Raw genomic sequence first — 243,793 nt, forward strand, 5'->3', positions numbered from 1 at the left:
ATTGTATAACCTGCATGACTTTCATTCCATTGAAATCGGAGAGGCAATCGGACAGCTTCTCTAAAGTGTGGGCAATTCACTCCACCAGATCAAAGGCTTTCCAGAAGTTCAGGTACTGAACTTAGCCCAGATCTAGCACCTCCTCAAAGAAATCTATAAGGATTAGGCAGCATGGTGGCACAGTGGTTAGCACTGCTGCCTCACAGCTCCAGGGACCCGGGTTCGTTTCTGGCCTTGGGTATGGAGTTTGCGTGTTCTCCCCGTGTCTACGTGGGCTTCATCCGAGTCCTCCAGTTTCCTCCTACAGTCCAAAGATGTGCAGGTTAGGTGGATTGGCAATGCTAAATTGTCCCTTGGTGTCCCAAGAGGTTAGGGGGATTAGCGAGGTTACGGGGATAGGGTGGGGGTGGACCTGGGTAAGATAATCTGTCAGCAAGTTGGTACAGACTCGATGGGCCAAATGGTCTCATCTGCACTGTAGGGATTCTCTGATTATCAAGCTTAATTTTTTTTCTAAAATCCTGCTTTGAGTTCTGTCTAATTTCAGGTTGTTTGGCTTAGTTCCTGAATCAGAATATTTAATTAGTATAATAAATAACTGTGCTTTTTGCAGAATTTTAAAACTAATACCAACTTGATACGTAATTATATAATTCCTGCATTCATAAATTTTAAGTATATAGATTTAAACAGTCAATGCCTAATGGTACAATATACTTTATCATAATGTCCTCATAAATATTCAATTGCTTCTCATCATTGCTCATGTTACATGGGCTAAATGTAACAATGCCTTTCCATTGAATTATTGGAGATTGCTATGGAAATTGGGAGTGCTTGTGACAGGAGGCCCACAGTTGGGTGCCAGTCGCATTTTGACTGCTACGAGATAGCAGAGAAGAACAGCTCTGCTAGGGGGCAAACAAAACAACCATACTGAAGCTGATTACATATGTGACAGACATTCTTAAATTGCATTAATACCCTGAAGGAAAAAGTGACTTTCCTGGGGGGAAAAAATCAGACAAAAAAAAATCAATAATCTGTTTAGTGTTCATTGACTGTCCCTGCACTGTCTAACTGTTTAAAAATGGATTGCCGTACTTTACCTAAGGGTTATGCAAACATCACATATGAAGTGGGGAGGGGGTGGGGGGGGGGGGGGGGGGTTCTGTGCAGTGATACTGGTTAGCTCAGTTCTGGCTTATTATGTAATTCTCAATTTTACCTCTCTCCCACCCATCTTCCCCCTACCCCCACATCTTCATCAGTCACAATTTACCCTCTGATTTCGGCTTCTCTGCCGTTTGGCCATTCACACCTTCTATTCTCTCTATGGACTGCCATTAGCAGCCTTCCCCCTTGTTTCTGTGGCTATGAGTCATCTTTCATCCCCTCATCCTGCAGTATAAATATCTTCCACTTTCTATCCCTTTTAGCTTTGACAAAGGGTCATCTGGACTCGAAATGTCAGCTCTTTTCTCTCCTTACAGATGCTGCCAGATCAGCTGAGATTTTCCAGCATTTTCTCTTTTGGTTTCAGATTCCAGCATCCGCAGTTATTTGCTTTTATTCACCAGTATCTGCTCTGCCACACATATGCGCTCTATCTGAAGTTTCACAACTTCTGCATTTCGACACACATCAATCACTTTCTTTAGCATCAGTTTCTCCTCTTTTAGTGGACTTTCTGTCACTGCAGGGTCGTGTTCACTATTTGATTTTAACTCAGGTCATTTCTTAGCTGTCTGAATTCACATGATTCTGCAAGATGTGTTAAAGCAGTCAAGTGCTGTTCAATGGTCTCATTTTCAACTTGAGATTCAGTGTTGAATACATAGCATTCATACATAACGTTCGCTCAGGTCTAAAGCATTCATTCAAGGCTTTCAAAATCTCTGCCGTCTGTTTTCTTTGTTTGTTGGTTGGATTTAGAGTGGTATACACTTTGTAGCAGTCCCTCCCTCTACCTCCAAACCTCTTTTATCCTTTAACACCCTTATTAAACATACCTCATTAACCACTTGGTCACTATAGCAAGTGTAAACTTTTGCCTGATTACACTCCTGCACAATTCCTTGGGACATTGGCCAATGTTAAAGTCTCTACAAATACAAGTTATTTTTGTTGCCACTGATTAAAGTTGCAGCATTGTTAAATCCTTAAGCAGAAAATTATTTCATCCATCTATTAATCTAAAAATAAAACTCCCAATTCATTTTCCTCCAGTCTGGCCACTCAGTCAATAAAACTACAGAAAATTCAGTTAACCTGAAGTCCACTTGTTAGCCAAGGTTTGCAAGTTTGGTTACTGAACAAAAGCTCCTTCAATAGCTGTGCTAGCCACTTTAAATGTTCAAAAAACACTGTCATACAGCTAAGCTATCAGAAGGAAAGGGATCACGGCATCAAAAAACTTCAAAGGCAGCCCTTACGTTATTTGAACAAGTAACTAGAGTCTAAGTATAATGGCAATAGCGTCTGAATTATACTAATCCCCTTTTCATGTTTTACTTCTCAACAGCAATGTATCTTACTTATTTCCCATTAAACTGTAGAGGAAATTAACTTGCGTGTATTAATTCACAAGTGAAGTGAGATAGTGCAAATCAGGGTGGTTTATCAGTTAGTGGTTTCCATGTAGGAATATAAAAGCATCAGGAAGGGGAATGATACTATTTGAAACATTGGGAAATGTTTTGAATACACAAAGAAAGGTAGGAAAGTAAATTGTGATGAGGACATAAGGGCCGGAATTCTCTGGCCATTCACGCCGGCGGGATTCTCCGGTCCCGCCAGCAACGCACCCCCGCCCACAGGTTTCCCACTAACGTAGGGTGACGTCAATGGGAATTCCCATTGACAGCAGCGGGACCGGAGAATCCTGCCTCTGGCAAACAACGTTCCCCCTCTCATCGGCGGGAAACATGTGGCTGAGAGGCCAGAGAATCTCGCCCAAGGAGTCTGCAGAGGGATGTAGGTAGGTTACGCGAGTGGACAAAAAAAAAAGACAAATGGAGTATAATGAAAGAAAATGTAAACTTCTCCACTTTGGCAGAAAGAATAGAAAAGCAGCATACTGCTCCAGAGCGTTCTATCTGCGGATGTACTGCAAAAGTACTGGGGAACCCTTCTCCCGCATCCGGATGTTCACAGGCAGGGTTTGCTTGGCAATTGCCCGGAAGTGCAAACTTCTTCTGGGCAATTGCCCTGCATTGGGAACCATCTGAAAATGTGAAAATGACTCCCAGCTGTGTTCACTCAATCATTAACCAGAAAGCATTAGAGGATTGAAACTTCTTCTATCTTCTGGGTAATCATTGCACAGACCCACTGACTTGCACAAGGTCAACCACACACTTCCGACTACCCAGGGACGCTCCTCATCCCTGACTACTTCCCTCTACACAAACCCCTGACCAACTCATTCACCCCACACTGTCAGGCCCGACTTTCACTCCTACGTCCCCCAAGGCCTGACCCAATATTCCACGAGGTGCGATCTGACCTGACCCCTCCCTCCTGAGACCCAACCCAACTACCCCACCTGAGGGCCAACCCGACCACCCACCTGGGGGCCAACCCGACCCTCCCATCCAAGACCCGACCTGACACTTGCTTTGTCAAAGACCTTTAAACCTGGCTGGACCTTTAAACTTGCCCGATTTGCTGCAGCTAATGCCATAACAAAGGGGCAGGATGTATTTACTTCCCTTCAATCCTACAGCCCTTTGATGCTAGGCCCTGGGGATGTGCTGCACTACCCAGATTTCGCTCAGCCTGAGTAAGAAGGTTGGGTGAGATACGATGGCCAGGATTTTAAAGTAAGTGCTTTCAAAGGGCCACTTCCTCGGAAGTTACAGCTCATTATTCAAATGGAGAGAGATTGCAGAACTCTGAGGTACAGAGGGATCTGAGTGTCAGTGTACACATCACAAAAGGTTGATATGCAGATAAAGCAAGTGATCAGAAAGACAAGTGGAATATTGTTGTTTATTGCAAGAGGAATGGAATATGAAAGTAGGAATGGTTTGCTGCAGTTGTACAGGATATTGGTGAGACTACACCTGGAGTACTGTATACAGTTTCGATCTCCTTATTTAAGAAATGCATGAGAAGAGAAGGTTCACTCAACTGATACCTAGGTGGGTTGTTATCTTACAAAGGAAGGTTGAACAGGCTGGGCCCATATCCATCTGAGTTTAGAAGAATGAGATGTGATCATTTTGAAAAATATAAGATCCTGAAGGGACTCGACAGGGTGGATCCTGAAAGGATGTTTCTCCTTATTTGGAGGCTCCGTTTAAAGATAAGAGAGTTGTGGAGTCGGGGTCATTTGAATATTTTTAAGGCAGATGTAGATAAATTCTTGACTAACATCAAGGGTAGGCGGAAAAGTGGAGTTGAGGCCACAATCACAAGCCGTGATCTTATTAAATGACAGAGCTGGATCAAATAGGCCGAGTGGCTGACTAAAATATTGCAAGAACCTGTCTCAGATTCCAAACTGGTTATATTTTAACATTTAACAACTTTATTACTGAATTTTCCTTCCTGATTTCAAAATGCACGGCTATGAAATATAAAAATGATGTTGCACAAAGTTTGAGTTTTAAATATTGTTGAGTTGAGTTGAAGAGTTATATTCAGTCACATCCAAATGGGGATTAGTGAGCCACTGGGAGTTCACAGACCTGGCTCGGTTTGAGAGATAGAAGATGTAAAAAGGGATTATTGCAATTCATTGAACATTTCCATTACTCTTTTTACCCAATTTGTGCTTCTTCAATTCACTTGAACTGATTCATCCACATCCTGCATTCTGCAAAAATAAATAATTATACATGGTCCCACTACTCATTTTAGAACAAGGATTGCCAGTGTATACCACTTCGGTTTTACAGTCTAAGCTAACTTCATATGCACACGATCACACATGTGCCAAGCTACATGTTTTCTTTGGTGTGAAGACTCCCTCAGGCAGAAATAGTGTTAACTTGATTCATTACGCTTCTCCTAAAGTAAAGACACATCCAGATATTGGGTGAGGTTCTCCGGCCTCCTAGCTGCGTGTTTCCCACCAGTGGGAGGTGGCGCGTTGTTTGCTAGCGGCGGGATTCTCTGATCCTGCCATTGTCAATGGGAATTCCCATTGACGTCACCCAACACCAGTGGGAAACTGGCGGGCGGCGGTGCACTGCCGGTGGGACTGGAAAAATCCGCTGGCATGAATAACCGGAGAATTCCAGCCATTGTTTTCAGGGTCATACTAAAATAAGGTGAACCACCGTCATCTGATTTTCAATATTACTCTTGCTACAGAATTGCCGCCATAAACCCCAAAGAAGTATTATTGCTTCTGCTGTGAGAAAGTATACTTTACAAATTTATGGAGGCTGCAGAGTTAATCAAGGCCTTGGAATGTTTGCCATCTTTACTCCTCTGAAATGGATAAATACTTCTGGTGTCGGCGCATGTGCAGTTAGCAAGGAAATCCAGAAGTTGCAGTCAGTGGTTCCATAGTGCATGCTATTAAAGTATCTCAGATTGCAATCAATTAGAAATCACTGAACTGATGAAAACTTGCCCTTTTGCATTATTAGTCTCATGGGTAAAAACCCTGTAAAAGTTATCCTTCGTTAAATGAGGTGTAGCTGGACTTTAACAGTGAATTAAATTCATAATTGCTTCAGTGCAGCCTCAATAGCCATGAAATACTAATTTAATATTTGTGGAATGTCAATTTCTCCATTACGATTAAAACAGTTCTGAGTATTTTTAAGATCTATTTTTTTTAAAATGTTTGGTTCAGTCTCTAAAGTAATTTCATGAGTGTCTCCCATTCATTTATTCATTCTCTGTTTAAAACATAATTAAAAGTGAAAAATAATCAGTGTATTTCACTTCCTGGTTTGCTGCCTGTGAAAATATTGCAACGTGATTGGTTGCTTATTACATCTGATGACATCATTGTTGCTGGATAGTTGGAGATCTCCTTGACTTGGTGTGTGACTTGGAGGTGAACTTGTAGGTGGTGGTGTTCCCAGGCAGCTGCTATCCTTCAGATGTCAGCTACGACTCTCGCTAACCTTTACAGATGCACCATAGAAAGCATTCTTTCTGGTTATATCACAGCTTGGTATGGCTCCTACTCTGCCCCAGACCACAAGAAACTACAAAAGGTCTTGAATGTAGCCCAATCTTATCACGCACACCAGCCTCCATTGACTCTGTCTACACTTCCTGCTGCCTTGGCAAAGCAGCCAGCATAATTAAGGACCCCACACACCCCGGACATTCTCTCTTCCACCTTCTTCCTTCGGGAAAAAGATACAAAAGTCTGAGGTCACGTACCGACCGATTCAAGAACAGCTTCTTCCGTGCTGCTGTCAGACTTTTGAATGGACTTACCTTGCGTTAAGTTGATCTTTCTCTACACCCTAGCTATGACTGTAACACTACATTCTGCATTCTCTCATTTCCTTCTCTATGAACGGTATGTTTTGTCTGTATAGCGCGCAAGAAATAATACTTCTCACTGTAAGTTAATACATGTGACAATAATAAATCAAATCAAATCAAAATCTTGTCCTTCTAAGTGGTAAAAGTCATGAGTTTGGAAGCTTCTATTGAAGGAGCTTTGGCAAGTTGCTGCTTTGTATCTTATAGATGGTACACACTGCTACCACTGTGCATCAGTGATGGAGCTGGTGAATGTTAAAAATGGCCAGGAGCCTCTCATATCCTCTATGCCAACCTGCACCTCTCCATCCATCACCAATGGTCCCTTATATCCTTCATAGCTATTTATGGCACTGCCATGCCCATTCACCCAGGATACACTCTGCCCAGGAACCAATGAACCAGGCATTAACAATGGCAAGTGTGGAAAAGCTTTAAAACAGTCATTCATTCATAATCTTTAAAAGAACTGCTTTTACTGCAGCCCTATAAAATTGACTATCAGTGAGACCTTTAAAATGCCTGTAGCAGAAACCACAAGCATTTGACACCTCTTTATCTTGTGTAAATAAACTGTGCAATTGACAAAATAGATCTAAGAGAAAGAGCTGTCAATTAAGCAATATTTTCCCTTTTGGGCAACTGCTTCAACAGACAAATGGATTTCTGGGTTCTCAGCCAAGAATGCATAATGAGGCTTGAGGGTGGGTGGAGAGGCATAGGTTGGCATGGAGGGTATGAATGGGCATGGGGGTGCATAGCTGGGCATGTGTTGGCATAGATGGGACATGGGGAGTGTATGGGAATTGAAGGGAAATGAAGGGGTGAGGGCTAGATGGCTGAATATCAAATAAAACAACTGGAATGAAGTCCCAGAGCACCAAGACAAAATTTTTAACCAGCGCCTTCAGCACTCAAAAGCTTCTGTGTCTGCTTCCAACTACTCCCTGGGGTGGAAGCCCGTTTCCAGTTAGCAACTTCCTGCTGCATTGCAACCAGGTCCTCTGGGCAGGCCTCCTTGCATTGGCCTCCATGGCTGTCTGCTTGCATTTTCTTCAAAGTGTGTGTCTGGACAGCCTCCAGGCCCCCTGCAGAAACGTGACCTCCCCCCAACCTCTCCACCTCAAGCATCAAGGCTTCCAGCACTGCATCAAAGAACCTGGAAACCTGGTCTTTGGTCTGCTACTCCATTCCTCCTCATTCTTCCCACTGAGAAAGTCTATTGCAGCAGCCAGAACGGAAACTCCTGTTTCAGAACTAAAGGCTAGCTTTAGCTGATAGTAGCGTCACATGAACCTGGGCTTTGGGAGCCAGTCAGCAGCACATTTAGCAATAGGGCTGCAAGCCCCAATAAAGCAGATGAAAAGGCAGCATAAAGCTTGCCTGCTATCTACATCGCATTGATAGGACATGTGATAATCACACTTTGCAATCCCCATGCCTGCAAACTCTCCACCTAAAGTTTATACCCCTCCATGTTCTAATTATCCCCTGATTACTAGAGAAATTATATAATCGGCAAATCCAAATCTTATTCGTACAAGAGTTTGACTCCGGTCTGACTTTTTAATTTGTTTTATTGTTCATTTAAAAAAGTGAAGATTTTACAGTTTTCCAGGTTACAATGTTTAGGAAAAGACCATGGGTTGTAACCACCAACCCCCAGGGCAGTAATATCTGGGGGTCATTCCAAAGATGCGCTGGGGAATCCCTCACACCAGAGGTTCCCAGATAAAGATTGCATGGCAATTGCCCGGGAACTTCGACTTTCTCTGGGTAATTGCCCTGCACTGGGAACCATCCGATAATTAATTCTAAATTGCAAACTTCAGATGGTTCTGACTGTGTTACATCAATAGTTACCTAGGAAAATTTAGAAGAATTAAAACCACTTCTAGCTTCTGGATAACTATTGTACTGATGATCAACCCCTCTTCCCTACCTTTCAAAGCCCCCACGGGACTCCCCCACCCCCATCAACCATGGGACTATCCCACACACCCCTCTACCCACCCAGGAATGATCCCCCGAGCCTTGTCTCTATGGACTCCCCTACCTCCCAATCCCCCCCCCCCCAACCCCCAATTCCCCCTTCCCCTGAGCTCTCTCCCCCAGTCAGCAAATCCTAAACTTGCCTTCTCCCTGGTTTGTCAAAGACATTTAAACATGGTTGGACCTTTAAACATACCTGGTTTACAGCAGCTAGTGCCATTAAAATAAAGGGGTCATGACCTACAAACATACCTGTGACTCAGTTACCCTTGACCGTCAGCCCCGGGAGCGCACTGCACAACGCCAATCTCACTCGGTCTGAGTCAGAAGGATCGCCTGGATTTCCAGGTAAGTAACTTTAAGTGGAATAGCAATACGACTCAGTTGCCATTCTATTGGAGGTCCAATTATTTTCTCTGTGCTAATTTCTTTAAGCTCTGCTGGAAAACTAATGCCTTTGCCACGTACGTATATACTGCAGTGATTTATGTCCTTTTCTGGTAGCTGGACAACTTTCTCTTGTACTTTAGAAAATATTGTTCTATATTTTTTTATGTGTGTCTTGGATTTTGCTACACTATGGCGAAAAGCAAACTATAGCTAAATAGTTTAGAATTTTAGGATCTGAGGTTGGTTGTAACAAAGAAGGAGTCCATTTGGCCTTTTGAATCCATGCTAGCTCTCTGCAAGAGCAATTCGGCTCTTCCCACTACTCGGCATTTTGCCTGTAGCCCTGCAATTGTCTTCTCTTCAGACAATTATCCAGTTCCCTTTTGAAAGCCATAATTGAATCTGTCTCCACCGCACCCTCAGGCAGTGCATTCCAGATCCTAACCGCTCACTCTGTAAAAAATGTTTTTCCTCATATTGTCTTTGGTTCTTTTCTTAAATTGGTGTTCTCTGGTTCTCAACCCTTCCACCAATGAAAACAATTTCTCACGACCCACTCTGTTCCATACCCCTCATGATTTTCAATATTGCTATTCAATCTCCTCTCATTCTTCTCTTCTCTCAGGAGGACAGCCCCAGTCTCTCCAGTCGACCAATGTAATTGAAATTCCTCTTCCTTGGAAATATTATTGTAAATCTTTTGCACACTCTCGAATGCCTTCATATCTTTCCTAAAGTGTGGTGTTCAGAATTAGACACTGCTCCAGTTGAGGTTGAATCCGTTTTAAATAAATGTTCACCACAACATTCTTGCTTTTGTACTTTACGCCTCTATTTAAAAAGCCAAGGATCCCACATAGTTCATTAACCACTTTCTCAAGCTGCCCTGTCATCTTCAATAATTTATGCACGTACAGCATAGTTTCCTCCGCTACTGCATTCCTTTTAGAATCATATCCCTTTTTCATTCTTGCATGGGATGTGAGTGTTGTTGATAAGGTCAGCATTTGTTGCCCATCCCTAGTTGCCCTTGAGAAGGTGGTGGTGAACCAACCTCCATGTGGTGTTGGTACACTCACTGTGCTGTTAGGAGGGCAGTTCCAGGTCTTTTTCCCCAGTGATGGAATGGTGATAGTGTTCCAAGTCACTGGGTGAGACTTTCTGGCCCTTCCCGCCAGTGGGATCTTCTGGTCTCGCTGAGGTTGACTCCTGCATTGAGTTCCCTAGCGGTGAGATGGGTGAGCCATGCAAAACGCCATAGACTTCAGCGAGACCAGAAGATCCTGCCAGTGGCTAATAGTGAACCGTCTCCGCCACGGTAAAATCCACCATGGGGTGGGGGCCTGGAAGATTCCTACCAGAATGCTGTGTGGCTTGCAGAGGAACTTGCAGGTGGCAGTGTTCCCATGTGTCTGTTGCCTTGGTCTGTGTAAGTGATAGATGTTACAGTTTTGGAAGTTGCTGTCGAAGAAGTCTCGACAGGTTGACTCAGTATATCTGTAGATTGTATACATTGCTACCATTGTGTGGTGGTATTGGAGGGCCTGCATATTTGAGATGTGGATTGTGTGCCGATCAGGTGGACTGCTTCTTGAGTGTCGTTGGAGCTGCATTCATCCAGGCAAGTGAAGAGAATTCCACCACACTCCTGATTTGTGCCTTCGGGAATAAGAAAGTAAGCTCCTCACCACAAAATTCCCAACCTCTGACCTGCTGTTGTAGCCACAATATTCATATGGTTGGTCCAGTTAAATTTCTGGTCAGTGAGAACCACAGGACGCTGATGGTGGGAGATTCAGCAATGCTAATGCCATTGAATGCAAAAGATTACATTTTCTCTTGTTGGAGATGGTCATTGCCTGACACTTGTGCAGTGCAAATGTTGCTTAGCACTTATCAGCCCAAGCCTGAATGTTGCCCAGATCTTGCTGCATATGGACATGGACTGCTTCAGTATCTGAGGAGTCTGGTACAGTACTGAACATTGTGTAATTTCTACAAGCATCCACACTTCAAACCTTATGATTGAGGGAGGGTCATTGATGAAGCAGCTGAAGAAGGTTGGGCCTAGGTCACTGAGGAACTCCTGCAACGCTACCCTGGGCTTATGTTATTGGTTTCCAACAACCACAGTGCTTTTCTTTATGCTAGTTATGACTCTATTCATAGCATCATGGAATCATATAATCTACAGTGCAGAAGGAGGCCAATTGGCCCATCAAGCCTGCACCGACAACAATCCCACCCAGGTCCTATCGTCCTAACCCCATATATTTACCCTCCAAATCCCCCTGACACTAAGGGGCAATTTAGCATAGCCAATCAACCTAACCCGCACATCTTTGGATTGTGTTAAGAAACCGGAGCACCCGAAGGAAACCCATGCTGACATGAGGAGAACGTGCAAACTCCGCACAGTCACCCAAGACCGGAATTGAACCCAGGTCCCTGGCGCTGTGAGGCAGCAGTGCTAACCACTGTGCCACCGTCAGTGAAGAGTTTTCTCCTTGAATCGCATTGGGTTCAATCTTACCAGGGCTCCTTGTTGCCACGCTCAGTGAAACACCTACATTTGGCCTACATGTGTCTCCAGACCCACAGCAATGTGGTTGACTCTCAAAATGCACTCTGAAATGGAGGGCAGTTAGGGATAGGCAATAAATACTGGCCCACTGAAGCTCACATCCTGTAAGATTAATTTTTTAAAAATTTCTAACCCAACACTGGGCCAATGTGACTCAAATTGCCATGGTGATAGCATTTGAGATGGGAAGGGTACAAAGGGAGTCATGGGCTATCTACAGACTTTCTTAAAATATCAGTGAATATCATAGACAAGTTAGTTTGCCAGAATCCAGAAGAAAGCCAGAGCAGTTAGAGGCCAGAAATCACAAGGGTTCACTGGACCGAAATGTGGGTGGTGGCTCGCAGTCAGATTGAGATCATCAAATTTATAGAAGATAAAGTGAATCTGGAAGGTTTGCATAGATGGCATTAATGAGAGGATCTGCGGTAGTACTCTGACTGTGAAGTACAATTCTGGAGTACAAGTTACCAAGTTGAGGAAGGCAAAAAACAGAAGTAACCCTCCGGAGCAAAGAATCATTTTGGACTGTTCCTGGGAGATTCAAATGGATGCAGTGTAAAATATACTTCTGAAGAGTATGTTTTTTTTGATTGTGCTAAAAGTAAGAAAGGGAACAGTTCTGTTCTGTGGTTGAAAGTTTAAGAATACTTTAAACTTTAAAGTATATAAAAATAGTATTAAATCAATAGTGTTTTTAGTCTGGTGTTACAGTAGAAGTCTTAAAATGTGAAATCTTGTTACTTTATCCTTTTAGCTAATAACAGAGTTTAAATGTAGTTTTTTGTAAGTTATCAGTCTCTCTGAGGATTATAACAAATCTTTTGAATAATCTTTTAGGTTATCTTAAATGCAGCTTTTAAAGAAACCTTCTTTGAAAGGAAACCTGTTGAGACTATCTCACCCATCTGCTTTCCACATTGACTGCTCTTGTCTTGTTATGTTGCCAGAATCATCAAATTTACGTTTCTCTTGCAATAGCTCTGATGCTTAAGCATTTATAACCGCTACATTGGAATTCTCTCTTGTGTTAAATCTTTCGAGTGAGAAGCGGCTGTCTCTCCTGGAATGTCTGTCTGTTCCCATCCAGTTGAGATTATCTTCATTCCCCAGTGGCAAAAGCTGTAAAATTTCAAGCTGGAGGTTGCTCTCAGTTGGTAGATTAATCTTCAGCAGTCAGCGTCCAGGTTACAGAGAGCTTATAAGCATGATTCCATTATCTCTAACACAGGTAGAGTATTATGAAATGAATGGAACTTGAGTATTTGACATTGTTCGATGAAGGAAGTGGAGGAAGTCACAAGGGTGGATTTTCCAAACCTTCGCTCATAAGTAGTTATCTTGTCCATTTGTAGTGGGTATTGAAAAATTACAAATTTCAATCTTCAGAAGTGTCAACTGAAGCCCCTCTGCAAGTTGCAAGAAGTAATCCGGAAGAAATGAGTTGAATTGATGACTGTGAGAAGAGCATCAATTGCATTTTAGAGTGGATATATAGCAAGTGTGTGGTTTGCAGCTTGTTTCGCATGCTTGCAGCTTAAAAGGAATAAAGAGTATACAACAAGGGAAAAGTGGATGAATGTGAGAGGATGACTGACAATTGGCAAAGGTTTTTCTTTACCCTTGTATGTTTGAGTGATGAACAAATGCTGGTTTCTGGGTTTCTCATGATCCCTTTGAGAACATTTTTAAAATGATCTAAAATATCCTTTTAAATCCAATAAAATAAGTCAAATTCTTCAGAGTTCAAATCCAATAAAATGAGTCAAATTCTTCCATCTTGAGAGGATACCTAAATCCAAATGGTACACATTTGATAAAGAAATTAAAAGATTAAAAATTTTTTTTATCAGTATAATGAACTCCGCTGATGTTCAGTAAAAGGACATCCCAAATCCCAGAAGGGAAACTTCAGTGGCGGTTTTTAAGTATTTATTTTTGCAATTTGGAAAAAATGTGAGAACAGAGATGAAACCCGGTGAGAAAAGGGGTCAGTCTTGTTGTAAATTATTCAAATAACAAAATGTTTCTTGAACTTTAAACACACAAGAAAAGCAACAGTAAAGAAGAACATTTACAATGAACTACAGTAATGATCATCCAGACAGTATACTTAAATTATCCCCCAATCCAAAACTATCTACTTTCCTAAACTTCGCGAATGTACCATCCCCAAAACAGCATCCCAAAGGTTTTAACACTGAGCCAAATCCAGCAAATAATAACCACGCAGGAACCTGTAGCTTTCTTTTGGGAAACTTTTCTTCTAGTTTAGAGCAGAACATCTCGGGTCTTAGACAATTCTTCTGCTTCCATTTTGTACAGTAAGAAGTCTCACAACACCAGGTTAAAGTCCAACAGGTTTATTTGTACCAAATAAACCTGTTGGACTTTAACCTGGTGTTGTGAGACTTCTTACTGTGTTTACCCCAGTCCAACGCCGGCATCTCCACATCATGACTTCCATTTTGTACAACAGCTTGATTTTTCTGAGAGAGCCCTGCTTTTGCAACAGGACATGGCTATGATCTAGGTCCCTAGACTGCTAGTTCACACTTTCCTTAACAAAGTATCTGTTTCACCCTGCTGCTAGGATAATCTGCATCTCACTAATCCTCAGTGCAATTTTTTTATCCAATTCTTGACTTTTCATTTTGTTCCAGCTTCCTAATAATCAGGCCCAATTTTAATCCGTTCAAAATCCATTCCCTTCTGAACGTCAGTTAACCAAAATCCAAGTTGGGTATTCCGATTCAGAAATTGCACGGTCAAATGCAAAACAATTTCCCTTTGATTTGTCAATGTAACAGCTTCAAACTGGGAGAATACTGAATGATTTTCTGCCTTTTACACACAAGCTATTCTAGGAGAGATTGGATTGAGATTTCCAAACCTTAATAATCAGTGCCAGCTTCGTGATGGTGGCGATTTAATGCTCTAAGGGAACCCATGAAATTTATTGGATAAAGTCATTTTACTAAAAGCGTCTTGGCAAACATGAATTTCTATATCCCTCCAAATAGACGTCAGTGGAATTTTGAAGCATTTGAAGGCGTAGGCTTTATTTGCACTTTAGACTGAGGGAAATTGATCTCCAAATCCAAGAAGAAAATTATTTAGACCCATTTCATCCATGGATTCGATCCACAGTATCAAATGAAAATACAGCATTCACGTCCGCTATGTCATTCAATTGCCGCAGATTTACTTCTTATTGTCAAAATTGTACCTTCATGCTTCCCAAGATCAAGAGCACATTTCTTCATGAGAGTTTTATATTTTTCAGTAATTAATTACTCAGAGTTCTTATTAAATTCTGCAAGTAATTTCTGGTTTCCAATAACAAGCAAGAGAGTTACTTATTATAAAGGAATCACTGTAACTACAGTGAAGAATATTGGTTTAACCTAATAGCATTTGGCTGCTACTTTGCTGTTTCAAGCCCTTATACAATCTAATTAAAATACAATTAGTCATGGATAATATTTCAGAACCTATCACTTTGCACTCTTTCACTCTCTCTGACATATATCTCAAAGCCTAAAGCAGCTTACTTCGACTTCACAAAAGAATGAGAGAGATGTTTGTCTCTCACTATGGCGACCTCACTCTACTCTGCTTAAGTTCTGACACATTACCAGCTTCTGCAGTGGTTCTGAACGTCATCAAAATGAGCTCTGGGTATTGCCACATTATCCTTGGTGCAGCCCATTGGGTTTGTTTACACTTGAACTGGGTTGCTCGGGAAAGGTTTTACAGATGATATATTACCTGCCACTTGCAACAGGTTTAGATTGGTTCTGCGGCTCATCTGAGCAAACAGGAGAAACGTGCAATTAGCACTAGATCCGCTCTGCGAGGAACACAACAACGGCATTTGTAAATAAAGGAGGAATGTTAGAGCAATTTAAATGGCTGACATTTTCAAACAATGCCATGAAAGTACAAAATTAACACTTTGAACCTAGATGAATTTTGGATCCATGTGTTAATTCATTGTTCCAAGACACGGATATCAGTTTGTTTTCCACTTTTGTTTTTAACCATTGAAATTCCTTGCCATTCCTCGGTTCTTAAGCATCCACAAACAAGTGAAGATATATCAAGAAAGTATGGACAGTATAAAATTGCTATTACTTTTTGCTAAAAGGAGATAAGTTTGATCTGTTAAGTGTGTTCCAATACCCTAAAGTATTTGTGTTATACTATTAGTGACACGCAATTAAGTTTAAAATCAATTCTGATTTGGCAGCTTTGGTGCTCATCCTCACTTTGTAAAGTGCAGGCAATAATGTTGACACTCGAGCAAAATTGCCATCACTGACAAAACTGCAAAGGGCACACTGAGGGAGGGCTCAATGTGACATGTACAGTTTCCATGCAGCAGTGAATGGATTTGCATAATTTTCCTTGCTGTCATTTTCCTTTTAAATAGTGACATCTTTTCTCAATGCTTATCATGTTTCCCTGTTGCACCATCCTCTTTTTTTTGCATTCTGGTGCTCCATTTTTAAATATATCTTTATAAGCATTCAGCATTGAATCTCGAAAGGCAAATATCAAACAACCGCGCCGTGCTTCCATTTGACGTTCAATCTGAAGGAGCTGGAACATTCCAGATTTATTTAACATTCCTGGATTGCAACAAGTCATTAAAGTCTGAGCTTCCAACCTGCACCATTTTATCCTCTAATTAGTTCCAAATCAGTGTGAAGTCTTCATAATTTTCCACCGAATAATTTCTAACACTGGTTTATTGATCCTACTGTTTTTGGAGTTCACTTGTTTGGTTCTGCTGGTGAGTCCCCCCCTCTAACAATCTTTAACAGACTGACAGCTGCAGTAATGGATGATAAGTGAAAGCACTCCATGGTACTTTTTGTCATTTTGGTTTTATTTTCTCACCACACATTCCACTATCTTTGTCTTATTACTAAAGGATTATCTTTTTAGACAATTCCCTAGAGCGATTCTCACTGCAGGAAAGATTTGGTGACTGTTTTGCTTATTTACTATGCATTAGAACGTTGCATTGAAGGTTTGAGTTACTTGAATCACATATGTGTTGTAGATTTTTTAAAATCCCTTTGGTGTAGAACCCAACAACAGAAGGATTGTACTTTAGACATAACTTTTTTTGTTTATTTATAATGATATATTACAAGGTAAAGCAGGATCAGACAAAAAGTTGTGATTAGTATTGGGTTTAGTTAACATAGAATAGTTGAGGCATGTGACCAGTTTAGGTGTTTTATAGACAGTTGGTGGATTAACCCAATGTATAACTTCAATAAATAATCTTAAACATCAATGTATCCATGTGGTTTGCATGTTCTCCCCGTGTCTGCATGGGTTTCCTATGGATGCTCCGTTTTCCTCATACAGTCCAAAGATGTGTAGGTTAGGTGCATTGGCCATGCTATATTGCCCCTAATTAGTGTTCAAGATGTGAGGGTTAGGGGGAATAGCGGGGTAAATGCATGGGGTTACGGGAGGGTGGGCCAAGTTAAGACGCTCAGTCAAAGAGTCGGTGCAGACTCGATGGGCCGAATGACCTCCTTCTGCACTGTAGGGATTCTGCAATACTACCATGAGATTGTTGACTTTGACATATCAAGACAGCAGAATGGCATCATCTTATGCCAATGATCCTTTGCAGAACCACTAAAAACAATTATGCCTTTTAAAATTTTATGTTATTGTACAAAACAAATATGTGTTGTGGTTTTGGAATAAATGTTGTTGAAAAGATTGCTTAATTTTGACAGTTAATCTGAATGAAGGTTAGGATCCAAGTTCACTGGATATAATGCCACACACTGGTTCTTGGCTCCAGAAGTTCTTTTCAAAGCGCCACAAACTTTGTGAAAAGTCTTCAGCAAATCTCTTCCGCATGAAGGAGAAAAGACGCAATTTTGTCTCACGGAAGCACTTGATAATTTATTTCTTGACAACATGAGTCTATAAATAAATTTTTTTAAAAGGTTGGAAATAATTGCTTTTTTAAATACCAGATGATGACCATTTAGCATGGTACAAATTCCTATCAACACTGGTTTTCACAGCTGTCAATAAGAGGACACATTTACTCGAGCTGATTTGGAATCCAGGAGGTGAATTTTACGGGGCAGGAAGTGTTTCCTCATTATCACCCCCCCCCTCCCCTCCCCCATCAACATCCACGCTACAAAAGTTAGTTGACCAACTTTACGAAAGACTGCCCCGCGGCAGTATCACACTGAAAGCAGCCTAAACAGGCAGAAATTGGGACTTCTGCCCCTCAGTGGGAGGAAGGCCCTGCCTTGAGAGCAACCAGCCGGTCTGATTGGCTGGCAACTCTAGCAGTCCCAACAGTGCCAGAACCCAGGAGTGAACGCTGCAGGGCCTGCAGTCAGGCTGAAATAGAAGAGAATAATGGATCCCAGAGGACCCAGAGGTGGGTCAGGGATTTTTGGGTGGGGAGGGATCAGGCACCCGAGGGAAGGTAGATGGGACGGTTGGCCAAAATGCTTATATGGCACCTCCAAAAGATTACACCCCCTCCCCCACCGTTTCCCACTTTTTCACTTCAGATGGTGAAAAGCAGACTCTCCACTCTCGTCCCTCTGCCAAGGTGAATCACATAATGTTGTGGGCAACGTGATACGTATATATGTGGTGCTCCCCGGGTTAAATCATCACCAGTCGGCTCTCCCCCTCAAAGAAGAGAGCAGCCGATGGGCATCTGGGACTTTGGTGTCTTTACTTTTTACATACAATGCACCCTCCTATACAACTTCAAGCTTCCTTAGATAATGCAGTTGCAGTTAGTTTGTCAGTTTATATGACGCATTTCTTAGTAAGGGTTGCATTGTGTAACATAGTGTGAAAATGGTTGGCTCTTCATGTAATGCAGGATGAGTTTCAATAAGCAATGCCTCATCAATAAATGCTGATGCTCAACAGCCAACTTATTTTTTACTTTAAATTGTGGGAGTTATCACCAAGCAATGCTAACGGGTAGCCTTCTGAACAAAAGCTAAAGGCTACAAAGATATCAAAAAGGCAGTTTAATCATCCGTGAGGCTACAGCATATTTCATGACAATATTGTGACAATATTGTGAATTAAGCAACCTTTTTGGTTTAGTGATGTTAGCCAATTCTTCCTTAACATGTTTAGAATAGAGGTTACTGGTGTCAGGCATTTAGGTGAATATGTGTATTTTATAAGTTACAAAAGAAGGACAGATATGGGCAGAAAAGCTCCCAAAATGATGATCAAAGTAATCTTAAAAGGGATTGCTTCTTTTGCTCTTACATTTGCTTCTTTTTCTTGCAGGTCAGAGGTCAGGAAGTTTCAATTCCTTTCGCCAACCAATCAAGAACGGAGGCCCCCTCTTACGGCGTGTGAGTGGAAGGGTTGTTTACCTGCGCACCAGGAGCGTAGATCCCCAACAGGAGATACAGCAACATCAGTGTACAATAGTAAGGGCAATTGCTAAATGTGGGGTGTAAATTAGAAACTCTAACATGCTCTACATTATATGACTTTACATTTAATTGTTTTTTATAGTTACCTGATTTACCTTATTTCATTTGAATATCTCAGTTTTATTTTCGTTCTTTTACTTGCTGTTACTTATGATTGTTTTTTTTTAAATGTTCCTCATTCACACATTTGGATGGAGATTATCATCGTACTAGGCTGAGCCAGGATTAAATCCAGCTCTGAGAGATTCAATATTATTATCTAACCTATTGCAGCAGCTGAAAAGGATTGTGAAGCAGGCACAGGCAAGTTGACCAACAAACTGTTGGGCAAGTGTCATTTTATACTTTAAGAAGGTACATTATCCAGGTTTTTTTTTTCAGTATTGTTCCAAGTGCCTAAATCTGAGGAGATGGTTTATCCTCCTTTGTTCTATTGTGGGTGTTCTCAGATTAGGATGCTAGCCTGCACATGTCCTGTGAATGGACATCCTGAATAGCAATGGAGTAATGGTACTGCCTGACTGTTTCCCACAGCATGATTGTTAGGCCCACCCTTTGCCTTCCTCATTTCAATGCAAGAACAGGTCGTCCGTCCAACATATTAGGAACTAAATACGTACTCAGTTCAGTGGAGTAGTCTACAGTACAATTCTTATTTGTGTGGTCTGTCCATTTATTCTCTGTTTTTTTATGCATTCGATGCTACCCTGCAGAATATGCAAGCACAGTTACCATGACTAAAGCATCACACTGCAGAGTTCCAGTCCAGCAGATTTGACAGGTTATTGGCAGGTTGTTGTTATTGTTACTGTTGTTGTGCTGTTGCTTTAACCGCTAAAACTTCCGTAATATAATCCCATACCTGGCACATAACAACATGAGTACTACCTTGTAAAGTATTTCCTGTGTATGCTCACTCCCTACTGTCAGCACCTTGCAATAGACTGGTGCACCTGACGTGATGGTCTCATGGGTCAGAATCCAGCCAAAAAGCAGTCAGCCTAATGTTGGGGTTTACCCCCACAGGTCTGGTGAGCACCGGCAAGATTGCAAACCTCAACCTTTGAAGAGAGGGAGAGAAAAACATTAAACTTTTGGACAAATGAAAGCTTTACTTGAACTCTAAATATGCGCCTCCCCTGTGATGACAGGAGAATAGGCAATAAGGATAAAATCATCCCGATCCCAGTCTCGAAATGAAATGGCCTTGATCCTAATACAATGGCCGGAATTCTCTGGCCTTGCCTGCAGCTGGGATTCTCCAGTCCCGCTGCAGTGAACGGCTAAGTTCCAAATTCTCCGTTCTTGCTGGCAGCGATAGCTGGGCAAGCAAGATTGGAGAATTCCGGCTACTAAGTTTTGAGACTGTAGAATGCACAGAGTGTTTCATCATATAAGTTATAACAACAGTACTTAAAATTGTGATGAATAATCTTTGAGTCCTGACATTTGCCTTTTTCCAAATTATAAGGAATACTCACTTATGTATTTTAAATAAGTTTAGATATTTGACACGTGGGAAATTGAACAATTTTCACATTATTCTGTTGTGTTTAAGCAAAGTCTGATTCATTTGTGTTTGTAATGCATCCATAGCGAATTAAGGACTTGTAGCTCATAAATTAACAAACCATACGATCTAATGAAATTTCAAAGGACTTTTTGAGAAAATTCGCTTTGCCCCTTTTTGGAAAGCTCCTTAACAATGGTTTCTATTCTTGCTTGGAATTAATTATGGAAGCAAAATGCAAGAAGATTACTTGAAAAATGACACAATCACTACCTGGCACCGAAATGTCACCGGAGTTTGGAAAGATTAAACGGCATAACATTTTTGCTTCTCTGCTTCGACTAGTTGAAGAGCAGCTGTTCCGTTCAGTGGAAGGACAAGCTGCCTCAGATGAAGAGGAGGAAAAGTGGACTGAAGATCAGAAGAGTCAGGTGAAGGAAGTGAAGAAAATTCTGACCAGGCTTTGTTGCTGTGGGAATGGGTGAGCAGTCTTTTCAAGTAGTTCAACTTTGTCTAACTTAGTTTAGCATTAGGTATCACATTGCCAATCAGTTTTCAAAATTGAACTGAAGAGGCTAATCTTTCAGTACCTGAGTTAATGGTTACCTCTTATATCCTCCAGTCTCGTAGATTAGACAATTCCAAATATCCCTAATTCTCTCAAATGGATTACAGATACCAGCACATACCAGCACATACCAGCACAATAGAGCGTGGGTTTTTGAAACAGCTAATTAAATTAAGGGTAGTTTCATTGTTTGATGTAACAGAATAGTAAACAGAACTCTAATGCAGAATCAATACCATGTGATTCCAGTACCACAAGGAATTGGAATTGGATATTTTTCACATTTTGTCAGGATGAACATTAAGTGATGAATTTTTGCATTTTTTGGAGAGACACTGCAGACCTTTAAAAATGTCAGACGGGACCCAATTCTTAGATTCCTGACCCCCCCAATTTTCACCAGAGTGGTATAAGAGCCGACACCTTGTACTCCTGACCTGGCTAGCTCCATTGCAGGAATAGGCATTTTCCTAGTCCTCAACATTTTTCATGGAGTCAGGCCAGCTTTTCAAGAACTTACAACCCCTCAAATGTGCCATGAACTATAGTCTAGATGAGGGAAACTTTTGAAAGGTAAATTAAAGAGGCCTTGCCAATGCCCCCCTCCCCCCCCCAGCCCCAGCCACCCATACCTCTCCACCCAACCCCCCCCATGGCCTCTCATAATCTCCATGCCAATGTATGCACCTCCACCCAACTTCCGTGACCCCTCATATTCGCCATGCCAACCTATGCCCATCGACCCACACTCCATGGCTCTTCATAACCCTCAGCAAGGAATGCATGCTGAGGCTTGGTTGAGAGCCCAGACATCCATTAATTTGTTGAGACAGATGCACCCAAGGGAAAACATTACTTGATTGACAGATCTTTCTCTTGGATCTATTTTTTCAATTGCACAATGTGTATTATCACAAGCTAAAGAGGTGCCAAGTGCTTGTAGCTTTTGCTAATGATGTTTTGAAGGTCTGGATGATTAACACTTTCATGGGGCTATAGAAAAAACAGTTTTGTAGAAGAAAGTTATCAATGAATGACTTTTTTAAAAAGTTTTTATCACCTGTCATTGTTGCTATAGGATTCATTGGTTTGGTGCAGAATGTATACTGGTGAATGGGCATAGAAGTGCCATAGGTTGGAATGAAGGATATGAGGGGCCATTGGGGGTGGGTGAAGGGGCGTAGGTTTGCATGGATGGAGCATGGGAAGTGATGGAGTAGGGTTAGAGGGCTGTTTTTCACTTTACTCTTTTTTTATTACAATTGGGATGAAATACCAGAGCACCGAGGGGAACCTTTTAACCAAGCCCCGATCAGCAGATCTTGTCACTTTCTCACAATGTTCAATGTTGGACAATAATTTGATGTGGCAGGACAAGAAACAATGTCAACTCTAGTTTGGCTCGTCCTTGCCTTAGTTGTGATGATGTTTTGTGTTATAAATTGCTGAAAGTGTGAATTGATTATGTTATGGTTAAGGGGAAAGTGGGCATCTTGGACCCGAGTAAACAGGGCAACAACTACACATCTGCTTACCCAATCATATTGAAAGATTGAGGAATAAATAGCAGACGGACCGAGAAGGAAATGCATCTTAGAATGAGCAAAATCCAGCATGAAGAGGGAAATGGAGGGGGGAAGAAAGATTGGATTAAGATAAAGAGTAAAAAGGAATCCAACAGGAAAAGGTTTATTTAACTTATCGAAAGTTTAACATTATTAAAACCCCCAACAACATTTAAAATCTAAAGGAATGAAACTCCACACCTGTGGTAGTCCACTTTCAATGCCAGAGAACTTGTTAACAAAGATCCAATACTTATGTCCTTAAAATGATACCTAGGATGAAATGGACAAAATTTAACTTTTTACGACAGGTTTAGTTTGAACCTATCACAAAATACAGCAACCTTGTGCCATTCAGTGCACTTCAATGGTTAGTCAGGTGGAAAGATGCCATTCTTGTGAAGCTAATGTTGCGGCACTGCACCTTGAAGAACAACTTTTGGATTCCCGCATTTAACTGTGCATTTATCTTCACCTGAGATTGCCGTAACATTTACATATAAATAACAGCTAACACCATTGGCCTCTGCATTATTTTAACTATAAATTACAACCCATTATATGACTTCAATTTTAATTTAAGTCTTTTTTTAATGCCTCAATTTTGTCTCTTGTCATGTGTTACATTTTCACAGTTGTGATGATAAGACTATTAGAAAGTTGCTGTCAGAATTTGGGAACATGAGGAGTGATGAGAGCAACAGTGCAATTCTGGAACTGGTCGAGAAAGTGGCTAAATTAAAAGAGCAACTGGAGTTGAAGGAATATAAAACCCAGCAAATGGAAACAAACATGGATCAGGTAAAAACTTGAGCAGCACAATGCGTCTCTATCAGGTCCACTAAAGGTGCATCATGGACAGAAATTTAAAGGGGTCCTGTCTTCATTGAAAAGTCTTTGGCAAACCTTTCAGTGTCTGTACCAACACACATTGCAATGATGCAAATCATGTCAGACACGTCATTTTCAAGTTATGAGGGACGTCCATACTTGCCATTGTCATCGATATTTTCAGGTGCCTGGCCGCCATTCCCCCCTTTAGACAAGCACCGATAAATTCAGCCTCAGGTCTCCCACTCCTGTCCTGCCAAGTCCTGGGATTCTACTCCAATGCTGCCAAACTCCAGCACTATTCCCTGTTGCTACAAAAACACCAGCCAATCCCCAATTGTAGTTGAACCCCATTCCCCTTGTTATATATTTAAGTAGTTGCATGATTACTTTAAGAGCCAATCACATGATTTGCTGGTGATGTCATTAGGGTGTTTCACAGGCTGCTATTTAGTTTCCATCTCTACTCTGTGCAGTGCAGAGAACATCTCTTTCAATAAACCTGTTGTGTGTTACTTTAAATCTACACGTGCAACCCATGGCCGGGATTCTGTCAAAAAAGTTCTAAGTGCTGAATTTGTGTAAAAACGGGAGTAACTTCCTCTGGTATTTTTATTTTTATTTTCAAAATGGATCTCCCACACTCTGTGCATCACAGGGTGCCCTAGCGAGATTCACGTTGAAAATCCAGAGGAAGGGCCTATTCCCGCTAGAGAGGCCAGGCAGCCATAGCGCTGAACAGGCTGCTGCTCATGCGCTGATCTGTCGTAGCGGAGATCGGCACATGTGCAGTAGCCCCACACTGCCGGCCTCCTGATTGTTGGTCAGATCGATCGCTGGCCAGCACAGCAAACCCCATCACTGCCACAAAGACCCCCTCCCCCGATCGCTGGCCTCCAGGATGTCTCCGGGCAGCCCCCACCACCACTACGCTCCCCCGCCAGCCCCAATCTCCGTACCCCCCCGTAGACCTGATCTGCCAACCACCCCCTGCAGCAGTGTCAACAGTCCCCCTCACCCGCCCCCCCCTCCCCCCCCCCCCCCCCCCCCCCCCCCCCCCCCCCACACAACCCGCAGCTCCCCACCCGATGGCCAGCCCTGACCAGTCCCTTCCCTCCCTCTGCCATGACAGAGGGACCCCCCCACCTCCAGCGATCGCCCCGCCTGCTTGGCACTGCCTGATGCCCGGTGGGCAGTGCTAAGGTGCCCCTTGAGCATTGCCACTTTGCCCCTTGCCAGTGCCAGGTGACCAGGCTGGCACTGCCAGGGTGACAATGCCCAGCGAGCACCCCTGCTTACCCCCAGAAATCCGAATCCCAGAGATGTGTGGAGGCTGTGGCGCCCAGCAGGGAGCGCACTAAACAGCCTCTGCTGATGTCTCCTGGAGTATAGCGGGCTGGGGGAATCGCCCTCCATGTCTTTTTGTTTAAAATCCACAACCCCTAACATAGTTCGGACTTTACACCCCTGTACTGATTCGTGCATTTTGTATATGATTTTCTCAAGCATCTTTAGCTTTAAACATGCTAAGGAATGAAAATTAAATCTATCACACTCACTTACAATTTCGTTGACTAGCTAATGCATTCTTAACTCAATCCTGAAAGCACAGGACAAAAATCCCATAACACCTACAATAAAAATGGAATTTGGAATTCCTATGATTCAATCCTGTAACTGCTGTTGTCCCCTACAAACATTAAACACCCATATTCTACCAAGCAGTGAACCTCTGAGCCACCAGGAGGAATGCCTTGAGAGATCTACAAGCAAATTTTAAAAAATGTTAGCACTGCCAGTATTTCCCCATTTACTCTTTACAGCTGAAAGGGTCCTTACTGTGCGAACTACAGCAAAAGGTGGAAGAGACCGAACTGCTGCAGATGGAGCTGCAGATGTTAGAAACAGAGAGGGTACGACTGTCACTAATTGAAGAAAAACTGATGGATGTATTACAGCTCCTGCAGCAACTACGCGACCTTGTAAGTGAATGGTGCTCTGACAGCTTCCAGTAATTTAATGCAATGGACTCTGATGATAAGGGAGAGCTCATTTCCAATTGCACATTAGCAGTGATTGATGGTTTTTAATATTTGCTAAACTTCAGAAAAGACATAGGAGTTTCAGTCTATGTAGAAATAAATGTACTAGAAGGTTATTAACCGTGACTTGTACAGTATTTGAGAGCTAAAATGTAAAAGTAAATGCATTTCCACTTTACAATGTAACCAATAAGAAGTTTGCTTGTTTTATCTAGAATGTGTCGAGGAGATCATTAGGAAAAATCTTGCTCAGCACCTTGGAGTCCTGCAATAACCCTCAGCATGGTGAGTGAGCAAATGCATTTCCATTTCCAACTGATTGGTACATACATGCAGCAAGTGCATGAATACACAGTTGATTAATTGGACAATAAGGCCTGAATTTTCACAATGACAGAAAGCCTCTCCACTGTTGTGAAAATGGCGGGTGAGGTGGAAATATGTTAGTGGAAGAGATGCCAATCAGTTGGGCTGCTCTGTCTTGGATGGTGTCAAGCTTCTTGAGTGTTCTTGGAGCTGCACCCATCCAGGCAAAGGGAGAATATTCCATCACACTCCTGACTTGTGCCTTGTAGATGCTGGAGAGGCTTTTGGGAGTTAGAAGGTGAGCTGCAGGCTCCCTAGCCTCTGCCATGCTTTTGTAGCCACAGCATTTGTCTGGCTAGCCCACTTAAGTTGCCTTCATCATTCAATGGGTGTAAAGACAATGTTGTCAAGCCAGGACCAAAAGGACATGATAATAATCTATATAATTAAAAATACAATGATTAGGGCATATCTGTATTGCATAGGAAAATTGTTTGTCACACTTCAATTCAAAAATACTGCATTGGAGATAAAGAAATAATATAAATAAATGAAAGAATATTTTGGGAAGTGAATTGTTATTTGCATCATAAGCACATTTTCTAAATGGTAGATGAATAAATATGTATATATACATATATATGTGTGTGATGTTCTGACATTTTCAGGATCTGTCATCAATGTAATGATTCTACAGTATTTGGGCCTGTCATGTTATATATTGCTTCAGTACATTTGCTGGATTACAATGATGGTCAAATTGATAATATTGTCTGGGTTTCAGCAAGAGTTTGGTAAGCATTAGCAACTGTAGTCTAGCTCCTGGACAACCAGAAATTATCATTGGGGGGTAGTGACACATGGTTACGTTACTAAACTGGTAATCCAGAGGTGAGGACTCATTTCATTTCAAATCCCAGCCTTGCAGCTTAGGAAATTGAATCCAGTTCACAAATCAGGAATGCAAAGCCAGTATCTGTAATGGCATCCGCATAACTAGTTAAGTTAAGTTTGTTTATTAGTCACAAGTAAGGCTTACATTAACACTGCAATGAAGTTACTGTGAAATTCCCCTAGTCGCCACACTGCAGCGCCTGTTCGGGTCAATGCACCTAACCAGCACGTCTTTCAGACTGTGGGAGGAAACCGGAGCACCCGGAGGAAACCCACGGAGACACGGGGAGAATGTGCAAACTCCACACAGACAGTGGCCCAAGCCAGGAATCAAACCCGGGTCCCTGGCGCTGTGAGGCAGCAGTGTTAACCACTGTGCCCCCCCACCCTGGCACTATTGGATCTGCTGGATCGGCACTACTGAACTATTGGATCGTTCTAAAATTTCCTCTGGCTTATGATGCCTTTTGGGGAAAGAAATCTGTTGCCCTTACCAGATCTGGCCAGTGTGAGACTTGAGATCCACAACAATGTGGTTGACTCTTAACTATCCACTGAAATGGCCTAGAAAACTCCTAATTGCAGCAAGAAAGTGGGTCCCCAACACCTTGTCTTGGGTAATAAATGCTAACTTTTTGGCAGTGATGCTCATATCCCATGAATGAATTGGAATAAATCATGGGAAATTTATAGTGTGTAAATGCAGAAAAGATGTCCAACACTGTCATGGTAAAACCAACTTCGATAAATATGCTTTCATTTTCATTTAAATGCTTGCTGAGCAATTTGCTAATGTTAAGCCTTTACCTCTTGCTTTAAATTCTGATCTTTGTTACTTGACACATACTTTGGAAGTATATTAACCAGCAAAGAGGAATGATATGGTCTAATGTACATTACAAGACCATTTTCATGAAATATGAAAAACTTGAAGAGGATGCAGAAGCAATTGACTAGAAGCTTACCAGTGATGAGTCTTTTCAATTATGTGGAATGATTGGAGAGGCTGGGGTTACTCGCCTTAAGAGCAGAGAAGGTTACAAGGAAGTTTGACAGCGATGTTAAAATCATGAAGGGTTTAGATAGAGTAAATGGAGAAAAATTATTTCCAGTGATAGAAAGGTCAGTAATCAGTTGAACTTTTAGGGAAATAAATCTGTTGTCCTTCCACATCTGGTGTCCCCAACACCTTCTCGTGGGCAATAAAAGCTGATTGTTCGCAGTGATGCTCACATCTCATGAATGAATTTAAATTGATTGGCAAAAGAACCAGAGGTGACATGAGGAAACATTTTTTGACACAGTGGGCAGACTCTTCCAATCCCACCAGCAGCAGGAAGCTTGGCGGGCAGGGAAGCCAAAAATCAGTTTCCCAATGGTAGGACAAACTTTAGTTAGCAATTATGTTCTCAGGACTTTAAAGGCAGATCAGGCTTCCCAACGAACACTGCGAGGAAGCCCTTTTGCATTGATTAGATGGTCATACATGCTCATTAAAAGGCCAGCTCACCGGAATTAAGTTACCTCTGCCATATTAAGATTCCTTAATTATTTAAGGAATTATAAAGAAAATATGTAAAGAAATTAGAACATTCATTTTTACGACTGCCCATAAGTGGCACGCACCTGCCAGAGTAGACTTCTTCCATGATTAACAGTGAGTTGCGGCTGCATAATCCTCATTGGGGAGTGTCTGTAAATGCCAGCCTATGCTGCAGACTGGGTGGGAGGGCAGCGAAAGTTGCATGAATGATGACCAAGGCACGGAGGGTTAGTGGAGAAGGGTCGAGCTGTGGTCGGGCAAAGTGGCTGTCTGGGTACCCTTTAAATATGGTGCCCAGACCTTTGACCTCATGAAGTAATGGCGGGGGTGGCGACTTCCTGCCTGATGCTGCCATGAGAATCGGCAAGCTTCTCATGGATGCGTATGGGATGCACTGAAAGGTGCAAAGATTGCGTCTGGTCAACCGTGCCACCACCCCCAGCAGAAATCACTCCCACTTCCGTGCCCGCCAGTACTCTTGGACTCCAGAACGGAAGATTCCAGCCAGTGCCCGGAATTTTCTTAAAAGATAAATAGTTCTATTGCCGAAACCCAAAGCAAAGGCTGAATCTGCGCAGGAGGGCAGCGGGATGTTGGGCAGCATTTTACCCATGGTGACTAATGAAGTGATCACTGTGTAATTGAGGGCTACAACTCAACTCAAGAACTGCCAGCCCAATCAGCCTCGACAGCTCCGCCAACAAACTTGGGTACAGCTGAGGCTGCAGGAAGAATACGGCAATCCTTGAAGGCCAGGTAGATTTTGGTTTAACTTACCACGCCGGAGCCAGGCAGGCAGATCCTGCTCATTGGGCGGAAGGGGGTGGGGGTGATGTATCTACACCTTCCAGAAATGGCACAAAGTACAGAGGAAGCTATTGTTGCTAATGGGCCCATCGTGGGCAATGGAGGACCATAAAAGACGCCTCCTTCCACCCAGGAACCCAATGGGAGACCCTCAGGCTTTAGCTGGTAATATCCTATGGAAGCAGGAAGATGTCAGGCTTCCCTCTTCACGCCATTTTACGAGGCATCCCACCTCCCAACCCGTCTCAGGAGGGCTGGTAAAATCCAGAGAGCTTTTGTGCTCTGGAATGCACTGCCTGGAAGTAGATTCAATAGAAACATTCAAAAGACATTTAAATAAATGCATGAAAGGGAAATAGAAAGAGCAGGGAAGAGCAAATAATTGGATAGCTTTACCAAAGAGCCAGCACAGGTAAGGTAGGCTGAAGGGCCTACTGTGCTGTATCATTCTATGGTGTAATTAATCTGCCAGTTCAACAGAAAAAGGGAGTACTTTTCTGCAGCACATCAATGGAAGATTAATGGATATTATGTCTTGCATTCCAGGATTGCTTCAAGTATATAAACAGCCATAGAACTATCCAGCCAGACAGGATGTTATGTAATTGCATTTTTTACAAAGTATTCAGGTTAACATAAAACAGATTTGCTGATATTGTCATCTATGGTTTTGGCTAGCAAGTCAACAGCATTTCAATTCTTTGTTCCCCATTCCTGGATCATTCTGTTCATCTGAAAAGAAATGAAGCATTAAAATCAATCGTACTATGTTATTATCTTCTTTAAACTCCTTTTTTGATGCCTTTCACTGTCTTTTTTTGGCACTGTACTCTTGAGTCAGAGTCTACTTCTCAGCTTCTGCCGACATTGTTCTCGAAACTGTCGCCAGGAAGTGTTTTAAGTTTCAGACAATACACGTCAGCTGAGTTTGGAAACTCAGCATTTGGGGAATTCCAGATACAAACTCAACAGACTTACCTTCCGTCTCCTTCACCCGTCTTTTTCCTTTCACTTGGTCATTTTACTCTTCCATTATCTTCCGTATCGAGTCGTGTATTTTTACAGTAAGAAGTCTCACAACACCAGGTTAAAGTTCAACAGGTTTATTTGGAATCACGAGCTTTCAGAGCGCTGCTCCTTCATCAGGTGTGTGAGACTTCTTACTGTGCCCAAACCCATCTAACGTCAGTATCTCCACATCACAGGCCTGATTTTACCATTTTGATTCTAAGTGCTGAATCTGGGCACAATTCAGATCCGACTTGTAAAACTGTTCTCAGGCGCCACCATACGCACTTAGCCTGAAAAAGAAATCGCGGGTCTGAATCGTGCTGTGGGCGGGGCTTATCGCGTCTGAAACACTGTTGGTCTGATCGGAGCCTTGAACTGCACATGCGCAGTGAGAAATAAAATTTGAAAAACGTGCCCCTGTCACATCACTCCTGGGCCGCAAAAAAGCAGATAAAGTGGCCCGGGAGCGAAAAGCGGGAGTGATAGCCCCCACAGACATCGCCCCGCCCCCACAACATAACTGTCCCCCATATCCACCCAACCCCCCCCCCGCTACCCAGACAGATCGCGACCCCCTGCCCCCCGTTCCGATCGCCCGCAGAGTGGCATTGGACCCCCCTGCCTCCCTCCCCCCCACCAGAGATACATCTTACCCGCCTCCCTCCCCCCCCCCCCCCCCAGAGAATGATCGGGCCTCCCTCCTCCCACTAGAGAATGATCGTCCCTCCCTCCTCCCTCCCCCTCAATCTGACCCCCCCCCCCCCCACTACTCCTTCTCCCCACACCCCCAACCAGAAAATGATCTGGCTGGCCTGCCCGCCACCCCCCTCCCCCCACCACCGATCTGAGTCAGAGAGCCGTTGGAAGCTCTGAACTTACCTCTTCAGAAGCTGGAGCGCCCAAAACAGACCTTTGCTGAGCATGTCTGTTTTGCGCTGAATCTAGACGTGCGAACGCGATGGTAAAGGGGAAAGTGCTGGTAAAGTTGGGCGGGCAGCCCATTAATTCAATTTAAATGCAAGCATATGCCGTTGCACCCGTTTCTGGCGCGATTCGGATCGCAGCTATTTTCAGGCCTTGGTAAAGTGGGCATCTGCGTGGGCGCGGATCGCGTTAATGGCCTCACGCCCGACTTTACCAAGTTTTCGTGCCCAACGCAATGGTAAAATCAGGCCCCACATGTATTTTTATGTAATGATATGCCAATCAGTGCTAATTGTCAAGGTGCATCATAGGTCCAGATGCTGTATCCAGCACTTAAAGCTCAATAGAGAATCTATGGAAGGGGACAGAGAGAAAACAGTTGTCCAGAAGGAACGGGTATGGAGAAGAGAAAATATTAGTAAGATCAAAACAACAGAGTCCTGAGCCAATAACTGAATAAACAGGAAGCAGATTATAAAATAAAGACTTTCTGAAGCAAATAAGAGCATCACTAATGAACAGATGCAGTATAATATTGACCTTTTTACTAATAGCTCCAAGGCAACAGCATATTCTTGCAATGATGTCAACTTGACCTCAGAAACTTGTATTGTTAAATCCCACTGAGAAAATTGAGAGTTAATAATCCAGACTAGTGTATCTGAAAGGAATGCTGCATTGTTGGAGGGAGTCACCTTTCAAATGAAATGTTAAACCAAAGTCCTATCTGTCCTGATGATCCAACTGCGTGTTAAAGATCCTGCAGCACTCTTTAATGACAAGGAAGAAACTTTCTGTGTTCTGATCAACAAACCGATTAGGAGAAGAGCAGCTGATATCTACACCGTCTTTGATGTAGAAAAATATGCCATCCAGTTCAAGGAATCAAAGGAAGCACGTGTTAAGGGACGGCACACTGGTTAGGACTGCTGCCTCATAGCGCTAGGGACATGGGTTCGATTCCAGCCTCGAGTGACCACCTGTGTGGAGTTTGCACATTCTCCCTGTGTCTGCGTGGGATTCCTCCGGGTGCTCCAGTTTCCTCTACAGTCCAAAGATGTGTGGGTTAGGTAGATTAGCCATGCTAAATTGCCCCTTAGTGTTCCAAGCTGTGTAGGTTGGGGGGGATTAGAATCATAGAACGCCTGCAGTGCAGAAAGAGGCCATTCGGCCCATTGAGCCTGCACCGACAACAATCCCACCCAGGGCCCATCCCCGTAACCCCACATATTTACCTTGCTAATCTCTCTGACACTAAGGGGCAATTTATTTGGGCCAATCAACCTAATCCGCACATCTTTGTGACTGTGGGAGGAAACCGGAATACCCGGAGGAAACCCACACACACATGGGGAGAACATGCCAATACCGCACAGTCACCCGAGGTCGGAATTGAACCCGGGTCCTTGGCATTGTGTCACAGCAGTGCTAACCATTGCGTCACCCATGCTGCCCTTAGCGGGGTAAATAGGTGGGTTTACAGGCCTGGGTAAGTCGCTCTGTCGAAGAGTCGGTGCAGACTCGATGGGCTGATTGGCCTCCTTCTGAACTGTAGGGATTCTATGAGCCTATGAAAGATGATAAAAATTTCGGTCAAAGAAATTAGTGTCAAGGGTGCAATAATGGAGGGAGGTGGCAAAAGGGAGGGAGTTTAGGGAAGAAATTTCAGAGCAGCTGAAAGAAATGGTGAGCAGACTCATGGACTGAATGGCCTCCTGCTCTTACATGTTGTGGCCAAAAGTGGGGGGGGGGGGGGGGTTGACCATGTGAGGTCAGAGACTGAGAATTGAGGAGTGATGAGGAACTGAAGAAGCCTGACAAGGATGCTGGCTGTGGGGATGGGTAGAGAGAGGTTTACAGAGGATGGGGAGGGGCCAGTGAATGCTGAGAGATGTGAAGATTGACATAGATGGTTAAATGGTCATTCATATCAATTTAATTTATAGGAACTTGCTGTGCACAAAACTTCAGTTGCATTCACCACAAATTATCCATTACACTCAAAATAATGAATGTAATTGAATGCAGATGCATTATAATATATAGAAAGGCTGGTTTTAAAACAACTCCAGAACTTTGGGTTGGAGTCTTAATTTTCCGTAAAATTAACTGTTGGTCTTCTTTCACACCATGAAATTATTTTTTTGCTTTTGCTTATGTCAGCATATCCGCCCACATCTTTCTCCACCTTGCCAAACATTGCCGGTCAGTTAGGAAGGAATTTAATTGCGTTTATGAAGATGTGTAAAGGAATGATCTTTTCACCCTCCTCGTGCAACTGAAATGAAGCTTGCGGTGGGCAAATCTGAGAGGCTAAAGTTTTAAGTTTATTGATTAGTGTCACAAGTAGGCTTACATTAACACTGCAATGAAGTTACTGTGAAAATCCCCTAGTCACCACACTCCAGCACCTGTTCAGGTACACTGAGGGAAAATTTAGCATGGCCAATGCACCTAACCAGCACGTCTATTGGACTGTGGGAGGAAACCGGAGCACCCGGAGGAAACCCACGCAGACACGGGGAGAATGTGCAGACAGTGACCCAAGTCAGGAATCGAATCTGGGTCCCTGGCGCTGTGAGGCAGCAGTGCTAACCACTGTGCCACCATGCCACCCTTAGGTCAGAAAGCCTTCTAAAGTCGATAACATGACATGAGTGGAAAACTGTTTTAGCAAAAAAAAATGTTAATAATTATTTTTTTCCAACAGGAAAGGCTCACATCCTGGAGGTGTTGAATGCCTTGTATCATGAACTCGCTGCCTGTGAGCTGCTATCTGGTAAGCCATCGGAAAAGGCTCAGAGTCACCAGTCGCTGGTGAATCCACTGCTTATCTCATGCTGAGGACCTGCAATCTGGATTTTCCTACTTGATTCATCCAGCACTTCAAAAATTTCCTGTGCATCTACAACTCCTGTACTCTGAGCAAGTTTGCAAAAAATCTCCAATGGCACCTTACTTGACACAATGTTAAACCAGTCAGCTAAAATAACTTGCTTTAATAGACAAAGACTTAACTATATAGTTTTAGTTCTTAACTGTTAATTGCTTATTTGAGGAAGCAAGTACTGGAGATTTATCCAGTAAAAGCATGTTCAACAAATGCAGCTGGCTCAGAAAGAAATGGTTGTGTCTTTCGAGCAATATTAAGTGAACCATAAAAGTATTAAACATTAGAAGTTCCTCAAAATGTCAGAAAGGTTTAATAAGAAAACATTCCACATTAGCTGAAGCTGTACTCTAAGAAGAAATATGAAATGAAATGCATACTTTGTTCACCAACAGAGACACAACAAAGTTGTGCAAAATGTCGAAAATATTAACAGATTGAAACCCGTGCCCAGTACCGCCAAGTGTACTAAATATTTACCAGTTTGGGCCATGTGATGTACATAAGTGTAGTAGAAACATCGAAGGAACTATGGATAGAAAAGTAGTTCATATTAATGGAATGAAATGCTGCAGCCATAATCCATGTGCATCACGGCATCTAACAGTCAAAACTGGGTGAAGGAGTTTTTCTTTTAAATATCAGTGTAAATGCTGATAGTCCAATTGATATTGACTGGGATTCTCCAACCTTGCCCAAGGCTGGGATTCTCCGGTCCCGCTGCTGTGAATGGAGATTTGGCTGAGCGCCAGATTCTTCGCTCAGGCTGACATTGGTAACAGGGTGTGCGAGACTGGAGACTTCCGGCCATTATTTCAGCAATGTATATATGTATTTATTCCTATTATGCAAGGAAGCGTATGTGACAAACTTAAAGGATGGCATAGCTCTAATATAGTATTATTACAACTTACTCAGATGTTTGCAAGTAGCTAAAACTAACGTTCACATTTTGCAAGTGGAATTAAGTAAACTCGGAGCCATGAACGCAATTTGATTCCAACAGATATTTCCATTGGTCGGGAGGCATTAAGCAATCTTTTTCAAATATGGGCGTAGTCAGTATTTTTTTTGTCTCTTTTTGGGTTATTTGCTTTTTAAATGAATTGGCATCGCATCAGTGATCTCCAGAGGTGAAGTCATTAGCAAGCCTGCTCCTGACACTTTCCCTGCTTGCTGGTGGATTCATCAAACAATAAAAAATTGAAGGGAGCTTTGTGATTGATGGTGTGAATAACCCAGCATCAAGGCACAAGCACAACTTCCGACTCCAAACAGTGCACTTAATGGGCAGGTTGCCCACGCAGTATTATTTTGGCAACAAACAGTGACTGGCTCCAGAGTGACTGCTTGGTTCCATCTAAAGCTAAAGCTGGTGGGTGCTTGGCTCCACTTGTGGTTTAAATCCGCCCCCAAACTAAGCAGTGAATGATCCATCAGATTGTTTAAGAAGGAGTGCTCAGACATCCATAAACCACACCATTTATAAAGAAAATTAACTAACAATTAGTTGGCTTGTCGTGAACTTGGGCCAATGCGTTTCACTATTTTCCTTCAGAAGTTCTGTCGAAGGCCGTGATAATAATAGATTGTACTGACAGATTTAAGTGGAAGTCTGAAATAGAAGGTCCCCAATTGAAAGCATTAGACGAGGCTTGGGAATGTCGAAGTGGGTAGTTTGTATGTGCAAAGTGGCAGCTTCTTGGTGTGCATTACCAATCAAGATACATTTCCAAAATAAAGTCTGTTTCATATTTTTACATCAGAGAGGGCAGAGGCTAGCATGTTGCTTAAATCTGCCTTGCACTTTGAGTGAGGCGAGCATAAAATGTCCTTATTTTATATGTGTCTAACTTTTAAAAATAAAAGCAAGCCTTTTTTTTTTAACCTGTCATATTAGATTATTGTTGTAATGATTACCGGGTATTGTGGCAGGATGAAAAACCATCTTTACCCTCCATCCGAAACATAGAATTGATAACAGCGCATATGGTAAATAAGTTAAATCTCACCAATGTCACTGTCACAAGAACAGAATAAATGGATTTATTTTGTATGGATTCAATTCAGACAATTTCATGAAAGACATTGCAATCCGTCAGAGTGACTGCACTCAATAATTTGCCTGTCAAATTTCAACATGCTGTCAGTGGCATTACATACAGCAAAATTTTACTCATTAAAATAAATAACAACTTTTCCAAATGTTGAGTAGTCAGTATTTTGTGTCAAATGTTTAGGTTGCTTGTTTTTTATGTTTTTTGTTTTCTAACTTTCCAGTGTTTTCTTTCTCTTAAGTGTCTTGTTGACATCCTCTCTGTATTTTCTTCTCTTTGCATTTTACAGGAAGGAAGGTGATAAAATTAATATAATAAGTAGAATATGGACTTTGTTGATGAAAATGAGTGCACTGAGAGACTATTTCAGGGACTGTCTTGTGTCCAAAGGATGCTCGAGACACCCGACCTGATTTTGGTTTGAGCCATTTTTCAGGTGCCAAAAAACAGGCATTTACTGATGGCAATACAGGAACTAATGCTGTTTTAGGACCCCTCTAGAAAATGGAGTTACCCTAAAAACCGTTATTTATTTTAAAGGTTTACGGTCAAACCAGGAGGAACAAGAATGTTCCTCTCAGCACTACAGCACTCCTGAGGGCTGCTGTTAGCCTGCTATCATCCCCCTTTATGCTATCCTTTCCACAGGAACACAAGAGATAGGAGCAGAATTGGATCATATGGCCCATTGAGCCTGCTCTGCCATTTAATACGATCATGGCTGATCTTCAGCTTCGACTCACCATCTCGCTCCTGCGACTTACCTGTGGCAAGGGGCAAGTGGCCCAGATTTGATACTTGGTAATGTTTGAATTTCCTCTATAGTCCAACAGATGCCAACAACTCTGGATAATAATATTAATGAGGTTTGAAGCCTAATTGCAGTCTGATCTCGAGCCTCTTTATTGGGATATGTGCTCTGTAATCATCACTTATTTCAGATCCACTGCAAATGGACCGAATTAACAATTAAGTTTCTTCATGCTAACTCAAGCATTTGATTCAGTTTGGAAACTCACTATTTTCAGTGTGGTGTGGATTTTTATGTTGAATAAAAACAGGAATGTGGGAAGACTTAGCAGGTCAAGCAGCATCTGTGGAGAGAGAACCAGAATTGACATTTCAGGTCCTTGGCTCTTCATCAGAACCAATTCCATGATTTTCCATGCACCCTTGTGCATCATACATGCATGGAGAGAGTGGCTATAAGGAAGGCCGTCTTATTAAATCAGCACCAGAAAAGAGATACACCATCCCAGCAATGTCGATCCAGTACTTAATGTTGACTGGGTTGTACTTTCAGGCCTTTCACAAGCTTTGTTTCAGTGAGCTAGATGTCCATCATAAAGCTTTGATGGAGCTCCATTGGTTACTGCAGCCCGATGTGCAATCAAGGCTCATGGCATGGACAATTTTGACTGTGGAAGAGAGAATGACCACAGCTCTGTAAGTATATGGCACAGACCCATACCAGAGAGCCACAAGGAACTTTTACCACATCACCTAATTTACTGTCATTCCCGATACTCACCCATGTCCTCTTTGCCAAGCTGCTCAGTTTATTAAAAGATAGACTGAGAGGCCCATTCTTTGTTTTCTGAATTGACGAATTCCCCAGGGTTCCAGAGACTATTGATTACACCCACACGGCACTACCAAATGTAAAACACTTTTTTAAGACATGCAAAGGCTACCATTCTCCAAATATGCAGGATATTTACACCAATAGGCAAGGCTTCATGCACAGAAGTTCATAATATGCTGGGAGCTGCCATGATGCTTTCCACTTCACCAGTCCAGTATCCCAGCTCCATTTCAGAATCAGGAACAAGGGACAATGAACGGCAAGGCCTGTGACTCCAGGTCATAGGGCCACCAGTGGTACACAAGAGTGCTACGATGAAGCACACAAGACTAAGAATTGAGCCAGCCAGTGAGATGCTGAAAGGAAGATTTCAGTATCTGAATAGGCATAGGGAGGCCTTGCAGAATGGGCCCAGCACCATTTACATGAATTTTAATAGCAGGTCCTGTGTGTCAAACATTTGCAAACATGAAATGACTGTAGGTATATATCACAGCGGATGCCAGAGAGACTAATATTGACATTAGTGAGGCTGCAAGACAGGCCCATGAAGAACAGGAAACTGGTGGGGCTTATAATACTGCTAGCCAGCTGACAACAGGGCTCATTCAGGGCAGTTACACAGATACATAAAACAATGGCCCAAATCTTCCAGTCTCCGGATGGTCAGAGACCGGATGTATGGTGGAAGATGCACGTCAAGACCCTGCAGAGGTCCTGACATGCAGATCTATGCGGGAATTGCCCGGGAAGTTGAAACTTCTGATGGGCAATTCCCTTGCTCCCTGAGACCATGCCGGAATGTCTCTGATTCTGAGTTCGAGTTGGAAACTTGGGACAATATTTACCTGGACAGTGACCCTGTAAATGTGAGACAGATTAAAACCTAGTCTAGCATCACGATAATTCTGCAAGCAACCTCTCATCTAACCCCTTCACCATCGCACCAACATCATCCCCCCCCCCCCCCACCACTACCCCCTCCAAACCCTCCAATTACCCTCTGAGCTCCCTCAGTCACCCCTTAATCACTCAACTAACCCCAAAAACCAGACCCAACCCAACAATCCTTCCAGGAGATCCCGCTATACCCCCCACCATTTGACCACTCCCCTGAGCCAACCTGATTATCCCCTTGACCAGCTCCCCCCCTACGCAACCACCACCTGACTACCCCTTCAATCCACCTATCCACCTACTCCTGTGACCCAGCTATCCACCTACCCCTCTGATCCAGCCATCCACCTACCCCTCTGATCCAGCCATCCACCTACCCCTCTGACCCATCTATCCACCTACCTCTCCGACCCACCTACCCCTCTGACCCATCTATCCACCTACCTCTCCGACCCACCTACCCCTCTGACCCATCTATCCACCTACCTCTCCGACCCACCTACCCCTCTGACCCATCTATCCACTTACCCCTCTGACCCATCTATCCACCTACCCCTCTGACCCAGCTACCAACCCATTTATCCACTACATTCACTCACATTCATTGAAAGACTGGACTTTTAAAAGCTTACCACAATCCTACGCAGGCCCTATCCCTGTAACCCCATGTATTTACCCTCCTAGTCCCCCAACACTAAGGGGAAATTGAGCATCGCCAATCCACCTAAACCACACATCTTTGGACTGTGGGAGGAAACCAGAGCATGCAGTGGAAACCCACACAGACATGGAGAGAACGTGAAAACTCCACACAGACAGTGATCCAAGCCGGGAATCGAACCTGGGACCCTGGCGCTGTGAGGCAGCAGTGCTAACCACTGTGCCACCCGATGTTGCTGCAAATAATAGACAAAATATATCAGAATTTACTATTTTGCTTTCTAAGATTTCCTCCTTGTGAAGTTGTCTTTAAGAAGTTAAAGCAATATTTTTGACTGTGAAGGATATTATGGAAGTTTGAATGCAAGCATTCAAGATGACACCAAAACATACCAAGATATATCAGATAATGTTATCCCTTTAAAGATCTCTGATCAGATTGTGTGCAATGTTTGTTCTCCATTCCTACTTGCAAAAGGAGATAAAACAAATTCACCAACAGTTCATCATTCCCAACATCAGAACTTTTTGTGCCAGCTCAGTTATTATCACTACCTGGATTGAAACGGAGCCTTTCACATTTATATGGCTCAGTGGACACCATAAAGAACATCTATCCCATGAACGATTGGAAAGTTTATAAAGAACTCTTTATTACTATGTCAGTTATGTGAGGTAATGTACCGAACAAGACAAAATGCAACTGTATGAGCAAAGTGAATGTGGCAGACTACTTCAGAAAGAATTTGTCAGTATTAGCTCGGGGTTTTCCGACAGTAATGGCTCAAAGTTTGCTGTAAACAGTCAACAAATAGTGCCATCTGTTAGCTCGATTTTCCCTTGCCCATTTAATCTCCATGGTATTTTTGGTTTCCTGGTACTTCCGCAAGTGGCTGGAAGTGCAAGATGCATTTTTTTTAATTCATTCATGGGATGTGGGTAGTCACTGGCTGGGCCAGCACTTATTTCCCTTGAACTGAGGGACTTGTTAAGCCATTTCACCAGAGGGGATTTTAAGAGTCAACCACATTGCTGTGAATCTGGATTCACATGGAGGTCACACCAGATAAGGATGGCAGATTTCATTCCCTAAAGGACATAAGTGAACCAGATGGCCTTTGATAATGGCTTCAAGGTCAACATTAGAGTTTTAATTCCAGAATTTTATTCAATTCAAATTACATTATCTTGCCATGGTGGGATTCAAACCTGAGGAAGTCACCCTGGGTCTCTGAATTGATAGTGCAGTCACAATACCACGACACCCACGGCCTTCCCAGTTACTAAGTAAACAGGGCAAGCAACTTTGTAACTCCTTACCCCTTAGCTTGAAGGATTGTGAAATGAGCAGCTAAAGGAAGCGGAGATGAAAGTAGATGAAAGTGATAAATTAGTGATGAATTCAATGTCAAATCAGGCACAGAAAGAGAAATCAAGTGATGGAGAGAAAGATCAGATTAACAGAACAAAAGGAAAAACAAAATGAAAAGTTATGTTGATTTTTTAAATGTCCAATAGCAATTTAAACCTGAAGGAATTAGTTAATTTTCAGGACCAGAGAGGTTGACTGGCAATGATCAACATTTATCACATGATTAAAAGATACTTAGATTGAAATGGACTGCCCCTAACTTTCTGTGGCAAGTTGACTTTGTATCTGCTACACAAGTACACAAATAATGTAACATTCAATGTCTTTCAATGGTGAGGCAGACAGCAAAAAAGATACCCTCACAAAAGTTAACAGCAGAGTGACACATCTTCGACGGTTTAACCACGCATCTGCCCTCACTTCTAGTTGTTCCGAAACTTGGACATCAGCAACTGTGGGCACCACTTGCCTCACTGTTATATTGACAATAAATTCTGGGCCAATGTTCCCAAGTCTGGCAGAATCAAGACTGCACTCACCTGTGGGTCAGAAGAGAGGAGAGCTGTCTTCACAGACATTTCAATAAGTTCCCTATACATTACAGGCTTGCACTTTTTAACATAGAAACATAGAAGATAGGAGCAGGAGGAGGCCATTTGGCCCTTTGAGCCTGCTCTGCCATTTATTGCGATCGTGGCTGATCATCCAGCTCAATAGCCTAATCCTGCTTTTTCTCCATAACCTTTAGTCCCATTTGCCCCAAGTGCCATATTCAACCGCTTCTTGAATACAGTCAATGTTTTGGCATCAACTACTTCCTGTGGTAATGAATTCCACAGGCTCACCACTCTTTGGGTGAAGAAATGTCTCCTCACCTCCGTCCTAAATGGTCTACCCTGAATCCTCAGACTGTAACCTCTGGTTCTGGACTCCCCCACCATCGGGAGCATCCTCCCTGCATCTATCCTGTCTAGTCCTGTTTGAATTTTATAAGTCTCTATGAGATCTCCCCTCATTCGTCTGAACTCCAGCGAAAACAATCCTAACCTAGTCAACCTCTACTCATATGTCAGTCCTGCCATCCCCGGAATCAGCCTGGTAAATCTTCGCTGTACTCCCTCAAGAGCAAGAACATCCTTCCTCAGAAAATGAGACCAAAACTGCACACAATACTCTAGATGTGGCCTCACCAAGGCCCTGTATAATTGCAACAACACATCCCTGCTCCTGTATGCGAAACCTCTTGCAATGAAGGCCAACATGCCATTTGTCTTCTTTAATTTTTCTAATTAAACAAACCAGAAGCTGTTCATGGGCTCCTATTTGCTGTTTACACTAAGTTCATGAGTGCTGTAGTAGGGCGGCTATTAGGCCATATTTTTGAAAATATGTGCAGTGATGGCTGGTAGGCAGAGACCAGTATTGAACCCTACTGCATTGAGGACTTGTTGCAAGTGCGGAATTGAAGACTGATGTTCTGCTTTAGGGTTAAAGATGATTCACCTCTTAAAATGACATCCAAGTTGTCCGGCTGGATTTTGCAGAGCCAATCAATGCAGTCTCCCAGACCTATTGCATTGGGGAGCACATGAATACAAGTCTTATTCTATCAGGAAAAGGCCAAAGTAAAAACCTCAGGAGATATGTGTTCCCCTGTAGAATGTATAGTGTGGCATTAACGGCAATGTTTCTGCCCTGTACCCTCAAGAGAATAGTGAGTGCAAAGAATATTGTAGATCCAAGGGACTGGGAGAGATATAAAGAACAACAAAGAAAGATGTGAAGCTACAAAAGGGAATACAAACAGAAACTTGTGAGAGTCATAAGGATTTTAGAATCATATTAGATGAAAGTGAGATTATATTATAAATATTTTATCTTTTTGTGTTGGTGGAATAGGACTAAATGATCTCTCACAGCCTGTTGAGTCAAGTTTTCCCTCTAATCCTAAAATTAACACAGCTACTAGTAGCCTGGAGACTTTGGACTGTGCGTTTGACCAAGGGGTAATGGGTGAATCACACATCACAACTCACAAGTCAACAAGAGCAAGTGAAATTGTCAGTCGAAGAAGAATAAAAAGCAGGTTACAAGCCCATACTGAATTTATGTTCAGTGGATTGGCCTACCACTGGGCCTGCCTTCAAACAGGAGATAAAACAAAAGGTATTTTCTATGCCTCTGAGTCTTACATGAGCAGGCTGTAAGAGCTGGCAATTTATAATTACTACAGGCTAGTGGGAGAGATTTACATAAATGACAAGTGCCAAAGAGTAAATGACGTTTTCACAGACCTGGGACCCCTCAAAGCAATGAGGAACATAGCACGGAACAATGTTTTCTCACTGTATTGTGACTTGTGCCAATGAGTCCTTGGACATCCACTTACAGAAGTCTATTACTGCCAGAATTGACAAACTGGGAGATGGTTTGAAAACAGCAGTGAATGTGAGTTATGTGACTATAGGCCACTCATATGCAGATTGCTAAGTGAGGCATGGCAGGAGAAGTGTCCAATGAAGAAGCAAATTGTCAAGGTTTCCCAATGTCTTCACTCTCATGAGTCTCCTCAAGTGATAGATTACAAAGTGCCAGAGTGTGGGAAAGGGCTACCATGTCACGGGGCATGGCAGCAGCTATTTCAGGATTATTGAATGAATCTACATTTGGAGTTTCTGAGCTTTAACCAAACCCACAAGTTTGAAGCACCAAACAACAGCATTCTACCATAGGTGTTTCTCCCCCAAGAAAAGCAACTCAAGGAAATCATAAATTTCGGAGTACTTACTTAATTACTGACAGGTACTTATAATGCTTGCTGATAAAGGCATTCAGGAGAAGTAGGGCGCAATCTATGTGCAGTGCTGGGGCAGCAATAACAGTGGCAAATTTGGCCACCGGCCTCATTTATATGGTGCTGGTGAGATGCGAGCAGGTCACAGTTAACAACTGTAATGTGAAGTTGGAAGCATCACTCTTGCTTCTCCAGCCCCAACATTCATGCAAGTAAAAATCATTAAACTTACCTTTTGTTTGGCAACACCTGGTGGTCCTTTTAAGGAACTAAGCTTTGTCCACTCGCAAGTATCTATTGATCAAGTATCTTCCATGTTGAGGTGAGGAAGGGACAAATTTTAAATAGATAAATACACTGTGACAAATTCTAGCGTGGCTTGTGTTGATGTGTAAAAGCCTTTGCACATCAGACAGAAGAGAAACATTGTGGCTCAGTGGTTAGCACCGCTGCCTCACAGCGCCAGGGATCCAGGTTCACTTCCGGCCTCGGGTCACAGTCTGTGTGGAATTTTGCACATTCTCCCCGTGTCTGCGTGAGTTTCCTCCGGGTGCTCCAGCTTCCTCCCTCAGTCCAAAGATGTGCGGGTTAGGTTGATTGGCCATGCTAAATTGACCATAGTGTCAGGAGATTAGCAGGGTAAATATGTGGGGTTACGGGAATAGGGCCTGGGTGGGATTGTGGTCGGTGCAGACTTGAGGGGCCGAATGGCTTCCTTCTGCACTGTAGGGATTCTATGATGAGAATTTGAGAATGTTTTCTGCAGAAGCTTGGAAAGCAACGTGGATGCCTCTGATTTCACCCAAGACCTTGGAAGAGCTGGCTACCTTCCAAAACTAGCTCACTGATATCTTGAAGTAATGTCAAATATGATCAATTCCCCTGCTCTCCTGTAACTACATCAGTAGTTTAATGAATGCATGCCCCATGGCAGTCTGGCTAACATTACAGAGATTACCGGTGGTTGGCTAAAGTGAGTCAATGCCATGAATGTTGAGTATGGTGGTCAACTGCATAGCCAGAGAGAAAGAGAGAACAAGGGAGGCAGATGAGCTTGCTTACAGGTCATCCCACACATGTCCTACTAAGGTCCTTACATAACCTGTGTTATCTCCATATTCTTTGAGGTGAAGGGTTATGTCTGGTGAGGTACATTTTCTGCAAATGCTGCTTGATCCATTTGCTCCAGTCTGTAACATTGGGTGGAATTCTCCCATTATGAGACAAAATTCCGTGGCTGGGAGTGGGAATCTGGAGTGTTTCCCATTGCGGCAGCCAGTGGGAAAACATGTCAAATTTTCTGGCCCCCACCTTATTAAATATGCACCCAGGTGTTTTACTTCATATTCAGTAGAGTGACAGGCCTGGATTCCGTGCAGTCTGCTGTTATGTCCGGACGCCATATTGCAAAAGCGTCCAATATCACTGACTCAGTCTTGAAAAACGAAGGTGGACCTCCTGAATATGAGGACAGATCTCTGGGAGCACCCTGAGACAAGAAATGGATTTCCTGAGAACGAAAGTCATTCTCCAGTAACATTCTGAGGCTGGAAGATTGGCCCCCTCCAGGACACTGAATCTGGAAGGTCCACATGCAAATGCTCCCTTGCCCCACTGCTATGGTGTCCCAGGGTCCAGGCTTGCAGGAAGCCTCCATCCAGAGCTCCGGACGCAGCCCAGGTATTATTCAGGTGAGTCCCAACTTCTGCATGCCACGTTCCAAACTCTGGTGTGTTTTCCCACTGGTGTCCCAGAGAATCTGGCAGGGAGGAAGGAGGGTAACACCTTCATCCACATCCCATTAACAGGATGCAAATCTGGATCACGCCGGCCTCTGGTGGGTTTTCCAAACTGCCATGATGGGCACCAGCTGAAAATCCTGCTGTAAATTCACACCGACGTGAAACTCATTTCTGGGCCTCCTGCTATACTCTCCCCCCACGTTCACCATCAAACACAACTATAGAATTCTTGGGAGAATTCTGCCCACTGTTCCACCACCGTATTTGAACACAAGGACGTTCCCGTATCATACTGCCATGTGAATAACCCTCAGTCAGAAGGGGGTGGGGAGGGATGGTAAAATTTGCCATTCCTCAGAAGCATTGAGAAACAAGTCCAGGTCAGCCTTGGCAGAATGGCAACAAATTGCCGCAGAGGTTGTTAGTGAGGCTCTCGAGCTACAGGTTCCTAACTCCTCACCTGTCTCAGCTGGTCCTGCCAACAGCTGCACCTGTGTGGTTCTAAGTTATCCTGGGTGCTTTGCGAATATAAAAGCTGGAAATTCAGAGTTGTATTGGCACTGGCCCTTGTTATTATATATTTAAATGACTTCCTTCAGGACTCAGGAGGCCAAGATTGCAAGAAGATTTGGGGCAAATGGTTTCTGCCACATTTTGCCACCAAAAACAATTACTTGCACCAAATGTACACTGGAAGGATACTGAAATCAGTCAGGCAAGTCTGCCCTGTAAGACGCTCATGTGACTTTAATTATTATAGAACATGTCAGAAATAAACTGGATCTCAAACTTCAACTGTTTTACAATCATTCAATAATTAAACGTTTAAACCAACAATGTCTTGCAGTGATCTCTTCCACAAGTCCACCGAATCTGATAGAAAAATGCTTAACTTCCATTTTGCTTGCCTATGTTGTGTTGGTTTCTAATATATTTATTGCAACAATCACATGCAATCAAGTACACAGCCAGCCCTGAACTGAAAATGGCTGTTCAGGTTAATTAATATGTGGGTGAAGGTGCTTTCCAAGACTCCCATAAATTTTACAACAAGAATCAGCCTTGGTGATGGGCAAGGCTGTGGATTCAATGGATTACTGTGCACCACATCACTCAAACCAGAACAGAATAAGCTGGGATTCCAAAAATAAATACTGGCAAGGAAAGTGAAATCTCAAAACAGCTTCAATTTTGTATGTCTGGTAAATGCTACTCTGTGCCAGCTTGCCCTCTTTGCCTTCAACTTCAAATCTGAGATTCCTCTTCAGGTTATTCATTTTGTAAGATGCTATTTATTGCATTGCACACATTTCCTCTTCTTCCCAACCTGTTTTCTGCTTGATCACTTCCATATTATATTCCCATCCCATTCGATTTTCAAGTTTGCTGCCGACACCACCGTAGTGGGTCGGATCTCAAACAATGACGAGACAGAGTACAGGAATGAGATAGAGAATCTGGTGAACTGGTGCGGCGACAATAATCTCTCCCTCAATGTCAACAAAATGAAGGAAATTGTCATCGACTTCAGGAAGGGTAAAGAAGAACATGCCCCTGTCTATATCAACGGGGACAAAGTAGAAAGGGTCAAGAGCTTCAAGTTTGTAGGTGTCCAGATCACCAACAACCTGTCCTGGTCCCCCATTGCCGACACTACAGTTAAGAAAGCCCACCAACGCCTCTACTTTCTCAGAAGACTAAGGAAATTCAGCATGTCAGCTACGACTCTCATCAACTTTTACAGATGCACCATAGAAAGCATTCTTTCTGGTTGTATCACAGCTTGGTATGGCTCCTGCTCTGCCCAAGACCGCAAGGAACTACAAAAGGTCATGAATGTAGCCCAATCCATCTCGCAAACCAGCCTCCCATCCATTGACTCTGTATACACTTCCCGCTGCCTCGGCAAAGCAGCCAGCATAATTAAGGACCCCACGCACCCCGGACAATCTCTCTTTCACCTTCTTCCATTGGGAAAAATATATAAAAGCCTGAGGTCACGTATCAACCGACTCAAGGACAGCTTCTTCCCTGCTGCTGTCAGACTTTTGAATGGACTTGCCTTGCATTAAATTGATCTTTCTCTACACCCTAGCTATGACTGTAACACTGCATTCTGAACTCTCTCGTTTCCTTTCCTATGAACGGTATGTTTTGTCTGTATAGTGTGCAAGAAACAATACTTTTCACTGTATGTTAATACATGTGACAATAATAAATCAAATCAAATCAAAATCAAATCTATTTTGTTCTATAGCTGGAAACAAAAATGGCAAGGTTGAAAGACATGAGTTATCAGTTTTGCAAGGACATTTTAAAAATATTAATCTGTGTTATGTTCTTTCCCTAATCCTAAAGCCATGGTTCATGAACTCAGCAATCTGGTGGCACGGTGGCACAGTGGTTAGCACTACTGCCGCACAGTGCCGGGGACCCAGGTTCAATTCTTGGCTAGGGTCATTGTCTGTGTAGAGTCTGCATGTTCTCTCAGTGTCTGTGTGGGGGGTGCTCCGGTTTCCTCCCACAGTCTGAAAAGCGTGCTGGTGAGGTCCATTGGCCATGCTAAATTCTTCCTCAGTATACCCGAACAGACGCTGGAGGGGGGCAACTAGGGGATTTTCACAGTAACTTCATTGCAGTGTTAACATAAGCCCACTTGTGACACAAATAAATAAACTTAATCTGTTCACCTGCCACTACAAATACTGTTTGCTAATTAGAACAAAAATGTAAAACGTTTTTAACAAGTACATCCCATGCAAAATAAATCTTTGCATTAATTAATACACTGCATAGGTCCATCGGTGGCTTAACTAGTTAACTTTGTATAACTATGCCCTACACCAAGAATAGCATTGGTTTTCTTTACAATCTGTTGATCTTAACCTACCTGATCATATGGGCAATATATTTGGCCTGGGCTAAGGAGAAGAATCTCAGCTAACGTTCCTCTACTGATTTCTCAGGAATGATCCCTCCTGCAAGGCTACCTGAATGTTAAAACATAAAATACATTCACTTAAGTTAGTTGCTGGAGAATGGTTGGTGCCCAGCACTTAAATACTTTGAGGAGAAAGAGAAATAAATTGAGCACCACAACAGAACAGTTAGAATTTGAAATTTTTTCAACCCGTGTATTTTTACCAGATGGCCCCTCTCAGCACTTTCTCTGTTCCTTTCACACTAAGTATGACATCTAACCTCTATTTATCTAACCTCGGCCCTGAGTTGCATTTTGACCCTTTGGGATGCAGTAAAGTACATTTGTTTAGATCCTAAAATAACAAAAATTGCTTTAATTTTGTATTTATTAAGAGCTTACGGTATGTGCATCTTCATAATTTACTCGAGAACATTCAATTATCTTCGGAAAAAAAATATACATATTAAAAGTGCTGAAGAGAATTCAGGAGCTGAAGGGTTAATCTATCAATGATAAACTCCGAAGTACAGAAAGGAACCGAGCAGAACCCCCGATAGGAACCTCATTCACATCCTACTCACTGCATCCATGGCAACAGTAACTAATGCCTGCAATCTCATGGGACTGTACTTCACTATATTTTGAACTGTAAGAAACAACCATTCTGTCCGCCTGAAACCTGAATCTCATCCCAGGAAATAGTGATTTAGTACAGAAACCATTAATATCGCATGTTTAAACTTTGAAATCATCTATAAACTAGTGTGTAGATATTAATTAGATAAGTAGCCTATTCAAGGATACTTTTCGATTTCCAGGACTCGCCTCATTTTTAAAGTTCACCAATTATAATAGCTGTTTTAATACTTTTGTAGCTGAATTGTGAGGCTATCATTTACAATTGATGCATTGTTAAAATCTTTTAAAAATTCACTGCTCATGGAGAGATTCATAAAATGTGGTTCGATGTTGAAACTGGAATGTGCACAGCCCTGCTTTAAGACATTTCCTAACTGGGGTTACACAGAAACATAAAAACTAGAAGCAGGAGTAGGCCATTTGGCCCTTCCTGCCTGCCCCGCCGTTCATTTTGATCATGGCTGATCATTGAATTCAATATCCTGATCTCGCCTTCCCCCCATATCCCTTGATCCCTTTAGCCCCAAGAGCTATCTCTAAGTTCTTCTTGAAATTGCACAATGGGTTCAAGCATTGGAGCAATTTCCATAGCTACCTTGAAGACAGTAGCAAAACATTAAACAATTCCACCATCTATCTGTCAGTTTGAAACAGCATCTGTTTCTCTTTTTACCTTTTTAGGGACCGACGATTTTAACAGTACCACTGAAACTGCTCTCGTCCTCTGTTGAAATGTTTCTAAAGAATAAAACCTAGAAAAATGGTATAATTGATATATTATTAAAAATCCCATGCAAAGCTCACTCCTCGTTTCCAAAAAAAACCTGTCACATTTTTCAGATCAACATTTATCATGGGAAAACCACGGCCTGTAATTTGCGATGAGATTAACAGTGAGGCTATCCTTGCTCCTCATCATAATAGAAGAACTGGCAGCAACTTCTGAAGTACACACATATGCAAGTCAACATGAAGAACCAGAATTTTCTGTCAGGGATGTCTTGGCTTCTCTGCAGGGTGCACAACATGTTGCAGTCATCGACTAGGCATTGAAGTAACCCAAATGGCAAGATCTTGCTGCACTTGTTCATTGGAACTGCCTTCATGACAGCGGAAAAAGTTAGGGCTGCTGCATTCTAGAGTAATTGAGTTTTTAATGATGTGATAAATGATCTTTTTGCTGTACAATGTTTTGGGCCATGAAAATATAATTTTTGAAGTGTGGAGCCTCATCCCCCACCTCATAAAAAAACACCGGGGACGGGATTTTACGACCTTGCTCATCCCAAAACCGTAAAATCCCGCCCAAGGTCAATGGACCTTTCCATTATCCACCCCTCGCCCGCTCCGATTCCCGTGGTGGGCGGGATGGTAAAATTCCGTCCCAGATTTTTTTTCATTTCTGTCCCTCTCTTAATCTATATTTCCCAATTTTTATTTTGTGTATGATTTAAATCTAATTTATATTTCCTGCTTTTGGACTCTGCCTGTCTCATAGAATCATAGAATCCCTACAGTGCAGAAGAGGCCACTCGGCCCATTAAGTCTGCACCAACTCTGACAGAGCATTTTACTCAGGCCCTCTCCCCTCTGCCCTATCCCAGTAACCCCACACATCCGCCACAGCCAATCCATCTAACCTACACATCTTTGGACTTGGGGAGGAAACCCACGTCGACACGGGGAGAACATGGAAAATGTGGAAATCTCTGCAGTTAAACCCGCAGAATGTCTGTAAGCAGCTATCGGCAAGCCGAACAGGAAGAGGAAAACAGGACCCATATGTGAATATGTAATAGTAGGATAGATGCATACAAATGTTTGTTTGCTACAGTTTATTGATGAACCAATAATCTTACTTCAAAATATTTTGAAAGAAATTAAGTTGCTTTTTTTCTAAAATTTTTAATATTCAACAGAAGATTTTAAATAAAATTGGAAAGTCAAAATATATTTCGAAATAGCGTTATTGAATTTGCTGATTGAATTGGCTCTTGTGCCTTTTGTACCTGCATGACTTCAAGGACTGCGGCCATCTTTGAAAGCCTCTGCTTCAACTGGAGATTCCTATCTTATAGCAGTTGGAGAGTGGCTTGAACTGCATCTGTTCATGCTGAGCATGGACGTTCAATGAGGATTTCAGCATTTCTATACTTTTTCCAAAGAACTTCAAAAGAGGCCGCACAGTGGTACGGTGGTTATCTATCACTATTACTATTACTAGGCTAAGGTTCACCAGGTTGATTCCGGAGATGAGGGGGTTAGCTTATGAGGAGAGATTGAGTAGACTGGGCCTGTACTCATTGGAGTTTAGAAGGTTGAGGGGAGATCTTATAGAGACATATAAGATAATGAAGGAGCTAGACAGGGTAGAAGCAGCGAGGTTATTTCCACTTACAATGGAAACAAGAACTAGGGGGCATAGCCTCAAAATACGGGGGGGAGTCAATTTAGAACAGAGTTGAGGAGGAACTTCTTCTCCCAGAGGGTATTGAATCTTTGGAATTCTCTGCCCAATCAAGCAGTAGAGGCTACCTCGTTAAATGTGTTTAAGTCACAGATAGATAGATTTTTAACTATTAAGGGAATTAAGGGTTATGGGGAGCGAGCGGGTAAGTGGAACTGAACCCACTATCAGATCAGCCATGATCTTATTGAATGGCGGAGCAGGCTTGAGGGGCTAGATAGCCTACTCCTGCTCCTATTTCTTATGTTCTTATGTTCTTACGTACAGTGCTAGGGACCCAAGTTCAATTCCAGCCTTGGGTGTTTGTCTGTGTGGAGTTTGCATGTTCTCCCTGTGTCTGCGTCAGTTTCCTCTGGGTGCTTCGGTTTCCTCCCACAGTCCAAAGATATGCGGGTTAGGTTGATTGGCCATGGTAAATTGGCCCTTAGTGTCAGGGAGATTTGCTGGGTAAATACATGTGATTAGGAGGATAGGGCCTGGGTGGGATTGTTATTGGTGTAGACTCGATGGGCTGAATAGCTCCTTTCTGCACTGTAGGGATTCTGTCATTCGATGAAATTGAGAAGGTCAAGCCAATGATTTAAACCAATGCTCTTTTCAATATCAAAAGCAACCCTGGTGATTGTGGTTACTTTGATGGGAATTAGCGAAACCAATCCAAAGTATTGGCTATGGAATAGATTTCTAGTTTCAATTATTAATTTTGAATGTATAATCAGTCAAAAATATCTTTATCTTCTGAAACTATTTGTGAAGCTAAAGGGAGTGTTCTTTAACTAAATACGTGGGCAATTCGGTGAGAGCAGGGAGTGGGGCTAAGTGGATTCTCTTCCAAAGAGCTTGCAGAGGATTGATGGACCAAATGGCCACCTAGACTGCTTAATATTCTGTCATTCAAAATCTTATAAATGTTGTAGAATATGAAACTTTGAGCATGTTCTGGGAACATTTTTGTTTAATTAGGGAATGAATCATTATTAAACACTGAATGTTTTTGAAATTGGATGACATAAATATTTTTTACAAGTACAAGGCGGGCACTAAGGGATCCAATATAGCATGCAGCACGTACACACCGATGCCACATTGGATATACACTGCATACCTATGATTAGAGCACCCCAGGTGCCCACCTGAAACTGGTGTAAAGTTCATTGATGCTGCACATATATCAATATTGCTGGCAGTAGTTTGGCATAACATCCTAAGCATAAACCTCTGACTCATCACATCCAATACAATTAGAGTTCTGTAAATCTTCATGAAGAAGTATTTTACAAATATTTTTCTTTACAAGCACAGGCCTAAATCATGCCAGAAAGGAACACTGCGTCATCTGTGCTTGCAATAAGACAAATAATCCACAACCTTCCCCGTACTGAAAATGATTTAGCCAGACACACTTTTTCATTATAATCGAGCCCTTTTAAAAATGTTTTTGGTACCTTATATCGAAACAAGGTTGATTTTTCTCAACTTGTTTATGTTTCTGCTTGAGAATAAGTTTATTGGTTAGTATAAGGTGCTATTTTTATCTTTGCTTCAGAGACCAAATGCTTTGATTTATTGGCTGCAAGATTAAACATCTTTGCAGAGGATAAAATGTGCAATAATGAATCCACAGTGCCCCCTAGGTGTGACACTGCAACATTACAGCTCCTTCTATTATATGATGCAGCGTTGTCCTTCTTCCATGTACAAAATCAGTGGAAATCGTCCCTCTCTTCTCCCCGTTCCGGTGAATAAATTGCAAAAAATCAAATTGTAGGCAACACACAATTCCAAGGTTTAGCTTAACTGGCATTGATTGCTTCAGGCATACTAATCTTGATGTGGCAGTCCCAAACAGATATTGGGCCCCTTATTTGCCTGAGCAAAGGACCTAACACATGTTTCAGATGTGGGCCCTAGGCCTAGACACCTATTTTTGCCTGTACCGCTATCAGGGCATACGCATCTCTAATTAGAAGTCTGCACATGCTAGCTGCCTCTCATATTCGGGTCTTAGCCTGAACAATGGGTGCTCCCTGGGTGAATTTATAAACCATTGAGTTTGTAGCAATTTCTATTTCATTCTTCCAAATCAAGGTTTATAAATTTCTCATGGTTTAATTCAGGTCAATGTAAAGACTAGCAAAACTGAGCTAACCTTCTATGATTAGAGATCTATATGTACTATATTGGACTATACCCTATGGGGCTAATCTTACCTTGATTTGCCAATTGCAACCAGAGCAGCAGATGCCTTAAGTATCAGCATGCTGCGGTTATTGCCTGTTATACCTTGTGGTTCCCAGGAGTTTATAATAAATACCCCTGTAGACTCAAATGCTGGAGCTTTATCGAGTGCATTTCCCACAGATGTGGCTGGTGGACTGATACATTGCTACAACTTCCAATGGAGGAACAATTGACTGCTGCTCTGCTTGAAAATTCTTACCTGAAACCCCATATGACCGTCAGAAATAGGAACAGGAATAGGCCATTCAGCTAGGGTCATGGCTGATCCAACATTCCTCACGCCCACGGTGGCACAGTGGTTAGCACTACTGCCTCACAGTGCCAGGGACCTGGGTTCAATTCCCAGCTTGGGTCACTATCTGTGTGGAGTTTGCACATGTTTGCGTGGGTTTCCTCTGGGTGCTCCGGTTTCCTTCCCACAGTCTGAAAGATGTGCTGGTTAGATGCATTGGCTGTGCTAAATTCTCCCTCAGTGTACCTGAACAGGTGCCAGAGTGTGGTGACTAGGGGGATTTTCACAGTAACTTCATTGCAGTGTTAATGTAAGCCTGCTTGTGATTAATAAGTAAACTTTACTTTTTACTTTGTTGCCCTTTCCCTGTAACCCTTGATTCCCTTCCTGGCCTCTATGACAAGGAGTTCCAATTGACTCACATCTCTCTGAGAGAGGAAATTCTCCCTCATCTCGGCACGGTGGCACAGTGGTCAGCACTGCTGCCTCACAGCGCCAGGGACAGGGATTCGATTCCGGCCTTAAGTGACTGCCCATGTGGATTTTGCTCGTTCTCCCTGTGTCTGTGTGGCTTTTGTCTGGGTGCTCCAGTTTCCTCCCACAGTCCAAACATGTGCAGGTTAGGTGGATTGGTCATGCTAAGATTTGCCCCTTGGTGTGCCAAGGTGTGTGGTTGGGGGGGATTAGTGGGGTAAATTCGTGGCGTTATGGGGATAGGGTCTGGGTAAGATGCTCTGCTGTAGAGTCGCTCTGGCCCCAAGGGCCAAATGGTCTCCTGCTCTGTAGGAATTCAATAAATCTCAGCCTTAAATTGGTGCTCCAATATTCTGAGATGATGCCCTTTGATCCTAGACTCTCCCATGAGGGGAAACATCTCCTCAGCTATTACACTGTCAACTCCCATGTTTCAATGTGATCACCTATTCTTCCAAATTCCGATGAGTAGAATTCCAATCCCTCCATACCAGGGATCATCTGAGTGAACCTTCTCTGAAGTGCCTCAGTTAAATAATATATTTCCTTAAATAAGGGGACCAAAACTGCTCACAGTACTCTAAATGTGGTCTCACCAGTACCTTGTACAGTTGCTGCAAGACTTCCCTACTCTTAAACTCCAACCCCATTGAAATAAGGACCAACACTCCATTAGCCTTCTTGCTTACCTGCTGCACTTGCTGATCCTATCTGTCCAACCTTCAGGCCTTGCATTGAAGGCTGTAGAGTCAAAGGTAATTAAAAAAAGCTCCTTTTTTACAGCACTGGCTGCTGTAAACCAGGTTAGTTTAAAAGTCCAGCCAGGGTTGACAAGGTAAGTGGGTAGGATTTGGGGGGACGGCTGGGAGTCAGCTCAAGTTTCGGGAGGTGGGGGATTCAGACCTTAGGGGGTGGGAGTTTGGGTTGGGTCTGGCCTTGGGGGATGGGGTGGGGTTGGACTTTGGGAGGATTGGGTCATTGTGTTAGGTCAGGTCGAGGCTTGTTGGAGTAGATGGCACCCATGGAGGCAGAGTCCTTTGGAGGGGCATGCTGGGGAATCCCATGGGGGCGAGGCGGGAGTAGACAGCAGGTGCTTTTAATTCTTCCAATGTTTTCTGGATAACTATGGATGTAATGAATTGGAACCATCCAAAGTTAGTGATTTAAATCACAATTTTCAGATGGTTCCAGTGCAAGGCAATTACCCATTGGGAGGTTTGCACTTCCAAGGCAATCACTGTGCATCTGTACCTGGGAACATAGAGTCATAGAATCTTACAGTGCAGAAGGAGACCATTTGGCCCATCGGGTCTGCACTGATCACAATCCCACCCAGGCCCTATCCCCATAACCCCGTACATTTACCCTAGCGAGTCCCTTTGACACTGAGCATCAATTTAGCATGGCAAATCCACCTAACCCACAAATCTGGGATGAAACCGCAGCACCCGGAGGAAACCCATGCAGACACGTGCAAACTCCACACAGACAGTGACCCAAGCTGGGAATTGAACCTGGCTCCCTGACGCTGAGAGGCAGCAGTGCTAACCACTGTGCTACCATGCCTCCCCAGTAGCAGGAGTTGGAGGTGGTGGAGGGAGGGTTGGGGGCTGGGGGGAGAGGGATGTTTTCATAGAGTATCTTTAGGATACTGCTAAATAACTGCCCTAGAGATCAGAGGTTACACTGCATTGTTGTTTGGCTCCCTGACTGTAATGCAATGGCGAATGATGTGGCATTCTGGATATCAATGAATAGATTTGCATAACTGTAAGAGTTCCTAACTCTTTTCAAATAATATTACACCCCACTCCCACACCTCCTCCTGCTTATTGCCATTTTACTCAGAGGCTTTTACAAGGGAAGCTAGGCTCCTGTTCTGGTCAGGTGGATGTGTCGTTGAGTTATGCGAACAAAACTCCCTAGCTAGATTTATATCGGATGGTAAGTAACTCAGCCATTGATCCCTAAAAGAAAGCATTACAAAATGGCTCAAAAATATCTCATTTTATTTTCTGTGGGACCAGCCTGGAGTGCCCCTCTAGTCTGGATCCAGTGGAAACATTTAGGCTATTGATGTCCATCCAATGTCTACCTGGGAATTGCCACTCTAAAAAAAAGCTAAAGATGAGAAAGGGAAGGTCTCATTTTTATCAATTTCCCATCCTCCCAGAACTGAAGAGTTTCAGTAAGGCAACTGTTTGATTAAAATGAGACCTTTCCTCTCTCATCTTTAACTTTTTCTTAGATTCTTTCTTATTATTTTTATCATACCTGCCACCCCCACCATTCTCACATCAGTCCTCACATGGGGTCCGCTGTTTATTAAATGTCTAATACAATCCTGAGTTTAATAGTCTATGATAATATCCTCTTGCTTTATGCTCCTGAATGATTTTAAACTATTGTCTTTCTTGCTTCCATTTGTTTAATATTTTAAAGCCCTGTATGTATGATTTTACATCACTAAAATATAGATTTTTAAAATCATCTGCTCGATTATTAAATCTGTCTAAACTCTTTTCTTATATAATTTGGGTTTCCTTTCAATACTTTATAATCTTCAGATTTAGGTAAATTATTTCTACATCAACGTCTTCTATGAATATTGAGAGAAGCACTGATTTCACTGTACCTATTCTACAACCTCATAGCCATAAATAATTGTTTACTCTCCATCACTCAATTTGTATCTAATCAGTAATTTTCCTCCTCTAATTCCAGGAGCTGTCATGTCTCAATAGTTGTAAGAGCTCATAACGTGGTCTTGGCACAATAGGGTCAGGACTGAAGCCTTCAGGCACACTGTGAACGTCTGTGCTCCACAGAAATAACCAACAGCGTGCTGTTGTGTGAGGCAAACTCATTTATATTTTAAGGAGAGAACCTTGGCTCATAGCACGCGACACATTAGGAGTCCACAAGGGGTCAAAGTTGGTGTGATACCACAAGCAGCGACCCTTCAAGGCTTTGCTGAAGAAACAACTTGCAAGCAGATAACCGAAACAAACATCTCCATTTAAAGGAGCAGCTTTAGGGGCAGTAAAAAGCCAGGTCTTTTGCGGAACAATCATAGCTCGGTGTTGTGTAGCCAGGGATGCATAATCAATGTATCCTGTATTCATCCATTCCACCACTACCACCCTTGAAATTCTGTAAATGGCCTCTCCAATTAAAGGCCATTTACAGAATTTCAAGGGTGGTAGTGGTGGAATGGATGAATACAGGATACATTGATTATGCATCCCTGGCTACACCGCACCTAGCTATGACTGCAACACTACATTCTGCACTCTCTCATTTCCTTTTCTATGAACGGTATGCTTTGTATAGCGCGCAAGAAATAATACTTTTCACTGTATGTTAATACATGTGACAATAATAAATCAAATCAAATCAAATCAAAAGATGGCGCCGGAGCGTGGTGACTTCTTGCAAGCTGTGCCCAGCACACCCTCTAATTCTATCTTTCACTCTTGTTCTATGCCTTTTAAAACTCTATTCTAACCCTTTAAAACTCTGTAATAATGATTTAATTCAATCTCTTACCGATTTGGCGAATGGACCTACCTTATATTAAGTTGATCTTTCTCTACACCCTAGCTATGACTGTAACACTGCATTCTGCACCCTCTCCTTTCCTTCTCTATGAACGGTATGCTTTGTCTGTATAGTGCGCAAGGAACAATACTTTTCACTGCATTCTAATACATGTGACAATAATAAATCAAATCAAATCAAAGCAGTGTAGAATAATGAGTTCATAGTTAAGGTAATGAGATAATGATGTTTATCGTGACATAACAGTGACATCGGCAATCATGTGCAAGAGACTAAGAAGACAGATGTAAGAGAGAGAAGCCTAGAATATTCTATAGTGTAAAGGAGTTTTTGAAGAAACGACCACAATTGGACTTTAGACTCCTGAGAACTCCACATAGCAATGGGAATTATTTTGAAATTATAGGAAATCCATTAAATCTTCAACAATTTAAGAAAACCCTGAATTCAAACTCAGTATCATTGATGCTGGACCAAGGTGAATAACTTCACATTTCCCTACATTATACTCGATCTGCCATTATGTTACCAACTCACTTAGCCTGTCCATATCTTTATATTTTGCTGGAGAAATTACCCTATTTTCTTTTTGGGAGATGTTGGCCGGGATTCTGCGAAAAAATATCTAAGTGTCCAACGGGCGGGAAAACGGGAGTATTTCCTGCCCGTTTTTTAGACGTACTTACCAGAGCAAATCTCTGAGCATTGCAAAGCGCCGCAACATGATTCATTCTGGTAGGTAGGGGGCGGGGCCTGTTCCCACCTGAGAGAGAGGCCAGCAGCACAGTGCTGAGTGGGCCACTGGGCATGTGCCGATCGTAGTCATGATGTGGAGAAGCCGGCGTTGGACTGGGGTAAACACAATAAGAAGTCTCACAACACCAGGTTAAAGTCCAACAGGTTTATTTGGTAGCAATCTGTCAGAGCGAAGATGATTGGCGCATGCGCAGTGGCCCCCCCTGCTCCATCGCTGGCCTCCCGATGGCTAGCCTCTGATCGATGGCCTGCCCCGCAACCCTCCTGATCGCTGGCCTTCCGACCCCCCCGCACCACTCCATCCGCCAATTGTTGGCCTCCTGGACCCCACCAGGCCAGCACCTGTTTTGACCCCCGCCCCCCAGCCTAACCCCCACCTGCCCCACCCCCATGCCCCAGGCAGCCCTGACACCCCTCTCATCTCGATGGCCAGTCCCAATCACCTCCTGCCTCCCTTTCCCATCAATCCTGATTGCAGAGTGGCAGCAGGCCCCACTCCCAACCAACCGATTGCCCAAATAGACCCTGCCCCACAATAGGCCCTGTCCTTGGCACTGCCCAGTGCCCGGTGGACCGTACCAGTTTGCCCCTTGGGCAGTGCCAGGGTGCCAGACAGGCACTGCCAGGCTGGCATTGCCCAAGGGGCACCCCCCCAATCCCTGACCCCCCTGGTGGCCTCAATGGCCTCTGTTCCCTCCAGTGGGGTCAGGGTGCCTGTTCCCCATTAGTGGGGAGCAGTCATAAATGCCGCTGGAGGCAACCGCTCCCGGCGGGGGATGGGGGGGGGGGGGTGAGGTGGGAGACACTAGTGGGCCCAGAGAATACCATCCAGGCCCACTAATCAGCTCCATGCCGACTTCTGCGAACCTTGCTACAGGCCCCCCACTGGTGTCTCCCGGCCTGCTGCACTGCTCGAGCAACACAGCGGGCTGGGAGAATCCCAGCCATAGTTGTGGCGACTTTTCTGAAATAAACATTGTACAAGGAGATGGGCAAAAACCACCTCTCACAAGCAGCCAGGATAATAAATGGCAGCCTTGCCTGTAACAACTGCATCCTGACAAGCAATAAAAACGTGCAAAGAACAATACAAATGAAAAGTTCAACATTGATTTTTTAAAATGCGATCATAACCATGTCTCCTATCTGAGGCTGGGACAATGATTGGTAGGAAACCATCTCCAACCCAGAACCATTAGTGTATGCAAAATATATTTTATCCATCTGAGCTCAACTGATATCCTTCCTTCATAACAGTGCATATCAAATACATCGTTTTGCTTATTCATTCAAGGGATGTGGGCTTCACTGGCTAGGCCAGCATTTATTGCCCATCCCTAATTGCCCTTGAGAAGGTTGTGGTGAGCTGCCTGCTTGAACCCCACTGTAGTCCATGCAGGAACATCCCCACGATGTTTGGGAGGGAGTTCCAGGATTTTGATGCAGCGACAGTGAAGGAACGGCAATAAAGTTCCAAGTTGGGATGGTAAGTGAATTGTCGGGAACTTTCAGGTGGTGCCATTCCCACGTATCTGCTGCCTGTGCCCTTCTAGATGATAGCAGTTGTGGTTTAGAAAGGTGCTGCCTATGGAGCCTTGGTGCGTTTCAGCAGTGCATCTTGTAGATGGTACACACTGCTGCAACTGTGCATCGATGGTGGAAGGAGTGAATGTTTGTGGATGGTATGCCAGTCAAATGGGCTATTTTGTCCTGAGTATTGTTGGAGCTGCATTAATCCAGGCATGTAGAGAATATTTCATCACACTGCTGACTTGTACCTCGTTCATAGCGAGAGAATTTGAGTATAGGGATAGAGATGTTTTGCTGCAATTTTATAAGGCATTGGTGAGGCCACATCTGGAATATTGTGTGCAGTTTTGGTGTCCTTATCTGAGGATGAATGTCCTTGCTATAGAGGGAGTACAGCAAAGGTTTACCACGCTGATTCTTGGGATGGCACGTCTGTCATATGAGGAGAGACTAAATCGATTAGGGTTGTATTCATTGGAGTTTAGAAGAGTGAGAGGGGATCTCAAAGAAACTTATAAAATTCTAACAGGGTTAGACAGGGTAGATTCAGAAAGAATGTTCCCGATGGTGAGGGAGTCCAGAACGAGTGATTATGGTTTGAGGATAAGGGGAAAACCTTTTAGAACTGAAGTAAGGAGAAATTCCTTCACCCAGAGGGTGGTGAATGAATGGAATTTACTACCACAGAAAGTAGTTGAGGCCAAAACGTTGTGTGATTTCAAGAAGAAATTAGATGTAGCTCTTGGGGCTAAAGGGATCAAGGATATGGGGGGGAAGGGGGGGGATCAGGATATTGAATTCAATGATCAGCCATGATCAAAATGAATGCTGGAGCAGGCTCGAAGGGCCGAATGGCCTACTCCTGCTTCTATTTTCAATGTTTCTATGTAGATTGTGGACAGGCTTTGGGGAGTCAGGAGGTGAGTCACTCGCTGCAGGACTCCTAGCCTCTGATCTGTTCTTGTAGCCACAGCATTTACATGGCTGGGCCAGTTAAGTTTCTGGTCAATGGTAACCCCCAGATTGTTGATAGTGGGGGATTCAACAATAGTGATGCTGTTGAATGTCAAGGGGCCAGATAGCATGGGAACCCATCCATAGCAAGCATAAATATTAAGCATGAACTATCTTTAGCCTTTTTTGTTGTAAATTAAACTGCTCAGAATAATCTTTAGAGAGATAGTGGAACTTTGAAAAAAATACTTTGGTAAGAAACAGGAAATATGACCTTAGATGATATGTGAGAGCTTACAAACTCACTTCCGTCCCAGCTTTAGAAGAAAGATAAATGTTCTGTTTACTCACTCTAACATCCAATTCTTTTGTGTGTTTTTTTCCACTTGTTGCTCAGACTTGAGACTTCATTGGACCGTCAAGTCAAATAAAGAAATACCATGCACAGTGAGGTAAGAGATTAAATTTAACATGGATGGGACCTGTGAATTTACTTAAATTCTTTAAATAGTTTAGGAATAGGACATTGGTGAAGTGAAATTTGTGTAGCTAAACGAAAATCGTTTGGGGATTAACTTGTAATCAGAAGTTTCATTTACTGAATCTCAACATCAAATATAGGAGCAGGTGTAAACCTGGCCCTTCAGCGAATTTAGAATCAACATTTCTTATGTTTTCAGGAAGATGTCTTTCCTCTGATTTTCTCAACTTCTCTCCTGTCCTCTCTTAGAGGTGATCTCTCAGGCTGGGTATGTTACCATAGGGAGCAGAAGTCCTCCGGAGCCATGTCCAAGTAACTATTCTTCATGCGTAAGCTCAGAGTGTGGCATTAGACTAACCATCTTTATTTCTGACCTTTTTCTCCATTAAAAATTGGGAGTAAAATTCTTTAAAGTTCAGGCAAAGACATGAGTCCTGCAAGTAGTATATAAACAGTGGTGCTTCCCGTTCACCAATGTGGGGCTTCTGGAAGATAAATATTGCCAAAATGTGCATATCTGTTCAAGGTACCTAGAATCCACCACAAAAAAAATGTTTATTTATTATTCACAAGTAAGGCTTACATTAACACTGCAATGAAGTTACTGTGAAATTCCGCTGATCACCACAATTCGGCGCCTGTTCGGGCCAATGCACCTAACCAACACATCTGTCAGACTCCGGAATTTCAAGTCTTCTTATAGTTGTTCACTTTTCCTTACAATAGTTTTTACCCCGCAACAACTTTCTTGCCGACAATTTTAATAATCTGAAACTATAAATGACAGTTCTTTTTTTTGACAGCTGCCAACAATATTAAGAGTGTGGTATTTGCATCATTTGTTATCCATTTCTTAATATTAAAAAAATCATACAATTTGAATTTGAAGTTTAAGCGCTATGTATTCAATCATGCATGAGAAGAACTAATCCAGCAGATGGACACAGGAAAAAAGAAATGTCCTAATATGGCAGTAGTAACACAAATGAGAGGAATTTACCCTCCATAAATGTAACAGGCGTTTCTAGAGAATCTGCAGTGAGAAAGCTGAAGACTTAATTTAAAGGTAAGTTGCTTCAAATGTGCTTTCAACGCTCGGCACTTTCAGCGTTCCTCTCACATTGGACTTGGCAGAGAAGAAGTAACAAGAGCAGTAAAGAGCTGCCCGTAATGTGGCATATGTGGGACACCTCCCAGTATTGTGAATTCACCAAGACAATGAGAGTTCCACACCAGGCATGGCTACTTGCCTGCTTGCCAATGTCAGGAGTGGCATGCGTAAGAGGGTTGTAGTTTAGAAGTTGATGCGTTTGTTCCACTTTCTTCATGAATAACTCCACACAACATGGCAATGTCCATTTGAAACTGGCAGTATTTGCTGTACAGATGTATCAAGGAAATTGTGGATGCAATATCCAGCCACTGATCAATCTGAAAGGGTGACCCAATTCCTACTGGTTTTCCCAGAGTCAAGAGGGACTACACCCACATTGCCATTTATTTATTGAACTGCTCACATGCAACATGTATGGATTTTTTGGTGGCTCGGAAAGAGGAACTGTCTGCTCAGTTATGTATTCCCTTGCCCTGTGTTCTTGCAGTAGTGTCTAACAGGACTAGACAGGGTAGATGCATGGAGAATTTTCCCAATGGTAGGGGTGTCCAGAACCAGGGGTCACAATCTGAAGAGACAGGGTAGATGGTTTAGGACACAGATGAGGAGAAATTTATTCACCCAGAGAGTGGTCAGCCTATGGGTATCGCTATCATAGAAAATAGTTGAGGCCAAACATAAATTCTAAGTGCCGAACAAGCATGAAAACGGGAAAGTTTCAGATCCGTTTTTTCAGCGAGGCTAGAAATGAAATCTTATGGCACTTAGTGCACACAATCTGATTCCTGCCAGTAGGGGGAGAGGGCAGGCCTAAGCTCACTGAAAAGCCAGTTTCTCACACAAAAGGGTGCTATCATGCTTGCACAGATTTCTCTGTTCTGTGATCACAATCTTATAGCCAATTAAGATGCTGTCTTCATGTTTACAGCCCAATCAATGATAGCAAGCAGTTACAAATTTGCTAGAATTTGATTAAACTAGACCTTACCCTTGGAGACAAGAGTAAAGGAACAGTATAACAGTATTTACAAACTAAGATAAGAGGTGCACAGTGGTTAGCACTGCTACCTCACAGCGCCCAGGGATCCAGGTTCGATTCCAGCCCTGGGTGACAGTCTGTGTGGAGTTTGCACGTTCTCCCCGCATCTGCGTGGGTTTCCTCCGGGTGCTCCTGTTTTCTTTCACACTCCAAAGATGTGCAGGTTAGGTTGATTGGCCATGCTAAAATTGCCCCTTAGTGTCAGGGGGATTAGCAGGTTAAATACGTGGAGTTATGGGGATAGGACCTGGGTGGGATTGTTGTTGGTGCAGGCTTGATAGGCCGAATGGGGCCTCCTTCTGCACTGTCGAGATTTTACATCCCAGTATGGGAGCCAGCGTCTTCAGGTTTAGAGGAGAAGCGAGAAAAATTGAGAAAAAAAATGAATGTTGCTTAAGTTATTTTTGATATCTTTTCATTTGCTTTTTCATAACTATTAATTTTACCACAGCACAAGATGTTGATCTCTGGTGGGTTAGCATTACTTTTCTTGCTCAATGTGCCAATTGTCAAGTCGTGCCCCTCATCCTGCCAACACACAGAACTCGGTGGCCAGGATCTCAAAGTTGACTGCAGCTTCAGGCATCTGAAGGAAGTTCCTGCTGTCCCTGAAAACACTGTTGAACTCTACCTCCAGAACAACCATTTAACCACAGTCGCTCCGGGCACGTTCGACAAGCTTCAGAACCTGAGGAAGATCGATCTCTCTGGCAACCCGTGGAACTGTGATTGCCGCATTACATATCTCAAACACTGGCTAGAAGACCAACAACTCAAACCTAATCCACCAGTTTGTTGTGCATCTCCTGCTTTAATTAATGGTAAGAGGTTGTTGAACCTAACAGGGAATGAGTACGCTGTCTGTCCCGGACGTGAATCAATCCAGTGTAAACCATTTCTTTACAGAGACATTTGGCTGGTTGTTGCATTTTTGCTTGTTCTCATTTTGTTGCTGTGCACAGTTTGCATGGCAAAGCACTTGAACTTCTGGATTTTTATGACAGGTTCTTACTTTCTGCCAGAAAGTCACAGAAGCAGATTGAAAAGCCAATAGAAAAATCTTGGAGAAAATAGATTTGACTAACATTCCCACTAGCGCTGGCCCTCAAATTCTCTGTAAACCAGGCTTGCTACAGAAAGGCTCCCCTACACCCAGGAGTTTCAGCACCAGCCTGCCGACAATTAAATGGTTGGAGTGTTCTTGCAATAATGGCAGGGGTCATTCTGAAATCGATGGAAAACAAGTCTGGAGGGTTGTAAAGTGGGCAGCCAAGTTGCTGTCGCTTGTATTACACTATTGCACAATTACCCTCCAATATATTTTTAGATTTTCTAACCCTCCTTTTTAAGTTTCTGCCTGGCAGCCTGGCTAACACATAATTAATTGGCACCATATTAATTGCTTTTGCTGATCCAACAAATCCAGATCTCTGTTACTCTGAAACGACATGCTCAAGCCCTCAGGTTCTGTGTTCACAGCCTTCGTTAAACAAACTACTTTCTGCTTCAAAATCAAGCCACGCACGATTTGAATGACCCAAATTGTAATCTTCCTCAATCATCATTTTCTGCCGCATTAAAATTAATCTTTTTTGCATTTAAAAGTGCCCTCCCGAATCGGTGTGGCCCAGTACACCTTCACACTCACTTTAACGGGCAAGGCTCTCTGGATTCCCCTCAGCCTTTTCTCGGATGCGGGAGGCAACGCACCTTTCACTGTCGACGGGATCCTCTGTTCCCGGCGCTGTCAATGGGAATTCTCATTGAAACCATCCCATGCTGCTGGGAAACCCATGGCAGGGAGTGCTCCACCAGCAGGGGCAGAGAATCCCGCCGGCGTGAACGGCCAGGGAATTCAGGCCATGATCTGTTTTGTAACTTGAAGTAGGTTGCCTATATGCCTTTGTCTGTCCAGGGAATGGTATGTGGCAGAGTTGGACTGAATCGAAGGAGAATGATGGGGGTGAAGCAAATAGTCAAAGCATTATTCCCCCCATTTACAAAAATGATGATAAATTTCTCCTCTCAAATGTCAGGATTTGAAAAACAGTAAACATATTTCCCTGTTAAAATAACCTTGCTGCGCTTTTCATGTTGATAGAAAAACACAATTATATTGCAACTGTTAAGAAATAAATGCTTTAAAGTACTCATTTCCCTGAATGCCTTTTATTTGTAAGCAAAAGGACGCATTGAATTGTTTCTTGCTCTGTTAACTTTTAATTCGCACATTTTATTTGAGCATTAAAATGATGGCTCATGTTGTCACTTGGGAAGAGATTGCTTTGTAATGATACAGTAAATCTGTTCATTAAATTTATTGCAGTCAGTGAGGTGGAAGTTTGTTATAGCCTTTTTTCAGGCACATAACTGATGATGAGGTTTCAGCACTGCATGTACCCAGACCAAGAATCATAGAGCCATACAGTCATTACAGCACAGAAGGAGTCCATTCAGTCCATCATGTCCAAGCCAGCTCTCTGTAGAGCAATTCAGTCAGTACCATTCCCCTCTTGTATTGTCAAAGTCCGACAAATTTATTTTCCTCAAGTGCCCATCCAATTTCCTTTTGAAACCATCGATCTTCTATACTTCTACCATCCTCGAAGACAGTGAGTGTCAGATCATTACCACTTTAAAGTTTAAAGTTTATTTATTAGTGTCACAAGTAGGCTTACATGAACACTGCAATGAAGTTACTGTGAAAATCCCCTGGTCGCCACACTCCAGTGCCTGTTTGGGTACACTGAGGGAGAATTTAGCATGGCCAACATTGGGAGATGCCAGCGTCACTAGTAAACCTTCCTGAGAGGACATTGGTTCCAGTCCTGTCGAGGTGCAACCAGCCATTTAGAATAGAAGCTTCCTGAACTGGCCTCAATACCCCAAGAATCTGAACCCCTCCAACCTGCACTATGCCTCAAGCCACCTTTGATCTTTCTATTTCTACTAGGGCTGGCACACAGCTCTGGGAGAATCCAGCGATGACCAATCTCGAGGTCCTGCTTTTTAACTTCCTCCCTGCTGCTGAAAGTTTGACCGTAGGACCTCAATACCGCCCCTCTGTATGTCATTGACACTGATGTATACGACAGATTCTGGTTCACTCACGTTCCCCTGCAGAGTATTCTACAGCCTCTCTATGATGTCCTTTATCCTGGCACCAGCAAGGCAGCACACCATGCGGCATTCATATTATCACTTACAGAGGTTTCTCACTGTCCTCCTACCTCTGGAACCTCTTTTTACAACTGCATTTCCACTCTTTGCTGTTCATAGAATCCCTGCAGTGCAAAAGGAGTAAGAGTTTAACAACACCAGGTTAAAGTCCAACAGGTTTATTTGGTAGCAAATGCCATTAGCTTTCGGAGCGCTGCTTCTTCGTCAGATGGAGTGGAAATCTGCTCTCAAACAGGGCACAGAGACACAAAATCAAGTTACAGAATAGTGATTAGAATGCGAATCTCTACAGCCAACCAGGTCATTCGCATTCTAATCAGTATTCTGTAACTTGATTTTGTGTCTCTGTGCCCTTTTTGAGAGCAGATTTCCACTCCATCTGATGAAGGAGCAGCGCTCTGAAAGCTAATGGCATTTGCTACCAAATAAACCTGTTGGACTTTAACCTGGTGTTGTGAGACTTCTTACTGTGTTCACCCCAGTCCAACGCCGGCATCTCCACATCGTGCAAAAGGAGGCCATTTGGCGCATTGAGTCTGCACCAACCACAATACCACCCAGGCCCTATCCCTGTAACCCCACATATTTAGCCTGCTAATCCCCCTGACATTAAAGGGCAATTTAGCATGGCCAATCAACCTAACCCGCACATATTTGGAGTTCCCTTCTGTGCAGTCTCTTGCCATGATCTGGGTTTCACTCCTTTAAAGTGCCATCACTCCCACCAATCCCCAATGTTGAGTATCAGTTTGAGGGTGGCACCCAAAAACCCCTAGCCCTTCCTGCCTCTTCCTGCTCTTCCAGGTGGCCATCCCAGCTACTATTCTGAAATCTTCCTGCCTGTGCGATGATCATTACCTGGAACATTCAATCCAGGAAACTCTTATCCCCCCTGCTACTCCGCAGTAACTCCAGCTGCCCCTAAAACCCGGAAACCCTGAGTTCAAGCTCAAGTGGCTGGAGACACTCCCCCATGTGATCGCCAAAGCCACAATGAAGTAGCTTGAAGTTCCCACATGGTGCAGGAATTACAAGCAACAGGTACCAGCTCTCAATCCATGATCTAAAGATCTCCTCCCTCTTAGAATCTAGTCTGTACCTTGTTTAAACCATTAATTTTAATTAATGCCTCTAGACCACCTCTGTGCTAATACTCTTATTATTAATTCATTTTCTGTTATACGTTACCGCGATTGAAAATTTTGGCTTCCTGGATCCAATTTAAACAAATGCCCTCGCTTAGAGAGAGAGAAAAAGAGAAATGCTAATTGCTTATGTGCTTTCCTGTGTTTTATTTTTCCTTTTCTAACAAGGTAGGTGCATTCTGAACACCCTGGCTCTTTATCACCCCACTGATCTCGCTCAACTCCAGCTGCTGCCCTTTACACCGTGCCACCATTCACACTCAACTCTTGCTTTCACTGCTGCTCTTGAACCTGCTCTGCTGCCACTCTCTGTACCCAGCTGGTCTCGCTTGATTCTCACTCTTGTTGCTGGTCTCGGCCTGGCACTGTTCCCGTCCTTTATCAAAAGAGGCAAGGCTTGTCAGCAACCAGGCCTCAGACTCCACTGGAGTAATGGAGATTAGTTTCTGACTCCTGTCACACATCTCGAGGCAGTCACAAATATCCACTCTCTCCATCACTGACGCTCAGTAGCAGCAGTGTGTACCATCTACAAGGGGTTCTGCAGAAATTCTCCAAAGATCCTTAGACAGCACCTTCCAAACCCATGATTACTTCCATCTAGAAGGACAAGGGCAACTGAGACATGGGAACATCACCACCTGCAAGTTCCCCTCCAAGCCACTCACCATCCTGACTTGGAAATATATCGCCGTTCCTTCGCAGTCGCTGGGTTAAAATTCTGAAATTCCCTCCCTAACGGCATTGTGGGTCAACCCACAGCATGCGCACTGCAACGTTTCAAGAAGGCAGCTCACCACCACCTTCTCAAGGGCAACTAGGGATGGGCAATAAATGTTGGCCCAGCCAGTAATGCCCATGACCCACAATTGAGTTTTTTTAAAAACCATCCAACTTTGGCTGTCTGCTTCAGGGGGAATCCTGGGTAGGGAAAACAAACAGGGAGGGGGATTGTGGAAGGTTATTGAGGGCTGCAGGGACCTCTATGAGGGCTGCGGAACTTACGCTGCTTTTCTCAGATTCACGGTGATGTTTGAAAGAAGAACAAACTGACCTTTTTGTTGGTGGCTGCTGCTTAGGTCACTGCAATTGCTATGGAAACCTGCGTGAAGCAAGCTTAGCACTTTCACTGTTTAGTGCTGCCCAATTTCCTGCATTCACACATACGTGGGACTTGATACCTGTTTCAGATGGGCGCCATAGCTGCTGAAGCAGCTGTCAATATCTGTGATGGCACCATACTCCAGCACAGATTGGGCACAGAATGTTGCACACAATATTGATGCATTTTGCAGCCGTTTTGTGCCTGTAAAACAAACACAATGAGGACCAATTTTTAAGCCCATATACCAACAAAGTCTGAACGAGATCCAAGAGAATGCTCCCTGAATTCTTAGTTCATACTCTTGTCACTCCAAGGAGTGTTCTGAGAGTTGCGCCGCTAAATCAAAGTTTACTACATGATGCATTCCAATGCAAAAGCAAACATTTCATTACATCTCTCCTTGGTTCGCACAGAGAATGTATATCACAAAATAGTGCACTCCCCATAATTTCCACTCCACTAATTTCCACTCCCCATAATTTCCACTCCACTAATTGTAACAGATTTTTAACTGCTGTCTGACAGTGTGCAGCACACATGGAGTGGCACATGGAACCTTTCTTTACTCCAGTCTTATTAACTCTTCAGCAAGCTTTACCACATCTGAGCCACTTGTGTAAATTGTACACTTGTAAAAGATTCCATGAGGGATTTTAATTACTGAATCATGTGGCTGACCAGTGGGAGGCCGACTGTAGTCCTAGTGTGCAGCACAGTTGTCATTATCACATTCCTGTACTGCAGTGAGATCTGGACTGTGTATCAGCCACATGTAAGAGCACTAGAGAAATTCCATCGGCAATGCCTTCGCCACATTGTCAGAATGTAATGGGAGGGTTGTTGAACATATACCAGTGCCCTTCATGAAACCACAAGCATTCAGGCAAAACTCAGGCAAAATGAACATCAATGAACTGGACATTTTCTCCAGATGGCTGAAAAGTGTCTCTCCGGCCAGGTCATCTTTTCTCAATTCTCTAATGGGCAACATTCCAGGGGAGAACAAAGAGAAATTCACCAAAGATCCTGAGGCAGCACCTTCCAAATCCACAGCTACTTCCATCTAAAAGGACAAGGGCAAAAGATACATGGGAACATCACCACCTGCAAGTTCCCCTCCAAGCCATTCACCATCCTGACTTGGAAATATATTGCCGTTCCTTCGCAGTGGCTGGGTCAAAATTCTGGGTCAAAAGTTCTGGACCTCTTCCTCCTGTCCGCAAAGTTTTACTGGGTGGAATGTCCATGGCACATAAGGTGCCCAACAGGCCATTAAAATTACATTGAGCTCCAGTGAAAGACTGCAGGTAAAACCAATGGTGCAGGGAAAGGGCCATAAGTCTACCAGCAACATTTGCAGCTCTTCAGATACTGAAGCAGTCCATGTCCAAATTTAGCAAGCCCGGGACAATATCTAGGCTTGGGTTGACAAGTGGAAAGCAACATTTGCGCACACAAATGCCAGGCAATAACCATCTCCAACAAGAGAGAATCTAACCATTGCCCTTTGACGATCAATGGCTTTATCACTGAATCTCCTACTATTAACACCCTGGCGATTACCATCGACCAGAAACTGAACTGGACTAACCGTATAATTATTGTGGATACAGGAATAGGTACGAGGCTAGGAATCCTGTGGTGGGTAACTAACCTCCCTAAAACCTGTCCACAATCTACAAGGCACAATTCAGGAGTGTGTTGGAATACTCTTCAATTAGCTGGATGGATGCAGCTCCAGCAATGCCCAAGAAGCTTGACACCATCCAGAACAAAGCAACCCGCCAGATTGGCATTCCATCCACTAACATTCACTTCCTCCACCACCGATGAACAGTAGGATCAGTGTGTACCATCAACAAGATGCACTGCAGGAACTCACCGAGGCCACCACCTTCTAGAAGGACAAGGACAACAGACTTAAAGGAACTTCACCACCTGGAAGATCTCCTCCAAGTCACTCACCATCCTGACTTGGAAATATATCGTCATTCCTTCACTATCGCTGGGTCAAAATCCCGCAAGCCCCTCCCTAATAACACTAAGTGTATACATACACCACATAGACTGCAGTTGTTTATGAAGGCAGCTCACCACCATAAGGATGGGCAATAAATACTGGCCTAGCAATACCTACATCTGATGAATGAGTTAAAAGAAACAATAGAAATTTAATTCTGCTGGACCATAGGAATTAAAATCTCCCCTTATGCAGTACTTGCAGATAGGCACAGTGGCAAGCACTGCTGCCTCACAGCAACAGGGACTTAGGCTTGAGTCCCGGTTTGGGTCACTGTGTGGAGTCTGCACGTTCTCCCCGTGTCTGCGTGGGTTTCCTCCGGGTGCTCTGGTTTCCTCCCACAGTCCAAAAGACGTGCTGGTTAGGCGCATTGACCATGTTAAATTCTCCCTCAGGCGCCGGAGTGTGGCGACTAGGGGATTTTCACAGTAACTTCATTACGGTGTGAATGTAAGCCTACTTGTGACACTAATAAAAAAAACTTATATCGCAGTAGTTTTGTCTAAATCATCTTTAATAATGGAATCTTATATACTGACGAAACAATGAAGAAGGCTGACAATCTCAAAAAATGTAAACAAGTATCGATTGAATTCCTGAACTGCAATCTTAATTTTGATTCATATTGCGCTTGTGTATCCTGTAGAAGGCAGGTTTTGCTAGAGAGAGCCAGAAGCAAAAAGAGGACATCGCGCTGTAAGAGGATTCTTGACAGCAAGGTTAAAAATCTCTCACTGGCAAACCAACCAAGGAGTCTCAAGGGTAGCATTTTCAAAACTAAAAATGATTAACAGCATAGAACTATTCCAACTGCACAGGATAATGTGTGTGTGTGGTGGACTTCAGTTGTGCCTTTGTCCTGCCTGGACCACCGTTGTGTGTTTTTCATGCCTGGACACATCCCCTGCCGGCCCCTCCACTTGTCACCTAGTATAAAGGTGGCTGTTTCCTCCCCCTTGTTCAGTTTGGTTCGGTTATCTGTTGGGATATGCTCCTAGTTCTGTAATGAATAAAAGCCTACAGTTGTATTGGCACACAAGTAGTCTTTTGCCGAATTGATAGCGCATCAGTGTGGACAAGGATTAACTTGAGAGGAGAAAAAATAGATAAAAAGAAAAGTTTGTGAAACATGTTTGGAATAAGTAATAAAAAAGCAGGTTTCTCTGTGAAGCGATTCAAGATGTCACTTTTTTATACCTAAGAATCCTACACCTATCGGTTCCTGAATCAAAGCTGTCGTAGCTTTTTCTCTCCTGATCTAGCTGTTTTTAAATATCCGTTCCACAACTTCATGTATGTACTTCATATCATATATAAGCGGGAGACTTGGCCACCTCATACTGTACATACATGTAAAAATTTCTCTGTTGTTTTTCGAGCAATGATATAAATACACACGGATATTGGCTTTCATACTTTAACCCTGACAATACAATGTAAAAGGGAGTTCAAGCTGTTTCTTAAAGCTAGGCGGTGGTTGAGCTTGTCAAGTAACTCTTATCTTCTAAAAACATTTGGTTTCTCCTCCATCACATGGTACAGCTGTAGCCTACCCACACGTCAGATTCCTGCAGCTGCCTGAACATACTAGTGATTAAAAACATTTGTCATGTGACTGCCAACTGAAACAAGCCTCAGCTACTTGGAACCGGTCACGTAGACATTTGATTGAGGGCGACTAATTAAATCCACTACTTTGTGCTGACCAGAACCTGCCACTCAGAAGCGGATCCCAACTGCTGGGGAGATGTGACTCTCTTACATTCCGAAACATGCAGAAGATTCATTCGACAACTTTGCTAGATCATCTAAGATATAAAGGTAGGTGTACAAACTTAGGTGAAAACAAAATACCGTGGATGCTGGAACATAAAAGTGCTGGAAAAACTCAGCAGATCTGGAAGCATCTGTGAAGAGAGAAACAGAGTTAACATTTTGAGTTGAATATGACTCCACTTCGGAACTTATCGGTTGCGTTAACTGTCTGGTATTTGTGTTATGAAGAAAACCCCACTCATAAATGACCACTTTGGGAGTGTAATTTATGGATTAACATTGTTCAAATTTAGTTCAAGTGAGAATCTTTCATTTGATGTTGGACTGACATTAAGTGGTTATTATAGTCCATCTGAGCTATGAAATGTCATGCATTTTTTTAGCAAGGGGAAATAAAAATGAGTAAGTTGAATTGTTCGAAAATTGCAGCCTATAAATTCAGGGGAGTACCCAGGTGAGTGTGGGGTGCAGGGTTCAATTCCTGTGCCTTAGGGACCCTCAATATTGGGTTTGGGCCTCATATCCATAAAGTAGGAGAACTACGAGGCACAATAGGCAGCTCACTGATATGTTTCTCAATCTCAATCTCACCCCGTGCTTCAGCCGCTTTTTCAGCCCAATTTACCGCCATAGAAATTTTTACTAATCTAACTAGAGTGAGAGGCAACGTTTTAGGTTATTGTGTTGAGTGTCTGATCAGAGCATTTGCTAACCCTTCCCCAATATTTGAGATATGCACCCTACTGCAAATTTCTGATACCAGCAAAACCTTTGCAACAACAATATGGCTCACTGTCAGCAATGCCATAGGAGATTCAGAAAGGAAATTACAATATTGCTCTGAATTGGGACCAAAGTTTGATGGTTGACAAGTAGTTAGGCGAGAGAGGAAGGAACAAGAAAAAATAGCCTTCTTTTCATAATTTCAGAAATCAGATATTAAAAGTTAATTGTTTATAAGTTTCCCTGAATTGAATACGTCTTCATGTTTATGCATCCAGAAAATGCTGACTGCTCTCTCAATGACTCAACATTTTATCAAGGAAGCTCACCATCAAAGAGTTGGGAAGTCCCACAGTAAATCCATTTTGTATTGAGTTCACCGACCTGTGTGGGGGTGGTGGGAGGGAACAGCAATTAGTCTCCCTTGGGGAAAATAGGGCTATTCACCACACAACATATGTTATTGTTAAAGACTGGCTTTATGGTTTGAGATGAGTCATTGCAACCTTCCAGGCATTAGAATTCTTTGGCAGCTTATCATTTGAAAATAAACAATGTCACATATAATGCTATTGTTGTTTCATAGAATCATAGGATCCTACAGTGCAGAAGGAGGCCATTTGGTCCATCGAGTCTGCACTGACCACAATCCCACCCAGGCTCTATCCCCATGGATTTACCCTAGCTAGTCCCCCTGACAATTTAGCATGGCCAATCCACCTAACCCACACATCTTTGGAGTGTAGGAGGAAAGTGGAGCACCCAGAGGAAACCCACACAGACACAGGGAGAATGTGCAAATGCCAAGCAGACAGTGACCCAAGCCGGGAATCAAACTTGGGTCCCTGGCGCTATAAGACAGCAGTGCTAACCACTGTGTCACCATGCCACCCCAAGTTTCATACTGGTTTCCAGTTTTCAGCCCATATTTGGATCAGCAATTCATAGCTAGATTGGTCCAAAGGCCTAAGAGCTACAGATGAGGAAGGAAATTTTTGCTATATTTGTTCATTGACCCAGAAAGATCCAGAGGACTGCATTCAAATGAATTGCAGCTGCACTCCAAATATTGAAGTGGCAAATGCATTTGTTGGCTATAAGTGTTTCAATTATAAGGACGGTAGTCTTCATTAGTGAGTACACAATGAGAGGCTTTATTGAACTGATTGTAAGATGTTTGCACCAGAGGCAGGGTGCCACGCGGCAGAATCACATGACTATGGCAAGGCAGTTAGTCAGTATAGGATTGCTTTTCCAAAATCCAAACATCCCCTTTCTCATATCAGCAAAAGATACAGCCATTCCCTTTTCAATTTAAAAAAAATACAAACATTCCCTTTTACACAGCAAACAAAAGGCACATTTGCATGCATGATCCTGTGTGACCGTGAGTTACCCAAGTTACCCAGGTTATGCGCCCACTATGCTCATGCATGAACAACTGTTTGATCTACGGGTCAGTCTCTGCACCAGTATTGCACACATAGGGCTGAATTTTATGTTGAAGTGCAGGTGCACAGCTGACCCGGAATCATGTGAAATTGTGCTAGACAAATTCAAGCATCCGTCCCCACATCATTGCACTTGAGCACAACTTTGCGGTCAGCATGCATGAGTTGGAAGTGTACCCCCGACAATTATGTGGACAATTAAGCCCATTAAGAAGCTAATTGTCAAAGATTTTACACACCCCGTCCACCTTTATGGTTGGCGGACAGGCCAGGCGGCCTTCACATTTTCACAACAAGCTCCATCTAAGGCGGGATGAAATGTCGGGAGTTAAATAAAGTAAGAGAAGGTACGTTGAGGGCAAGAGCTCCTCTTAGGTCTCTGATCAGGTGCTTGAATTTACACGGTAGTCACAGTTTGCAGTATTTCTTTGAGCTCATTTTATTTACACTGTACTGCAACTCCTCAAGGCAGCTGTCAGCCTTCAGGGAGCTCGCTAGAAATGCCTCACTTCTCTCGACGCCCACCCTTATCCCTCCACCACCCCCAGCAGTATCCAGCCTTTCTCAGCACATGTTTTACACAATTAATTGGCTGGACAGCGTGACATCACAGTCAGGCTCTGATCGCAGCTGGAAGTGCATGTCGCATCAGTGTCCAGACCCGCCAATCATACGTGCCGGACCAGAGTCTTTAAACCAGGTAGGTCTTGTAATGGAATGCGTGCACTTCGATTGTTCTTCTGGGTGATGTTCTTCGTCCAGAGAGTATTGTTCCATGGCCCTTGTTGCCTTGGTGACTGTTGTTCTTCCATTGTGGTTGTTGGGGTCTTGTGGATCTCTGGGATGGATGGTAGTTATGCACTCAGTACACCTGGTGAAGTCCCTTTTCCCCAATGGCCAATTGCTGTGATGGGGCAGCTTCACTGGTTGAGCGTGTACGCTTGCGATTGCGACTATATATCTGGTTGAGTTTATTCAATTTCCGCTTTGAGTTTCCAACTGTAAAACTGTGGGTCATTCTTATCTCCTTTGTGTTGCCCCTGGAAGTTGTTTGGTCAGATCTCACACAGCTTAGTACATTGAAGACTTCAGTTTATCCTGCATTTTTAATGGTATCTATTCAGCCGTTCAATCTTGCCATCCAACTCTGATGTGAACATTTTCCTGTCGAGCATTTACCTTTGGCTTGTGCATTTTATTGCACTGATCTAGTGGTTTACTTAAATATTGTCTCTCTCTCTCTGGAGTCTTCCGTTTCCCTTTCTTTGGGGTCTTTGTCTGACGTCTGTTGACGTGATCAGGGTTACCAGCCCAAGATTTGCTCCAGCTCAGATGAATGGCCGTTGCATCCCATCTATGATCTGGGACTTATGGGCTTCCTTCTTGCCATCACATTGGACTGTCAGATTTAATTTGTCCTCTCGGTATGAGTATCGTGCCATCATCTAGCCTCAATTGACTTTTGAGGGCTTCACTTTCCGATAGGCGTGTTGAGCCACTTCACACAGATCTGTGATGGTCATTATGTTGCAAGACACACCCACATCGATTTGACACTTCTTGTATCACTTGATAGTCTCTCTCATCAGTCATCATGGTAACAGTAATAAACCTGTAGACTTGACTGAATCTCTCCAGTGGCAATCTGTACAGGCTTGTTTTGCTTTGTTCTGGACAAGCACTTGTGTACAAAATGATTTTGCTCCTTGCAGTTAAAACACTGCTTCCCCATGTTGAGCATTCCTTCTTTCACTGTGCATACTGTCCTCCATATTATTTGCATTCTGTCCTTTGTGACTGCTCCACTCTTTCAACTTGGGCCGTCTCTCATCATAATGTGATAAAGCTCGGCACAACATCGTGGGCCGAAGGGCCTGTTCTGTGCTGTACTGTTCTATGTTTTATAATGTGTCTCCTAATCTCCTCTGTTATACATACACTCTGGCTGAGGTTTCACAACCTCTGCATTTTGCCACAAATCTATTGCTTTCTTAACTATTAGTTTCTTATCTTTCAGTTGTCTTGCTCTCACAAGAGGTCTCTCACTCCATGATCAATCTATCTTTAATCAGGTCATCTTTTAACTATGTAAATTCAAGTGATTCTGGCAGGTGCATGACTGCCATGACATGCACTTCAATGGTAACAGTAATAAACCTGTAGACTTGACTGAATCTCTGACCTCCAGTGTTGAATCCATGTGTAATATTCATTTAGCATTCAAAATGTACGTTCAAGATCTTTAAAATCACTGATGTCTTTTTTCTGTGCTCGTCGGTTAGGTTCAGAGTGGTATACATTTTGTAGCAGTCTTTTTCCAGCAGTGTTAATAGTGTGCCTTCTCTTATCGGTTTAGGTTTGTTAATTAAGGTTGTTGCAAACTCGGTTTTGCCATTGTAAGTGAACAAACTGTCAGTTCTGCCACATATCACCATCTAATGTCACTGGAGATGGGATTGGAAAATGTACTGCAGCTATTTTTGCTCACTCGGAAATTTTCTGGGCATGTGTTATTGATGAAGTGGAACATGTTTCCAGTTCAGAGATGAGTGTAAAGTGATGTTCTGTAGCCTGGTCAACATTAGCTCTCAACAGTGTGTCAGTAATTGTCTGAATTTATGGTAGTATGTACTTTGCCATAGAATCATAGCACACTTAACAAGAAATGTTGTAACCTCGGTGGCATACTAGCAATTTTCTTGGAGTTCTGGAGAGTGATCAGAGGTTTATGGTCTGTCTCAATTCTGAGGTTTAAAAGCCCATTATGTAATCTGAAAAAATTTTACAGGCTCATGTGGCCGCTGGTGCTTCCTTTTCAATTGGTGCATGATATTTTTCAGTTTCTGTCAACAATCGGAACGCAAAGTAAACAGTTTCTTTCTACCATCCTCCTGGCTCTGTAGCAGAATGGCTCCAAGCCCCGTTGCTGATGCATTAGCTGCCACTATCATCAGTGCTTCAGTGTCATAATGTGCAAACATGTCCAATGAAACAGGATTCTCAATCTTTAACCTTGTCAAAGGCATTCTTCTGTTCCAGTCCATCCCCAACACCACTGCTAGACTTTTCTCAGTCGGTCTTGTGAAGTTTCAGTGATGGCAGACAGGTTTAGAATGTATTTCCCCAGCTGACTGTGCCTAAAAATCGTTATCTGTCAGCAACACTCTTGGGCTCTGGAAATTCTTTCATTGCTTTCATTTTCTGTGCCTTTTTTGGTGGCCTAAAAATTTGATGGTTGTCTTCCCAAACTCAAAGAACAAAGAACAAAGAACAATACAGCACAGGAACAGGCCCTTCGGCCCTCCAAGCCCGCGCCGCTCCCCGGTCCAGGATTGAATCCTGAATCCAGGATCCCCGCCCAATTTTCCAGCCTATCTACATACCAATATCCTATCCACCGAGCTGTCCCTCACAGCTACGATGCTTTGTTCATTACAACCTATTAACTCACCCCCACCCCCCTATTCCAGACCATGTGATCCCCAGGGAGAGGCGAAAACCCAGAGTGAAAAACCCCAGGGCCAATATGGGGAAAAAAAAAATCTGGGAAATTCCTCTCCGACCCCCTGAGGCGATCGAAACGAGTCCAGGAGATCACAATGGCCCTGATCGGAAAATGCTTCCCAACCCTAGTCATTTCCACTTCCATGAACACCATATGAATTCCCTGCCCCCGAGACAGGTTCCCAACTATCCGCAGTCTCGCTCTGTACTGGCACCAGCAAGATGATCATAGAATGAAGCCTTGAAACGAGAAACAAGGAACAACTCATACTTGTCTTTCAGGGTGAGGTGTACTTGTTCAAGTACTTTGAAAAGCTCCTGGACTCCTGGATTGTGCTCTTCTTTAGTTGCAGCATGAAAATTGTCCATGTGGAAAATAATGCTGTCTTTCCCTGCGAGGAGGATGTTTGACTGAAAGATCTCAAAGATTTCTGCCGCAGAGGACATGCCAAAGGGAAGTTGATTGAAACCAAGACAAACTAAGCGAGCGATAAATGTGGTCATCTACCCTGATTCTTAATCAAGGGAAATCTGTCAAAAACTACTGTTGGCATCCAGCTTCATCCAACTTTGCCAGACAGTCATCAACAAAGGACACTGGGTCTTTGGACGGCTTTTTTTTTTTAGTTGTGTCAGGTTAACACAGAGCCTGATTTCATCATTAAACTTAAGGACTGTCACTAGCTCTGAGCGTCATGTTTAGACCCTGTAACAGGAGGTGGGTGGCACGGTGGCACAGTGGTTAGCACTGCTGCCTCACAGCTCCAGGGACCTGGGTTCGATTCCCGGCTTGGGTCACTGTCTGTGTGGAGTTTGCACATTCTCTCCGTGTCTGTGTGGGTTTCTTCCAGGTGCTCCGGTTTCCTCCCACAGTCCAAAGATGTGCGGGTTGGCCATACTAAATTACCCCTTAGTGTCCCGGGATGCATAGGTTGGATGAATTAGTAGGGTAAATGTGTGGGGTTGCGGGGGATAGGGCCTGGGTGGGATTGTTGTCAGTGCAGATCCGATGGGCCGAATGGCCTCCTTCTGCACTGTAGGGGTTCTATGATTCTATCAGAGATTACCCCTAGATTTCTGTGACTTTTCCGATCAGCAGGTATGGCACACTCCTTGAAGTAAATAAGCAGGCGGGTTTGGCATCTGGGAAGAGAGTGAAGTGATACTCACATTTGAGCTTTCCCAGTCCCAGAAACATAGGAAATTCATTCATTCCTAAATACAAGTCCATTGACATCTTGTGTTAGCTCACTGAGCCCCTATAAAAGAACAAGTCTTGAACAAGCTGCCTTGCTGAGCAGTGAAAATTGCTGATTCTGTAGTTTATAAAGAATTTCATTAACTTCTTTATTTTTATATTTAAGAGTTGTAGTGATCTGGCCCTTCAAGTTAAGGTCTGTGCCTCCCGGCCCCTGTAACTTTATCTTTGATGGCTGGACATTAAGCCAGTCCAATTTGTCCAATAATCCAAGTCCTGTGCCCCGTTTAAATTCTATTCTGTACCATTTCACATTGGTGGCGGGGGGTGTATACAATGGGAAGTCCCACTGATAACGGCGAGACCAGGTTGTCCTGCTGCCATCCAATGGCACCCCCCCCCCCCCCACCCCACCCCAGGGGGCGTGGAAAATGCCGCCCATAGAGTTTTACAGCACATTAAGAGGCCCTTCGGCCATCATACATGCACCAGCCATCAAACACATATCTATTCTAATCCCATTTCCAGCACCTGGTCTATATGCTATGGTGTTTCAAGCGCTCATCTAAATGCTTCTTAAATGTTGAGGGTTCCCACCTCTACAACACTTACAGGCAGCAAGTTCCAGATTCCCCCCACCCACTGGATGAAGAAACCCTTCCTCAAATCCCCTCTAAATCTCCTGCCCCTTAACTTAAATCTATGTCCCCTAGTTATTGACCCTTCTACTAAGGAAAAGTGTTTTTTCCTATCTACTCTATCTTTGCCCCTAATAATTGTGTACATCTCAGTCAAGTCTCTCCACCTCAGATCTTCTCTGCTCGAACGAAAACAAGCCCAGCCTAACCAGCCTCTCTTCATAGCTGAAATCCTTCAGCCCAGGCAACATTCAGGTGAATCTCCTCTGCACCCTTTCTAGTTTCATTGGGATATTTTAGGAAATCCCAGGAAATCTTCCTCAAGAATATCTTTATTTCAAATTTGCTGTATGGTAGAATGATCAGAAGCTTGTTCCCTTTCTCTTCCCTTCAGTTGTGTTTTTGATGTGCAGTCATTTAAAACGTCCAAGCTTGCCACACAGGAAGCATTGCGCTCCCCCTGCTGGACATTATTTTGGCGTCGCATCTGGAACATTCTAAAATAGGTGCCGATGTTCTTCCACCCTTTTCGATGGTTTTGGCCAACTTTTTTGCAGGTCTTTTGGTAGTCATGGCTCCCAACTTTTGGCCTACACACAGGATCAATGTCTTCCGTGTGTCGACGTCTCCCCTGAGCACTGCCTGTCTTGCAAACTATTATCGCAGAAGGTCCAACAGCATGTCATCGAGCCTGCTGGCTACATGTCTTAAAGCTCTGTAGCTGCAACTGATGCCGCCAGTCGATAAAAGTCATTAATAAATGGGAACACAACTGTCCGGAAGTTTCCCTCCAGCCATTTACCGTCCTGACTTGGAAGTATATCATCGTTCCTTCACTGTCGCTGTGTCAAAATCTTGGAACTCCATCTCTACCAGCACTGATGGTGTACCTACATTGCATGGACTGCTGCGATTCAGGAAAGCAACTCACCACCACCTCCTCGAGGGCAATTTCAGACAGGCAGTGAATGCTGGGCTCGCTAGCAAAGCCCACAACTCATTAATTAATTTAGGCTCACGTTGTGGCCGCTTTGACAAACAGAGAAATTCAGGTCTTATACATTTACTCAGCCCATCCCGGCTGGACACAATCCAATCATGACAGTTATTGATAACATATAGGTCCAATGAAATTAATAACTAGGCATGATGGAGCTGCATGGTCAACTTGCAGGTAGCTCTATCCTAAAACATTTAACAGACACCATATCAACCATTCCTGAGACTTCACAATGAATCTCTCTCTCAAGACATCCTTATTTCTGATTCATCTGCGCTGGTAGTAGTCTCTCAAAGCAACTGCCTGTGTGCTGATACGCGAGGCCTTGCTGGGTCCATGACTGTGCCTTTCGTAACAGAATAGCTATAGGAATAACTAAACCCCATGATGTTTTACATAATGGTTAGCAACACTCCTTTGTACTTTGCTAACATGGTACATATAAATATATATATGCATTGACTCACTCTAACATCATGGTAAATAGATGGTTTTCTAGACACAGTCTATTCTTAGTCTTCTGAACTTACATCATCATTAACATAACTGTCTCACTAACGTAACCATTAACCCTTTACTCCACAAAAAAATGTGTAGTTTTAAACTTGAGATGTTGTTCAAGTTGGACCCAGAAAGATCAACGAGCCTAAGAATACCGGCTGAACAGCAGTGGGGCCCCGGTGGTATTATCACTAGACTGTAAATCCAGAGACCGAGGCCAATGCTCTGGCAATCCGGGTGTGAATCCCACCACGGCAAATAGTGAAATTTGAAATCAATAAAAACATCTGGGGGGTGATTTAGGCGGTGCCTGATCCACGGGATCCACGCTGGGTGTCCGGCCCCGAGTGTGTCTCCCACGCAGGAATAGGCACGGAGCTTCATAATGTATGCGCATAGTCATTTAAATATATTTTAACTGCGATTAGCGGGCCCGGGGCTCGAGCCTCTCCTCTTCCGCCCCCCCCCCCCCCCCCATCCCGTCAGGGGTATTTCATTCCAGCAGGGTTTACAGTAGCTCCCCACTTTCAGGGAGCTGGAGGCCTGAGACCGGTGGAGTAAAGGGGAGCATTTGAGGCCCCCCAAAGGGTTGTGTGCCGACGGATCCCCCGGGGCAGTGGCACCTAGTCAGTGCCAGCCTGGGCCCCAGGCACTGCCCAAGGGGCAAGTGCCAATGCCCAGAGGCAGCTTGGCACTGCCCACAGGGCATAGGGCAGTGCCAAGGAGTGGGGCATATTGGGGCAGGGCCTAGGGGTGATCGGTGGGGGTGGGAGGGTCTTGCTGCCACTCTGCATAGCGAGCGGTAGGGGAAACAGAGGGGCCAACGATCAGGGGGTGCTAGTAGGAGGGTGGTCAGCCGGGGTGGGGGTTGGGGGGGAGGGAGGGGGGGCGGTCAGCCTGCTGGGGAGGGGGTCGGCATTGCAGTGGGGGGTTACTGTCAGGTGAGAAAATTGGTGGGGGGTGGGGGGGGCTCGAGGTCGCAGTGGGCCAATGGGGGGAGGTCAGAGCTGGACCCGGGAATGGTCGGAAGGCCAGCAATTGGGATGTGCATGGGCGGAGAGCTGGCGTTGTGGGGGTCTGGGGTGAGCTGTCCAGCAATCAGGAGGCTGGCTGTGCAGGGCCACTGTGCATGTGCCGATCTCGGCACTGATAGATCGGCACATGCGCAGTAACCTGCTCGGCACGCTGATTTCAGCCTTTCCAGCGGGGATAGGCCCTGCCCCTGAGTTTTATTTTGTTCATTTGTGTGACATGGGCGTCGCTGGCTGGCCAGCATTTATTGCCCATCCCTAGCTGCCACCTTCCGTGGCGGAATTCGAACCTGGGTTCCCAGGAAATTGGCTGAGTTTCTGGATCAATAGTCTAGCAATAATACCACGAGGTCATCACCTCCCCACCAGTTTTTAATGATCTTCACGCTGGTGGCCTCTGCAGTGCACCGAGATTCTTCTCTGAACTCCCACTGAAAAAACCAGCATGAATTACTCCAGTTTTCACGCAAATTCGATACTTAGAATATTTTTGGGAGAATCCCGGCCGTGGAATTAAAATTCTAATAATAACCATGAAACCATTTTTGTAAAAAAATCCATCTGGTTCACTAATGTCCTTTTAGGAGGAACGGAAATCTGACGCCCTTACATGGTCTGGCATACAGGTGACTCCAAACTCACAGCAATATGGTTCACTCTGAACCTAGTAAGCCATTCTCAAGAGCAACTGGGAATATGCAATAAATGTAGGCATCGGTAGGCCTATCTACCGATGCCTACATCCCATAAATGATTTTTTTAAGAAGCAGGGTTTTGGATGATCTCAAGGAGAGGAAGTAGGAGACTGTTGAGATAATCAAACCTAAAAATAACATAGGCGTGGATGCCAAGAAGCAGTCAGTAGACAAGAAATGGGAGAGAGCAAAGGGGGACATGAGAGAAAACCATGCAGAATGGGAAGAAACATCATTGCAAATGTTTCTTTGACTACAATCAGATAGATAAAAATGGAACCAAGCAAGTGCATTTCTATGGAGATGGGATAACAGTGGTGAGGTGGTGGAAGAGGATGGAATGGTAAACCATGTCAAAAACTGCAGACAGTTTTGGAAGTAACAAAACCACATAGCATGTAATTTGTGACTTTGGTAAGAACTGTTTCATAGCTGTGGCAGGGACAATAAACAACAAATTACAAAGCATAGAAACTGACATCGAGGGTGTATTTCTCCGGCCGCGCTGGCCTAAAAGCTGGAAATTCCTGCCTGACCGTCAATGGCATTTCATGTTCTCTGCAACCGGCCTGCTAAAATTCCAGTGGGGGGCAGGATGGGAGAATTCCAGCCCTAGCCCACGTTGCATGAGATTGGAAGAAAGTAATTCCAAAGAGTAGACATATTTTTGACAATTTGCCCCCACATAAACATATAAAGAAATCTTTTTAAATTATGTAATAATGTTATATTTACTGATCTTGTTCTTTTTCTTTTATTTATGTTTAGGATGCTGGTTTTCCCCAGGTTTAGCCATGCTTTTTCTCCTGAGGTCTTCCAATGCTGAACTTTGTCCAGAACCCTGCAAATGTAAATCTGATTCCCAGGGCATGACAATTAATTGCAGCTTCAGAGGCCTACGGGAATTACCATCTATTCCAGAAACTGCAACAGAGCTTTATCTGCACAATAACTTACTAACTACAATCTCTCCAGGTGCCTTTGACAAACTGCAGAACCTGCAGACTATTAGCCTCCACAACAACATCTGGAACTGCGATTGCCATATTGCATACCTTAAACAGTGGCTAGAGAACCCTCCAACAGTTGTTCATCCCAATGTCACTTGTTTCACTCCTGCTTCTATTAGAATGAAGCCTGTGGCAGAACTAAGTGAATTTTCAAGTTGTCATTCCCATAAGCAATACCACTGTAGGGATGTATACTTTGGAGTTATTGCCATTTATCTTCTGTTCCTCCTCCTCCTAATGTTGATGATGTATTCATTCTTCAATGTGAAATCAAAAACATACATATTTACTCCAAGTACTAGTTTTAAAGAATTGGAACTCATCCCTCTAATAAAGCGAAGAACAGCAACAAGGTTCACACAAGATCAGAGGATTTGGGAGCTGTCCAAGTTTGAGTCAAGTATTGAATGGTCAAATGATGACTTGATAGAGAAACCCTTTCTCTGTGACAATATGGAAATTTTGCCTCAGATATTAGGTACACTGCGTACTAAGTATAACATTAAAATCAAACTACACTGAGCCAACTATGTATTTTTATATGACGTGATTAATGTTTTAAGGGAAATCTGCATATATAATATCTTTGAATTTATTCATGGGATATGAGCATTTATTGCCCATCGGGGTGGGTGAGCGATTTTCCTGAACTGCTGCAGTCCGTGAGGATTATCAGTACACCCACATTGTTGTTAGGGTGTTCCAGGATTTTAACCTACTGACAGTGAAGGAAAAGTGATATGATTCCAAGTTAGGAGGGTGTGAGAATTGAAGGAGAGCTTGCAGATGGTGGTGTTCCCATGCCTCTGCTGTGCTTGTTTTTCTAGGTGATAAGAACAAAGAACAGTACAGCACAGGAACAGGCCCTTTGGCCAACCAAGCCTGCACCAATCACGTTGTCCTATTTAGACCAACCGCCTGTATCCCTCTATACCCCGCCTGTTCATGTGCCTATCCAGATAAGTCTTAAATGTTGTTAACGCATCTGCCTTAACCATCTCGCTTGGCAGTGTATTCCAGGCCCCCACCACCCTCTGTGTGAAAAACTTCCCCCACACATCTCTACTGAATCTTTGCCCCCTTACCTTGAACTTGTGCCCCCTTGTAATTGTCATTCCTGCCCTGGGGAAAAAGCGATAAGGATCACGGGTGAAAGATGCTGTTGTAGGAGCCTTGGTGAGTTGCAGAAGTGCATTTTGTAGATGGTACACACTGCTGCCACTATGTTGAATGAATGTTTGGTGTCTAATGGAGTAAGAAGTTTAACAACACCAGGTTAAAGTCCAACAGGTTTATTTGGTAGCAAAAGCCACACAAGCTTTCGGAGCTCTAAGCCCCTTCTTCAGCCCCTTCTAAGCCCCTGAAGAAGGGGCTTAGAGCTCCGAAAGCTTGTGTGGCTTTTGCTACCAAATAAACCTGTTGGACTTTAACCTGGTGTTGTTAAACTTCTTACTGTGTTTACCCCAGTCCAACGCCGGCATCTCCACATCATGTCTAATGGAGTGTCAGTTAAGTGGATTGCGTTCCCATGCATAGCATCAAGCTTTGTTCAAGCTGAACTCATCCAGGCAAGTGTGGAGTATTTCCATCACATTCTTGTCTTGTGCCTTGTTGATGGGGGACAGATCTTGGGGAGCAAGGAGGCGGGTTACTTGCTGCAGAATTATAGAATCCTATAGTGCAGAAGGAGGCCATTTGGCCCATCAAGTTTGCACCAACCACAATCCCACCCAGGCCCCATCTCCATAACCCCATGCATTTAAGCTAACTAGTCCCCCTGACACTAAGGGACAAATTAGCATGGCCAATCCACCTAATCCGCACATCTTTGGACTGTGGGAGGAAACTGGAGTTCCCGAAGGAAACCCATGCAAACACATGGAGAACATGCAAACTCCACACAGATAGTGACCCAAGCCGGGAATCGAACCCGGGTCCCTGGCGCTGTGAGGCAGCAGTGCTAACGACTGTGGCAGTGTGCTGCCCATAATTCGCAACCTCTGACCTGCTGTTGTGGCCACACTATTTATATAGCTGGTCCAGTTAATTTTCTGATCAATGGTGATCCCCCAGGATGCTGATGGTGAGGGGAATCGGCATTTGTAATGCTGTTAAACATCATGGGGAGATGATTGTATTCTCTCTTGTTGGAGATAGTCGTTGTTTTGTGGTGAGAATATTCCTTGCCATTTGTCAGTACAAGCCTGAATGCTGTCCAGGTGTTGCTGTATGTGGGTGCAAACTGCTTCAGTATCTGTGAAGTTGAAAACACTATGAAATCTTTAGCAAGCTTCCCTACCTTTGACCTGCTGCCTCTAATTAGTATGATCACAAATCTGGGTCAAATGGATCTGCTAAATGATTGAAAGTTAGTTGCAATTAATCAGGGAAACAGATTTATACGCTGGAATTTGACTGTCCCGTCCACTACGGGAATCGGAGCAGGCGAGGGGCAGAGCATGGAAAGACCCTCGAGTGGAATTTTCCGGTTTCATAGAACATAGAACATAGAACATAGAACATTACAGCGCAGAACAGGCCCTTCGGCCCACGATGTTGCACCGACCAGTTAAAAAAAAAAACTGTGACCCTCCAACCTAAACCAATTTCTTTTCGTCCATGAACCTATCTACGGATCTCTTAAACGCCCCCAAACTAGGCGCATTTACTACTGATGCTGGCAGGGCATTCCAATCCCTCACCACCCTCTGGGTAAAGAACCTACCCCTGACATCGGTTCTATAACTACCCCCCCTCAATTTAAAGCCATGCCCCCTCGTGCTGGATTTCTCCATCAGAGGAAAAAGGCTATCACTATCCACCCTATCTAAACCTCTAATCATCTTATATGTTTCAATAAGATCCCCTCTTAGCCGCCGCCTTTCCAGCGAAAACAATCCCAAATCCCTCAGCCTCTCCTCATAGGATCTCCCCTCCATACCAGGCAACATCCTGGTAAACCTCCTCTGCACCCTCTCCAAAGCCTCCACATCCTTCCTGTAATGTGGGGACCAGAACTGCACACAGTACTCCAAGTGCGGCCGCACCAGAGTTGTGTACAGTTGCAACATAACGCTACGACTCCTAAATTCAATCCCCCTACCAATAAACGCCAAGACACCATATGCCTTCTTAACAACCTTATCTACTTGATTCCCAACTTTCAGGGATCTATGCACACATACACCTAGATCCCTCTGCTCCTCCACACTATTCAAAGTCCTCCCGTTAGCCCTATACTCAACACATCTGTTATTCCTACCAAAGTGAATTACCTCACACTTCTCCGCATTAAACTCCATCCGCCACCTCTCGGCCCAACTTTGCAACCTGTCTAAGTCTTCCTGCAAACTACGACACCCTTCCTCACTGTCTACCACACCACCGACTTTGGTGTCATCAGCAAATTTGCTAATCCACCCAACTATACCCTCATCCAGATCATTAATAAATATTACAAACAGCAGTGGCCCCAAAACAGATCCCTGAGGTACACCACTTGTAACCGCACTCCATGATGAATATTTACTATCAACCACCACCCTCTGTTTCCTATCCGCTAGCCAATTCCTGATCCAATTTCCTAGATCACCCCCAATCCCATACATCTGCATTTTCTGCAGAAGCCTACCATGGTGAACCTTATCAAACGCCTTACTAAAATCCATATATACCACGTCCACTGCCTTGCCCCCATCCACCTCCTTGGTCACTTTCTCAAAAAACTCAATAAGGTTAGTAAGGCACGACCTACCTGCCACAAAACCATGCTGACTATCACCTATCAATTCATTACTCTCCAAATAACTATAAATCCTATCCCTTATAATTTTTTCCAACATCTTGCCGACAACAGAAGTGAGACTCACCGGTCTATAATTCCCGGGGAAGTCTCTGTTCCCCTTCTTAAACAATGGGACAACATTCGCTAACCTCCAATCTTCTGGTACTATACCAGAGGCCAACGACGACCTGAAGATCAGAGCCAGAGGCTCTGCAATCACTTCTCTTGCCTCCCAGAGAATCCTTGGATAAATCCCATCCGGACCAGGGGATTTATCTATTTTCAGACCCTCCAGAATATCCTGCACATCCTCCTTATCAACTGTAATACTGTCTATTCTACTCCCTTGCAACCCAGTGTCCTCCTCAGCTATATTCATGTCCCCTTGCGTGAACACCGAAGAGAAATATTGGTTCAATGTTTCGGGGCGAGTGAGGCCAAAGAATCCCGCCCATAATGTTGAGATGAAGATATTTGGTTCTGGGTAAATTATAGGCAAGTGGACATGGACGAGCCTACAAATAAGATATTGCTTTAATGTGCAAATCCCTTCCGCCCACCCCCGGGAGTGTGCGTGGCCTCCTGTTGCCCTATACAGCAGAATTAACAACAATTCCACATCTTCCTTTCTCACTCTTTTACTTCACGGATAAAAGATCATGAGCTTAAAAATGAGAGACAAAATGGGAAAATACAAATCACAAAAACATCAATGATTTTCAGAACATGGTGTTCATTGTGTCTAAAGTTAATCCAAATGATTGAAGAGGCAATATAAGAATTGGCCACTACGGTACATGCTAGTAGTCATTGATTCACTTGTATATTTGGTTGCATTTTACATTATCGCAACAGTGCAGTGGATTTGTATTTCCATCATGTTTGATTTGTCAGACTGTAGTCACTTTGTGTTCAATTTTTACATAGAACATAGAACATAGAAAGCCACAGCACAAACAGGCCCTTCGGCCCACAAGTTGCGCCGATCATATCCCTACCTCTAGGCCTATCTATAGCCCTCAATCCCATTAAATCCCATGTACTCATCCAGAAGTCTCTTAAAAGACCCCAACGAGTCTGCCTCCACCACCACCAACGTCAGCCGATTCCACTCACCCACCACCCTCTGAGTGAAAAACTTACCCCTGACATCTCCTCTGTACCTACACCCCTGCACCTTAAACCTGTGTCCTCTCGTAGCAACCATTTCAGCCCTTGGAAATAGCCTCTGAGAGTCTACTCTATCCAGACCTCTCAACATCTTGTAAACCTCTATCAGGTCACCTCTCATCCTTCGTCTCTCCAGGGAGAAGAGACCAAGCTCCCTCAACCTATCCTCATAAGGCATGCCCCCCAATCCAGGCAACATCCTTGTAAATCTCCTCTGCACCCTTTCAATGGCTTCAACATCTTTCCTGTAATGAGGTGACCAGAACTGTGCGCAGTACTCCAAGTGGGGTCTAACCAGGGTCCTATAAAGCTGCAGCATTATCTCCCGACTCCTAAACTCAATCCCTCGATTAATGAAGGCTAGTACGCCGTACGCCTTCTTGACCGCATCCTCCACCTGCGAGGCCGATTTAAGAGTCCTATGGACCCGGACCCCAAGGTCCTTCTGATCCTCTACACTGCTAAGAATGGTACCCTTCATATTATACTGCTGCTTCATCCCATTGGATCTGCCAAAATGGATCACTACACACTTATCCGGGTTGAAGTCCATCTGCCACTTCTCCGCCCAGTCTTGCATTCTATCTATGTCTCGCTGCAACTTCTGACATCCCTCCAAACTATCCACAACACCACCTACCTTGGTGTCGTCAGCAAACTTACCAACCCATCCCTCCACTTCCTCATCCAGGTCATTTATGAAAATGACAAACAGCAAGGGTCCCAGAACAGATCCCTGGGGCACTCCACTGGTCACTGACCTCCATGCAGAGAAAGACCCCTCCACAGCCACTCTCTGCCTTCTGCAGGCAAGCCAGTTCTGGATCCACAAGGCAACAGCCCCTTGGATCCCATGCCCTGTCACTTTCTCAAGAAGTCTTGCATGGGGGACCTTATCGAACGCCTTGCTGAAGTCCATATAGACCACATCCACCGCTCTTCCTTCGTCAATGTGTTTGGTCACATTTTCAAAGAACTCAACCAGGCTCGTAAGGCATGACCTGCCCTTGACAAAGCCGTGCTGACTACTTTTGATCATACTAAACTTCTCTAGATGATCATAAATCCTGTCTCTCAGGATCCTCTCCATCAACTTACCAACCACTGAGGTTAGACTCACCGGTCGGTAATTTCCCGGGCTGTCCCTGTTCCCTTTCTTGAATATAGGGACCACATCTGCAATCCTCCAATCCTCCGGAACCTCTCCCGTCTCCATCGACGATGCAAAGATCATCGCCAAAGGCTCCGCAATCTCCTCCCTCGCCTCCCACAGTAACCTGGGGTACATCCCATCCGGTCCCGGCGACTTACCAACCTTGATGCCATTCAATAGTTCCAACACATCCTCTTTCTTTATGTCCACATGCTCGATCCTTTCTGTCCACCGCAAACCAGCAGTACAACCACCCAGATCCCTTTCCACCGTGAATACCGAGGTAAAGTATTCATTAAGCACCTCCGCCATTTCTAACGGTTCCGCACAAACTTTTCCCCCTTCACCTTTTAAGGGTCCTATGCCTTCACAATAATGCCCCTTTAAATAGTTACAATGGCAAAAAAAATAGTAAAACATAAATACAAAAGCAAAGAGGAAAGGTTAAAAGAGCCAGAAAGCGGTTGTGTGTTAAAGAGTTTACAGAATGAGTGGAGCTACATGTTAATGCACTCAACCACTAATTAGGAAAAAAAAATTCTTTTGGAACAATTAGGACACCCAAAAGGTGATGGGAAAGGTTAAAAATAAAACAAGAAACAAAGTTGTGTAATATTTTTTTTAAATGTGCCGATCAAGGGAGGCGATGGCATAGTGATATTGTCGCTGGACTAGTAATCCAGAAACCCAGGGTAATGCTCTGGGGACCTGGGTTCAAATCCCGCCACGGTAGATGGTGAAATTTGAATTCAATAAAAATCTGGAATTAAAGTCTAATGAAACTATTGTTGATTGTCGTAAAAACCCATCTGATTCACTAATTTCCTTCAGGGAAGGAAATCTGCCATTCTTACCTGGTCTGGCCTACACATGACTCTAGGCCCACAGCAATGTGGTTGATTCTTAAAAATGTCCTCGGGGATGGACAACAAATGCTGGTCCAGCCAGCGACACCCACATCCCATGAACGAATAAAAAAAAATACTCCTATTACTGTTGGCATATTTTGTAACATTATGTAACACTATGATGTATTTGTGATTTAATATTTTTCATGCATAAAATTAAACTGATAAAATTTTATTTTGTTTGTCAACTCACTTGACTCAGAGACCTTTCGTTTCATTTTTTTGACCTCGAGTGCATATAAAAAGTAAAGGATCACGGCACAAAATTTGGTTCAATGCAAACAATATCAGTTGAAATGAATTGTGAGCTTGCAAATGTGAACGAACGGTGAAAACCACACTTTCCAGTGTGTACATCCCTTTCAGGCATTTTCCTATTTAATTCATTAAGCCTTCAGCACAATGTTATTTCTTTCAGATCTGCTGCCATACTGGCGGATTATCTGGTCTATACAATCGTGGAAGGTGAATTCAATGTTAGAACAAGGAAATTAGGTCATACGAATTAGGTAATACATGCCAGATTAGCAATGATCCTGTATTATTTGCCCCAGTGGCAAAAGGGCATTTTGAAAGTTGACAACACGAATATTTGTGGCAATTAAAACTCCAGATAAAACAAGTTACACCACAATGGCAGGTGATGCTTGACAACTGCTATAAACAAGTCAATAGAATGAAGGTTTGACTTCCATCTGCTTTTCTGGTCGGGAATTTACTGTCTTTTCTGTGTCCTTCCTAAGATTTTCTCTTGGTCTAATTTCCCAACAATCTTTTTTTTAACCTCTATTCATTTATGGGGTGTCACTGGCTGGGCCAGCATTTATTGACCATCCCTAAATGCCCTTCAACTGCGTGATTTGCAAGGCCTTTTCAGAGGATGTTTAAGAGTCAACCACATTGTTTTGGATCTGGAGTCACATGTCGGCCAGACCAGGTAAGGATGGCAGATTTCCTTCCCTAAAGGACATTAGCGAACCGGATGGGTTATTACGAGAATCGATCCATGGTCACCATTGGACTTTCATTTCCAGATCAGTTTTCTTTTAAAATTGAATTCCGATTTCACCATCTGTGATGATGGGGTTCGAACCCTGGTCCCCGGGGCATTACTGGTCCAGTGGCAATATCACAACTCCAATGTCTCCCCGTCATGTGTTTATAGAGCTAAAGGAATCAGCACAAGTATGTATTAGGTAAAAATGACTCGCCCTTTAAAATTCTGCACCCTATCCTTTCCTTCTGCCCTCTGTATTCTATGAATGGTATGCTTTGTCTGTATAGCACACAAGAAACAATACTTTTCACTGTATCCCAATACATATGACAATAATAAATTAATCAAAAATGCTGAGTGTGCCTTTTACAAAGCATAGACATGGGAATCAGTTTATCTCCTCCCACCTTCAGCTGGCCTGTATTCCAGTCGATATGACTGACCTGTATTTCCAGGTCCAGGTCAGACAGATATACCTCAGAGGCCTCAGACTTTCACCATATATATTAATGATCTTGATGAAGGAATACAGTAGTGAGTTGTATATCTGAGTTTCCAGTTAGCCCTAAGTTGGGAGGTACAATAAATATGTGTGGTAGGAGCAGGAAGTTACAAAGAGCCACAGAGGTTAAATTGTGGTAAATAGAGTTCGATGTGGGACAGTGTGAGGGAATGTGGACCCGAGTAAAACAAACTGAACCATTTCTTAATGGTGACAGATTAGGATCTGTAGAGAAGCAAAGGGATTTCAGTATCCACGTATACAAATCACGAAAAGCCAGTGTATAGACACAAAAGTAATCAAGAAAGCTAATGAAATATTGGCCTTTATCTCATCAACCAGTGCCCACAGAATGTGGTAAGTATGTTAATGAGATCCAAGGATCAATTTCTATTGATCTTTGGGACAATTGCTTCAAGTGGTGTGCTAGTCACACAACACCAAAAGATGGGCTTTTAGAGCACTTTTGTTTCTAAATGATTATAAAGGGCATTCTACATTATAAAGAGATTTTATAACCCACCACCCCCCCCCTCCTCCTCTCCCCCCTCCGAATCACACCCTGTTGCCAGAGTCTATCAGGCAGGCCCAAGCAAGCCAGCTGCACTCAACTTAACTCTTGACACTCTTCAAAGTTCCTGGTGACATTTGCATTCAATAAAAATCTGCAATTAAAAGTCTAGTGATGGCCGTGAAACCATGTCGTAAAAACCCATCTGGGTTCATTAGCATCCTTTTAGGGAAGGAAATCTACCACCCTTACCTGCTCTGGCCTGCATATGAATCCACATGTGAATCCAGGTCCACAGTAATGTGGTTGACTCTCAAATGCCCTCTGAAATGGAGGGCAGTTAGGAATGGGCAATAAATGCTGGCCCAGCCAGTGATGCCCACATCCCATAAATGAATTTTTAAAAATGTTCTGCACATTGCACCATATACACATGGTGACAGTATATTCATATTTGGGGAAGGATTCAATACTTACAACCTAGGTTGCAAGAAAACCCTTCAGGTTTTGTGTTATATATTTGTATTATCTGTTCTGCACAGAAAATGAAAACTGTCTCCATGCTACAACTTGCATTGTTTCATTGTTGGAGAGCTGTGGATGGGAAAGAGGGAGTGAGTGCGAAGGAGGAGAGGGAAATGTCCCATTCACTTGCCTAAGCTCCCTCTTCCGTCCTTGGACACACTGATACAGCACTCACTCACCTGGCTCAACATAACCCCATATCACCAGAAGCAAAGTTCCAGTTCCCTGGGAATGGTTCATGCTGCAGACATGGACAACAGCCAGGTGTGGCCTGGCACGAGGCTGAGTGTCAGCTCTCCAGGTCTGCTCCTGCCTTGTAACAGGTGGAGACTCCCTCCTGTTCTCCCACTTCCTGTTCTTCTCCTTGGCCTCCCGAAAGATGTCATCACAAATCATTCGGTGCTGGTGGCAAGAGCCAGAATAATTGTTTCAGTTCCTCCAATCACAGGTTCCCTCTCGCTCACCCTTGCTGATCCTCCAATCATAGTTTCTGTCTCTGGGAGACCAGCAAAATTAAGAGAGAGGAAACTTGTGATTGGAGGATCTGAAGCAACCACCTGCTTATCATCTTGTAATGACCTTGGCGAGATCCACGAGGTTGCCTTCTTGGAGTATGAGCTCCCTGATTGAGGTAATGGTTGCCTGCCCAATCAGGGAGTGTCACCTGTATATATATTGAGGAGTGTCAGGTCTACTGACACTCCGGATTCTGACTTTGTACCTGAGGCAGTCTTAGGAGTGGGGATAAGTTTGTAAATAAAGGGAATCTTGTAAAGGGGCACCAGCTTCTAAAGTGTTATTTCACATCTCTTAATGCACATCCCAATTCTCTGATTATCGTTCCTTTATTTTTTCCATGAGTTGAATGCATAAGTCTCAGAGTAATTGATATTTAAAAAATCTAGATTCACTGGTTTATTACAAGTGTTTTGGAGGGCAGTACACAGTGGGAGAAACAGGATCTGTCATTGGAGGGGTAGCTCTGTTTCTCCAATCGTTGTTCTGCTGCCTCTGAATGTCAGGTAACTTCATAGTTGATTGCCTTAAAAAGATATTGGAACCACAAATCTGCTGGAAGATGTTAAACAGCAGCATAGCAATGCAGTGAAATTGACCTGAATAACTGGTTCCAATTTTTTTTAAGCTAGTCTTACAGGTCTGCAGCTCTGTCTCTGGCTGGACAAAGTCAACACTGAGGCTAGGCCGCCCTAGCCCCCCAATGTTTTGTACCGAGTGCATGCCGCCTCTCCCAGGCCCTTTTTTTAATCCATCTGTGGGACATGCGCAACATTAGCTGGCCAGTATTTACTGTAAGAGTTTTAACAACACCAGGTTAAAGTCCAACAGGTTTATTTGGTAGCAAATGCCATTAGCATTTGCTGCCAAATAAACCTGTCGGACTTTAACCTGGTGTTGTTAAAACTCTTACTGTGTTTACCCCAGTCCAACGCCGGCATCTCCACATCAGCATGTACTGCCCATCCCTAGTTCCCTTTGAAACCGAGTGGCTTGCTAGGCCATTTCAGAGGGCAGTTGAGAGCCAACTACATTGCTGTGGCTCTGGAGTCACATGTAGGCCAGATCAGGTAAGGACGGCAGATTTTCATCCCTAAAGGACGTTAGGAACATAGGAATATAGAAATTGGCAGCAAGAGTAGGCAATTCAGCTCCTCGAGCCCACTCCGTCATTCTATATGATCATGGCTGATCTCCATCTCATCCTAACTCCACTTCCCTGCCTTTTCCCCATAGCCCTTTATCCCGCTTTTGATCAAACATTTATCCAGCTCATTCCTGAATCCATTGATTTATTCTGCATCCACTGCACTCTGGGGCAGTGAGTTCCACAGATTCACAGCCTTCTGTGAGAAGTAGAGTTATAGAGTCATAGTGGTTTACATCATGGAAACAGACTCTTCGGCCCAACTTGTCCATGCCGTCCTTTATTTTAACCCGTAAGCTAGTCCCAATTGCCTGTATTTGGCCCATATCCCTCTATACCCATCTTACCCGTGTAGCTGTCTAAACGCTTTTTAAAGACAAAATTTTACCCACCTCTACTACTAACTCTGGCAGCTTGTTCCAGACATTCACCACCCTCTATGTGAAAAAATTGCCCTCTGGGCCCTTTTGTATCTCTCCCCTCTCACCTTAAACCTATGCCCTCTAGTTTTAAACTACCCTACCTTTGGGAAAAGATATTGACTATCTAGCTGATCTATGCCCCTCATTATTTTATAGACCTCTATAAGATCACCCCTCAGCCTCCTACACTCCAGAGAAAAAAGTCCCAGTCTATCCAGCCTCTCCTTATAACTCAACCATCAAGTCCCGGAAGCATCCTAGTAAATCTTTTCTGCAGTTTTTCTAGTTCAATAATATCCTTTCTATAATAGGGTAACAGAACAAGTAGCTGCTCCTTATTTCTGTCTTGAACTTCCCCCCTCTTATTCTACAACTATAACCTCTTGTCCTAGATTGTTTTAGGAGGGGGAACATTTGGTTAGCATTTATCAATCCCACTGAGTACTTTATATATCTCAATCAACCCCCTTCATTTTTCTGTACTCCAGCGAGTACAAGCCCAAGCTACTCAACCGTTCCTCATACGACAGGCCCTACAACTTGGAATCAATCTAGTGAACCTCTTCTGAACCGCCTCCAGTGCCACCACGTCCTTCCTCAAAAAAGGTGACCAAACTGAACACAATACTCCAAATGTGGTCTTATCAGTGCTTTATACAATTGTAACACTTCCCTACTTTTAGGGAATCTATATCCTACAGCAGGATATAGATCAGTTGGAGACTTGGGCGGAGAGACGGCAGATGGAGTTTAATCCAGACAAATGTGAGGTAATGCATTTTGGAAGGTCTAATACAGATAGGAAATATACAGTAAATGGCAGAACGCTTAAGAGTATTGATAGGCAAAGGGATCTGGGTGAACAGGTACACAGGTCACTGAAAGTGGCAATGCAGGTGGAGAAGGTAGTCAAGAAGGCATACGGCATGCTTGCCTTCATCGGCCGGGGCATTGAGTTTAAAAATTGGCAAGTCATGTTGCAGCTTTATAGAACCTTAGTTGGGCCGCACTTGAAATATAGTGTTCAATTCTGGTCGCCACACTCCCAGAAGGATGTGGAGGCTTTGGAGAGGGTACAGAAAAGATTTACCAGGATGTTGCCTGGTATGGAGGGCATTAGCTACAAGGAGAGGTTGGAGAAACTTGGTTTGTTCTCACTGGAACGACGCAGGTTGAGGGGCGACCTGATAGAAGTCTATAGATTATGAGGGGCATGGACAGAGTGGATAGTCAGAAGCTTTTTCCCAGGGTGGGAGAGTCAATTACTAGAGGGCACAGGTTTAAGGTGCGAGGGGCAAGGTTTAAAGGAGATGTACGAGGCAGATTTTTTACACAGAGAGTAGTGGGTGCCTGGAACCTGTTGCCGGGGGAGGTAGTGGAAGCGGATACAGTAGAGACTTTTAAGGGGCGTCTTGACAAATACATGAACAGGATGGGAATAGAGGGATATGGTCCCCGGAAGGGTAGGGGGTTTTAGTTCAGTCAGGCAGCATGGTCGGTGCAGGCTTGGAAGGCTGAAGGGCCTGTTCCTGTGCTGTAATTTTCTTTGTTCTTTTATACTCTAGACCCTTTGCAATAAATGCCAAGATTCCATTTGTCTTCCTTATAACATTCTGCACCTGCATACCCACTTTCTGAGACCCATGCACAAAGACACCCAGATCACTTCGCTCAGACACCTTTTGAATCTGTTTCCCATTTAAATAGTTATTTTCCCTTTTATTTTGCGAGTCAAAATGAATAACCTCGCACGTATCCACATTAAACTCCACCTGCCAGATTCTGGCCCATTCCCCTAGCCTGTCAATATCCATTTGTAAACTTTTTATCTCCTCATCACAGCCTGCTTTCCCACCCATTTTCATGTCGTCAGCAAATTTTGCTATGATCCACCCTGTCCCTGCTTGTAGATCATTGAAATAGGGGATATGTCACCTAGGGGAGGTGATGACCTACTGGTATCATCACTGGACTATTAATCCAGAAATTCAGTTCATGGTCAGGGGCCCAGGGTTCGAATCCCGCCATAGCAGGTGGTGGAATTTGAAATCAATAAGAAATATCTGGAATTAAGAATCTACTGATGACCAGGCAACCATTGTCAATTGTTGTAAAAATCCATCGGGTTCACTAATGTCTGGACGTTCAGGAGGCATTTGATAAGGTGTCCCACAAGGTACTGATCCAGAAGGTTAGACCCCAAGCAGTTGGGGGTAGAATAGTGGCTTGGATTGAGGATTGGGATAAATGGGTCCTTCTCCAGTTGGCGATCAATAACTAGTGGGGTCCCACAGGGTTCAGTTCTCGGTCCACAACTATTTGCAACCTTTTTTAAAATTTATTCATTTGGGGGATATGCCGTCACTGGCTGACCAGCATTTACTGCCCATCCCTAGTTGCCCGAAGGCAGTTGAGAGTTAACCACATTGCTGTGGCTCTGGAGTCACATATAGGCCAGGCCAGGTAAGGACAGCAGATTTCCTCCCCTAAAGGACATTAGTGAACCAAATGGGTTTTTCCGACAATCAACAATGGTTGCCTGGTCATCAGTAGATTCTTAATTCCAGATATTTCTTATTGATTTCAAATTCCACCACCTGCCATGGCGGGATTCGAACCCTGGGCCCCCAAACATGAACTGAATTTCTGGATTAGCAGTCCAGTGATAATCCCACTAGTCCATCACCTCCCCCGCTGCTGGTTGTCTGATAGGCCGCCAGTTCCAGGAGGTAACATATTGTCTCAGAGAGGTGGAAGCCATGACTTCAGGCAATGAAGATAAAGGCAAAACGCTGTAGATGCTGGAATCTGAAACAGAAACAGAAAATGCTGAAAAAACTCAGCAGGTCTGACAGCATCTGTGGAGAGAGAATAGAGCCAATGTTTCAAGTCTAGATGACCCTTTGTCGGGCTTTTTTTGTTACTTCAGGCAACTAATTGACTGAGCCACATAAAGACAGGAGTGGTTGGGCTTGGGATGGGTGGAGTTGGGTGGTGGGCTTGCCCCTCTCTTTCCTGTCAGTGTGTGGGGCCACTGCAACCATGTCAAATCCTAGCTATAGTATCATAATTGCTAAATGGTAAACCTTATATTAAGTTGATCTTTTTCTACACCCTAGCTATGATTGTAACACTATATGCTGCACCCTCTCTTTTCCATCTCCCCATGTACTCTATGAACAGTATGTTTTGTTTGTATAGTGTGCCAGAAACAATACTTTTCACTGTATAGAATCATAGATTCCATACAGTGCAGAAGGAGGCCATTCGGCCCATCAAGTCTGCAGCATAACTCCATGTGTTTACCCTAGTTAGTCCCCCTGACACTAAGGGGCAATTTAGCATGACCAATCTACCTTATCAATTATGCACATCGTCGGACTGTGGAAGGACTGTGGAAGGAAACCGGAGCACCCGGAGGAAACCCACGCACACATGGGGAGAACGTGCAAACACCATACAGATAGTGACCCGAGGCTGGAATTGAACCCGGGTCCCTAGCGCTATGAGGCAGCAGTGCTAACCACTGTGCCGCCCTACATGTATAACAATACATGTAAATCAAATCAAAATGGTTGACTGGTTATTGAATACACATTCTAATAATTCAATCTGACTCCATCAGATTCCAACCAACTCGCTGCTCTCTATGTTTTTATGTGTCATAAGTCAAATAGCTGGAGTTGGTTATTTTGTAAACAATCCTCACAAAATAATCATAGTTCATAGGTAGCTGTGGAGGAGAATATGCGATAGTACAATCATTAACTGTGAATATAAATCAGCCCATTAGGTTGTTACAGTGCTAAATGCAAGTTACTTCTAGAATCAGTCATGAAGCTGTTACAACTTTTAAAATATTATTAATGAGGAGAATTCCCCAGCTTAATTTCTGCAAGTGACCTTGTAAGAGTTTTATTTAAGAGATTATAGAAGAGTCAGGTTTCTTTGTCATATTAATCTTCTCTGTGATGACAGAGAGACCAGAGAGTCAGTTCAAACTCACCTGCACACTGGGAAAAAAAATGTCACAGTGTTCTGAAATGAAGGCACCAATAGGAAGCTTGCTATTCTGGCACTGTGAGACAGTAGTGCTAACCACTGTGCCACCCTTGTGATAATGTGATAATGACCAGATCATCTGTTTTTCTGTGATGTAGATTCAGGGACAAATATTGAGATAAATCCCCTGCCCTTCTCCAAAATAGTGCCACGGGGTCTCTCAAGTCCACCCTATGCAGCAGGGTCCTCGGTTTAATGTCTCATGGGAAAGACGTCAGAGCCAACAGTTTTAAGTTTATTTATTAGTGTCACAAGTAGGCTTACATCAACACTGCGGAAATCCCCTAGTTGCCACATTCTGGTGCCTGTTCAGGTACACTGAGGGAGAATTTAGCATGGCCAATGCACCTAACCAGCACGCCTTTTGGACTGTGGGAGGAAACTGGAGCACCTGGAGCAAATTCAGGCAGACATGGGGAGACTCTGCGCAGACTCTGCACTGACAGTGAGCCAAGCCAGGAGTCAGATCTGGATCCACTGGTGCTGTGAGGCAGTAGTGCTAACCACTGTGCCACCTGTGATAATGTGATAATGACCAGCTTTCTGTGATGTTGATTGAGGGATAAATATTGAACTAACTCCCCTGCCCTTCTTCAAAAAAGTTCCCTGGGGGTCTTTTACTTCTACCCTATCCAGCAGGGTCCTTGGTTTAATGTCTCATGGGAAAGATGGCAGATCCGACAGTCCCTTGAATCCAGAACCTTCTAACTCATAGAATTATAGAATGCCTACAGTACAGAAGATGGCCATTCAGCCCATCGCATCGGTACCGGCCACATCCCACCCGCAACGCCATGCATTTACCCTGACACCAAGGTCAATTTAGCATGGCCATTCCACTGAACCCCACTTCTTTCAGGCTGTGGGAGGAAACTGGAGCACCTGGAGGAAACCCACACAGACATGGAGAGAACGTGCAGACTCTGCGCCGACAGTGACCCAAGCCGGGAATCGAATCTGGGTCCACTGGCCCTGTGAGGTACCACTGTGCCTCACAGGGTACCTTTAAGACTTGATTATCTGTAAAGACTGCATTCCAATCATTATTCTGTAAATTGAGTTTGTGTCTCTGTATGCCCTGTTTGTGAGCAGGTCTCCCACTCCACCTGACGAACGGGCAAGAGCGCTCCGAAAGCTAATGGCGTTTGCTACCAAATAAACCTGTTGGACTTTAACCTGGTGTTGCTAGACTTCTTGCTGTGAGGGTAGCAGTGCTCATCACGGTGCCGCCCGGGCTCAGAGGAGAATGCTGCTATTTGAGTTGGGGCTGTAAGGATACCTGTGTGTGTGTTTGGAGGGTAAAGGCAGGTGCGGCTGGCTCTCCGGGTCCTGCAGGCACTTGCGGGCCAGCTATGTGAAAGTGGCCTATCGGCCGCACGGGGGCTGGGCGCAGGCAGTGCGGCGGGCGAGCCCGGGGCCTGGGTCCTGGCGGTGGATCTCTCTGGAAGCTGGGCCGCGGAATGCGGAGCGCTGTGAGCGGGGCCCAAAGAGCGGAGACTGTCAGCGGCACTGCGGCCCGGCCCGCTCCCCTCCACACACACACTCAACACCCGCTCCGCACAAACAAACCCACCCGACTGCGGGATGGCGGGGCCTGTGGAGCCGGACGAGCCCTACGACTTTCTCTTCAAGATCGTCCTGATCGGAGACGCCGGCGTGGGGAAGACCTGCGTGGTGCAGCGCTTCAAGTCGGGCATCTTCGTGGAGAAGCAGGGCAACACGATCGGGGTGGACTTCACCATGAAAACCCTGGAGATTCAAGGCAAGCGGGTCAAAGTAAGTTGGGGCTGCTCCAGCCTTCCTGCTGCTCTCCCGGCAGCGCCCCCACTGCTGACCGCAGCGGCCTCAGTCCCAGCTCCAGTCCCAGCTCCAGCCCCAGCCTCAGCTCCAGCCCCAGTCCCAGCCTCAGCTCCAGTCCCAGTCCCAGCCTCAGCACACACTTTGTACCTGACATTTTCACACAGGAGCAGCAGGAATCCAATTGGACTTTTTATATTGTTGCTCTAACTCTCTCTCTCACACTCTCTCTCTCTCTCCATCACTCTCATTCTCTCTCTCCATCACTCACTCTCTCTCTCCATCACTCACTCACTCTCTCTCTCCATCACTCACTCACTCTCTCTCTCCATCACTCACTCACTCTCTCTCTCCATCACTCACTCACTCTCTCCATCACTCTCACTCTCTCTCCATCACTCTCACTCTCTCTCCATCACTCTCACTCTCTCTCCATCACTCTCACTCTCCATCACTCTCACTCTCTCTCCATCACTCTCACTCTCTCTCCATCTCTCACTCTCCATCACTATCACTCACTCTCACTCTCCATCACTCTCTCTCTCTCTCCATCACTCTCTCTCTCTCCATCACTCTCACTCTCTCTCCATCACACACTCTCTCTCTCCATCACACTCTCTCTCTCTCTCCATCACACTCTCTCTCTCTCCATCACACACTCTCTCTCTCTCTCTCCATCACACTCTCTCTCTCCATCACACACTCTCTCTCTCTCTCCATCACACTCTCTCTCTCTCCATCACACTCTCTCTCTCTCCATCACACACTCTCTCTCCATCACTCTCTCTCTCTCCATCACACTCTCTCTCTCTCCATCACTCTCACTCTCTCTCCATCACTCTCACTCTCTCTCCATCACTCTCTCTCCATCACTCTCACTCTCTCGCCATCACTCTCACTCTCTCTCCATCACTCACACTCACTCTCCATCACTATCACTCACTCTCACTCTCCATCACTCTCTCTCTCCATCACTCTCTCTCTCTCCATCACTCTCACTCTCTCTCCATCACACACTCTCTCTCTCTCCATCACACACTCTCTCTCTCTCCATCACACTCTCTCTCTCTCTCTCCATCACACTCTCTCTCTCCATCACACACTCTCTCTCTCTCTCCATCACACTCTCTCTCTCTCCATCACACTCTCTCTCTCTCCATCACACTCTCTCTCTCTCTCCATCACACACTCTCTCTCTCTCCATCACTCACTCACTCTCTCTCTCCATCACTCACTCACTCTCTCTCTCCATCACTCACTCACTCTCTCCATCACTCTCACTCTCTCTCCATCACTCTCACTCTCTCTCCATCACTCACTCTCACTCTCCATCACTATCACTCACTCTCACTCTCCATCACTCTCTCTCTCTCTCCATCACTCTCTCTCTCTCTCCATCACTCTCACTCTCTCTCCATCACACACTCTCTCTCTCCATCACACTCTCTCTCTCTCTCCATCACACTCTCTCTCTCTCTCTCCATCACACTCTCTCTCTCTCTCCATCACACTCTCTCTCTCTCCATCACACACTCTCTCTCTCTCCATCACACTCTCTCTCTCTCTCCATCACACTCTCTCTCTCTCTCTCCATCACACACTCTCTCTCTCTCTCCATCACACTCTCTCTCTCTCCATCACACTCTCTCTCTCTCCATCACACACTCTCTCTCCATCACACTCTCTCTCTCTCTCCATCACACTCTCTCTCTCTCTCCATCACTCTCACTCTCTCTCCATCACTCTCACTCTCTCTCCATCACTCTCTCTCTCCATCACTCTCTCTCTCCATCACTCTCACTCTCTCTCCATCACTCACTCTCACTCTCCATCACTATCTCTCACTCTCCATCACTCTCTCTCTCTCTCCATCACTCTCTCTCTCTCCATCACTCTCACTCTCTCTCCATCACACACTCTCTCTCTCTCCATCACACTCTCTCTCTCTCCATCACACTCTCTCTCTCTCCATCACACACTCTCTCTCTCTCCATCACACTCTCTCTCTCTCTCCATCACACTCTCTCTCTCCATCACACACTCTCTCTCTCTCTCCATCACACTCTCTCTCTCTCCATCACACTCTCTCTCTCTCCATCACACACTCTCTCTCCATCACTCTCTCTCTCTCCATCACACTCTCTCTCTCTCTCCATCACACACTCTCTCTCTCTCCATCACACTCTCTCTCTCTCTCCATCACACTCTCTCTCTCTCTCCATCACACTCTCTCTCTCTCTCTCCATCACACTCTCTCTCTCTCTCCATCACACTCTCTCTCCCTCTCCATCACACTCTCTCTCCCTCTCCATCACACTCTCTCTCTCTCTCCATCACTCTCGCGCTCTCTCTCCATCACTCTCACTCTCTCTCTCCATCACTCTCACTCTCTCTCTCCATCACTCTCACTCTCCATCACTCTCTCTCTCTCTCCATCACTCTCTCTCTCTCTCCATCACTCTCACTCTCTCTCCATCACACTCTCACTCTCTCTCCATCACACTCTCACTCTCTCTCCATCACACTCTCACTCTCTCTCCATCACACTCTCACTCTCTCTCCATCACACTCTCACTCTCTCCATCACACTCTCACTCTCTCTCCATCACACTCTCACTCTCTCTCCATCACACTCTCTCTCTCTCTCTCCATCACACTCTCTCTCTCTCTCCATCACACTCTCTCTCTCTCCATCACACTCTCTCTCTCTCTCCATCACTCTCTCTCTCTCTCCATCACACTCTCTCTCTCTCCATCACACACTCTCTCTCTCTCCATCACACACTCTCTCTCTCTCCTTCACACTCTCTCTCTCTCCATCACACTCTCTCTCTCTCTCTCCATCACACTCTCTCTCTCTCCATCACACTCTCTCTCTCTCCATCACACTCTCTCTCTCTCCATCACACTCTCTCTCTCTCCATCACACACTCTCTCTCTCTCCATCACACACTCTCTCTCTCTCCATCACACTCTCTCTCTCTCTCTCCCCATCACACTCTCTCCCTCTCCATCACACTTTCTCTCCCTCTCCATCACACTTTCTCTCCCTCTCCATCACACTCTCTCTCTCTCTCCATCACACTCTCTCTCTCCATCACACTCTCTCTCTCCATCACACTCTCTCTCTCTCTCTCTCTCTCCATCACACTCTCTCTCCCTCTCCATCACACTTTCTCTCCCTCTCCATCACACTCTCTCTCTCCATCACACTCTCTCTCTCCATCACACTCTCTCTCTCCATCACACTCTCTCTCTCCATTACACTCTCTCTCTCTCTCTCTCCATCACACTCTCTCTCTCTCTCTCTCTCCATCACACTCTCTCTCCATCACACTCTCTCTCTCTCTCTCCATCACACTCTCTCTCTTTCTCCATCACACTCTGTCTCTCTCTCTCCATCACACTCTCTCTCCATCACACTCTGTCTCTCTCTCTCCATCGCACTCTCTCTCTCTCCATCACACTTTCTCTCTCTCCATCACACTCTCTCTCTCTCTCTGTCCATCACATTCTCTTTCTCACTCTCACACTCTCTCTCTCACTCTCTCTCTCTCTCTCACACACTCACTCAAAGAACAAAGAACGGTACAGCACAGGAAACAGGCACTTCAGCCCTCCAAGCCTGTGCCGCTCCTTGGAACAACTAGACCAATCGTTTGTATCCCTCCATTCCCAGGCTGCTCATGTGACTATCCAGGTAAGTCTTAAATGATGTCAGCGTGTCTGCCTCCACCACCCTACTTGGCAGCGCATTCCAGGCCCCCACCACCATCTGTGTAAAAAACATCCCTCTAATATCTGAGTTATACTTCGCTCCTCTCACCTTGAGCCCGTGACCCCTCGTGATCGTCACTTCTGATCTGGGAAAAAGCTTCCCACCGTTCACCCTATCTATCCCCTTCATAATCTTGTTCACCTCTATCAGATCTCCCCTCATTCTCCGTCTTTCCAGGGAGAACAACCCCAGTTTACCCAATCTCTCCTCATAGCTAAGACCCTCCATACCACACAACATCCTGGTAAACCTTCTCTGCACTCTCTCTAACACCTCCACATCCTTCTGGTAGTGCGGCGACCAGAACTGGACACAGTACTCCAAATGTGGCCTAACCAGCGTTCTATACAGCTGCATCATCAGACTCCAGCTTTTATACTCTATACCCCGTCCTATAAAGGCAAGCATACCATATGCCTTCTTCACCATCTTCTCCACCTGTGTTGCCACCTTCAAGGATTTGTGGACTTGCACACCTAGGTCCCTCTGTGTTTCTATACTCTTGATGATTCTGCCATTGTATAACTCCTCCCTACATTATTTCTTCCAAAATGCATCACTTCGCATTTATCCGGATTAAATTCCATCTGCCACCTCTCCGCCCAATTTTCCAGCCTATCTAAATCCTGCTGTATTGCCCGACAATGCTCATCGCTATCTGCAAGTCCAGCCATCTTCGTGTCATCCGCAAACTTGCTGATAACACTAGTTACACCTTCTTCCAAATCATTTATATATATCACAAATAGCAGAGGTCCCAGTACAGAGCCCTGCGGAACACCACTGGTCACAGACCTCCAGCCGGCAAAAGACCCTTCGACCGCTACCTTCTGTCTCCTCTGGCCAAGCCAGTTCTCCACCCATCTAGCCACTTCTCCTTGTATCCCATGAGCCTTAATCTTCTTAGCCAACCTGCCACTCTCTCCAACCAACCTCTCTCTCTCTCGCGCTCTCTCTCACACTCATGTGCGCACACGCAACTGCTGCTGTGTGCCAGCCTCACAAGTCAAGGATGAGTCTGTTTGAAGTGTTGACAAAGTAAACTTCTCTCAGCCTCCTTTTGTGTCCTCTTTAAACTTTTGCTTTCACAGAGGAGAATTAGAATGTGGTTTTTATTAGGTTGTGAAACACCCAAAGTGGCAGGAAAAGAAACAATTATTTTAAAACTCATCTCAGACAGGAAATAGAAAGTTGGCTATCTGTCACATTACAATACATAATATAAACCATATACTGTAAAAATCTATGTTGAAATGTAAGTCTGGAGACGATCGACTATCTGATCATTGCAAAAGGTTTAGCTGCCCTTCCTCAAAATCTTTCAGCATTTTGGAACCCTTGGTGTCAGGCAGAAAGAAAACCAGCTAGTTGCACATTCGGACAGTTAATAGACATGAGTTATTGAATAAATTCTTAAAATTAAGTAATATAAACTGTCAAGATCAATTTTTAAAATCAGTTTAATGTTCCTTTTACCAGTTTGAATTGGATGTTGATGCGATTTATTGTTCATCTCAGGCTTCAAAACAATGTTGTGAATCAAATGACCTCTGAATAATTTCAGTTAATGTCATAATACAGTCAGATGAACTCCCACGCTGTATGTCAGCCACCTTTGACTTGGCAGCTCCCCACCCATTGACCAGCTGTTGTGTTGTACGACAACTTCCATCTATATAGAGTTTGTAATGTAGGGAAACATGTGGAGGAGAACTTTAAAGTCAAGGTGGTAGACTGGGAGCCAGTGTAGTTTGGCGAGCATATGGGTGATATTTCTGAGATTTACTGGCAGCAGCCAAGTATTCGATGAGCTTGTGTTTATGGAAGATGGAAGACCAGACAGGTGAGCATTGAAATGGTCAAATCTTGGGGTAACAAAAAGCATGGATGAGGATTTCCATTACAAGAATACAACATGCTGAGATTTCTATGAAATAAAGCAGTTGCCATGTGCTGTTAAATGCTGATACATCTCGCAATCTTATGTTCGTTCATACATAAGTCTTGCTTGTGAAGAAGAAATATTGCATTTATATAGTGCCTTTCATGGTCACAGGACATCCTAAAGCCAATGAAGTACTTTGAAAACATTGTCACTGTTGTAGCTGCTTTACACACAGCAAACTCCCACCAATAGAAGTGCAGTAATGCCAGAGAACCTGTTTTTGTGATATTGACTGAGGGGTACATATTGATCCAGGAGAACAAGACTGCTCTTCCACAATATAGGGCTCTTTCGTGTCCACTAGAACTGGCAGATGGGACCTGGGTTTGACGTCTCATCTGGAGGACAGCACCTCCAATAATGCAACACCCCTCAGCACTGCTCAAGTCCTGGAATGGAACATGAACCCATGACCTTCTGATTTAAAGGTTAGAATGCTATCAACTGAGCCACAGCTGATATATACACACAACACACACTTGTGGTTTCTAATCACCACACGTCTGCATACCAAATCCTGCCCCATCCAGAACAGCTTTTTAGGTATGTTATCCTTTATGTATGTAAGAAAAAACTTGCTCTGATAAGTGTTATTATAACATATCAGTAGCATTAACATCAGTTTTATGTATGTAATAAAAAACTTGCCCTGATGAAAATGTCTATTACATATCAGTAGCATTCATTATTTGAAAACCGTGAGTTTTGAGGGACAAACAGGCACTAACAATGAAATAATCCGTGATTATAACAGAAAACCAGCTAGCTCAGACCTTGACTCAACAGTTACACCGGTGTTTCATCATCCTTTATCAAGATGTGAAGGATGTAACTGAGTCTCAATTCCACCCTGTGGCCAAACTAACCACAGAACCAGAGTTGAGCAGTGATGTTTCTTGTTTCCTGTTTTTCATTATTCTTCATGTGTTTTCCTATTACAGTTGCAGATATGGGACACAGCTGGACAAGAACGCTTTAGGACAATTACACAGAGTTATTATCGAAGTGCTAATGGTGCGATTATTGCTTATGACATTAGCAAAAGGGGATCTTTTGAATCTGTGCCACGGTGGATAGAAGATGTGAAGAAGTATGCAGGTTCAAACATTGTGCAATTATTAATTGGTAGGTTTTCTTACAGAAAGTTTGAATTGAACGTATATAGGTACAGAATCATGCAAGCAGTCATAATCTTGCCCAGGTATAAATATTGTCATCAATAGCCACAGCAATTTCCATGAACACAGCAGCATTTTTCATAACTACTTGTTAGGTTTAAATATTGCACCTTTCTGAAAGTGCATAAGCACGAGTCTTCTACTTTTTAAATGTTTCCTCATTCTGAATTTTGCTTTTGGTGAGAGGAATATATGAGGAAACTGCCTGCCTCCGGGGTTGTACTGTGCCTCCTTGTTTGTGGAAATACAGCCACCACGAGGGTTGCTATATTGGTTGTCTGGGCCTACATACTGTTTGCATATAGTTTGGGAAAGTCCATTCTTTCTTTGCTAATTTCAGGATGGAAATGAAAAGCATGTTATACTACTCGTGAGCTTGGGGGAACCAACAAGTTTCCCCTCCCTTACTTCCTCAGTGTGAATCTGTGATTTCCTCCAAGCCCAAAATCTCTAGTGAACCCATGCCTTTTAGCAGCTGCTAAAAACAGCTTTTGCTGGCTATCACTAACTTTCTTAGTGACAGGAATATGCATTGTTTAAAAATGATGGAAAGTCAGATACCCCAATACCCGCTGTGAATGTGAGTCTTGTGTAGACAGCATGTGTGGTGTTTGTTTATCTCATTTAATAGGCTATGTGACCAAACACCACCTCCTACCTGCAATGCTGAGTACCCTAAGGAAAATGGGTACACTCTATGCATTTGGAAAGTGCATAAGCAGATGGCAGAATGCTGCTAATTGTCCCTATGAGCCACAAGAACAAGTGTGCTAGTAAGATATGTTGTACGGTAGCATTTTTGAAAGGAAGCAAAATGTCAGCAGCGTTTAACTTGGCAACCTGCCCAAGACAAACAAATTTTCTCTTGACCTGCCCCAGGTCTGTGAGCACCTGACATTTGTATTCCACTCTTTTTCAGTTGCTTCCATTTCTGCAGTTTAGGCACTGAGCCGCACTCCACTCCAATAGGAACTACCAATTCTTGCAGAACCCTTGACTGCAGCACCTGGAAATCTGCTTTGTAAAATTATCTGTGGTATTAATATCATCACAATCCCTTTTGATTCTTGATTGAATGGTGTTCTTGTAATCACTCCTAGATATCCTTTAATCTCCTGATCAATTAGTTGTGTTTTCCAATGACATTGAATGATATAATTTTAATGGCAGAAAATTGAGTGGTGTGTTATTTCCTGCGGTGTATTTTGTGTGAGCCACTAGAGCAGGGAGTTGGCCCTGTGGTGAGAAGGCAGTTAAATGGAGATTTATCTACGTAACAGGGCAAACTTGTTCAGCTTAAGGGACTTTCCCTGTTTCTTAATGTCTATTGGCTCAATTTTCTTCCTTGTTGCATCTGTGAAACATTCTGTTTCCAAGTAGTGCAAAGAGGCAAGGAGAGAGAAGCCAGTTGTATCAAAGCTTCATACCTGACCGACTACCCAAAGATTTTTAAGACTTTTCAAAATTGCTAAGGATGTTTTTAGCTGGCCCAGGCTCTGTACCGATGCATATTGGGTAGGAAGGGATAGCTCCAACCCTCCAACTTTACTTTGCTGTTGCCGCAGTCATGGGTCAGACAAACAAAACAGCAGGCCCAAGATAGCTAGCTGTGATTTTGTACTACAGTTTGCAGTATTAAACCAGGAATCAATTGTGGACTAAGGTACAACAGTGATAGAAAACTATTTCTACCATCTAAGGCCTCTGGCAGCTCAAGCCGTGATTCTTGTACACTGCATCCCTCTGATGCCCAGTGTGGTCTTGGCTTTAAATCTGGACTAAATTATTAACTTTCTTTAGAGACTTTCAATTGTTTAAATGCATACTTTTGAAAATTTCCCTTCATTTATTCGTTGTCTTACACAGACTCATGATAAGCAAAATAATGAAATACTCCTCAAAATCAATTTTGATATTTAGACTTTAATGCGTTTAACTTTAAGAGACTGCACATTATTGGAGTGACATTATAGACTGAAACCAAACTCTTAATCATTCACAGCCTTGTGATCACTAAAGAGTTACCTACAGTCTTCCTAATAAAAAAGCTTTCTATCTGCCTCACTGCCTAGCTGAACAATGTTCCTTCAATGTAAGCTTACAACTTAAAGGGGGCCTGCATGTTGTGAACTTGCCCATGGTCTCCTTGTAGAGTTTAGCTATTAAATCATTGGCACATCAGTTTGTGCTGGTAAATATTCACCTTAAATTACAACCATAGATTTTTTTTAAAATTCATGAAGGTTGAGAAAATTGAACTTTTAAGATAGTGATGTCCAATTGTGGTCCTGGCAGGTTTCTGGCAATGTTTTCAAAACCAGATGTTCAGTCAATATAACTCTCTCCTGTTGTGTTGTAAGCTACCTGAGGTGGTCCAGTGGTGTTGAGCATGTGAGTGCCAATGCTTAATGTAATCCAAACTCAATTCTCTGACCTCTCGGGAATGCTGGGAAACATCAGGTGAAAGATGCATAAACCTTTTCTGATTGACATCAAAAAGGAAGTGATTTTGTTTAAGTTATTAAATAACCAAAAGACCTAACATGAACATGAAGTATTCCAATACGCTGCCTGTGAAATATTTTACCTGAAAATTAAGCTGTCAGTTTTGTAAGTGTGGTTATACTGCAACTCTTCTCAAGCTGGTCTCATCTGCTGCTGATCTCAAACCGTTAATGATTTGACCTTAGTAATACCTGTACTAAACCTTTTGTCACTATGCAGCTGAAGACACTTTGTGAGACCAAACATACAGAGGGCCCCCATTTTAAGTTTCCTGTGGTATTTTTTTCGCTTTAGTACCATGGATATAATAAGGCCAATATGTGCATTTAGAGTCAGGACATTAGCTTCAGCATCATTACCCTTCCTTTACTCGCTTCCTCCCTTTCACTGCCGCTCTGATTCTTCCAAGGGTTCAGGAGATGGAAGTGACGGTGGAGGGGTCTGCAGGGTAAGCGACGTGCAGGGTAGCCGAACAAGGTAAGCGATGGGTGGGGGGATCGTGCAGGTATAAAACAGGTGGTTGGGTAGAAAGCATTTTCTTTATTTTACATTTTTAATTTTTTTTTAATTCATGGGACATGAGCGTTGACTCAACTGGCCCGAGGACAGTTGAGAGTCAACCATATTGCTGTGGCTCTGGAGTCACATGTAGGCCAGACCAGGTAAGGATGACAAATTTCCTTCTCTAAAGGACATTAGTGAACCAGATGGGTTTTTCTGACAATGGTTTCACGGTTATCAGTAGATTCTTCATTCTAATTTTTTATTTGAATTCAAATTCCACCATCTATGGTGGCAGGATTTGAACCCGAATCCCCAGGACATCAGCGGGTTCTGGATTAATTGTCTAGCAATATTACCACTAGGCCATCACCTTCCTTATAATTTGCTATTTTAAAAGTTGATATGATAATTTAGGAGTATTCCAATTTTCAGAGCATTATGTTTGATTTTTTTCTGATGCGAGATCCTATGGAATGAGCTTTTACATTGTTTGCAATGTGAAAATCTTATTCACTTACAAGTTGTTTCACTTAAAAGCTGCACTTTGAGGAATGCAATCGCAACTTGTAAGTGAAAACTTCCTGTACAGTACAGCTCCTTTTGGAGTCATTGCTGGGGCATTTAAGTATTACAATATAAAATTTACAAGAGGTTAGTAGCTTGAACTGAACGAAAATATAATTATTGCTCTATCACAAAGACACTTAATAATCCCGCAGATTTTGGCCAAAGTGCTATTTTAGCTTGAAGCCGAATGGGGTGGTAGCGATGGCTTCCCTACCCAACCAATCATGTTGGGAATGGAATACAGATTTTCTGTTCCTTGTGCGCCCTTAGAGCTTTTTGGGCCCAACAATGAAACTATAGGCCTGCCCTGTGAGTTCCTGATGGCTAGACATCTATTTCCTTGTATTATTGGCCACGATTGGGTAGATGACATGCTCAAAAAGCCTAACCATCAAAATTAGGACAGAGATGAGAGAAAACATTTTTGCTGTGGGTTGTGAGACTTGGAAATCTCTTCCACAAAAGGAGTTGAGAGTGAGTCCTTGAATGTTTTTAAGGTAGAGGTTGCTAGGTTCTTGATAAGCAAGGGAGTAAAAGGTTATTGGGGGTAGGCAGGAATGTGAAGTTGAGATTAAAATCAGATCAGCCATGATCTTATTGAATAGCCAAGTAGGCTCGAGGGACCGAGTGGCTTACTGCTAATTTATATGTTTGTAAAATTGACTTGTGTCTTCCTAGCAGTGTTCATGGACTGGCTGGCCATTTGCAAGGCCAAATTCTCACCTGGAATGCAAAATCGACACACTTTTTTTTTCTCCTTTCAAAACTCTTTGTAATTTTAAATACCATTCTTCAGCAAGGATGTGGTCGGTGGTTCATGTAAATTGTAGTTAAATATAGAACAAGTGAAGCTTTGGGGAAATGGCTACTAAAGAAAATTACAGCACAGGCCCTCCAAACCTGCACCAAGCATGAACTTAAACCCCCTTACCCTTCCGAAGACCATATCCCTCTATTTCCATCCTATTCGTGTATTTGTCCAGATGTCCCTTAAAGGTCACTATTATATCTGCTTCCACTACCTCCCCCAGAGTTCCAGGCACCCACCACCATCTGTGGAGTTTAAATTGTGTACGGATAAACTACTTTCCTGATCCAAAAATACTACATCATCAACAAACCATTCTAAAGACTAAATTCAACTTGGTTCTTCAAATGAAGATACAGGAATGTATGAGGAAGAAAATTAGCTAACAGGTTTGTGTTTGTTGATTTAATTAGTTAGAACTAAAAATGACTTTATGCATAATTCAAGATTTATGAAAATATTTCAAAAATGAAATAACTTTAGACATTGTCCAAGTAGTCGTTGCAGATTTGAATAAATAATGTACACAGAGGTATAATATCATGGAACAATCTTGGGCTGGCCAAAAGGATTCAAATGGTTATTTCCACCCCAACTATATGACTATATTTGAGTTCCGTATGTGTTTAATATTGTGTTTTATTGTAACACAGACCACATGTCGCTTGTGTGTACTGCTGAACATGCTTCTTTGCCTGAGTTATTGGACTCAACATGGGCTTACATCCCTGTATTTTGCCCAACTTTGAGTTAGTCACATCTTTCAGAAGAGACGTTAAACTAAGGCCTGGTGTGTCCTCTCAGGATCCCATAGCATTAATTTTGAAAGAGGACTGGGGAGTTTTCTTTGTCTGGCCAATATTTATCCATGATGTGGAGATGCCGGCGTTGGACTGGGGTAAGCACAGTAAGAAGTCTCACAACACCAGGTTAAAGTCCAACAGGTTTATTTGGTAGCAAATACCATAAGCTTTCGGAGCGCTGCCCCTTCATCAGATGGAGTGAAAATCTGTTCTCCAACAGTGCACAGAGACACAGAAATCAAGTTACAAATGTGTTAAAAAGTTAAATAGTTAAAAGTTAAATAGTTAAAAAGTTAAATAAAAATAAAAAGTTACAAAGTAACTTGATTTCTGTGTTTCTGTGCACAGTTGGAGAACAGATTTTCACTCCATCTGACGAAGGGGCAGCGCTCCGAAAGCTTATGGTATTGGCTACCAAATAAACCTGTTGGACTTTAACCTGGTGTTGTGAGACTTCTTACAATATTTATCCCTCAGTCAACATGACAAAAACAGATTACCTGGTCATTATCACATTGCTGTTTGTGGGGGCTTGCCGCATGCAAATTAACTGCTATGTTCCCTGCATCACAACAGTGACTGCACTTCCAAAAAGTACTTCATTGGCTGTTAAGAGCTTTGGGATGTTGTGTAGATGTGAAAGATGTTCGGGACGATTCTCCCAGCCCACTGCGCTGCTTGAGCAGTGTGTTTCACTCCAGGAGTGTTTCACTCCAGTTGGGTTTACAACAGCTCCCCATTAATGGAGAGTTGGTGGCCCGACTCCGCTAGAGTGAAGGGGGGGCCATTGAGGCTCCCCAGGAGGTCGGGGTAAGGCGAGTGCCCCCTGGGTATTGCCAGCCTGGGCCCCTGGCCCTGCCCAAGGGGCAAAGTGCCATTGCACAGGGGGCATCTAGGCACTGCCCACTGGACATCGGGCAGTGCCAATGGGGTGGGGGGGTGCAAGGCTTGGGGGGTCGCAAGGGCAGTGATCGGGAGGCCGGCAGTGCGGGCTATTGCGTATGTGCTGATCTCAGCGCTGATAGATTGTCACATGTGAAGTGGCCCGCTCAGCGCTATGCTTCCAGCCTCTCCCGCAGGAATGGGCCTTGCCTCCAATTCTGAGCATGATTCCAGCTAGTGCACCCTGCAGTGCACAGTGTGGGAGATTCATTTTGAAAATCCCGCTGAAAAAACCAGCGGGATTTACTCCAGTTTTTACGTGAATGCGACAGTTAGGGCGGGATCGTAAAATTCCACCCGAGACCAACGGAGATTTCCATTCTGGAGACCTTGCCCGCCTTGGAATTGGTTTTCGGCCTTAGAAATTTTGGGGGAAAATCCCATCCGTTTATATAAATACAGTTTTTTTTTCCCCTTTTGAATGTGTGCACAGAAATATATTTTGCCCTTTTGATTATGTACAGTGCCATGTTTAAAAAGGGATGAGCTAGATTGCACCCAAAAATCACATGTATTAGTCAAACTTGCTGTCAGTTTGTATGCACTATGCACTTTAATTCCTAGATTTAACATATTTTCCCCTCTTTAGGCCCCATTCAGCATTGCAATTGTGAGTCAGGACAGTCAAAACAACCTGCTTTTGGCCCTATGCCCTGTTACATTTAGTTAGCCATTAAGAAATGTGTGCCAGTGACCTAGTTTCACCAGCCATTCATTTCAATCTACTCCCTCTTTGTGGGGAGTGGGCCTCCTGAAAAATGCATGTAAGATTAAATAAATAATGAATACATGTTAAGTTTTTCAGACTTATTGCATTGTAAAACAGTTTATCAAATTAATTAATCTTTTAAGATTTTGTGTGACTCCTGCTATTGGTTTAATGAAAGAGATACATGTGGGTGTCAAAACAATGACATGTAAATTTCACCTTCAATGCGCTTCGTTCAGTCACTCAGTGCAATTTAATTTTTACCAGTTATGATGATTCTGCTGTAAATATGTAACATTTAAAAAAATTGCAGTGCAAATTCTAAATGTTTTAATTAATTTATGCATGTATATTCAAATTATATGACTCCATCGTTGATTGAGTGTGCTTGAGTCACTGATCTAGATTAGACTCGTTGACTGTTACTGCACTGGAGGAAGTTTTGCCAACCGTTTCAAAGAGCTGTCTAATTGGTCCAACATCCCAGTTCTTTCCTCATAACCCTGCATTTTTTTTTTTGCATTAAAATATTTATCCAATTCCTTTTTTGAAAATTCCATCCTCTTCCACCACCTTTTCGGGCAGTACACTCCAGATCGCAGCAACTCACTGAATAAAACATGTTTTCCACATGTCACCTTTTGTTCTTTTGCCAGTCAGACCTGTGTCCTCTGGTTGCTGACCCTTCTGCTACAATGAGCAGTTTACATGCATACAAAATAGGAGTAGGCCATTAAGCCCCTCGAGCTTGCTCTGCCATTCAGTAAGATTATAGCTGATCTGTTTGGGTTTCAGATTCCTCATTCCTACCCAGCCCCGAGAACCTTAGATTCTTGTTAGGCAAGGGAACCAGTATACCTCTGCTTTAAAATATTGAATGATCCCGTGTCCACTGTCTTCTGAGGCAGGGAATTCCAAAATCGCACAAACCTCAGAGAAAAAAAATCTCCTCACCTCTGTCTAGAAGGGTGTTCCCTAATTTTAAAAGAGTGCTCTCTCGTTCAGGACTCGTCCACAGGAGGGAACATACTTTCCACGTCCACCTTATTAAGACCATTCAGGATCTTGTATACTTAAGTCAAGTCACCTCACTTTTTGGAAAATGAAATGAAAGTCACCAAAGTCATAGAGGTCAATAGGCTGTGCCCCCCTCCCCACCCTTTTTGAGAGAGAGTGTTGACTGCTGGTGATTTAACCTGAGGGTCGTCACACCTCGGGCAAGGGGCATAGTTGAGAAGGCAGGGCCTTCATGAATACTCAGCTGGTACGGGAGTTGAACCCACGCTGTTGGCGTTACTCTGCCTCACAAACCAGCCAACTGAGCTTTCCCTCCCTCCCCCTTTCTAAACTCCAGTGGAAACAAGCCCAGTCTGTCCAGCCTTCCCGCATGACAACCGCTCATTCCAGGCAGAGTATTCAAGATGTTGGTGTCAGCAATGCCCTAACATACTCATGGTAGGCTAGTGAAAAAGGTTGGATCCCATGGGATAAAGGGGGAGGTGGCTAGATGGGTGGAGAACTGGCTTGGTCATAGAAGACAGAGGGTGGTAGTGGAAGGGTCTTTTTCCGGCTGGAGGCCTGTGACTAGTGGTGTACCGCAGGGCTCTGTATTGGGACCTCTGCTGTTTGTGATTTATATAAATGATCTGGAAGAAGGAGTAACTGGGGTGATCAGTAAGTTTGCGGACGACACAAAACTGGCAGGACTTGCAGATAGTGAGGAACATTGTCAGAGGCTACAGAAGGATATAGATGGGCTGGAAATTTGGGCAAGGAAATGGCAGATGGAGTTCAATCCTGATAAATGCGAAGTGATGCATTTTGGTGGGAATAATGTAGGGAGGAGCTACACGATAAATGGAAGAACCATAAAGGGTGTAGAGACGCAGAGGGACCTGGGTGTGCAAGTCCACAGATCTTTGAAGGTGACGTCACAGGTGGAGAAGGTGGTGAAGAAGGCATATGGCATGCTTGCCTTTATAGGACGGGGCATAGAGTATAAAAGTTGGGGTCTGATGTTGCAGATGTATAGAACGTTGGTTCGGCCGCATTTGGAATACTGCGTCCAGTTCTGGTCGCCACACTACCAGAAGGACGTGGAGGCTTTGGAGAGAGTACAGAGGAGGTTTACCAGGATGTTGCCTGGTATGGAGGGGCTTGGTTATGAGGAGAGATTGGGGAAACTGGGGTTGTTCTCCTTGGAAAGACGGAGGATGAGGGGAGACTTAATAGAGGTGTATAAAATTATGAAAGGCATAGATAGGGTGAACGGTGGGAAGCTTTTCCCCGGGTCGGTGGTGACGTTCACGAGGGGTCATAGGTTCAAGGTGAAGGGGGGGAGGTTTAACACAGATATCAGAAGGACATATTTCACACAGAGGGTCGTGGGGGCCTGGAATGTGTTGCCGGGCAAGGTGGTGGAGGCGGACACACTGGGAACGTTTAAGACTTATCTAGACAGCTATATGAACGGAGTGGGAATGGAGGGATACAAAAGAGTGGTCTAGTTTGGACCAGGGAGCGGCGCGGGCTAATTGTTCCTTGTTTCTCGTTTCAAGGCTTCATTCTATGATCATCTTGCTGGTGCCAGTACAGAGCGAGACTGCGGATAGTTGGGAACCTGTCTCGGGGGCAGGGAATTCAGATGGTGTTCGTGGAAGTGGAAATGACTAGGGTTGGGAAGCATTTTCCGATCAGGGCCATTGTGATCTCCTGGACTCGTTTCGATCGCCTCAGGGGGTCGGAGAGGAATTTCCCAGATTTTTTTTCCCCATATTGGCCCTGGGGTTTTTCACTCTGGGTTTTCGCCTCTCCCTGGAGATCACATGGTCTGGAATGGGGGGGTGGGGGTGAGTTAATAGGTTGTAATGAACAAAGCATCGTAGCTGTGAGGGACAGCTCGGTGGATAGGATATTGGTATGTAGATAGGCTGGAAAATTGGGCGGGGATCCTGGATTCAGGATTCAATCCTGGACCGGGGAGCGGCGCGGGCTTGGAGGGCCAAAGGGCCTGTTCCTGTGCTGTATTGTTAAAAAAAAAATACTCTTTCGACTATTATTTAACTATCTTTCAAACCTTTACCCAATATCTTTATTATGTGCAGTTGCAATAAGTATTAAGACATATTCAGTTTGTAAATGAAAAAGAATGTTCAGACCTCAGCATAGTCTAATTAATGTGAAAGTTTTACAGCCAAATTTCAGCTGTTTATGTACAAATAAAACCCTGTGCTAAATTTTCTTAACTATATATATATCTATATATATATAAAACCTAGTAATTATAGACTGGTGAGCCTTACTTCTGTTGTGGGCAAAGTATTGGAAAGGATTATAAGAGATAGGATTTATAATCACCTAGAAAGGAATAATTTGATTAGGGATAGTCAATACGGTTTTGTGAAGGGTAGGTCGTGCCTCACAAACCTTATTGAGTTCTTTGAGAAGGTGACCAAAGAGGTGGATGAGGGTAAAGCGGTTGATGTGGTGTATATGGATTTCAGCAAAGCGTTTGATAAGGTTCCCCATGGTAAGTTTTTGCAGAAAATACGGACACATGGGATTGAGGGTGATTTAGTGGTTTGGATCAGGAATTGACTAGCTGTAAGAAAACAGAGGGTGGTGGTTGATGGGAAATATTCCCGAAGGGCCTGTACTGCGCTGTAGTGTTCTTTGTTCTATGTTCTATATATTGTTACAGTGTGGAGAAATAGCACTTAACAATTGCTTTATTATTATGCCCTGAGACTGCATTTTACCTTATTAAATGCACCCTATGATGGTTGACAGTGTTACCGTTTATTCTTGATAAATCATAGACATTTTACTTAAAAATGAAATTACACAATTCAAATTTAGTAACATAGCAGCAACATGGAAATCTAGTGCTTAAAAAATGTAAATGAAAAATTCAAAAGTAAGCAACATCAAATTAAAAGGAGTAGACTGTATAGACCATAGCTGCCGATCCCCTCAGGTTCTCCTGGAGTTTTAGTAATTTGAGATAAATCTTCTGGCAGCAACCCAGGAGAAAAGTCCTGAGGTGACTAAAAAAAAATGTTTAATTATTTTTTTCAAATTCTTTGACCACTTCCATTTATTTGTGATCAAACTACTGGAAAGTGGGCAGGGGAGAGGAAACGATTATTTGACTGTCAAAACTCATCCATTTGGATAATGAAGAGTCTGTTTACTTTCCATTTGGTGTGGGAAAGCATGCAACAGGAATGGTGGATTGCTGTAGAATAGAACCATCATAACTACTGCCAAAATACCTGATGTTTACCGGCGTGATTTGATGCCCAAGGTTGCACAGCAGCTGGATGTTGCGGGAATGGAATTCCTTTTCATTCTGGTTTAGGTTAGAGTTAACTTGAGGTGTCAACAAAGTAATGTGCTTACAGTTAGTGGCACCCTGCACCACCAGGAAGTCTGCAATCCTAGTGAAACTGTGAACTTGTTCTGCCAGTTTCTGTCCAGCAAACAAATAAATGGAATGCCTCACTGTTCATCCTTGCCATAACAGTGGATGGCAAATTGTGAGATGCTATAAATAAGTCCAACTCCTATCTGGAAGAAGGCAGGTGCATAAAATTGCTATAATCTTCACAGCCATGACAAAGCCATCTCTGAGGCTGAAGCAGGTGGCAGAATTTACTCAGGATGTCAGGAAGTATAGAGAAAACTCAGGTGGATATGGTTCTTGCTGAAAGTCCTTCTGTTTCCCCCTTCCTCTTCCCTCTTTCAGCAGCCTATCCTACGTGGCCTTTGTTCATGCTCTAAGTCATGTTAGAAAGAAATGGCTACGAGTGCATCTGTGTCTGGGGGCAACTTGTTTGTGCTGAAGCCATGAACTGAATCAACACCTGTGACGTCACTTCCGGTGGACTTTTGCAACTTTAACTTATTGATATCACAAAACAGTTGTACAATCAAAGTTGCAGCCAGAAAACATTGACCAGCAACTAACCTGTTAGTAGTTGATGGTCTTTTTAAATAGCACTGATATTGGAGTCCTGAATCAGTGTGTGGCTGTGCAAGTTAAAGAGAGGGTCTTAGTTGGAGCCTTGAGTCTCCAAAATGATGCTGCTGGTGTCAAATCAACCTTTCATACTGATTAACTGTCTGTTTGGCATACTTCCAGTGCTTGTTTACTGCATGCAGGCTATATTTGTACAGTCAGAGTCAATGCTTAATGTAGAAATCCTACCTTAGGTGTACCTACGTGCTGACTTGATGAATTCAAATGAAAATTACTTCTGAATTAAGCCTCTGAAATACATGTTTAATGTTACACATTAGCACACTGACGGGAGTTTATGAGTTAGAGGGTGAAAAGTTGGCCAAGCCATGAGTCAGCCTGGAAGTGATCCTAAATTGTCACTACAACTGTAAAGAACCACATGCACTCTGGAAGCCACTCCTGAAGATTGCCACGTATACATAATAATTAGTGAAAATCAATATACTGTATTTATAATGGCATTTCAAAATGTAGTTTGCATTGAATATGAAATTACATGGTATACAAGTTATTGATCAGTCTGAACTCTGCTAACAAAAAAGACACTGAGCAGCAATTTGCTGCATGCCTTCAAACCATATTACTTTGAACATTAAACATGTATTTCAGAGGCTTAATTCAGAAGTAATTTTCATTTGAATTCATCAAGTCAGCACGTAGGTAAACCTAAGGTAGGATTGTATCTATACATAAATGTGATGGAGCACAATAGCAGGAGAAATGTCTTTCAGAGATGTATGTGGCTGTGGAATTGACTGCCGGGGCTATGGTAAGAGGCCAGAACAATCAAGATTAGATAGGTGAATGAAAGATGAAATGATAAGGAACTGAATAGATGAATGTGATTGGGACTTATTGCTCACAGACCGGTTAGCCAGTTTCTGTATAATGTCTATATTTTTGATAAGCTTGAGGTTGAATATGTTGCATCAATAGGACAAACACATTAATTTAACGAAGTGTTGCATTTCTGTTTACTGTTGCAGGTAACAAGTCTGATAAGAATGATGCCAGAGAGGTTCAATGCCAAGAAGCCCAAACTCTTGCAGTTCACTATGATATGGCATCTGTATTAGAAACTTCTGCCAAAGATTCCAGCAACGTGGAAGAAGCTTTTATAAAAATGGCCACGGAGCTAATGCTGAGACATGCTGGGCCTATGTTCACTGAAAAAGCAACCGAAAGCATCAAGTTAAACAGCAAAGATGTCGGTGAAGGATGGGGATGTAGCTGCTGATGTTGCAGGTTAATTTTATTAGGTTTCACATCATCTCGTTTTAAAATGGACGGATCAATCACAAATATGGTTTAAGTCACTTGGCTTGGATCCAGTTGTTTTATTAGTGTGCTTGTGCACAGAATCTGTGCAAACTATTGTGAACTGTATGCATTCCTCCAATTTGAAGACTGACGGTCAAAGCTGTTCTTGCTGGTCATGAAATCTTGACATTCCAGGTTCCTTGACATTCCGATAAGAACCACAATCCCATCGCCTTAACTACTGATCCTGAAGCACTCACTTTCTTTAACAGCTCTTTTTCTAATTAAATTTATATATCTGAATTTTACAGAGAAGACATGAACAGTTAAAATATGAAAGTGTAACTAAAATTAAATTGGATATGATATGTAGGACTGCTTTTTTGGACACAATTGACTGTTGTGAGCAGTCGGGGGGTGGGGTGGGGTGTGAATAATTATCTAGTTTTCTTCTGCATATCCATTGTTGCCTTACAAATTGAAACCACCTGCATTCCAGCTACTTTTTTTGTTTCAGTTCCATATGCATTAGGAATCTTGGCAGTCCTGCATATAGCTCTTTAAAATCTCAGTTCATTTTACTGTGGAGTGTTGTATACTTGTCTGACCTATTTTAATAGGTGATGATTTAATTTGAAACTTGAATCAATTACGTACATGTAGTAATTAATCTTGAAGGTGATTGTGCTATTTTTTGCTCAGTGTGTTGTGGCCCACACTGACCCAAATGTTTTGTTGCTCCCAAGACAGTGATGTAATTCTCACTGCTGATTGGACTAAAGCAGAGAGCAGCTGAGAGAAGATATTGGTTAGCCTAGCAACAGATAATTGCAACTCTCAGCCTGGGTGTAGTGCTTTGTATTGTGTGGTCCTGCATGTAACTTACAGCTAGGATCGATGCCAGCCTTATTATTGATTCAAAGTACATAGTCTGTATTGGTGAGAACAAAACACCCAGCAACAGACAGTACTGGTGTGTCCTTTGCTTTGCATTTTCAAAATGCTGGCAGGGATGATCTCCTCGAAAATGCATTGTGCACTTTATTTGTTTTATAAAAGCAGGTTCCAGAGTAATAGCAAAAATTGGTTATGAAGTTGTTTTATCAGCGTTAATGATTTTTGGAGAGGTGGGAATAGACTGTCCTGGAGCTAGCGTTCATTATATTGAAAGCAACTTTCTAGCAATGTTTATTTCAGATCAACATTAACAACGCTATTTAACAATGAATAAACCAGAGAATTTGGGGCATTCTGATTAACAAAGAGAGTTGAATATAGTTTGGTACAAGATTATTTTATGGGAAAGGGATTTAAAAAAAAAACCTTTTGTGCTTAGGATGAAATAATGAACATTGAGTACATATATTTTAATAACCAGATAACGGGATAGTGCTTATAATATTTAACTACATATGGAAGAGTTTTACACACATTGCTTTACTAAAATCTAGTGTGTTAACTTCAACCTTCTGTGGAAATTCTCTTGGTGTGAATTGTCACTGCTATTACTCCTATTTAAATACAGGAACGAAAGGGTATTAGGATAGTGCTTGTTTTGGCCCACACCCAGAGAAAGAATTGGGGTATAAAAGGCCCCAAGAGGGTCCAGTGGAGCACTCCTCCTCCTGGCCACACCAAGAAAAGTTCATTCATCAACCTTCAGTTGGCTTCCTGATAGCTTCATCAGACCAAGTGGCCCTAAGAGGAATCCACTGAGTAGAGGGTTCAAATTCCACAGGGCTCTATGGCTTGCCAGAGTCCAGCAGGAACCTTGCTCGCTGCCAAAATTGTTGAAGTTAAAATGGGAATAGATCCACTCCATTTTAACTGCTGCCCCACTCTTTTCCTACCAATCAGGGAAGAGTTAATTTTTTTTCCTTTAGTGAGGCAAGCAGAAAAAAAAGCATTTTATTCCTCAACGCAGACTTTCTCCAGCTCACTGCCTGCAAGATATATCCAGAAAACATAAACTTTCTCAATGAGGTTGTACTACTTTGAATTGATACTGAATTCCTGTAGGATTTTAATGGGACTAATAGAATAATAAAATGATAATTTAGTCATGTTGCACTTCTGGCTCCATTAAAGTCATGCTTTTGGAGTGACTTTTGTATGTTGCTGTAGACTGATAGTGGCTGCCTTTTGCTGGATATATTTTTGTTACTTTTTAAAATTTAAATAAAGGAAATCTCAGTCAATAATACTAATGTACTTAATTATTTACAGGATATATAGATGCATAAAATAGGTCCTTAATCCATTGATGTATAAAATTGTGCTTAATTGCCAAATTGAGCTGATTGTCACTCAGGATAATACAATAACATCCTATCTCAAAGAACCTGTTATTCCAAATCTTTAGTTTTTTATAAATTATCTTCCCTCATCTATACAGCAGTACTTTGCACATCTGTCATCATTGAACAGTATTGTTGTCTCATTGACCCCAAGTTCATTAAGTTAAAGTTACTAAATTGTGTAAATGTTTTGTGATCAAGCTGTCAGAACATACCCCAGACAATATTCTCACTAATCTTCAGCAATATATATATTGCTGATCTACTTTATTTCTGCACAAGTCTTGAAATTTCTCTAATCTGGATAGTCTCTCTACTGTATTGACTGTTAGATGAATGTCTGTATTTATCCCAAAAGGATAGGATTTAAATATTGTTGCGTATATTCATTGATTTCAGTTCAGTGCCGTAAATTGTTCAAACTTTTCAGAATCCATTCCTTTATAACCTGTCTGCATGTCATAATTTTTTTAAAAAAAACAAATTTTAAATTTGCAATCTGAGAAACAGGCATGTTGTAAAATATTAAGGTGGCACCAAGCAAACGTACGCGCAATCTGTTCTACCAGCATATAAAGCAATAAAGTTAGACCTAAAAATCTAGTTGCAAGATGGTTCTTACAATATTCAAAATTCACACACCAAATATTCCAATACTGCACTTTATTACCAATGAACAAGAACATGGACATAAGGGCTAAACACATCATACTCAATCAAATGATAGGCTTCAACTAGTCTTCTGTATTTACATTTTACAATTCTTCATAGTTTATTTTAGTATGATGAAAGTTTTCAATTGATTTAGTTTTTAATCTGCTTAATTTGATAATTCTGATATTTTTGAGAAGAGTTTTATACCATACTAGTCTTTGGACTGAAGTAATTCCATGGAGTCCCTTTGCTATGTCGCACCAAAAGTTAGCTGAGGCATACTGACCTGGAAAGCCACATGTTTGAGAGGCAGTTTATGCCATGTTAGCTGATCGGGGTAAAAATGCCACAATTATTTGGAACAGCCCGTGAACTGATAGGGTGGAAAAGCATATAATTGGCATTCAACAACACGTACTGGAAGTACGTATGTGCATGCTGGATAGGGTTTAGCTGTGACGTACTCTGAATCAAAGTCTGCCAATGTTCACCAACAAGGCTCATACGTGAATAACAGTCAACTGGATACGTTAGCAATGCTGATGGAACTGTGTCAACAATATCAGAAAAGGAGGGGAAGAAAGAATATTGTTGAGAAAAGGTTTCTAAAAAGTTATTCCATGTACCTGTATAAAGTAATTTCAGGCCACCATAATAATTTCTGATGTCAGAATAATACTTTAGTATATTAATAAATGAGCTAACAGGATTTACAGTTCTGAAAGTTTTTTAAAATTTAGTGTAAAACACAATTAGAAAAAGGGGCTTAAAAGTGAATTTAACTTTTGACAATTAGGGTCTCGCACTCTAGAACAATAAGTTGCATTTTACACAGCTCTGTTTCAAATGTAGATCAGTGGTTAGCTCAGTTTACTGTTAAAAGTAAACCTGATCACCCTTTCCACACCCCCCCCCCCCCCAACCCCAAACACCAATTTACATGATGGATTACTAATGTAGGATGTGCTCATTATTCACAAGATGTCTGAATAGCTGAAACATCGTCAGCTAATGAACTGGTCCTGGACTGGAGGTAGTCAGATAAGAGGCTTTAAAGTAAAAAATTGAATGATTTAACAATGAGCTCAGTGTGTGCAGCTTGCACTGCCTCACAGCTAACCACAGGGATACAGAAATTCTCAAACTTGAATTCATCGTTAAGGGTATTGCATATGACTGGAGGGACGGCAGTGAGATTTGAGATGCTGTTGCCCCAGCCAGATCACTTGAAGCAGTTTTAATATTCTTCTTTCCCTTCGCTTAATATTCAATTTATCTTGCTGCTCTTTATTGTGTATTGCTTGTACATGTAAAGAAGTAGAATAAATGATTTGGTAACTAGATCAAAAATTTCTGAAACAAAAGGGTTGAGATTGAATATTGAAGTCCGCTATTGTAAAATACCTTGGAAGTAAAAATAAATCATGGGTATTTAGTATGTGTTTTCTGTATCATTCTTAGATAATTAATCATCAACATTTTGATAATATAGGAACAAGAGTTGGTCTGTATAGCTGCTTTATTGTCTCATTGAGGTTCTCCATGGTGCACTTTAGACATAAAACGAGGAAGATCTGACGAAAGGTTGTCCAGATCAAAACGTTGGCTCTATTCTCTCTCCACAGATGCTTTCAGACCTGCCGAGATTTTCCAGCATTTTTCTGTTTTTGTTTCACATTCCAGCACCTGCAATATTTTGCCTTTATCTTTGGTGTTTAACTCACTGCCACTTCTCTTCCAGGAATGCCTTCCCTGAAGAAGTACTGCTCTTCTCTCCAGCAGAAGAGCCTAGGCTTGATTAACTAGCCTATTAAGTTAGCCAAACTCAACTGGGGAAATGGTAAAGTCACCATGGCATAGGGATGCCCATCAAAGACCATACCTGTGCAGCAACCCAGACAGTCCTATTCCCCCTTAGCCCTGCAAGTGCCCATCCACTTTCCTTTCAAAATCAATAATCATCTCCACTGCTATCACCCCCTGTAGGCAGTGAGTTGCAGAGTTAGATCCTGCAACTTTCATTAACTGAGCAGCTGTTCACAGGAGGGGCACAAACTTTGGCCTCAGCACCACTTCTTTATTATGTAACACAAGGCTGAAACCAGCACATCTGGATCTTGTCTAAACCTTAGTCCTTCCACCATGCTCCCATCTAGTGTATGGTACAGGTATACTTTAAATGCAACAGTTTTTTTTGTCAGCACTGGCAATACTAACAAGTTGCATTTATTGCCTCTCCCTTAAACCAGTGCAATTCTTAGAATAATGGTACTCTCAAACTGGTGTTGGATAGGAAATGACAGGATTTTGATCTACCAGTAATCAATGAAGGGACAGTAATATTTATCCAATTCGCACTGTTGTGTTGCACGTACCTTAATACAAACAGGATCTGCCAGTGGATATTGAGTCCAGTGACCAAGGGCTAATCAAGTATACTGCTCCGTCTGATAACCTTTTGAGTGTTGCTGCAGTTACGTACTTCCAAATAAGTATGCAATATTCTTGTTGATAATGGAGAACAATGTTGACGATCATTACTTCAGTTGCCATAACTTGCATGTTAGATGTAATCAAGAGCAGCCTACTTGATTAATCCTTGGTCACTGGACTCCATATCCCCTGGCTGACTCTGCTTGTATTAGGGCACGATCTGCAAGATGTACTGCAACACAACATTGCGAATTGAACATATATTACTGTTCCTTTATTGATTGCTGATGGAAAAGTGGAATTTTGTGATACAGTTCTGTAGATTAAATTACTGGGTGTTGGGATTTGTTAAGAAATGAGGCATAATGATCCTGTTAGGGACCATTCACATTTCAAGAAATGGAAGCCCCTGCTACAGGCACTTATTTGCCTGAGGGGAATGTAAAATACTGTGAAGTGGTTGCACTGGAGGAGCCCACTGCTGCCCTGTAAAATCCTAGCTATTGTCACCTGCCTGTTCCCCTCAAAAGTCATGGACTGTACTGACTTGGAATATATCACCATTCCTTTACTGTTGCTGGATCAATTGACACATTGGTTAGCACTGCTGCCTCACAGCACCAGGGATCTGGGTTCGATTCCTGGCTTGGGTCACTGTATGTGCAGAGTCTGCACATTTTCCCTATGTCTGTATGGGTTTCCTCCAGGTGCTCTGGTTTTCTCCCACAGTCCGAAAGACATGCTGGTTAGGTGCATTGGCCATGCTAAATTCTCCCTCAGTGTACCCGAGCTGGCGCTGGAGTGTGGCAACTAGGGGATTTTCACTGCAACTTCATTACAGTGTTAATGCAATCCTACTTGTGAGACTAATAAGTGAACTTAAAATCCTTGAACTCCTTCCTAACAGCATTGTGTGTCTCTACAACGCATAGACTGCAGTGGTTCAAGGTAGCTCACTTTCTGAAGGGCATTTAGGGATGGGATTATAAATGTGGCGTTGCCAGTGATACCCACATCCCATAATCGGGTGAAAAAAAATACAGAAAATAAATCCCTTTTGTGTCCATTAATAAACTAACCTGTCATAAAAGATTTACAGTTAGATTGTTACACAGCCTCCATCCCCAAATTCATAAAGAATCAATCAACAGCAAAAATTTAAATTTTATTCCGTAAAAAGTTGAGGTTAGCTCTATACATTTTGTACGATTCAGAAAACATAAGGATCAGAGCATCGGGTTCTCTACATCACTTAGAATTTTCAGTGGTATGAAAGTGTGGAGATGCGATATACAGTAGATCAGATGAAAATCTGTTTAAAAGTTCAAATGCTATGCATTAGAGTTGAACACACGCTAGGGTATTTTTGTAAATTTTCAAACTAGTTTCATACATTTTTTCCTACTACAGAATTTTTAAAACCGTTTTGGCTTTGTAAGAAGTGTTTGAAAAAAATAATGCAATGTTAGACCAGGTGTGTGTCTTTTTTTAAACAAAGGAAAATGATAAATGTGTAAATACTTTGCAAAATCTTCACCAGAATCTTTTCAAACTTGGTTATAGATCAGCAAATAAGTTACCAAAGTTAAAATACTAAAGCAGAATTAGTGTTATTAAAATAATGTTGCCAAAACAAACTATGTAATCCTGAAATGTGCTGATGGTAGATTACGTCTTTCCCGGTGCAACCCACAATGTGGGATAAACCAAACTGAAAAGGGGAATTGTCTGCAAATTCAACAAATACTTTAAGGTGGTTAAATTATTTGATGATGAATGCTCATTCACAACATAGCCACAGAAGTAAAAACAGTCTGAGAAATACAAACTCAATCTTGAATGTTTATTTGTACTCCATTTTTTGTGATTCACTGACCTCGGGAAGGGGAGCGAGGAGAGAAAATATATGCACGGGGTTTAATAGGTATCAGAAAATTTGTATTCCATGTAGTCAAACATACAGGAGGAAGAAAGTTATTAGCTAGGGCAAACAACGGTTCCAACTTGTGCCAGTTCACATTGCAGTTGTTCTGCTAAGAAGGAGCTGGCTACGTACAAGGACAGGCATAAGAAGGCAGCATACAGCATGCTGGCCTTCATCGGCCGGGTAATTGAGTTTAAAAATTGGCAAGTCATGTTGCAGCTTTATAGAACCTTAGTTAGGCTGCACTTGGAATACAGTGTTCAATTGTAGTCGCCACACTGCCAGAAGGAGGTGGAGACTTTGGAGAGGGTACAGACAAGATTTACCAGGATGTTGCCTGGTATGGAGGGCATTAGCTATGAGGAGAGGTTGGAGGAACTTGGTTTATTCTCACTGGAACGACAGAGGTTGAGGGGCGACCTGATAGAAGTCTACAAGATTATGAGAGGCATGGACAGAGTGGATAGTCAGAAGCTTTTTCCCAGGGTGGAAGAGTCAATTACGAGGGGGCATAGGTTTAAGGGAGATGTACGAGGCAGATTTTTTTTACACAGAGGGTGGTGGGTGCCTGGAACTCATTGCCGGGGGAGGTAGTGGAAGTGGATACGCTAGTGACTTTTAAGGGACATCTTGACAAATACATGAATAGGATGGGAATATGGTCCCCGGAAGGGTAGGGGGTTTTAGTTAAGTCGGGCAGCATGGTCGGTGCAGGCTTAGAGCTGAAGGGCCTGTTCCTGTGCTGTAACTTTCTTTGTTCTTTCCTCCACTTCACACGACCAGGTCTAGCTGACTCAATTTTGGAAAGTCTTTGTTTGATCTTCATTACAACTGTGTCTATACTTCAAGATAATGCTTCACAACCAATGAAATTTTGAAGTCGTGAAAGATGCATTTAATATTTTGTTTTTCTGCACTAGGATTATTTTACAAAAACAGTTCGGGCAAATTCCCCTCATCTTCTCGGCAACATTTTTGTGCTGAGAGTAGATGTATTAGGAGATGGATCAAGCACTTACAAGTCAAAAAGCATTTCCCAAACCAGCTCAGTTATAGTGCTAAACTATAAGACAATTTGTGCTATCTGCTCATGACCTCAAGTTCAGCCTTGATAGCCCAAAACTCATTTTACTGCACCCAGTAAAGAGGTTGGATGTTTGAGGAGGTGAAAGAGACACAATTCAACCCATTAATCTGAGCTGCATTTAATTCTGTTCACGAAACGCATTGTGGTATAATCTACACTGGGTTGCAGATTTGTTTTCTCCACCAGTATGCCTGTCCCTACCTTGTGGAAACTGTAGACTTGAAAGCCACAATACAAGAGTTGCATAATACTTGCACTAAAAAATCTGCCCCAAAATACAAAATCAGGGGATAAAATTTATTTTCGGGTTTTAACTCTATTCAAATCAAAAACATGAAACTGTGGTTTTCTCCATGGCTATTTTTAATCAAATTTATTGAACATCTTCAAAATGTATTAATTTGTTGTGAGGATCAATATTGCAACTCCTTCCCCACTACCAATTTTGTGTGCTCCAAGCCAGGGATTTCTGAGGAATGGAATCTACAGCACACTTGTAAGGGCCTCAACAACGTGCCTCCTCCATAAGTTCAGACCTTTACTGCATTGATGGCATTTTTCATTTCCTACACCAGTCATCGAATAAAACATTGAATGCATTCAAGAGGCAGCTGGATATAGCACTTGGGGCAAATGGGATCAAAGGTTATGGGGAGAAAGCAGGATTAGGCTATTGAGTTGGATGATCAGCCATGATCGTAATGAATGGCGGAGCAGGCTCGAAGGGCCAAAAGGCCTCCTTCTGCTGCTATCTTTGAAGTTTCTATCCTTGGACCTGAGCTGAATTGAAAGATATGTGTGTGATGCCATGTTTGCTGGAACTGGATTGAGCCTACTTAATTTCATTTCACTTGGTAGCCTCACTAAAGGAGAACTTAATTCCTTCAGTCTGGATTGGATTTGAACTCGTGTTATTGAGATTGAAGAGGTGTCCAACCCAAAGCATAACCCAGTGGGCAGAATTCTCCGGCGCCCCAAGACTGGAAATTTCCACCCAATTCAACAGACCTTCGAATGGTCCACCAAATATTTTTGTCTCGCTCGCTGATTCCTGCAGCAAGTGAGATGGGAGAATTTTGACCGACCTAACAAATGACACGTTTGATCATGATGATGATACAAATATACAGAGATAAGATACTAGTTCCTACAGCCGAAAGAACAGGAAGGAATACTTTCCTTTTCAGGCAGCTAAGGCAGGATTTTCCTTGCAGGTTTCAGAACTGCACTGTATGTAAAACTGGCTCACTGCAATTTTCCCCTGGAGTGGCTTGCCATCCAACTCAGTCAGAGACCTTCCAGCTTGGAACCAGCAGCAGATGTCATGACAGATAAGAGAGGGACAAGGCAATTCAAATGGAGGCACCCTGTCTAGCCTTTTTAAAGGAGGGGAGAGGGGGTGGGGGCAAGGAATGGAGATGGGGAAGGCAATTATGGGGAACAAATTTGGGATAGTATGGTGACCCAAGGCACTGATATCACTGTAAATAAGACAAGAAAAACTAGTCATGTTTATGAACTTGTCAACACCAAGTAGGAGGCAATTCTGAACAACCACAACATCCACTTTTCAACTGAGTGCATAGAATTAATTGTTTGGCCGTGGCAAACGGGGCAAGAGGTATTTAAATTGCAACAAGGCATTGAGAAGAATTTGCAGGGGTAAAGTGTGAGAATTTGTACAATCCAAAATATTTTAAACCAACCCTTTGCAGTTCAAACGATGAAATAAAGGGAGCACCGTTAACTGATGTTTCTGCAAAGGGGCTGTTTAAATAAATTCATGATGTGGAGATGCCGGCGTTGGACTGGGGTAAACACAGTAAGAAGTCTAACAACACCAGGTTAAAGTCCAACAGGTTTATTTGGTAGCAAAGCTTGTGTGGCTTTTGCTACCAAATAAATCTGTTGGACTTTAACCTGGTGTTGTTAGACTTCTTACTAAATAAATTCAATCAGGAAGTTTAAAATATAAAACATTTTAAAGTTTTATGTTGAAGGGGGCACCCTCCCCCTCCCCTCCCAATCACAAATTTCGGATGAATCACTGATAAATCATTTTTTTCAAAAAAGGGTAAAAATGAAGCAGTGTTAGACAGCAAGAGACTGCTGAAAATGACATAAGTGACAAGTCGATATTTACAGTCCGCCGGAAAAGAATAATGCTAAAAATGTTTACCCATGTCTCAGAGACTGTAAACTGTAAAGTCACCATAGTCCCAGATGACCACTGACTGCTCTCCCCTTTTGAGATGATTTTAACCTGAGGGTCGGCACATCTCAGGCCAGGGGCAAGGTTGAGAAGGTGGGGCCTTCATGAATAACCTCAGCCTGTACCGGGGAGAAGTGAGGAGGATGACATGAATTAACAGAACATTTAACTTCCTTTTAAAAAAAAGGTCCATCTCCTCACCTCTACCCTTTTGTAACAAAAACTTCATAAAAGATTAAGAGTAGACACAAAGTTGGCCACACTTTTATAAGTGTTTTTTGTGATGCTATTAATGCACAGCCTAACCATACCAAGAGAAATGTAGAAAACTGTACAAATACAAAACTGGGTTTGTTTACACAGATGTCAACCTCCATTTCTAAACATTCACCTAATGATTCAGATTTGAGGGAACGAGAATATGACTGTTGATCAAAGTGTGTATACTTTAAACTTAACAGAACCAAAGCAAAATTGTCCAATCAATAATTCTTTCATATCATAGAATCTCTACAGTACAGAAAGAGGCCATTCGGCCCATCGATCCTGCACAGTCAACAATCCCACCCAGGCCCTATCTATCCCTGCAACCCCACGTATTTACCCTGGGACAACATGCAAACTCCACACAGACAGTGACCCGAGGCCGGAATTGAATCTGGATCCCTGGCGCTGTGAGGCGGCACGGTGGCACAGTGGTTAGCACTGCTGCTTCACAGCACCAGAGACCTGGGTTCAATTCCCGGCTTGAGTCACTGTCTGCGTGGAGTCTACACTTTCTCCCCCGTGTCTAGTGTGGGTTTTCTCCCACTGTCCGCAAGACGTGCTGATTAGATGCATTGGCCATGCTAATTTTCCCTTCGGGTACCCGAATAGGCACCAGAGTGTGGCGACTAGGGGATTTTCACAATAACTTAATTGCAGTGTTAATGCAAATCTACTTGTGACACTAATAAAATAAACTTTAAACTAACCACTGTGCCACCATGTTGCCCCTGATCTTAGTTTGTAAATACAGTTCCCTTACTCCTATCTCCAAGGGTAAGTTCTTGTTAATCAAAGTTCTAGTTCAAAATGGTTTGACTACTGCCTCAGTGCCAGGGACTGGGTTCAATTCCGGCCTCGGGTGACTGACTATAGGGTTTGCATGTCCTCCCTGTGTCTCCATAGGTTTACTCCAGGTGCCCTGAGTTCCTCCCACTGTCCAAAGATGTGCAGGTTTGGTGGATTGGCTATGCTAAGTTGCCCCTTAGTGTCAGGCGGATTAGCAGGGTAAATACATGGGGTTACGGGGATAGGACCCAAGTGGGATTGTTGTCGGTGCAGATTTAATGGGCCAAATGGCTGCCTTCTGCACTGTAGGGATTCTATGATTTGGGGGTGGCACGGCGGCACAGTGGTTAGTGCTGCTGCCTCAAAGCGCCAGGGATCCAGGTTCAATTCCCGGCTTGGGTCACTGTCTGTGTGGAGTTTGCACACATTCTCCCAGTGTCTGCGTGGGTTTCCTCCGGGTGCCCCGGTTTCCTCTCTCACTCCAAATATATGCAGGTTAGGTTGATTAGCTATGCTAAATTGCCGCTTAGTGTCAGGGAGATTAGCAGGGTAAATACATGGGTTTATGGGAATAGAGCCTGGGTGGGATTGTTGTTGGTGCAGCCTCAAATGGGCCGAATGGCCTGTTTCTGCAATGTATGGATTCTATGATTTTATGAAATTTGTAACTATCCCCAGCACACGATCAGCACATGTACAAGTTACACATCTTAAAAAATCCAGACCCCATTGTATAGAAAAAATTATATTTTGCTACAGTATTTCCAACTGGGACTTATTCAGGGGTGGGAGGCTCATTGTAGTACACAGTGTAGAAGACAATTTGGTGCTTGTTTGAACTGAACTTGACAATTTGCTTTTATATATATATATAATATATATCATATTTTAGGTCCATACATAGGTTCACATGTGTGTACACGTGGAGGCTTTGTTTTTTTTTGAAAAAAGGTTACTTAGGCACATATTTTTCCAGCTTGTAGATCAGTTCCACGGCAGCGTCAATATCTGGTACTATATAGTCTGGATCAGATAAATCAGCCTCAAACATAAAGTCCCTGTGCCCATGAAATACTGTCCCTGTGGTCAACTCCTCATGGCCTGCCATTGCATCTTTTGTGGGATTGTAGACACCTGTGCAAACCAGCACGGACTTACAGCAAGTAGCAGAACCTGGTGTCAGTTCGCTTGTTAACACGTCAAGATCTTCATCCTGGGGAACCATGGCCGTTTGCTTTCCTGCAGCAACTTTAGCTTGCACCCGTGAGCCTTTTGTAGAAGATTCCTCTTCAAGGTAGCGGTTGTATAGATTAGCACCATAGATGTCAGTCATTCGGTTATCACTAAAAGAAAATTCACTTTTAGCTCATGGAATCAGTGCAGTCCACAAGAAAGAGACAGGTAGGACAACATTGGAGCAAATTCAGAGTTTTTAAAATTCACTCTGACCCCCTCACCCCCGGAATTTGTTTTGATTGTTAAATCCCTTCATTTTTGCATTTGATTTGTGAAAAATTAGCTCTCTCCTCAAGATTTCCTCCTCATAAAATCTAGAGAACAAAGACAACTGTACATATTTTTCACCAGCAAAGATGTGAGGTGGTTGTGTAATGGTAATGTCTCTGGCCCAGTGCTCCAGAATAAATGGTCTAGGGACCAGGGTGCAAATCCCACCAGAGTAGCTGGTGGAATTTAAATTCAATTAATCAATCTGGAATTAAAAGTTAGTCTAATGGAGGACAAATGATGTGCATTCAGCTTTTTTCCCTTTGTCCCGGGGCACTAGGCGAGGATGCCCCCTCTTCCCCCCTGTTATTTGCCATTGCTATTGAACCTCTTGCTGTGGCTTTTTGCAACAGCAAACGAGTGGTGGGGATTGGTCGGGAGAGAATCGAGCGGAGATTATCGCCGTATGCGGACAATCTATTATTGTATGTCGGCGACCCATCCAACTCGATTCCCGAACAGAACAGAATTCCCACTCACCTGAAGAAGGAGCTTAAGGCTCCGAAAGCTTGTGGCTTTTGCTACTAAATAAACCTGTTGGACTTTAACCTGGTGTTGTTAAACTTCTTACTGTGTTTACCCCAGTCCAACGCCGGCAACTCCACATCAGCATTCCAGCAACAGTACTGAAGACATGTGCTCCAGAACTTGTTATGTCTCTAGCCAAGCTGTTCCAGAACAACTACAACACTGGCAGCTACCTCGCACTGTGGAAAGTTGCCCAGCTTTGCCCTGTCCACAAAAAGCAGACAAATCCAACCCAGCCAATTAAAGGCCATTAGCTTACTCTCGATCATCAGCAAAGTGATGGAAGGGATCATTGACAGTATTATCAAGCAGCACTTACTCAGCAACAACTTGCTCACAGATGCTCAATTTGGGTTTGGCCAGGGCCACTCAGCTCCTGCCTACATTACAGCTTTGGTGCAAACTTGGATTTTTCTTGATGGTTGAAATCTTTTCATTTTGCAACTTGGTGAGGTGAGGAAAGAGTGACTGCCCTTGATATCAAGGCAGCCATTGACTGAGCGTGGCATCAAGGATTCCTAATAAAACTGGAGTCAGTGAGAATTGACTGAAAACTCTCCACTGGTTGGAGTCATGTCCAGCACAAAGGAAGATGGTTGTTGGAAGTCAGTCATCTCAGTTCCAGGACATTACAGCAGGAATTCCTCAGGTTAGTGTCCTAGACCCAACCATCTTTAACTGCTTCATCAGTGACCTTCCTTCCATCATTAGGTCAGAAGTGGGGGGGACGTTCGCTGATGATTGCACAATGTTCAGCACCATTCGCTGTTCCCCAGATACTGAAACAATCCGTGTCCATATGCAGCAAGACCTGGACAGCAATCAGGCTTGAGCTGATAAATGGCAAGTAAATTTCACACCTCACAAGTGCCAGGCAATGACCATCTCCAAAAAGAGAGAATCTAAACCTCTTTCCTTCACATTCAATGGCATTACCATCGCTTAAACTCCCATTATCAACAACTTGGAGATTGTCATTGAAGAGGAACTGAACTGGAACAGCCAAAAAAGTACTCTGGCTACAAGCGGAGGTCAGAGGCTAGGAACCCTGTGGCGAGTAACTCACCTCCTGGCTCCCCAAAGCCTGACTACTATCTACAAGTCAGGAGTGTGATGGAATACTCCTCAGTTGCCTGGATCAGTGCAATTCCAGCGACACAGGAAGCTTGACACCATCCAGGACAAAGCAGCCTGCTTGATTGCCACCCCATATATCACCTTCACTCTCCCCACCACTAATGCACAGTGGCAGCAGTAAGTACCATTTATAAGATGCACTGCAGCCACTCACCAATTCTTTTTTGATAGAACTTTGCAAATTGTGATCACCACCACCTGCAAGTTCCCCTCACACATCACCCTGACTTGGAAATATATCGCTCTTCCTTCACCGTCACTGGGTCAAAATCCTGAAATTCCCTCCCTAACAAGGTTGTGGGTGTACCTCCACCTCAGGGACTGCAGTAGTTCAACAAGGTGGCTCACCACCTTCTCAAGAGCAATTAAGTGCGGCCCAGCCATTGACACCCACATCCTGTGAAAAATAAATCTTTTAAAAAGACGCGCCTGTTCTTATTGATCTGGATTCTGTCTTCATGCAATTGTCATCAAGCATGTTTCCACATTTTGATACCATTTCACCTTGCTCCTCTCCCCTTCTCCAAATGAACAGTCTATGTCTCACTTGGATACACAGGTTCTTTAACCAGGGAACAACTGACTTGAGGCAAATGTACAAGGGCTGAAAGGTAGTCATTTACCCTGCTTTGCATGGTACATATTAATGACCTGGCAGGAGCAGAACGGGCAAGGAGGGAAGGAGGACAGCCAAAGGCCCAAAGTCAAATCAGGGGTTTGCTCCTCCTCCCTCCCCACCCCTATCAGAACTGGGAAATGTTAAGATGTGGAGATGCCAGCATTGGACTGGGGTAGGCACAGTAAGAAGTCTCACAACACACGACAATGCAGAAATCGCCGAGCAGAAACTGATAACCAAGTTCCGCACACATGAGGACGGCCTCAACAGAGATCTTGGGTTCATGTCACACTACCTGTAACCATTTGGGCTGGGCTTGCAAAATCTTACTAACTGTCCTAGCTTGAGACAATTTAACCTGTGGGCGGCACTTTAGCACAGTGGTTAGCACTGCTGTTTCACAGCTCCAGGGACCTGGGTTCGATTCCTGGCTTGGGTCACTGTCTGTGTGGAGTTTGCACATTCTCCTCGTGTCTGCGTGGGTTTCCTCCGGGTGCTCCGGTTTCCTCCCACAGTCCAAAGATGTGCGGGTTAGGTTGATTGGCCATGCTAAAAATTGTCCTTAGTGTCCTGAGATGCATAGGTTAGAGGGATTAGTGGGTAAATATGTAGGGATATGGGGGTAGGGCCTGGGTGGGATTGTGGTCGGTGCAGACTCGATGGGCCGAATAGCCTCTTTCTGTACTGTAGTGATTCTATGATTCAATGATTCTAATCCTCTCTCCACTCACATAGTCTGCACCTGTAAAGACTTGATTACCTGTTAAGATTTGCATTCCAACCATTATCTTGTAATTGAGTCTGTACCTATAAATGCGCTGTTTGTGAACACAACTCTCCACTCACCTGGTGAAGGGGCAGTGCTCCGAAAGCTCGTGCTACCAAATAAACCTGTTGGACTTTAACCTGGTGTTGTGAGACTTCTTACTGGGAAATGTTAAGGCCAGGGTGGATTGCAGGAGTTGTGACTTGAATTTCACATTGACAACAAGCTTTGCAGTTTCAAATAGGTTTTTCTTGACACAATGAGATGCTAGACAGCTGCTGCTATCAGAGTACAAAACATTATGAAAAGAAAAATATCTAGCAAACTAAAGTTTTCTTTTTACTCCCTACAAATTGCTCAAAATGCATTTTTTGCCGTAATTGTAGCCACTTACCCAATGGCGTACAGTGTGTGAATAGGTTTCAGCCATCCTCTTCCCACAGCTTGAACCCTTATAAGACAATCCGCATAATGATAGGTTATTTCACTTGGTTTTCCCAGCATAAGCTCGTATTTAAGATCTTTGCCTGTGATTTTCTTGTAGATGTTTTCGAGACACAGCACAAATATTCCATGGCCGAACCTGCTGGGCCCGAGGGGAAAAGTCAAAAACAAAACAAAAAAAAAAAATCGCACCACAGAAAGTTGCTTTCTCTTCCAATTGCTGGCTGGATTGCTAACTGTAACTTCAACTTCTATCACAAGAGAAATTTACTTCACTCAGCTGTCCTGTTTGCCAACTGTCGCGGAAGAGGGGGAAACAGAAAAGGACAATTATACACAGTGCCCGTAACATAGTAAAACATTCTGAGACACTTCACAGGAGTGGTCAAACACTATCTGACAAGAGCAGAAAATGCTGGAAAAGCTCAGCAGGTTGGACAGCAACTGTGGGGAGAGAATAGAGCAAACGTTTTGAGTCTAGATGACCCGTCATCACAGCAGCTCAGACGAAGGGCCATCTAGAGTCGAAATGTTGGCTCTATTCTCTCCCCACAGATGCTGCCAGTCTTGCTGAGATTTTCCAGCATTTTCTGTCTTTGTTTCAGATTCCAGCATCCGCAGTATTTTGCATTTAACTATCTGACAAGATGCCACATACAGAGATACACATTAGGGCAGACGGTCAAATGTGTGGCCCGTGAGGCAGGTTTTAAGGTGTGTCATATAAAGGGGAGAGAAATAGAGGGGCAAATAGATAGAGGATAACAAAAGAGGGTAAAGCAGGATTAAGCTGTTGAGTGATCAGCCACGATAATAATGAATGGCGGAGCAGGCTCGAAGGGCCAAATGGCCTCCTCCTGCACCTATTTTCTATGTTTCTATGTAAAGAGTTTTAAAAGGGGGAATATTTACCACGGGAATCAGCATTTTTTTATTCTGCTGCAATTTAGGGCCCTTGGGGATTTTGTACAGTCACGGTGTCCTGATTTCTTCCCATAGCCACTAATGTTACTATCCTTCTTTCTGCTGGGCTGCACATTAAGCACCAACCTTGCCCAACAACTAACCCCCCCCCCCATTAAATCAGAGCAGCAGAAGAGGCCAGTGCTCAGTCTGGGATGAAGTCTTGAATTGCCCAATCTAAGGGCCTCAATTGGGCCATGGGAGGTGGCCCATCTGCTGCCAACACTTGTAAAATCGTGGCAGAGGCAGAGCAGTCAGGAAGGACGGCCATCAATGGCACAACACCCTTATTGCCCACTTTCCTGCCTGTGAGTGGCCTACAAAATTGACCTGATACTGGGGTCTCCCCATTTCCAACCCCTTCCCCGGGTCCCACGACCATAGCCCTCTATTCCCTGAAGTCAGATTTATCATCACACAAGATAGATATCCGTTCCCGAAGTTTTATTCTCACAGAACACAAGCTCATAAATCTAGCCCCAAACCTTCCATCCCTTGCCCCCCTCCCAGTTCTAGATAAGACATTCTCACAGCTGCTATTTTAGCTGGGGCGGAAACAGAAAGAGGAGAAAATCATGACATCTTAAATATGACCTTGACTGCATTTCATCCCTAACTTCTATGCAAAGACATTAACAAAATTCCCATCAGGAAGACTGCCACAAAGAAGTGAAGGCCTTCCTCATGTCATTTGTCCTTCAGAGATTTCTTTCCATTGCAAAACCTTTTAAACGTATCAAATACTTTCCACTTCTTTTCCCTCCCCTGCAGAATCAACACTTAAAAGTTTAACCCATGAGAAAATGAACCCAGTGACAGGTAACACTAAATCATCTCTCAGGAAAGTTTGTACAGTAAGTATTGACATCTATTATTGTGACCAATGATCCTGTCAGGATTGTATATTGTAGAATTGGAATTCAGAGCAATGTGGTACTTAGCAAGGCAAGGCTTCAAATATTGTACCTTAGAGGGGCCAGCGAAAGAGCTAAGATGTAATAGGACCATTGTGATCTGCAGTCTCATACAGCAAAGTCCCCACACTGCGGCCTAACCTCAAAGGTGCAGCTGAGTTAGGTCCATCATGTCCTGAACTGGGTCTACCCTTAATTGTTCAGTTCAATCTGATGGTGGACGCCTGACCATACCTTGGTGACTTGCCCTCTGCTACCCACATCAAGTCTGTGTTACAAGCCACCACAGGAATATGAGGGTAAAGCAATCGCCGAGGGATGCTGTCTGGCTTTCCAGCAGTCAAGAGGACATCAATAATCAGCTGAAGATGCGTTTCCCATTGGGTAGGCTCACAAAACAGGATAATAGCTAAAAGAAAAATGTAGGAGGGAAGAAAGAGTGCATTTAATTAAAGCATATAAGAAATAAAACAAAACATTCCGAAACATGTTTTAAGAAAGGCAGTGCTATGGGACTCCATTCTTTGAGATTACTACTGTGCACCAATGCACGTCAGCAACTTCACAATCTACTCCAGATCAAATTCAGGCTGTGACCACATAAAAGAATGGCATGCATAAAACAGGGTGTAGATTGTAGCAAGTCAAAATAGCATGAAGATACAGAGGTGGGCAATTATGGCTTGTGGATGCTCTTCCATTAGTCAGCCACTAGGTGGAGAAACAGAGTGGAAGTGAGCAAACCAAATAGAAAGACATTTCTGAATTGTAATACCGGCACATCTACCTTTAAGTGAGTGTTTTTATCTTAAGCGATCAGCACACTTTCAAATGAGCTATTTCCATCTGACCCCCCTGGTTTTTTGTATTTTGTGTACGTGAGGCGTTGCAAATGACATAAACTTTTGCAATGTAAATATTCATGTGCCCATATTAAAATTCCAAAACAAAATTAGCTTGCATCAACAGAAGTAACGTGCAAGACAACAAGCACTGAACATTGTAGAATGCAAAATTTGAGATACCATGCGCTATGCGTAGCCCCAGATAGACACAAGTCTGTTAATCCGTGGACCCCCTGCAATGTGCTCACAGATCTTAGCTCGGAAAGCCATGGGGTACAATGGCTGAACAAATCAAATCTCATTTAGGATTGACATAACCTCTGCATGATTGCAGTTTAATATTGGACAGCTTTCCCATGGTTGCTAGTTATTTCTTCGTTCGTTTGTAATTTTGATACCATTACAAAGTCAGAATGGCAATGGATAGGTAGGAACAGAGCTGGGAAAAATACACAATGCCCAAACAAAATGAAGGAAATGTTATAGAGAACAGCAGTTAAGTTGTTCTTGGTAAGATTTGTTTGCCATTGTAACATCCCTACAACATTGCAAAATAAATACAAACACCTTATCAGGAAAAGATGTAAAATATAAGTTTAAAACATATAGCATAGAGAAACACTAATCATAGAATCCCTACCGTATAGAAGGAGGCCATTCAGCCCATCGAGTCTGCACCGACCACAATCCCACCCAAGTCCTATTCCCGTAACCCCACATATTTACCCTGCTAATCCCCTGACAATAGGGTCAATTTAGCATGGCCAATCAACCCAACCTGCACATCTTTGGACTGTGGGAGGAAACTGGAGCATCCGGAGGAAACCCACGCAGACATGGGGAGAATGTGCAAACTCCACACAGACAGTGACTCAAGGCTGGAATTGAACCCGGGTCCCTGCCGCTGAGAGGCAGCAATGCTAACCACTGTGCTACCGTACCGCCCCTAATAATTGTCCGTGATCCAAAATAGCCAATGAACTCAGAACAGTGACTGGAGCGGCCAACCATATAGCAGAGAACAAACTTGCCAATCACAGGGCAGGACAGTGCTAACCTCTCAGTGCCAGCGATCCGGGTTCAATTCCAGCTTCAGGTAACTATCTGTGTGGAGTTTGCACGTTCTCCCCGTGTCTGCATGGGTTTCCTCTGGGTGCTCCGGTTTCCTTCCACAGTCCAGAGATGTGCAGGTTAAGAGGATTGGCTATGCTAAATTGCCCCTTTGTGTCCCAAATTGTGTAGGTTAGACGGATTAGGGGTCAGGGGATTGGTGGTGTGGGCCTGGATAAGATGCTGAGTAAGTGCAGAATCGATGGGCCAAATAGCCTCCCTCTGCAGGGTAACAATTCTATGAACCACCTGCGCAACCAGCCAAGCAAGTAATCATTGAATTTAGTAACAGCATTATGGAGATCTCATGGGAGGAAGAAAAGCGTGGAAGATTTCCATATTAATTAAGAACTTTATGGTATTACCAGCACTCCCCATGACTTCTGCTCTTGGAGCACAATCAGTCATGATATTGTTGGTATTTACTCTAAACTTAATTAACGTGGAGGATATGTCCTTGTTCCTTCTCCTGCAACATGCATGATTCTGGTAGTAAATTCCAGATGGCCAATACACCAAGAAAATCAAAAATCAGTAAGATTGTAAATTAAATTTGTAAATTAAAAACCAGTTATGTCCACCAGCTTTTCCACAATACCAGTGTGCTAATGCATGCAGTGGTAATTGAGGTAGGCATTTAATGTTGTACCGTTGCTTGGAATTTTCCCTTTAATATAAATAGGTTGAATTCAATACAGCAAACAGCCTACAGTATTCCAGAACTGTCTCTTCTTAAACCATTCCTTTAATACAAGCATAATAGGCTTGTTACCTTAAGGGTGCATTCTACTCATGTTTAACATTGGTACAAAGTAAATCTGAACTTAGGCTGTACATTAGATGCCAAGGCATAAATGGTTTTGACAGCATGATTCTGTCCTCCAGGGGTTGAACACAGCTGATTCTGGTGTCAGGATGGGCCCTGATGCTGCATTTAGGTTTATGTAACTGTGACATCAGTGCAACGTCAAACTGCTTGACGCTAATACTGCAGCCAGAATGGAAATAAACTTTTAAGACAACTGCTATTTAACACAAACAATTTAAATGCATGGAAACACAGAAATGTACATTTGAGTTACCTTCAATGTTCGGAAACTTCACAGGTTTAGGTGACTGGAAAATAAAGAATTCTAGTGTTAAAAACTTAATTCTATGTTACTTGAGGGCTAAAGATAACATTCAAGCTTTTTATAAGAAAACACACTTTCAATCAATTACAATGCATAAACTATTTTTTTTTAATTATTGCTTTCTCAGAGTTGCAAAGCCAATGCACATGGTGAACAAGGCAAGGCCTTAATCCATCTCCTTGCTTGCACCAAAAACCAATTCAAATCAAATCCAATTCATGGTCCCCAGAAGGGAAATGTACCAAATCCAAGCTGATAAGAGCGTGAATCCCGAACTCACACTTGATCCAATAGTTGGGGCAGAATTTTCCCATCCCACCCGCCACAGGAATCATAGCGGGCAGGACAGAATATTCAGCAGACCATGCAAAGGTCCATTGACCTCGGATGGGAATGTCCAGTCTAGGGGCGAGCATGGTCGGAAAATTCCACCCTTAATCTTAGCCAAAAGGCTGAGAAGCGATAAATATTGCAATCATAACCAGTCACAGTCCCCTCCTAATTCAACATTGTTGAATTAATGTCCGGTAATTATAAGACCATAAGACATAGGAGCGGAAGTAAGGCCATTCGGCCCATCGAGTCCACTCCACCATTCAATCATGGTTGATTTCAACTCCATTTACCCGCTCTCTCTCCCCATAGCCCTTAATTCCTCGAGAAATCAAGAATTTATCAATTTCTGTCTTGAAGACGCTCAACGTCTCGGCCTCCACAGCCCTCTGTGGCAATGAATTCCACAGACCTACCACTCTCTGGCTGAAGAAATTTCTCCTCATCTCTGTTCTAAAGTGACTCCCTTTTATTCTAAGGCTGTGCCCCCGCGTCCTAGTCTCCCCTGCTAATGGAAACAACTTCCCTACATCCATCCTATCTAAGCCGTTCATTATCTTGTAAGTTTCTATCAGATCTCCCCTCAACCTCCTAAACTCCAATGAATATAATCCCACGATCCTCAGGCGTTCATCGTATGTCAGGCCTACCATTCCTGGGATCATCCGTGTGAATCTCCGCTGGGCCCGCTCCAGTGCCAGTATGTCCTTCCTGAGGTGTGGGGCCCAAAATTGCTCACAGTACTCCAAATGGGGCCTAACCAGTGCTTTATAAAGCCTCAGAAGTACATCCCTGCTTTTGTATTCCAAGCCTCTTGAGATAAATGACAACATTACATTTGCTTTCTTAATTACGGACTCAACCTGCAAGTTTACCTTTAGAGGATCCTGGACTAGGACTCCCAAGTCCCTTTGCACTTTAGCATTATGAATTTTGTCACCGTTTAGAAAATAGTCCATGCCTCTATTCTTTTTTCCAAAGTGCAAGACCTCGCAAGACCTCGCACTTGCCATTATGCAACAAAAACACCTTTTATTTAAATTACTAGTCCATGTTTCTTCACAGTTAATCTTTTGAGGAAAATAGTTTGAATTAGCAGCGCAAAGTCCAGATAGGAGTCCTACTAGGCACCCACTCTTTGGGTGAAGAAATGTCTCCACCATTTAGAACGGAGGTGAGGAAACTTTTCTTCACCCAAAGAATGGTGAACCTGTGGAATTCATTACCACAGGAAGTAGTTGATGCCAAAACATTGAATGTATTCAAGAGGCAGCTAGATATAGCACTTGGGGTGAATGGGTTCAAAGGTTATGGGGAGAAAGCAGGATTAGGCTATTGAGTTGGATGCTCAGCCATGATCGTAATGAATGGCGGAGCAGGCTCAAAGGGCCAAATGGCCTCCTCCAGCTCCTATCTTCTATGTTTCTATGTTCTCATGTAATACTCGCTTAATTTGGGGAATTTGAACAAGGGGTGGTCCGAGAGAGAGAGAGAGACTGAGACCTGAAATCCAGATGCATTAATTAGGTAAGCAGGTAACTGATTGGTTAGTGGTTGTTACACTTCCCTTTTTTCTTTCAAGTGGAGCAGTAATTTATAATACTACCAGGGAGATAAAAGTTCTGTATTAAATTTATAGCTTAACTGGATCAACTACTTGATATATTGTTGAGTGCTTTTTCTAAACCTGAAACTCTAAACAGTTAAATGAAATAAAATAGAGATTGGCAGGTGATGTGTTGCAGCTGCAGCATGTGGGAGTTGTGGACACCAGTGTGATCCACAGCAATCACATCTGCAATAAGTGGCTGCAGCTTCAGTTCAAGAGTCGATGAGCTGGAGTTTGAGCTTCAGCCAGTATGATGCATCAGAGAGGGAAAATGTACCTTTGTTCCAAGAGATAGTCACACTCTTTAGGCTAAGTATTTCAGATGTGGCCTCTGGCTATGGTCAGGAAGGGGATCCAAAGTGTAGCACTGGATAAGCCTCGGCACTTTTGCATTAATCTATCAGACTTCAGGCTCTTGCTGCCTTTGTGGACAACAGCAAAGACTGCAGGCAGGATGAGCAAACTGACCACAGCTCTGTAGTGCAGTGGGAAATGTAAAAAGGAATGTAGTGGTAACAGAGCTCAGTGTTAGGGGGATGGATGTTGATCTCTGCAGCCAAGAGTGCGAATCCTGAAGTCCAAGTTGCTTGCCCCAGTTACAGAGATCCCCTTGGGGCTGGAGGGGAATTGGATTGGGAGGGGTAGGATCTACTTGTCATGGTCCATGTAGGTACCAATGACACAGGTCGTTTAGTTTTTTTTAAAAGCTTATTTATTAGTGTCACAAGTAGGCTTACATTCACACTGCAATGAAGTTACTGTGAAAATCCCCTAGTCGCCACTCTGGCGCCTGTTCAGGTACACTGAGGGAGAATTTAGCACGGCTAATGCATCTAAACAGCATGTCTTTCAGACTGTGGGAGGAAACTGGAGCACCTGGAAGAAACCCTCGCAGACACAGGGAGAACGTGCAGTCTCCACACAGACAGTGACCAAGCTGGGAATTGAACCTGCGTCCCTGGCACTGTGAGGCAGCAGTGCCACTGTGCCGCCCAAAGAATGCAGTGCCAATTAGCAGATAGCAAATAAATCCAACATGTGGGCTTGTGCCAAAACCCGGGACCTTTAGATCTTCAGTCTAACGCTCTCCCAACTGAGCTATTTCTGCTTGTAAATAGGCCTGCCTGCTCTGAGTTTGAACTCAAGACCTTCAGATTATGAGAGGTCAGATGAAGAAAAAGGTTCTGTCGAGGGAGTATGAGAAACTAGGGGCTAAATTAAAAGGCTGAATCACAAAAGGTAATAATCTCTAGATTACTAGAGATTAAGTAAATTGGCTTAAGGTAAATAAGATTAGAGAGTTGAATACCTGACACAATGGTTGGTGTGGGAGAAATAGGTTTCAATTCATGGAGTAGCTGGCACCAGTACTGGGACGAGAAGGAGCAGCACTGTTGTATCCCCGGAATGGGCTTCACTAGAACTGTGCTGGGACCATTGTCCATAGACACTCTACAGTGCAGAAAGTTGCTATCCGGCCCATCAAGTTTGCACTGACTCTCTGAAAGACCATCCCACCCAGGCCCTCCCCTCTGTCCTATCCCTGTATCCCCGTGCATATACCATGGCTAATCTATCTAATCCACACATCTTTGGAGTGTGGGTGGAAACCGGAGCTCCCAGAGGAAAACCCATACAGACACAGCAAGAATGTACAAATTCCACACAGTCGCCCAAGGCTGGAATCGAAGCCAGGTCCCTCTCGCTGTGAAGCAGCAGTGGTTAGCACTACTGGCGAATTGTGCAACCAGATCTGTAGAGGGGACTTTAAACTAATTAATGGGGTAAGTGAGGGGTTCACATGAGAGGAGATTTAGAAAATTAATGAGAAAGGACAAAGCAATATAGTGTAGGATCCGGAGACTGATATCCAGAGTGTGACAGGAATGGAGAGAATATACAAATAGTGTCGGGGGAAGTAAATGGTAAAAAGAATGCAAGTCAATGTTCCCTGGAATCTTTCCCCAGCACATTTTGTAATGTGCCCCAACATCGAGGTGATACGCAGATTTACACCAGCAGCAGAAACAAAAAAAAGCTCACTGAACTTCCAAATCCGGCATGGTGGCACAATGGATAGCACTGCTGCCTCACAGCTCCAGGGACCCGGGTTCAATTCCCAGCTTGGGTCACCGTCTGTGCGGAGCTTGCACATTCTCCCCGTGTCTGCGTGGGTTTCCTCCGGATGCTCCGGTTTCCTCCCATAGCCCGAAAGACATGCTAGTTAGGTGCATTGGCCATGCTAAATTCTCCCTCAGTGTACCCGACCAGGCGCCAGAGTGTGGCGACTAGGCGATTTTCACAGTAACTTCATTGCAGTGTTAATGTAAGCATAATTGTGACAATAATCCCACAGTCCAAAGATGTGCGGGTTAGGTGGATTGGCCATTCTAAATTGCCCCTTAGCATCAGGGGGACTAGTGGTCAGTGCAGACTTGATGGGCCGAATGACCTCCTTCTGCATTGTGGGATTCAATGATTCTATAAATAATAATTTTTTTTAAAAATTGTGAAGTGACCTGTGTACTTCAATTCACTGTTCATTCCAGATTACTGTGTGGCCATGCACATGCAAACTCTTAGAATCAAAATGGTAAAATAGGGCCCCAAGTGCTGGGCGGACTTGAAACTGGGAGTGTTTCAGATCCGACGTTTAGACACATTCCCAGACGCCCAATATGCACTCTGCCTGCCAAAATATCAGCTATTCTTCCAAAAAGTGCCATAGGATCTGTTACGCCCACCCAAACATTACCTGGATTTAAGATGCCATTTGATAAAAGGTAGCTGATAGTTCATTCAGAGACATGTTTACACAAGCACCAACTGGTCCTCGCTATCTTGTTCAGTTGCATATTATTCCTGTACAGTGAGATAAGTCATCGACGAAGGGTCATCCTGACTCGAAACGTTGGCTCTATTCTCTCTCCACAGATGCTGTCAGACCTGCTGAGATTTTCCAGCCAGTATTTTGCCTTTACCTCTATATTCTATTCCCATTTTTCAGCAGTCAGTCCATAGCCTTGTACGCTGTGGCCTTTCAAGTGCTCATCTAAATGCTTCTTAAATGTTGAGAGTGTTCCCGCCTCTACCACCCTTTCAGGCAGTGGGTTCCAGATTCCCACCACCCTCTGGGTGAAAAAGTGTTTCCTCAAATCCCCTCCAAACCCAAAGTTTTATTATTCTTCTTCCACGTTTTAATTTGTATTTTCGAGAGAACTTTGCGAGAAGGGTGACTGAAGCTCAGTTGCAAAATATACACATGAGCTGCACACGCATTGGTTCCTACAATATATTTCACATACAACAGTAAAGAGTTTTATTTCAGTCTGTGATTGAACCTCTGATCTCGCTGAACAGTATTTAATTGTTAAGTATAAATACTTAACAATTTAAAATCAATTTACACAAGTGCTGAATTCTTAAACCCCTTTGTTGCTCCAGTATCATTAGCACATGTTACAAAATTATTGTAATTAAAATACAGGCCTCGCCTTCAAAAGGCTCTTAATTGTTTTGTGAAAAGAGCTTTTACAACAGTGTTGCTTAGCACATTACAACCTCATAAGATCTTTATTACGAGGAGCTATGGAATTATGTGGAATTAACTAAGCGCCTATCCATTTTGTTACTTGTATGCAGATAGATTCCATTGGAGATTAAACAAATAAAAAGTTGCATAACGTAAGGAATTACTACCAGACTGTAACACAGCATAGACTGCTAATCGTTTACAGTCTGACCTTTACCGGTTACCAAGGCTTGCCTCAAAAACATGAAACAAAAGAATAAGTATGTCAAGTGTATTTATAGCAGCACTCTTTAAAAAAAAAAATAATTCCCTGCCAATATTAACAAGTCTGAGCAAATCCAGTTAGCAGAAAGTAGAACATACACTGGATTATCCCAATAAGACTAAAAGGGAAATTCAGAGGATCGAGGAAGAACATCTCCTTTTATACCTTCAGAGCAAAAAGGCACTTAAGGTGCTGGAGTGTAGCGACCATTGATAAGCTGAAGCCAAGAAGTTGAAGTAAAGCTGACACTCACCGGCAATGCAGGTTTCCTGTCATGATCCATCATATCCAGTAAGGGAAATGCCTCCCGCAACATTTCCACAGTAATGACATGGGTAAACCCGATACTGGCACAAAGTTAAGAATTATTAGTTTTATCAAAAGGAAACACAAATAACTAAGGCAATTATTTTATGGAAAAATGTCAGAACTCTTTAATACGCCTCAACTTAAGAAGAGTAACGAATTCAGAGCCAGTTTTATTTAAGTGAAGATTGAACACAAAGGCGAGGCAACGCATCATTGAATGTCTGAAGTTTTACTAAAGCAACATTAAGAACAGGTCATCAAAAAGTCCAACTCAAGCCAACAGCTAAGTCTTAAATATTAATTGGGAGGAGGTGCAGAAATAGGTGTGGCGGCTTCCAGTAATGGGTAATAAATGGGAGAGGGAGGGTATGAAGATACGGAAGGGGATAGAGTAGGAAGAGATTTGAGGGATTAAAAGAGGGTGGGAGAAGGAATGGGAACAGCACAAGAGATTGCAGGGGGGACAACTGTCACCCTCACCCTAGTTTCCAGCAGACGAGAGCCCCTGAATACCGAACAATCAACTGAAACTAGCAAGAACTGCATGGGAGGATGGGATGGAAAAACTTATGTGGACACGACAACAAAGCAATAAAAGTTGTAAAATCATCAAGTCACTGAGTTCACCAAGCACAACTGCTGAACAAAGAAAAAAATTACAAGCAGAAAGTTTCCACTATATCTCTATAACCCCGTCATCGCTACAACCTTCTGAAATCTCTGCCCTCTTCCAATTTTGGCCTCCTGCACATCAGATTTCAATTATTTTAATTGCTCCACCATTAGCAGTGATGCTTTCAGCTGCCTGGACTCTAGGCTTGACACCTGGTGTGGAGGGGGGCGGGGAAGGTGGAGGACCTCCTCGTGAACCTACTCCTGGGCCAGGCCAAACTTGTCATCAACAGGTCCAGGCAGCGGGTGACCGAGGGAGTCATCCGACCCAATTGTTTGCCCCGCCACTGCGGCTACATTCACGGCCGGGTGTCCTTGGAGGCTGAGCATAGAGTGTCCGAGGGCACTGCTGAGGCCTTCTGTGCTCATTGGGCACCGCAGGGGCTGGAGAGTATTATTTTAACCATATTTTAGTTTGATGTTAAGTTTCCTTTCTGATTTGTTTTTAGTTTCAGGCAGTTCCCTCCTTTTTAGAGGCTGCACCTTCTAATTTATCCCTCAGTTAATTTGATTTAGTTAATTTGTCAGAAGATTGACTCTAGGTTTGGAACTTCCTTCCTCAACCTCTCCACCTCTCTACATTGCTCTCCTCCTTTAAGAGGGTCTTTAAAACTTATCTATTTGGCCAGGCTTTGGGTCACTCTGCCTTAATATTTCATTTCGTGAGCATTCCTATGGAGCACCTTGGGATGTTTTACTATGTTAAAGTCTCTATATAAATTTAAGTTGTAATATAAATTCTCTTGTCCCTCTAATTGGGGCAGGGGGCCGGTGGGCCACGAGTCGGGAAGAAAATACATGGGCGGCACGGTGGCTAGCACTGATGCCTCACAGCACCGATGCCTCACAGCACCAGGGTTCAATTCCCGGCTTGGGTCACTGTCTGTGTGGAGTTTGCACGTCCTCCTCGTGTCTGTGTGGGTTCCGTCCAGGTGCTCCGGTTTCCTCCCACAGTCCAAAGGTGTGCAGGTTAGGTTGATTGGCCATGCTAAATTGCCACTTAATGTCATGGGGACTAGCAGGGTAAATATGTGGGGATACGGGCTGGGTGGGACTGTGGTCGGTGCAGACTCAATGGGCTGAATGGCCTCTTTCTGCACTGTAGGGATTCTATGAAAACTCACTCAAGTGCTTTTTGTTATTCCCCTTTACACAAGGACACAGGCTGGTGGTATTTTTCTTATCCTCCCTCCCAGCTCTCAAGAACGCTACTAGAAGCCAAGCAAGAAAAGGCCTGCTGAAAATGCAGCTTGGATATTGCTCAGTGTCAGCAAGGCCTGGAGTTCAACGCGAGGAAACCGCATATAATTATGTACGTCCTACCACACCTGTATAACTTTCTGAAGTGCATCAATATATAATTATGTCCTTTAAACTCAGTAAAAAAATTAATTTAGTATGGTTGTCAAATGCGCTCCAGTTAGGCAATAAAATGTGACTCTACAGACACTTGACATGCAATGTGATTCATAAAGGTTAATGACAGAGAATGGTAATCATTTTAATTCTTTTGATGTTGACATCGATTGAAGTTTATAACTAGACTTTTGATATATATTCTTTGGAAGGCTACGCCTAATCCCACTACTGGAGGCTACCCAGATTCAGGTGTTGTTAACACAGGTTTTAAAGTACCCTTTGAGAGAAACTCAAAGGCTGCTTAAAAAGGCAATACCATACTTAAAAACAAACAAGAAAGGTTAGCTACCTCAATTTGTCACCTTTATTTTGGAGTGTGATCTAAGCATAGAAATTGTAGAAGCATAGAAATCACAGCAAACAATCTGGTTATTTTGCTCAAAGCACTGATGTGAGCACTTTGACTGGAGCTAGCTATTCAAATCATATATCGTGTCCTTATTATTCTACAATATATTTCCTCTTCAAGCACTTACCAACTCCCTTTTAAAACCACGTTATAGTCCGTGCCTCATTAACACTTTACTTGAAGTGACCAAAATGCTAATAACACTGAAAATAATTCTACTAACTTCCTTCTTCATTCTTCTCGTGATAACCTCGTGTTTAAGTCACTTGTCAGTGATTTACCGATCGGGGATGCGATCAAAAATCATAGTATATTCATGCAAGTTAACAAAAAGGGGTAAGGTAGCCAAGACACTAATAAGCAATTTTTAAAATATACATTCGGGGGACATGGGCGTCGCTGGCTGGGCCAGCATTTATTGCCTATCCCTTGTTGCCCTCGGAGAGCATTTGAGAGTCAACCACATTGCTGTATCTCTGGAGTCACGTGTAGGCCAGCCCAGGCAAGAATGGCAGATTTCCTTCCCTAAAGGAAAAGGTGAACCAGATGGGTTTTTCCGACAATTGACAATGGTTTCATGGTCATCAGTAGATTCTTAATTCCAGATATTTTTATTGTATTCAAATTCCACCATCTGCCATGGCAGGATTCGAACCCAGGTCCCCAGAACATGAGCTGAGTTTCTGGATTAATAGTCCAGCGATAACACCACTAAGCCATCACCTTCCAACATTTTAATGTTGCTTCTTCAGACTGTTAATATCAATTTGCTAACTTTTCTCGACAATTCATAAATATCTCACACCCAATGTGTTGGTGAGTTACTGGCCTGGTATCTGGTATCAATTATCGCAGGCCATCATTTCTTGGCTGTACTTGGCATTTGGTAAAAGACAGGAATTGAAGGTGGTTGAAAAAGAAAGCTATGAAGTACTGAGCGAAAGGATGAATAGGCATCTGGGGCGGGAAACTTTTCTACCTTCCCTCCTACAGTTAAAGATTGGTGCATCTCTGGCACAACTCTGTTTATCCACATCTTACCACCAAAATTTATAGTCCCATTCATTTGTTATTTTCTTTCCCCAGATCTCCATCCTGAACTGCATCTGTAAATATATGCCCATTCTGTTGCTTTCCGTCTTAATTCGTATTCAGTTTGCCCGGCCCCTTATTTGATAACAATGAACTTCCACATTACTGCTCCTGTACCCAAGTCAAATTATGCATTTAAATAAAAGGAATGCCAGCACAAGCCTCCGAGGCGCACCATAGAACCACATTCTCCCAATCTGAAAAACATCTGTTTACAATTTTGTCTCTTGATTAATGCAGCTACAGTCCCTTTAATAACATTGTTTTAATTGCCATGTCACCCAAATGATAGCTTAAGTAGATGTCTTCTGAAATGCATGCATGTCAAACCTACTGAAGTTTTTGATTTGCTGTGACATTTGCATGAAAGAAATACCAATTAAATCAGTCAAGCATAACCTCTCCTCACAAATACAAGTTGACTGCTCCTGGTTAGCCCATGGCTTTCTAAATGTTCACAAAAGATATGTACTCACAATTTGATAAAAGATTAAATCTGCAAGGTATGGCTATCCTAGAGCCCGCGCATGCACACGCACGCACAACACAAAAGCATCTTGCTTGGGGCATTGTTCCAGTATAAATTTCCTAAAAGGATACCTTTTAGCAATGTCCATGACTGGGCCTTGCCCAGAGACCAGTACACATTTGTCATGGTAACGTTTAAACATCTGCAGTGGACTGTGAGCCATCATAACTTGATCCTGAGAAATCTGATGGACATTCAAAAGAAAATAATGTGAGTACAAGCAGCTTATCTATAGCTACGATTAAATTCTGTGGATGAATTTCATGATAATCTTCCACACAATGAACAAATTATTAAAAATGTTCCTAGTTTCCAACAAGCACGCAGCACCAAGAATCTCAGATTTACTCATGATGGGAAGAACAAATTCTCTTGTGATTATGAGGCAACCTACACTCTCAGTACTGACCTAACGAGTTTGATGGCAAATCACAAGGAGTTCTGCTTTGGACCTGCCTCGATTAAGAAACTATCCAAAGTACCTGCACTTGAAGCCGACAAAGAAAACTACGGGTGGCATGGTGGTACAGTGGTTAGCACTACTGCCTCACAGTGCCAGGGACACAGGTTCGATTCCCGGCTTGGGTAACTGTCTGTGTGGTGTTTGCATGTGTCGGCGTGGGTTTACTCCGAGTGCTCTGATTTCCTCCCACAGTCTGAAAGACGTGCTGGTTAGGTGCATTGACCCGAACAGATGGCAGAGTGTGGCGACTAGGGGAATTTCATAGTAACTTCATTGCAGTGCTGATGTAAGCCGAACTTGTGACTAATAAATAAACTTTAACTTTATTTAGCTTTTCAGTTTGGGCCCAACTCATGATTTACTCCACATCTGATGATCCATAGATGTTGATCTCAGGTAACAAAGCGATTAAGAGCTGTTTGGACTGCGCCCTAAAATGTTAAACACTTCACTCTTCCATCATGTCAATTTTAACCGTCACACATAAGTTAAGGGCAATCCCTGAATAACTTTACTCCACGTACATCATTCTTGACATAGGAGGACAGGAGTTTGTGCTTTTAAAAATGTTATTCATTTGAAAGTTTCATTTCATATATCCATTCTTCAAACAGAACTGAATTAACCCTGGTATCAAGATCAAACTATGCGCCCTTCAGACTGAAATGATACCTGATGCATGGCACAGGTAGACCATTTGGCCAGCTGCTTCACTCCCAATGCTGCCCCATCACTGCATTTCATGTTGCTCCCCTTTTTAGAGTAAATGCTAATCCTGTTAGTATAGTTCCAGTCCCACAGCTGTCTGCGTTTAAAGTACTGCTTCTAATCCTGCTAAATGGTACTCCCTCAAAAAGGTTGCACATCAAACAACATTTCCCATTCAACTTATGCTAAATATGATCCCCGAGGCTTCTAGGGAGCTGTGCTACCATCATAAAGAACCACACACAACTAACAAGCTGCCGCTCATAGGGAGAGTATAATGTCACCATTCAATAACTACATGAAAGCTGCTTTAAATTCAAGAATCAAAATCAGTTACAATCTTTAGCACTTATATTTAGAAAGTCTAAATAATACCCCGAAGTTGAACATTACGTTACTCTCACGCCTTTATTTCACCACTATTTATCCAATCAGTAGACTCAATAGAATATGGCATTGGGAGTTGTGCATGCATTAGGCCAACACTAGTTAGACAATTATTGTATACGCTATTTATAACACAAGCACAAACAGAAATTTCTAACGCAATATTCTTCTTCCCTCTGCTCAGGCGACTTTTAACTCCTTAATTACTGAATCTTTGCAATCCCTTTCAATCTCCAGAACGCCGGACGTCTGGAAACAACATTAGGAATTGCCGCAGGATGAAGCATAGGTGAATGAGGGAGAAAGAAAGAGTGAGAGAGTGAGTGGACACAAGAGCAATAAAGGCAAAAACAAGGAGTTACTAAGTAGGATGACAGAAAGCAGCAGTGTCACGCTGACAAAGTACTAAAGGGAAATTAATTTGATCTCGGGACGCTTTAGTCAGGGACTTGGGAATTGGAAAGGGGCAGAGAAATGTGGAAATGCTGGGAGATATTCCTGTGCAAAATTTGTAAAATTCTGTAGCTTTACATTGAAGATGCAGTCTTGGTTCCTGCAGGTCAAATAAAAGCCTTTATTTAGTTGCTATCACTGTAGGACATGATTCCATCCTCAGGAGTTTGTTTACTTTTCTAATGATCTGTATGCTATGAAATTCACCTCTTCTTCACTTAACTCTCCATCCTATCAGCTATTACAGCCGATACAAAATAACGCTGACCATGGAAGTGAGCAGGAAATACCTTCTCAATCACAACAGTACTTCAATCTGCCTTTATAATTTGCTTGATACGGGTGTCTCGAGAGGCTATCGTCCATGTGGCGCTCTCTCGTTTTTACAATTCATGTTGGGAAGGTGGTCCCTGGTAGTTACGCACTCTGTTGCTAATGTGGAGGACAAAGTTAAAATCCATAGGGTTGGTTTTCCTTAATTATTTCAAGTAAACCGGCAGCCATAATAGAATAAATAGCTGATCCAAAGGCACACCTATTCCTGTACTGTTGCTTTATGAAAAGCAGTCAATGAGCCTCTGCCTCAACCAGTCATTAACCTGAAAACTACTGAGGTATAACTTGTCAAACTTGCTGATACACTTAGCTGCTCAGTTGCAGAATACTGTGCTCCGATTTGGGCTTACTCACTGAGAACTAAGCTGTTGGATGTTCAACGACATGTGTTGAACATCTTTGTGTCATGTACAGACAGATGAATTTAGGAGCAGTAGGCCATTCAGCCCCTCAAGCCTGCCTCACCATTCAATAAGCTTATGGCTGATCTGATTATGGCCTCAGCACCACATCCCCACCTACCTGATACCCTTTGACTCTCTGTTAGACAATAATTTATCTACCTCCGTCTTAAAGATGTTCAGTGAGCCTGCCTCTACCAATCTCTGGGGAAAGAGGGTTCCACAGATTCACAAACCTCAGAGAAAAACAAATCTCATCTTCTATGTCTTAAAACAGGAGACCCATTATTCTTAAGATGTGTCATTGTGCCTGTCAGCCCTTTCATGGTTATCAGTTCTCTACAACAAAGCTTTGCAACAGATCTTTGTCATTCAGATAAAGTAGTAAAATTAGTGAATAGATTCTGTAATAAAAACCCATGCTGCAATTCACAGGACTTACTCACAAATAGCTTGCTCACTTCTAAGGAGAAAACAAGATGGCCAAAGGAAAGGCAATACTACCTTTGCCCCTAACCTCCCTTTCTGAAAGTATACAAAACACATTACTTATGCAAATAAATTGTTCATCTTTACAGATATATGTATAATTCCAATCCATAACCTTTGATCTCATATCATACCACTCCTTCAATACTATTTTTAGTCCTTGTCACCAAGATATTCAATAAATAACACAATTTAATCCTTATCCCATAGGACTGGTTATGAGTAACAACCAGAATGTCTGGGTAATACATTAGGTAAACAGTTATTTTATCCTTCAAGAAAAAAAACGACATGTGATGAAGGATAAAATGGTGTCACAGCACACTATCTATAAACAACACATTGCAATTTGGTCACCTCGACAAAACAAATAGTTAATTCCATCAATTATAACATCTTTATAAAGCACCAATTTAGATACTCACTGGTACTCCCAATACTCGAGTTAGCTGGTCGGCTTTTGTTTGTCGAACACAGTTTCCTGAATTGGTTACAAACACCACAGGCACTAAAAATTCCCCCTTAATGTTCACTAGCTTCTTGAATGCTTTCCTGGCAGCTGGGATGGGTGTTTTTCCTCGCACCAACACTCCATCAATATCAACAAGGAGGCCAAAGCAGGGCTGAAAATTCAACAGAAGAAAGAATTACTCAATCTTCAGAAATGTGTTTGGGAACACCATGAAATCAACTGCACAACTAAAAATAATTAAAATTCAGCACAGATTCTGTTATCCACATTAGATTTTATAAATGAGTAACACATATTAATCATTACATGACTCTCCATGAGGAATGGGGGCGGCACAGTGGATAGCACTGCTGCCTCACAGCGCCAGGGACCCTGGTTTGATTCCTGGCTTGGGTCACTGTCTGTGCAGAGTCTGCACATTCTCCCCATGTCTGCGTAGGTTCCCTCTGGGTGCTCCGGTTTCCTCCCACAGTCTGAAAGACATGCTGGTTAGGTACATTGGCCATTCTAAATTCTCCCTCAGTTTACCCGGAGTGTGGCGACTAGGGGATTTTCACAGTAACTTCATTGCAGTGTGAATGTAAGCCTAATTGTGACACAAACAAAGACAGATTCCAGATTTCTTTTGTTGCAAAAAATATACTTTATTCCTAATAAACCTGAAGGAACATTACTGACATTTCAAAATGGTCATTATAAAAAGTGCAGTTGTATTTAAGTTGCCTAACTAGATCAATTTGTACTCTGAGGTGGTGGATGGAAAATTTTCGGATTGGAGGCAGGTTGCTAGCGGAGTGCCGCAGGGATCAGTGCTTGGTCCGCTGCTCTTTGTGATTTTTATTAATGACTTAGAGGAGGGGGCTGAAGGGTGGATCAGTAAAATTGCTGATGACACCAAGATTGGTGGAGTAGTGGATGAGGTGGAGGGCTGTTGTAGGCTGCAAAGAGACATAGATAGGATGCAAAGCTGGGCTGAAAAATGGCAAATGGAGTTTAACCCTGATAAATGTGAGGTGATTCATTTTGGTAGGACTAATTTAAATGTGGATTACAGGGTCAAAGGTAGGGTTCTGAAGACTGTGGAGGAACAGAGAGATCTTGGGGTCCATATCCACAGATCTCTAAAGGTTGCCACTCAAGTGGATAGAGCTGTGAAGAAGGCCTATAGTGCGTTAGCTTTTATTAACAGGGGGTTGGAGTTTAAGAGCCGTGGGGTTATGCTGCGACTGTACAGGACCTTGGTGAGACCACATTTGGAATAGTGTGTGCAGTTCTGGTCACCTCACTATAAGAAGGATGTGGAAGCACCGGAAAGAGTGCAGAGGAGATTTACCAGGATGCTGCCTGGTTTGGAGGGTAGGTCTTATGAGGAAAGGCTGAGGGAGCTAGGGCTGTTCTCTCTGGAGCAGAGGAGGCTGAGGGGAGACTTAATAGAGGTTTATAAAATGATGAAGGGGATAGATAGAGTGAACGTTCAAAGACTATTTCCTCGGGTGGATGGAGCTATTACAAGGGGGCATAACTATAGGGTTCATGGTGGGAGATATAGGAAGGATATCAGAGGTAGGTTCTTTATGCAGAGAGTGGTTGGGGTATGGAATGGACTGCCTGCAGTGATAGTGGAGTCAGACACTTTAGGAACATTTAAACGGTTATTGGATAGGCACATGGAGCGCACCAGGATGATAGGGAGTGGGATAGCTTGATCATGGTTTCAGATAAAGCTCGGCACAACATCGTGGGCCGAAGGGCCTGTTCTGTGCTGTACTGTTCTATGTTCTAATACAATCCTGATAAATGTAATATTCACTACATACATTCAACGTGAATCACATAGCCCAAGGGGTTCTACACAATTTCCAACCTCGTCCTGGGAGAACATTGTTTTTGCAAAAATATACTTTATTTGTAAAATATCTGAAAGAACATTACAAACATTTCAAAATAGCCACCAGAGAGAATGCAATGATATTCATGTTTTTTACATGGACTGTGTTGCACTCTTGAGGTGCTTCAATACAATCAAAAGAACATTACAGGCATTTCAAAATGGTGATTACAAACAGTGTGGTGGTATTTAAGTTGTCTGCATAGATGATGTTGCACTCTGAATGTTTCAATACAATTTTGATACATGTAATATTCTCTGTACATTTTCCAGAGGGAAATGGGTGATGGTCTCTTCCCCTGCAGCAGCTGCATCAAGAACAGCATGTGCTGGTGTTGAGACGATGGGTGTTCCCTATTACAGGTGCCAGAGTGTGGCGACCAGAGGATTTTCACAGTAACTTCATTGCAGTGTTAATGTAAGCCTACTTGTGACACTAATACATAAACTTTTTCTATAGGGGCATTGACAACATTTAAAAGACATTTGGACAGATACATGGATAGGAATGGTTTAGAGGGATAGGAGAGGAGAGATTGGGTAAACTGGAGTTGTTCTCCCTGGAAAGATGGAGAATGAGGGGAGATCTGATAGAGGTGAACAAGATTATGAAGGGGATAGATAGGGTGAACGGTGGGAAGCTTTTTCCCAGATCAGAAGTGACGATCACGAGAGGTCACGGGCTCAAGGTGAGAGGGGTGAAGTATAACTCAGATATTAGAGGGATGTTTTTTTACACAGAGGGTGGTGGGGGCCTGGAATGTGCTGCCAAGTAGGGTGGTGGAGGCAGACACGCTGACATCTTTTAAGACTTACCTGGATAGTCACATGAGCAGCCTGGGAATGGAGGGATACAAACAATTGGTCTAGTTGGACCAAGGAGCGGCACAGGCTTGGAGGGCCGAAGGGCCTGTTTCCTGTGCTGTACCGTTCTTTCTTACATGGGCCAAATGGAGTTGGCCTAGATGGGCTTTTTGGTCAGCATGGACTAGTTTGGGCTGAAGGGCCTGTCCCTTTGCCGTACATTCTATGATTCTATGAATGGTTCAGCTTTTTTCTTCTTCATGCACAGCACCACGATCTCTACCACAGATAGGGCTAAGGAGGCAGGTTCCCAGATCCACGTCAGCTGGAATGAGGGTCAAACCCCTGTTGTCAACACCAATCTGATCCACACCAGCCGTCCAGGCAACTGAGCCAACCAGGCCCCCACCTCCCGCTCCCCAAGGCCTTTGAGTTGCTGTGGCAACATGGACTATCACATACATGTGGTAATCTGGAGCGATGAATAGTGATGGTAGCGGTTCCAATTTATTTCCATCAACACCACTGGCGTATGTGGGAAGGGTTTACAGGTTGATACTCGATCTGTTTGGCTGTGTTGTGAACGCATCTTCCTTGGTCATCAAGTCCGAGAGTGGGATTTGAACCCCGGAGCTTCTGGTTCAGTGTTAGGGTCACTACTCACTTTACCAAAGACCACTCTGCCCAACGTTCAGCCCTAGCAAACAAGAGAATCAATGCAAACCACAAGTGCCTGAAAAAAAAAATCACACTGGAAGGCTTTTCAGACACCATTTTAAATACATTCATAAAACATCACAAGCATAATGGGTTTGCCAGAAACTATCTTTAAAATTAAACCCAATACTTATCTGGACAGCATCATGCCTTTCCAAGACAGCACATATCCATAATGCAACAATTACTCTGCAGCTGATAACAGGCTGTATTAAATTACCAAATATCTTATTGACTAATAAGAATGGAAAAGAGCGCCCTGCGATTTGTTTTTGGAAACCTTGAAAGCTCCTAGTATTTAAATAAACATCTTCAATATTGAAAACCATCTTGAGACAATTCACAGAGAGGAAAATTTCAAATCGTCATCCCAAGCTGGTAGAAACTGATCAAATCTACTGGTAACATTTATACTACCATAAGCCTATGAAAAATCAATCAAGATTAAAATGCTAACTCTTACAATACTACAAGGATTATCTTTTTTCCTCAGAGACATCTATCCTGTCACAGCCAAACAGACTGAGTGTCAACCTGTAAAGTCTTCCAACATACGCCAGTGGCGTTGATGGAAAAAAATTGGAACCGCTACCATCACTATTTATTGATCCAGATTACCACATGTATGTGATAGTCCATGTTGCCACAGCAACTGAAAGGCCTTGGGAAGGGTGGGGGAGTGGGGGGGGGGGGGGGGGGTGTTCTGGTTGGTTCAGTTGCCTCGATGGCTGGTGTGGATCAGATTGGTGTCGACAACAGGGATTTGATCCTCATTCCAGCTGACATGGATCTGGGAACCTGCCTAGGGCTCCACTTGCAGCTCTTTGTTGCAGTTGTAATTATTTGGTTACTGTTGGTTGCGTGTTCATTTCTACAAATGCCTTGGGCGTTTTCAGTGGTTTCATTCCACGCAAACCACTGCAAGTCCTCTAATCATCTTAGTTTTGATCAGGTACCTTTGTTCCTGGCCACTGTGCCAGTGCTCCCTTCCCAGATCTAGCTGCCCTTTAGAACTGGGTGTACATCAGAAGCACGGTGTTTCCAACAGCCGCAATCAGTGCTTTTCAGCCAACAGCTAACCACTCAATTGTCCCCAGGGATTGCTGAGGCAGTGGCACTGTGGAATTACCACTGGACTAGCAATCCAGAGACCCAGGATAATGCACTTGGACCTGGGTTCGAATCCCACTCAATGAATGACCATGAAACCATTGTCAATTGTCGTAAAAACCCATTGAGTTCATGAATGCCCTTTAGGGAAGGAAATCTGTCGTCCTTACCAGGTCTGGCCTACATGTGACTCCACAACTACAGCAATGTGGTTGACTCTCAAATGCCCTTTGAAATGGAGGGAAGTTAGAGAAGAGCAATAAATGCGGGCCCAGCCAGCGACGCCCACATCCCATAAAATGAAATAAATAAATAACACTCAACGCTTCCATTCAATTTTGCTGGTTCCCATCATCCAACAGGGGATGTCTGCTGCTGTCAACCGTATAACATGGTGTTCCATCAGAGAAACACCTTGAATGGGCGACATGGTGGCATAGTGGTCAGCACTGCTGCATCACAGCACCAGGGATCCGGGTTCAGTTCCGGCCTCGGGTGTCTGTCTGTGTGGAGTTTGCACGTTCTCAGCTTATCTGCATGGGTTTCCTCCGGGTGCTCTGGTTTCCTCCCACAGTCCAAAGATGTGTGGGTTAGGTGGATTCGCCATGCCAACCCTTAGTGTCAGAGGGACTAGCAGTGTCTAGGGGATAGGGCCTGGGTGGGATTATGGTTGGTGCAGACTCGGTGGGCCAAATGGCCTCCTTCTGCACTGTAGGGACTCTGATTTAAAACATACAACGTTGAGGTTTTCAGCGTAACTTACAACTCACAATTTTTGTTTAGTCGAGTTGCACAACCGTAAATATAATTAATCTTCATTTATTTGGTTCCAAAAATGTAAATACTTTCAGCACAAATGAATAGCTTGTGATAAATAGTGAAACAGTCGCAATACCCGTATGCTCAATATAGTAACTAACTCAAGAAACAACAACAGCATTGTAAAAGAGGCAGTCAGGCATGTAAATCAATGTGACTTGACATGCTTTCTCATTGTCTTCTTCCAATTTGCTTTGCTCTTGTCTAATGTGACACCAATCAGAATGGATTTGTCCTCTGATTTTACATCCTGATAATGAGAGACTGATTTTCGCATACAACTAAAACAGAAAACAGATGAACAGAAGTCCAAAAGACATAGGAGCAGAATTAGGCCACTCGGCCCATCGAGTCTGCTCCGCCATTCAATCATGGCTGGTATTTCTCTCATCCCCATTCTCCTGCCTTTTCCCCATAACCCCTGATCCCCTTATTAATCAAGAATCTATCTCTGTCTTAAAGACGCTCAATGACCTGGCCTCCGCAGCCTTCTGCGGCAAAGAGATCCACAAATTCACCACTCTCTGGCTGAAGTAGTATTTTTTTGATCACTCCATACTTCTCCCAGAATATCAATCTCCAAAACAAGTTTACTGCAGACCAATTGAACTCAGCCAGGGATTTCCCATTCATCCATTTAGAATGGGAAGAAATTGCAAGCTGGTAGCCACAGAAAGTAGAGAACTTCGGCCAGAAAATTGATTCCTAAGTGCAAATATGCACTGTGCAAGTTTAGGGTAACATCTCAATCTTTCTTCACAATTCCAGATTTGCAATTCAGTGATTTGCCTGCTGAGGAGCCCAAATCCAAAGCCCACTGGGTGCTGACAATTCAGAGAATTTTCTTCTGAGAATATTGTCACAGGATTGAGCAAATCCAAAAACAAGGCACTTTTCCACCAGAAAGTTAGCATGTTGCAGAGCGCAGCACCATTTCCAAGGGGGCAGGCCTCCTTCCTTACATTTTTTGGACCTATAAATTGGCTGTGATTCAGGATCTTCCGTTGGTGCCTGCCATGGTGGGTCGGAAAGCCCACTAGAGGTTGGCGTGAACCTCATTTGCACCCTGTTAATAGGGTGCACAGGAAGGCCCAACCTCCCCCTTCTCCCCCAGCCAGATTCTCCACGATGCCAGGGGGTAAACACATCGGCAGGAAACACATTTGGAACAACATGGCGTGCAAATGTTCGGACTCATCTGAACAATGCCTGCGGCTGCCTCCGGAGTTCAGAATGGAGGCCGCCCACAACCTTGGACCCTGGAATACCACCGCAGTGGGTCAGGGTGCATCTGGAGTTCGCTATTTCTAAAGCATTTTGCACAAGACGCTTCAAATTCAGGTGCTTGACACCAGATAGTTTTCTTAAATTTATCACCGCCTCAATAGCCCTACCCAAGGTTCAACATTTAATCGCACAACTTAATATCCCTCTGTTTCAAGCCATTATCTGATTCCCTTTATGAAGATGTTTATCAATTATACTTCGAATGACAGCTTGTGGTAGAAAAGGCAAGAACCTGACCATTTTCAACAGTCATTTTTTTCTATCCTTCCATTTAATACTTCACTACCTTCAATTTATGCCCTCATATCACTCCCTGTATTGACAAACATTGGAGATAATCTATTGCTACTTATCCCATATTAACCCTGCATAATCTTAAAAGTTGTGAAGATCTGGTCACCCTTCAATCTTCTCTCCATTGGATAAGCTTCCATTTCTCTATTCAATCTTCACTTTGGCAACATGCCAATGAACCTACACTACGGGTGGAATTTTCCCATTCCGCCTGACATGGGAATTGTAGTGGGCCGGGGGCGAACAGACCATGCAAAAGGCCTGCTGACCTCGGGTGGAATTTCCGGCCTTGGGGCGAGTGTGGCCGGAAAATCCTGCTCTACATCTTCCCTGTTATTTTATTTCCTTACTACATGGGGGTGCCCAAAATGGTTGACTGCTACCTGGGTGTAGAATAACTACATTCTCATGGATGCACATTTACTCAAAAATCACCCTTGGATGTATGGTTTTTAATAGACAAGAATTGAACACGATGGATGTAATTCTCCCAAAGCTTCTCCCTGGCATGTTCGATGGAGGATGTGGTGGGGAAGAATATGGCAGAAGGTCCAGAAATCAGTTCCACACTGGTGTGAATTTAAAGCGGGATCTTCCATTGGTGTGCCATGGCAGGTTGGTATGAACCTCATTTGCATTCCATTAATGGATGCAGATGAAGGCCCGAAGCCCCCTCCCCAAGCCAGATTCTCCATGATGCCGATGGGAAGACACATCAGCAGGAAACACATTTGGAACAACATGGTGTGCAGATGTTGGGGCTCATCTGAACAATGCCTGGGGCTGCCTCCAGAGCTCAGGATGGACGCTGCCCACAACCCGAGAACACCACTGCCATGGGTCGGGAGTGGATCAAAGAAAGTTGGAGGTGCATCAAAGAAAGTCATGCAATGTTGGTCTGAGGATTCGGATGATCTCCTACGGGGCTGCTTGGAGTCAGTGGACTGGTCAATATTTTAAAACTCTGCAACTAGCCTGAACGAGTACGCCACTACAGTAACTGACTTCATTAGTAAGTGTGTAGAACACTGTCTGCCAAAGAAGCAAATCCGTACGTTCCCCAACCAGAAACCATGGATAAACAGGGATATCCACTGCTTGCTGAAGTCCAGGTCTGAGGCGTTCAAGTCAGGCGACACTGACCTATACAAGAAAGCCAGATACAATCTAAGGAGATCCATCAAAGATGCCAGACCAAGCTAGAGTCCCAGCCTTGCCACACTGATCCCTGCTGACTATGGCAAGGTCTGCAAGACATAACAGGCTACAAGATGAAGGCATGTAAAATCGCCGGCTCCAACACATTCCTCCCTGATGAGCTCAATGCATTTTACACCCGTTTTGAGCAAGAAGTCAGTGAGAACATGCCCTCCACTCTGGAAAAACCTGTACCTGGGGTCACCATTGCAGATGTCAGAGCAGCTTTCTTGAAGGTCAACCCACGGAAAGCGACTGGCCTGGATGGGGTACCCGAACGTGCACTCAGATCTTGTGTGGATCAGCTAGCGGGGATATTCACAGACATCTTCAACCTCTCTTTACAACAATCTGAGGTCCCTATCTGCTTCAAGACGACTACCATCATCCTGGTACCTAAGACAAATCAAGCAGCGTGCCTTAATGACTATCGGCCGGTAGCTCTGACAGCCATCATTATGAAGTTCTTTGAAAGGTTAGTCATGGCACGTATCAATTCCAGCCTCCTGGACTGCCTGGATCCACTACAGTTTGCCTACCGCCGCAACAGGTCCACAGCAGACGCCATTTCCCTGGCCCTGCACTCAACCCCTGGAACACCTAGATAACAAGGACACGGTAGCACAGTGGTTAGCACTGCTGCTTCACAGCTCCAGGGTCCCGGGTTCGATTCCCGGCTCGGGTCACTGTCTGTGTGGAGTTTGCACATTCTCCTCGTGTCTGCGTGGGTTTCCTCCGGGTGCTCCGGTTTCCTCCCACAGTCCAAAGATGTGTGCGTTAGGTTGATTGGCCAGGTTAAAAAAATTGCCCCTTAGAGTCCTGGGATGTGTGGGTTAGTAGGTAAAATATGTGGGGGTAGGGCCTGGGTGGGATTGTGGTCGGTGCAGACTCGATGGGCCGAATGGCCTCCTTCTGCACTGTAGGGTTTCTATGATTCTATGATTTCTATGACCTATGTCAGACTCCTATTTATTGACTACAGCTCAGCCTTCAACACTATTATCCCCACAAAATTCATCTCCAAACTCCATGGCCTGGGTCTCGGCACCTCCTTCTGCAACTGGATCCTGAACTACCTAACCCACAGACCACAATCAGTAAGGATAGGCAACAACATCTCCTCCACGATCATCCTCAACACCGGTGCTCCACAAGGCTGTGTTCTCAGCTCCCTACTATACTCCTTATACACCAATGGCTGTGTGGCCAAATTCCCATCCAATTCAATTTTCAAGTTTGCTGATGACATCACGGTAGTGGGTCTGATCTCAAACAATGATGAGACAGAGTACAGGAATGAGATAGAGAATCTGGTGAACTGGTGCAGCAACAATAATCTCTCCCTCAAGGTCAACAAAATGAAGGAGATTGTCATCGACTTCAGGAAGCGTAGAGGAGAACATGCCCCTATCTACATCAACGGGGACGAAATAGAAAGCGTCGAGAGCTTCACGGTTTTAGGTGTCCAGATCACCAACAACCTGTCCTGGTCCCCCCATGCCGACACTATAGTTAAGAAAGCCCACCAATTTCTCAGAAGACTAAGGAATTTTGGCACGTCAGCTACAACTCTCGCCAACTTTTACAGATGCACCATAGAAAGCATTCTTTCTGGTTGTATCACAGCTTGGTATGGCTCCTACTCTGCCCAAGAGTGCAAGGAACTACAAAAGGTTGTGAATGTAGCCCAATCCATTACACAAACCAGCCTCCCATCCATTGACTCTGTCTACACTTCCCGCTGCCTCGGCAAAACAGCCAGCATAATTAAGGACCCCACGCACCCTGGACATTCTCTCTTCTACCTTCTATCTTCGGGAAAAAGATATAAAAGTCTGAGGTCACGTACCAACCGACTCAAGAACAGCTTCTTCCCTGCTGTCAGACTTTTGAATGGACTTGCCTTGCATTAAGTTGATCTTTCTCTACACCCTAGCTATGACTGTTACACTACATTCTGCACTCTCTCGTTTCCTTCTCTATGAACGGTATGCTTTGGCTGTATAGCGCGCAAGAAACAATACTTTTCACTGTATGTTAATACATGTGACAATAATAAATCAAATCAAGTATCTGCCGGTGGATCTTCCAGATTCAGTGTCCTGGGGTGGAGTCCTTTCAGCCTCAAAATACTCCCGGAGATCCATCTTCTTTCTCAGATGGTCCACCCCCGGTCTCAGGGTACTCCCAGAACTCCATCTTCATTTTCAGGAGGTCCATTTTCTTTCTTGAATAGTGGGTCAGTGATGTTGAGTGCCTTTTCCAAATGGCGCCCAGATACAACAGTGGGCCACGTGCTATCAAGGCTTTCCCCACCACTGAATAAGAATGCATAATTAATGAAGTTGGGGCTGGAAGATTTGACATGTTTTGCCGTTGGCCACTGCAGCGGGAAACACTCCACATTCCTGCACTAACCATGGCACTTCGCCTCAAGATGGGAGAATTCCGCCCCATGTCTCCGCCTGTTGAGTCTGTAATGACTTCAATCAGGCCATTGAAGTTGGCCCATTGGAGTATGAGCTCCCTGATTAAGGATCCAATTGATGGTCCATCAGGGAGCCTTTGCCTTGTAATTAACTGAGCCTGTCAGTTTGTCTGACACCCCCAGAGATAGAATGCTAACTGCTAGCACTCTGTGTACTGCTGTTAGAGTTTGTAAATAAAGGGATTTTGGTGAAGGGACTTCTGTCTCCGAAGACTTATTACACAGTGTCTGCAAAGCCTTAAATTACAAAAAAATGAAATTCAAAACAAAGTCCTCATGTTAGTACAAAAATTATGTTGGAAATAAGAACTTAACTGCAATTAAACTGTCAATACAAAGATGGCTAGCTCCAACCCTGGTGAAGCTGAGAAATGTTTATCCTCATACTTTGTTTTCCTTCCTGAATCTTTTTGCCATTCTGTTCAGTCAATTAAAGCTACAAAGTTGTTCACAACAGAATTAAAAGTCCCTGTTGCACTGTCTATTCCAATTGACAAAACTCCCCATGTTTTTTCAATTTGACTATATATAAGAGAAAAAAAAAACACACACACACCCTGCACTTTAGATTCCATAAAGACAGCTCACCATCAGCATTTTTAAAGCAGTCACATTGGCCGCCTTGGGTCACAGATTATACAGAGATTTCAGCTTGGAATCAGCAACTCTCACTCCATTTGCCATCTCCTTCCCTCAAATGCTTATCTCAAGAACATTATGCTCTTAAAGGAAGTCATAGAAAGAATCATAGAAACCCTACAGTGCAGAAGGAGGCCATTCGGCCCATCGAGTCTGCACCAACCACAATCCCACCCAGGCCCTACCCCCACATATTTTACCTGCTAATCCCTCTAACCTACGCATCTCTGGACTCTAAGGGGCAATTTTTAACCTGGCCAATCAACCTAACCCGCACATCTTTGGACTGTGGGAGGAAACCGGAGCACCCGGAGGAAACCCACGCAGACACGAGGAGAATGTGCAAACTCCGCACAGACAGTGACCCGAGCCAGGAATCGAACCTGGGACCCTGGAGCTGTGAAGCAGCAGTGCTAACCACTGTGCTACCGTGCCGTGAAGTGAAACAAAAAACTCTTGAAAAATATTTACAATTTTAAAATTATTGTTCTGGTCTCACTTCACAATTCACCAAAGAGAATCCAATTAAATAGCAGTTAACGTTTGAGAGATTGTACCAAAGGCTGCAACTGCAAAATCCATTAACAGCAACAAGACATATGTTTCAAGCTAAAATTATCTTAACCTTGATCATAGCAAAGTCACCAAGCACCATTCACCCCTGGCTTGCTGATTCACTTAAATGCTATTTCCCAAGCTTCAGATTATGCTCGCCCTACTTTTATCCACTTGCAAATTTATGATTCTCTTCCCCTCCTACTTCCAAAACTCCAGTGACAATTCAATCTGCTTTCCTTAAAAATACTAAGTTTTAAGTTTAATACCGTTCTCTATGAAGTTTAAGTTTTAAGTTTATTACCATTCTCTATGAATGGTATGCTTTGTCTGTATAGTGTGCAAGAAACAATACTTTTCACTGTATGTTCATACATGTGACAATAATAAATCAAATTATCTATTAGTGTCACAAGTAGGCTTACATTAACACTGCAATGAAGTTACTGTGAAAATCCCCTAGTTGCCCACACTCCGGCGCCTGTTCGGGTACACTGAGGGAGAATTTAGCATGGCCAATGCACCTAACTAGCATGTTTTTCGGACTGTGGGAGGAAACCCATGCAGACATGTGGAGAATGTGCAGACTCTGCATAGACAGGGACCCAAGCCAGGAATCGAACCAGATTCCTGGAGTTGTGAGGCAGCAGTGCTAAACACTGCGACACCATGCTGCCCTACTCGACTAAAATAATGTTTCCTTCTCTCAACATGCCATCTGAGTTCAGCATACTTGCTATCAGTCAACTAATGTAAAGCCTATAGAGCCTGACAACATTCCAGAACTAGATATGCCCCTAGCCAAGCTGTCCCACTACAGCTGCAACACTGACATCTACCCAGAAACGTGGAAAATTGCCTAGGGATGTCCAGTCCACAAAAAGGACAGATCTAACCACCCCATCAGTGTGTTCTTAATGGAATGGTTTGTCGACAGTGCTATCAAACAGCACTTACTCAGAAATAACCCGCTTACTGACATACAGTTCGGCCATTCAGCTCCTGATCTCATTACAGCCTTGATTGAAACATGGCCAAAAGAGCTGAACTCTAAGATGTCAGGTGAGAGTGACAGCCCTCGACATAAAAGCAGCAATTGACCGAGTGTGGCATCAAGCAGTCCTAACAATACTGAAGTCAATGGTAATCAGGGGGAAAAAACTCTCCACAGCCATACCAAGCACAAAGGAAGATGGTTGTGATTGTTGGAGATTCATCATCTCAGTCCCAGGACATTGGTGCAGAAGTTCCTCAGGAATCTGTACTAGGCCCAACCATCTCCAGCTGCTTCATCAATTACTTTCTCTTCATAAAGGTCATAAGTGGAGATGTTCACTGATGGTTGCACAATGTTCAGCACCATTCATGACTCCTCAGACACTGAAGCAGTACATTTCCATAGGCAACCATCTTGGACAACATTGAGGCTTGGACTGACAAGTGGCAAGTAACATTTGCACTAATTAGGCAATGACCATCTCCAACAAGAGAGAATCGAACCATCTCCCCTTGACATTCAATGGCACTACTACCGCTGAATTCCCCACTATCACCATCCCGGGGGTTACCATTGTCTAAAAATTGGTAAATACTGTGGCTATCAGAGGTGAGGGATTCTGTGGTGAATAATTTACCATCTGACTCCCCAAAGCCTGTCCACCATCTACAAGGCTCAAGTCAGGAGTGTGATGGAATTTTTTCCACTTGCCAGGAATGAGTGCAGCTCCAACAACAGTCAAGAAGCTTGATGCCATCCAGAACAAAGCAATCCACTTGACCAGGACCCCATTCACAGACATTAAACATTCTCTCCCTCCACTACTGACACACAGTGGCAACAATGTATGCCATCTACAAGAGGCACTGCAGCAATTCAGCAAGGCTCTTTCAACAGCAGCTTCCAAACCTGTGACCTCCACCACCTGAAGGACAAGGGCAGCAGGTCCGTGGGGACACCATCAGCTGCAAGTTCCTCTACATCCACACAACATCCTGTCTTGGAAATATATTGCCGTTCCTTCAATGCCACAGGGTCAAAATTGTGGAGCTTCCGCCCTGACAGCACTGTGGGTAAACCTGCAGCAATGGTTCATGGCACACGGGTGTGCTGCGAAGACCCCCCCCCCCCACAAGTGCGCTGCAACAAATGATTACAAATTCATGTACTTAAACTAAAGTTAACCACTGTATTCAGCTCTGTGGTTGCCATCTCCAAGACCAGGCGAACCTCAGACCTCCTGCGCATGTACTGGCTGGGAAAGAGCCACACATGCGTGGTTTAGACTTTCTACATTGGTCAGACCATGAGGCTTGAAGGGCCGAATGGCCTACTGCTGCTTCTATTTTCCATGTTTCTGTGTATGACCAACGGGACTTGGAGCTGACGACAAAGGCCCCATCTGCCCACACAAAAGCAAAATCTCGAAAAGGGTGCAAAGTCCCTGGGAGAAAGCGAGGGAAAAAGAAAGGTAAAAAATGACATATGCTATTCTGGAAATCACAATATTGAAACTGTGCCAATGATTATCTCTGGTTATGTTTAACTGATGCCGAGGTATGAGATTAGCATTACGCTGAGACTTCTGTCCTGCACTTCAGCTTTCTCCTCTTTCAATTGTGTCGCCGTTCTTTTCTCACACTTCATTTTTCTACCCGAGGTAATAGCACGCAAAATATTAATACAAAAGCAAAATACTGCAGATGCTGGAAATCTGACACAAGAAGAAAAATAGCGGAGAGAAACAGTCAACATTCATGTTGATGACCATTTCAAAATATTAAATCTCATATGAAATGGAAGAATGATTTGTGAACTGTGTTTTTAAAGGAAATCAGGGTTCCCTTTGTACAGTTTATATTTACGTTGTATTGTCTACATTTTTCCAAGTCAATGGCCCAGGTTTTGGGATAGCTGGAGCTGAAGCTATCAGTGCTCAGCATTATTATGGAAATCAGATTTTTGGCATCCACACATGTATGCTAAAACATGGAACCCCGCGTTTCCTGATTCTCTCCATTGTCCGCCTGCGCCCCGTGCTCTCTGACAGCGAACGTGGGCTGAAAATCACCCCAAAAAAGTCTTTTGCTGGAGGGCAGTTTAGAGAAAATAGGAGATGTGCCTCAAATTGTTTTATAGTATAGAGGTGTGCTGCGACTTAAAGGTTGGAAACCACTGACTTACACCACAGGGACTGCAGCAGTTAAAGAAGGCAGCTCACCACCACCTTCTCAAGGTCAATTGGGGATGGGCAATAAACGTTGGCCTAGCCAGCGATGCCCACATCTTGTGAAACAAAAATTTAATTACATTAGTGCCACACAAAAAAATTACAAAACAAGCTCGAAGAGCAGAAGAGCTGCAAGACTTCAGTCTCTATCTTTACTACAGTGCTCAAGGCCCCCAAAATTCATTCTCTTTCCAGTGCATGCAAACTTGGTGCTTTCACACGTTGGATATCCCCTACTTTCTTCCTGTTCTCAGTTCCACAATGCACCAAGGACCCAGTGCACTAATGACGCCATCTGATCAAAAATCCCTCCCCCAACTCCTACCCACCTCAATTGTCTCAGTCCTCATTGGATGCTCCCACTCCTTACCAAATGATACCCAGCACTAGCTATTTCTAATAAAAATGGGATAAAGGGACATGGGGAACAGGTGGGGAGGTGGATTTGAGACCAGGGAGAGATCAGCAATGATCTGATTGAATGGCGGATCAGGCTCGAAGGGCTGAATTTGCCTACTTCTGTTCCTACGTTCCTAGCACCTTCGCCACCATTTCTGTAGAGGCAGCTACCCATCTTTGCTATTTTGTAGCATAGAAAATTCAGTAGGGGAACAAATGTGGGAGTCAAATATAAATAGTGTAGACGCAAGAGTGGTAGAGGAAGGAAACAGAGTCAAGAAAGACATACAGAAAAATGAAACTGAAACATTGAGAATAAATTCAATATTGTGAGAATATGACACAAAATCAGGGAAAACATAATGAGCATCACAGCAAGAGGAAGAGAGAGTGAGGGGCAAAAATTAGTTGCGGGAGAAAAACCGAGAGACGGGTACAAGAAATGATAATCTAATGCTCCCAGCAGCAAACTGATGAGATGAGATCAGTTATCCGTTTTATGCCCTGCAAGGTTTTATCTTCTACCCACTTTAATGGAAGGTAAAATTAGCTGTGGTGTAAAACAGATAGCCTGTCTGTTGGTGATTAAAATTAAACCCATCTTGTTTTGTTCAGGAACAATGTCATAGAAAGTCAACTGAATTATAATACCAGGTTCATACAATTTTAAAGTTGCACATTTTCCAACTCATCATTAGCAGTACCACAGGAGATTGGCTAATTATTAAAAACAATACAACATTTTTAGAACAGAGCACAGCAGATCTGGTGCTATCCCACTAGGGACACATTTCTTCAATATACAGACCAGTTACACAAGCTTCACAAAATATTTTGTTTACTGGTGTTTGAGATGTATCACATCACATGCACCATTTGGTTCACATGCATATACTGAACAGGCCATTCAGCCCCTCCAGTCTGCTCCACTATTCAACAAGACCATGGCTGATCTGTTTCTGTTTCGAATTTGCCATTTCCATCTACCCCAGATAATCTTGCCTCACAAGAATCTATCTACCTCCGCCTTAAGCATATTCAATAACCCCACTTCCACTGCCTTCTGAGGCAGAGTTCCAAAGTCGCACAACCTTTTGAGAGAAATTTCTCCTCATCTCTGTCCTATAAGTGTGACCCCTAATATTAAAGCTGTATCCTATAGTTCTGGACTTATCTACATGGGAAAACATCCTTTCTACATCCATCTTGTCAAGACCATTCAAGATCTTATATACTTCAATCAAGTCACTCCTCGCTCTTCTAAACTCAAGTGGAAACAAGCTATCCTCATAAAACAACCCCCTCATTCTAGGTATCAATCTAGTAAACCTCCTGTGAACCACCTCCAACACACTTACATTCTTCCTTAAATAAGGAGACCAAAACTGCATACAGTACTCAAGATGCTGCCTTAGCAATGCCCTGTATAACATGATTACATGCTGTACTTGCAAACTAAGGTTTTACAACTCATGCATGAGAATATCTAGATCCCTCTGCACCCCAGAATTCTGTAATTGTTTTCCGTTTAAGTAATACTTGGCTTTTTAAATCTTCATGCCAGCGTGAACACATCACATTTTCCCACATTATATTCCAACTGTCAGATTTCTGCCTAGTATACAAACTCCTAGGCGGTGATCTTACCAGCTTGTCATGCCGGTCGATCGGCGTGGCGAGCCAGTAAGATTGTGCACTGGGAGATCATGGTGCATGTGCAACAGCGCACTCTAGCAGTCTGTAGCCAGCTTCCCTGTGTGAATAGACTCCGGTGAGAATCAAATTTTTTTCTAAGTACCATAAGACAGTATATGGGGGCTCGCCCAAAGAATGGATGTGATTCTCTCCCATTTTCCCAGTCATTCGGCACTTCATTTGTGTATTCTTCACAACATACTTTCCTATCTATCATATGCAAATTTAGCTACCATGCCTTCACCCCCCCTCAGCTGAGTCATTGATGTACATTTAAAAGGCCCCAGCACAGACCCATGAGAGACTCCACTGGTCACATCCTGCCAGTCATTTATGCATACTCAGTTTTCTGCCAGCCAATCTATCAGGGTAATATGTTTCACCCTGCACGGTGAGTTTTCAGTCTCTGCAAAAACTTTTGATGTGGCTCCTTATCAAATGCCTTCTGGAAATCTAAGTACTGTACATCTATAGGTCCCCCTTTATCCACCTCACATTTTCATTCTACTGCACACAATCTTGAAAACAACCCGTTGTTGCACTGCAACCCCGATCCTCAGTACACTGGAATTTACTCTGGAATCGGGCAATGTGGAGACCAGGACAAAGCAGATAACCAATTTCCATCACATTTTCTCATTCTAATGAGCAAAACCCGATATGATTGCGAATGAAAATACGATGTTTAATAGAATTTAACATACGTTACTTGCATCTACAAGGCTTTGGAAGAGACACAAATGTTCTCCTGTCAGAATACAGCTATTCGTCCCAGCTAATTACACTTTAAAACAATCCAGTTCTTACCAACCAATGCAATCATTCATTACCTCGTGGTCCCAAAATAACAACTGGCGTTCATATTGCATAGAGAAATGACCCACGGCAGTTCGCAGGAGGTTATATCCGTACAAAAAAAAATTGACATGGAGTCACAAAATTAATGGCCAAACGTTGGCTAACGAGCCAGCTTTTTTAAAAAGCCGCTGAAAAAGAGGTCCAAGAAATTTCTGAAAGGGAATTCCATTACTCAGTCTGCAAAGAATTCACAGCAAACTATAAAACACACACACACACACACTACCAGTCAATGAACTGAGCTCACTCAGCTAAGGGTTGAAATATTTTCAGAACTGTCCCTGCAATTATCTCAACTGTTCATACATTGTCTCAATTATCATTTAAGGTTAACTTTAATGTACCTGAATAAAATATAGGAATAAAACTACCATCTGGAACTGTAAGTTTTTTTATAAACAGGAATTCTAAATGTAACAAAGTTGCCTAACTGGAGGTGAGAATGTTCACAGTAACTTCATTGCTACTAATAAATAAACTTAAATTAAAGAGGATGTCTAAATCTGTTGAAATGGGCACATTCACTGTTTTAAAAGTGCTACATTGCTTGGTGTTGAGTTCTCAGCTGGGGCACTGGGTGAGTGGAGTATCCACACACCCCGGCTCTGTCTCTCCCTCCCAGCTGATGTTACCTGAGACTCAGCTGTGCCTCCTGCCAGTCTGCAGCTTGCCGGCGCCTGTTCCTTCTTCAGCCTCCTGAGTGCGGTGCGAGCGACGCGGCTGAGCGCCAGCAACGCCCTCATTGTAGCCGCTGTGTACAACTGTCTCTCCCCCTTTGCCAGTCAACCGGCCCCCGCCGCTCGCCGGCTCATTGTGTTCCCGCAGCCCGAGAGCAGCAGCTATCAACCCCCCAGCCAGCCGTCACGGTCACCGCCCCCGCTGATTGACAGCTGCTTCCCCCCTTCCCCTTCCCCTTCCCCTCCTCTACCCGGCCGGGTGTCTCCAGCACTGCCCCGTGTGGGCCGGCTAATGCACGGTGTTCAGCAGCATCACACTGTGAAGCCCAACCTTCCCCATCCTCTGACGAGTGAGGACACAAAGAGCATTAACATCACAACAGCAACAACACAGGCCCCAGTGTAAGTAACTGGCCAGAGCACAGATCACAGCAACAAACAGTCCCCAGTGTAAGTAACTGGCCAGAGCACAGCAACAACACAGACTCCAATGTAAGTAACTAGCCAGAGCACAGATCACAGCAACAACACTGTCCCTAATGTCAGCAACTGCCCAGAGCACAGACAGCAACAACACAGACCCCAATGTAATTAAGTGGCCAGGGCACAGAACACAGCAACAATACAGCTACAGCCCCTATAATGTATTGATCACAGATCACAGCAACATCACAGTATTAATCAGGTAAGTGAGTTGAAATGTAAATGATACTGCTTCAAAAAAATGACTCATGGATTGTGATTTAACTTTTCTTCCATCCAAAAGACAGGACACAGTGAGTCCAGGTACAGTAGGAGAAAAATACAAATAATTCTGAATGTTTCATTATCAGTTGTACCAGGTGTCGAGGTTCTACTGATTTATACAACGATTGTTAACAATTGTTACTCAAATATAGCATACATGGAGCATGTGACATATTTAAAGGTGCAGTGTGTCTGTTGTTATCTGTACTTCAGTCAGATACACAAAGGAAATTTGTGTGGTATCCTGTAAAAGACAATGTGATGTATTAAGATCACATTTTATTCAAGAAAACCAAAGGGTACTCATTCCACCAACTTGACTAATATTGACTGGAATTGTTATAGCTCTAGCTCGTTAGAGGGGTCAGTTTTTGTTCAAAGCGTGCAGGAAGGTTTTTTGACTCAGTATGTAGACAGGCCAACTAGAGGTGAGGCTATATTGGATCTGGTGCTGGGAAATGAGCCAGACCAGGTGCTAGACTTGGAAGTTGGTGTGCATTTTGGTGATAGTGACCACAATTCGGTTACGTTCACCTTAGTGATGGAAAGGGATAGGCATGAACCTCGGGCCAGTGGTTTTAGCTGGGGGAAGGGTAATTATGAGGCTATTAGGAGAGAATTAGGAAACATAGGTTGGACTAGGAGATTACAGGGACTGGGAACGTCCGACATGTGGAGTTTTTTCAAGGAGCAGCTACTGCGAGTCTGTGATAGGTATGTCCCTGTCAGGCAAGGAGGAATTGGTAGGGCTAGGGAACCGTGGTGCACCAAAAAAGTTTCTTTGTTGGTTAAAAAGAAAAAGGAGGCTTATGTTCGGATGAGACGTGAGCACTCGGGTAGTGCACTAGAAAGCTTTAGATTGGCTAAGAGGGAGTTGAAGAGCGAGCTTAGAAGGGCTAAAAGGGGACATGAGAAGACTTTGGCGGATAGGGTTAAAGAGAATCCTAAGGCGTTCTATAGGTATGTCAAGAACAGAAGGTTGGTTAGGGCAAGTTTAGGGCCAGTTATAGATGGCAGAGGGAAGTTATGTGTGGAACCGGAGGAGATTGGTGAAGCATTGAACCAATATTTCTCTTCGGTGTTCACGCAAGGGGACATGAATATAGCTGAGGAGGACACTGGGTTGCAAGGGAGTAGAATAGACAGTATTACAGTTGATAAGGAGGATGTGCAGGATATTCTGGAGGGTCTGAAAATAGATAAATCCCCTGGTCCGGATGGGATTTATCCAAGGATTCTCTGGGAGGCAAGAGAAGTGATTGCAGAGCCTCTGGCTCTGATCTTCAGGTCGTCGTTGGCCTCTGGTATAGTACCAGAAGATTGGAGGTTAGCGAATGTTGTCCCATTGTTTAAGAAGGGGAACAGAGACTTCCCCGGGAATTATAGACCGGTGAGTCTCACTTCTGTTGTCGGCAAGATGTTGGAAAAAATTATAAGGGATAGGATTTATAGTTATTTGGAGAGTAATGAATTGATAGGTGATAGTCAGCATGGTTTTGTGGCAGGTAGGTCGTGCCTTACTAACCTTATTGAGTTTTTTGAGAAAGTGACCAAGGAGGTGGATGGGGGCAGGGCAGTGGACGTGGTATATATGGATTTTAGTAAGGCGTTTGATAAGGTTCACCATGGTAGGCTTCTGCAGAAAATGCAGATGTATGGGATTGGGGGTGATCTAGGAAATTGGATCAGGAATTGGCTAGCGGATAGGAAACAGAGGGTGGTGGTTGATAGTAAATATTCATCATGGAGTGCGGTTACAAGTGGTGTACCTCAGGGATCTGTTTTGGGGCCACTGCTGTTTGTAATATTTATTAATGATCTGGATGAGGGTATAGTTGGGTGGATTAGCAAATTTGCTGATGACACCAAAGTCGGTGGTGTGGTAGACAGTGAGGAAGGGTGTCGTAGTTTGCAGGAAGACTTAGACAGGTTGCAAAGTTGGGCCGAGAGGTGGCGGATGGAGTTTAATGCGGAGAAGTGTGAGGTAATTCACTTTGGTAGGAATAACAGATGTGTTGAGTATAGGGCTAACGGGAGGACTTTGAATAGTGTGGAGGAGCAGAGGGATCTAGGTATATGTGTGCATAGATCCCTGAAAGTTGGGAATCAAGTAGATAAGGTTGTTAAGAAGGCATATGGTGTCTTGACGTTTATTGGTAGGGGGATTGAATTTAGGAGTCGTAGCGTTATGTTGCAACTGTACACAACTCTGGTGCGGCCGCACTTGGAGTACTGTGTGCAGTTCTGGTCCCCACATTACAGGAAGGATGTGGAGGCTTTGGAGAGGGTGCAGAGGAGGTTTACCAGGATGTTGCCTGGTATGGAGGGGAGATCCTATGAGGAGAGGCTGAGGGATTTGGGATTGTTTTCGCTGGAAAGGCGGCGGCTAAGAGGGGATCTTATTGAAACATATAAGATGATTAGAGGTTTAGATAGGGTGGATAGTGATAGCCTTTTTCCTCTGATGGAGAAATCCAGCACGAGGGGGCATGGCTTTAAATTGAGGGGGGGTAGTTATAGAACCGATGTCAGGGGTAGGTTCTTTACCCAGAGGGTGGTGAGGGATTGGAATGCCCTGCCAGCATCAGTAGTAAATGCGCCTAGTTTGGGGGCGTTTAAGAGATCCGTAGATAGGTTCATGGACGAAAAGAAATTGGTTTAGGTTGGAGGGTCACAGTTTTTTTTTTAACTGGTCGGTGCAACATCGTGGGCCGAAGGGCCTGTTCTGCGCTGTAATGTTCTATGTTCTATGTTCTATGTTCTATGTTCAATATACAGCTGCACCAGTGAGCCTGATTTTGTGGACATCAATTTCAATGTGAAGTGATATATTTTTGAATTGTAATAGGGAACACCCAAAGTCTCAACACCAGCACATGCTGTTCTTGATGCAGCTGCTGCAGGGAAGAGACCATCACCCATTTCCTTCCAGAAAATTTACGGTGAATATTACATGTATCAAAATTGTACTGAAGCATTCAGAGGGCAACATCATCTATGCAGACAACTTAAATACCATCACACTTTTTGTAGTGCCCATTTTGAAATGCCTGTAATGTTCTTTTGATTGTATTGAAGCACCTCAAGAGTGCAACACAGTCCATATAAAAAACGTGAATATCATTGCACTCTCCCTGATGGCTATCTTGAAATGTTTGTAATGTTCTTTCAGATATTTTACAAATAAAGTATATTTTTGCAAAAAAAATGTTCTCCCAGGACGAGGTTGGAAATTGTATATAGCCCCTTGGGCTATGTGATTCACATTAAAAGTATGCAGTGAATCAGGACTTATCAGGATTGTATTGAAGCACCTCAGTGTAGAACTTGATCTATGTAGACAACTTTGATTTGATTTGATTTATTATTGTCACATGTATTAGTATGCAGTGAAAAACATTGTTTCTTGCGCATTATACAGAGCATACCGTTCATAGCGAAGGAAATGAGGGAGTGTAGAATGTAGTGTTCCAGTCATAGCTAGGGTGTAGAGAAAGATCAACTTAATGCAAGATCCATTCAAAAGTCTGATGGCAGCAGGGAAGAAGCTGTTCTTGAGTTGGTTGGTACATGACCTCAGAGTTTTGTATCTTTTTCCTGACGGAAGAAGGTGAAGAGAGAATGTCCGGGGTGCATGGGGTCCTTAATTATGCTGGCTGCTTTGCTGAGGCAGTGAGACAGAGTCAATGGATGGAATTCTGATTTGCATGATGGATTGGGCTACATTTCCGACCTTTTGTAGTTTATGGCGGTCTTGGGCAGAGCAGGAGCCATACCAAGCTGTGATACAACCAGAAAGAATGCTTTCTATGGTACATCTGTAAAAGTTGGTGAGAGTCGTAACTGACATGCCAAATTTCTTTAGTCTTCTGAGAAAGTAGAGGCGTTGGTGGGCTTTCTTAACTATAGTGTCAGCATGGGGGGACCAGGACTGGTTGTTGGTGATCTAGACACCTAAAAACTTGAAGCTCTCGACCCTTTCTACTTCATCCCTGTTGATGTAGTCTCCTCTACACTTCCTGAAGTTGATGACAATCTCCTTTATTTTGTTGACATTGAGGGAGAGATTATTGTTGCCGCACCAGTTCACCAGATTCTCTATCTCATTCCTGTACTCTGTCTCGTCATTGTTTGAGATCCGACCTATTACGATGGTGTCGTCAGCAAACTTGAAAATCGAGTTGGAGGGGAATTTGGCCACACGGTCATAGGTGTATAAGAAGTATAGTAGGAGGCTGAGAACTCAGCCTTGTGGGGCACCGGTGTTGAGGATGATCGTGGAAGAGGTGTGGTTGCCTATCCTTACTGATTGTGGTCTGTGGGTTAGGAAGTTGTGTGGAGTTTGCACATTCTCCTCGTGTCTGCGTGGGCTTCCTCCGGTTTCCTCCCACTGTCCAAAGATGTGCGGGTTAGGTTGATTGGCTATGCTAAAATTGCAGTTGTGTCCTGAGATGCATAGGTTAGCGGGATTAGCGGGTAAATATGTAGGGATATGGGGGTAGGGCCTGGGTGGGATTGTTGTCAGTGCAGACTCGATGGGCCAAATGGCCCCTTTCTGCACTGTAGGGTTTCTATGATTTCTATGAAGTTCAGATCTAGTTGCAGAGGGAGGAGCCGAGGCCCAGGCCACTGAATTTGGAGATGAGTTTCGTAGGGATAATGGTGTTGAAGGCTGAGCTGTAGTCAATAAATCGGAGTCTGACATAGGTGTCTTTGTTATCTGGGTGTTCCAAGTGCTGAGTGCAGGGCCAGGGAGATGGCGTCTGCTGTGAACCTATTGCGGCGGTGGGCAAACTGTAATGGATCCAGGCAGTCCCGGAGCTAGAATTGATTTGTGCCATGACTGGCCTTTCGAAGCACTTCATAATGATAGATGTCAGAGCCACCGGCCGACAGTCATTAAGGCACGCTGCTTGGCTTTTCTTAGGTACCGAGATGATGGTCGTCATCTTGAAGCAGATAGGGACCTCAGATTGTTGAACTTAAATACCACTGAACTTTTTATAATGACCATTTTGAAATGTCAGCAATGTCCTTTCAGATTTATTAGGAATAAAGTATATTTTGCAACAAAAAAATCTGGAATATGCCTTTGTTTATTTATTAGCGTCACAAGTAGGCTTACGTTAACACTGCAATGAAGTTACTGTGAAAATCTCCTAATTGCCACGCTCTAGCACCTGTTTGGGTACACTGAGGGAGAAATTAGCAAAGTCAGTGCACCTAACCAGCATGCCTATGGAACACCCAGAGGAAACCCCAAACAGACATGGGGAGAACGTGAAGACTCTGCACAGACAGTGACCCAAGCAGGGAATCAAATCCGGGTCCCTGGCACTGTGAGGGAACAGTGCTAACCACTGTGCCACCTCACAGAATGAATTTGCAATGAATGTGTGGAAAGAGATGTAGCAATTTTTGTTGATGTTCATCCTGAGCAGTTCTATGGCACAGGACTCTGGTCAATGGACTGTTTACTAAGATAGCCATGACTGTTACAAGGAAGACATCACCTTGGTGAAAGACACTCTTTACTCTGCCTGAAATTTGTTGGTCTCCGAGTGCAAGGAGCTGCCCAGAACTCAGTATTACAGATTGGCATATTTCAAGGTCCAAGATTATGTGCTGAGGAACGCATTGAGGTTTGAGGCAACTGCCACAAAGGTTTAATGGGGGAAAGCCACTGTGTAGAGTCTCCCACCATAGGACATTGAGGAGCTGGATTTATGTTTAATCCCTAAACTTGTATGTTCAATGTCAACATATTGTAAGTAGATTAAGGCACCCAAGGGAATCTACTGATCTGTAATGCACATTAGGTACCGTCAAAATTGAATTTTGGTGAATGCTACCTTTCCAAACTTTATGGATAAAAGTATTTTTTTTTTAAATAAGTAGGAGAATATACCTTAAATAGTAAGATCTTAAATGGGCAGATGGACTTTGATGTCCAGATATAGGCCAAAATAGCAGTGCAAGTACCTTAAACCATTAAGACAGCAAGCAGACTGACCCAAGATTCATACTGAGTTTTGTACTGAGATATCCTCAATCCTTTTGTCCATTAGCCTCTCCACTGAATGTCTCCTCGTCCCTCATAATTTTAACTCCATCTCAACTCACCGTACTCTCTCTCCCTCCTTCATCTACATCTTCCATTTATGCTCTCCTAATCATATTCACAGTTACCCCCTTGACTTAGCAATTTGCGTGGTCTCTCTATTTCCATTGTCTCAATCACAGACAAGGCCATCTCTGAAAACTTCACTGCTTACTCTTCACCATTCCCTTATCTGTCTATACTTTGTTTTATATCTGCCTCATGAAGAATCCTACTCCAATTCAGGGAAAGTACAACTGTACTTTCAAACTCTTAACTGCTCTAACTTTGACCCACCATTTTTCAATCAATATTTCTGCAGCTGTAAACCTGTATAATAACTCCCTCAACTCTACTTTTGATGTCCATGTTCCAAGTTAAATCATTATTCTCTCCCAGCCTGGTCATTCCATCTGGTCAGGCCCCAATCTCTGCTGTCTCAAATCAAGGGGAAGATATCGAAAAGGATCTGGTACACAAATAATTTAGCCATTCATCAGCAGATCAAGTACTACTGGACTCTGTTCTCCTTTGCCAAAACAGATCACCCTGGAGTGCAAAGCTAACTTCCAGCTTCTTTTCTTCACTGTCAATCCTTTCCTTAATTCCCTCTCCGATGTCACCTTCAACAAATGTAATTAGTTAATAGAACTCTTTGTCATTTAAATTCACAATCTTTTGAGCTACTTCTGTTGCACCTCTGCCATTTCCCCTTCCCTCCAAATTAAACTTACCCCAATGTTTCCCCTGCAATAGGCCTGAACTGACTTCTTTCGCTATTTCCTCTCCCATCTCCCCTCATGCCCTTTCCAAACTTATCTTGCCTACAAAAGCCACCTCTTATTCCTGCAACCCTACACCCATTGAACTCTCGACTTCCCAACTTTTCTTTCCTGGCTTCCATGATAGCTGACATAATAAAAACCCTCCTCAGTACAGCGTAAAGTTTTAAAGTTTCTTTATGAGTGTCACAAGGAGACCTACATTAACACTGCAATGAAGTTACTGTGAAAATCCCCTAGTTGCCAACTCCAGCGCCTGTTTGGGTACAGAGGGAGAATTTAGCATGGCCCATACACCTAACCAGCATGTCTTTCGGACTGTGGGAGGAAACCAGAGCTCCTGGAGGAAACCCACGCAGACACAGGGAGAATGTGCAGACTCCGCACAGAGAGTGACCCAACTCGGGAATCGAATTGGGTCCCTGGTGCTGTGAGGCAGCAGTGCTAACCACTGTGCCACCATGCCGCCCCCTTTCAAAACTGCCATCATCATCCCCCGTTCTTGTAAAAAGGAAACCTTGATCCCTTTGTTCCTGCAAACTACTGCCCCATCTCCAATCTCGCTTTGTTCCCCAAAGTTCTTCAAAATGTTGTTGCTTCCGAAATCTATATCCATTTTTATCAAAGGTCTTTTGAAAATCCAGATAACTTATACTATTGCATTACCGTTACTTACTCTCTGTTACTATCACAAAAAAATTCAATAAGTTTGGTCAAGCAAGATTTTCCCTTTTGAAATCCATTCTGACTTTTTGTTTTTGTATTTCTCATTTCTAGATATTTTAAAATTCACTCCCTTGGAAGAAACTCCATTCTTTTCCACATCACGGATGTTCAGCTGACTGGTCTATAATTCCCGAGACATGTTCTTTCCCACTTCTTAAATATAGGAATTACCTTAACTATCCGCCTGTCCTCTGGTACTACACATTTTTCTAATGACTTGTTAAATATTAGTAATATCTCTACTATCTTTTCTCTAGAGATGAGACAGCTTGTGGGCTATTGACTTCCATGACCCCTTTCACCATCATTTGTCTCATAATTGAGCTGCACTTCATTGCTATGATTGTGCTGGAGAACTCATTGTTATATATCAGCGTGTCCTCTAAGGCGAAGGCTAAGGTACCCATTTAAGGTGGCAGACATGTTGGTATTCAGAATCTTCAGTGGCATTGTAAGTGGGCATGGGCTCATTTCATTTGTGTGTATGACAGTTGATGGCACTGATCTCTCTATACAGAGATAAAGACATCATCTCACTGGCCTGCAGAGAGCTATGCATCCAACATGCACTCTCAATTACTGTCAAGTTGGGGTCATTGGAGTCAAAGACTCCATGCCCCACTGACGGGGCTGCATGCATTAGAAGCTACAATTTGGGCCGCACCCAGCTCAGCAATGGGGTTTCCTTTCCTTCCATGTGTTCTTAAAGAGCTGGATCCATTTCATTTGATCGCTGCTTTGCACGTCAGCAAGGACGCCTCCAAGGTGAAGCACCCTCACAATTCCTGATCTTCCTCAGCACACATTTCTCCCAGATGAGCTGCTGTCTCTGTGGAGATGTGCAGAGCTGCCAACCTTTTAACTGGGTCAACAGTATCAAGATAAGAGCTTGCTTGCTGTCCTTAATTTGATTGCAAATACTGAGATGGCCGATTAAGAGGCCTCCTCTGGAAAGATAGCTCTATTGATCTCACTCCTGACAAACGCAGGCTCAGGACCCTCGGTGGGTCTTGACATCCAGGTCCCGATGCAAAATGCAGTCCTTCCTGCTAGCCAAGTTACCTGTTCAAGGCTATTTTATACTATATAAAATGCTGAATACTGAAAGAAACACTTTTGGCATTTACTGAATGATACAACGTGCTCACTTAACTTTCGATAATTATATAAAGTAGAACATATGAAAGCTTACAGACGGTGCTTTGTCTATTAAATTTAAAGCACATTCCTAATTATGTCACATGAACCAGTTTATATGGTTGATGATGGAATTAGTTTTAATCAATTACGAATCATGCTGATATAATGTTAGATCAAGTTTTTCCTTGAAGCCTCATATATATTTACATTTTCTTATGTTGGGATACACACTCTTCCAGAAATACCATCAGTGGTATTCTGCTAGTGACCATCTTGATAGAAACCAGGCAATGTAATTATTTGATTACAAAAGGGGCCATGTCTTTTATACATAAAATTATGGATAAAGGCAGCCATTTCGCCCATGTGTTCATCAATTTGAATTATGAACTTGCTGATATCAATCCACCATTGCCTTTTCCTAGTTTAAATTTGGTCCACTCAGAGATCACCCTCATATTTGGGAAAACGTCCTAAAGATACTCAAAAATCGAAAGCAAAACAGAAGGGAGGAACTTAAAACAGTTACTATCACCAGAAAAGGTGCTGGGGAAACTATTAGACCTAAAGGCTGACAAGTCCCCAGGATCAGATGGCTTGCAACGCAGAATCATAAAAAGCTGCAGAATAGTAAGTGTATTGGCAATTATGTTCCAAAATTCCTTTGTTTCTGGAAGGGTCCCAGTAGTTTGGAAAATGGCTAATTATTCAAGAAAGAAGGGAGACAGAAAACAGGAATTGATGAGTCAGTTGGTCTAACATCTGCCATTGGGAAATTGCTAGAATCCATTACTAAGGAGGTTATAGTAGAATACTTAGAAAATCATAATTTGATCAGGCAGAATCAACATGGGTTTATGAAAGGGAAATTATGTCTAACTAATTTGTTAGAGACTTTGATGAAATAACAAACAAGGTGAATAAAGGGAAACTTGTAGCTTAGTATAATGTGAGAAAATATGAACTTATCCACTTTGGCAGGAAGAATAGAAAAGTATACTATTTAAATGGAGAGATATTGCAGAACTCAGTGATTCATGCCCTGGCACATGAATCACAAAAGGTTAGTGTGCAGGTACAGCAAGATCTGGAAGGCAGATGGAATGTTAGGAATTTTAAAAATTCCTTTTTTACATGGAAAATAGGAATAGGAGGTCATTCAGCCCTTCAAGCCTGCTCCATCATTCATTATGATCATGGCTTATCACCCAACTCAATAGCCTGATCCTGCCTTCCCCCATATCCTTTGATTCTCTTTGCCACAACTCCTTGAAAACATACAATGCTTTGGCCTCAACTGCTTTCTGAAGTAGTGAATTCCACAGGCTTACCGTTCTCTGGGTGAAGAAATTTCTCTCATCTTTTGCACAGATGTGCTGCACTCCTGTCATTGAGGATCCTCCTCCAGTGAGTTGTTTAATTGTCCATTGCCCTTTCACGGCTGGATGTAGTAGGACTGCAGAGCTTAGTTCTGATCCGTTGGTTGTGGAGTCACTTAACTCTATTATTTGCTGCTTACGCTGTTAGGCACACAACTTTCCTGTGTTTATAGCTTCACCAGGTTGATGCCTCATTTTTGGTGAATCTAATCCTGCTTCTGGCATGCCCTGTGGCACTCTTCATTCTTCACAGCATCTCCACATCATGACTCTTCATTGAACCAGGGTTGATTCACTGGCTTGGTGGTAATAGTAGAGTGGGAGATATGCTGGGCCATGAGGTTACAGTTGTGGTTGAGTACAATTCTGATGCTGCTGATGGCCCACAGCACCTCATGCATGCCCAGTTTTGAGTTGCTAGATCTGTTTGAAGTCAATCTCATTTAGCACTGTGGTAATGTCACAAAACACGATGGAGAGTATCCGCAATGTGAAGATGGAACTTTGTCTCCATAAGGACTACGCAGTGGTCATTCTTACTGATACTGTCAATAGGAATGGATATCACTGAGTGTTCAGATAGTGCACAACCATAGGACCCAAATTCTACAGGTTTGTGCGAGATACCCTAACAGCTCCCACAATACCCACATACTGCACTACTCAAGTGCCAAAGTTGTTCATGACTCCATAGGCCTCAATAATGGTTGCTGAGGGATAAGAGGGAGCTATTAAAATGAAAGGTACTCCAGTCTTTCTGAATCTTGACAGTAAACTTTTTTAAAAATCTTTTGGTTTTCTAATTTTACTTTTGGCCATATTTTGCCACCATTCTTATTCGAATGTTAGGGATAGGGGCATAAATTCTAAAGTAAGTGAATGATAGCTTGAATTCTCCCTTTGTCTCCTACTCACTTCCCCATCCCTCCAGAATTTCAAAACTGATTTTCTCACAAACTTTCCAGATCTAGGGTCTGACGTTTCAAACAAAAAAAAAATTAAACTATACCACTCCTTTAAGAGATGATCCAGTACAATGTCTTACGTTAGATGCTATTCTGTTAACCATATATAAAATGTCCAGAGGCATAATCAATGATTATCTATAAAATATCACTTTATTAAAATTAGAAATGACAGATTGTTCAATTCACATTAAGTAAAAAAAAGTTTGTTATTTACAGAAAGCATCGTGGTAGTTCTGGTAGAGACCAGACATCAGATGTCAAAACCAGGTATTTCTGGCCACTTTGCAAACATCATGTATCGTAAGAAGAATTGGAGGTCTCCAGTCTTTATGAAATTTATATTACTGGTTTGCTATAAAACAGTCCTTGTGAATCAGTCATGAAGTATTTTGCTGTTAGAGTCCCAGAAGTCTTTTGGCATCTTCGCTTTGAGCCATTAAGGTTTCACTCGCATATTTCTGTAAGAGTTCCATTTTCTTCCGTCGTACAAGAGCCTCCTCGATCTGCAATGATGGAAATTAAAAATATCAAATTATTTCATCCAAAAGAGCAATCCAAATTGGTAATTATGTTAAGTACTAAACAGAATTACATGCTGTAAAGCTGAACAATCCATCACTGTTAAGAAGACCTTAATAAGTCATATTTGAAGTGAAGTCACATTTGAACTACTCATGATTCATACTTGCTTAAGAATGTCATTTGGACAACATCTGAAGCTCATTTTTAGGGCACTGCACCCGAAACCAATATCTATACTCACACTGAGCAACTTAAAATAAATTTAAAAATATAAAAAAGGGTCTTTTGCACAATTTGCACTCTTTCCACTCAAAGCATTATTGTTAATAGAACTTTTTAATGTTCCCTTACCTCTTTCTGTGACGGTACAGGAACATGAGCTATAAATTTTTGCTGGTTTTCCTCTCCGTCCACCTGTTCCTCACTTTCATCATCAGACTGAGCCATGTGAAACATAAATGGATTTAATATAGGGGAAAGATATATCCTTATTCCGTAGACAATATGCATTTATTTCAAGAGTAATTTTAAAAACGAAAATCTAAAAGTTCTGTGGTCTCAATTTAACACAAATGTTTAGTTAATGAAGGAAATATTAATATTTTGTTTCTTTTCTCTAGCAGCTAGAAGCCTTTCTCTTCAGCACAAACAGCACAGAGGCTCAAGTCAAAAACTAACACAAATTAATGGGAGAAATGGCATTTAACAAATACACAGAACAGCATCCAAGTGGACCACCGTGTACAGCTGATACCAGCAACATTATGCTGCAAGAAAGCACAGGTCTTACAGGCAAATCAATACGACACTACGTGTCGTGCTAGAATATTATTTTGCAACAGTGCATCTGTACACACAAATTATATTTATATGCCACTGGGAATTGTTCAGCTGTAAATCATTTTCCAATGAGTGTCTGTCCCTTTCGGCTGCATTGTTAGTCTTACCTTCCAGTCCATAGAATCCCACAGTGAAGAACGAGGCCATCCAGCCTATCAAGTCTGCTCTTTCAGAGTCAGTGCAGACATGATGGGCCGAATGGCCTCTTGTTGTATAGTATGGATTCTATGGTGAAACAGGAGTTATGCAAGGGCAACATTATAACTAAGGCACTGTCACGTTCCTTTATTTTTACCCTGTGGCAGAAATGATCCCATACATTGACAATTACTAGTCTGATTAAAATTTTTGATACTGCATTTACCTCATCATCTTTCACTGCATAAATGTTTACTTCTTCCTCCTCCTCCTCTTTGTCACCTCCACTCTCCAGTCTGGCCTCTTTATCCACCTTCCATTTATGCACAGCTTCCAGTATGACTAAAAAGTGGAAAGAAAATAGTATTTGTAATACTCAATTCAATTGAAAAATGTTCCCAGTTCATTTGCCCATGCTCAAAATAGAAACATTCATGCTCATCTTGAGATGCAGATTCCTCGATCACAGGTTTCTCTATGTCTATTAGCAATCTTTCACTTTGATTACATGCCTGGAAAGCTGAAAAGTCAGGACGGATATAATGGATTGTAAATTAAAAGTTTCAGGATTCAACATCTGGGAGGTGTGGGATCCAATGCTGGCATGTTATACTTATGAAGTAAGCTATCATAATACTGTGATTCACTTCTGATCTAGGACTGTGGATCTCAGTTTTAAATATATTCATACACGACACTACAAGGGTCATGCTTTCAGTATTCAAAGCACTGATTAGTCAACATCTGGAGCACTGAGCAGTTTTGTGCACCTCACCACAGGAAGCATATATTGACTTAAAGGGAGTGTAGCTTAGATTCACTAGAATTATACCCAGACATCAAGAGTAAATGATGAGGTGAGAGTTTACAACCTACGAGTCGTGTTCCCTGGAATGTAGAGGGCTGGGGATTGAGATAATCAAAAGGATATAGCGACAGCGTGAGAGAGAGAGAGGGGGGGGGGGGGGGGGAGAGAGGAAAGAGAGAGAGAGAGAGAGGGGGAGAGAGAGATTATTTCCACTGATCAGGACATCTAGGACGAGGGGGCAGAGTGTGAAAATTGGATCCAGATCTTGCAGGAGTGAGATTAGGAAGAACTTCTACCCACAAAGAGTCGGCAAAATTTGGAACTCTTCCACAAACTTAAATTAATGCTAGATCAATTGTTCTTTTAAAATATGAGATTGATAGATTTGTGTTAGCTAAAGCTATTAAGAAACGTGGGGCAAAGGTGTGTATGGAGAGTTAGGTCGCAGAATCAACCACAGTCTCACTGAATGGCAGAGCAAGCTCAAGGGACTAAATGGCCTACTCCTATGGTACCAGCATGTAAAATGTTTAGTTTTTTTCTTGCATGTACTGTGTGTTTACTACCTTTGTACTTTGCAGGATATTTTTAAAATGCGCATTTAGCTTTGGGAATCTGCCATGGCAAAAATGATCACAATTAATGACATTACACGTGCAATCACGTGCACAAAAATAGAAATTTCTTGACAAAACTAATCCAATGTCTGACGAGAGGAAGTCACTTACATGCTTCATTAAAATCTAAACCGTTGTCCTATTGCAATCACACATCTTGCTGCAGGAGCTCATTAAGCGAGACTCTAAGGCTTATGACTGAATAGGCACCATGCAGAAGGTCAGTAGCAATGTTTCCAGTTTAAAAAAGAATCAACATTACAGAAGCAAATTTGGGATTTGCTGTGAATGACACTCTGCTATCTGTGAGAAACGATGGGAATGTAGCCTCAGAACATAGATGTGGTCAGCTGAGATCATTACCCCGACATCTTAAATACAAGGAGCATTGTTAAAAAAAAAGCATTTCCCACAATCAAATGCATACTGCAGAATTCATTCACTCGTCATCACCTTAATCACACACACATGGTCACTAACCAATTCCCAAAGCATCTCAGTTGAAGTCAGCAGCTAATTGTGTGTAGACTTGCCCCTACTCTTTCTAATGCTGCACAATAGAACATTTGTGAGAATGACTCTTAGGAAGGAGACTGATTCGAATTAATGACCAAAAAAAAGTACTACTGTACTGCACTGACAACAGTCTTCAATGAACAAATCAATGCAATAACTTTGTCCTAAATGAAACTGCTGCTCTTTTTTTAATCTGCATTTATTTTAAAGTTTGTAAGAAGTAATTACAGATCTGAATAAATGAGCTAATTCAGGAACCCTAAGCATGCTGCCAAAACTGTAAGCATGTGGAATTTAACTGATTGAGTCATTGATTTGTGACTGAAGGGTTACCACATGATCTACAAAGTCAAAGTCATCGGAAGACAACTATTTTTAAAACCAGAGCACGTAAAATATAAAAGAAAAGCCATTAATAAACAACAAATAAATTCTCTATAGTTTAGCACACTATATTCTTGAATGTATCTTGACAAGAGTACAGCACCGTCGTTTAAAACAACTAATAAAAAAGTTGTTTTCTGGATCCTTTCTAATACAATCAAAATAAGCAAACATTTGATTAGTTTGGCAGAGTAAAAAAAAAATCTAGAAGTAGGAATGGAACAAGGTATAAAGATTAAAATAATATAGAATTCTAAGTTTACTAACCAAAACTGAAAAACATGCTAAAAATAAAATTCTGTTCAACAGTACAGTAAGTGGCGAGCCACATAGAACATTAAAGTTGCAGGTTTTGTCTCTAATCCCCGTGATTCAATTTCAGCCAAGGTGGTGGTACAGGTGCTATAATTTATCTCAATGGTCCTTTCCCTATGTGAACTTCTCACAACAACCCAATTTCCTCAAAGATCTCTAAAATTTGACCAACATGGGAGAAGTTTGGGTGGTCAATAAATGACACAAGTTTTACTCCCTGCACTTCACGAGCTTGCTGAATAACCAAGATCAAGTCTGTGGTTCTACTGGCTGGCCCTAAAGCAGTGCAATTTTGAAAGTGTTCTGTGCACTATATTCAACAACAGCAATCAAGATGACCAAGATTCTTACTAGCTTTAGATTGAGGTCAGATGCCCCAAAGGTTACTATGGTCAGGTTTTGTTACCTTCCACAATACAACTTGAGCATCACTGTTCTTTGACCAATTGTCTGAGGCTTTGCAGCTAAAGCACAATTGCCTTGAATCACTATCAAGGACTTCCTCAAGAGTATCACTCAATGATCGGCCCTGCAAGTCAGCACCAAGTGTGGGAGAAGTTACCCTGGAGGTGTGAAAATTCCTCTTGTGAGCTCATCATAGTTGGAACACATGAGAGTATTACAGCATCTTCAAGGTGGAGCAAGTTGCAAATACAATACCTGGTCATTCATGCTCACTAAAGAAGTCTCCAGTTGGTAACCATGTCAGTGTAAATTAGGAACTTCACACTAGCTTGCTGATATTCTTGTACCAAGTGTCTTTGCCAGAAGAATGTATAACTTACAACCAGCCACTCTGGTTTCTACAAAAGCAATAACGTCCATCCCATATTGAGGCATGAAGTATAATAGAGGATGACATGCAAGAACAAATACACTTTGAAGATTCACTTCATATTTCTAAACAGAGACTTAATTTATCTAATGAATATACTTTAGATGTACCATCTAGTTGTGCTTCAATCCTGATGTCACTCACAGTAACAGCAACATGAAGAGTATATGAAGTTAGAATTCCTACAGCGCAGAAGGAGACCATTCAGCCCATCGAGTCTGCACCGACAACAATCCCACCCAGGCCCTATCCCCGTGACCCCATGTATTTACCCTGCTAATCCCCCTGACCCTAAGGAGCAATTTAGCATGGCTAAATCAACCTAACCAGCACATCTTTGGACTGTGGGAGGAAACCGGAGCACCCAGAGGAAACCCACGCTCACACGGGTTGAATGTGCAAACACCACACAGACAGTCACCCGAGATCAGAATTGAATCCGGGTCCCTGGCGCTGAGGCAGCAGTACTAACCACTGTGCCACCGTGCCGCCCAGTTTGTTGTGTTACTGTGCATTTTCCTTTTGAAAAACAATGAAATACCATATAATAAAACACATTGAAATTGGATATAATCTGTGAAAACACGTATTCCAAATTAAGATACTTATTCATTACACCAATAATTTGTATTTAATTTCAAAAAAGAATATTAAAGGGACACACTACAATCACCTAATTCCGTGAATATGTTACAGCTTCCAGAAGGATTGATCTTTAGATTTCTTTACCTTGCTTCTCAAGCTCTTGTTCCAGGGGTAAAAGCACCCCATCATCTTCATCTCTGTAACCATAATAGTCTGCATCAATGTCTTTCATGAGCTCAGCACGTGTTTTCCGTGGTGGGGCAGGTGCTGCAAGCAAACAGATGATTAAAAGGCATGTTGTAATTTCTTAGAATGACAAAGTATAGATTCTATATTACACCACCTAAAATTATACACGCGGTCTTAAGTTTAGTTTTACGTTGTTCATTGTTAACTTCTTTTACTAATACTATTAAAATGCAGTGACATGGTCGAGGTAATATTGCTCAAGATCTAATATGATAATGTGCATCAGCACAATGGGACACTGCATTTGAGCACCAACATGCAACATCATAGTTTGTTCCTGAAATCAGACATATTTTGGGCTGGTCCCATCTGGAGTTCTGATGGCAGGGCTCCTACACACTTGATTGTGCGAGATGTGTGGATCAAGAATACCTGATAACAGCAAATTGGGAGCTAAAGATAATTTGTGTTCCACATTACTTACTGAATAAGTATGTTTGGCTTACTAAACATCCAAAAGATGTGCGGGTTAGGTTCATTGGCCATGCTAAAATTGCCCCTTAGTGTCCTGGGATGCGTAGATTAGCGGGTAAAATAGGTAGGGATATGGGGGTAGGGCCTGGGTGGGATTGTGGTCGGTGCAGACTCGATGGGTCGAATGGCCTCTTTCTGTACTGTAGGGTTTCTATGTTTCTTAAACAATGTTCCTGGAAAAAAAATTTAACATGCTTACTTAGAAGCTCCACCTTTCGTTCCTGGCCATGCAGACCATAAAAGTTCCAGGTTTTATTACTTGAATTAGTGCATCATAGCCACAGCCCTGCAATAGTAGGAATGTTACAACTAGTCTTACCTCACTTAAGGTTAGGGATAGGTAAAATTGACCAGCAGATCCGATTGCTATCTAGTAACACAATGTGGGTAGCACAGTGGCAAGCACTGCTGCCTCACAGTAACAGGGACCCGGATTCCCACTGTGGGTCACTGTGTGTGAAGTCCACACATTCTCCCCATGTCTGTACGGGTTTTCTCCAAGTGCTCCGGTTTCCTCCCACAGTCCGAAAGACGTGCTGGTTAGGTGCATTGGCTATGCTAAATTCTCCCTCAGTGTACCCGAACAGGCACTGGAGTGTGGCGACTAGGGGATTTTCACAGTAACTTCATTGCAGTCTTAATGCAAGCCTACTTGTGACACTAATGAATAAACTTTAACAGATTGCACATGAAATACATGTAAATATTAGGTCAGGGTAAGATTTGGCCTCATCAATATAGTCCCCATGATTAAATAGCATGTTAACAATCACCAGCGAGGCTCAGACATGAAAAATGGGAAAATGGGCAAGGTACCACTGGACTGGTGCCCAACAAATTATCCAATAAGTTCTTGTTTTTTTAAGAATTAGAGGCAGTGAAAACTTGATGAGAAAAAGATGATGATTTTTAAAAAAAACATACGTTCTTTTTCAAACAATTCTCTGACTCCTGGCAAATCTTTAGCTGCTCCAAAATATTTGTATCCTCTGTTGCCTGGAACTTCTTTTCCTTCATGATCCAACATTTTTGGCCCAATTTTCTGTATGTTTAAAAAAAAAACACATCTTATAAAAATGGTAGCAAGAAAAAAAATATACAGTAAGAAAAGGAAAGCAGCTGAGAAAAATACTTCTATATCACAGGTTTGCTCAAACTTTTCAATTAACAAACCATCACTTTATATTGGTTCAAATGTTGCATGGGAGTCAACAGGTACAACCTCACAGCATTCTTGATAATCAGTGCACAGTCAGAGTTGGATAGGATGCAGGTCAATGGCATATGTATCCACAGCAGTGTTGAATACTTGATTTTAGCTGCTTCACTGAAGGGCAGGGAATCACCTGCCATTTTCTTGAATTCTTCACAGTGAGCAGTTTTAGAATGACAATGGTAAAAACCAGAGAATAAGCCACTCACTTTCTATGCTGCAGATCGTGTGCTAGTCTGAATGCGCTGTACGAAATGCAGATGGAATCTATTAATTAAATTCAGTATAAGAAAGCTAAAATATAAATTACGATATCATTTATCCAATTTTTACCAATTGAGGAATAGGTTATAATTTACAATATATTATGATGCAGGACACTGGTACTTAGGTGTGGAAGTATTGGGATGTGGATCCTAGTGACAGTCAACAGCAGAAAGGAGCTTTTACGATGCTGCACAGAAAGGCACGGTGTTGGAGGTTGCAACGGTCAGCAATGGGAATTGGGGAAAAAAGCACTGTTGTTTGATATGGGATGGGGAAGCAATAGCAGTGATCTATGGCAGGAAAAAACATGGGAAGTAAAAGTACTTGGGGTGGGTGAGGTGCAGAATGACTAAAGAATGGGGAACATAAGCAATGGAACAGGGCAGTTAAAACGCAAGAGGAAGCAAGGGGTGGGTACATTACTTGCAGCAGGAACAGGGCTCAAGAGTGAAAGAGATTTGCTATCCTCCTCTTCCCAGATTTAAAATTTTGAATTTTCTGTTTCAATAATTAACTGGAAAACCAAGTTGTTTAACTGGAATGACAATGGGTCCCCAACCAGTGCAAATAACCCATTTAGGAAGTTCTGCCAGATATAAAGAAAAGTTATATTTCTTTTACTAACAGGAACCAGTTTTTAAAAAATAGTTAATCACTTTTATTGCTTTTAAGAAAGTTTTTGCCTACCTAGCAGTGGTGGCACTGCTGCCTCACAGCTCCAGGGACCCGGGTTCAATTCCAGCCTTGGATGATTGTCTGTGTGGAGTTTGCACTTTCTCCACAGTCCAAAGGTATGCGGGTAGGTGGATTGGCCGTGCCAAATTGCCCCTTAGTGTCCCAGGATGTGTAGGTTGGATATATTAGCTGTGGGAAACGTGTGGGATTATGGGAACAGGGTGTGGGAAAGGATCTAGTTAAGATACTCTCTCAGAGAGTCAGTGCAGACTCGATGGGCCAAATGGCTTCTTCTGCACTGTAGGGATTCTATGATTCTACCTCGGAGATAGAAGCTAAAAAGGACTCAAGCAAAGACACATATACATAGATTGGTATAGTTGTAAATAATAGCTCGGCATTATCTAAGCATTAAGACACTGGCAGCTGAAAGGATTTCTGTTAGATCTTGCGGGATTCAAATCCTCAATCAAAATATGAAAGTGTGAATTTTCAAATAGCTACTGCTAGAAGACAGGAATATACATTTAACAAAGCTTTCTATGTTACTTACTCCATAGTCAGGACCTCCTAATTCCTTTATTCTGACTTCCCAATGGCCTTTCTCTCGTAGCAACTTATTGATTTCATCATTCAGGTCACGTATCCGAAATTCTCCCAAACCAGCTTTAAGTGAAAAATTGCATTTGCATTATATAATTGTATACTCTAAAAATAAATATTTAAAAGTTGGAAGAATTTCAGAACTTACCATTTTGTATCTGTGCCACTTTCTTGGAAATTTCACTTATGATCTACAAAACATCATGAAGCTTTGCTAAGTATATAGACACTAACTACAGATATTATGAGTACGATTTGCTTTCATGAGTATATCTGCACAAAACACATCTAGAATCAGTAACGAGGCAACTGTAGCACAATCACATGGAAGAGATACCTCTCAAGTTTAGCCAGTCTAAATTATTCAAGCTTAATCCCTTAAACTGAGCCCGAAAACTGCACTTTGTAATATTGGAAATTACACCGACTGAAGAACAATGCAAGCGATCAGTAAAACATAGAACATAGAACATAGAACATTACAGCGCAGAACAGGCCCTTCGGCCCACGATGTTGCACCGACCAGTTAAAAAAAAAAACTGTGACCCTCCAACCTAAACCAATTTCTTTTCGTCCATGAACCTATCTACGGATCTCTTAAACGCCCCCAAACTAGGCGCATTTACTACTGATGCTGGCAGGGCATTCCAATCCCTCACCACCCTCTGGGTAAAGAACCTACCCCTGACATCGGTTCTATAACTACCCCCCCTCAATTTAAAGCCATGCCCCCTCGTGCTGGATTTCTCCATCAGAGGAAAAAGGCTATCACTATCCACCCTATCTAAACCTCTAATCATCTTATATGTTTCAATAAGATCCCCTCTTAGCCGCCGCCTTTCCAGCGAAAACAATCCCAAATCCCTCAGCCTCTCCTCATAGGATCTCCCCTCCATACCAGGCAACATCCTGGTAAACCTCCTCTGCACCCTCTCCAAAGCCTCCACATCCTTCCTGTAATTTGGGGACCAGAACTGCACACAGTACTCCAAGTGCGGCCGCACCAGAGTTGTGTACAGTTGCAACATAACGCTACGACTCCTAAATTCAATCCCCCTACCAATAAACGCCAAGACACCATATGCCTTCTTAACAACCTTATCTACTTGATTCCCAACTTTCAGGGATCTATGCACACATACACCTAGATCCCTCTGCTCCTCCACACTATTCATAGTCCTCCCGTTAGCCCTATACTCAACACATCTGTTATTCCTACCAAAGTGAATTACCTCACACTTCTCCGCATTAAACTCCATCCGCCACCTCTCGGCCCAACTTTGCAACCTGTCTAAGTCTTCCTGCAAACTACGACACCCTTCCTCACTGTCTACCACACCACCGACTTTGGTGTCATCAGCAAATTTGCTAATCCACCCAACTATACCCTCATCCAGATCATTAATAAATATTACAAACAGCAGTAGCCCCAAAACAGATCCCTGAGGTACACCACTTGTAACCGCACTCCATGATGAATATTTACTATCAACCACCACCCTCTGTTTCCTATCCGCTAGCCAATTCCTGATCCAATTTCCTAGATCACCCCCAATCCCATACATCTGCATTTTCTGCAGAAGCCTACCATGGTGAACCTTATCAAACGCCTTACTAAAATCCATATATACCACGTCCACTGCCTTGCCCCCATCCACCTCCTTGGTCACTTTCTCAAAAAACTCAATAAGGTTAGTAAGGCACGACCTACCTGCCACAAAACCATGCTGACTATCACCTATCAATTCATTACTCTCCAAATAACTATAAATCCTATCCCTTATAATTTTTTCCAACATCTTGCCGACAACAGAAGTGAGACTCACCGGTCTATAATTCCCGGGGAAGTCTCTGTTCCCCTTCTTAAACAATGGGACAACATTCGCTAACCTCCAATCTTCTGGTACTATACCAGAGGCCAACGACGACCTGAAGATCAGAGCCAGAGGCTCTGCAATCACTTCTCTTGCCTCCCAGAGAATCCTTGGATAAATCCCATCCGGACCAGGGGATTTATCTATTTTCAGACCCTCCAGAATATCCTGCACATCCTCCTTATCAACTGTAATACTGTCTATTCTACTCCCTTGCAACCCAGTGTCCTCCTCAGCTATATTCATGTCCCCTTGCGTGAACACCGAAGAGAAATATTGGTTCAATGCTTCACCAATCTCCTCCGGTTCCACACATAACTTCCCTCTGCCATCTATAACTGGCCCTAAACTTGCCCTAACCAACCTTCTGTTCTTGACATACCTATAGAACGCCTTAGGATTCTCTTTAACCCTATCCGCCAAAGTCTTCTCATGTCCCCTTTTAGCCCTTCTAAGCTCGCTCTTCAACTCCCTCTTAGCCAATCTAAAGCTTTCTAGTGCACTACCCGAGTGCTCACGTCTCATCCGAACATAAGCCTCCTTTTTCTTTTTAACCAACAAAGAAACTTTTTTGGTGCACCACGGTTCCCTAGCCCTACCAATTCCTCCTTGCCTGACAGGGACATACCTATCACAGACTCGCAGTAGCTGCTCCTTGAAAAAACTCCACATGTCGGACGTTCCCAGTCCCTGTAATCTCCTAGTCCAACCTATGTTTCCTAATTCTCTCCTAATAGCCTCATAATTACCCTTCCCCCAGCTAAAACCACTGGCCCGAGGTTCATGCCTATCCCTTTCCATCACTAAGGTGAACGTAACCGAATTGTGGTCACTATCACCAAAATGCACACCAACTTCCAAGTCTAGCACCTGGTCTGGCTCATTTCCCAGCACCAGATCCAATATAGCCTCACCTCTAGTTGGCCTGTCTACATACTGAGTCAAAAAACCTTCCTGCACGCTTTGAACAAAAACTGACCCCTCTAACGAGCTAGAGCTATAACAATTCCAGTCAATATTAGTCAAGTTAAAATCCCCCATAACAATTGCCCTATTACTTTCACTCCTAAGCAGGATTGACTACTTACACAATAGTCAGAATTGCTTCAAATGCTACAATAGCTATGCAATTCACTGCTGATTTGAAATTCAGCAATTTATAACAATGCCCTAAATAAATGCGAATCAAAATATGAAACTTTAACCGAACAAACATTTGTGAAAATTCATTCTGTAGTAAATAATGTTTATATTAGTGAAACAAATGCTGCTTTGCTTTAGAATTCATTATTCACTATTTGCACTGCAAGGCTATATTTGGATTTTTAAAAGAGATTTGATTTTTTTTGTTTTTCCATGTGTGAATGAAAGCTTACATTATAGTTAGAACTTGGTATCCACGATTTTTTTAAAAATTGAAGATATTTCATTGAAGGACACATTATACCAGCTACATTGTGGAATTGCTACGATCTACAATTCTGATACTTCTGTGATTACACAAATGTTGATCTAAGCATGAAGACACAGAAAAAATCGTGAATGGGATCACAACAATTATTTGTCAATTCACAAAATGTTCACTAATTTGACAAAGAACAATTGTGCTTTAGGAAAAACATGTGAAATAATGCAAAACACTTGAGCAATGATTAACTAATGCTTCATTACTTGATACAATTAGCTCATTCTATATTTAAAGTGGCACAGTGTCTATATTGACCATCATGCTCAATACAATTATTTTCAGTCCCAAAGCAACTTTTGCAGACTACTCATTTGTGTTGAATGATCTGACTAATTTTGTTGTGCCTGCAGTCAATGGCGTGTCATTTTAGAATTCACCTTTCTATATCCACTTAAAGTAGGAAATATGCTAGAAAAACAAGAGTAAATATATATTTGTAGATAATTGGCAGTGAAAATTTCACATTTTAATTAAAATAAGTAGCACAAATATAGTACCCAAAGTTAAAAGTAAGCTATTATATATAATTTATCCCCTCATGTGATGTACACACATTTTCATATCAAATAATTATTTCCACAACAGTGGGCAGTACAGTGGTTAGCACTGCTGCCTCACAGCTCCAGGGACCGGGGTTTGATTCCTGGCTTGGGTCACTGCCCATGTGGAGTTTGCATGTTCTCTCTGTGTCTGTGTGGGTTTCCTCCCACAGTCCAAAGATATACGGGTTAGGTTCATTGGCTATGCTAAATTGCCCTTTAGTGTCCTGGGATGCGTAGGTTAGAGGGATTAGTTGGGTAAATATGTGGGATTACGAGGATCGGGCATAGGTGGGATTGTGGTCGGTGCAGACTTGATGGGCTGAATGGCCTCCTTTTGCACTGTAGAGTTTCTATGAACCATCTCTGCTAGACACTACGGCTGTGCTTTTTTCTCAGTGTTAGTTTAACACAAGCACATTTTTAGGGACAGGACAGGAAGTTGTGCAGCTTCCCCACCAATCTGAAACTCTGATCAAGACAAAATTTCCGAGCACTGGATGACAATGTTGGATATGCAGCAAAGACTTCAATAAATATTATTTTGCTAAATACACACAGGCACTGAAAAGAATCGCAGAATCTTACATTTAAACAGAAGGCTTTGCTTACCTGTCTCCTCCATTTCTCTGCCTTATGCAAATCATTACACTCTGATGCAAGGAATGGTCTCCTCTCCTACTGAATAGAGAGACAGGAATCAACACAAAGTCAACACCAAAACCACGTCAACATCGATGTTTACTGTGAAGCAACTAAAATAATGAAGAAATCAGCATCTCATTATTCAGCTGTAAACAATTACGGTAAGTGGAATACGTGTGTTGCACTATGAGTTTACTTTGTTAGAGTGATATGCTAGCTGGGCAACTTGCATCACAGCATCATTTAACAGGTCAAGTGCTGAGAAGTCTGATGCATAATTGTGCATGTTTCTAGGCCTTGTAAATATAAAAAGGAGCAATTTATATAATGGAGCAGCTTGCAAACCGAATTTATATTTAAATTATTGTTATGATAAAATGGTCCTCTTTATTGCACCTTGCTTGAAAACAATTACACAATTTACCAACCTTAACTTTTCCATCTTCTAGCTGGGCCTGGCGAAATCTTGCCAGGGCGGTCCTAAAACCAAACAATTATATTGAATTACTAATCCACCTCTCACAAATCCACAAGGATGCTGCATTGCATTCCAAAAAAACTCAAAAGCCAATTCGGAAAGTTAATGAGAAATATTTTGTCTGATAAGAACGACAGGCAATAAACTAATGAATGAAATGAGAAAAGAAAATGCTGGAAACACTCAGATTGCTGGATAGAAACAGAGTTAACATGGCCCAGAATATTAACTTGGAGCTGAATTTAATGCAGCCCAATGCAACGGGAACCATGGTAGTCAAGTCCACTTCATCATGGGAGAGGTATCAGTCAGTTTCCCGAAGGTGGGCAAGGCTCCCAGATTAAACCAGAGGGCGGATGGGACTAAAGTGGGATTGTTAGACACTGGCAGTGGGATGTCAATTAAGATCATTAATAAGATAATTGACATTATTCCTGAGCCCATTGCAATTTAGCAGTGACAAGGATTAAATGCAGATCGTAAAGGTCTCCTACGCTTTCAGAAGCCATCCAGCAAACCCCATTGGGTTTCCTAGTGGTTTCAGAGGGTGCTATCAGTCCCCTATCAAAGGATTAGGCAATGGGTAGGCGCAGCCACTGAAAGCCAACCCTTGCCTCTGACATCCCCAGGCCCCCTCTTCTGTGACCCTACTCCTCACTCACCTGTGGCTTGGGGTCCCTCTGCAATCCTGGGTCTTGGGTGTGGGAAGTGCCGCTAGCAGCCACTGCACTCTGAGCATGACTTCCTCTGCCTGAGACCTGAATCACAGGAAAGGACTAACAATGGCCAATTGATTTCACTAGGACTTCTCCACGGAACTGATGGGGATTCCCTGCTGGCTCTGACTGGTGGGCCCCATTGGCCCGAAACAATTCCAGCCTCTGTTTCTCTTTCCACTGCCAAACCTGCTGAGTATTTCTAGCATTTTGTGTTTTCATTTTCAGAATTCCAGCATCTGCAGTATTTTGCTTTTGTCCTCGGCAGTAAATGAAATTAGTTACACAAGTCTGAGATCACCGAACTCTTCATTAAACTCTCTCACTTTCCCACTCCATAAAAGGCAAACTGTGGAGAATGAAGGTGGCTTATTGCCATCCTAAAACGAGAAACACCAACATCTGAGGACTGAAAACGACACGACACAGCAAGTCAGAAAGAGATACAAGGGATCGCAAATTGAATTTTGAAACTAAAAGTAGCTCAAAATCTCCAATGTCAAACTTACAAAATATAAATCTTCAAAGCTGGGGTTAAAATAAAACTCAAATATTTTCCACCTAGCTTGAATAGATAAATGCCAACTGCACTCATCCATCAATGTTCTTTAACCCAGATTTCAAAATAGCATTCCTATTGCAAAGTTATAAACTTTACACCTCATATCTTTGGGGATTTTTTCAGCAAAATTGACAAATTGTCACAGGCCATTTTTGTGCAATGGATTCAAACACTAGTAACTGGATTAAAAGACTCAAACACAAGTTAGTTTAGTATGACCTTAATCAAGCATAATCCAGAAGTACTGACTAAAGGGCAATCCACAGTTAATATGTTTGACTGACTGCTTACTTGCCACGCTATCCCAGAAACATGCTGTTAGAAAGATATGATATCTATGCATAAATATACCTACAAATATTGTTTGTAATCATATGAAAATGAAGACAACTACAAATCGTCCCCAAGACAATCCTATTTTACCACTGTCATTCGGAGTGTTAACAAAGACAAAATATTACTGGCAATGAGTAAAGCATTCAATTAAATTTCAAATTAATTTCTCTTGCACCAGAAATTGCAAGTTTGGCCAAATAATGTGCTTGTTGAACTTTTAAATTACATATGTTTCAAATATTTTATTTTTGAAAACAACCAAATTTAAATTGGATATCACAAGTGCAATCAGATGAAAACATGACTACAGCAAATCTAAAAATTCATAAGAGCAGTATTATGTTGTTGAAAGACGTATTTCATGTTTGTTATTAAATATTAGTGAGATAATGTACTTACATCGCCTTTTCTGCATTTCGAGCCTGTATGAGGGAAATAAGCATCATGAATTTTGCAGCAAGTTATTCGATTTATTACAAATTTATAGAAAAACAGAATTCTACTTAATATGGCAAGGAGGTTTGATAAATCCATTTCAACCAGTTAGCAAATGCACATGTCAGGCTGACAATGTACCAAAACATTGCAGCACGTCAAAGACAGAAATGTGGGCATGAGAGCAAGATGGTGAATTGAAATGGCAAACTACATAAATGGGCCACATTTGCAGATTGAACAAAGGTATTCTGCAAAGTGGTCACCCAGTCTGCATTAAAGTCCCCAATGTAGAGGAGACTGCAATGCAAACAGAGAATGCAGCAGACTAAATTTAATGCTCCAACATTCCATTGAAGCCCGATGCAAACTGGAAGAACAGCACCTCATTTGCCGGTTAGACACTTTACAACATTCTGGACTTACTGTGTTCAACAACTACAGACCATGAAATCTCTCTTCCAGTTTGATATTTTTTCCTCAATCCCCTACTCCAAAAAGGGGCAGTCTCTAACTTTTTCTTATATTTTACTTTCAGAGAGAGTGCTGGCCATTGCTCTGCTATTAACACATTCAGCTATCTGACCTCTATGCCACTATTAGCACCTGCCTGAAGTCTTTAACACTACTTGTACCACTCTCTTTGACTTGTGTCCATGACATACTTGCCAAATTTCTCCTGAGGTCCCACTTATCCCTGGTTTTCTATTTTGCTCCACCACTTTCTTCAACAGTATGAACACATACATTTCTACCTTCTTTCAGTTCTGAAGAAGTCATATGGACTCGAAACATTAACCCCGTTTCTCGCTCCACAGATGCTGTCACATCTGCTGGGTCTTTAAAGCATTTTCTGTTTTTATATCTGATTGAGCATCCAGTGTTCAGTGTTTCACTTTTACCAAAGAACAGTGTTAAATATGACAATCTTCATAAATGTAAAAAAATTGAAAGACATCTTGGTCTCTTCATGATATCTGAGAGGTATTTCTTTTTAAATGTTCGCCATTGTCAAACTCTCCCAATTTCAACCAGCAAGCACCTAAACAATAAAGACCAGGAAGGACACAGATCAATCCCTACCTGAGCTAAATTAGCTCATTTTTGGTGTTTGTACCAATACAATCACTCATAGCTTCATAGGCTACAAGGGGGAAATGGGAGGAAAAATGGCCAAGGCTCTTTTGACTGGGGAAAACAACACAGTTGGAAAGGCCAGGAAAATGGGACTGGAGCTGATAGTTCCAATTGTAAGGTTAGCATGATGGACCTAATTGTAGCCCTGCAATTCATCAGAGTCCATAAATTATGGAATGTGCACTTGGACATGCAACACTTTTCTACAACATTGAAATATCGCTTCAAATATATTATGTGCTAAATCAACCCCAATTCATGTAAACAGTTGGCTCAGTACAATAAACATCAAAATAATAGTTTCAATGGGCAGCACGGTGGCACAGTGGTTAGCACTGCTGCTCCACAGCACCAGGGACCCGGGTTCAATTCCCAGCTTGAGTCACTATCCGTGTGGAGTTTGCACATTCTCCGTGGGTTTCCTCCCACAGTCCGAAAGATGTGCTGGTTAGGTGCAATGGCTATGCTAAATTCTCCCTCAGTGTGCCCCAACAGGTGCCGGAGTGTAGCTACAAGGAGGATTTTCACAGTAACTTCAATGCAGCGTTAACATAAACCTACTTGCGACACTAATAAAGAAATTTTACTTTTCAATGTCATATTGTAGTGGGTGATATTCGAACTCTGCCTGTTCTGATCACTTTAATCTATGGGTCTGTGAATAAAATGTTCTACAGTAAGAAGTTTATCAACACCAGGTTAAAGTCCAACAGGTTTATTTGGTAGCAAAAGCCACAAGCTTTCGGAGCATTAAGCTCCTTCAGGTGAGTGGGAATTCTGTTCACAAACAGGGCATATAAAGACACACAATCAATTGAGTTTGTGAACAGAATTTCCACTCACCTGAAGAAGGAGCTTAAGGCTCCGAAAGCTTGTGGCTTTTGCTACCAAATAAACCTGCTGGACTTTAACCTGATGTTGTTAAACTTCTTACTGTGTTTACCCCAGTCCAACGCCGGCCATCTCCACATCAATAAAATGTTGCACAGGCAATCTAGGGAGTGAAAGTTAGTGAATGCAGCAATTTGTGAGGACAGCAGCAACTATTACAGAGAGTGGCAAATTCCACCCAGAGGCACATGTGGAAGATTCCAACACATCCCCCCCCCAGTCAGAGAGAGTACAGCCTGAGGGGAGAAACATGTTCCGCCTCTTCCCCAGCAACATCCAAATTACTGATTTAATACATACCATGGTAAAGGCTGCTGACGGGTAAGATTCCCCCCACACACACACTAGTACACAGTGCCTGAAGCCCTGCCTTAGAGACAGGAAGTCCTCTTCTCGGGTCGACGGTCAGGGTTCGAATGTCGATGCGGAAGCTGCTGATTGGAGAGATGGGTAGAGATTATGCGAGAAACGGTGTCGATTGGTACGCGGGGTGGGAGGGGCAGATTGGGGTCAAGGTGGGACCTGTCGTCCTGCACCATTGGTGCCTGAGAAGGGTTTAGGCGGGGCTGCCCTCGCGCAGTGACAGTTGGCGCATGATCAGAGAGGGGAGGCGGGGCTGCCCTCGCGCGGTGACGGTTGGCAACTCAGGGGGTGGGGCTGTTTTACGCACGATGATGATTGATGCGTGGGGCGAGACAGGCTTCGCGCGGTGATGATTGGTGCGCGCGCCGATGTGGGGCCAGGGTAGTTCCTCGCGCGGTGACGGTTGAGGGAGAGGCGGGGCTACCCTGGCGCGGTGATGATTTGTCCGCGGAGAGGGGGGGAGGAGGCGGGACGGCGGTCCGCGTGGTGACGTTTCTGGGGGAGGCAGCGGATCTGTGTTTGCGCGGTGACGGTTGATGCATGATAAGGGAGGAGGCGGGGCTTACCGTCGCACGGTTGATGATTGGTCCGCGGGAGAGGGATGAGGCGGGACTGCCCACAGCCGTGGGGTGACGTTTCATACCCAGGGGGGAGGCGGGGCTGAGCTTGCGCGGTGACGTTTCGTACCGGAGGAGGCGGGGCTGAGCTTGCGCGGTGACTTTTCGTACCCGGCGGTGGGGAGGCGGCGCTGAGCTTGCGCGGTGACGGTTGGTGCCTGATAAGGGGGGGCGGGGCTTGCAATGGCGCGGTGATGATTGGTGCGCGGGCAGAGGTGGGGCGGGGGAGTCCTCGCCCAGTGACGATTAGTGATTGATTAGTCCGTTGAGGGGAGGCGGAGCTATGTTCGAGCGATGATGATTGGTGCGCGGACAGAGGGGAGGCGGGGCTGTCGAAGTGCGGTGATGATTGGTGGGGGGGGAGACCGGAGTCACGTGGGGCGGATAGTTAGGGCGCGTGTCTTAATGGCGGCTGAGGGGGGGCGGTAAGTGTGTTGGCATGGGTAACGCCAGCCCATAATATCAGAGCTGGAGCAGCATGGGGATGGTCACAGTGTGCTGGAAACTGCTTTAGGGCAACCAAATAGACTAAATCAATGAAGTTAGGGATAATTTAAAAGGTAGCGCTCCCCCCCCCCCCCCAAAGGGATCTGCATCAAAGTAAATGGAATCTCAGAGGAAACCTAAAACATCAAAACAAAATATTATTGAAGGGATTGAGCTGTACACCGTGTGTTTGTCCTTTCAAATTAGAAAGGTCTCAGTTGGGGCATCCTTTTTCAGCACATTGAAACCAGAGTGTCTGAAACTAGAAGCAGGAGTAGGCCATTCGGTGCTTTGAGCCTGCTGCGCCATTCATTATGATCATGGCTGATCATTGATCCCTTTAGTCCCTTTAGTCCCAAGAGCTATATCTAATTTCTTCCTGAAATCAGACAACGTTTTGGCCTCAACTACTTTCTGTGGTAGTGAATTCCACACATTCACCACTCTCTGGATGATGAAATTTATCCTCAGTTCTAAAATGTTTACACCTTATCCTCAAACTATGACCCCTCGTTCTGGATTCCCCCATCATTGAGAACATTCTTTCTGAATCTACCCTGTCTTAACCCTGTTAGAATTATATAAGTTTCTATGAGATATATATAATATATAAGTTTCTCACTCTTCTAAACTCCAGTGAATACAATCCTAACCGACTTAGTCTCTCCTCACATGACAGTGTACAGCACATTGATCCTTTTTGATGTGACTATTGGAGGATGGGTGGTTCCAGGAGGCAGCATTTCCTACCAAAGGCACTTCAGATATAAACAGAGCAATTCATTGTATTGCATGGTCTGGTTAGAGTAAATAAGGAGAAACTGCTTCCACAGATAGATCGGTAACCAGAGGACATGGGGGGTGGGCACAGTGGCTGGCACTGCTGCCTCATAGCACCAGGAACCCAGGTTCAATTCTGGACTCGGGTGACTTTCTAAATGCCCCTTACTGTCAGGGGGATTAGCAGAGTAAATGTGTGGGGTTACAGGGATAGGGCTTGGGTGGGATTGTTGTCAGTGCAGGATTGATGGGCCAAATGGCCTCTTTCTGCACTGTAGGGATTCTATGATTGTATAATTGATAATAAGTCATGATCTGGAAAGCACTGCCTGAAAGGAAGCAGATTAAATAATAATTTTCAAACTTGAGTTGGATAAATACTTGAAGGGCTATGCAGAAGGAGTTGGGGAGTGAAATTAATTAGATAGTTCTTTCAAAGAGCCAGCACTGGCATGATGGGCTGAATAATCTCCTATGTTATATCGTTCTATGATTCTATAACCCAGACTTCTCTTGACAAAAGGTGAAGTCTTATGATTGGACGCAGCAGTGAAGACTGATGGAAAACCTGATGACATTTTTGTTGGAAGGGGAGAGAATCATAGAATCCCTACAGTGCAAAAGGAGGCCATTCGGCCATTCGAGCCTGAACTGACAACAATCTAAAAGGTTTACTCCCTTTCCTCAAACTATGACCCTAGTTCCAGAATCCCTGCCCCCTATTGGGAACAATTTTTCTGAATCTATCCTGTCTAACCCAAGCCCTATCCTGGTAACCCCTCTATTTCCCCTGCTAGTCCCCCTGACACTAAGGGACAATTTAGCATGGCCAATCCACCTAACCCGCACATCTTTGGATTGTGGGAGGAAATTGGAACACCTTGAAGAAACCCATGTAGACACGCGGAGAATGTGCCAACTCCATACAGACCTGAGGCCGGAATTGAACCCGGGTCCCTGGTGCTGTGAGACAGTTGTGCTAACCATTGTGCCGCCCAGAGCAGGCAGTAGTTTTGCTAGGCACATAACAAGTATTTTGAAATTCATAAAGCAGTGGAAATAACACGGGCAGTGTCCAAATGCATTTCCTTTTCATTAAGCCTGACATCTGAAGATGAAACAGGCTGCCAATGGGAATGCTAAAATAAAAATGAAGTCTGCGCAGCTGTCACTTGTCAGTCTTCGAGTGGCAGTGCACGTGTTCAACTTCAGACATTTCACTTGGATATAGTTGCAAGTTGGTTCATCCTTCTTGGGCTCTCTTGTCAGAGACTGTGTTAATGGGAAGTCACAAGAATTCTAATTGTGCCTAAGCAAATTGTGTTTTTGGATCGATGAAAATCTGACCTAACCATGACAAACCCAAGGAAAAAGGTATGTCTCCTGGTGCCTCCTGTCTCGCAAATTAAATTTCACACTAACCTTTCACTTAAGATGTGGAAAAAAGAGTTAGTTGTATGGACCTTATTTGAAAGTGAAATTATTTCCATATACAGTAACTTAGAATATTTGTTTATGCTGTAAATAATTAAATACATTGCAATGATTAGTGTTCCTGATTTTATTTGAAGTTGAATTATTAATGCGATGAGCACTTTTTGGATACAAGTTCTCCTTTTGGTATTCTATATATTTGAAGAATGAAAACAAAACTTTTATCTGCCAAAATACTTTTAACTGTCAAAACAAGAATACTTTTATCTTCCTATGCCATTAATTTTAAATGTGGAAAATAGAGAATGATAGAAATTTAGATTATATTGAAAGATTTGAAATGTTAAGTGACAATGTTTTTGGAGTGTAGTTTAGTAAATTGACTGTTTCAGGAACTGAAGATGTATGGTTTCTTCACACTAATAATATTTGGTTACAAAAAACAAAGAATAAAGAAAATTACAGCACAGGAACAGGCCCTTCGGCCCTCCAAGCCTGCACCAACCATGCTGCCCGACTTAACTAAAACCCCCTACGCTTCCGGGGACCATATCCCTCTATTCCCATCTCATTCCCTCATTCATAGAATGGTTACAGCACAGAAGGAGGCCATGTGGTCCATCATGTCGCTATTGGCTGTCTGCAAAGGCAACTCACTTAATCCTGCTCCCCCACCTTGTCTAAGTAGCTCAGAATATTTTTCGTTTCATATAATTATCTAATTCTCTTTTGAAGGCCTTGATTAACTCTGCCTGGATCCACTACACAGTGCATTCCAGATCCTAATCACTTGCTGTGTAAAAAGAATTACCTCTTTTTTGCGAATCAGCCTAAATCTGTATCCTGTAGTTCTTGATCCATCCGCCAAGGAAATAAAATTCTCTCCCTATCTACTTTGACCTGACCCCTTATGATTTAAAAAACCCCTATCAAATCTCTCTTTAATCTTCAAGCTACAGCTTCCCCAGTCTATCCACGTAACTGAAGTTCCTCACTATTAAACTCTATTCTTGTGACTCCCTTCTGCACTCCCTCAATTGCCTTCACATCCTTCCTAAGCATGATGTCCAGAACTGGACACATTGCTCCAGTTGAAGCTGAGTCCATGTGTTAAACACAACCCATCCTTAACAAATCTGTGCTGACTTTTCTTAATTAATCCGCATGTCCCTCAGTGATTGGTAATTTGTGTAAAACTATCTGTTCTAAATGTGTCTCCACTACTGAGGTTTCGCCAACTGGCTTGTAGTTGTTGGGTTTTTCCTTGCACCCTTTTTTTTGAACAAAGGTGTAACATTTGGATTTCTCCCGTACTCTGAACCACCCCACTATCTAAGGAGGATTAAAAAATTATGGCCAGTGCCTCCCCAGATTCCGTTCTTGCTTCCCTCAGGTTTCTTGGATACAGCTCATCCGGTCCTGGTGACTTATCAACTTTATGTACAACCAGCCTATCTAATACCTTCTTTATCGATTTCTAGCCATCAAGTGTATCAAGTATCTCTTCTTTCACTATGACTTGGGCAACAATTACAGCAATTAAATTCTGTACTGCTTCTGCTCTGCCCAAAACTGCAAGAAACTACAAAGGGTCGTGAATGAAGCGCAGTCCATCACGCAAACCACCCTCCCATCCATTGATTCTGTCTGCACTTCCCGCTGCCTCGGAAAAGCAGCCAGCATAATTAAGGACCCCATGCATCCCGGACATGCTCTTCCACCTTCCTCCGTCGGGAAAAAGATACTAAAGTCTGAGGTCACATAGCAACTGAATCAAGAACAGCTTCTTCCCTGCTGCCATCAGACTTTTGAATGGACCTACCTCGCACTGAGCTGATCTTTCTCTACACCCTAGCTATGACTGTAACACTACATTCTGCACCCTCTCCTTTCCTTCTCTATGAATGGTATGCCTTGTCTGTATAGCGTGCAAGAAACAATACTTTTCACTGTATACTAATACATGTGACAATAATAAATCAAATCAAATTCAATGTTGTGATTTTTTTTACCCTGAGTTGTATATTTGTTTGTTTTTGTTGCTTTTATTGATCTTTTTAATATGTAAAATGGTTGAATGACTGTGCACTTGATCTTATTGCTGTTTCAATTTTCTCTTCTGCCTTGCCATCCGCAATATCCTGAAGGCACTGGCCGTTGTTAGGTACAGTTCCACAGTTGTTTCTTTGCTGAGTTAACCATTCTTCATATATGAGCCCATTGAGTTATTCAACTGAAATCAAATGAGACTATTACCATTTGTAACTTGGAGGATTCAAGGGAAAGCAATAAAGTGAAAATACTGGCTTTTACACCACCTTGCCAAAGGCACTAAACTTAATTGCAGAACTCTTGCTGTCACCAGTGTTGAGATCCACTAAATCAGCATAGGCTGTGAATCAAATGGGATATTTGCTAATTGATATCTTTTAACACGTGAGCAGCCTTCAACCTTTCAGTCTTCTCAGAAATATTGCTTTGTTTAAAACAATCATCAAAGCTTTTGTTAAAGGCAGTGGTACTCTTGCTGAGGGGATTAGAATTAAGTCTGGTCAAGAGGCCAAAGAAGAGAAACTCATTTACAAAATGACCAGGATATAAAATTCTCAGACAATAATTGGATTTTGCAATGTACAGAAGGTGCAGGAGTGGAGTGCAAAATAGTCTGGACTACTTTTTTTATTTAGAAGGCTACTGTATGCTGTTGCATAGAATTCTTGAAATAAACCTACTCTGAAGGAATACCCTATATTCATTTGGGCTGTGTTGTGCACCAGAAGAATCCAGCTATTCACAATATACATTAATGATTTGGACGAAGGAATTGAATGCAATATCTTCAATTTTGCAGATGACACTAAGCTGGGTGGCAGTGTGTGTTATGAGGAAGATGCTAAGAGGCTGCAGGGTGACTTGGACAGGCTGGCTGAGTGGGCAAATACTCGGCAAATGCAATATAATGTGGATAAATGTGAGGTTATCGATTTTGGTGGCTAAAACAGGAAGGAAGATTACTATCTGAATGGTGGCAGTTTAGGAAAAGGGGAAGTGCAAAGTGAACTGGGTGCCATGGTGGAACAGTTGCTGAAGGTTGGCATGCAGGTACAGCAGGCGGTGAGGAAAGCTAATGGTATGCTGGCCTTCATAGCAAGAGGATTTGAAGATAGGAGTATGGATGTCTTGCTGCAGTTATACAGGGCCATGGAGAGGCCCCACCTTGAGTATTGTGTGCAGTTTTGGTCTTCTGGTCTGAGGAAGGAGATTCTTGCTATTGAGAGAGTACAGAGAAGGTTCACCAGACTGATTCCTGGAATGGCAGGACTGACAGAAGAAGAAAGACTTGATTGACCGAGTTTGTACTCACTGCAATTTCGAAGAATGAGAGAGGACCTCATAGAAACATATAAAATCCTGATGGGACTGGACAGGCTAGATGTGGAAAGAAAATTCCCAATGTTGAGGAAGTTCAGAACTAAGGATCACAGTCTAAGAATAAGGGGTAAGCCATTCAGGATTGAGATGAGGAAGAACTTCTTCACTCAGAGTTGTGAACCTGTGGAATTCTCTACCACAGAAATCCGTTGGGCCAGTTTGTTGGATATGGTTCCAGAGGGAGCTGGAGGTGGCCCTTGCGGCCAAAGGGATCAAGGGGTATGGAGCGAAAGCAGGAGTGGGATACAGAAAGTGCATGATCAGCCATGATCATATTGAATGGTGGTGCAGGCTGGAATGGCCTACTCCTGCATCTATTTTCTATGTTTCTAACCCTGCTGATGGGTTTCTTAACCATAATAAATGTTGATAACCTTCTCTTGAAACAGTTAATTGTATTTAACAAGCTGTGTAACATGAGCTGATGGAATTATTTTTCAGATTACTACTTTGAAAACAAGCTGGCCAATTATTTTCTGAAGAGAAATGTCATACATAGAAGAATATTATTATTACACAAGACAAAATGTCAATGCATCTTCATTGTGTACTCCCACATATGCGACATTTAATTGCATGTAAACCTGATACCACCAGATGGCTCTCAACTAAAATAGGTACATTAATGTGACAGCTGTTGTAAACTACTGTATCTGGTTATTAACAATGGTAGGCTATTTCAGGATCTTATAAAGATTTATGTTGACAGTAAATCATATGCTGACACTTTTTTTCATTTTTTTTACAGAAGCTGTTGATTTAGCGCATGTAACCCTGCAGCTAGTATTGGACAATAAAATAGCACGAAACTAATCTCTTCTGTGTCGACTAATAATATTACTAAGGATCTCTCTCTCTGAGTTTACACTCTGAATGTGAAAAGTCCCTGGACTTGTTTTTTTTTCTTAAAGTAGATCCTTAACTTGCCTTCATGGGATTGGTTTCCAGGATGTCACTTATTGACTGGTTGAGTTTAATCAGTTCTGGATCAGTTAATCCATTGGCACAGTGATTGGCACTGTTGCCTCTTGGCGCCAGGAACCCGGTTTCGACTCTAGCCTTGGATGACTCTCTGTGTGGAGTTTGCACGTTTTCCTCGTTTCTGCGTGGGTTTCCTCCGGGTGTTCAGGTTCCCCTCACACTCCAAATATGTGCAGGTTAAGTTGATTGGCCATGCTAAATTGCCCCTTACTGTCAGGGAAACAGGCAGGGTAAATACATGAGGTTAAGGAGATAAGGCCTGGGTGGGACTGCTGCCAGTGTAGGCTCGATGGACCAAGTGGCCTCCTTGTGCATTGTATTCTATGATTCTATTCTGTGAATGTTATTGATTTCATTTAATCAATCATAAAGTTGTAGCTGAATTTTATAATGTTCCTTTCAGAATTGTCTATATTATTTGATTTATTTACACACCTACCTGCAACCACTGAAAATTAACATACACACACTGACGCTGCTTTGAACAATTTGGGCCAAGTTTTACAGTAGCAGGGTATCTAATGATGTCTGTTGTGAATTAAACCTCCTCATTGAATGTCCAGGGTTTTCATTTTTTGCATGGTCAGTTGGAGAATGTGTGAACAGATAGTGGTGCAGTGAGTGAAACAGGGCAAGTGGTTGTCTCTCCTCAAATTGAAGGATAGTGAAATTTGAGTGTAGGACTGAGAAGGAAGTGTATACTATAGTATGCGAATTCAATGTCAAATAGTGAGGGATGGCAAAATTAGAATTGTTTTTATTAGTGGATTTCACCTCCATGTTCAAAGATTGGAAATCCTGACTTTGTATTACAGAACTACGGCTAATTGAAATAAGTTTCTTATTAAGTGTTATATTAATGTCAGAGTGGCACAGTGGTTAGCACTGCTGCCTCACAGCGCCAGCTCAATTCCCGGCTTGGGTCACTGTCTGTGCGGAGTCTGCATGTTCTCCCCATGTCTGCGTGGGTTTCCTCCGGGTGCTCCGGTTTCCTCCCACAGTCCGAAAGATGTGCTGATTAATGCATTGGCCATGCTAAATACTTCCTCAGTGTACAGGCACCGGAGCGTGGCAACTAGGGAATTTTCACTAACTTCATCGCTGTGTTAATGTAAGCCTACTTGTGACTAATAAATAAAATAAACTTTATTCAATTATTGGAATCTCAAAACATATGCTTTTCCCAGTGGGTGATAGCCAGTTTCTTTTGTCTATCTGTCCTTACTTTGTTCGATGGAAGTTCCTAGTTCTTGAGGTCTATACTATTTTATTGCTCTGTGAGAGGATATTGACTTCTGCACCAGCGGTGATTTTTACTGTTGGCAACCACAATTTATTCAATCTGCCATTATCCTATTTTGGAATCTTCTGATGGTGTTTCAGCAGCACTTCCTATGGCTGTGATTTTTCCTGCTTGATGCTCTCTTTCTTACTTATTGAGAGAGTTTCAGCTTATACACAATGGTCTACAATTTGGAATGCTTTCCTTTAGTTTACAGTGTATATAATCCCACTTCTGACCCATTAGTTTCACCGTGGACATGTCTGAATACTGCTTTCTAGATACAAAGTAAAATCTAATTGACCATAGACCACCAGTAATGCTAGATTTGATGCAGAGGTCTATTTATTCTTGAATGTAGCTTTAGTGAGAGTCCGCATCATGAAATTGCATAAAGCCATGCTATCACAAATACTGTTCAAGCCTTTGAAGGTGATCAAGGTGATGTCAAATAATTTACCAAAATGTCTCAGAGCGACATGAGAGAAGTCCATGACTTAGGGAATAAGATCACATGGCAGACCTGTAGAAACCATCTTTCCAGGCAGGTAAATTACATAAACAAGTTTCCAAAAAGAGAATAGGTATACTGGGAATAAAAGATTTGGAGATGGTGAAGAACATTGTTGTCATCTGCTTGGAAAAGCATATGTTTAGAATTCCAGTTGATGAATTGTGATATTAATATAGAACCAGAGAAAAGTTACAGCACAGAAAAAGGCCATTTGGCCCATTTTGTCCATGCCAGCTCAAAGACACCAAGATGTCCTTTCTAATCCCAACTTCCTATATCTGGCCCGTAGCCCTTTAACTTACAGCACTTAAGGTGCAGATCAAGGTACTTTTTAAAAGGGTTTAGGGTCAGGCAGCGAATTCCAGACACCCACCACCCTCTGCGTAAAAAAGTTCTTCCTCATGTTCCCTCTAACCTGTTGCCACTTATCTTGAATCTATGTCCCCTCATTCTAGAATTCTCCGCCAATGGAAATATATCCTATCCACTCTATCTCTTCCCCTCATAATTTTGTACACCTCAATCAAGTTGGAGTGGCACAGTGGTTAGCACTGCTATCTCACAGCGCCAGGGACCCAGGTTCAATTCTCGCTCAGGTGTAAGTCTGTGTGGAGTTTGTACGTTCTCCCCATGTCTGCGTCGGTTCACTCCAAAAATGTGCAGGTTAGGTGGATTGGCCATGCTAAATTGCCACTCAGTGTCAGGGAGATTAGCGGGATAAATACGTAGAGTTACGGGGATGGGACCTGGGTGGGATTGTTGTTGGTGCAGACTCAATGGGCTGAATGGCCTACTGCACTTTGGGATTCTATGATTGTAAGTCACCCCTCAGTCTTCTTTGTTCCAAGGAAAAGAACCCCAACCTATCCAATCTCTTCTCGTAGCTACACTTTTCCAGCCCTGCCAACATTCTTGGACTCTCCTTGCACTCTCTGCAGAGCAATTACATCCTTCCTGTAATGTGGTGACCATAACTGCACACAGTACTCCAGTTGAGGCCTCACCAGTGTTTCATACAATTCCAACACTACATCCTTACTTTCATTTTCTATACATCATCTTTACAACCTTGTCTACTTGAACTGCTGCCTTTTGGGACCTGTGTACTTGTACACCAAGATCTTTCACTTCATCTACCCTTCTTAATATATTCCCATTTATTGTGTATCCCCTATAACTATTGGACATCCCCAAATGCATTACCTCACACTTCTCTATGTTAAAATCCATCTGCCACTTTACAGCCCACTCCACCATCGATGTAGATTAATGCTATCCTCTACACTATCCGCCACTCGGCCAATCTTTGTGTCATCTACAAATTTCCCAATTGTGCCCCCCACGTTCACATGCAAATCATTAATATATAACACAAACAGCAAGGGTCCCAAAAGCTTGTCGAACCACACTTAAAACAACTTTCCATTCGCAATGGCATCCATCGACCTTTACCTTTTGTTTCCTGTTACTTAGTCAACTTTTTATCCAGTTTGCCACATTACCCTGTATCCCATGGGCCTTTACTTTTTTGACCAATCTGCCTTGTGGGATCTTGTCAAACACCTTGCTAAAATCCATGTACACACCATCTACTGCATTACTTTCATCAACCTTTGTGTACACTTCTTCAAAAAATTCAATCAAATTTTTGAGGCGAGATCTTCCTTTAACAAATCCATGTTGACCATCCCTGACTTGTCCATGCCTTTCTACATGACAGTTAATCCTGACCTAATATGACACTTAAATTTATGCCAACTATTCCTGGTATTATAATGGGAGGAAGTCCTACTGGGCTGACCAGAAAGAGTACCAGAAAGGTACTCTTGTTCAGTGGGAGCAGAGTGGTTCCATTATAGCTCTGGAATTGCACAAGTCAAGGACGGTGGGATGAATGCTAGCATAGGGCAATAATTTAAATGTTCAAACAGTATACTTTAGCCCTTGAAGTTTTGTGAAGTTGTTTTGAGAAGAAACCAATGGACTTGCATAGAAATCTAAAATCCATGTAAATAGTTTTTTTTCTATGCAAACCTTATTTGGAGACATATACATGCAATATATAATACATGTAAGCAACCATTAAGTCTGCTACAGCAAGTAATGCATTACAGTGTACCAAAGAGAAAGGATAATAAGACTTTTAAAAGAATGATGATTAGATGTCAATCCAAATGCTTTAAATTTTTTTATCAAGTGCAACCTCAGTTATTTGTTTGTTCAGCATATATATAATGCCATCTTTTGTCGAGCTGTTTAATTGAAACTGCAACTCTGATCTAAGCATTGTCATTGCCTGCACAGAGCTCAAAGGCCATGCTGACAGAGCTATTCTGATGACCTACATGAACTCTAATTCCAATTGTTCAGCAAAGAAACCTTATATACTCACCCTGTGGTTGCATTCAAAGCTTACGAACTTAAATTACTGAGAGATTGATATCACTAGCCTTTCTCGAACCTGACTCATTTAGAACCCATTAAAATCTAAAAGCTTTTTTTAAGTTTAATGTACCAGTTCTTTTTAATTTTTCCTTTGTTCACAGGATGTGGGTATCACTGGCCAAGTTAGCATTTATTGCCCATCCCTAATTGCCCTTCAGAAGGGCAACTGTTTATATCCACTCCATCAACAGCATGAGAGCCTGTTATATAATATTGATCTTGAAGAGAATCTACAATATAACATCTGTAGCCATATTAACACAAGTGTAACAAACTAATTACAAAAGTCAAATGACCTGCTTTACGTCCCACTTAATAATTTATGTATCTTTCTGAGGAAAAGAAATGCAGCTGTCAATATTGTTGAAGTAATCAAGATGATAATGAATATGTCATTGAAAAATGCCAATCTCATGTTCTTCAGTTAGATAACAGAAATATTAGGTAAAAATCATTCCTAGTAGTTACCAAGAAATGTAGAATCATTACTCCTAAGTGCCTGTGTAAATCACACACCATAACCCAATGACATCTAAGAGCTTTGCTTCCAATGCACCCATTGCAGAATGTGCTGCTCTCCTTCAGGCCCCGCCTCCTCCCTTAGGCCCCACCCCTTGGCACTGCCTTGGCAGTGCCAGGGTGCCAGGTTGACACTGTCAGGTCCCAGGCTGGTAGTGCCAGGATGGCACTGCCCAATGGACACTGCCCCCCATGCCCCCAACCACACGGGGGGCCTCACTGGCCTCTAGTCCCACTGGCGAGGCCATCACGTTTGGTCCCCGTTGCTGGGGATCATGCATGACCCTCACAGGTGAGGACCTACACTGGTGAGACCGTCAAGGCAAGTGAGCCCGGACAATTATGTCCCAGGCTCACTCGAATCATAGAATCCCTACAGTGCAGATGGGCGCCATTCAGCCCATCGAGGTTGTAAAATCCTGGCAATCATGGATATTGTAAGTAACTACATTTTATACTTCTATTTCAAGACTGAGCATGTCTCCCTTCAAGGAGTTAGGGAACTATTGCAGGACAAGATATTTGCAGCAGAATCTTTAAAGTAAGCATCAAGGAGAACATGAGCCCAGGAAGAACAGTAGAGAAGTTAAATCTAAAGATGATGACTATATTGTGATGAAGTTTTTTTGTTAGCATTTCTGGGGTACTGTGTCATTCTGTAAAGCAGGATTACGAGACCTGTGCATGTGTGACTAATTTAGTTAAGCGGGGACTGAGTGTCTTTCGAATTGAGACCATTAAAGGGATTAGGTGTGAAAAGTAGGTATTTGAAGTGAATAGGTCCAAGTTGGATGTTCTACAAGTAAACACAATATGGGTAGAAATTTGCATTAGGATTTAGATTTTTTGCGTTTGAATTTTAAAGGAAGATAAAGAGGAGTTTTACAACTTAAGAAAAGATCATAAATAGGCAAAGTTATGCAATTTTATTTCACCCAAAAATATTGGCTCTAAGGAGAACACAGAAGATTTTTATATTAGGAAAGAAGGATAAGGAAAATTGGGAAAAGATGAAAGAGGAAACATATGTTTAAAGCAAGATTGGGCACTATGCTAGGTGTGGCCATGTAAGTCGTTGGCATGTGCTCCATGCTGGGAAAAGGAGCAAAGTTAGCAGCCTTGAGCCACTACAGAGAAGGGACTGTTTGTTTCAGAAAGAAGGGTTTTGTTTAAAGCCCTAGCTCTCCAGTCAAGAGAGAAATTCTGTGATGTATCTTCCCTGCATTAACAGTGGATTGAGCACTGTGGCAATATTACTGGAATTCCTTTGTATGGATTTAAGTTTCTGTAAGGACTGTTGCCTAAAGGGGCGTTTATGTGAGTCTAACCAAGTAAGAATTGTTCAGGAAATGCTCTGGAAGATTAATTTTAATTGTGTAAATGTAACCTTGTGTGTTTAGATTTTTTTTTCATTTCTTAACGCATGTTTTAATTTACTATTTAAAATCTTCAGAAGTGTTATTGAAATTTGTGACTTCTGACTTCATGTGCATTTTCTCATAGTAAAATAGAAATTGAAAATTGTTATGATAGCTTGCCAAGTTTCCCTTTGGGATTTGGTTCGCATGACAATTACCACCTGCCAAATCATAACAATGGACTATAACTTCCTCAGAGTGGCAATCAGCATTAGATTGCCATTCTGTACCCACTTATCTGCACTAAATTTCTTAAGTGCCTGTCACACCTGACCTTCCTAACGCAGGCCGGTTGAGACTCAGACAGCGTAACAAGTCCCTAGATCCAGCAAAGGACTCAAAAAGAAGGGGAATGAAGGAAGAAACATACATTTTTTATGGCACGAGTTGTCCATAAGCAGGTAGGGATACACGTTCCATTGAGTGTTACAGGCCAGGAAGAAGGAAAGTGTCTAAGGTAAGTGAGTGGGATTTTGGGTGTGGGGGTGGTGGTGTGTGGGTGGTGGTCAGACTTTGGGGTGGGTGGTAGGAAAATGGAGGGGTCAGATATCAAGGGATGTCAGACAATGGGGATTCAGACATTGGGGTGGTTGGACATTGGGAGTAGAGAGGTCGGACATCGGGGGGGGGGGGTAGGGGGTCAGACATCGGGGGGGGTGGGTGGTCAAGTCTGTGGGTCCTGGTCAGGGATTGGGTTGAGTAGTATTGGGGAGGTGGACATCCATTCAGGTCGGGTCGGTAGGATTGAGGTGGTGGGTGTCAGATGAGGGTTGGGACAGGTCAGGTTGGGGAGACACTCCAGCTGAATGAAATGACTGGTTGGGTCAGATTAGAAAGTCCTGTTGAGGTGGAGGTGAGGAATCCTTTGGGAGGTTGGGAGTGGGCAATAACATGGGGGGTGCTTAGAAGGGGCTGGGGGGAGAGTTCCCTGGGAGTGTGGGGTTGGGAGGGGGGGGGGGGGGGGTTCCCATCTGGGTGTTTTAAATAATTACGTTGAAGTTAGAGATACTTTTATTTTTTAAAAATCTCTTTTTATTAGCCTAACATTGACATAACCATCCAAAGTTAGGAATTTAAATTGCTTTGTCAGGGCAATGCAATTGTCCAAGGTCTGATCTGAGATGATGACTGTGAAGGTGGATGAAGTAAGTGGCAAAAAGAAATGTAGATTTGTGTTTGATGTTGAGGTGAAGGAAGTTATGACTCATTAAGAAAGAAACAATGTCTGACAAACCAAGGTGATGTCATCAGAGCAGCTTGACCCAATTTCTATGGATGATGTTGGGAGAAGGAGGTCAACGATAGATTTTTGAGGGAGTCCAGAGATAACTTTTCAGGGCAGGGAAGAGAAGCCATGGTGATGATGGTGCACTGGCTAGAATTATGTAGCTGGATGATAGAAGAAATAAGAATGGCATTGACAGTCATATCAGATCAGATCAGATGGGCAACACGGTGGCACAGTGGTTAGCACTGCTGCCTCACAGCGCCACGGACCCGGGTTCGATTCCTGGCTCGATTGTTCGATTGTCCTGTCTGGAGACAATACACATCTCTTTAACCTGTGCTTAATGCTCCCTCCACTCACATTGTCTGTATCTTTAAGACCTAGTTGGCTATAGGGATTCGCATTCTAATCAGTATTCTGTAACTTGATTTTGTGTCTCTGTGCACTGTTTGAGAGCAGATTTCCACTCCATCTGACGAAGGAGCAGCGCTCCGAAAGCTAATGGTATTTGCTACCAAATAAAGCTGGTGTAGTGGTATCATGCAAGATTCCCATTCTTGCGACCCGGGTTCGATTCCCGGGCGGCGCACTCTCTCTTTTAGGGCGGCACGGTAGCACAGTGGTTAGCACTGCTGCTTCACAGCTCCAGGGTCCCGGGTTCGATTCCCGGCTCGGGTCACTGTCTGTGTGGAGTTTGCACATTCTCCTCGTGTCTGCGTGGGTTTCCTCCGGGTGCTCCGGTTTCCTCCCACAGTCCAAAGATGTGCGGGTTAGGTTGATTGGCCAGGTTAAAAATTGCCCCTTAGAGTCCTGGGATGTGTAGGTTAGAGGGATTAGCGGGTAAAATATGTGGGGGTAGGGCCTGGGTGGGATTGTGGTCGGTGCAGACTCGATGGGCCGAATGGCCTCCTGCACTGTAGGGTTTCTATGATTTCTAAACCTGTTGGACTTTAACCTGGTGTTGTTAAAACTCTTACTGTGTTTACCCCAGTCCAACGCCGGCATTTCCACATCGTTACAGGACTAAGACATTGGAGGATCACAAGAATTGAGTTTGGAAATGGGGCAATAGTTGTTGAAGATGGAAGAATTAAGGGCAAAGATAGATTATGAACTTTGGGGTTGTGACAGCTAGAACATTCCGGAGCCCCATCACACCCACCACCCAACCTGTCGATATAAAATCTCCATCCCTTTCTGACTATAATGCTGGGATATTTTGATCCCAATACTGCATGGGTGCACCATATTGGGTCAGGGCTTTTCTGTGCAGGTCCCCATAGGCCCATTGGACAAATCTACCCTTCGTTCAGGATTTAAATTTTCAGGAGTAGCTAACGATGATGGTTTTGAAGGGAATTCTTCTGGAGATGAATTTTTGCAAAGATAATGCAGTAGCAATGGTAATATTCCACCTGAAAATAGAATTTGTTTGTGTTGGGAAGATTGTCCATAAATAATTTGAATGACAGTTTAATGAGCACTTGATTTTGGAACTCTACAAATAGTTGGCAAGTTTCTCAAGCAATTTGTTGTAACCACAACCAAAGAACATAAAGTGTGATCCTGATGAATGTCAGTGTTAGAGATTTGATACAGATAGTCCATTTGTTTCTCCTTTCACCTTTCAAGGACATAGATGAGTGGACAAATCTATAGGCAATAATCCTCTCGGATGACACTAAAGAACTATCCTGGAATACTTTTGAAACATCCTTGTTTGGTTTAAATGCACAAAATGACTTTTAAACATTTGAATACAAATTCAGACCTAATATATCTTGAAATTTGAGGTGTTAAAGTTTACTTATTTGTCACAAGTAAGGCTTACATTAACACTGCAATGAAGTTACTGTGAAATTCCCCTAGTCGCCACACCCGGAGCACCCAGAGGAAACCCACCCAGACACGGGGAGAATGTGCAAACTCCACACAGACAGGGAATCGAACCCGGGTCCCTGGCGCTGTGAAGCAGCAGTGCTAAAAACTGTGCTACCATGTGTGTTAGAAAGGATGGCTGCAATTTTATAGTTGATAAGTCACCAGGATCAGATGGGATGCATCAGAAGATCCTGAAGAAGGTAAGGGTGGAAATTATGGAGGCCATAAATCTTCCAATCCATAGATTCAGAGGTAGTGCCAGAGGACAGGACAATTGCAAATATTATTTGATTGAAAAAGTGTGCAAAGATAAACCCAGCAACTACAGATCAGTCAGTTCAACCTTGGTGGTGGGAAAGCTTTTGTGGACAATAAACTGGGACAAAATTAATCTCTCAGTTCAAGGTGGATTAAATAGGAAAAGACAGCACAGATTTATTAAAGGTAAATAGCGTTCAACTAACTTGATTTGAGTTTTCTTAAACGAGGTAACAGATGATTGATGAGGATAATGCAATTGATATGCTGTGTATGGACTTTCAAACAGACTTGCCAGCAAAGTTGAAGCCAATGCAATAAAAGTGAATGTTGTAATATGAATATGAAGTTGGCTGTGTGACAGGAAACAGAATAGCAATGAACAGTTGTTTTTTGAACTAGAGTGGGCGGCACGGTGGCATAGTGGTTAGCACTGCTGCCTCACAGCACCAGGGACCCAGGTTCAATTTCAGCCCTGGTTGACTGTGTGGAGTTTGCACGTTCTCCCCATGTCTGCATGGGTTTCCTCCGGGTGCTCCAGTTTCCTCCCACAGTCCAAAGATGTGCAGGTTAGGTGCATTGGCCATGCTAAATTCCCCCTAAGTGTCCCAAGATGTATAGGTTAGGGGCATCAGCCACAATAAATGTGTGAGCTTACGGGAAGATTGGAGAGCTTGGGAGGGATGCTCTTTCAAAGAGTTGGTGCAGACTCGATGGGCCAGATGATCTCTTTCCGCATGTTAGGGATTCTATGGTACAGTGTGATTCTCTTGGGTCAGTTCTAGAAGTCTGGTTTTTCCTTATGTATTAGTGAACTAGGTTTGGGATGCAAGACACAATATCAAAATTTGTAGGGAGCACTGGAAATATTGTGAACTGTGCAAAGGATCATGATAGCCTTCAAGAGGACATATACGCTTATTCCACCAGAAATGTAATACAAAGAAGTGCAATTTGGTACATTTAAGTGGGAAGAATGGGTGGAGGCAGTATAAAATAAAGGGCACAATTCAAAAGTGGGTTGATGAACAGAGAAACTTGGGGTATATAGACACAAATGTTGAAGGTAGCATGGCAGGGGCAGGTTGAGAAAATGATTTTAAAAAGCACACTGGTTCCTGGGCTTTATGAATAGAGGTATCGAGCACAAAAGCAAGAAAGTTATGACAAACCTTTTATAAAACACTGCTTTGGCCTCAACTGGAGAATTGTGTCCAATTCTACCTACTGCATTTTAAGAAGGATGTGTAGGCATTAGAGAGCTTCGGAAGACATTTGATAAAGGTTTGAGGGTAAGGTGCTTCATTTCTAGGATAGATTGGAGAGAAAGGGTAGTTCTCCGGAGAGAAGAGAAGGGTGAAAGGAGATTTGATAATTGAGATTTTGAGGATTCAAAATCATGAGAGTTCTTGATAGAGTAGAGTGAGAAGACGTGTTTCCACTGGTGGAGGAGCTGAGGACTAGAGGACATTGATTTAAGCTGGTTCACTAAAGAACCAATGATGACGTGAGGAAAAGCAAGTTGTTAAGATGTTGTTAAGATATCTCCCTCTACCAGAATGAGGGGGCATAAATTGGGAACAGAAACTGTCAGGGAAAGGCACTAATGAAAAGTGGAACTTTTTCAAGGAACAAATACTGGGTGTCCTTGATAGGTATGTCCCTGTCAGGTAGGGAGGAAATGGCCAAGTGAGGGAACCATGGTTCACGAAAGTGGTGGAATGTCTTGTGAAAAGGAAGAGGGAAGCTTATGTAGGGATGAGGAAACAAGGTTCAGATGGCTCGATTGAGGGTTACAAGTTAGCAAGGAACGAGCTGAAAAAGGGGCTTAGGAGAGCTAGGAGGGGACATGAGAAGTCCTTGGCAGGTCGGATCAAGGAAAACCCCAAGGCTTTTTACTTTTTTGTGAGGAATAAAAGAATGACCAGGGTGAGGTTAGGGCAGGTCAAGGACAGTAGTGGGAACTTGTGTATGGAGTCAGTAGAGATAGGCGAGGTGATGAATGAATACTTTTCTTCAGTGTTCACCAAGGAGAGGGGCCATGTTTCTGAGGAAGAGAAGGTGTTACAGGCTAATAGGCTGGAGGAAATAGATGTTCGGAGGGAGGATGTCCTGGCAGTTTTGAATAAACTGAAGGTCGATAAGTCCCCTGGGCCTGATGAAATATATCCTAGGATTCTTTGGGAGGCAAGGGATGAGATTGCAGAGCCTTTGGCTTTGATCTTTGGGTCCTCACTGTCCACAGAGATGGTGCCAGAGGACTGGAGAATGGCGAATGTTGTTCCTCTGTTTAAGAAAGGGAAAAGAAATGACCCTGGTAATTATAGACCGGTTAGTCTTACTTCGGTGGTTGGTAAATTGATGGAAAAGGTCCTTAGGGATGGGATTTATGACCATTTAGAAAGATGCAGATTAATCCGGGATAGTCAGCACGGATTCGTGAAGGGCAAGTCATGCCTCACAAATTTGATTGAATTTTTTGAGGAGGTAACTAAGTGTGTTGATGAAAGTAGGGCAGTTGATGTCATATACATGGATTTTAGTAAGGCGTTTGATAAGGTCCCTCATGGTCGGCTTATGATGAAAGTGAGGAGGTGTGGGATAGAGGGAAAGTTGGCTGATTGGATAAGTAACTGGCTGTCTGATCGAAGACAGTGGTGGATGGAAAATTTTCGGATTGGAGGCGGGTTGCTAACGGAGTGCCACAGGGATCAGTGCTTGGTCCTCTGCTCTTTGTGATTTTTATTAATGACTTAGAGGAGGGGGCTGAAGGGTGGATCAGTAAATTTGCTGATGACACCAAGATTGGTGGAGTAGTGGATGAGGTGGAGGGCTGTTGTAGGCTGCAAAGAGACATAGATAGGATGCAAAGCTGGGCTGAAAAATGGCAAATGGAGTTTAACCCTGATAAATGTGAGGTAATTCATTTTGGCAGGACTAATTTAAATGTGGATTACAGGGTCAAAGGTAGGGTTCTGAAGACTGTGGAGGAACAGAGAGATCTTGGGGTCCATATCCACAGATCTCTAAAGGTTGCCACTCAAGTGGATAGATCTGTGAAGAAGGCCTATAGTGTGTTAGCTTTTATTAACAGGGGGTTGGAGTTTAAGAGCCATGGGGTTATGCTGCAACTGTACAGGACCTTGGTGAGACCACATTTGGAATATTGTGTGCAGTTCTGGTCACCTCACTATAAGAAGGATGTGGAAGCGCTGGAAAGAGTGCAGAGGAGATTTACCAGGATGCTGCCTGGTTTGGAGGGTAGGTCTTATGAGGAAAGGTTGAGGGAGCTAGGGCTGTTCTCTCTGGAGCGGAGGAGGCTGAGGGGAGACTTAATAGAGGTTTATAAAATGATGAAGGGGATAGATAGAGTGAACGTTCAAAGACTATTTCCTCGGGTGGATGGAGCTATTACAAGGGGGCATAACTATAGGGTTCGTGGTGGGAGATATAGGAAGGATATCAGAGGTAGGTTCTTTACGCAGAGAGTGGTTGGGGTGTGGAATGGACTGCCTGCAGTGATAGTGGAGTCAGACACTTTAGGAACATTTAAGCGGTTATTGGATAGGCACATGGAGCACACCAGGATGATAGGGAGTGGGATAGCTTGATCTTGGTTTCAGATAAAGCTCGGCACAACATCGTGGGCCGAAGGGCCTGTTCTGTGCTGTACTGTTCTATGTACCATACCTGCTGGAGGGAGATCAATCCTCTTTTGAGAACCTTGATCGTGAGAAAAGTCTGAAGAGAACTTGCAGGACCAAGGGATAGGCTGGTGAAGTGGGTTGTTTTTGCAAAGATCTAGCACAAACACAATGGGCTGAATGGCCTCTTTGTGTTTTCATTTTATGAAATTATGCTTGAATATTAATGTTTGTAGTAACAACTTGGTCAAAACTGGAACAGAAATTAATTTGATATGGGTGGCACGGTGGCACAGTGGTTAGGACTGTTGCCTCACAGCACCAGGGATCCAGGTTCAATTCCTGCCTCGGGTCACTGTCTGTGTGGAGTTTGCACTTTCTCCCCGTGTCTGTGTGGGTTTCCTCCGGGTGCTCCAGTTTCATCCCACCGTCCAAAGATGTGCGAGTTAGGTTGATTGGCCATGCCAAATTGACCCTAGTATCAGGGGGATTAGCAGGGTAAATGTGTGGGGTTACGGGAAAAGGGCCTGGGTGGGATTGTGGTCGGTACAGACACGATGGGCCGAATGGCCTCCTTCTGTACTGTAGGGATTCTATGATTCTATGATATAGTCAAACACTTAGATTAAAGGAGGAAATGAATCTGCAGATAAAATTGTCTCAAATGTTAAATTTTATATACTGAATGTGGCTAGTTTTAAAAATAACACTGCTCCTTTGCAAATAGACCGGAAAAGTCCCAGGTTTAATACCTCATACCTGATCTCACCTGGGACATCTTAGAGAAGTAAGAATTTACTTCAACAACCCAGGCTAGGAACAGACGAACCAGCCAGGTCGTTGTTGCTGATTATTACTGTAGTCCTCGCTGAAATTGTGACAATACTTAGCTCAGTTATGTTACCCCTGTGGTTGAAGAGCACTTGCTGTTAAAGCTCACACATAAAATCTATGGGTATTTGTACAAGGTGCCAGAAGGCCACTAGTGCCTCTGGAATAGCGCCCAGCAAGAATCATAGAATCAGAATCCTACAGTGCAGAAGGAGGCCATTCGGCCCATCGAGTCTGCAGTGACCACAATCCCACCCAGTCCCTATCCACATAACCCAATGCATTTACCTTAGCTAGTCCCCCTGACACTAAGGGGCAATTTGGCATGGCCAATCCACCTAACCCACACACCTTTGGACTGTGGGAAGAAACCGGAGCACTCGGAGGAAACCCACGCGGACACGGGGAGAACATGCAAACTCCGCACAGACAGTGACCCAAGCCGGGAATCACACCCGGGTCCATGGCGCTGTGAAGCAGCTGTTCTAACCACTGTGCCAGGAAGGAAGAAAATTAATGATCGAAGAAACGTCACTACTTCACTCAGTTATTAAAAATAAAACACAGTTTACGGGCAGAGCATTTAGGCTAATGTTTAGTGTCCTGAAATTTAACTTGAAACCCATCTTCCAGACTTGGCTTTTGCTTGGACATAGAGTAGATTGGTTTTGAGCTGTAGTTGAAGTCACCAATGCTTGTAAATTATTTTCTGACTTTTTGTTTTGCTGATATCTGAATACTTACTGACAACTTTAGAAAGACAGGTTTAGATCTGAGTGACGATCACATTACTCCCTGGCCACCTGCAAAATATAAACCACTAATAGCTCTGCTGTCATGAGGGAAACTTTACACTCCTCAACGACTAGAGAGGGCAACCACTTAAGTTAAGTACACTTATACTCTATTATGTTGTGGACACGATTAAAGAGTCCAAATTAAATAGATTGAAAGCAATCCAATTAAAAATGTGTTCTAAAGTAATTGGGCGGCGCGGTAGCACAGTGTTTCACAGCTCCAGGGACCTGGGTTCGATTCCCGGCTTGGGTCACTGACTGTGTGGAGTTTGCACATTCTCCTCGTGTCTGCATGGGTTTCCTCCGGGTGCTCCGGTTTCCTCCCACAGTCCAAAGATGTGCGGGTTAGGTTGATTGGCCATGCTAAAATTGCCCCTTAATGTCCTGAGATGTGTGGGTTAGCGGGTAGATATGGGGGTAGGACCTGGGTGGGATTGTGGTCGGTGCAGACTCGATGGGCCAAATGGCCTCTTTCTGCACTGTAGGGTTTCTATGATTCTATGATTTCTTCTAAGTAATCATTTAATTTTATGAATGATATTAATTAAATATGGCCTCAGGGAAAAATCCAAGTTATGAAAAGAACTGGTGTTTTATAAAACCTTGATCCTTTCAGGAACTATACACGAAGATGTCTAGGAACAACTTGAACGCTCTACCGACCAACCGACGCAATGCTGCATTACCTGATCTGATCATTTACAAACTGATTAATTAGAAACCTAAAATAAAAGCAAAATATTGCATTACTGGACATCTGAAATAATAAGATGTTGGAAGGAATCAGTAGGTCTGACAGTATCTGTGGAGAGAGGAACAGAATTAGTATTTCAAGTCCGTGGCCGGGATTCTCCCAAAAAAATTCTAAATTTCCAATGTGCGTGAAAATGGGAGTAAGTCCCATTGGTTTTTTCTTTAGCATACATACCAGAGCAATTATCTGACACTCTATGCATCACAGAGTGCCCTAGTGTGATTCCCTCTGAAAAGCAGGGGGCAGGGCCTATTCCCGCCCGGGAGGCCGGCAGCATAGTGCTGAGCGGGCCACTGCGAATGCGCCTATCTGTCAGCGTGGAGATTGATGCATGCACAGTGCCGGCCTCCAGATCGCTGGCCTTCCCGATCGCTAGCCAGCCCCGCAACTGCCCATCGCTGGCCTTACGACCCCCCACCCCCTGATTACGGGCCTCCTTGATGTCCCCAGGCCAGCCCCAATTTACAGCCCCCCAACCCTCCAGCCCTGATCACGCGGCCCCCCCTCAAGCCTGGACAGTCTCAGCTCCCCCCCCCCCCCGATCCTGATGACCAGCCTTGCCAGCCTCGACCCCCTCTTCCCCCCTCCCCACTGCCAGAAGCCCTGGTCGCCCCCCTCGACAGTCCCGAATCTGCCCCCAGTGACCAGCCCCGACCCCTCCCCCCCCCCGCCCCACCTGGATGGCCAGCGCCGATCGCCCTCACTTCCTCCCTCTCCAACCAATCCTTTTGCAGAGTGGCAGTGGATCCCCCACCACCAATCACTCCCCAGTATGCCCTGCTCCCTCTCGCCCCGCCCCTTGGCACTGCCCGGTGCCTGGCAGGCAGTACCAGTATGCCCTTTGGGCTGTGCCAGGGTGCCCCTTACCCCTGGCCTCCCTGGGAGGCCTCAATGACATCTGTTCCCTCCAGCAGAGTTGGATGCCTGTTCCCTGTCAGCGGGGAGCAGTCGTAAACGCTGCTGGAGGGAAGCACTCCCGGCGGAATGGGGGGAGATGCTAGTGGGCCCGGAGAATTCAGTCCCGGGCCCGCTAATCATTTGGAAATGTCAATTTGAATGACATTTCCACATAGTTTCTGGCATGGAGCTGATTATGTCAGAAAACTTACCTTTGGAGACACATGGGGGCCATGACACCCAGTGGGAACCCTGCAAAACAGCCGCCGCTGATGTCTTGAGAATCCACCCACCCCCCACCTCTTCAGGATTCTTCTGATTTATTTCATCAGAAATTGGTGGCAATGTGTAATACCTCTATTGTAAAATACTACACTGTGTGTTCAGTGGGAGGTTGGACTTTAAGGATTTCTGCTATAAATAAAGTGGTTGGTTTGAGTATCAGTAGGTGGGTATTTTTATTCAGTCATGTAATGTGGACATCACTGGCAAAGCTGGCATTTATTGCCCATTGCCAAATTCCTTTGAGAAGATGATAGTGAACAGCTTTCTTGAACTGCTGGAGTATGGGTCGTGTGCAGTAGTTATACTCACCGTGCTGTTAATGTGGGAGTGCCAGGATTTAGACCGAGAAAAGTCGAAGGCAAAATATTTCCAGCCAGGTCTGCATGTGACTTGGTGTGCCCATGCAGCTGCTGTCCTTGTTATTTCAGGTGATATAGGTCACTGGTTTGGAAGGAGCTGTCAGTGGAGTCTTGGTGAGTTGCTGTGGCACATCTTGTAGGTGGTACACTGTTGCCTCAATGCGCCAGTGATGGATAGGGTGCCAAGCAAATAGGCTGTTTTGTCCTGGATGAACTGCACTCATCAAGAAAGTAGGCAGTACTCCAACACACATGTCTTGCAGATATAAGGGAAAAGCTTTGAGGAATCAGGAGGTGAGTTACCACAGAATTCCCAGCCTCTGACCTGCTCTTGTAGCTATAGTTTTTACAAGGCTTGTTCAATTAATGATTCTGGTCAATGGTGGCCCCCAGGATGTTGATAATGAGAGGTTCAATGATGGTAATGCATTTGAGTGTCAAGAGAGATTGCTTTTGCATTTCACAGCTTGATATTTGATATTGTCACTTATTAGTGACTGGTCCTGTTAGCAGTTAATCTACCTCTACACGTAATGATTAATTGAAACATGTACATAATATACATTTCTGGATTCACAATCTTGCAAAGTTCCTGCAGTAGTGTAAATTATTGTGTGTCTTGGGTGTTCACTAATTGATTGACTGAATGCATAGCCTCCAAAATTTGGGTGATTATCGAGGAGAGAGTGCTACCAATGGGAAGGGGTAAGGCCAAGGAGGTATTCAAACAAGAAGGAGGATTTTAAATGTGGGATGTTGGAACCAGGTGCCAATGTAAATGAGTGGGATTTCATGTATGGTAGGAGATAAGTTCTGGGTTAGCTGACTATTTTCAGTTCCAAAGTAAGGACATCATTTGGAATGTAATACCATAGGTCTGTTACACTTTGTTTCAAGCTGATAGTAATGCTAAGTGTCTATGAGATGCTGTAGGGTCATTAGCAATAAATGTATAGTGTCACAACATGTAACAACAACAATATATAATATATATATATAGTGCCTTTAATGTAATAAAATATCCCAAGGTAATTTATGTGAGTATTATAAAACAAAATATAACATTGAGCCCCGTAAGGAGATATTAGGACAATTGACCAAAAGCTTAGACAAAAAGGTAGGTTTTAAGGAGTGCCTCAAAGGAGGAACGCAAGGTAGAGAGGTGAAGAAGTATAGGGAGTGAACTCCAGAGCTTAAGGCCAAGGCAACTGAAGGCTCGGTCACAAATAGGAACCTAAGAATTAGAGCAGTGCAGATATCGGGCGGCACAGTGGTTAGCACTGCTGCCTCACAGCCTCAGGGACCTGGGTTCGATTACCGACTTGGATCACTGTGTGGAATTTGTATGTTCTCCCCGTGTTTGTGTGGGTTTCCTCCAGGTGCTCAGGTTTCCTCCCACAGTCCGAAAGATTTGCGGGTTAGGTACATTGGCCATGCCAAATTCTCCCTCAGTGTACCTGAACAGGCGACGAGGGGATTTTCACAGTAACTTCAATGCAGTGTTAATGTGAGCTTACTTGTAACTAATAAAATAATCTTTAAACTTTATCTTTATCTTGAAAGTTTGAAACAAAAACAGAAAATGCTGGAAAATCTCAGCAGGTCTGACAGCATCTGTGGAGAGAGAATAGAGCCAACATTTTGAGTCTAGATGACCCTTCGCCAGAGCTCCGTCTAATGAAAAATCAAGTATTATTATGGGGCTCATCCCACTCTACAAAAATGGTTCTTTTGGGCCAGTTTTGTCCAGTTGTCCAGTATTACAGAACAGCATTGATAGCATCCACTTGATAGCCTGCATTTGGAAAGGCTGAAGGAGTGACAGATAACCAAGAGGGAAAATGTGTCATTTAAAAAGAATGGGCATGATCTTGTACATCGTCAATACGTACAATATGAATTCTGCATTCAATGGGGAATTATGTTTTTTGTACAAAAAGTGGCAAATTGATATGAGTCCAGTTCAGTAACATCATTATTACTCTAACTGGACCAAATGAAGTAATTGTCACCATTATAGGATTGGACCCAAGATCCTCTGACTCTAGAACTAGCAATTGAGCCAAATTGGCATTTTAAAGTTTGAAATGTAGTGACATTTACAAATTATTGTACTTCAAACTTCAAATGTCTACATGCAACCGAATTCACTTTGTATCCTTTCAGTCACAGAATCTTGCAGACTTTCGAAGTATTTGTAGCTGGTAGACTGGGATGAGAAACCATCTTTCTCTGGTGATGTGTGGATTCATTCTGTGTGCAGCCTATCTGTTCTCCAGTTCTGCTGAGAGACTGGTGGTTTAACAGCTCTTCCTGCTGCTTCCTTGCTTCATCTTTTGTCTCGGTTGTTGGTGTACATTGGGACATTTGATCCATCAGCTCTTTTATCCTTTGTTCATTAAGAGCTTGCTGAAACTCTAACTCCGTAATTCTCTCCCTTAAATGAATTGCAGTCTCTTTGGATTCCTTAAACTCGAGAGAAAAATAAAACAATTACTACAACTAATTGTGCCCTTGTTTAATTTTGCCGCCGGAAAGGTTTACTCCAGTGGTTTGGTGCAAATTTTGCTGGCTACACCAACTGTTTTCCCTCCCCTACAAGCTCTGCCAGTGTTAACTTCCATTTTGTATCATATCTTCCACAATCATAGAGTACAAGTACGTCTGAGGAAAGGTCATCGACTGAAACACTCGGCTCACCCATCATCCTCTGCCCCGCATGAAAAAGGATGTGTCACCCTCACCCTGTGAAAATCTGGAGTTTCTTTGCTTTCTCCAAAAGACTTTGAGAATTCAATCTCCAGTTTATTTCAAAGCATTTATTTCTAGTAAGTTAAGATGTGTCAGTAAATTACATGTAATGACCTCAACGAGGCCCATCATGTGGGCCTCTTAGAGTATGGGCTCCCTGATCGAGGTAATGATTGCTTGCCCAATCCGAGAGTCTCACCTGTATATATATATATATAATGAAGAATGTCAGGGCTGGTCACACTCCAGATTCTGATTTTGTACCTGAAGCACTCTTATAGATGTGGAAATAAGTTTGCAAATAAAGGGAACCCGGTGAAGGGACATCAGCCTCAGTGGAGTTACTTCATTACAGTTGTGTTTTCAATTAATACTATCTGTTCACGGTCATGGTCAAGGCCAGCATTTATTGCCAAAGCAGAAATGAGGCAGCATGTGCGAACGTGACCATAAGCACCTGGTTTTTCTATCGTTGGTTCACATGATAATAGCTATTTATATGCGTAGAGAATGGATTTTTAAAAAATTCAGTTGGTTGTATATTGTCATTTTTGGGAACTCTACGAAAGTATTAAATCCCACATTAACCCTAAACTGGGTGTTGTGGGGGTAATTAGTGCATGTGGAAATTTATGTTTGCTAAAAACTGTGGAAAACTCATGAATAGATTGCTGCCACTGCTGCATCATCAAGATGTCATCTATGTCTTCACCAGGATTTTCTGTTGATTGCATTTTAAGAAGAAACTGTATTGACAGAAAATTACTGACGGCAAGGACACAAATATGGGGACCAGGTGATAATGGGGGAATGTTGGAGTTTGGAAACCTGATAGCGTCAAAGGGGCTAGTGGTATTCTGGCTCCAATTTTCCAGGCATTTGGATCACCGAATAATGCCAGATATTGCCAGCTGATGTTCCGCCACCATTTCCCAGCTAGATCCCATTTACAGTTTATATAATAATTTAATTGCCAAAGTGCCAATAAAAGTTACAAAATACAATTAAACATACAATTTGGCTTATTCTCCACATAACAGAGGCTCTGCTATTCCCTACGAAGGAGATAGTCATCGACATCAGGAAGTGTAGTGGAGGACTTGCCCCTGCTTACATCAATGGTGATGAAGTGGAAATGGTCGAGAGCTTCACGTTTCTCGGTGTTTAGATCATCTACAATCTGTTCTGGTTCCTCCACGCTGATGCTATAGTTAAAAAAGCCCACCAACGCCTCTACTTTTGGAGGCTAAGGAAATTCGGCATGTCCACTGCAACTCTCACCAATTTTTACAGATGCAGCTTAGAAAGCATCCTTTCCAGATGTATCACAGCTTGTTATGACTCCTGCTCTGACCAAGATTGCAAGAAACTAGAAAGGGTCGTGAACGAAGCCCAGTCCATCACCCAAACCAGCCTCCCATCCATTGACTCCATTCTCACTTCCCGCTGCCTTGAAAAAGCAGCCAGCATAATCAAGGACCTCATGAACCCCGGACATACTCTCTTTCATCTTCTTACATTGAGAAAAAGATACAAAAGTCTGAGAAATGACTCAAGAACAGCTTCTTCCCTGCTGCCATCAGAATTTTGAATGCACCTATTATTTTTTAAGCTGATCTTTTAACTTCACCCTTTCTGTAACTGTAACACTATATTCTGCACCCTCTCCTTTCCTTCTCCCCTATGTACTCCATGAACGGTATGTTTTGTCTGTATAGCATGTAAGAAGCAATACTTTTCACTGTATCCCAATACATGTAATAATAATAAGAAATAAAATCAAATACATAGCAGAAAGGTTGTAGAAGTGTTTGGATGACAGGATGACAGCAGTTTGGTACCATTCCTGGAATTAAAAATCAGCAGGCATTGGATACACAAATACCAAATAATTAAATACCAACAAATCAATGAATCATAGAGTCCAGTGGTAGCTAAGAAGGTTACAAGTAAAATAAAGTAATTAAAAATGTGCAGTAGAATAATCTCATGGCCACAGCATGATGGGATTCCATGAAACTGATACACAACTTTCTAGAACATCGACAGTCATGGGGGCAAAATGTTGGTCGGCTTCGTTGACAAGTGCCTTGCAGACAGGAAAGTCTGAGCTGCAAGGGAATCAGAGTCAGAAACATACTGGAGAGAAGCAGACCAGGCTGGATGTTGCCAGGAGCATTAGCTGCTGGGTTCGAGTGTTATCCTCTCCTGTGAACCAATCCATTTGGGCGAAGAAGTTGAATGTGGCCCCAATTCCACTAGGTTTGTTGAGGAGCCTCAGGCTCATGGTTGGGATTCCATCCACATTCGTCCCGGTTTGAATGAATTTGCTGAGCAGTGTGTAACCATAAAATCTCCTTTGGGAGTTGGCACCATCACACAATGGGGCCCTCTCCCCAAAATCGCCTCAGTGCATAATGAATGGCAGGGTGGGATTTCCTGTATCGATTGCTCTTGCACACTCTTCACTGCCTTGCTTTCAGCTTTTACCTGGATTTGTACGGGGGATCCTTTTCTGAACCATTGGGGGTTGAGCTTCAGAATGTTTCTGAGTAGTGGCACCAATTGGTCTTTGAACTGACTTTGCAGAAACCGGGTCGCAAGTCATTTCTCAATTCACAAATTAAAAAGGATGGATCAAAAGGAAATTGGATAGGCACCAGGAAAATAAACATGCAGGGCTACAAGGGATTGACAAAGGGATTGAGATCGACTAAATTGCTACATGGGAGCTGACATGGATTCAATGGGCTGAATGGTATTCTCTACCATATAGACTCAATGACTGCGATGTTATCAATCCTTTGGCAATGGGCAAAGAGTTGGATAAAGTGGCAAAATGGTGCAGCAAAGTGCAGGGACGAGCCCACCATCTTCCTGCCACCATGCTATTTTGTCAGCTGCAGGCAAGCTGGCGGATCGGCCACCTTCCAGGAGGCCAATTGAGGTTGTCAGTTAAGGGCCAGTTCCCATGTTCTCATGGGGAGACCACTGGGTGAAACCTGATGGCCTCCAAGTGGGTTCTGGTGAGGTCTGCCCTTCTTTATGGGCACTTCATTATGGCCCATGGAGGGGGGGGCTCTGTGGTAATGGCCAACAGTGAGGCAACAGCACCTCAGTGTCTCACAACCTCCGTTATGATCACTGGGGTCTGCTTCCCTGATTCTGGCATCCTTACCACTACCCCCCAATCCACCCCCCCCCCCCCCCCCCCCACCCCACCCCAGCCTTTGAGGCAGCTGTTCCCTGGTTTTGCAAGCTTGCCATGGCCTCCACAAGCATGGTCACTGCTGAACCACTGGCCTTCTGCTGTCGTTAACATGCCTCCCGGGTTCCCGCTGTCACTGGAAGTGGGGTCACCTCCTGCTGTCACCTCTGGCAGTGGGAACCTCGCTGCCTCCACAAAATACAACCCTATGACTCTTAAATAAAAATCTTTTATTAATCTGTAAGCTTAGAACAAAGAGTTTGGAGAGCAAATTACAGGAATTTTGCAAAGGCTGACAACCGAGGAGGATTATCAAAGGCAGGTGGGTAGTATTGGGTTTGACAAGTGAATCATCCCACATAAGTGATATAACCAGGATGGCAACAGACGTCACAAATGAATCTTCAAGGATTGGAGAACAATAAAATCAGGAATGATTGTCACTGACGGGGGGAGTAAGTGCTGAGGAAATCCAACAAAACATAGATTTCAACTGTACCAAAATTGATAAAGGTGATTTAGGAAATCTTCTGTAAATAAGTAAAACAAACTGGGCACTGTTCAATGCTGCATAAGACGGCAGAGGGAGGTCCCAGTAAGAAAAGTCAATCAGAAAACTATGGAGGACAATCTGGAGCAAAGACATAGGGTGAAGGACACCAAGATCGGGGTGGCACAATGGCACAGTGGTTCGCACTGCTGCCTCATAACATCAGGGACCTGGGTTTGATTCCTGGCGTGGGTCACTGCCTGTGCAGAGTTTGCACGTTCTTCCCGTGTCTATGTGGGTTTTCTCTGGGTGCTACAGTTTCCTCCCACAGTCCAAAAGATATGCTGGTTAGGTGCATTGGCCCTCCTAAATTCTCTCTGTGTAACTGAACAGGCTCCGGATTATGGCGACAAAGGGATTTTCACAGTAACTTTATTGTAAGCCTACTTGTGACACTAATAAATAAACTTAGAATTATAATACTTACAGGATGGCGAGCTGTTTACCTGGAGTTGTGCATATTAAGTAATATTAAGACAGCAATAGAATATAATTTAAGATAGACTGGTGAAGGTGGGAGGAAGGTAGGGAGATCTTTAATGAGGTGCATTATTGGGTACAAGGCAATCAAGCAGGTAATAATGCAAACTCACACCAACTAGAGACCAGCTACAATGTTGAGGAATATGAGGAGAGGAGAATATTTACATGGATGCTAAACACATTTGAAATATGATGCCACAACTGTTGTGGCATTTGGGAACTAGAGTGTGGTGGATGGATGAGTGAGTGATGTGGCTAAATCCCGAGGATAGAGATTAATATAGAGTGCTTGGAAGGTGAGAGAGTCCTGAACATCAGTTACACATTGGAGGCAAAAGATACCTTGAGAGTGGAGTTAGAGGACAGGTCTAATTCAGAAAAGGTATTTGCGCTAACATTCTTCTTCAAGCAGGTTGACAAAACTTGTGGAATAAACTTTCGGATAAAGTGGCGGAGGTCAAACATTGGGATCATTTAAGAAACTATTGAATGTCATAGTGGGGTGACTTCAGGAACTAAAACAGAAAATGCTGGAAGACCTCAGCAGGTCTGACAGCATCCGTGGAGAGAGAATAGTGTCAACATTTCGAGTCAGGGTGACCCTTCCTCAGAGCTAACCAGGAACTGCTCAGTTTGGTGAATGAAAGTTACTTTTGTAATGATGCTGAAATAAAAGCAATAAACTCTGCAGGTCTGGCAGCATCAGTGGAGAGAAAGAGGGAGTCCAATTTTCTTCGGAACGATATTGATGTCTGAATACTGTTAGAAAGTCAGGCCAGGTAAAAGAACACACATTTCAAAACTTCTAAACTAGCAAAAATAAAATATAACAATGAACTCACAGAGAGGAGTGAAATATGAGACACCCAGCATCGTGAATACCTGCTGCAGCTTGGCATGAAGATTGGATTGGGAGCTTTCATTGATTACCTGTCTAGTGGCACGGTGGTGCAATGATTAGCACTGCTGCCTCACAGTGCCAGGGACCTGGGTTCGATTCCCGGCTTGGGTCACTGTCTGTGTGGAGTTTGCACGTTCTCCCCGTGTCTGCGTGGGTTTCCGCCGGGTGCTCCGGTTTCTTCCCACACTCCAAACATGTGCAAGTTAGGTGCATTGGCAATGCTAAATTTTCCCTTAGTGTACCTGAACTGGCGCCAGAGTGTGGAGACTCGGGGATTTTCACAGTAACTTCATTGCAGTGTTAATGTAAGCCTACTTGTGACACTAATAAATAAACTTTTACTTTGTTGTGTCCAGTTGGCACAATGACACATTCCAGTAGGCATCGTTTTGTTCTTTGCCACTTACTTTAAATATCAGTTCCTGGGATGATCGTTTCAGCTCCTCTAGTTGTTCCACTTTGGTTTTGCAGTCAGCCAGCACGCCGATCAAAGTGAAATTGCTTCGCAGTTCCTTCTCCAACTCTTCAATCCTGCGTGTCTGCTGCTGGTTCCGTTCCTTCTCAGTCGCCAGTTCCAGTTGCAGCAACCCAACCTGACAGCTCGAAGAATTTAACTCCACACTCAGCTGCCTGATCTCAGCCTGGCTGCATGCATATTTCACCCGGATCTCCCGGATTTCCTCCGCACTTTCCTCGGTGGTGGGATTGGAGACACTCTCGCTCTCCCGGAGTTCCTGATCTGTCATTGCTTCCGAATCCTGACCCTGTTCACCTTCAGGCAATGGGCTCCCCATGCCGTCTGCCTCCAAGGAATGGTCACCTCCTGGCAACGTCCTGCTCACCGGCTCTTGCTGAAGATCTTCAAGCATTTTCCCTGGATCTTCACCATCAGCCTCCACGGATTCGCTCCCCTCCACCGGAAAACTGCAGCCCAGTATGAGATCCTCAACATTGACCAGGACCTCGCTGCCTTTTGCCATCCCTGCCTTTTCCCGGGTGCCCGCAAGAGGCGGGGGCTCTTGGATATCTGGGGAGCAGGGTTCACTTCCCTCCTCGGCGTCCTCACTGGAATATGATTCACTCTCCATTTCTTTCAAGCCAACACCACAACTCTTTCAGCCGAAGGCAAGTCAGCCTATTTTTTTTAAGTCCCGTTATTTCTCCGCTCTCAGTCAACCCCAATCCTTCCCTTCTGAGGAATAATTCTCCCCGCAGTCTGATGAATTATTGTGGCAGGGTTATCCCGAACCTCCTGCTCCTGTGTCTAAATTTGGCTGCGAGGAGTCTCGTTGTCCCGCCTCCCACTGTTGTTTCTGTGCAACTTCTGTCCCCATACCGCCTCCACTCACTATTCTCTCCATTCCATCTGCCCCATTTGTCGCTATGGCTAAAAGTTTGTCTTCACCAATTTACAGCCGGGGAGTAAAGCTAAAGGACTAAATCCTAAAAGCAGCTTCGTCCTTTTGCAAGCTCTTCACAAATGCTCGCACTACCACCAGAAAATTTAAAAAAACCATTCTGATTCAAGCATATGAGGAGAGAAAAGAAATTGTTACGGCAAGGTCATTTTCAGAAGAATTTAATTATGGGCTTCCAGCGCCGTGTCATAATAATCTGGCATTTCAGCAATTGGAAATCATTGTGTAAACACCCTCTGTCGCCTCTTCCGTTACATTTACTGTCATTTAAGATATTGGAAAGACACCAATGATGCTCCAGGTTACCGAGGGGTGTCTCCTCTACAAAGTGGTGGATTAGAAATATAGAAAGTAGGAGCAGGAATAGGCCATTTGGCCCTTGGAGCCTGCTCCACCATTCATCAGGATCAGCCCAACTCAATAGCCTAATCCTGCTTTCTCCCATTACCTTTGATCCCATTCACCTCAAGTGCTATATCCAGCCGCCTCTTGAATACATTCAATGTTTTGGCATCAACTACTTCCTGTGGTAATGAATTCCACAGGCTCACCACTCTTTGAATGGAGAAATGTCTCCTCACCTCCGTCCTAAATGGTCTACCCTGAATCCTCAGACTGTGACCCCTGGTTCTGGACTCCCCCACCATCGGGAACATCCTCCCTGCATCTACTCTGTCAAGGCCTATTAGAATTTTTAAAGTCTCTATGAGATCCCCCCTCATTCGTCTGAACTCCAGTGAAAACAATCCTAACCTAGTCGATCTCTCCTCATACATCAGTCCTGCCATCCCCGGATTCAGCCTGGTAAACCTTCACTGCACTCCCTCAAGAGCAAGAACATCCTTCCTCAGAAAAGGAGACCAAAACTGCACACAATATTCTGGGTGTGGCCTCACCAAAACCCATCAAGATTAATTACCTACATTCAGCAACTGAAGCTACCATTTGGTTTCCGGAATATGCATTGGCTAAATCAATAAGGTATTGTAATTATTATTTCAAAGCAAGATTTTCAGATAAGAACATTAGTAAGCTGGTAAGACCCCAGAGGGTGGTGACAGTCTGTGGAATGCCTGGGAGGCTGGTAGAGGAGAGTTGCCTCATAGCCTTTAAAAAGTACCTGGATAAGCACTTGGCATATCACAAATTGTGCAGATTAGGTGAATTGGCTATGCTAAATTCCTAAAATCCCAAGATGTGTAGGTTAGGGGATTAGTGGGGTAAATACATGGGGGTAAGGCCTCCCTCTCTAACTCTGTAGAAGAGTCATACTGACTGGAAATGTTAACTTTTGTGTTCCCCTCTCCACAGATGCTGCCAGAACTGGTGGGATTTTCCAGCATTTTCTGTTTTTGTTTCAGACTCCAGCATCTACAGGATTTTGCTTTTACTTAAACAAGAAACATAGAAAAACAACAGCACAAACAGGCCCTTCGGCCCCACAAGTTGCGCCGAACATTTCCCTACCTTCTCGGCCTACCTATAACCCTCCATCCTATTAAGTCCCATGTACTCACCTAGGAATCTTATAGAAGAATGGGAATATTTACTTGGAAAGATGGAGGCAGCACATATATTTTAATGAAATTGCAAGAAATGCAAGATATAATTAAAGTAACTTGAGTTACTGTACAAAACATAAATCTTATTGTATCCAAACCTCTTTCTGGTGTCTTCTCATGGATTTTGTTCATTGTGCCCTTTATTGTCTCCTTGCCTTGGTTTTCAACAGGAAGCAGAACCGGGAAACTTGTTCATTGATGTTGTAGGGTCATGTGATCTCTAACCTCCATGTTTTCAGTCAAGTAGACACAAAATGAATTTACAATAAAACCATAAGATGTAGGAGCTGAGTTAGGCCAATTGGCCCATTCAATGAGATCATAGCTGATCTGATAATCCTCATAACCTTTGATTGCCTTATTGATTAAAACCTATCTCAGCCTTGAACATTGAGCCAGCATCTACAGTAAATAAGCCCACAGATTCACTACCCGAGTGATGAAATTCCTCCTCATCTCTCAAATGAGTGACCCGTTATATCCTGTGGTCCTGGATTCTCCCACAAGGGGAAACAATCTCTCAGCATCTACATGTCAAGCTCCCCGAGAATCCTATATTTCTCAATGAGAGAAACTCTCATCCTTCTAAACTCCAATGAGTACAGGCCCAATTTACTCAACCTCTCCTCATAAGAAAATTCCTCCATACCCTGGATCAACCCATTGAACCTTCTCAGAATGCCTTTAATGCCAGTATATCTTTCCTTAGATAAGGGGACCAAAACTGTTCAGTGTTCTAAGTTTGGTCTAACTAGTGGCTTGTAGTTTTAGCAAGATAAAGGCCAACATTCCATTTGCTTTCCCTGTTACCTGCTGAACTGGTATGCTAACATTTTGTGATGTGCACAAGGACCCCCAAATCCCTCTGTGCTGCAACTTTCTGCAGTCTTTCTCCATTTAAATAATATTCAACTCCTTTACTCTTCCTACCAAAGTGCATAACTTCACATTTTCCTACATTATATTCCATCTGCCAAGTTTTTGCCCACTCTCAATTAACCCATCTATAGACTGTGTCATCCTCGCCATCTTCCATCTGTTTGAGTTATCCACAAACAATGCAACTGTTATTGTATAATTCTACTTAAAGCTGAGTTATCACACTTCACTCTAATAGGTACTAACTAAAATCAGAGCATGGGTTCAGCAACAAATCCATTGCAACACTTCTCCTGGACTCAGAAGGTGATTAATTGATATCACTTTTGGGGAGCCTGCTGCGGTCTTGGTGGAAATGGTCCATCTTTTAACCTACAGATTGCCACTATTTCCTGCTTCACTTACTTCGATGCTCTGGCCTCCTGATAGAGCACCAAGACCTGTCCAATCTCACCAGCTGGCAGAAAGCCCCGCTGGAAGGCTCTCGAAAGCAGCAGGACGCTTCCCCAAGACACTGGGGTTCAGGAGATTGTTACATGGAGGAATGTTAGGAAATATGATACTGTGTCACTTCCACAGGTGGGGGAACCCATTATACCTCGAGTGTGAGATATCGCAACCATCGTTTTTGTTTACAGGGACTGCTTCTCAGCTCCTGATCTCTGGCTACCTGGAGTGGGTGGCTGGGTTGGGGGGAGAAAGAGAGGGTGGGGAGAGGACCTTCTTCTTGATCTACTCCCTCTGGGGCCAGGCAAAAGAAAAACAGGCATTTGCAGGTCCAGGATGAGTGTGACTCCCTGGTCTTATCCATCCCTCTGGGCCAAGGAGAGGGAATGCACAGTTTGACATCAGTATTCCAGAGACCTTCTGTAACTGGTGGCCAACGCAGGAAATTCATTATCTTCAACTGATGTAGATAATATTATGATTTGACTAGCTCACTTATATTATTTAAGAATACAAACCATCTTTC

The 243,793-nt window shown here is 43.2% G+C and overlaps 6 protein-coding genes across 9 annotated transcripts in view; 3 read left to right on the plus strand and 3 right to left on the minus strand.

Moving 5' to 3' along the window:
- Positions 1-35,993, plus strand: part of efcc1 (EF-hand and coiled-coil domain containing 1) — a 74,845-nt gene extending 38,852 nt beyond the window's left edge. Inside the window, exons 2-7 of the mRNA XM_078209684.1 lie at positions 18,749-18,894; positions 20,756-20,891; positions 23,179-23,344; positions 25,198-25,356; positions 25,632-25,701; positions 33,612-35,993. Coding sequence (XP_078065810.1) covers positions 18,749-18,894; positions 20,756-20,891; positions 23,179-23,344; positions 25,198-25,356; positions 25,632-25,701; positions 33,612-33,745 — 811 coding nt within the window. The 3' untranslated portion in view covers positions 33,746-35,993. The remainder of the gene's footprint in view (positions 1-18,748; positions 18,895-20,755; positions 20,892-23,178; positions 23,345-25,197; positions 25,357-25,631; positions 25,702-33,611) is intronic.
- A 25,023-nt stretch (positions 35,994-61,016) lies between these two features.
- On the plus strand, positions 61,017-65,637 carry gp9 (glycoprotein IX platelet). The gene is made up of 2 exons (XM_078209714.1): positions 61,017-61,127; positions 63,761-65,637. The coding sequence occupies exons 1-2, from the start codon at positions 61,116-61,118 to the stop codon at positions 64,361-64,363; spliced, it is 615 nt and encodes a 204-aa protein (XP_078065840.1). The 5' UTR covers positions 61,017-61,115; the 3' UTR covers positions 64,364-65,637.
- A 35,642-nt stretch (positions 65,638-101,279) lies between these two features.
- Positions 101,280-189,461, plus strand: rab43 (RAB43, member RAS oncogene family). 4 transcript variants are annotated; one of them, XR_013497479.1, is made up of 5 exons: positions 101,360-101,759; positions 108,445-108,628; positions 121,529-121,787; positions 140,197-140,279; positions 151,305-151,631. XR_013497479.1 is itself a non-coding variant. In XM_078209724.1 (4 exons), the coding sequence occupies exons 1-3, from the start codon at positions 101,568-101,570 to the stop codon at positions 121,777-121,779; spliced, it is 627 nt and encodes a 208-aa protein (XP_078065850.1). In that variant the 5' UTR covers positions 101,280-101,567; the 3' UTR covers positions 121,780-121,787; positions 151,305-151,635. The 4 variants fall into 4 exon arrangements, 3 of the variants coding, with proteins under 3 accessions (XP_078065850.1, XP_078065852.1, XP_078065849.1); XM_078209724.1 differs by lacking the exon at positions 140,197-140,279 and having other exon boundaries at positions 101,280-101,759; positions 151,305-151,635; XM_078209726.1 differs by lacking the exons at positions 140,197-140,279; positions 151,305-151,631 and adding an exon at positions 188,884-189,461 and having other exon boundaries at positions 101,379-101,759.
- Positions 134,294-176,243, minus strand: LOC144491623 (haloacid dehalogenase-like hydrolase domain-containing 5). The gene is made up of 8 exons (XM_078209721.1): positions 175,855-176,243; positions 157,199-157,396; positions 153,608-153,720; positions 149,420-149,513; positions 143,377-143,410; positions 140,574-140,748; positions 138,413-138,601; positions 134,294-134,805 (listed from the first exon to the last, which is right to left on the minus strand). The coding sequence occupies exons 1-8, from the start codon at positions 175,963-175,965 to the stop codon at positions 134,415-134,417; spliced, it is 1,305 nt and encodes a 434-aa protein (XP_078065847.1). The 5' UTR covers positions 175,966-176,243; the 3' UTR covers positions 134,294-134,414.
- isy1 (ISY1 spliceosome associated protein) lies at positions 187,868-206,284 on the minus strand. The gene is made up of 11 exons (XM_078209722.1): positions 206,164-206,284; positions 203,800-203,822; positions 201,737-201,788; positions 201,276-201,341; positions 196,931-196,973; positions 196,733-196,845; positions 194,949-195,066; positions 193,446-193,568; positions 189,468-189,583; positions 188,615-188,701; positions 187,868-188,244 (listed from the first exon to the last, which is right to left on the minus strand). Exons 1-11 carry the CDS (start codon positions 206,164-206,166, stop codon positions 188,137-188,139), a joined length of 852 nt encoding a protein of 283 aa, XP_078065848.1. The 5' UTR covers positions 206,167-206,284; the 3' UTR covers positions 187,868-188,136.
- Positions 206,285-232,058: 25,774 nt separating this feature from the next.
- LOC144491615 (uncharacterized) lies at positions 232,059-242,036 on the minus strand. Its single transcript, XM_078209685.1, has 2 exons — positions 239,369-242,036; positions 232,059-233,540 (listed from the first exon to the last, which is right to left on the minus strand). The coding sequence occupies exons 1-2, from the start codon at positions 240,047-240,049 to the stop codon at positions 233,235-233,237; spliced, it is 987 nt and encodes a 328-aa protein (XP_078065811.1). The 5' UTR covers positions 240,050-242,036; the 3' UTR covers positions 232,059-233,234.
- Between the last annotated feature and the right edge of the window lie 1,757 nt (positions 242,037-243,793).

Source organism: Mustelus asterias, chromosome 3 (genome assembly GCF_964213995.1).
Source record: "Mustelus asterias chromosome 3, sMusAst1.hap1.1, whole genome shotgun sequence".
In the NCBI taxonomy this organism is placed as follows: domain Eukaryota; kingdom Metazoa; phylum Chordata; class Chondrichthyes; order Carcharhiniformes; family Triakidae; genus Mustelus; species Mustelus asterias.

Bases quoted from the DNA above. Each gene is read 5' to 3' on its own strand.
- rab43 (XM_078209724.1), top strand. From the start codon at position 101,568: ATGGCGGGGCCTGTGGAGCCGGACGAGCCCTACGACTTTCTCTTCAAG. The intron at 101,760-108,444 runs GTAAGTTGGGGC...TTCCTATTACAG, and splicing joins TTCAAGGCAAGCGGGTCAAA to TTGCAGATATGGGACACAGC. The intron at 108,629-121,528 runs GTAGGTTTTCTT...TTACTGTTGCAG, and splicing joins CATTGTGCAATTATTAATTG to GTAACAAGTCTGATAAGAAT.
- LOC144491623 (XM_078209721.1), bottom strand. From the start codon at position 175,965: ATGAGGGCGTTGCTGGCGCTCAGCCGCGTCGCTCGCACCGCACTCAGG. The intron at 143,411-149,419 runs GTGAGTGTCAGC...TTTATTTTCCAG, and splicing joins ACAGGAAACCTGCATTGCCG to TCACCTAAACCTGTGAAGTT. The intron at 140,749-143,376 runs GTAACTCAAATG...TTTTTCTTTTAG, and splicing joins GAAGTTTCCGAACATTGAAG to CTATTATCCTGTTTTGTGAG.
- isy1 (XM_078209722.1), bottom strand. The intron at 201,789-203,799 runs GTAAGTACATTA...GTTTGGTTTTAG, and splicing joins CGAAATGCAGAAAAGGCGAT to GACCGCCCTGGCAAGATTTC. The intron at 188,245-188,614 runs GTAAGGGAACAT...CCATCATTGCAG, and splicing joins CTGTACCGTCACAGAAAGAG to ATCGAGGAGGCTCTTGTACG.
- LOC144491615 (XM_078209685.1), bottom strand. From the start codon at position 240,049: ATGGAGAGTGAATCATATTCCAGTGAGGACGCCGAGGAGGGAAGTGAA. The intron at 233,541-239,368 runs GTAAGTGGCAAA...TTTTCTCTCGAG, and splicing joins CCCAGGAACTGATATTTAAA to TTTAAGGAATCCAAAGAGAC.